At 37.6% G+C, this 288,358-nt stretch overlaps 5 protein-coding genes across 21 annotated transcripts; 4 read left to right on the top strand and 1 right to left on the bottom strand.

The window, feature by feature from the left end:
- Positions 1–45,490: 45,490 nt before the first annotated feature.
- On the top strand, positions 45,491–80,380 carry TUT7 (terminal uridylyl transferase 7). Of its 3 annotated transcripts, XM_062599846.1 has the most exons (30): positions 45,491–45,609; positions 47,510–48,036; positions 52,179–52,357; positions 52,950–53,066; positions 54,071–54,248; positions 54,676–54,764; positions 55,719–55,770; positions 57,603–57,672; positions 58,539–58,665; positions 59,427–59,546; positions 61,173–61,304; positions 62,568–62,748; positions 63,122–64,254; positions 64,390–64,540; positions 65,135–65,221; positions 66,355–66,455; positions 67,045–67,102; positions 67,793–67,896; positions 69,011–69,100; positions 69,190–69,303; positions 69,413–69,490; positions 70,180–70,357; positions 71,034–71,081; positions 71,193–71,284; positions 71,776–71,891; positions 76,397–76,758; positions 78,606–78,682; positions 78,852–78,915; positions 79,257–79,323; positions 79,744–79,816. In XM_062599846.1, the coding sequence occupies exons 2-29, from the start codon at positions 47,529–47,531 to the stop codon at positions 79,298–79,300; spliced, it is 4,650 nt and encodes a 1,549-aa protein (XP_062455830.1). In that variant the 5' UTR covers positions 45,491–45,609; positions 47,510–47,528; the 3' UTR covers positions 79,301–79,323; positions 79,744–79,816. The 3 variants fall into 3 exon arrangements, with proteins under 3 accessions (XP_062455830.1, XP_062455831.1, XP_062455829.1); XM_062599847.1 differs by lacking the exon at positions 79,257–79,323 and having other exon boundaries at positions 76,433–76,758; positions 79,744–80,380; XM_062599845.1 differs by lacking the exon at positions 79,257–79,323 and having other exon boundaries at positions 79,744–80,380.
- Positions 80,381–83,239: 2,859 nt separating this feature from the next.
- ISCA1 (iron-sulfur cluster assembly 1) lies at positions 83,240–90,256 on the top strand. Its single transcript, XM_062600240.1, has 4 exons — positions 83,240–83,389; positions 84,138–84,191; positions 85,240–85,345; positions 87,769–90,256. The coding sequence occupies exons 1-4, from the start codon at positions 83,309–83,311 to the stop codon at positions 87,915–87,917; spliced, it is 390 nt and encodes a 129-aa protein (XP_062456224.1). The 5' UTR covers positions 83,240–83,308; the 3' UTR covers positions 87,918–90,256.
- A 4,526-nt stretch (positions 90,257–94,782) lies between these two features.
- Positions 94,783–149,572, top strand: GOLM1 (golgi membrane protein 1). Of its 8 annotated transcripts, none has more exons than XM_062600570.1 (11): positions 94,783–94,949; positions 95,354–95,438; positions 119,151–119,333; positions 121,392–121,571; positions 132,291–132,345; positions 133,379–133,481; positions 139,829–139,967; positions 144,318–144,447; positions 145,756–146,043; positions 148,587–148,709; positions 149,028–149,572. In XM_062600570.1, exons 2-11 carry the CDS (start codon positions 95,364–95,366, stop codon positions 149,108–149,110), a joined length of 1,359 nt encoding a protein of 452 aa, XP_062456554.1. In that variant the 5' UTR covers positions 94,783–94,949; positions 95,354–95,363; the 3' UTR covers positions 149,111–149,572. The 8 variants fall into 8 exon arrangements, with proteins under 8 accessions (XP_062456554.1, XP_062456553.1, XP_062456551.1 ...); XM_062600569.1 differs by having other exon boundaries at positions 95,349–95,438; XM_062600567.1 differs by lacking the exon at positions 94,783–94,949 and adding an exon at positions 94,970–95,120 and having other exon boundaries at positions 95,349–95,438.
- Positions 149,573–153,399: 3,827 nt separating this feature from the next.
- Positions 153,400–178,448, bottom strand: NAA35 (N-alpha-acetyltransferase 35, NatC auxiliary subunit). Of its 3 annotated transcripts, none has more exons than XM_062600565.1 (23): positions 178,373–178,448; positions 176,804–176,937; positions 175,787–175,820; positions 174,192–174,306; positions 172,952–173,026; positions 171,867–172,034; positions 171,079–171,145; positions 170,689–170,732; positions 170,104–170,154; positions 169,060–169,143; positions 167,184–167,298; positions 166,475–166,653; positions 165,306–165,365; positions 164,094–164,200; positions 163,800–163,866; positions 163,040–163,138; positions 161,587–161,765; positions 159,721–159,857; positions 158,258–158,325; positions 157,866–158,006; positions 155,984–156,106; positions 154,492–154,572; positions 153,400–153,753 (listed from the first exon to the last, which is right to left on the bottom strand). In XM_062600565.1, exons 2-23 carry the CDS (start codon positions 176,925–176,927, stop codon positions 153,694–153,696), a joined length of 2,178 nt encoding a protein of 725 aa, XP_062456549.1. In that variant the 5' UTR covers positions 176,928–176,937; positions 178,373–178,448; the 3' UTR covers positions 153,400–153,693. The 3 variants fall into 3 exon arrangements, with proteins under 3 accessions (XP_062456549.1, XP_062456550.1, XP_062456548.1); XM_062600566.1 differs by having other exon boundaries at positions 178,412–178,445; XM_062600564.1 differs by lacking the exon at positions 178,373–178,448 and adding an exon at positions 178,147–178,247.
- Positions 178,449–178,991: 543 nt separating this feature from the next.
- Positions 178,992–253,994, top strand: AGTPBP1 (ATP/GTP binding carboxypeptidase 1). 6 transcript variants are annotated; one of them, XM_062600675.1, is made up of 27 exons: positions 186,928–186,989; positions 195,953–196,085; positions 197,062–197,133; positions 203,321–203,451; positions 204,532–204,599; positions 205,011–205,074; positions 205,419–205,565; positions 205,838–205,969; positions 207,918–208,011; positions 209,532–209,569; positions 215,092–215,300; positions 215,692–215,869; positions 217,694–217,791; positions 218,798–218,914; positions 219,609–220,321; positions 224,082–224,165; positions 224,420–224,506; positions 224,594–224,742; positions 226,141–226,228; positions 226,941–227,085; positions 227,896–228,049; positions 228,864–229,044; positions 229,524–229,653; positions 230,043–230,174; positions 231,192–231,368; positions 236,758–236,918; positions 250,487–253,994. In XM_062600675.1, the coding sequence occupies exons 3-27, from the start codon at positions 197,102–197,104 to the stop codon at positions 250,662–250,664; spliced, it is 3,687 nt and encodes a 1,228-aa protein (XP_062456659.1). In that variant the 5' UTR covers positions 186,928–186,989; positions 195,953–196,085; positions 197,062–197,101; the 3' UTR covers positions 250,665–253,994. The 6 variants fall into 6 exon arrangements, 5 of the variants coding, with proteins under 5 accessions (XP_062456663.1, XP_062456662.1, XP_062456659.1 ...); XM_062600679.1 differs by lacking the exons at positions 186,928–186,989; positions 236,758–236,918 and adding an exon at positions 178,992–179,012 and having other exon boundaries at positions 250,487–250,593; XM_062600678.1 differs by lacking the exons at positions 186,928–186,989; positions 236,758–236,918; positions 250,487–253,994 and adding exons at positions 178,992–179,012; positions 235,002–235,154.
- Positions 253,995–288,358: the final 34,364 nt, after the last annotated feature.

Genomic DNA, 288,358 nt, shown 5'->3' with positions numbered 1-288,358 from the left:
CTGTGAATTGTAATTTTGCACATCCCGGTAGTAATTACATGCATGCAAACTAAAGGAATGCACATTTTTGAAAGTTTGGCCCTCTCTGCTTACATTCAGGTTTGAGATCAGCCTGTTAGAGTGGAATATGGTAACTGCTCTTTGAGACACTCCTGTTTCTAGTAACAATAGATAAGGAAGAAATGTCTCAGATGGTGTTATACTTTCATTCTGATTAATGTTATACAGGGAGGAAAGATGGGGAATTTTTCATCATGACAGTACCACGGCAAATAGAGCTGGGAATGCCAGAGGAGTGATACCTTTTAGCACAAGTCTATAAATTCTTTAAAATGGTAAGAGCTCTCCCTAATAAAGTAGTAAAGCTGCTGATACCAAAGTCATTAGCCAAAAGGTCAAGAATCCATTAGCAGTTGCCACTGCCAAAAGCCGTGGGGCCAGTAGCTACGGGGTACAGCAGCCCTGGAAAGCCCTGCAAATGACACAGAGCATCTGATAAAAATCAGGCTTTGTAGCTTCTAATCCTACGCACTGTGATGGATAACACAACCTTGCTATTGATTAATGGTTTCCAGGGCTTGGCTCATGTCAGGTGGCAATGGATCAATAGCCTTCTAGCTTTTAATGCAGCAGCTAAAATCCTCATCAGGCTTTGCACATGCAGCCACCAGAAACAAGTTCCTGTGCTCTTCGTATTACTTCTTTTGATGGGTATGTTACCAAGCCCTGACCTCCATTGTGTCTTTAATTACAGACGGCAGGATACAATTCCTCGGTGTTAGACAGGCAGCATACTGTAGCTATTTAATGATCACTCTGCCCTGCCCAGGCTTTTCACTTCAGCATACAAGAGGTACTTACACCGAGCCAGAAGCTCCTTTCTCTCTTCCCACTCTTTTTACCCTTCTTTTCCCTCCCACCAGATTGTACAATTCAAGGCAAGGAAGCAAGCTGGTATCCCTACATGAACAGACAAATAAAACTTACATTCAAGCCAGCAGCTGTTGATGCTGGGAAACACTGGACACTGACGACTTCTGTTCAGCAAATAGGTCCAAGATCAAGAGGAGAAACACAGATACTTTCCTTAAAAGGAAGTTTATACAAAGTGCCAACAAAGAGTTAAGCAAATTTGCATTACTGTACATATGTGCATGCTTAGTGTGACTGCAGGCTGCCCCCAAGCTGTACTTGGGTGGTCCTCTACAAATTCGTATGCAGCAATCTATTAGTATCTAGCAGTGATTTATGCAGCTGTCAAGCTGCCTTCATCAGTGCAAGTGAATTGTGGGCACCATCAACTAATGTGGACTCCTTCATAGTGTCTAAAGTAAACGAGGGCCAAATTAAAAGAAAAACAGCCCAAGGTACCACCCACTTATCTTCTCAGTTCTTTAATGACAACTTCCCTCTACAAAAAAAACATACAGCTGCTCATATGAGACCTCAGTTACAGAGACCCCACTGTCTAATCACAGACAGCCTGTGAAAGTCAGCTTTCAAGGGCTTGGTTGGAGCAAGGAGAACAGGAAAGGTTGGCAGAGTTCCACCAAAAACTAAAGTAGAATTGATGGCAAATAAAAATTGACATGGGACCAAATCAGTTAGTTTTCATAATAAATACTGATGAATTATTTTGTCAGGGAATAATATGAACCATGTGATGATGATATAATACATCCTTGTAGAGTGCACCTGCATCTTTGTTTTCAACAGGGACCAGTGCTTAAGTGTATCTTGGTGCAGTTGCAAATGCTCATCCTGGCCTGCGGCTGATCCAATCAATAACCTCAGTTTTGCCATTCTCGTGCACAAACATGCTGGTGCTTTGCAAACAGTGGGGGTAGAAGAGTACCCTTGAGTCATGGATGGGCAAAATGCCAGTCCTCGCAGTTGTTTTTCACTAGCTTATGTGAAAATGGAGTGAGGAATGCTTCTCACTGAAAACACTATTAGTGAACAAATGGATTAGAAAGCAGGTGTATGCACAGGTGTACTCTCACACTTTTTGAGAAAGATGCTTACGTTTGCTTCCAAATTTGGAAAAATCAGTCCAGTTAAGGCCAATACCTCAAGCACTCTGAGACACAATTAATCTTCACCAATTTTCAAATAATATAAAATTGTATTTTCTGCAAGAGAATTACCATTTCTCTTCATAACTATGCATGAACTTTCAAGAGTGGTATGTTTTCTTGAGCTTACAAAATGTAGCGAGCTTGTGAATCTATGATCTGCACATGGTTCAGCTTTATTGGCAACTTTTTTAATATTGCATTTGTTAAGAAGACAGAATGAAATATTCACCCAAGGAGACTGGAAGACAGCTGTCCATAAGCAAAATGTCCATAACAGCCCCATTCTGCACAAAACAATCTAAGAGCTGAAGACAAATCCATTTCCTGCTAAAATAAGTGTAAAGATCTGCAGTGAGTCCAACTGGACTTTAGCAGATAGTAAAACCTCCCAAAACTGTGGCATCTTAAGAGGATGTCACTTACCTAGCAATCAAACAGGCCTGATTTGGCCTTGTTCTGAATTTTTTTAACCTTATTCTCTGAAGGGAAGAGGAGGTGCAATATATTTGTACGATCTGCAGTGTCTTTACTGAGGCAGTCAGCATGGCAAAGACCAGCACATGACATGGGAAAGGGGAAAACAGTGCTTGAGCCAAAATACAGTGCTAAACAGATGGAGACAGTTGTCCTCACACTCATTGCACCAGCACTGAATTCCCCTTGCAATCTTATGCTGCCAAATGCAGGAAGTAGGCAGAATTACAAATTCCTTAATACTCGTGTTATGATTTTAAGTATTTTGTGAGGATCATATTCAGATTCTAAGAACTTCTGCTGCCAAGTGTAAATGTCCTTAAAAGTGTATACTCTGTGCTAATACCCTGCTCTCTGAAACATTTTCTTTACCTCTGGCACTGAACATGGTGTGAACAGCTGCAGGGGCTGCAGCAAAAATAATAGTCACTGTGGCCAGTTAGCTTTTGTGATTCTCCTCTTTTTTTCATCATTGCTTAGTCTTGAATTACTGAGCTTTGTCCTCGGCTGAAAATTGCGTTTCTCCTCTCTCCTCTCTCTGATGGGCCTCAGTAACTGCACAAAAGAAATCTCTAAGCCATCCTAATTTTTGGAGGAGCACTTTTGCTGGACAGTTCCCCAGTGACCCAACACAGGGAGCAACAAGAAATTGGAGGAAACGCTTTCTGCTGTTTTGAAGCAGGCGGAAGCACTGAAGCGTCCCTTCTTGGTGTATTTAGTGTGCTGATAGGAGGGAGAAGGGGTGATGGATATGCAAGTGCCAACTGCCAAAGTAACCCAGAGCGCAGCCTACTATCGCCTTACTCTCATTGTTGAGACTATGGGCAAAGCTGAGCAATGGCAAAGAGCTTTTTTTTTTTTTTTTTTTTTTTTTTTTTTGCTATTGAATTTAAACATCAAACAATTTCTTCCACTAGGAAGAATTCTGATGGACAGACTCTTTGTTTGGGGTTGGTTTTGCTTTATTTATTTTCAGATGCACTTATTCCAACTCATGAACTGAAGACAGGCTTCGTCATCCTGTCACGGTGAACAGGCTCTCTGGGTTGGCCAGACGTGGGTGGCTGCTACATCAAAACAAAAAGGAGGATATCTGCAAGCTCAGTCATGCAGGATGTGAAGCTCTCTCCCTCCAGACTGGAATGAAACACACATAAGCCTCGCACTAAGTGGTACTGGCAGTAGCATAGACTGTGTCTAATGGTGATAGGTCTTTCCTTAAGGCTGATGCCTCAAGTTCCCAGCCAGAAGCCCAGGAAAACTGAGCCCCTCTCTGAGTGTTTTTAATAGGCAGTATCTAAAACATATTAATAACACTGTTGTATGAAGGACAAATCAAAACAATAAAACTTTCTTTCCCTTTGGCAGTAGCCTGCTAACTTCATTCTTGATGCACAGCAGCAATTGTACAGGGCTCAAATGGCTTTTTACTGCATCGTTTTCCCATTCTCCAACTACTACTCTATTTATAAAGACTTAGTAAATCAAGCCTCAAGAAGAAGAATTTTACTGTGGGTACTCTATCTCATGACTAAAATATTGCAAAAGTCACCATGGAAGTGCCAGAGGTGACTGCAGAGCCCTGTTGTGCTTGAGGGGACATGTTCTGGGCAGGACCTCCTCAGTGCCAGTGACTTCAGCCATTTTTAATAACTAAGAAGGGGCTCATGAAAAGCCAGTCAGTTTTGCTGCTTTCTTCTGGGATATCCAGAAAAACTTTTGCTGGAGGAGGTGAAAAAGCATGGTTTATATGGTCCTTATGTGTATGTATTATGTCTATTTACATGGCTGGGCAAGAGAAGCTGGGATGACAAAATGTAGGATTCATTGTTCATAACTAATGGCAGAGAGTCAAGGATATATTCAAAAGTATGCAATATGACCCACACTAGGAAGATAAGGCTACATTTTAGCTTCATTTTATGTTTCTTGAAGGGCTATGTTACTCTTCATGATCTTATTTACTCAGGTGTTCATTCTTCACCATGAAAGAAATATTTATCTTACATGCATGTTGCAAGTGTTAGAAACTGAAATTCTGCTAGTTTTAAGCATGTTCCTAAACACCTTGCCAAGTCAGAATCCTGAGAAACATTCAAATTCAAATGACAAGCCAAACCTCCTGGTGACCAAAGAAAATGAGTAAAATGTCTGCAAGTGCATATGCACGTGTGTATGGAGGAGGGACCGGAAGTTCAAGAGTGTGTTCACACCACACAGTAGAGGCCAGCATGGAGGTCCCTGAAGCATCATGTGTAGATCTATGTCCCGCTTAGAAGAGCATAATTGTGCTAGCACTGAGCTGTGCCTGTGCTCACTATCACTGACATGAGATAAGACTACTTAACCTGGCCATCAGACTGTGCTAATGTAGCAAAATGGCATGCCAGATAGTACAACCTTCCAAGTTGATTTGGAAGACAATCATGAACGTCATCATGACCCTGTGTTAAGGCTTGTGATGGCTTGGGTCATTTAGCTGGCGTTCATATGTGTATGAATTCATCCATCCCAACCAAGCATGTCTGTGCCACAGCAGGTCCCAGAAGAAGGGTGATCAGTAGAGACAGGGTTAAGCTGTGAGACCTCATGAAATTTCAGCCAGGCAGAATTAAGTAGTACCAAAAGTTCAGAGGCAAAAATGACAAGTGCTAAAGTACTCACAAAAAGTAAGAAGTGACCTTGAACAGAGAGATACATTGGAAGGGCCTTAAGCAGAGGGCAATGCCTGAAATAACAGGACTTCCAAACAGTGTGATAAATTATTAAAAAATAAGTAAAGAAATGGAAAAGTCTTACTCTCAGAAAGAAAGCTTAGGTGGCAAAAGCAAATATCATGGCTAAAAGTCTCACTCAGCAGGCTGAAGAGATCAAACGGAACAGTAGTGAAAGAAAGAGGACTGGATTCACAGGGTATGAAGTATATTTTCAGGGGACAGAGAAAGAGGACTAATGAGAAAAATAAGCCAGAAAAGTTGTCAGTTTCTACATCAAACAATTTGTTCAGCCAGGAGAAATGTAAATCAGAGAGAATTTTATTTCTGGTACAGATATAAATGAAACCTTCTAGTCAGGAAAACATTTTTCATTGTGTGCTGTGTAACTTCCCATTAGTAAAGGCACATTATATCCAGGACTAAAAACCTATCTCAAATGTTCTATAAAACAGTCCAACTTTACCGATGCTCTTCTAGCAGCTCTATCGATAGCTTGTCTTCACCAGCTTTTCTTGCTCATATTTGTTTCCCACAACACCATGCTTAAATGAGACAAGAGGCTTTGGCAGGTCTCCAGCTAATGAGGTCCATAAAAGTGTATTTTGCATGACTTAAAATTGGTTCATACTGACCCACTAGAAGTGAACATGCATACAGACAATTTAATCTGTTAAAAGGACAAGAACATGCTTGGACTTGTGATTTCATATCTGAATACTGAACATAATCTCTTATAAAAATTAATTGCACCTCAAAAGGCATATAAAATGAAAAGAGGCTCCCATGAAACTGTTATATGAGTGGATTCCAAAGCAGCAGCAGGATGAGAATACCAAAAATAGTCAGGGCTCCAAAGACATAGTTAGAAAGCACTTCAAATCTTCAATATGTTTATTATTTGCATCACACTAAACTCTCATGAAATAGACAAACAATCCTTAATTTAAAACATTTTTTTCTTATTGGAGTAACATTTTTTTCTTATTGGAGTAACATTTTGTCTGGTTTACTATAGTAGCTTCTCATCCACATAACTAAATATTTATATGTATTTTTCTTCAAGGAGCACTGCTCACTAGAGATGCTGTCATATTGTACCCAAGAAACGAGATGGATTCAGCTCCAACTGAATATAGTCACAACTTCACACAGTCACAGCATTATCTCAGGCAATTTATGACCCCTTCTCAAAAGGACTTAAACTTGGGCTTTGAGGTCATACCAGCCACACTAAATACAAGGAAGATACAAGTAGCTCCTGTATCAGTCTTCCTTGTAGCCTATTTCAGGCATTTTCTAAGAGATTTCAACACTGCCCTTGACCTCAGACTTGCTACCTAACAGGTGTTCAGTCCTCCAAGAAGCCCCTAATGGCAAGCAGCCTTTTGGGTTGCAGCCTGCACTACTTCCTATGCTGTTGCTTGGTGTGCTGGACATGCTCTCAATTCCATCATCCCTTGCCAACGGTTCTATGCATTAGTTAACAGAAAGCTTGAGAGTCTGATGCTTATAGGGTTTTATCTTTGTTTCATTTCCTCCCTGATAATATTGGGACACTTCTTCCCCTCTTGTCCCCACACAGGGACACAGCAGCCTTCTGGTCTCCATGATGCACTCAGGCTCTCTTATGTAGCCCTACTGCTGCAGACACACTTCATGCCATACTTGAGAGGCCACATCAACAAACACAGTATTTTCTAGTATATCACTATGGTTTACCCTAAACAGTCAACTTTGCAGTAGGAACTGCTTCACAGCTGCTTTACATTCTCAGGAGTGTAAGTGCTTCCCTACTACCAGCAGATATCACAATGGTTAAAAAGATGCTGCTATGCTGATGGAAAGAAATAGCCCAAATATACGAATAGAAAAAGTCTTTTAATCAGCATTAATTGCTCTTGTGAGGACCCGGCTTAAGCAGTGAAAGGAATTGTCTACTAGCATTAAATAGTTTTCTACTCACCCAAGAAAGTTACATGGGGGCTGTTGATGAAGCTCTCATGTGCAATGTGGCATGATGAGGGTCCACTGCAACAGGGCTGTGGAAGGGAGGTAGGGCTGCCAGGAGGACTTCGAAAAGCCACTGGTTTTATGCTGGGAGAAAATAGGTGCTGTGTACAATTGAGTGGCACCAGTCTCTGCTGACGAATCTACCAGGCCCTTTGCCCTGATGGATGGGGGATGTATGGCTGTGCCAGAGAAGGCCTCTCACAGGGCTCAGATGGTTTTTGTCTTTAAATCCAAAGCAGCTCAGGGTGACTGACTCAATGAAGCACGGGTTTCCTTCCATTCAGGGAGATTATTTTAGCTCTTCTGCCAGTGTTGAAATAGCTGCGGTGGTTACTTTTTCCAAAATACACTGAGACCAAACTCAAGGCTGCTAGGTGGTATTGCAGTATAAACACATTTTCCTGCACATGGATGTGCTTTTTGTCAGAGTGTATCCTCTCCCTTTCTAAGCAGAAGTTTCAAGATTAGCCTGAACAGCTGCAGGGATTGATTCACATGGCTACAGGCAGTCCTTTATCATGATTTGAGGAATAAGTTGTTCTCAATTTCGAACTTTTCAGTTTTCCTCAGCTCTGAGAAATGACAAAGAGGGTTGAAACAGTCTGGATAGGAAAGAATACTCATTAAACAATAACTTATGTTTTTTTCTTAGGTGATACGAAGGAAAAATAGTTGAATTTTCTGCTACTGATTGAATGAAGGTTGCTTTTATTATTGGCAGTTAACCTCATTTGAATTTTATTTTTAAGCACTTTCATTGCTGAAGGCTTTAGATATTAAACCTGCTACTAAATTTTTAGAGTGATTCACTGTAAAAGAAGGAAGTGGCAGCAAAATCTAGTAAAGCTTGACAACAATTCTAAAATATGAGTTTGCCTTCTCAGCCATGTCTCGAGCTGCATACTGGGACAGTGTGAAGTTCCTATCAGTGCCAGCTGGGCTGTCACACCTACCCAGAAAGGAGGCTCAAAGCTGCAGAAGAAGGAAATCAACTTTAAATTTGGTGGGTATGGACCCTTGTTTTACATCTAGGTGGCAAAGGCGGGGACAATCAAATGCTCACGAGTTGCTGTTGAGGTCTGATGACTAGTCTTGATATTCTGTGGAACGTGGAAGGAGATAAAAGACCAAAAGATATGTTAAGATGTATTGGAAATGGAATTAGTAATCAGTTATCTGACTACTACTAATAAAAAGCTAAGCACAAACTTGTCAAATTGACAAGTCCAATCAGAGATCTAAAACTATGTGAAAAGAAGAAGCTAAGGACCTCTGCTGAACTGCTCAGAGAATTCAAGCACTTCTTGCGCTTCAACATTTTATTATGTGGCAAGTCAAGTCAATATTTTGTTAAGTTTAGTTCGACCTCTGTAAATGATCACACATTTATTCCAGCTTCCATGTTGTTTGTTTCTCATATGTTTTCTCTCCTGGGCACTAAAATCCGTTTCGGCATGATTTGAGATACCATGTTGTCTGTCCCTGCCACCAACAGAGAGAAGTACTTCAATGTATATAAGAATTTGAATAGGCTGTTAATATATTCTGTGCTTTTGCATTTCATTTACCACAAGCCTTTTGTTCTTCACATATGATACCTAAGATATCCTAGGAATTACATGTATAATGCAGGATGTCTTTTTTAAAACTACTTTTTTAAAACTACCACAACGTGCAAGGCCTTGTCTCTGCAATACGAAGCAATGCATTCCGCTAAAGGTATTTTTCTGTATTTTTCAGAGGAGCTGGCCCTCCTGCTAAATACTAAGCTGGTCATATCTTCCATGCAAGGAAGCCATCCTCCTTTTGAGAAAGCAGATCTGGTGCTGATCATTGCCTGACTGTGATTAGGACAAGTGACTGCTCTGCTTCTTATCAAGGCGCTGGTATCTGTTCCTCCTTTTGGAGAGCTCATCCAGCTGGCCTCTGGCTGAGCCAGCTCTGCCAAGAGGGTGTGGGGAGGGGAAAAGCCCAAGGATTTCAGTAAATTACACACATTCATCAGTCCCTTGATTTCTATGCTTGTGTTCCAGCCTTTTAAGGCAGGCCCAGGGAAAATGATATATGGTATGCCATATAGCATGTGTATGTAGGAAGCTGGGGATATCATTTATATTTCTTTACAAATCTTGTTTTGCAAGCTTTTTTATGGGAATTTTGAATGTATAAACTGATAAGCCATTCTACTACGAAAGGTAATTGGGTCCTGTCAGAGTGAAAGAAAGAGCTGGAAGATGTGGGCTATGAATGAAGCCCTCCCATCCATATGCAAGAGTGCATGCACAATTCTTTGACGTCGGTGGCAAAATTCTCAGTATTTTCAGTATTCAGCAAAGCAATTCAGTAAAGCAGGGATTTTTCTCTGGGCCAGTGGAAAAAAAAATCCATAGTTATTGCTTTATGCAACAAAAAAAGTGGGTTTTGAATTAAATTATAGTAAAAGACACCTTTGTCTTCATGTGAAGTGGACTATTGTGAAAGAAACTTGCTAAATTAAATCCTTAGCAATGTTTCTAGATTTTTATGGGAGTTATGGGAGGTATGGTAGATTTCTCCTGATACATTCCAACAAGCGTTGAGCTTTCCTTTGTGTTTTGGAGCTCTGATCGTCTGGCTCTCTCCATAGAACTTCACTGGAGTTACTCCAATTTCTGTTAAATATGGAACTGGCCAAATTGAATTGCACAAAACAGCAAATTAAGGATTATCATGCCTAACTGTGTAGGCATTTGAAATCTCATCCAGAATTATCCAAAAAGGAGATTGTATGGGTCCAATTCTCACCTTACTCACCGAATTATGCTCTTATAAATCTCAACACCAACACTTTCAAAACAACTTTTCAGAAAAAGCAGAACAAAAGTAAGGCTTATTCCTGTATTTCATTGTTCCTTAACTTGATGTGTTGTTGGCTTCAATTGGCTTCAGTCCTGTTCAAAAATGTAAGTGGATAAAAAAGGAACATACTTGAGTTTTGTTTGCCTAACTGCTGTCAATAAATGTAAAAGTGCCAAGCAGTGTAATATAAGCCTCTTGAGAAGGGGTTAAGGATGTACAACTGGTGAGTTACCAACAGCTTTTACCACACCGATCATCCACCCATAGTATAGGTGACTTAGCTTTCTGAGACCAATTAAATGGAATTCATGGCTGAAATTAGTGGTTCTTGAAACTCCTTCCCACTATAATCTCCATAATCCTCCTTCTTCAAACTACACTGTTCATTATGGGCCACATCCTGAGTAAGGTGAACCTGTGCAAACATCCATAAGACTACTGATTCCAAATTTTGTCTTGGATTCACAACAGGATTTGAGTGAGGGGAATCTGGATTAGTTCAAATCTGTACATTCCACACTTCAAGATGCACAAATCCATGTAAACTGTTTCTGACACAAAGCTTGCAAGACTGTTTCAGATAAAAATGTGAATGGCTCACACAGCTCCATCATATAACTTTGCTTTTTCACCCGAGCAAATAGAATTTCCATTATCTCTTTTTCATTCTGCAAGGTAACTTAGAACATAGATTCCTTTTAATTCTGATTGCCTCAGAATAGTTATCCTTTACTAAATCTGCCTGAGTTTTTCCACTAATATATTTTAGCTGCTGTTCACAGACATCCAGAAAAACTGATTGAAAGGAATATCTGGAGATCATTGAGTCCAGCCTCCTGCTCAAGGCAGGATTATCACCAACCCTAGACCAGGTCAGCCCCCTCTCTACTTCACTGTTATTTTTTTGAGGTCAGATTATTCCCCCATGGTGCTCTAAAACCACATAATTAAACAGAAAGAGAGGAAAAGACTCACAGAAAATATCCAAAGGTATAAGGGGAAGAAGTTTGGGCTGGATTTTAAGAGGTCTTATTCTGTGTAGCCAAGAGTCTCTGTGTAGCAATAAGTAATTAGGGAGTGGGGAAATCAAAATTGCTTCATGAGTAAGACTGCTGTGAGAACAACGGTGAGTGTCCACTGTAGACAATCAAGATGAAAAACCAGTTAATGTATGCCACAACATACACACAGTAACCTCCAGTTACTAGATCAGCAGAAAAACAGCACTCCTCAAAGATTTATATCTCACAGGAATAGTTACTCTTCCTCTGGAAGAAATGTTATTCTGACCTAACACAGCAGAGGACAGCAAGAGTGAACAAGTCATTGCTCACAAATCCTGACAGAATTGCTTGGAACAAAAAAATAAAGGAAAACACTCTAGATCCTTCTTCTTTCAAACGAGCAGGTCCATGTGATAAAAGAAAGGGTGAAAAGAGTTCTGTTTAGAAATCCTCTGTCTGTGTCATGATTGAGGGTCATGTTTGAGGATTTCTGCCTTCCTTGGGAAAGCTTTTCTTGGAAGGGGTTTGCACTGCAGTGCAGGCACTGCACGTACATGGCAAAAAAATCGGTCTTTCCGGATAACACAGCAGAAGGGTGATTGGCAAAGCTGTGCTGACCAGTCTTGGCCCCCACCAACCCTGTCCTTCAAGCTATCCCCTAGCCCCAAGTGATTACTCCTCCAGCAACTGCTCCTGGCAGCTTCTGGAAGATCATCTGCTCCCCAAGATCTGCTGTTACTATCCTACCTACCTCTCTGCAGCAAAGTGGTTTGGACTTAAATAAAGTCAATCCAGTCCTAACAGGCAGAAGATAAGTCTGCAAGGGACTGCTGGAGACATCCATGGCATCTGGTGCAAGGAGGACAGAGTAACGGTCCTAGGAACTTTTGGTTACACTAACTACCTGAAGAATTACTTGGATCCAAATCATTCAAAGGTTGCTTTGTTTTTTTCAAGAGATAAATCATTGCTGTAGGCCAGTAGTCTATGTGATACTGGAAGAGCAAAACTGCAGGAAAATTCAGGAATTTGCAGTCATCTACAGATTTACAGTATTTTGGCCATAAAATCATAGCTCTGAATCTACATGAATGTAACTTTTATTCTATCACTCAATGTGTTTTTATCTAATATACACACACATAAATATATAGCCTTGCAGAATACTTTCTCATCTGTTCCCTGAAAGTGCTCAGAGAATGTTAAATGTGCATTTAGGCTTTTAGGATTAGCAATGGGTTATACTGAGATGTCTCAAATTCAAGGATGTTGGAGATGTTTGGGGGACTCCTGTGAGTTCAGAGTGTTAAAGTTCACAGTTCATGCACGAAGCATGTGAATCCCAGTTTAGGCTGAGGGGAGCAGTAGGACAAAGGGCTTGTCACACATGCTGAGTCGTTGGAAACACAATCACATGAGGTTAGAGTAGCCGTCATAATTGATGTTAGGGTCATATCTTGTTTCTGATGAGTTTCAGCTGGTCTGCTCCGGAAATATGGAGCAGCTGTTTTTTTCAGTTTCATAAAATGCTGTATACACATCATAGATGGAATTCCAGAATAACTTTACCTAGAAGATCCTTTAAGCTTCACAATTAACCATAGATCCTCTTTAGCTACATTTCTGCCACGTTTGTTTGGCCAGCAAGGAGAGCCAGAAACCCAAAAAGACCATTAGGATCATGCAGTCTTGCCTTTTGCAAGCCAGGAAAACCTTGTCTAAACTTTCTGCATCAGGATAATTTCTGCTTGAGCTTTATGCACACGTCTTAGAAACAATATCCACTTTTTGACTTAAAAGCATCAAGTGAGTGAAAATGCACCACACCCATACCCAAATTGTTCCAAATCTTAGGTAGTTCCCGCTGCAAAGATTTGTGTTTCGTTTTTCATTTGCTTGTCATGCTCCAGCTTTCAAGCACTGGATCTCAGTATGACCTTTTCTAGTAAATCAGTCTGCCATAATCACAGTATTTTCCCATGTAAGTTGAAATTAATTCATGTCTAAATTTTCTCTTGGATAAACAAAACGGACTGTATTTCTTAAATCTTAATCTGTCAGGTACTTTTTCTAGATCCTCGGTTGTGCTCAAAAACTTTTATGAACACACTCTGTCTTCCTCGTGTCCTTTCTGAAGGAAAGACACCAGAACTATACTCTGGTAATGCTCTAATCCATGTTGTATACAGAGATAACATCACGTTTCTATTTCAACTTCCTTTTGGTCCTGCAATCAGGGATGGCACCAGCAAATTTGCTCTTATGTTGCCATAGGACTACCTGCATTGTTCCATCAAATATGTTCTGGTTTCATCTTTACTACCTGTGCAACACTAATAACTAAAAGCTGACATTAATTCTGTAAAGTTTGAACTGTGCTTATTAAGTACAGAAGTGGCAAAAACATACAAGGTCTGGCTGCCTAGGACTAGGGTCACTCTGTTGTAATTCACTGACTTCTACATTAGACCTTAGACTGGCTGAACTGCTACCAAAGTATTTAAAGAGTAATTGCCTGTTCCCACGCTTTTCATTTACAGATTTCATAGTTGCACTGAGTGATCCCTAAGGCTCTTCTGGGTAGTGAGGGTGAAACGCAATCATGATGATGAAGATAATATAGCAGCACTGTTATCCTCCTCAAATATCAGATTTCCTCAGAAGTGACAAGTTTACAGACAGTAAGGCCTATTGTCTGAAAACTATCTTGAATGAATTACTGCATCAACTTTTCTGCAACTTCACTCAACATCTATGCCTATTTACCTAGCTATATACCTGCTGGTTGGGGGATCATCATTTTCGGTTTTTAAATATGGGCATAAAATCAAAATTTTCAGTCCTCTGAAACTCCCTCGGGATTTATGTTGAAAAAAAATCAACATGAATGATTAAAAATATTCTTTCAATATTCTTCTGATCCTGCTGATTTTACAAAAATTGCTGTTTAATATCCTCCCTAGTTACTAGTAGAATAGAAAATATTGCTTTACCAGATATTGATTCCTTTTTTCAGTTCTTTCCAGCTACAGACAGATATTTAACTGCTTCCATTCTTCGCATTCTAACCGATCACTTTACATAAACTGTGAGGACTCTTTATACAATTTCTTCCTTGTCCTAACCCTATTGTTACAGAATTTTTTTTAACTAGTACTTTCAGCTTTTCCTATCAAGTACTTCCATTTCCTTGTTCTCATTATCAGTGAGTGTCATAGGTGATTTCCATAACATTTTTTGTTTGGATCAAGTCATTTATTTATTGTTATTATCTAATGGTTTATATACTTTAAATTCTGGAAGGTCCAAGTGAATAGGCTCCTGGATCACCAAAAAAGCAACTTTTTCGCTGAGGATATCAGCACATGCACCCTCATACCACATCTGCCCAAGCAGCCATGCGTGGGGATCACTCTTCTTGCGCTTCACAGCAAGTGAGTGTTACAGACAGCAGGGCCCTGGCACGGTGCCACAGGCGCTGGCGCCGCTCAGGTGCCTCCCTTCCCACAGGCTCTGCTGGCACTCATGAACTTTTACTCATCCCAGCTTCAGGCTTTCCTTTGCTCTGGGTAAATGCACAGTGAGATGGTGCTTCTCCAACCCACTGACACGAAACCCTCCTCACCAGTGCTGCAGGGAGCGAATGGTATGCCAGGATCCACACTGCCACTGCCTCAATAAATAGCATCAAACCAGGACTTCTCTGTCCAGGCAGAAGCTGCAGCACCAACAGGAGAATCACAAAAAGCACAGTGGGGAGGCAAAAACACACCAAAGCTGCTGTGTGTATTTCCTCCTCTTTACATATTCTTAGTCTTTTTACTTAATCCTTCGACAATAAGGATGTGGCATTTAGACCACAGCTTCAACTCCATCTCTAAGAGTCAATGTCTCTGGTAACCTTGAAACTGAACCACAGGGGCCAAATAACATGCCTAATGCATAGTTCTAGTGAACCATCTCAGAAAATTGCACAATTTTATGGGTCAGTGTGCTATTCCTTCATCCACAGAGACTGTCAAATCCCTTCAAAGATGCATGGCAGATCAAACGTGGTAGAGGGTTTAGCACAGTCAAGGTTACCTTTGCTACACTGTGCTTCTATAATACGTTAATTACTACATCAGTTGCTTTGTTTCAATATTCTAGAGGAGAATATCATGTATCAATTCAAATAAAAAATACAAAGATAAATTAATGTAGATATTTAGCAAGTTACATATAGTTTTGTGGTACATATATTGTATTAATAATTAGGAGTAATATTTTAAAATATTCTTTTCAGCTATAGGTTTTATATATATATATGTTCAGTTCTAGGAACTATATGAATCATGCTAAATTTTACACAAAAGATATCACAGAGACGTTACACTATTTCAACTGCACTGCACAGTTGGTTAAAATCATCTATCTGTGGTTTAGCTGTACTTTTTCTATAGAAAGAAAATGATAGTTGTTCATAATTATCCATTAGATTTTATGTTTTACAAAGGATCTGATTTCCTGAGGTTAGTGAACACATCCCTCCATTCTCAAGCTAATATTTTATTATAATTCAGTGTACAGAGTGAGACTTTGCTCTATCTCTGCATGCTGCCCTGGGTCCTAGGATAATATTGTATCCAAATGGGTGAAGCTTTCCTGGAAGGATAATATGCTATAAATCATGAGTTTAATTTGCTAGATTAAAGAAGAATTTCTTGCAAGAATGAAGGTAAAGTAAGCAAAATGGCTGTCATTCTACTAACTAGACTGAGCTGCTGTTTTTTAAGAACTACTTTCAGGCAATAATTCTGCTCTTTTCCAAATACCAAGCTAGTTACACAATTTTGCGAATGCTGATGAGGGTTGAAAACCAAAAGTTTCTCTGGAGAAACTTACAGAAAAGATTTCAGTATTTTGAACCAGACAGAAATGTTTCATTTGGGAGCAGCTTGACAACAAACTGTGGCCAAACTCCGTGGCTTTCAGACAGTTATATTTCAGATGTCTGACCCATTTGCTCCCACATGGAACTACGTGGCTATATTAGCTATTATGCACTGATCTTACTGATCCATCATGGTGTATCACAGGGAGATCATACCTGCTATGCACCCTGCTGAAATGTCCTAGCAGATGGGAGGAGGCCTATGGCACCTGAGCTGCAATTTCCATGAAGCGTCAGAGCACTACAGAAATCTTTAATGTTGCATGGAGCAAAAAGGTAATGTTTCCCTTTGGGGATGTAGAAAAATTTCTTTTTGATTAATCATGTTTTGATGCTTCCAAATTGAAGGAGTTTGGCCAGCTCACCTCCACTCTCTCAAGCTCAAGTTTTGAATTTTAGGAAAAAACGTTCACAAACTCTTTATATGCTTTCATTAATTTCACCAAACATGGACTTTTTTTTTTTTTTTTTAATGATTTAATGGTCAAAAAATCCAGTTCTAAATTAGAATTGACCTCTAAGATTCAGCCTACATTTACATTAAAATTGTTTTATCCAAAAGAGTTTAAAACTCTTTAAGGAATTGATGTAGTCTAAAAAGGGTCAATATAATTTACCAGTCAGCATGGACTAGTGGTTTGGCTTCGTTAGACCCAGCAGTTCAGCCACTTTAAACTATTTTATCCTGCAGTAGTTTCAACTTACATTGTACTTGAATATTTTCAGTAATATAGGTTTTGGCCTAGTATGAAAATAGATTAAGAGTTTCATGGTGAGTTACAAGCCCAGAGTTGTACTGTACACATATCAGTGCAAAACTGATATTAAAAACACATGGTCCAGCTCTGCAATGTCAAAAATTGCTAAAAAATGAAATTGTGTTATTTTCTGCATCACCACGAAGACATGACAGTCAGTGAAACAGTTATTACTAGAAATGCTATGTGAAGACTTTTATTTCAAAACATGTAGGAAGGTTTTCAGATCCCTGGGCATCAGGGAGCAGCAAGAGCTGGCTACTCCACGAGGCACAGCATCAAAGCAGCTCCCTGGGTTCGGAGGAGTAGCCCCACTTCTAGCCTCCTTCATGACAGCTCTTGCAAGCCCAGAGCCTTGAATATAGCAAACCTATGAACTCCTGCAGGGGAGCTTATAGTAGATATGCTCAGTCAACACGAGTGGTTTTCCATTTGCTAAGACCAACGTGATGCAGTTTCTTTCCTGGCTAGAGACATAATCAGGGTGACTACACACACTGTCAGCTTGCCACAAACAGATCCTGAAGTTGCTGTAGCAAAAAAGAGGATTCTGCCTTCTTGGAGGCCATTCACAATAGCAGACCAATATACTGGAAAATTGGGTCTATCAATTGCATGCAGAAAGCGTGTGGGTAGATTTTGTGCTAAAACAATCAGTGAACATTAAAATCAAGGTGCTAGAACTGGTTTGTTCCTTGAATCTCACATCTCCATTCTAAGATCAGCCTGCAGAAGATCCTCTGCAGTGAGCAAAAAATTTCCTGTTACCTTCAGCATGAGCAAAGGGAACATTTCAGCAGTGTCGGGAGACACTTCATCATGATCTATACACAACCGCATCACACTGTAAATCTGGTTTTCTTGAAATGGGAATGATAGATGTCAGACGTGATTTTCCTGCCCTGAAAAAATCACCTATTCAGAGGGCATTAGCTCTGCACAGGTAATCCTTCATGTCTGTGGCTATCCAGACATAGCCAAGCAGGACTGCCGTCTGTGCTTCAGACCCTCAGGCTCTCTTGATCTAGACATAAGCAGCTTATCACCACACAGGTCTGAACTGAAATTATGGACCAGTGCAGCATCATTAGCTATCTGTTCATTCAATTTTCTTGGTTGGGTTTGTGTTCCTGCTATACCAATATTTCTTATGCTAGATTAGGTCCTATAAACAAATAAATGGGAAATCTTGAGGTCTGTTTCACTGCAATAGCTCCTTCAAGGCTTTTAAAACAACTACATATACTTATTAAAATGAAAGTAGGCAGTAGAAACTTTTAGTTTGCTTTTAGTCATGTAAAAGCAGAAAGAACACACAGTCAGACTGCTTTATGTTTATTTATTGCAGTGGGCAGGCAAGGGGGTACCAAAGAGGAGACAAATGCAGGTTTTAATCTCCTCCCCAAAAGCATTAGTTTTTCTAATGCAATTCTACAAAGTGATGAAATGCCTTCTGCAGGAGCACGGGCAGTTCCTGCAGTCCTGCCTCCTATTTAGTGCACTTTCTTCTTCTCTCTAAAAAGCTGGTGAGACTCTGCAGGGCTGGGTGGCAGCTGAATGTGCTCCTGTAGAGGAGCGTGTGTGTCACTACCTGACGTCCATACGTCCATGTGTGCAGTACGCAACACAGCGTGAAGCTGTGGGCCAGAGATTTCCATTAATGCTAAGGCTACATCTGCCTTTGTGGTAAGGGATTGAAAGATTAGTAAATTACTCTAATATTGACACTTAAATGATGGCATAGTACCAATGGGTACTCTCCAGAGACCCTTTGCTTGCTTCAAAATGTTTGTTTGGGACAAGATGGACCGGAGGAGAATACAGTGTGCCTTCTGTCAAGGTAAAATGTGCTAAAACATTCCTGAAACATTAAGATACTATTTATGACTTCTGGACATTGAGGCAGAAGCTGATCCGAGAAAAAAACACCTGAAGGAACAACCAGATCCTTTGAACCAGTGTTGTGGGTGTTTCATGCCCAGCAGGTAGGACTGAGTATAGCGCAGAGACATCTCCGTGACAAGCTGACACACAAATGAACACACAAGCTCTTCTGCTAGGTACAGTCAATGGAAATGTTTTGTCTGGAGCATTTTTAACGCAAAGACATTAAGTAGTTAAAAGATTTTGTTATTTCTAAAATGAAATGTTCTGATTTTTCTTTTTTAAATGATTTTCAGTTTCAAAATGTGTGCTATATAAAAATACCCACCGTGGGAGAGGAAGAGGCCAGTGAAGAAATTCAATAGCAGAAGTGATGCCAGGTGATTCAAAGGCAGAAAATATCATCAAGATAATATGCAAGTTATGAGTCTCTGTGACAAAGAAAGGGTGGCAAATGAAGAGGTGAGAGGAAAAGCAACAGCATGCAGTCTACAAGTGGATGACAGCACCTATTCATGTGCTTAGCCCAGGGATAGGGAAACTGTACCATGCTGCCACTCCCCATAATCCAACATCAGAGCAAACACCAGTTTTTGGCAGGAATGTGCACATGGTCTTTTATTAACAGTGACATGTTGGTTACTTCCACATTTTATTACAGTGCCCAGAAAACTGTGAGGAGATGCTACCTATCTAGGTGTGAATAAACTCCCAAAATCTTAATAAGGAATGCCTTGCCTTAAAAATATATGTATTTCTATACCACACTTTTCACTAGAAAAACAATGACATAATTTCAAGAGATTTAACTTCCTCTGAAATGAAAGATAAAATTAGCCTTAGTATTTAAAGCATATAAATAAAAGAATAAAAAAGCAGATACGTGGACTCATTAGGACTTACAAGTATCCAGTTGTTCTGGACAGGCATGAAATTCACATTCAAGAGGATGATGCTCAGACATGCATGTTGCCCCGCTAATAAGTCACACAGAATTATTATAAAATGCTGGAGGCTTGCCACATGGAATATGTAAAAACATAAAAGTTGTGTTTGCTCAAAGTTTGTATTTGCGTACTTTCAAACTTAGGTAAATGTGTGTGCCAGTGAGTATGTGTATGGGGTTGAGATCACCGCCTGGAACAAGAAGTTGAATGTGTGCTGGACTGGAAAATACACATTTCTTTGTCCTATTTCTAGCTTTTCACATTATTTTTCCTTTAACAGACTCTCTCCATCAAAATTCTGACTGCAGTTTTCCAAATATTTCAATCTAAAATGCCTTTGTAGCAATATTTTGCACAGCTCTAACCAAAATATATATTTTCCAATGTGATTTTACTCCTGAAAACCCTAGCCATTTATTTAACCATGAATGAGTTAACTCCAGGCCTGTCTCCATTTCTTAATTCCATTTCAGGGAAAATGTTAATCCTTTAATTATATAGTACGTTCAACTGACAAAATGACTTTCCTATTGTTGAAAAGTACCTTGTTATACTGAAGGCTTTTGACAAAACCTGGCCACAGGGAAATCTGATAAATCTGCTATTGAGACAACTTTTATATAAAAATTCAAGGAAACATACAATCTTCTTTGAAGGGACAATTATGTATCCATAGTGTCTTCCCACTATACAGTGTTGACACCCATCTTCCTGGAACTATAAAGCTTAATGGCAAGTAAAGTCTTCTGTCAGACATAGAGGGGAAATTTTAATTATGTGCATAGAATTTAGCCTTATGTTTCTCACACACCTTTAGACAATAGCTTCCTTGATCCTCCTGGTGGGGTTACCCTGTGGTTTCACAGGGGGAATATGTCCCTCTGAAGACAGAGCTGACGCATATTGCAAGGAGCTGAAATCCAGATTTTGCAGCAGCACATCTACAGTGACTATGGTGAGCAGTGAAAATCAGATCATGCAAAGCACTAAGTGATAGTAAAAATTTCCCATTACCACCTCAGCGTTTCAGCAATAGTCAGATGAAGTCACAGGACATCTTTTCATGTCTCACAAAGGGCTGTAGATCAGAACAGTTCACTTCGTGAAATACTGTCTCCAGCAGAAACTGAAGGTACCTGTTCATCATTTCTTAATCTTGTTTGCTACATAGTCAGATCAACTCTTTCCTACTCCAGAATCTCACTGAGCCTTGCTCAGCAATGCTGTCCAACTGTCCAGTTTAACTATACATTCAAATATCTGCACGGAGCAGCACAAAAATGTAAAATGTACCAAATATTTCTCTGTGACTGGTCAGTTTTGTGAAAAATAATGATGACTTCCATACTAGGCATGAACAGATACTAAGTTTCAAGTCCACCAGCACTCATTGAATGTTCTAATTGGTGGAAAATTGATTAAAAATCAGCGCTGGCTTAAGCTCCTGCTGTCTAATCTTATTACGTAAGGTTGATTGTGCTTCACACTAATAAGCTAAGAGGTTAGGACATTAATCTACTATAAATGAAATGCTCCTATGAAATGAGATAGAAGAGAGAGTGTGGAACTCGCTTCCTTCTACTGCAGCTGACCTACCAGTATTGCACGTTGTGCCTGCCAATGAAGACTGAATTACAGCCTACATTACTTGTGCTTTTATATTGTTATTTAGCACTTACTGAATTTTCCTTCAAGTTTTAGGGACATATCCCTCAGTACCAGCAAAGTCAGTGAAAAATGACACAACCTGCAACACTTTAGGGTTATTTAAAAGTTCGTGATCTGTCAGAGACGCACGACTTGCCTAATTTCAGTGGTGGGGAATGAATACAGGTGACAGGAGAGAGCAAGCCACAGGTGGCTTTGGGTTTGGTTTCTAGCAGCAGGAACACCTGATCACTACTGAATTACATATCAGACATAGTATTGAATTAGATTTGAATTCATTAGTTACACACAGATGTGCAGAGGAAAACACAAGCATTACTTTCCCCTCCAATTCAAAGAGAGCACCTTTTATTTCAAGCTTTTTTGGAATGAATAGATGATTGCCTCATGGGTAAAGATCAGAGGTAAACTGAGCAGGATCATTAGTATTCAGTTCTTTGCAGACTTGAGAACAATTTAAAAACCAGGATTAGCTCATCTAGATGCTGTTTGTGACAGTAGTGCTGGCAGGCCAAATTAATGCTGGCAAAGTTCTTTGAGCTTTTTGGATGACAACCACTCTGCAGGTGCGTAATAGTACTATTGATCCCATCTGAAATGATTTTAACAAACTACAAGTCTCTATAATACCACTCTGAAGAACAATCATAGGATTTAAATGATATGTGCAATGAAAACAGAGCCATTTTAATCAAAACAAGCAAGCAGTATTTATTGTTCTGATATTCTTGGGCTGATATCAGGAAGATATCACATCATAAGATAACATCAGGAAGATTTTGTGCATTACACGAAACAATTTGTGCCACCATTAAAAAAATGTTTTCTTCAAAAATGATGTGGCCAGAGGTACACTGGCTGTCATTCAGATAGATACTGGATAAGATGGTGAAAAAATTAAAAATTAGAACATTACTTTCTGTTCTCTAGAAAAGAAGAAAATTCTTAAAGACCAGATTTCCCCATGTGGATGTAAACTACCATCCTAAGAAACAGGCCAAAAATGAGTCTCCAGACATATCAGAAGTATATTGTGGTACTTGGTCCACTTGAAACGCCAGAGTTAGGGCCCCTCTGAGCTGTCTTTGTCCTGCTCCAGAGAGGACGGCACCTGACAGCTGCTCTCTGAAGGAAGCTCATCCACATTTCTGATAAAGCAGTGGCACTCAGGCCAACACAGAATCATCTCTCCACGTTTCTACGCTCTCCAGAATAATGCTCAGACTTGTTTAGTTACACATTCTCATCAATAACATGCATTTCGATAAAAAGAAATGAAGAGTCCACAGCCAAGGGGGGAAAAAATAATCCTATCTTTACACTTGTGCCTTAAAGTCAACACTACTAAAGCGAGTATCAACACCTTTTTCAGCCTGCCAGTGGTCTGGGTATCCAGATTCCCACTGTTTTATGTGGTGTTCATTATACCTGCCTGCTACAGTCTAATTTTATTGCTCTGAAAACATGTAAACCTCTTCTTGCTATGTAGGTAAGCAAACCCAGGGTGAAGGGAAGGGAAGGGCTTTGTGGCCAACCTTAGCACAAAGCTGAAAGCCTGCGGTACCAAGCAAACACACTCAGTGGTTGGAGCCTGTCAGTCAAATTCCTGGTGGACAATCAAGCCTGAAAATGTAATCTCCCTCTCGAAATAACCCTCACTTATACTCTTAGGAGTTCATAAAATCCTGTGGCTAAGGCAGGAGTAGGCTTGGAGAGAGTGGAGCAGTCCCTAGCAGCCACCAAGGCGATGTGATATTACAGTATTTTCTGCCACCTGGTGGAATCCCCAAACTTTGCCATTTACTGCAGAATTGCTTGCCCTGTTCCAACTCTGAATTCTCCAATATTATTTCTTCCTCCTTAAAGGCACATTAGTCTTTGTGTGAACAGAGGCTTCTGCCACCACCAGCGGCAGGAACAGCACCAGCCTCCATACAGAAAAGGTTCGTAAGTCAAACAATCGAACTGTATGTCCCATGTACCAAGCACAGGAACTTTCTAGGCATCCAATAACTTCTAACCTCAGTGATGCCAGGAATCAGACCCTAATCTCACTCAGTTAAGTTTAGAAGAAATATGCAGCCCACTGGGGAAAACTTACACGGAGCCTTCCAGGTTTCTTTCATCCTCCCCAACAGCCCAAGCCTTGCAAGGTCCACAATTCAAAACAAACTATAAATTCCAAACCTGGACACTAGGTTGAATGCACCTGTTCTTTTCCTAAGCACTGCCAGGATAAATTGGCTTTTCATAGCAAGTTAAAAAATAAAAGTGGCTGGGTTCACAAAGCACCTCAGTGGCTTTCAGGGGAGGGAACTAAGCCTGCAACTTGTGTTCAACAGCAGTGACATAAGAAGAAGCTGGAGAGAGAACCTGGGAGCTCCAGGGCCTTGGCAATGTTTTGCTGTGAAACATTTCCAGATCCACATGTAAATCCACCATGGCGGAAGATGTGTCAGGCTCTTACTTGCAGCTGGGAAGGTGGTGAAAAGGAGTATTTAAATCAATCGATCACTGCTGGCAGAAAGCAGAATCTCTGCAGAAAAGATGTATTCATCTGCAATTATAATGACCAGCTGTAATTCATAGTTGAATGTAATTAAAATGCCAGCTGAGCCCTGGCATGTCTAGCACATGGGCATTTAAATTAAGACAACTAGGTAAGAAGTTGGAGTGTACGAGAGAGCTGGAACTGTTGGGTGGTCCTGTAGGCAGGTGGTGGGTGCAGCACAGTCAAGGGTGAAGGGAGATACTGGTGCTGCTGGGCCATATTGGGTGTGCTGGGATACAGCCGTAAGTGAGCAGAAGGGGATCAGGAAAGTGATGGGAATGGGCAGCTAGAGCTAAGGTATGCGGAGACTTGGTGTCCAGATTTGGGGGCAGATGGGAGACTAGCTGTGCTGGGACACAGGATCAGGACAGGGGTTGGTTGGGCAAAGGCCTAGGGGGAGCCTTTGGAGCACAGGGGCAGTAAACACAAGTAAGGAGAACAGCAGAAAAATAGCACCAGGTGAAGGACAAGGGACAGAGCTTCTCTTGGGGAGCCTCTTTCCTGCAGCAGCAGATGCCCTGCCAGCCCCACAGATGGGTGAGCTTTAGCCTCCTCCTCCTCCTCCTCCAGCAAGCCTCCAGGGAAAAGCGTGTAGGAGGAATGAGGCAGTCTGAAGCCTCAGGGACACTCGCAGCTGTGGAGGCAGCAGGGTGCGCACATTTGCTTCAGAGCCTGGAAAATGACCCTGGATTTTTTTGTCCCACTCTGTCTGCTGATTTTTGTCTCCCCCAGAGCTGGCTCCTTGAGGAGGAAGACAGCCTGATGCTGCTATTAATTACCTTACTAGCAAAACTGGTGACATTTCTTAAGCCCTTAGAAGAGCAGACCTTTTAAACCAAAGGAACTTCTCAACTTCATAACAGAGCTCTATGATCTGCTATTGAAGTCTTCACATACGGCACAAAAATGTAAAACTGATGCCCTAGCGCTTTCTGTATAGGCTGTTTGGAGGAGTTAAGAAGCAAGTAGAAGGTGAAGCTTTTCTTGATTTCATCTTAAGTAACATAAGTTAATTTACCCAAGGGCAGGGTGGATGCCACTAACTAGCAGAAACTGATACAGTCAGGTTTGGCACTCAGGAAGTGGACTAGGACTCAGAAAAGGAATACAATATTTCGTAAAGGGGAAATAACATTAAAAGGAAGAGGTTAGTTGTAAAAGACTAGTAGCTTAAATGAAGCAAAGAACTAAAAAACTAAAAAGTAGTTTAGATACATATAACTACTGAGTCACAGAAAATGTATTCACTGCTGAGTAGAAAAAAAACAGAATGAGAGATATCCCAATATAACTAAATGGTGTAGGGGGTTCTTTGAGGCAAAGAGAAAGTCTTCAAAAATTAGAAATCTTACCTAGATGAAGTCAATAAACAAGAACTTAATTACAGTAGGATCTAAGAGAGAAAAGAAAAAGATTAAGCTGGATTTTGCAAAGCGAATAGCATAAGGTTTAAAAACAAACATCATCAGCTCAATTAGGTGTACCTGAAGCAGGAAATCTGTGAAGGAAATGAGAGGGCTCTGATGACTAGACAGGCTAAGAAGCTATTAAACAAGATAGAGATACTGATGAGAAGCTGTGCAATTTCCTTGTGTTAGTCTTTACTGCTCAAGATACTGGTCAAGCTCTTTGCTAGTAATAAAAATGAAATGTCTGCAAAGATGGAAGTGTCTATATGTTTGACTATGAGCCAGCAATGTGCCCTTGTGGCCAGGAAGGCCAATGGTCTCCTGGGGTGCATTAGGAAGAGTGTTGCCAGCAGGTGGAGGGAGGTGATCCTGCCCCTCTACTCAGACCTGGCGAGGCCTCATCTCGAGTACTGTGTCCAGTTCTGGGCTCCCCAGGACAACAGAGACATGGAGCTACTACAGAGGGTCCAGCGTAGGGCTACGAGCATGATCCGAGGGCTGGAGCATCTGCCCTGTGAGGAATGGCTGTGAGAGCTGGGCCTCTTCAGCCTGGGGAAGAGAAGACTGAGGGGGGATCTTATCAGTGTGTACAAGTACCTGAAGGGAGGATGTCAAGGGGATGGGGACAAACTCTTTTCAGTTGTCCTGTGTGACAGGACAAGAGGCAATGGGCACAAACTGAACCACAGGAAGTTCTGCCTGAACTGGACCAGGTTGTCCAGAGAGGTTGTGGAGTCTCCTTCTTTGGAGATATTCAAGGCCTGCCTGGATGCAACCCTGTCTAACATGTTCTAGGTGACCCTGCTTGAGCAAGGAGGTTGGACTAGATCATCTCCAGAGGTTTCTTCCAACCTTATCCATTCTGTGATTCTGTCAGAAGACATGTGGAAGTAAATTTATCATCTGAACAGTCCCAGATGATATACATCCAAGATTTATGAAGCAGATGAGGAATACAGTAGCCAAACAGGTAACAAAGATAACAGCCACTGTCCAACACTTTGGAGAATAGATAATATATCTGTATTTAGGTCATAAATAATAAAATATCTTAATAGATTCATGAACATTTGCATTGTATCATTGCAAAGTAGTAGTCCTGGGGTGGTTAGGTTCCTCCTCTGTGCATTTAAAAGCCTGAGTTTGGATTTCTTCTAAATATAACCACGATTTTGATTTCTAAACGTGCTATGACGACATCATGGAGGCAGGCCCTCTCAGGGGAGAAGAGGAACCCTTTCAAGCTGAAGGCTCCTGGAGCCTTTCACCCTGTTTGGGACACTTCCAGGGACTCCATCTTTGAATCTCTTCTGCCTCCTACAGTAAAAAAACAATGGCCTACCTTAAAACTGCTAGAAACAGAAAAATCTGTAAAAGAGTGACTACTACAGCTCAGGATTCTGTTAACTTTTTATTAAGCTTTTTCTTCCTACCCATCACTCACAATTTTTCTCTAAGCCTTAGTGGTTTTATTTATTATTTACTTATCCTTTCTCCTTTTCCTCTTTCCCCTTTCCTCCCTTCCTTTCCCCTCCCCTTTTCCCTTTTCTTGGTCTCCATTTTCTTCTTCCTACCTTTCTTTCTCTTTCTCCCCTACCAGTCTGCACAAAATGAAATATGACCCAAAGTGTATGCTATCCATGCTTATTTTCATGTGCTAGGAATTTAATGCCCTGGCTATTGCTGCAATAATATATATTTTTGAATTATATGCTACAGAGCAGTTCCAATATTAAGAAGACTTTCAGGAATGAAGCTGTATCATAACAGATTTAGTTTTATTTTTGCATATACAACAACATTTCTCTAAATATTTGTTTCTTTCACATGCTTTAATCAAGGTTTTGGACTCAAAATCTTTTTTTTTTTTTTTTTTTTTTTTTTTTGAACCAAAATGATGTGGATATCTGTTTCTGTAGGACTAAGGAAGTGTTTAAAAGAAATAGATTTCAAATCTAAAACATAGCAAGTTTGACCTACTGTAACTGAATTTTACTCTAACTTCTTCCATCTGCAATCAATGATAGCATTTTTTTTTCTTCTGCAGATCTACGATCTATAAAATATTGACAGATGACACACTCAGAGGTAAAATTCTTCTCTTGCTGACCAAGTTTCACCCAAATCTCTAGGCTCACTTTTTGATAACATTACACTAAAATATAGTTAGAGCAGGAAATGTTTTCATAGCTGAGACAGTTTTATTTTTTCCTCTCCTTGCTGAGTCTGATTTAATAATGAATAGCTAATTGATAAAACGTCCTGCTCTCACTGTCCTGCCTTGGATTCATTAAGTACTTCAGCATGCATATCATTCACAGGTCAGTATGCTCCACTCACTTTTCTCCAGCCTCTTCTATACACCTTTCCCCAGAATGACATGCCACGTTGGAGGCTTAGACTTGTGATCCACAAATATTGCCCTTATTTATGGCTTGGTATGTAAGAGCTAAACATGTTCATCCAGCCTAGCAATCTCTCCACTCCCTCCATATCATGAGTTGCCTGTGAAGTTGCATGCACAGCCTAATCCTGCTGTTGTTAGAGCTCAGTCACAGCAAAACCAACTGGTGCAACATTTCTGAGTGCTCTGGAGCTGCTTCCCATCCATGCTATAGCTCTGTGTGAGCCAGAAGCAACAAGCCATAAGGCAAATGTACATGTAGTCCTCTGCTCATGGGCTTTGCTAATGCATGTGGGTCTCAAATACCCTGTGGGAGACTTGCAGTCAGCTAGTCTGAAGAGCTTCCTACAGTGCCTTTACACGGAGTGACTCCCAGCAGTGCTAGCACTGCAAGGCCCCAGACATGATTTCATGTTTCTGCTGCTTCTCAGGATGGTGAACTCATGGGGTTTGCTCTCTGTGCATGTACAGACATGTTTTGGGGGGTGCAATCCTCTGCTGGTAGCTTGTACAGAAAGTCATGGTGTCATTCAGTGTGTTTTAAGAGGATCTGTCTTCACACCCACATAAAATCCCCAAATGTCAGAGGAACAAAAAGATACAAAGAGCAAGAGCGCTCACATGCCTTTGGTCCAAGCATGCAGTTCCCGTTCACAGCTCTGGATATGGAAATCTGCTCGCAAATTTCCCTTTGACACCCACTGACTATGGGGGTGTGTGTGTGGGTGTGTGTGTGTCTGTGTGTGTGTGTGTGTGTGTTTGTGTGTGTGTGTTATTGCTAATACTCAGTGAAAGCCCATTTTTGTTGGATGAGACAACACTGCTGAGCTGATATTTTGGAAGCCATCATATGATGTCAGCAAAACACTAATATTATTTTTCTTCACCCACCTATGACTGGGAGCCAGAAAACGATGCAACTGCCTCCTGCTGCTGTAACTTTGCCAGGCTGGCACCACAGCCCCAACAGGCTTCCAGCAATGCTGAACAGCTCACAGGTAGCAACAAGCACGCATAATTCATGTCTACACCTCAAGAACAAATTGAGCCAAACAGTTTGGAGGCCTTCAGCAAAATTTCCTTGTAGTTCTTGGTTTATTTGCTGGATTAGGTAAGTACTCCTCTCTAAAAGAAAGAGTATCCATTCATTATTAAATCAGTAAGAATCATCAAAGCCCTAGTGGTTATTTCAGGATGAAAATTGTGCATAATCGAAATAATATCACCAAATGACTCCAGCATGATGACTTTTTCAATTAATTTTTAAATAATTTTTCTTTCCTACTAGTCTAGTTCTGTCAGGTATATTTTGAGTTGTCAAGGTTGCAAAGGGCTTAGTGTTCTTGCTGCAGTAATGGTATGAAGTGAATGATTTACATTAATGCACCTAGAGCTTCCAGCTACTGTTTCCTCTTCTTCTTACCTAACAAAGTGCTTCAATAACAAAACAAACTAAGCTATTCTCCCCATGGATCTTGATGCATGTGGCTCACCTGGTCTTTGTATTGCTGTCAGGAATCTGTTGTTGTTTTCCTTCTGGTGAGGGTATTTTAAGAAACTAAACAGGAAGCAATTCAGTGACGTTTCTCCCAAGAGCCTGAAGACTGGATCACAGCTTTTTAATGATTTAAAAAGAGAATTTCTACATATCAATCATCCTGGCATCTCTTTATAGCAGAGTGTTTTAATAGTCCATAAGGTTCTAATTTGTCACTCTCTTTTTTTTTTTTTTTTTTTTTTTTGGTAAATCCATCATTAGAAAACAAACTTAGTTACTTTGGAAATAGTTGTGGGTAGTACTAAACAATGTTTCCAAGGAATATCTTATCTAAGATGACCAACCAAAAATGTGGACAAAAGAAATTATTTCCACTCAATTCCTTAGCACTACATTTTAGACAGAGAAAAACCAGTCCCAACTGCTGTCACTAATAAATGAGATACAAAACAGTGTGACAGTGTATTTTGCGACAGATTTTTCTGCGCGCTTTTTGGCCAGCCTTGGGCCAAACTCTGCCCATTACCCAGAGCCTCTGTTCATAAATCAGCCAGGTTCCACTTGAATCACCCGAGCTGTGCCATGACATCCAGCTGAAGATCTGGTACACCAAAAATGTATATCGCAAATCTGAGTTTGTCTTGTGCTCTGTGATCTAAAGGACAGGGAGGAACATTTAGGAAAAAAGTTATTGTAAAATAAAATAGAAAGGTCTTCAGTATGGTCAGATTCAAGAGTCTGTCCTTCTAGTAGGAATTCTACATTTTTTTCTTCTGTCCCATTCAGTGGGAATAGTTTCTTTCTATGCTACTTCCTTAGAAACCTTTTGGGGCTGCTTTGATGTCACCACATGATGGATTATAAGAAAGGAGGGGCTGGCTGTTTCCTGTAGCACTATCCCGTAGTTAAAGCAACATAACTCTATTGACTTTCAAAGAGCTACACTAGGTTTATACAGACTTTTAGGAGGTAGGGAGGCAATGATTCAAAGAATCATTTATTTTATTTAAATTAAGCCATTTCTGCATGGAAAGATTGCGCCAGGGCAAATTATCTACAAAGGTTATTGAATCTTTTCTTTGAAAATAGGTATGTAACATGTTCAGGTTGAGAGGGGAAAGAAAAGTAGGGCCAATGCGCAAATACATGCACATAGACCTGAACCTAGTGACAGGGCTTCCCACTTGCCTGCTCCAGCCTTGAACCTGAGAAAGTGAAGAACATCCCAGTGGCCTAGTGTTTCTTCCCAAGTGAAATCTAGCAATTGTGTTTCTTGGTCTAAGTGCTAAATGCTTTTTCATTGTTTTCCTTTAGCAAAATCATCTTTAAGTCATTTTTATATTTCTATTTAGATATTGATCTATCATATTTGCAAGCTCTTGGGAAAGCTTCCTTTGGCTGCACTGAGCATTGGAGCCTGCTTTCAGCAATGCATCACTGAATAAAAATTGAGGGGAAAAAGAAAGCAGAGGCAGGAAATAATGTTTTAGGGCTTTTCCTTGCAGCTTTGAATTAAAATAAATAAATAAATAAATAAATTTAACTTCCAGACCAGACCTTCTTTCTGCTTGAAAACTAGCATGTTCGCCCTGGGAAGGGATGGCAACACTGGTGCTGGGAATCTCACTCACATGGTGCTGCTTTGAAGACTTCCTCAAGCCAGCAGTATGCCAAGGGACACCTTCCCTCCTTGTTTGGACAACCTTTGATGAAAAATAGGTGTTGCAACTGGATGTTGATATGTATGTGTGTGAACAATGCAGTAAAATAAAAATTCATAGCAGCTGAGGGACGGGAGGGGCTATTCATCTACCTGCCATAATGCCACTGGCACATTTAGCAGGGTACTTTTCCTTTGACAGCCAGCTGAGTAGAAGTTTGAGGGGCAGCTGTTTTCTTTTTCCATCAAAATGGAAAGCAAACAGCTTTGTGGGTCCTTCATCCTAGCTCTCAGAATGACAGGATAGAGCAGCAGGAATTCCCCACTGGATTTTTACATCCTCTGTGATAACAGCCCTGCCCTGGGAGCAGTGCAGGCCAGCTACCTGGAGTGCTTTGAGAAAAATGCAGCCTGGGTGTAAATACCACATCCACACTAAACTAGGAAAACATGAAAGGCAATTGTATGGAGGCATTTCAGACATCTGCAAGGTATAGTAAGTTGCAGGTTTTAAAGTATTGTTTGTATTTACAGGATGAACACAAGGCCTGAATGTCTGTGTATGATTACTCATTATTGAACTGTTAAACATTTGTTTGCCAGGAAAGGCAGCCATTGGGACTGTCGCAAAACAAGAGCGTGTTGGTTCTAAAAGCTGAAAGTAATGACCTTTGTGCTATTTACGGTGCAAAGAATGCCAAATGCCACAATTTCTAAATCTTCTTAACAATCTAAGTAATATTCTTTAACTTGAGAATCCAATTCATTTTCCATTTTAATAGGTACATGCAGTGAAAATTTGAGGCATAGTAGCAGGCATTGCATTTGTAGCTATTTAAGGAAGACTGGACTGAGCCCAGATGCGTGTTATGCAAAATGGTTATTGGTGTTCTTTAGAAGCTGATGATTTTGGAAGCATTTTCTTGTATTTGTTCGTTTTTTTTCCCAGTATACCAAGATAAAATATTTCCTGAGGCAAGGAAAATTGGCTTCTAAGGAGTAATACTGTCAATTACAATTATTTCCATCATCTCAAATTGACATGTCTGGTGACCATTGGGTCACAGCCATTCTTTCAATCAAAACGTGCCATTCATCTGTAATCCAAAGCTAGTGCAGCAAATAGTTTTCAAGCATGGAATGATATTACATGCGGAACTCACCACAATTTCACTTGCTTGAGTGGTAGTTGTAGTGTATGGGATCTCATTTTTGTTGGGCAAAAGCAGACAATTTAATAAATGCTAATTGTTCAAGAAAGATTATGCTATGTTTAATTCCTGAAATGAATGGAGTTGCTTTTAGAGTAAGATACTAGTATTGAGGAAAGGAGCAAGCATCAGACTTCTAAGAAGTAGCAGAAAAACAGCACTAGATCAGGAACTCTGGTAAAGCACTGAACAATATAAATATATATTATGCAAATAAACAACAAAACACTTTCAAATCTCCCTTTGAAATAAAATTTATTTTTTTTGACAGATTATTAAATTGCCATTACCATATTAAGGTAAAACTGCCCCCAAAAAATTTAAGCAATGCAGAAAGGTATTTATGTTGATTTTGCGGTGTGGAACTTGCTCATATGCTTGATTTTACAAATTGGAGAAGCGATTTGACAGTATCCATAGCACCTTCTACTTACTCTCTTTTTCTCACTTTTTTTTTTAAAGTCTACTACTAATCTTCTTGTTAAACACTAGTGGTTTAGCATTATCTCAGCCTCAGATGCAAGCAGGGAACATTTAAAACAAATATATTGCCACTTCACAATACAATCATTACAAATAAATGATTTTTTTAAATATGCCCCTCCTGAGTCTTTGTAATTAGTTGTTGAAGTAGTCTTCTCTCTGTGTTACAATTCTGTTGACAAATCCTGCAGTATTTGCATAAAATAAATAGATAAGCATAAAATAAATGTTGGTGGTGAAATGGAGGTGGCACAAGGACAAGCAATATGTCTGCGCAGACACCCATGAGGATGCAAAAGCGCCTTCGGAGCCCATCGCAGGCCGGGATGCTGTGTGCAAAGATCCCCCAAAAGGGGTTAAACAGAGATGTGGACAGTCTGCAAGAGACTGCAAGGAACAAGAGGTCTCAACACACCAGCAGCTCAACCACCATCTGCTCCTGGGAGGCACCATGGAAAAGGATGGATCTGAAAGAAAACAGTAAGGCTACTTTGGGGATGTTTCTTCCACATTCTTGAACAAGAGAGAGGCATCATATGGGAAACCACCAAGATACTTATTTGTCACTCAGGGAAATGGTGAAAGCCTGAACGTTTGGGACACTTTCAGCTAGTCTGGACATTAATGTGTGGTAACTTTGTGGGTTGTGGATGATGGTAACTGCATCCTTTAGTATCCTTTTAAGATGAACAACAGCAGGCCTAAATAATGAGTATTATACACTGTCGGCATCTGTTAAGATTCAAAGAAACATTATGCTGCACTGAAAGATTCATTGACAAGGACACTATCATGTCTTCTGTGGCCAAAACATAGCCACCTGAAAAAAATATAGTAGTGACAGGATTGTAAATAATTGTCACATGCAGGACTCTTGCCTATGCTTAATCAAAGGAAGTGAGGATTGAAGAGCTGGAGCTGTAAAAAGCTACATTTAATTTACGAGCATAACTGTTGTCCTTACTGCCAAACTCGCAAAACTACACATACAAAATCATAGAGAAAACAGGGAAACCATACACTCTATTCAGTAGTTTGATATGAAGCTACTACCTTATACACAGACATATGTTGTTTTTCCATGTACTCACAAACCATCTGCTCTGTTCTTTGCCTAAATTTTGGCTTGAAAGGGAAATAGCTTTTATTTTCTTAGTTAAATGCTCTCAAACATAGTCATACATGTGGAAGAAAATATTGCTATATAGGTGTAGGAGATGAAAAAATAAACTCGTCTGTAAAGATCATATTTTATTCTAGCTATATTAAAGCCTTGATTATAATTTTTTGCCCTGTTTTCACTGCTTGTGGCAACAGAAATTTTAAAAATGATTAGCAGCAAAGATAGCTGAAAATAAGGTTGATTTAAAAACCCTTCAGTTTCAGCAATCTACGGTAGAATGAATAGCTCAGTTAAGGATATTTTTAGAAATACATGAGGATAAATTCTGCTCTGATATCCATCCTTGCAATGCCAAAAATAAGTTCATAATTTTTAATTTGGTAACATCCCTTAAGGCTGAGGTTGTGGTTGAGGTTAAATTCCAGCAACAAGAAGTGCCTCTCTGCTACATTCTGCTCTTAAAAGAGTCTGTACGTACAAATGCTACTTTCCAGTGTGTTGTTGCAGGACAATGATGCAAATCTTCTCTATTGGAATTAGCTTTTTCCAAGATTTCTGTGTATGTTTTCAAACAGAAGCTGTCTGGCTAGCTAAGTATTTCTTCACAACTTTTCATCTCCTTAGTCAGACAAATCTGCTTCAGTAAAATAAAGTTGTGTTTTCCCTGTGACTGCAACATCATCAACATAAATCCCTATAAAATGCAATGCAGAGTGGATACAATACTAAGGGATTTGGTCTCCTTACCACTATTCTCAGTTGTGTACTAGGACTGTATAAAATGGTGTAGCAGAGTGTCATCCATGAGGTGGGCTACGAGCTCCCCAGGATCTCCCACACTGTGCTAGCCTCACTTGAAAGGTTTGGTTCCCCAATTTGACTTTTTGTATGACTCTTTGACTGAAGTCCTCTATAACAAGGGACCCACCAACACCATGCTACTTTTCATAGCCTTGAAAACATGGCTGCTAGCCCTTGTTGTGTGGGGCAGGATGTTCCTCCTTAGCTGATAAGTGATGATTGCTCTGGGGAAGTTACGAAGCACTGCCCTCCTCGGAACAGCTTTTCCCACTCCTGAACATTTCCTACATTGCATTTGATCCTCTCCCAGTGCTTTGGCCAAGTAGAAGATTTGGAGATTGTTCAGAGAAATGATCTGGGGGGATACAACCCCAAATTCACTGGCCCATTTCTAATGAGCGTATGTGCGTGGGACCTGTTTGAATCCAAGAGCTGCCTTCTCAGATCTTGCCAAACTGAGAATTTTTGGATCGTTTCAACTTGCAACCAGGAATGTGATCAGATTTGCTTGAAAACTGGCCCAGTTTCATTCAAATCATTTTAAAAACTTCAACAAACATAGTCTGAGTTTTGACTTTCTTACACAACTTGAAACCACATGTGTTCCACATGGTTTAGGTTTTTGTTGTGAATATCTTACACAGCTCTATGGGAATAACCTTTTCTTGTGGGCTTCTAGCATTTCCTATCCCAGCCAGAACCACAAAAAGCAAAGGCTGGAAAATATGAAAACTGAAGTTATGTGGAAAAAGAGGAAGACTTAACTTTTTGAACCTCAAAGTAAGTTTGTGTTCATTTAGAGTTCAGAGTGAAGTTTTGAATTAATTCGCATTTTATTTTAACAGCTAGCCTTAATTAGGTTCACTCAGGAGAAATCACTTCCTCTCTAATATAAAATCATGCAGCTTGCAACATATGCAAATTGTAAACACTTTGAAGTGACTTAATAAATGGGTGTGGGCTTTGCAGCAGAAGAAGAGCAAATATTTACAGTACATTAGGCTTCACTTCATTTCTAAACTTTTATCTTCCCCTTTGGAATAATCTGTTTTTCAGTGAAAGGCTGCTACTAAAGTTAGTCCTCTCCTCATCAGTTTTGTTGTAAGCAACTCTTTTTCCTTGATTTCTATATTGAAATTTTTTGTTCTAGCTCTTCAGAGTCAAATGAAAACTGAGGAAATCTTTAATTTGACATCACTTTTTCCTTGAATCACACTGTAGCCTCTAGCGAATTATTTCATTTCTCCAAGCTTCAGTCTTCTTTTTTTCAAAATAAAGATAATGGTATTTAGCCTCCCAACAGAGTTGTTCATTAATTCACATCCATTCATAGAGGACTTTAAAATAGGAAGTGACATATAATGTTAATTAGTGGCATTACCATTGCTTATTCCAGAGCCCCAAAGAAGCTATTACTTTACAGATTACTTAAGGTAGTATGAAAATATTCCCATCTTTGGCCTCAGTGTGCTAAGTTTAGGAGAACTTAAATACAATGAAAGCAACACGATGACATAAAAGGGAAGAAATAATTACAAACACCATTTTTATTCCCCCGATGTAATTTCTGCAGCGTGTGATGTGCTGTTAGGCTTTGCAGTAAAAGTACAGCAACCTGACTTTGCATTTACAATAGCTAAAGCCATCTGCACACGTGTAAAACCTTTGCTGGCAGGTTTCCATGTGTGGTTCACGCATTCCTTTGCCTGTGCAATTTGAAGCTGTCAAAAACTAATTAAATAATTATGTGGTTGTTCCTGCAGCTGTGTGTATTCTTCATTACGTTATACGGCTGCGGTTTGAGGCACTCTCCTGCTCTGCGTTTCAAAATATTAGTAATGGAAGGTGTGTTGTTAGTGCATGTTCAGCCATTGCCAGGAAAAGCAGAAAGGGAAGGGAACCATCTTTTGTGTCAAGCTGTCACTGCACTTTATACTGTGTGCTCCTTATATACAACATGGATGCGAAGAAACAAATTCACTTTTCACCTTGGGCACTAGTCAGCATGGCCAGTTCTGAGTTTGGGAATAGAGAAGTCCTGTAGATCTCAGAGGTGGATGTGTAATTGACAGTGCAGGTGGCCTTGTAACATGTCAGACTTGTAGAGGTGACTTGGTGAATAACTTTAAGGGGAAATAGCGGGAGGAAAAGTGCAAGTTTATAGAAGGAACTGGCCTCTCACCCCTGCTTTGGACTCACCCTCTGCCACCAAGGAAATCAGTTACACATCTTTCCTCATCTTTCCTCTCAACAAATTATGGACAAAACTTTATTGCTTCCTCTAAAAATAGAATTGGGTGGTTTCATTAATAGTTATAGTTCATCTAGACTGAGGATGCCACACAAATGCAACATGGTGTTACTTTAATGTTGCCAAATCGTCATGTAACCCCTCACCAGAATTAGTTTTTCAGCTGAAAAGCTAGGAGCTGTCAGTGCAGCAAAACAAATCCCAGTCACTGTCAGTGGGGATAGCTCTTGTAAACACCAAAACATTGCTACCATTTACATTGATCAAAATAGTATTAAGAGGCAGCAAGAGGAGAGCGAGTCCCACAGATGTAATCCTGACTCAGGTCTACTGACATCACCAAAGGGTGATGGCATTTGACGTATCTTCACCAGGGAAGTATTCAAGACAGCTTAGTGAAGCCCCTGAACCAGTGTATCTCCAGGCAGTGCTGCCCCATCCAAAATGGCAGGTATCAAAGCTGGTTTTCATCACTGCGGCAGAAATGCCCTGGCTACATATGTACTATACATTTTAGAGGGGACACAGCTGTGGGAGGAACAGTCAGTTACCACAGTGGCAAAGCTGCATATTACAGAGTGCCTCCAAATTATTTTATTTATAGAGCAATGTTAATTTGAAAATGTTTTCCTCTAATTTATGGAACTGGCTCATCACATCTGCAGTTGCCAGCTTGGCTAGATGTTCAAAAACACTAATAAAAGGAAAATTCCAAATGGTGTATTTATTTAATATTTTTCTTGTAGGCACTCACAGTATACATCAGTGCAGATGCTTTCCTCCTAATGCTTTTGCATGATTTATGACTATCAGTCCAGAAGCTATAGAGCCTTTCTCAATGCACTAGCCTTTTTCAGATTATCCCTCAGAAAGCTTATAGGTGAGTAGCAGCAGATTTCCTCAAAAAAAAAAAGAAAATAAATGATTTTTAAAAAAACCCCAAACTGGAAGTAAAGGTCCCAGAAGTACATAGTGTATCCTAAAAAGTAATGCGTGTCTTTGGGTCCCTCTTGTGGCCTGGCAGCTACAAGCTGTCATCACTAACATAGCGTGCTCCCAGACACATCAACACAAGTGGAGACACATGTTTGCAGAGACATGCAGAAATCCAACACACACAGAGGAAGAACAAACATGACAGTAATCTGTGTGAGCTGGTCCAAGCCCATTTCTCATTATTTTCACAACTATTTAAATTCCAAGGAAATACAATGTAGAGCCGAATCATGATGAATCCAGATTTGAAACAGTGCCCCAGAAAGGCAGTGAAACTACTACAAATTACTATCCATTAGGGTATGAGAACACAACTGTGTTTCAGATACCTTCTAGACATCTTTCGGACAGTGAGGATTTTGAAAGTGCTCTTCTTAAGCACAGTTAGTGAGATTACAATGAAGTTTGTTTGTATGTTTGTAGAAACATATTTCTCTTTTGTTTTCCATGGGAACTCTTGATTAACTATTGAAGTATGATAACTAATCTTATCCATGCTTTCTGAGCTCCAACTCATTATAAGCTAAAGACTTCACGAACAGCTTCAGGGAAGTAAGCAGTAGCTTAACAGTGCAAATTTGGGGAAGATGGGAGGAAGATGAAGGAATGATAGAATATTCTTAATAATAAGCGGCTCTTTTGTGACATACCAAGCTGCTTTTGTACCTGTCCCCATCTAAGAACAGGGTGATGCAGGAGAGCCATGTGCCAGGAGGCCTGGTGAGGATGGTGTTTCAAAGGGACGCTGTGCTCCCAAGTAGGGCTGTCCCTCCATCCAACTGCCCCAGCTGCTGCACATTCTCACTGGGCACGAACAGGTAGAAGAGATATGAAGCAAAAAGATGAATGGAGCATGCAAAGCTGTAAAAAACAGCAACATGCTGGGATAGGGGGAGTGTATATTGATGTGGAGAGGTTCATCCCGGACAAAAGCCTGCTTGCTCCAGCTCTGCCTTTGCCCTCACCCAGCTGCCAGAGCAGGCTGCATCTGCACTCTGCTTCAGTGACTAGCGGGAAAGAGAATGGGACAACTCCACGTCCACCCACCGCCTGCCTGCCTGCCAGCACATCTGCCCTCTAGTCTCTGGCCTCTCCCAGATGTTACTCTGAGTAGATTTGGCCCTGCTTCTCTGGAGATTTTCCTGAAATGTCAGTCACCACTTTTTCCCTCCAGCAGCACTCCAAAACTCTGAGCTCCTTTCTCTCACATTTGCTTCATCCCAGAGTTCTTCCCCTACCTGCATCCTCCTCCCCTGCACCAACTCTACCATTACCACAAAATCACCCTTTCCTGCTCCCAGAAAGCTATTTTGTCCTCACCCATGGGATAGCAATTCAATTCTGCCTATGCTGCTGAAAAGCCTTAAACCATTCTCAGTTTATGTATAATGTTGGCTTAATGTTATTTGTCACAAAGGAATTATTAAAAGCAGAAGCGATTTGCTGCAGAGGAAGGGCAAATATACTAGTACATGTGTCAAGCAAACTAGCAGCAAATTGCCTACACACATTCTTAGAAACTATAAATAATTATATATATCAATATATCCAGGTTAAACTTCATTGTTTCATTCCAAATATTCCTATAATCCGCACATTTAATGATCAAACATCAGACAGGCAATTTTAAAGCTTTTGTCTCAACACTGTCCGCTTTCCTAGTTTCCTCATTTCTGAAATAACTTGCATCATTCTACATTGCTCATATATTTGGAGGCTTTATAAACTTGCTTTAATATAAATAACCTGATGCATGTGACTAGATAAACTAACACATTGCTAATACTGGATCTTCCATGAGATATGTTTTGATAGCAATGCAAAAGCACAACTAATTTGTTTATCTATTATGCATAAATGTTTTCCCACCAAGTCCTCTTCCTTTAGTAGGAAGGCAGATCTTTTCCATGAAGTAATAATGTGTATCCAGTATTTGGAAAGCCAACTCCAAAAATTCCTTAAATGCTAGCACTGTGCATTTAAAGAGGCCTGAGCTAAACTCAAATTTCCTTATGTTGACTACTCTCTGAAGAACACACAGACTAGCAAGGTAAAATTAATCCAAAAGTGACTTTATTCAGTAATCTCTCTATTCCTTCTCACTACTTCCAAACAGAGCTGTTCTTTAATTTTCTCAGCTACGTCTCTTTTCTAATCTGAAATCTATTCTGGTAAGATTTTGAGAACTTCGGATATTTACCTTAGATTTTCAAGCAACAGCCTTGTTTAAAAAGTACTATGTGTTCACAGTGCATCTCTGGACACCTGAAAATCCTACACATGCCCACTAAGCCCAAAGAGACCATCAGGCATCTGGCATCCACCACATCTGCAGCAAGTGAGAAACTGAATCTGACAATCAGTACTTCTGAATACATCACTGTGCACAACTTTGAATTTAACAGTCTAGTTGCTATAGCCAATCACCTCGAGAAAATTTTGACTTAAGAGGATCTGTGGCCAATACTGTTTTCTGACTTGTATTTTGAGGTTATTGTCTATTTCTAAAGTCAATAGAAACGTATTAGTTCCTACAAACTGAGTATCTGACCTCCCATATTCACACAATCTCACAGATATATACGTCTATACATGTGCATGTAGGTTGTATTTAATGAGGGTATTTCATATCTTTTTACAATGCAAAGGTTCTTATCAACAGTAAACTTGTAGTCAATACTATTTATGTACTTCTCACAATACCATTGTTTGAATGACCTATCACGTTCTGTACTTCTAACATATAATAATGATCAAAAATATAGTTAACCTGGGAGGTAAAAAACATGTGGGGTTGAAAAACTATCCACTATAATAAAGCACTTACAGCACTTTTAGCTAACTGAAGAAATGGGAATTGGTTTGATGGAAGGGACTATTACTTTATATTTTCCATAACATCAGCAATCTCATCAAAATCCCTTGGTTGCTCTGAGAGTAGGAGAGGTCAGTTTTATGGGGTGAGCACATATCCTGAGATACCTGCCATGAAACAGCGTCACAACCAGGCTTCATCATCCCTTCACACATTTAGTCTGGTTTACTCTGAACAGTGCCCCAGAAAAAATCACATCTTTGGCTGACATACTTTAGCAAAAGCCCCATTGTCTATGCAGTGCTGCAGACTAAAAAAATCCTCTTGCCTGTATCACTTAGTTCATGTGGGGAATCACTGCAGGCTGTACCCACAGATGAACCATTTTACCATTTACCTTGTACCACAAGCTTGCAATGTGAGTTTCTGCTAGGGGATTTGCCTGTACAGCTTTATGTCAGCTTCAGTAGTGCAGCTGAGACGGTGATATTGGCAACTCTCCAGATTACAGACCTGAGTGCCTGGACAGACATCCCCTTCTCAACCCATCTCTGCCTATGGAAGGGCCCACCCTTCCCATTTCTGAATTTTTTCTGTAATCTCAGGCCCTTCATTTCCCAATTTACCTCATTTATAATAGCTATTGTATTCAAAGAAGCATGTCACATGTCTAAACAGTCTCCTCAGACACTACTGAAACAGAGAAGGAATGTATGTGGCACAGGGAGGCACAGCCAAGCTGGCTTTAATCTAAAGAGCCTGGAGAACTGGAGATACGCTGGCATGAACTGCAGCCTGGGGTGGCAAACAAAACACAAGTTGTAAGGAAATCCTGGCAAAAGGCTCTGCTTGCCAGACCATGCTGAGGTCTGTGCTGCCATCTTCTCCTGTACCTGTTACTCAGACTAGCCACATTTTTAATCATATTTTATAATTGCACCTTTATTTTACTACATAGGCATGTCTTTAAGCCCTGTTTCCATAAATTGTTTATTTAAAATATGGTTTTTTTTGGCTATTCTTTTGAATCTGCTGCCATCTAGTGAACATGAATCAAGCTGTAATTTATAATTTTCAGGGCAAGTGGTGTGTTTTGTGAGCTTCTAAGTAAGGCACGAAGGATCTTCTCCCACTTTCTCTCCACCTGAAGTGTACCTTATGGTATGGTAGGGTGAGAAAACCTTTTTTCCAGCAAGGTCTCAAATGTAAAGGTAAAATCAATATAAGGCTGCCACTGCCTTATAGCGTCTTTGGACAATTCTAAGTCACTTTGGTTTTAACATCTAGGGATTTTCATTAAATCATTCTCCACAGACCTAGATTATCAGGGAAAAGGCCCTGAAATGTTTACTGTATTGGAAGAAGTTACATTGCCACATCATAAGTGAGATAAATACACATAAGTCAGAACAACTCAATTCTGAAAAGCTGGGTTTTAACTGGGCAAGTTCTCTGCTGGTATAGATGAGATAGCTTCGTTGCCTTCAGGAAAATCCGGCTGTAAGACACGTAGCAGCCAGGTAGTCTGACCTACCTACACAGGTCAGAATAGAGATGTAATTGTCCACTAGTGTTCAGTACAGAGACAAGCAGCAACATTTTCAACACTGGGAGCTTATTAGTAGCTTTTCAAGTTAGAGAGTGTTGCAACAGCAAAATAAGGAGATGACAAAGACAGAAGATCAGGGGTGAGGTGCCAAGAGGTGGCTGAGTCACTGTCAAAACAGACACTCCACCTTCACCTACTACCACTCATGTTCCTGGGCGGTCCCACACCCACTAACACCAGTATGGCAGGTCTTTGATCTCTCACTGGCCCAGTTTAGCTCACAAAATCTTCACAGAAAACTTCAATCTTCTTTTCTATGAATAAGCTTTTGTAAAAGCTAATAGTATCTGTTTCACAACACAAAGACACTGCTAAAAAAAGCATACCTAATACTTGTCTGAGCTAAGCAAATGTTGTCTTTACCATTTGGTTATGGAGAAATTGGAAATGTAATGATTTGTTTAAGCTGCAGCAGAAATTCAGTGGCTTTCAAGATTAGTGTGCAAGAAATTCAAAAGATTAGATGTCTTCAAAAATAAAATAAGATTCTGTAATACCCAACACATTGTCTTGCTAAGTTCGATCTTATCTATGAATCTGTCTTTCTTATTTGATTTAGTGCTATGTAATCTTTTAATACTTTTAAATTTCTATCTCTTGTTTTCTTTTATTCCAAGTAGACCTACCAAATTCTACCAATTCTCTTTCATGTTTCAGTGTAAGTATACCTAGGTCAGTAAGTTTAAAATTTCTCACAAAAGCTCATAAACTCTCCTTCCATGCTCTTTATTCACAACAAAGCCCCAGCTAATCAAAGTTGGGTTATCTACATTTCACATGCATTTCAGACATATCACTCTTTCAGCATACTTGCTCTTATATTTTTCTGGCAATCTTAGAAGATGATAGCATTTAATATTCAACTATCTCTCTAACAGAAATCTAAAAGACAACCTGTGAGACTCTGTGAAGCACAAAAACAACAGGAGTGTAAGACCACCTTGTATGGATGCACTGGCAAGATGCTTCCACAGAACTAAGCATTGGTTGACCCAGAACAGGCAATATCACATGAAACGAGTTGAGCCTGCAGCCATTCAAACAATTTTATGGCAGGAATCAAGACCAGGCTTAGAAATTTTTCTGGATTTGGCACAGCTGCTACATTTGCTCATAGCAATTGTTTTGATAAGTTAATTTGTCACAGCATTCCAGGCCCAGTCCAGAGAATATCCTACCAGGGAAATTTTCTTACTCTCAGGGGGGTCTCTAACAGAAGCAAAAGTAATTTCTGAATGGTAATTCTGGCACTAGAAATGGATTGCCAATTGGACTTAAAGGCTATGATGTTCTATCTTCAAAAGGCATTGTTAGTAATTTTGATATGTCTCTACCTTTTACCTCCCTTCAAAATCTTGCATATAATTTGCTAAGAAAGACTAGGTTGGAATGGGAAGGTATTTACACGAGGACTACTTCTAGGGTCAGTTAAGAGCACTTCTTTTCCATGAATATGGATGCAAAAGAGCTGGGGGAGGAAACTTTCTCAAACCAGGCAGTTATTAGTTAGCCTGTAAAAATAGAAGGAAACAGTAAGAGGAAGAAGCTGAGTAAGTGCAAGTAATATGCACAAAATACAGGTGGTATTTAATTCAATAAGAAGAAATTAGATAACCGAAGTAGAAGTTCTACAAGAAACCAGATATGTGTCCATTTTTTCAGCTCCCTTGACTGCAAGCAGAGGGTTTGGGCATTTCTGCTCTTCTTTTTAGGGTAATCCATTCAATTACCACTATGGAAACAATACCATACCAGATTTTTCCCACTTCCTGTATTTATGTCCCTATTCGTAATGAGTAATTTGCTCTGAATTTACCTACCTATACTGGTTAGTTTTGATGAGACATATGGATTACATGAATGGGTTAGATTCCCAGTGACATGTGAATGTCTTCAGCTCCCTAATAACATTACATTCAGAATGGTCACTTATATTGTACTGGTTTTGCAATTTTTCTTGTCAGTACATTTATTTGCTGCTGTATTTCCAATAAAATGACCAAGATTCTTCCAGCTGTAAGAAATAACTATAGGCACGAATACGTGTTGTGTTGGCAAGGCTGGTTGTGACATAACACCCTGGCAATCAGCAGTCTGTTTGGTGACCTACATTTGAAACAACTGGTGTGATCCCAGGTCTACAGCAAGTAGCAAGTTGCCCAAATCACTGAGATAAAGAGACGTCCTGAAATATTTGCACATCTAGCTATTTTGAAGGGTTGTTCTGGTTAAATCAATCTAGGAATGTAACCCTCATACATTTAACAAACCTGGTATTTAAAACAGATTCATTTCAATGAGTAAAAATGCTTGTATTCTATTAGCACGAAGTCTGATTTAGCTTACGTAGAAGTGGAATAACACCTGTATGCAGACCAAACCCAATGCTTAAGTAGTTTCCCCACCACAGATTGGCAGAACGAGGCAGATTTCTTTTGTTTATTCCATGTATGTCACACCAACTCTTCCCTTTGCATGACTATGCATGCATAATTTTGTTTATAAAACCTGGCCATACTGTGTGTCAGATAAAAACCTTATCATAAAAGTTAATTTGAGACGCTAGTCAACTGCAAATGCGCTTGCAAGTTACTTTCCCTCCACCAGTGACTGACTAATGAAACTAAGCGTTCACAGACACTGCTAGAAGCCAGTTTAGATTATCAACACTTGTTATTTGGCATCCTTCTCATTATTTAAAGGGGTGAAAAAAACTGCTTTTCCTGGGCTGTCTTGTCTCCCTTTGGTTAGTCTTTTAAGATGTAAACACGTCTAGAATAGACTTTGTGTTGTGCCGCAGTGCGACAGCAGTCACAAAATCCCGTATTTGGGGGGTAAAACTTACACTCCCCCACAGCCAGAGGCCTCAGTTTCCCTCCTGCCCAGCTGAGGGACACGTACCCAGGGTTAGGAGCCCTGAGGCGGGAAGGCGCCGCTCGGCGCAGGCGCCCGGAGAGCGGGGAGGCCGCGGCCGCCCGACGAGCAGCGCGGCCCGACCCGGTAACGGACGCAGCAGAAGCAGCCGCAGCCCCCACAGCGCGCGGCTCCGTCACGGCCGCCGCTAACGGCAGCGACGACGAGCAAGGCACCACCGGCAGCGCCGCCTCCTCCGCGCCATGGCGGCGGCGCGAGCGGCGGGGGCGGGGCGAAGGGCGGGGCGGGAGGGAGGGGGCGGGGCGAGGGCTGCAGGGGGCGGGGAAAGGGCGGGGCGGCAGGGGGCGGGGCGAAGGGCGGGGAGGGGCGAGGGCTGCCGGGGCGGGGCAAAGGGCGGGGCGGGCGGCAGGGGGCGGGGCGAGGGCTGCAGGGGGCGGGGAAAGGGCGGGGCGAAGGGGGGCGGGGCGAAGGGCGGGGCAAAGGGCCGAGGCGAACGTTGCCGGAAGCGCCGGGGCGGACGGCGTTCGCGAGGGACCGGGCCGCTTCCGGCGCGGCACAATGGCGGGGCGGCGGTGAGGGCAGGGGTGGCGGCGACGACTGCCACCGCGGCCGGGTGAGTGCCCTCCTCTCCCCTGCGCTCCTCTCCCCTCGCGGGGCTGGGTGGAGCCCCCCTGGCGCCGGCCCCTTCGGGGGTCTCCCTTCCTCCCTCCCGGCCGGGGGCCAAACTTTCCCCCGTGCTCGGGCCTGGGCTGCGGGGCTGGGGCCGGGGCGGCGCAGGCCTTGCGGCCCCGGCCCTGCGGCCCCTCTCCGCCGCCCGCCCGGCGGGGCTCTGCCCCGGGCCCGGTTTCACGTTTCTGCGCGCTGTCGCTAGGGCGGGAAGGGCTGGCCGTGCAGGGGGCTGTCGTAGTCGGGGGGGGATGGGACGCTGGCCCCGGGGACGCAGCTGGAGTGGTGGCAGTCCGGAGTCATCAGCTCCGTGTCTAGGTCCGGTTGGTAGCTGGGCTGCTGCTTTTCCTGCCGCTCCTGAGTGTGCAGAGGGGCACGGCAGCTCCCAGTGGCAAGCCACTTGCCTTGCCCAGCTGTCTAGCCAGGCTCCTTGTTTCTGAACCAAACACTGAAGTGAACTTTGACTTTGTGGTCTCTTCCAGAGCAGGGTGTGTTTTGTCATCCAACCTGGTGATTGGGTGTGGGTTTTGCTTCTTGGGATGACTCTAAAACAGGCTGCTCCTAGGTCACTCCAAAATACAAATTTCACAACTGTTATCTTCTTAACATAGGTAGCAAGTTCACTTTGTGCCTTTTAAAGTCTTTCAGTTACTCACTAGAAAACTAGTCCTCCATAGTAATGCCTAAGTAACTGAATTCTGGTTTTTGGGACAGGTATCCAGTTTATTTTTTGTCATTCATATAAAAACAAAACACTTCTGCTTAATAGAGGAGTAAATAATAAAGAATCAAGACTGTGGAAATCAGACATTGAGGTTCCTAAAAGTGCATTTAAGGCTTGCAGAATTAAAAGACATCTAAGCGAGTCCCTATGGTCCCGTATTAAAGAAAGCAGAAACACATCTTTTACATAACTTCTAGTAAATATCCTACAGCCTTCTCTGCATTTTGTTCTCATTTGTGTGTAGCTTTACTTCAACAATATTCAGTTTATTTGTGACTGCTGCTATTTATTTATATTGGGCCAGTCTCTTTCAGAGACTCCTTTCAGAGTGCTCTCAAGTTTATGCTAGTACTTCAGTTATAGCTCTCTGGAAGTGTTTTACAGTAAGAATGTGGACATGAACAGGTCTGGGGGGCAACTCAGTAGCCCAAACTTCTTAGAAAATACTAAAATAAGATAAATAAAATACAAATATTTAATATCTAGTGATATGAGGTCTCAGACTGCTGATCTACATAAAACATGCAAGTGCAGTGGGCAAAGCAGAGTTATTTCATAGTTATTATATGATACTTGCTTTACAAACAGATTGGTTTTTATCTTCTGAATCTCTATCTTATTTGACCACAATTTTCATTTTCAGCAGGTGAACACTGTTCAGTGTTGGGAGAAGGTGATTTTTCAGGTGAAGCAGAATGGCTTTTTGAACATCTTCTTTATTGCCTCCTATGAATTCTGTCTTCAACTAAATTCCTAGAATCTTTCTTTCAAAGCATTCCTGTGCAGTGAGCTGAGATTCTGATATGGACTCTTGAAAGAGTCAATTTATGGAACTTTGTTAACTGTCCTAAAGCTATCTGGACCTTCGTATCCAAAAGTGCACAGGCTGTCACTGGATTTTGTGAACCGCTTGTGGGTTTAGGCATGGTAAGAGGAGAAGGACAGCTGAATTTCAGAATGCATTTGTTTATTAGGAGCAAATTTTCTTTTCTGCTAAGACGTGCATGGCTTAGTGATACTACAGGGCCAGGGCTTTAATTGCTGACAGTTTGCTTCTCAAATAGTGCACCTGTGTTTATCACTTGATAATTTTAAAATGCTACTTTAACTTTCTTATTTCTAGGTATGAATCATTAAATTGAATGGCAATAACAATGGGAGATGCTGCAAAACCTTACTTTGCCAAACAAAATAAGGAACAGGAAATTTTGCATGAAGAAGAATTAAAAGGGAATCCCTTACAAAAAGACTACCAAGTCATGGATGATTATGGAAATGGGCATAGCAATAAAATAGATATCAGCCTTCAGAAGAAAAAGGGAACACCAGCTCATTATGGAAATAGTCCCAGACGAGGGCCACGTAGTGTTTTGAACAGCCCAAATTTGATTAAAAACATGACTCACAATCAAGGGTCAAAGTTACTTGATATCCAAAAAGACCAAGTGAGGAAGTGGATATCTGATGACCATCGTGGTAGTTCTGACAGCTGGAGAGAGTACAGGTCTGCAGTCTGGACTCCCATACTTAATCGGACAAGAAAGGACTCTTTTCAGGAGGTTGATGGTGCCGGAAACAGAAATGCAAGAAGACAACTTCAGAAAGACTTAACAAGTGAAGACATTTCAGACATGCAGAAAGGAAGCTCTGGTAATCAACATGTTTGTTTATTTTTGCATAGCTATTCTATAAAGTAGCTCTCTTTATATATTATTGAAAAGCGCAATTTAATTGTTAAAGCAAAACATTGGTTTTGTTCTGTAACACCTTACAAACTGTTGACTGTACTATATTACACTATTTTAAACAAATTGTTACAGCACATGATACAGCACTTGTCTCATAAATTGTGTTGGCTTCGTTTATAAGTGGTAAGTATAAGTAGATTGCAGCATCTTTGTAGTATCTGTGCAGTTTTCCAGGTGCAATTTGATTGACTCTTTCAAGACTGATAAGGGGTATTTCAGTTAAACTGCTACATAATAAGACTTTTGAAGCTATTAATGGGTGGTCCCTAACTATATCTCTTCATTAAGATAAAAACAAAGCATTATAGATATTGTGACGAGTTTCTCCGCACAAGAGACAATAATACAACAATAACAAAAATAAGTTTCCATGATATTGAACTTCTCTGGATGAAATGGGACAAATGATACTAATAATGAGAGTACAATTCCTGAATATTGAATTACAGAGGAGAACAGAGGCAAGAGGGGTCAAGGGGCTTGATATTATCTGCTCTTCGTTGAACTTGACCCCAGAAAGAAGTGTAAGTGGACAAAAGTAGTTGGAAGCTTTGAAGAATAGAGTATGTATTGGATAAAATGAGCAAGACTGTGGTGCTGAGGAGCTACTGCTAACAGGGGTCTCTGAAGTTAACAAGAAATCACTCTTGGTTTAATTAAGAAAGGGGCCAGGGGCAATAGTGGTGCAGCTCTGCTGAGAAGGAAAGATGTTGATGGCTGATGCTAAGAAGGCCAAGAGTTCCATGTCCTTATCAGCTGTCACTAAGAAAATGAGCTGTGAGCAGGTGCCTCATGTCTCATTGTTGGAAGTAAATTGTATTGCACACTTGAGCTCAACCTCAGCTTAACTGAATTTCATCCTGTGAAACTTGAACTTGCTGAGGTAGGTTTTGGGGATCATTGGAAATTACATTTGAGAACTTATTTCTCCTGGAGAAGATACCAGCAAATGGGAAAAGGCAAACATCAAAACAACAGCAAAATCCATGGAATTTAAAAACAAGTAAACACAACTTTGAAATCTATTCTAGAACAAATAATATAACTTACTAGAAGTATTTGGAAGGTAACACAGAGCTGAGTAGCAGTCAGCATGCATTTGTCAAGAATAAATTACATTAAGTCATTCTAATTTATTTATTCAAAAGGGTGATCAGGTCTTGTGGCCATGGGAGAAGCAGTGAATAGATACTGCTAATAATACTTGAGACACTTACATGACAGACATAGAAGTCAACCAGAGGATGTTTTTCTAGGTGAAATTAATAAGAGTTACAAAGTGAATTTGATATCATTGATAAGCTCTCTGAGTATAGTTTTTGTCAAAATGAAAGGAAGCATTGAGCAAGCATCTGCAAAGATCTTATTCTGTTTGTTTATAATACTATTCAGCTGGTGGATGAAGAGAGCTTGCTTATTAGTCTGCATATGCCATGGAGCTTGTAGGAACTGAACGCAGAAAAGCAGGAAGAGATATTAAAATAATTTTGCAAAATTGGAGTCCTAAAAATAAGATGAAATACTATAGAAATGTGTGCAAATCTTACTTAGGTAAGAATGTCAACTGCACAAATGCAGGAGAAAAACTAGGAGGTAGCAATTTTTCAGAGAAGAATCTAGAATTATAATGAGTCAGAGGATGATCACCAGTAGTCAGTGTCACCCTGTTGTAGGGCGTGAAAACAGAGTTTCAGCCTGAAGTATTCCTTATTTTGTAAGTTTGGCAAACTCTGTTGTGTTGCTCTGTTCAGCTTTGAGCACCCCGTTTCAACAGACAAAATAGAAACAATCCAGAGAAGACCAAAAAGAATGTTAAAACATGTAAGAAAGCAGAAAGTACATTAAGTTTGAGCAATCCCTAATCTTTTTACAGAAGGAAAGGGGTGATGGAGGCCTACAGCTATCTAAAGGAGTATTAAAGTAATCTACTTTGCATGCTTCTTCTAATAGATGGGGCACAGAGCAGTTGAACTGAAGTTCAGAAGAAATAATCAGATAAGGAATAAAAAAACTTTCTAATGGTAAAGTTAGTGAACTACTGGGATAGCTATCTGAGGAGCTCAGGGGATCTGTATCCAAAGGCCTTTTACAGGTTAGGCAGGCATCACTTAGGACTGACCAAGTCCATTTTGTCCTTGCTGCAAAGCACAAACATGAAATAGCTCACCTCTGGAGGTCCCTTTGACATCTCTAATTCTATTGTCTTGACATTTCCTTGTACTTGAGATTTTTCATATACTTGTCTCTTTCCCTTACCTTTTTACTTACGTACTTGCAATTACGATTGTAACTCATAATGGGGGAGTTTAGTAAATCTCTGAGGCACTGATTCATCTGCGTGATCTGTAACTTTAACTTACCTTTAGTACTCTTAGTCATTAACCTGTAATTAGATTGCTAGTACTGTAACTGCTGAATAATATTGGAAATATTTACTTAGTTTTTTTTTTAAGTTACTTTATGCTCATGGAAATAAGTGATAAGAGATACCTGTCACAGACTTTCTTGTGAAGTCATACAGTGGACATTTTCTCCAAGTTCCGTCTACACTAGTCAGTAACCAAACATAACCAAGCAGTTGCTATAGTCCTAGGAATTTTAGCAGGAGAGACAGTATGGAAATTGATGGGATGTGTGAAGTTAAATGACAAGTTAGACTTGTTTTTCTGCTTCCTGGAACTTCCATTGGAGTACTGTCCTTGCAAAATATTATGTCTTAGTTCTGTTCTACTCATTCCAGCGTAAACTTCTGCTGAAAGGAAGTATTTTACCATTTTTGCCCCATTCTTGCTGACAACACTAGCATACTCATGCTGTGCAGTGAACTAAGTTCAACAGCTGGTTGAAAACTCACAGTCAGGTCATCTCTCTTTACCAGTTATTAGAGACAAAAAGTTGGTACAGGTGTATTGTTTATATTTTTATTATTACAAATGAAAACCTCAGGTTATCATAAAGGGTTTCAGTGTTTAAGATTACATAAAACATTCTCAGAAACATTCATAACTTAAAAATTCCAAGCACCTGGGCATCTTGTATAGATACTTAAATGAAAGGTAAGAGGTGATCTAAACTCATGCGTTTGGTCTGTGTAGATTTCTAAGATCACTTTTACATGTATTATTTGGACTGCTGTCAATTCCTGCTTCAAAAATGGCAAAGCTTACTTAAAACTAGAAATCATATGTCCATTAATGTCTTCCAGAACTTTTGATATAAACATAACAAGCTTTCCAAGTATGTTCATTTTGCAAGATGAGTAGCTTTATTAAGCAAGGAATGCAAATACTATTAAGTTAATTATTTATTAACATGAGTAGCCAAAAGGGGCTATTATCTTGTTTTTCAGTTGTCAGTTTAATAATATGAAAGCAGTCCTGATTCATATGCTGATTTAATTGAAAGGCAAGTGCACAGCTGTTTACAGTTGTTGCAATTATCACTGCTGACAATAAATTGCTGTACATTGGGTAACTCACTGCAATTCTATACCTTAGTGCTCTTAGTTATTGTAAATAAAAATCATTCAAATTGGCCTATACTTAGTAATTCTATATATTCTAGATGATCCGTGAGACTGCTGATTTTCTAAATGATTTGTATATCTAAGCCTTACTGGGCATCCTGAAGTGTTTGGATATAGTTTGTCTTTTCATTTGAATGATGTACAGGTATATCTCAAGTAGGCAGTGAAATCTGCTGCATTTAGTTTTATTTTTTGCCAATTTTAACAAAACTAAATAAGTTTACTTAATAAAAAGTTATACTTTAATAAAGTTGACTTTCTCTCTTTAATGGGACAAACTATTTGTGGTTTTTTTAGGTAGAGAGTCAAAACAACAGTACTGTAGGTTATGACATACATATGCACTCTTGCTAATATCAGATTTGCACAGAATGGACTGTGAAACCATGCAGAGTAGATTTCTGTCTTCTTTGGTTAGCATATAACCAGAATGGAAACTAAAGAGGAAAGAAAAAAAAAAAATCCTGTGTAGTAATCAGAAGTTATTTGACATGTTTGCTCTCATAACTCTTTATAAGAAATGAAGAAGCATAGGAAACCAAGGAGATCAAGAAGAACTAGAAAAGATGAGTATGATCAAGATGAAGAGGTGGATGGTCCTGTCATAGATGAATCTGTGCTGTCGGCAAAGGAACTTCTCGGGTTGCAGCAAGCTGAAGAAAGATTGAAGCGAGATTGCATTTATAGACTGAAGAAGGTGCCATTGTCTTTACCTATATAGTTCTCTCCTATTTCTTTTGTCAGTAAATACAATGTAGAGGGTACACTCTGAGCAATTTTTCTAGCTGTAGCTAAGAAATCTAGTTATATAACTCATGTAACTGACAAAATTGGTGCAGTTAATGAATTGTCAGGAGAAAGCAAGGGTTTTTGTTTCTATATTAAATCTTAGTCTTATATCCATATTTCACAGGAGTTTTAAGCATAAAAAAAGTCAAATACACAAATTTATGGAAGCAAGTTAAGCACAAATGCACTGTTCTTTTAGTTTGTGAATTAACTGCAGGCTGGGGCAGTGTACTGGAAAAGTGTTACTATATGCTTGCCCAGTTAATGTAATCTTCCATAAAAGACTAGATGTTGGATTTGATTGGTCTGACATCACCAATCTTCTGGCATTATATATGACATTAAAACTTTTTGTCTGTAAAAATGACATTAGGAAATCTAGTGTGCATACTCCTGCATTTCGGAGATAACAGTGCTGTACTTGGAAGGAGCGCTGAATTAAATGAAGGTAGTATTTTTCTATATCTTTAGGTTTTTTTTTTTTGTCATTTCTATTTTAGCGACCTCGAAGCTACCCATCAGCAAAATATACCTGCAAATTGTGTGACGTTTTGATTGAGTCAGTGGCTTTTGCTTATAAGCACATGAAAGAGAAAAGACACAAGAAAAGCATAAAGGTAAGTTAAGGACAGTAGGAGTATAAAGTGCAGATTCATGAAACTGTGCTCACCCTACTAATGAGAATGAAACTGCATTACTTTAAAAAATATATTCCTTATGTTTTTTGCCATATAGATGTTTAAAATTCTGAGTGCTTCTCAAAAACTCTCAGTGATGCTGTTGAAAAGAATAAACTTGGAACCTGGACCACGTGTGGGAATTTAATTTGTACCTTCTCATGTCCATTATTGAAGGAAGTTTGCATTTAAAGTATAATTCAATAGTATCTTGTTACTGCTGATTTAAGTATAATATAATTAAAATCAGTAGCAACCATTCTATCTTGCTGTTCTTTGATTCTTCTAATAGTATAATAGTCTTCTTAGTGCATATTTTATTGGCATATTTCAACAGTGAACTGTTTTGATCAAGTCTAGAGCAATGAGAAGTAACAGCAAGTATACATGGTATGGCAGAATTAGAAATAACTGCGTACATGTATGTCTAGGTAAAGCTTGCTGTTCAGAAATACTATAAACAGAATTCAGAGATTGTTGAGCATTACAGGCATGTTTATGTTTACAAAGAAATAGTAGATTTGTTTTGAGCAGAATCAAACATCAAAACAACTTCCAGCATAACCTCAATTTTAATTTTTATTTTAAATTTCTCCTGATCCCTCTTACTTTCTCAGCTTAAAGCAGATGAAAACCAGTGTTTTGTGCAGATTTCCCCCCCCCCTTTTTTTTCTCTTTAACTCCTAGCCATTCCTACTTCATAGAAGATGAGTTTGGTGACATTTTTTGCAAATATATGTAAGGTACCTCTGCAGGTTACTGAAGCCTACTGGAATATTTAATTCTTTGTATCTCTTACAGTTTCTGTTTGATATTCTTGTTTTCAGTTACCTCCAGTATTTTGAAAAAACATGGTGTTGATTGGGTTAAATTGCATGCATTCGTTCTAGCATACTAAGCAATTGAAGAAAATCATTAAAACATTAGTCTTATTATGTTCAAAGGAAAAGCAAGAAGAACAACTGTTGACTACGTTGCCTTCTCCAACACTTTCCCAAATACGAGCTATTGGTATCGCCATTGAAAATGTAGTGCAAGAGTTTGGCTTAAGTAATAAAGATTTAGAAGAAAGACTCAAAATTAAAACGGCAATGGAAAAGTTACTGCATCAAAAATTGCCAGGTATTGTTTGCAATTTTCCTTTAGTGCTAAGTATGTTTCCTTGAAAAATTTCACAAAGGTGAAAACTTTATAAAAACCTTGGTTAGTTAAATAATAAAACACTATATTCTGCTGAATGGTATGATATGACAAAGTAGCTTTATCTCAGAATTAAATGACAATGAGTGCTAATGACCTAAACAGACTATATTTTAAGAAAAGATGAACAGGATATGGGGCATGTTTGACTTTTACAATAAGTTTTTACTACCTACAGCATGGGAAGTAGGACTTCTTAGCTCAGTTCTGTGCTATTGGAAGATCCTTCTTCACTTCCTGTAGCTGTTTAAACTAGATGTAGGTTCAAGATTTACTAGCAAAGCAGTGAAGTAGGTACAGACTTAGAACTAGAGACAGAGTAAATGCAGTACAATTTCTTCTGTTGCAGAGAGCTCATTAAGATTGTATGGCTCCTCCTGTAGCAGATTTGGTTTCAAAACTTCAGACATAAACATAGATATCCAGTTTCCTGCCAATGTAAGTAAGACCGTTTTTATTACATACATCCAAGTGATTTTGGATGCTTGCACCCTCATGTAGATTATACCTTAACTATAACTTGCAACAGTGTGGTAATAGCATTTTTAAATGAAAATGCATTAGGTAAAACAGAGCTACCACATTAACATAGTCTTAAAATAACATTTTTTTTTTTGCTTCTTATAACACTAATGGTCATGTATTAAACCATAGCTTTGTGCTTTATTGAACCTTCCTTCTAAGAAAAAAAACTCAAAACACTTAAAACACCTAGACTTCTGGTTGTCCTTTAAAGACAAAGTTATTTATCTTCTCTGTGCAACCATCTTTGTCATTTATTTGTGAAGCAATTTAAAGCCTTCATTTGATATTTGAGTTATTTCTGTAAGTTTCTCTGAACACTGAAAGGAAGTTAAGGATTGTGAAAAAGCTTTTGATTCTGTGCTTGAATGTATTCCTGCTGTAGTAGAAGTAACAGCTTCATAGCTAAAATTCAGCATTTTCTCAGGGACATAAAGATAGAAATATAATGGGAGCAAAAAAAATAGCCAATTTCATAAATATATAAAACTAAAAATAATACTGTGATTCCAAACTTTAATATGAGGTATATCCCCTATGCCAGAAAGCTATCATAGTTAAATACTGAAGCAGTATTTCTTTAGGTTTTTACATAACGAAGTCTTTGGTGTAGAAGTGAAAACAGCTTTATTTACAATTATCTAGAAGATTGCTGGTTCCTTTTGATATAATATAGCAATAACCAAGGATGAAATGTTGTATTTTCTTTCTTTCTTTTTAGTTGCTGTTATTTTGTTTCCTTTTTGCTGTCCATTTTGGGGGGCGAAGGGCACAGACAGAAGTGGCAAAGGGTGTGTGGCTAAAACTTTTGAGTTGTGGAAAACTACGTTTTTGACAGCAATGAAAATAACTTTATTGCTTTATTCACAGATGGCTCAACCAGATGTTCTTTTACTTGTGCAAGAAAGTCTAAAGAATAGTGGTAAGAACAAACTTCCCTGTTTTTAGTTTTCACATTATTCTAACAGTTTAATAATTTTGATCCCATTTCTACAGAGCAGATAAGCCATATACTGTTTTGCTGAATCATGTAAGAGTGAAAAATATTGTAGAAAATACATTGACAGAACTTACTTTTGTTTTTGTGTTCAGTTTAAAGGCTACTGAAGTCCCATTGTTTTTATTGGTATGAGAAATTGAGTGAGTGTTCTTTTACATCATAAGCAAAGATGCTGTTAAAGTAGACTGTATTACTTCTCCTTCCCCATACTTCTCTATCCCTTACCCTAATAGTAGAGAAAGTAGCTTAGGTTGTTCTAACTTGTGTTCATAAACTTAAGAGACTAATTTTCTTATATATTAAGTGCACATATGTGTTAGTGCAGTGATGCCATGTACAAATTAATAAATGCAGACATGTGTTTTTGTGTTACAAGTACAACACTAGGTACTGATAAAGGTGAGTAAAAGTTAAGATTTTAAAAACTGCACTCCAACCAGACAGAGCATATACAGGCCAAAAAAAAAAAAAAAAAAAAAAAAAAAAAAAAAAAAAAAAACGATGGGGAAGAGGCCCTTTTTAAATGTGAATTTCAAAGTAATTTTTTGACTGACTTTTGCTTTGCTTTGTGTCTATAGCAGGAGAAGTAGAGGTGTAGTTCCAAACATAATTATTAAGTATGAATGTATTTATTGAACTAGATTTTCTGCCTTTTTTCACCCCTCCCTCCCTTAACATCTGTGTATCTTTTCTGGTCAAGTGACCTGTACAGTCCCTGAGAATTGGATTGTTTATTACTAAACCAGAGAGAAGGAGTGAAAGCTCAGAACTCAGGATCCCTGAAGTGTTTTAAAAGCAAGCACCAGTTGCTCTAATACCTTGTGCAAAGCCTTTTCCTGTGAGTTAGGAGATACAGGGGGAAAAACATTAGGTGTCTGAGGAACCTGGTGCCAAAGCCAAGATGTTATCAAAAAGGTCAGTTGCCGCAATGGCTAGGTGGCGCCAAAAATACTTCTTTCAAAATTTTTGAATTAACTATTTAAAATTGCTTCATAGTTTCTTCTGAATCTGGCCCAGTGAAACAAGCAGGTGTCAAATAGCAGGTTCTAGTTTGGATCAATTCACTCTATTTGGAAAAAGGAATGGAGTGCTATTTAAACTTTTTAAATGTAAAGATAACAAAGCTGGACTGAATTTAGAAACCTATATAAAACACAAAAAGGGGGAGGGAAGTATAGAAAAAAGACATTGTGCTGAAAAGCCAGCTCTAACATTTAACCGTTAAGTGTTTCTAAATTGCCAGGAAAAATAAACTTCGATACTTTCTTTCTGTTTAGTACTGAGATAACTCTCCTTATTTCATCTTTCACTCACACAGAATTTTATTTTACAAATGTTGTTGGTCTGCCTGTCTGCCTAAAGTACTGAAGATCATCTAGACTTTAATCTGTCTGCAGGAAAGCCAATGCTTAACTGATACATCTGCTTAATTGTTTTATATCTACTGTATATATTGATTTTTGAAAAGTTTTTTTTTCTTAAGTATTAAACAACACTGCTTAATACAATTTAGACTGTTTTTCCTGTCTCATTTAAAAACCTACTCTAAAAAAATAACAGGATTGGTCTGTCAGATCCATGCAGTCTATCAGATCAGTACATCTGTGATTGAGTTAATTAAAAGACTAATAATGAGATAGTTAGGAAACTGAGATTCAGAATCTGGGCATACTTCTCTAGATGCATGGATTTCCAGTTGAATGCATTTGTATCACTATTATGCCTAATACAGCTTTTTGTTTTTTCCCCTCTAGAATCTTTTATTGAAGTTGATGCAGATTTCCATGCTAGAATACCAGTGGTGGTGTGCAGAGAAAAACAAAGGTCTCAGTTGTCACTTTGTGTGTTCTAATAGCATTTAGCAATGTAAATTATATATACCAACATCTGAAAAATGAAGTTTTTGTACTAAATTATTACAGTTCCATGGATCTTGAAACACTAACACTCATGGGCAACTCATTCCTAGCCTAGAATAAGAGGGTAAGGGTTGTTCTGTCCTCAACTGCCTATTTCCCAATCCCCTAAAGAGTTATGGTTTCCAGCATGTACCCTTACTCCTCCACTTGGGATAGTTGTTTAGGCAAAAACTTTCTTTCTTCCCTTCTAGATAATGTAGATACCACATTAAATTAAGGATTTCTTTAAGAGCACTTACTGCTCTCACTAACACTACTGCTTAGCCTCAGTAGTGTGTTGAGAACAGGAGAAAGATATTATATTTTGCCCATTTAATGGATATCACTTAAGATTCATGAAACATTCTATAAACGGCTATTGATATAGAAATATTACTGGTTATTGTTTGCTATCTTGACCTTTTACTCTTTAGAAACTTTTCTTGTGCTCTAGAAATACTATAGAAACTGTTCTATTATGGGCACAGAAATGGGAAGGTTTTTTTATTTCATGAAAAAAATTAGTACTGTAAATTTAGCTTTCTGTATTAACATTTAGTTTTTAGAAACCAAATTACTTAAATTTGAATTTGAAAACGTTCTTATAGAAAATTGTAATGCATATGTTCTCATTCTAATCACAGATTAGTTTTGTTTCTTTTCATGTAAATGTGATGTGTTTGAGAAGTTGTCAAATCTATTCATCAAGCTGTGATGTTTTGTGAGATGTAATCTGACCTATCACTTTTCTCATAACAGCTCCAAGACTTTACTTTTCTTTTTGTTTTTTAGCGGTCTTACTTGTAAAGTAAGTGCAGGGAATGAGAATGCTTGCCTGACAACAAACCATTTGGCTACTCTTGGGAAACTAGAACCTACTGTTGTACCTTTAGTGATTGCCTTCAGGTACTGGGCAAAGGTAGGCGTTTTGGTAGTCTTCACTCTGTGAATGAATATTAATATTATACAAATGAGACTGTAGATATGTATAAAGCCATTGCTGAAATTCTTCTTAGGGAAAGAGTTGGGAAAGGGATATTGAATTTTTATAAATAGTAAATTTTATGAATTGTATAATTATTATTTGCACATATAGAGTTGTGCAAAATTGCAAAAGGAGAATTTTCAGCTTCAGACAGTGGCATACAGATTTAAATGTCTTGTTCTTCTACATTACCAGACAAGTCAGAGGAATCTATGTGAAATAGAATCACTGATTTCCCATAAACTTAATCTACTGTGAAAATTTTGAAACAAAAAGATATTTATATCTCAATACGGAAGCTTTTAAAAATTCCTGTGGACTTATTCCAAAGTTCCAAAGTGACTTGTTCCAAAACATTGTGTAAATGCTATTAAAATATGATTAAAGAAAAGTTTTGAGTTTTGAACTTCTGTTATAACTATGTAAAATTAGTCATCCTTTTCTGCATATGTGCAGTATACTGTTTTGCAATCTGCATATAATGACTCTTCAGTGTATCTGAAGAGTGGGACTGTCACTGAAAAGATTATAGTAGTACCATGAAGGCCTTGAGAGCCGAGCTCATCTCATAAGAGGAGGTCAAAGATATGAGTCTCCATTATTATTTAATATGACGGACTTCAGAAGAGGAATTGTAAGAATATTTTTTAGAGTGACTTGAAAAGACATTTTGACTGCACAACTTATCTTTACAGCTGTGCTGTGTTGATCGTCCTGAAGAAGGAGGCTTGTCACCTTATATATTTGGTTTAATGGTTATCTTCTTTCTGCAACAGAGGAAGGAGCCATTTCTACCTGCTTATTTGGGATCATGGGTATGTGTATTAATATACTGAACACTATGAGTCAAAGAAAAGTCCTTCCCTTGTGCTACTGCTTCTTCTTCCTGAGCAAGCTATAAGCCAGTTGTTTCTGCTGAGATTGGGAAAAAATTAGAATTCAGCCAGGCTATACCTGTGCTTGGCTCTCTGGATGAAATTCACAATCAAAATCACTGAACTAGGTGCTTTTGTTTGCCCAACTCTCCCTGCTCACTAAAGGGGAATGAAGAAAGTGATTTATAACACCACTTACTTCCTCACCTGTTCATCCCTTCTCCCAAATTCTTGAAAAGGCTGAACTCACATAGATACAAGCCAAAATAACATCTTGGACCTTGACATCTAATCTTCATTTCCAATGAAGATGATTCACTCATTCTTTAGAAATAGCAGTGATGATGTTTGACCTTTCATGTATAAGCTGAATGAGCCTGCTATCTGCTTGACGCCATCCTCAGTCCGTAGGTATTTAGACATACCTCTTAATGCTTTTCAAATGAGTAGCATAAGCACCCAGCTCTAAGATGGGCTGGGATACAGGACACTATAAACTCTTCTAGTAGAAATTATGTGACTGTCTAGGCAAGAATGTGATGCTGTTCAGACTAGAGAAAGCAGAAGTGTGATTTGCTAGGAGGAATCCTTAGTTCTAGCTTCTGGTCCCAGCACTGCTTATTAATTTTATTCAAAGACTTGGTGATGTGAAATGATTTAGCAGGCCCTAGAAGAGAGACCAGAACTCAGAAATCTCCTCTTCCAGGAAAAGGAGCTTCTAGATGAAAAGTAAAACTCTTTTAAATAAAGCATGGCTGCTATCTCATTCCTCTGTCAGTCTTAATGATAGTAGTAGTGATCATGTGTTTTGTGTAGAGCTTGACCTTTTAAGTTTTTTAAGCTTTACCAAAAGTACACCTCTCAAATTCAGCTAGATGAGATCTTAAGTGAAGGAACACTTAGCCAGAGGACTGTTGTGAGCAATTGACTTAACCTGGCAACACTGAGGTTAGTTGTGACTACATGTAGATTGCATTACACATACTGATGCAATATATGCCTGAGGAATCAGACTAAGCATTTAGAGGATGTATCTTCTGGATTTAGAAGCTTGAGTTATGTCGTCTTTATGTATCAGGAGTTGTATTATGAACACAGATCTAGACTCTAAATTTTCCTGGACACTACTCAGCTGTTACCTTCATAGCATCTGTTTATCTTATGGTTGCCTGTTAAATTTAGTGTGCACATTCCAGTTTCTGCAACCAATTAAACAGACCTTGCAGATAACTACTTAGGTGCACAGTTGACACATTCCTAAGGCCTGTCTACTCTCTTCACTGAATGAGGCAGAAGTCCTATGGTATATGACCATATAATTAAAAAAATGTATATTAATGTATTCTGCTAAGATGAGGTTTTATGACATATGGATATGTTTTCAAAAGCACTGAACTCCTGAGTGCTTTTTGTAGGAGAAGTATAAGGAAAAGAAATCAGGGTAGAGAATATCCTAGGCCATCTTTAAACCCTGCTCTGCTTTTCTTTGTATTCTTCATCTTGGGGGGAAATTATTTAAAGTTCACATAATATTAAACTTTATGATGCTTTCTCTACTTTCTTCAGATTGGAGGATTTTCATTAAACAAATTAATAAATTTTAATCTTAAAGAAGTTGAGAATGATACTGTGGTTTGGGAGCATAACCCCATTGATGATTCTGATTTGCTGAAAGAAACTTCTCCTAAAAAGGGAAAGGTCAGAGCATTTACTTACTTGTTGTAGTCTAGCAGTCATTGCTGTTCTTGCAGAAAGACCTATATTCTTATGTTTTGTGATTGTATTGCAAAGCCGTAAGATGAACTAAGAAATTGGATAGCTGTTTGATATGAGACTTACTATGCTTATCTTTCGGTGCTGAAAAGCTAGCAGAAAACTGTGCTAATTTGAACTCTGAGACAACAATTTTAATCTATAAACCACAGGAGAAAGTAGAGTTTACAGAGTTGAAGCAATTTTATTTCAAAATTAGATTTAAGTATATGAACAATATTTCCCATTAGTTTAGAGCTGTTCTTGAAAATTGTAGCAACTTTTCAATAAACAGTATCACTATATAATTGCATATTATGACATTTAACAATGCAATTTAACAACAGCTGATTTTATCTTTTTTAAAGAATAAAACTATTTATAGTTTTAATTAGTAATTAATGATATCTTTTTGTTAAAACATCCAGAATTATTCTTAACTATCAAAATATTTTTACATGACTTGTGCTATATAAATGCATTGATACTATTTAGTTTAGTAAATTTACAAATATTAAGATACAATGCATAAGACTGTTCAAACAAAAAAAATATTAAAAAAAATACACTGTATCTTTTAATACTGACATAGTATTGGTGGCATCTATTGCCTGTTGCTGTGTATTAAGCAGATAAAAGACACAAAAGATTTTTTCATGGAGGTTAAACATTTGCAAACTTGGCAGAATTAACATCCAGAAAGTCTAAGTGATAAAACTTGTTGTTTCATACCTTCCTTGAGTGTGTTTTTTCTTCTGTAGACTGAAGATTCAGTAGGTTTTGTATATTCAATTTGTCTCATTTATACTTTGCCAATAAAGAGGCTACGTCTATTATTTTAATTTAAATTTGATGTGATATTTTCTTGGAAAATGAGAAAAACACGTACGGAATTACTATTAGTCATTGATGTCATTCTTCAACCATTACTACAATATTAGATTTTGAAGATTTATAATTCCAGCTTATACTATCTCTTCAAATTTTGCTTTTATTGCACTATTAATCTTTCATGTTGGTATATAAGCATGGAATATGGAGACAACTCTAAATTTTGTTATGTTACAGATCAATACGGTAAAAGCAAGTTACATGACATTATTAACAACTGCATATTCTAGACTGGCAGGTTTTTTTTTGTTTTTTTTAACAACTAAGTCCCTATGTATGCATTAAATATTACTTAAGCTTTTCTTCTGTAATTTACAGGTTCCCTTAGTATTTGATTCAGGACACCAGTGTTCAGCACCAGTTGGGCAGCTCTGGGTAGAGCTGCTTCGTTTCTATGCCTTGGAGTTTAATTTGGCTGATTTGGTTATTAGCATACGGCTCAAAGAAACAGTGTCTCGCGAATTAAAGGACTGGCCTAAAAAGCGCATTGCTGTGGAAGGTATATCATAATTATCATCAAACTTTAAAGAACTATTACCTTTAATTTCCTAGGGTATTGCCTTGGTTATTGCTATCGTGTTTAAGAAGTTAGATTTTTTTTTTAATCTTAGTCTGTAATTCCTAATAGAGTAGAATATATTTTTAAAAAGTCAATTTAAGTAATATCTTTTGGATATTTTTATCAACATTACCAAATTTAATTAAGTTCATTTAAAAAAATTTTAGCACAGTTCTTGGATTTGATGTCCTTAATGTAATGTCTTAATGTCATTGATGGTACTAAATTTAAATTTAGTATCAATGTAAATACATTCTTTTAAAAATATGTAAATTTAACTCCTACATTGCTGGCTCACTTCTTCTTTCTACAGACCCATATTCAGTCAAAAGGAATGTGGCAAGAACTCTGAACAGCCAGCTAGTGTATGAGTATATTCTTCACTGCCTCAGAACAACGTACAAGTATTTTGCCTTGCCTCACAAAAAACCTACAAAGTTCCGCAAAAAAAGCCCTCCAAATGCCAATGAGGAGAAATCCCAAATGCTGGACCTTGAGAAAGATGCTATAAAGCACGAAAATTCTGAATTGCAAAATTTGGATGACAGAACAAACAGAGCAATGGTAGAAGATTGCATAATTGAGAGTACAGGTGTCCCTCAAACACATAGAATTGATCCTTCAAAACTATGTGATGGCTCAGAAAGCTTGACTGAAGAAGAACTGGCTGATGATATAAGTCATTTGGGAATTACTCATGAAGATTCAGACTGTATAATTGAAGAAATTATTTCTGGAGATAATGAAGACTTTAAACCAAGTTGTGAAGAGACAGAAAGTGGGAATGAAGAAGAATATTATGAGGAAGAACATGAACAAGAAAGAAGATGGAATAATAACTTGATGACAACTGATCAGGGAATAGATGAAGACAGTGAGAGCGGAGATCTCCCTGTGACAGTGAGTGAGCATGATATAGAAACATGCAGTACTTCAGACCTGGAAGGTTTTCAAAACACTGCATTTATAGAGTGTGATGAGTATGGCTTAGAGTGCAGTGGTATAATGGATGATAAAGATGATGAGAGCACGGAAGGTACTGATGAATTGGATGAATCCCCAAACAAATTCATATCTTTAACACAGAATCAGATATCTGAAATGATTAACTCAGATGATGAGGATGAAGAGGAGGAAGAACCAAGTCTTCTAAACAAGACAAAGTGCAGTGATACCAGAAGAGCTGAAGCTGAACTAGATAACACATACACTGGATCTGGAGATGAGGATGCGCTGTCGGAGGAGGAGGAGGAAGATTTGTCCATCCCTATTGAATATGAAGAAAAACATCTCAAGGAAAAAGTGGATAGATCTATGAGGATCAATTTGAGTCAAGAGAATCTTACTGAGAGAAGAAGCTCTTCTGAAGAGAACACAGCTGTAGAACAGTGTTTGGATTCTGAACTTGTTTATGAATTCAGTAAGCCAGCTTTTACAAAGGGCAAGGTAAGCAAGCTTTATCAGAACATTAACATATTGCTTATGTTTTATTATCAGTTTTATGAAAACATAGTTCAATTTCATTAAAAGACTGTATTTTTTTAAAAAAAAAAAAAACAATATTGCTTTCTATTTATGCAGTCTCCTACAGTAGTATGTAGCTTGTGCAAACGGGAAGGTCACTTGAAGAGAGATTGTCCAGAAGACTTCAAGAAGATTGAGCTCGACCCTCTGCCAATGCTGACACCAAAATTTTCATTTATTTTAGATCAAGTTTGTATCCAGTGTTACCGTAAGTTTTTTTTTCCTTTGGATATTGTTGTGGAGAAGAAAAGTATTGCAAAAAATAATGAAATAATCACCAACTAATGGTGCTATAAAAGTGACCAATTTATCTGCCATGTAGCATCCAACTCCATTAGATACAATTTTAGATTTTTAAGGGCTCTTATAGGACTACTTAATATAAATCTAAGAATTTAATTTTTGATTTTTTGACTACTGCTTTTAAATTTGTCTCTACTTTGAATTTCATAACTCTTCCTGTAGTTGCGGTTTCTAGTAAACAAAGACATAAATGTTATAGAAAAATCAGAGTAAGAATACTGTTTTATAACACTTCTCCACTTCTGTTCTTTTCACAGTGACCCAACTTTCCTCCCTTCTCTCTCACCATTTCTGACCACCCAAAATGCATAATATGTCTAATGTTTTTCTTTGAACAAGTATTTTTCTTCTACTTCATCCTTGCTTCTTCTTTCACATGTGAATCTTCTTTTGCTTTTCTCCTTGCTCTTCACCCTCCCGCTTTTCTCCTTGCTTTTGACTGTTTTTACAAATCACTTCACCTAAATTGTTGTCTGTCTGTTTTTCTGTTTTTTTTAAGAGGATTTTGCTCCAAATATTGTAGAGGATCAGGCTCGGGAACATATACGACAAAATTTAGAAAACTTCATTAGACAGGACTTCCCAGGTAATCGTGTAGTTCTAGCTTTATATGTATACTTCAGTGTCTTCCAAGTATGTTAGCATGTCAGCAGAATAAACATTTTAGTGTTTGATCATTTGAACAACATTGTTGCTCAAAATTAGTGTATAATATTACATTGGCTTAGATTATCTTCCAACAGACATCTAATGAATACAACTTAGTCTCTCATGCATATATATCCTATCCTAGGCTCCTCCCTGTTGACATGTATTCTGCTTTTTTAAATACAAAGGCTCCAAAATCATGTCAGTTGTTTAAAAGGAAAAAATCTATTTGCTCAGAAGTATAGCACATAAGTAGGAAGGAAAAATGGCAAGTTAAGAAAACAACAATTAAAGTAGTAGTGGAATGGTTCTGTAACTATCGTTTTAACCTGTTCATTAGGCTGACTTCTTAGTGTTGTGTCAGTTCTTAAAAACAAGTTTTCGGTAATCCTTAAGAACACCTTCAGGATTCCTGATTTCAAGGTTAAGGAACAATGTTTTAGTTCATATACACGTTTTCCTTAATTTCAGTGCTCCACTTTGTTCTTATGTTTATTGTGACAAAGAAAAATTGATAGTGTCTAGAAGTATTACAAAAAAAAAAAAAAAAAAAAAATCTGGGACAAGACTGGGAGAGTTTGTGCGCCTACTAAAGCTTATTGCTTTTTGAATATTTTAAACTATAGGCACAAAATCTAACCTATTTGTGAAGCCTAGTTGTTCGACACAGTTCTTTTATTTCTGGAATTCTTATCTGCAGCACCCAGACTTCAGGCTTTTAAAATTTGCAAATGAGTTTTTGGCTGGACCCTGGTATGTGGACAGATCTCTTCCTTATCATGAAGATCTCTGCAGAGAGCAATCTTCTATATTTTATCCAGATTTTAGCTCGCATGCTGATTTAATTATTTGGCTACCTAATTTGTAAAGACTCAAGTAAAAGATGCATTTGAACTAATAAAGTAGTGAGTCTTTCCTAATCAAAAAGGTTGGTGAGGAAGTTTTATATTTGAAGTACCACATAAAAACAAAATGCGTTCACACCTGTGTTAAAAAGCATGCTGTGATTTGAAGCTGTATAAAACTTGAGATTCTGCATTGATATGTTATTATCTGTCACATCTCTTACAGGAACCAAGCTGAATTTGTTTGGCTCCTCCAAAAATGGTTTTGGCTTCAAACAAAGTGATCTTGATATCTGTATGACAATTGATGGACTGGAAACTGCTGAGGTAGAAGACTTTTTTTAAAAAAAACAAATGCAAAATTTTTATGACTACGTAAATTAATTGTGCATATATTGAAACAATTTTACTTTTTGTAGTAGTGCTGCAGATTAGAGGAAAATGCAAATGGGTGCCTCAAAATGTGGGTAGTATCTTGGGAATTTTTTTTACTGTTGTTCTAGATAGGCTTTTAAACCTTTTGATTCACAGTACTCCGTTTTCTTCTGTTTTCTGCGTTGATTTTTTTCTGATATTAACTTTGCAAATAAATAGGATATATTTGTTTCAGTGTTGCAGTTTTATGATGTAAAGAACTAGAAATGGAGGATAGTGGGAAAGGACTATGCCTAATATCAATTAAATTTTTAAAAAGACTATTTTAAGACCCTGTTTAGTATTGCTTTTGCAAGAATTGTCATTTTGAAACATTTTCTGATGTTGACATCGTTCCATACAATTTGAAACCCTGAGTTAGAGAGCGGTACGCTTAATAATAAGAAATAAAAGATTTGTCTGAAATATTTTGTCTAGACCTGTTCTTTGAGATACAACTTTAGTGGGTTTTTTTGTTTGTTTTGTTTTGTTAATGTCATAGAGCCTTGACTGCATCAGAATCATTGAAGACTTAGCAAAAGTTCTCAAGAAACATTCAGGTACTTTCTTGAAAATAGAAATAAGTGGCTTCATTTATGTGACTTTAATTGATGCAATGAGAAACTTCTGGGACATTGTACATTATTGTTAAGATAAAACTGCATTAAAGAGCTTGATAATAGTAAGAATGAGGGTATATGTTGTGAACATTTTAGATTTATTTTTGTTTACATATGGAGGTTTTTGATGTTATAACGTTCTAGGACCAGATCTAAATTGGACAGATTCATAACCTATATATGTGAGAAGGAAGCTTTAAGATAGTTTGGGGCTTTAGCTTCGTAGCTACATTGCATTTGAATGTTCTGTCTCAAGTAAAAGACAGGTGCATAGAAGCTTGCCCTAGGTGTTCTGTTTTATTTACAAGAAAATGATTTTTACAGGGTTCTGATGTATCTCACATAAATTTAAGATATTTGCAGTGAACTATCAATGATCTCAAGCTTATTTTGCTATAAAATTTAGAGAAATCTTCGGTTCATTTGTGTATAAGCACATGCATATTTGTATGTATAATTTTTTGTGGATACAGTGTTTGATGGTGATCTAAAATAAATAAAATAATTGAAATAATTGGTATCAGCTAAGATTTTATTTTGTAACATTTCTGTAGTTTTGGGTTGTGTGTAGGGCATTTGATACTGTTATGACTGTACGTCATCATTCAACAGTTATATTTTTCATTCTAGGTTTAAGAAATGTCTTGCCTATAACAACTGCCAAAGTCCCAATTGTCAAATTCTTCCATGTCAGAAGTGGTCTTGAAGTAGACATCAGTTTATATAATACTCTGGTAAGGTTACCTCCTTTTCTATTAATAGGCAAAAATGGGGCTTCTGAGTGAGGATGAAATGCTAGTTTTACTGAAGTTCAGTAACAACTGATCAATTACCTATTTCAATTTTAGATTTTTGAGTACCAGTTTTTTATTTGACTACAAGTAGAGTCAGTTATACAGCTGAGACTTTAGATTTATTGCTTCTCTAAGATTATATATTTTTTTCTTAAGTAAGAGTAAACACTAATCTTTTAGGTCTTTGAGTTGTTCTGTAACTCAGAAAGAAAACATAATTTCAGTCTTTCTCCCTCACCCCCAGTTATGACTTTTCCTTAGAATCGGAGACCTGGGATAATGATTTTGAAACCAGCTTGCCTGATCTGGGACACATGTTAAAATCTACAAAAGAGCACAAGTCTTTGGCCAAATATTTTAGAAACAAACTTTTTTTTTTTTCCTCAATATCTATGAAATTCAAAAGCTAGTTCCTTGAAACATCAAAAGAAAGTAAGTTTTAGGGACAAGCATTAAAATTTCTGAAGTTTCTGTATCAGCCCAAGGGTAGTCTTGAGGATACTTCAGCCACTCAGTAAGTCTGAAAGTCTGTTCTTGAACCTGTGCATCCATATGTGTCACTTGATAGCTCTCACATCTCTGGGCTGAAAATCTTTTAGTTCAAGAACTTACCTTTTACCAATTATTTTGAAAACACAGAAAAAGATTAATGCTTCCCTTTCTGAGGTACCATTCTGTGAATGCTGCTTTGTACCACTTGTGAGCACATTAAAGATGTTTATCAGCTCTTTAGCAGGTGATAATCTCATTATTGAATGCTTCCTTTCTCAGTTATATACATTCTACTACTCAGGGCTTCACATTTGCTTTTGTAAAGCACAGATCTTAGCTCTAGTGTTTTTGTCCACAAATTCAGTATGACTTTTAAATAACTTGGAATGGAAAAAGTGTTCATGTATACATGTGAACTCTGCAACTATAGTACTCTGAGTCATTCCTTGACTCAAGCTGCTTATCTTAACTAAAAATGTTTTTCATGTTTTCAGAGGCTTTAGCTTATTATCTCTTTTCTGCAGGACATCTTTTTTTGTGTATGACTCTCTTATTTTTGTAGGCCTTGCATAACACAAGACTCCTGTCATCATATGCAGCCATTGATTCTAGAGTAAAGTATCTATGCTACACAATGAAAGTCTTTACAAAGGTATGTGTACTTGAGGCATACTAGAAATAGTAGCAACTACAGCAAGAGATGGTAAATATGAAAATTACAAGTAATATTTTTCTTTCTAGATGTGTGACATTGGAGATGCATCTCGAGGTAGCCTTTCTTCTTATGCATATACTCTTATGGTGCTTTATTTTCTTCAACAAAGAAATCCACCTGTTATCCCTGTTCTTCAAGAGGTACAGTATCTTAAGGAAGAAATGAGTATCATCAATTAGTATTGAACAGAATAATGCCAAAGTGCTGGATCTGATCAGCTCTTCTAATGAGTTAATTTTGTATTTTTAGATCTACAAAGAACCAAAGAAGCCTGAAATTTTAGTTGATGGATGGAATGTTTATTTCTTTGATAAGCTAGAAGAGTTGGTGAGTGTATCAGAAAGTGAATTTGAAATGAATTGCCTGTAGCTTAGTGAATGAAAAAGAATGCATTTGAAGGAACATAGTCTTCAAACATGATAGTGATATAGAAACTAGTTTCAGAAATACGGTCTTTGATCATAAGTTCTGTATGGTGACAAAGAAGAAAATTATATTAGTAATACACACAAATACTAAACAAAGAAATGGAAGTGGAGTGGCTCTTACTTTAAACATCCCAATCCCGTGCTGTGAATTTTTGAGAACATAACTGATTGTATTTAATTAAGCATGAAAAATAGATTTGATAGAAATTATTTTAAGGTTTTAATGATGATTAACTGCTATATATGTCACATTACTGGGTGGAAATATCTGCTGCAAATACTGGTTCCACATCTAGTCACAATTTGTTTAATCCACTTCAATAATTTTGTATTATATGATCAAATACATTGCAAGTGAATTAAACTTTTGATAACAGGCAAAACTAAATGTTAGAAATATGTTTGTTGCTAATCTCAGTGATCAAAAAATATTGACTATTTTAAAGTCTAAATTGATTTACTAGTACTAATTATGAAGAAAAGGGAGGTATTCTAGAATAACTCAATCAAGTTTCTTTATAGAATAAAATTTATGTTAAGTATAATTATTTTGATTGTTTGAAATTTGAACATTTCTATCATTTTTAGGCTGTCATCTGGCCAGAATTTGGAAAAAACACTGAATCTGTTGGGCAGCTGTGGCTTGGACTTCTTCGTTTCTACACAGAGGAATTTGATTTTAAAGAGCATGTCATATGCATTAGGAGAAAAAGTCTGCTTACAACTTTCAAAAAGCAATGGACTTCCAAATACATAGTAATTGAAGGTAAAAGCACATGAGTGCATGAATATGTGGAATTCTTTAAATGCCCATATGAAACACTTGGTCTTTCCACATGGCTTGTTTCATTTTTATGTTAGTAGATTATAAACTGCTATTTGTGCGTGTTCTGAAATCTTGGCAGAACTCTCATTTAATTTTGGTATTGCTAGAAATTCTGAAAAATTTTTTCCCTCTGAAAAGAAGCTGTAAACTAAACTTCATGGCAATAACTGACTTAAATGAATTTAACCGAATGCTTTGGAGAAGCTCTTAGCTTGAGGTTTTACTCTAACTTACATTTAGGTAACTCCATATTTAAGACTGATCATGCCATATGTATGTGTTACACTGTTAAGTATTATCATGGTATGAAGAAAATACACAGACACAATTTTTAAAAAGTTTCTCAAGCCATGATTCATTGGCCCATCTGATTTTCACAGGAAGCATTTCTGCTCTCCTGCTGCCTCACAAAACTTACTCTTTTATAATATTTCAGTCTGTTCGGAGCTGATCTACTCTGATTCTTTGCTCTTGGAATGAATTTGCATTAAATAAACTTGCAAAGAATTTAATTTGTATATTCTGCATTAGGAATTGTGCCTTAAGTTGCTAATCTATGTATACAATCCTGATTTTGCCCTGGACATGAGTAATGCCTGTAATGCTTTTTATACAGATCCTTTTGATCTGAACCACAATCTTGGAGCTGGATTATCAAGAAAAAGTAAGTTTTCTATTCACAAATTTGAGCATAAAGTGATAATCTTATCTCAGATCTTATTTTGATGGTTTGTTTTGTATTTGGATGATTTTTTTCCTCTTTTTTTTCCTTCAGTGACAAACTTTATAATGAAGGCCTTTATCAATGGGAGGAGGGTATTTGGTACCCCTATAAAAATATTTCCTAAAGAATATCCATCAAAAATGGTGAGTTGCTTTAAAGGATATGGCAATTCTAAAAGGACAGTATGTACACAGGAGTGCTTCTACAGTGTATAAAGTATCTCATGTGGGAGTACGGATGCACTCTCTTTACATACTTTTCATTTAAATTTTAATGGTATTCTAACAAATCTGTATTGTGAGAGTTAGTAATAAGTATTGTTTTTCTGTTATTTGCATAGGGAAAGTGGTAACATGCAGCATACTAGTCAAATCAGGGTTTCATGGTACAGAAATGTTTGTTTCTGTCAAAACAGCCTATCATTTTTTTAAAACTGCAGTTAAACAGCTTGCAGATGTGGTAGTCAGAAGACTACCTGCGAAGATGCAGCAGGAGTGGCCAGTTATCTCATCTGGTCTTTCAGGAGTTCAGTTACATTTATTCTTTTCCATACCTCACTGTAGTTTTATTCTTGTTTCTATGTCTTGAATTCCCAATTCAGATTTGTTTTTTGAAAGCATGGTTTCTTTTTCAGGAGTATTTCTTTGATCCAGAGGTACTGACAGAAGGGGAACTGGCACCGAACGATAGATGCTGCAGAATTTGTGGTAAAATTGGCCATTTCATGAAAGACTGTCCCATGAGAAGAAAGTGAGTACTTGGGATTTGTGTGGAACATTTCCTTAACTTTGTTTGGAAGAAATATTTGGATAGTAATCATAGAATCAGTAAGGTTGGAAGAAACCTCTGGAGATGATCTAGTCCAACCTGCCTGCTCAGGCAGCGTCACCTGGAGCATGTTAGACAGGGTTGCATCCAGGCGGGCCTTGAAGATCTCCAGAGAAGGAGACTCCACAACCTCTCTGGGCAACCTGTTCCAATGCTCTATCACTCTCTCAGTGAAGAAATTTCCCCCTCATGTGCAGGCAGAACTTCATGTGGTTCAATTTCACCCATTGTCCTGTCACATGCGGTAACTGAAAAGAGTTTGTCCCCATCCCCTTGACACCCTCCCTTCAGGTACTTGTACACATTGATCAGATCCCCCCTCAGGCTTCTCTTCCCCAGGCTGAAGAGGCCCAGCTCTCACAGCCGTTCCTCACAGGGCAGATGCTCCAGCCCTCTGATCATGCTCGTAGCCCTACGCTGGACCCTCTGTAGTAGCTGCATGTCCCTCTTGTACCAGGCAGCCCAGAACTGGACACAGTACTCAAGATGAGGCCTCCCCAGGGCTGAGCAGAGGGGCAGGATCACCTCCCTTGACCTGCTGGCAACAGTCTTCCTAATGCACCCCAGGAGACCATTGCCCTTCCTGGCCACAAGGGCACATTGCAGGCTCATGGTCAACCTGTCATCAACAAGCACTCCCAGGTCCTTCTCTGCAGAGCTGCTCTCCAGAAGGTCAGCTCCCAGTCTGTACTGGTGCCCAGGGTTATTCCTCTCTAGGTGCAGGACTCTGCACTTGCCCTTGATGAACTTCGGGAGATTCCTCTCTGCCCAGCTGTCCAGCATGTCCAGGTGTCTCTGAATGGCAGCACAGCCCTCAGCTGTATCAGCCACTCCTGCCAGCATGGGATCATCAGCAAACTTGCTGAGGAGGCACTCCGTCCCTTCATCCATGTCAGTGACCAAGTACTGAGCCCTGGGGAACTCCACCAGCTGTGGGCCTCCAACTAGACTCCATGCCACTGATGACAATGCTCTGAGCTCTGCCTTTCAGCCAGTTCTCAATCCATCTCATTGTCCACTCATCTAAGCCACACTTCCTGAGCTTATACAGGAGGATGTTATGGGAGACAGTGTCAAAAGCCTTGCTGATGTCAAGGTACACAACGTCTGCTGCTCTTTCTTCATCAACCCAGCCAGTCCTCCATCACAGAAGGCTATCATATTGGTTAAGCAGGATTTCGCCTTGGTGAATCCATGCTGGCTACTCCTGATCACCTTCTTTTCCTCCATATGCCTGGAGATGACATCCAGAATGAGCTGTTCCATCACCTTTCCAAGGATGGAGGTGAGGCTGACTGGCCTGTAGTTGCATGGGTCCTCCTTCTTGCCCTTCTTGAAGACTGGAGTGACATTGGCTTTCTTCCAGTCCTCAGGCACCTCTCCAGTTCCCCAGGACCTTTCAAAGATGATGGAGAGCAGCTTGGCAATAACATCCACCAGCTCCCTCAGGACCTGTGGGTGCATCCCACCTGGGCCCATGGATTTGTGGATGTCTAGCCTGCCCAGAAGGTCTCTAATCCTTTCCTCCTCAACCAAAGCAAAGTCTTCCTTTCTCCAGACTTTCTCCCTTGCCTCCAGGCTCTGGGATTCTTGAGGGCTGCCCTTAGCGGTGAAGACTGAAGCAAAGAAGGCATTCAGTAATTCTGCCTTCTCTGTATCCTCTATCACTATGGCACCCACTCCATTTAGTAGTGGGCCCACGTTTCCCCAGTCCTCCTCTTGCTACTGATGTATTTGAAGCAGCCCTTCTTGTTGTCCTTAACATCGCTGGCTCAGGGACAGACTCAATTCCAACTGGGCCTTAGCCTTTCTCACTGCATCTCGCTACATACTCTGACAGCAATGACAGTAATGACAAAGCAAAGATCGTACGTACTGCAAATAATTTCTTACTGCTGAGTGTGTATCAATATCAGCTTGGCAGTGGGGGCAGAAGAGTCTGTTTCAAAATTTTTAGTCAGTATAGAATCGTAACTTAACTTTTATCAGCCACTTCTTGAGTGTTTAACAGATCTTTTTCATAGAAGACTACAGTACATGCTTTGCTTCTTTTTACTTAGCATAAAGTTGGTAGATGCTGATTCTGGGCTTTATACAGGGAAGTAATGATTGAAGAGAATTTTCAATTCTCACCAGTCAAGGCAAAGCTGAATAGCTATGTGCTGTGAAGAGCACTCATGAGAGCTTTTTACTTATTTTTATTTAGTAGCTTCTGTTTCTAGAATTCTGGTGCTCCTAGCAATAGATGCATTTTTTGTCATGTTCACAGAATCATGCCATTCATGTCCAAAAGTTTAAAAAAAAATGGCATGACAACATGACTTTTTAAGCACATATAGACCAGAACAGTGTCCTATCCATATCCAAGAGCAAGGCTTTCTGATCCTCAGTCACCAAATATTTGAAATTCAGTAAATACCTTCCTGTAGCAAATTAATGCTATATTGATTTTCCTGCTCTTTACATGACAGTCTGAACTTAAAACTGATCTACTGATTTTTTTCTAGTAAAGACGCTGAAGCACTTTAAAGACATCATATTTATAAGACAGTGAAAACCAGTGAATAAAACTTCAATAGCAGGAAATCATGAAAGCCTTTATGCTTATTTTAATGGAAGATCTAACCTTTGTTTAGAGTCTGAATTATCTTAAATTGTAATTAAAAATCATCTACAGTTTTAAATAGGTAGCTAAAAAGATGATGTAGATAAAGTTGCCTTTTTGATGCATTGTAGAGAACTGAATTAATATTGCTGAGATCATTATCTTAGTAATCTATTAAACTTTATCAAATTTAAGTATAGTAGCTGGTGATGGTTTGAAATTAGAGAATGCTGAAGGTATTCAGAAAATCCACTTTGTCTAAATTGCTGTTTTAGATACACTTGACTTAATACTGCATTCTGGAGTGAAACTCCATTTCACATATGCAGATATATTCTGTGCAACAGTAGAGCAGAAGGCAATGAGATTTTGCTTCTAAGAACATAAATGCCTTCTGAGGTCAGACCTCTGATCTGTCTAGATGAGTCCTCTGTCCAGCACTTGTAATAGGAGCTGCTGTTTATGGAAGATGTGCTAGTTAGCTGGTTTTTGCAATCTCTTCTCTTGTATTCCCCCAGCATCCACAGTTGCTGTATGAGAGCACATACCTGCCCTGGTCTTATAGTAGTCATTTGTGGACCAGAGTTGTGCCTGATTTTGTCTAATCTCTCTCTCTCTCTCTCTCTTTTTTTTTTTTTTTTTTTTTTTTTTTTAAAAAAACTATTATTAAATTAGTACTTTATCTGTTTTAACCCAAACTCACTTTAGTTTCATCAAGCATTCCATAGTACCGTGGGATTTAGTTAGTAGTAATTCTGCACTAGTGAGTTTGTAAGCTATGGCTGTGACCTCTTTTCTGCTACCTTCTGTGAAGTGAAGAATTTTTTTGGTATCTCTTCCTAAGGCAGTTGTTCCCTTGATCATTTTAGCTACTTTCTCTGGTACCTTCTCTAACTCCACTACTTTGTTCTTAAGGTGTGGAGAGCAGACCAATATGCAGTATTCACATGTACGGATGCCATGGTTTTTATATAGCAACAGAATGCTTTCTGTCTTGTTCTCGGTATTTCATGTGATGATACCAATATCTTGTTAGCCTTTTTGGCTGCTACTGTTTGTCAATCTGTTAATTTGGGGAAATTCTCTAATATTATTTAAAAACTCTTTCCTTAGTTCTAACTGCCAGCTCCCGGTTCAACATCATCTAAACTATGTCTATATAATTTTCCCTAGATGTATTCCTTTACATTTATCTACACTGAAGTTCATCTGCTACCTTTTTGCTCATTCACTCATTTGTTTGAAGGTTATTTTCAAGTTGCTAGCCATTAGTGCTGTATGTAACTGACTGAAAGAGCTTAGACTTGGAGGTTTCACTGATGTCTCCTCCAGGTAATGAATTAATAGATGAAGTAAAACCTGTCCAGCGGTAATACCTCAGTTTCCATTACTATATCTTTAAATCTTAGAATGTTAGAAGTTTCTCCTATAGGAAAGATTTTTAGAAATACTGTGTTTCAGACTAGTGGAAGGAAGCAAGATTTCTGATGGAAGTGTACAAAAAGGGAAAAGAAAAAGTATACTCCCATTTTCATAGTTTCTTAGCGTTTTGCTTGGTGTTCCTTCTCTTCTGCTTGTCTGTTGCAATTCCAGGAGATAGATTGTTGTTTATATTTCTTCAGTGTAGTTATTAAATTTTAGTGCTATGTTGTAATATAATTGTAAAGTTACATTATTAAGGATATATTACATTCACTCTCCTACCAAGCAGTGCTATAGTAAGGAGATGGATGCATTAATTCAATTTATTTAACCCACTGAAGAAATACATGGAGATTGTCATCTATATGCAACTTTTTTTTCCTCTGCGTATGAATGTAAGGCCTATGAACCCTGCAGGCTTTTTCTTCTCCTGCAGACTGAGGCGACGACATGATTATGAAGATATCAAAAACCAAAAGTACACAGAAAACAAAGAGAAAAGAAACAAAGAGGACAAAGAAATTCAGAGTAAAACAACAGAAAAAGAGAGCTCAACTAATGAGGGAAAGCTGCAGCTATGTACACCTCAGAAGAGCAAAATAGCAAGAGGAACAGCAGAAACTGGAAGAGACAAGGCTTCCAGGCAATCAGCAGAAAAGTGGAAGCGTCTGGAAGACAGAGATTTGAGAGAAAAACGTTGTTTTATCTGTGGAAGAGAAGGTCACATTAAAAAAGAATGCCCACAGTATAAAGGACCTACAGGTATGAAACAAATACAGTTGAGTAGTTTAAACAATTTATGGTTTTTTTTTTTTTTTTGTTTTGTTTATTTAACAGAGTTGACTAAAGGATAAGGTTTCTGCATTTATGACATCATTCAAAGTTACTTCTTTAAAAAATGCAGTCACACTTGGTCAGTTTTCCCTTCACCCTCACCTACCTTTTGAAACATTGTTGTAGCCTGAGATATATGACTTAGTTTCTTGTAGAAAGGATTAGAATAGAAAGGATATTGTATAGAAAGGCTGTTACTTTCTAGTATGTCAAAACTGTTTCCATTGCTTTCACTATAGTTTGCTAACATTTCAAAGTTCAAATTTCATTTCATGACATTGTAATAGCAATAGTAGCTAGTTTGTAGTTCTTCCCATTACCTGAAACAGACTTCTCCCATATTCAAGTCATTAAGACAGTGTACAATTGCTCTAATAGAATATTGTGAATAAAATAGAGTAAAAAACATTCCTCCCAACTTGGTTGTCAGAGGGATACTCTTCACAGCAATGTCTTATTTTTCTCTCTAACCCAACTAGCAAATTTTCTGACTGACAGACTTGTAAGCAACAGTGAACTACTAAACAGTAGCAAAGTCATCCCTTCAGATCAGAAATGTCTATTATCATCTGTCTCGCAAATGAAGGTCACTGTAAGAGAAAAATGAGACTCCCTAAGATGGTGTCTTTAGTTATATTCCAGATAAACATAGTATTAGTTTTTCTTTATATATATCTAGAGACATTTAAATTTATGCTAAGAAGATCTGCTGTGCAGATTACTCTGTTACTTTAAGAGACTGAGTTGTAATAGGAGTCCTTTGCATAAACATAGTTTTAGATCAGCCCTTCTCTACCAGCAAAAATATTCTGTCCTGTTTAGATAAACAGGCTCTCCTTATATATCAGATGTTTGCAGTGTAAGAGGGCATTAGAGCGTGCTGTAACTAGATATTGGAAGTACCAAGTATACTGAGAATGTTCAAGATACTGAAATGTATTCATAGTTTTGTCAAACCACTAAAAGTATTGGGTGGACAGAAGTGTTTTAAAAAAATCAAGCTACATCGTATTTATTTGCTGACCTTTTGAAGGTTCAAGTCAAGTCTAAATTTATTCTTTTGAATTTTTGTATTTTTGACCCAATCTGTTTGAACATTTCTTCTTACCATTACATTAAGATGAAAAGGAGTATATCTGACTGTTCTAGAGTCACTGACACTGCTGTCATATACTATTCTGTATATTGGAATGGTGCTCAGACTGTACATGTGTCCAAAAATTACTAATTTTGGAGCAAAATTTTTGACTATTATTTGTATTTTGGGAAAGACTGAATTTGAGGGAGAGAAGTATTACTGTGGGTTGAGTCTTTTTTCCCTTTTTTCCCTCCCCATTCTTCCTTTGTGCACAAAGTGTTCTTTCTAGGGGAGTAGACTACCTAAGGGTCTTTTTTTTTTTTTTTTTTTTTTTTTTTTTTTTTTTTTTTTTTTTTCTTGTACTATAAAAATTTCATGGGGCTAGGTATGGTGTGGATGATTCACACTATCCCAGTATCATTTTCAGTTTTTCTCTGAAGGTCCCTATTTACTTCTGTTGATTCTAGAGGAAGATAGCTTAACTTACTGTCAGTTGCAAACTTGGGTGCTTATCTGTAAGTAAGATGGAAAATGGGCACAATAAGGCAAGATCCATATTATAAAATAAATGAAGATAATGTCCTATTTTCTTGTCTTATGAAGGTAGATTTTCAATATTCTGGGATTTTTATATCTTATAGTATCTGAGAGAGAAAATGAGATTCAAATTAGTAAATCTTTGTTATAACCTTTTCAGGTAGTTCAAAATCTGAAGTGTTATGTGGATCCCCTTCTTTATCCAGTGCTGCAAAACATGCTGGTAGATTAAATCAGGTAAATACCAAATATCTTTTCTTAAACCTCTTTCTCCTTAAATGTACTAAAGCCCCTGTAAAGTACCTAGCAATAGATTGACATAAGCTTTTAAGGAGACCTTTTTATTTTTGTTTGTGGAATGCCATAATTCAATTTTTATTCATCACTAAATATATGTTGTCTATAGGGAATGCTTATACATGAAGAAAAAAAGAAACAAAAAGGAAAAGTGTTTTTGAGTCCCCAATCAGGTTTGTATCTCTTAATTCAGAAATTCGATATAAAAGCATGACTCTCTAACCTGCTTTTCCTATCGGTCCTTACTGGAACTCTGCACAATATATTGAACACAGCCACAGTCCAAATAGGTTGCCAGATAATTCTGAAGTGAATCCAATTCTTGTTTTACTGAAAAAATGTGTAGGTTTTTGGTTTTGTTTTGGAAGTAAAACTTGTAAGGCATGCCAGTTCTCTTTGCAATTTGTTTTTCAGAGAACTTTGACAGATTTATTTTGCAAATGGATGCATTGGTTTTTATCCATCTCTGCTTTCCTTCGTATTTTTGTGTATGGTGTTCTATGTCTCTCTTCAGGGATCACATGTGGAACACTTTCTTCTGAGATTTCCTCAGAGTAATCATCTAGAATTCCACGTGATCAGTTAACGTATTAGAGTATATGAAAGCATGTCCTTTGTCTGCGCTTCCAGCGTGCATGAAAGTTGCTTACACTGACAAGCAGAAGTCAGATCATGGCATAAAGGCCTTTATGTACTGTCTCTGGATCAGAGATATGTTGTATGTATTGTTAGAGGCATGGTTGCAGCTGCAGCTAGGCTTACAGCAATTTTACACTCTTGTTTGATGAAGGTTTTTAAAACAACTGCTTTTTAACTGAGTCTTGAATGCAACTCTACTGTTCATTAGCAGCATTAGTAATAGCATAAAGTAGACTTGTGCTTGCTTTCATCATAATTTGAAAGTTTTTCTCCTGACTAATGCTTGAATGTTTGTTGTTTTTTGTCTTTTAAAAAACTTTCAAAGAATAATTCCTTTCTTTTTTTTCCCTTCCCAATCTTAGGCAGCCTTTCCAATAAATACATGACTCAGGGAAAAGCCTCACAGAAGAGGACCCAGCAAGAATCATGAGGGATAGGAAGCACTGTTAAATTGCAATACAGGCCATTCATTCATCTTAAACTTTTCCCTTCTTTGGCTAAAGCATCTGGATTCACAGGACAGCAGCATAAATGATCTTCAACTTAACTTTAAAGAGACATGGTATTTTATTTTAGATTGCTAGTCCAAAAAAACTGCAGATTTTAATACCATCACCTACCATGGACCCCTGCTCTGAAATAGATTATTTGAGCATTTTAATGGAAAGCAATGATGTTTTGTATTTGTTTACTAGGTAAAACATGTAGATAAGAGCAGGTACTAAAACTGGACCATTTTCAAGATTTTATTGTTCAACTTAATCCTTTCAAAATGCACTAAAATTGTGTGCAAGCCAAATAAATGATCTATTTTCTTCAAAAATTGTGGTTTTTTTTGAAGAGGAAATAGTATTTATTTATGTTGGTTGCTTATTGAATCCTTGTATAAGTGTTTAAAATGTTTGTAGACTGCTACAGCTGTGTTGCAAACTTTTTTTCTGTAGACAACTGAAAACATGATAAGTAAATTTATTTAAAAAAAATCTCTGTGGACAAGCAGTGCCATTGAGTTTTTTCTTTTTTTTTTTTTTTTTTTTTTTTTTTTATCCCTTATGTGATTTTTATGAGAGTTCATTTGCTGCTGTGCTTGTACAGGAAAAAAAAAAAAAAAAAGACAGAGACAAAGGTCAGTCCTGTTTGCTGCTAAGAATCTTTTATCATGGCCTTGAAGATACAGATGAAACTGCTTCAAGGATTAAAAAAAAAGATTTGGCAATTGGGAAAAATGCATTTCCATTTTCAAAAAATGTGAAGAGGATCCTTCTACCAGCCAATAATTTAATTAATGTTATCAACTTGAACCTTACTTGAAGTCCTGCCATAGCTGGTAATGTACCATCTTATCCTGTTACCATCTTATCCTGTTCAGGAAAGAATTATTTACATGGTAAAACGGAAAACACTGTTATTTATGATTTTGAAATAAAAAAAAATCAAAATTCAGACCAGTTTCTAAATTTCTTCTTACACTAAACTTAGTTTTCAGTATTCTTGATTTAAATGCAAATTATTTATAACTTATTAGAATATTATCTCTGCTCTTTGAAACATGATGTTTTAAATTATTTTTCTTTTTATTAATAAAGGTAAAACTTTAATATGGTAAAAACTGGAAAAGAGGCCTTAGGCAACTGGAATCCAAACTGCTTTTGGGTTTCACCTGTAACCATCCACCTATAAATTTCTAAATATGCAACATTCCCCCAGAAATTCTTTTGTATTTCTTCCTCACCATATTTTCAAGCAAAATCTTAGCCAGCAACAAACAGAAAATTTCAGCTTTCTTCTATATTTTTCCATATAAAAATAACTTAATTTTCCCTCTTCATATTTAAGTTTCTTCTTGTGCTTTTATTCATAACCAAATGATGCAGATGCTGACCTTGTGTATGCAATGGCTTATTTAGCCCTCTGTTCAGAGCCAGCTTGTTTTTGCTGATGGGAAATATATAAACATGTAAGGGACAACAGCGTCAGAGCATGTAAAGATGGAACACATGTCTTAACAAAAATCAGATATGCACATACCCTCTTCCATTTCTGTTATTTTGTTGTTTAACTGTGAAGCTTTCAGCTATGAAACTCTGAACTGACATTTGGATGAAAACAAATTCTGCCATTTCCCAGTCCTTTCACTCTGAAGCTGCTGCTTCCTTATGAAACCGCAAGTTTTATATTGTTAGTATCTCATAGTCCTAAAATAACCCCCACACACATCTGTCAATATATTAAAGTCTTAAACCAGTAAGTTACTAGATGCATGTTTGCCTAGACAATATTTAAATAATGTAGCGATAACTTACAATAGAATGATCTGTAACAGAATAAACACAGTTGATGAGACATACTTAATCTGCTGGATTGATTATTAAAGCTTAGTTTATTGTAAAATCTTAGGAAAGGCATCGATTGAAAACTTAAATAGAAGAAGAGTTAATTCTTCCTAACATTCTTGATATCCAAGATTCTGCTTGCCTCATTTGAGGGTATTTTCAAGGGAGCAATGCTCCACATTTAATACAGCACTTCAGATTTTTTTTTTTCCAAAACAAAGTTTCTAGAAAAAGAACAGTATCAAAACTAATAGTAATAAACTAATTCTAATAGTTTACAATTAAGCTATGGCTAATAGTAATGAACAGTAATAGGTCAGAAAATCAAAAAGCAAATACTTGCTGATGAATGGAATATATATTCCAGTCATATTGCTCCTAACATTGCCCTCTGCCAAATTTCGGTAATAACCACCCCCGAGGACAGAACAGGCATTTAGTGCCTGCTCAATAGCTAGCCTGTCCTTAGTATTTGTGTTAAAAGTGGGAGATGCTCATAATTCTGTAGCATCACTATGTCTCTTAATGAATTAGAAGTTTCTAACTTACTACTTCCCTTTTGTTATTTTCTGGAAAATGTTACATTTAGGGAGGTCAGATGGCTTAGCCATAGAAGCCCCTGTGTGTTCATTCAATTTACTGCCATTTATTAATCTTTGGAAGTTTTTTTTTTCTGGAACAATTGTGCTACTTCTTGGGAGCTTGGGGAGGCTGTAGAAAGAGCCACACTAGCCCATACTGTCCCTCAAATAATATGGTAGGACAGTAAGTGAGCTGATGGTAGTATCCATGGGTGCTTTAAAAAAAAAAAAAAAAAAAAAAAAAAAAAAAAAAAACGAGGGAAGAAGAAGGTGCTTGTCTGGTTCATCCCTACGCTTTCCACAGGTGTCCTGTGCTGTCAGTAGCGAACGGTGCAGGAAAAGGCGGGGAGCAGGAGGAGGAGGTTGTGTTTCAGCTGCGCAGCACAGCTAACCGTCCTCCTGGCTCCAGGCTTGCCCGCGTTTCGGGTGGGTCGGGCCCGGAGGCCGATCGGCGCGCCGGCCTGCGCCTGCCGCGCGCCTTCCGCGGGGGAGCGCTACACGAGGCGGAGGTAAACGGCGCGGTGCGCCTGCGCAGTACGGGCGGCCGTCGTCCGCCGGCGGTGCGCCAGCTTCGCACGCAGGCCGGCTGCCTCTGATCGGGCGTTTTACCGAACAGTTTGCCCGCGGCTTAGCTGCCCTGCGCGTCAACTCCGCGCTGTCCCGCCCTCTCTTCCGGAGCGCGGCTCCGCGGTTCGGCCGGCGCTGCCGGCACCGCCGCTGCCGCAGGGGCGGAGGCCGGTGCCGCGCCCCTCCCCCGCCGCCTGGCGCGGGCCCTAACGGCCGGCGCGGCCCCCGCCACGCGCAGCGGGCGGCTCCAGCGGGAGGCGGGGCCGGCGGCGGCGGCTGCCAGTCACGCGCCGCTGCCCAATAGGGGCGGGCGCGGGGGGGCGCCGCGCAGCGCTGTGGCGTCACGGCGTCACGTGGGCCGCGCCCGGGGCCCACGGCGGGGGGGGCCTGCGCGGCGGGGCGCAGCGCAGCGCAGCGCAGCGCGGGCGCGCGGAGCTGCGCGGGTCATGGCCTCGTCGGTGGTGCGCGCCACGGTGCGCGCCGTGAGCAAGAGGAAGCTGCAGGCCACCCGCGCCGCCCTCACCCTGGTCAGTGCCCCTCCGACCTCTGCCTTCGCCCCTCCGGGAGCGGCCGCGGAGCTGCGCCACGGGCTGGGGAGGGGGAGCGCGTGTGTGTGCGCGGCCGGGGCCTGCGCGGCGGGGGGCGGGCGGGCCGGTGGCCGCCGAGGCCGGCTGCGCGAGGGCGCCTGCCGCCGGGCGTGCTCGTTAGCGCGGGTGGCCGCGCGTTTCTGCGGCAGCCGGGCCTGGAGGAGCTCCGCGCTGCCCGCTGTGAAGTCGCAGCTCGCCGCCGGGTCGGTGGAAAGAGGGGAGGAGGGGTCATACGCTGCAGGCAGAAGCAGCACGGCGCGGACGTGTTTATGCGACACAAGTTTGGCTAGAACAGCACTACCTCGTTAAACTGTGGTAGCAGTTTTAAAAAAAGAATAATAATAAGGACTGAAGTTCTTGAGCCGTCTGTTGCCAGCAGGGGTAGGGAGGGAAGTAAACAGCTACTGTATTTTGTATGGGTTAGATTTAGCTATTATTTCTTTCATAGCAGTACATTAACTTGAGATCAGTCATCAGTTTCAAGTAGAACAAAGGCTAGTCTGCGCTGGCGGGTGGCTGGTTCTGTAGCTGGACTTTGCAGGCAGGAGACAAAACTCTAAGCTAAGATGAAATTTGATTGCATGACATTGGAATTAAAAATTCTTGCTTTACTTGCAGTGTTTTACTTGCATGTATTACAGCAAAGCAAGAGAAGTTTCAAACTCACGAATACATTTCTGTTTTTCAGACCCCATCAGCAGTTCAGAAGATAAAACAGCTTCTTAAAGATAAACCTGAGCATGTAAGTGCAAACAGGGCTATCTTGTAGATCATATTAAGATATTAGTATTGTTGATAATCATGAAGCATTTCTGGCTAATTTACATGTTTGGATAGAGGCACAGATACTTTTGGAAGATGCAGTTTTCTGGTTCATGTGTCCCTACAACCATTGCTCAGCTCTTTGCTTACATAGATTTTTTTTTTTGTCTGATATACAACATGATGTTGGATAATTGCAAATAATTAAAATATATTGGATAGGTTGGCCTTCAGCATTGATTACTGCAATAAATGAATAAACATACTTGCCAAAAAGGAGAGAGAGGATTGATGAAGTAATGCAGATCACAAAGCAATTTTTTTTCAGAACTTTGGGTTAAATAAAAGCTTTCTGGTAGCCATTATAGAAGTTCAGTGAAAATTTAGTAACTGCCGTTGGCTCGGTGTCACAACTTCATAATTAAGTTACTGTCAGTGATCTTAAAGTAGTTTCTGACCTAGCATTTAAATAAACTCTAATTTAAGTCACAAAAACATCAGTCTGAAATTTAACTCTGACTGTTATGATACAGGGCACTGATAAAAGTGCTGAGAGTTTATTACTTTAAAACTTTTTTTTAACATGCTTTAGGCTTTTATCCACAATAGCAGACATCTGATGTGTGACTCATTGCTAGTATTAATAAAATAGTTGTTCATAACAGCAGAAGTGATCATGATGAGTATAACTAGAGACTCTACTGATGTATTCTTGCAATAATGTCACTTTCGCGTAAGATGTGCGATAACATAGAACAAACATAGCATGGAATGAAGAGCCAGATTTTTGCCAATAGCTACCCTGATGAGAGTTATAAAATTAGTAATAAATATTTATGGTTTGTGATCTAACTTTTACCTTGGTAGTTACTTTGTAAAAGAGGAAAACATTACCTTCTAGGCCATCAAGCTTCTGTTCTAGCACTGAATTTGAGGCAGGGAAGGGTGAATATCAGCTTTTGTTGTTATGCATACTTTTTATCTTAGTGTTCCAGAAGATGTTTGAAACTGTTAATATTTTATTTCAGGTAGGCGTGAAAGTAGGTGTTCGTACAAGAGGATGCAACGGACTTTCTTACACCTTAGAATATACGAAATCAAAAGGAGACTCTGATGAAGAAGTAGTTCAGGATGGTGAGTTTCTGACAAAGTAAAGCAAAACTATGATGGTGGTGAATAGAATAACTTAATTTCAAGTCTGCCAAGCAACAGGTTAGAAACTATTTGAAGTAGCAAGTTATAGAGATAGAAGTCCTAGCATTCTGTTGAAGGAATTGTTGCCTTAGATTTTGTGGAGAAGATGTGGAAGTAACCAGTTAGTTAAAATCTTTATATTTGCAGTGGAAATGAAAGTTGAGTCAAGGATAAACCTCATTTCATGGCCCTATTGGATTAAGTTGGAATTCTCTAGGATAATAACAAAAAAAGTCTGCATATTGAGTCAGAATAGAATAGATGGTCTAGACTATTATTCCTACATTTGGAGGTGGCCAAAAGCAGGTACTTAGAGTATAAAATAAAGCATATCTAGAAAAATACTTTGTCATCTTACCTAGGATAATCTTGGCAGGATAAAGATTTTCTGCGAGGAGCTTTTTAGTCTGTCTTCTCTAATAACTAGCCTTATTCTTTGTTAATCTATGCTTTTGATCTTGACATTGTGACAATTCTATAATTTTAATTAAACAACATTGAAAACTTTTTTTTTTATTGATGGCATTTAAGCTTGCCATGTGGTAATTTTATTGAGTGTCCTATCATAGGTCTGTTGTTTGAAGTACTGAATAATTGTACCATAGATCTTCCTAATTTTTACAGAAACTTCTATTGGTAATCTGTTTGTCAAGCTTGGATGTTTAGATGCATAATAATGTTTGTCTTGGTCTCCATTTGATCTCTATTTCTCTATAAAGAATTTTAGTAATTTTTATAACCTTTTTTAGACCTTGTTGATTTTTTCTATGTTTAGGTCCAGGAGAATATTTCTAATACAGTGGCAAAGTTGGAGATTAGAGTAAGAGTAGGGTATCACAGCTTCTTTCCTACAGAAGCTGTGATCCTTGGCAGAGCCCATCTCTTAGTATCTTTGAAAGTATCTGTGACTCAGGTATCATTGTATTATCATATATAGATCATATCTATGATATATATATATATATATATATTTATATATATATGAGATAATACAATGATATTTATGATATCTACTCATAAATTTTATTCTTATAGTGATAATTAGTTTGAACTTGAGTAAATAATTAAATTGAGCCAGGGATAGATGAGATTACAAATGCCATTTAATTTTGCAGGTACATAGTTTCACTCTAGTCTTAGCTTCAGGTTTAGCTGGCTTCTAAAGTTTCTTCTGCTGGACTGTAGAGCTGCTCTGACTTTAGGGAGTTGAAAACACTTTTTTGGAAGGCAGTACCTGGGCTGGATCTTAAGAGAGAGAAAAGCATTTTGCCATTGTTATAACAACGGCCTTTAGCTCCAGAGGCAGACAATATCTCAGATATGCCTGTGTGCCTTCTGTTTTATTTTGGTTGCTTCAAGACAGCTTTGGGCTGAAGAGTGACTTTTAAACTCTTTGCTCAGTGAGCTGGTAGCTTTGGATCTCAGCCCAGCTGTCCTGACTTTAAATAGCAAGTGCAGATGTTTAATACGGAATTGTGATTCTCTTTTGAGGACCAGCCAGGTCCTTGAGATTAGATTTATCCTTCTCTGTGTATTACTGTCTATGTTGACCAAAAATTGTGGAGCTTCAACTTGGCTGAATCTCAATTTCTATGATGAAATAACTTTCTGAAGATATTCCATGGAATTTTTTTCTTTTTTCTTTTTCTTTTTTTTTTTTTTTTTTTTTGCTGCTACAGATATTAATTTTTATTTTTATTATTTCCTAGTCTGTGGTCAGCTAAACCAGTCCATTCATGCTAACTACTTCATATCAGACTCACAGTCTTAAAGTTCAGTAACTTTCCAGGCTGGTAGATACTTTGCATGCTTTAAGGAGGGGAGCTCTTTTTAGCTCCTAAAATAAATTACTGGTTCTCAGTCCTTAAAGGTAATAATATCTTTGCAAGTTCACACATTTGCCTTGGTGTAGGATTGCATGTCGCTAGTAATTACAAAGGCCTAATAATTTTGGCAGAGCAAAGAACTGTATTTGAGGGAGGGGTTCTTTGTTTTTAGAAGGTTTTTTGGCATTTTGTTGGATGCACCAACTTTAAGAACACTGGGAAGTAAGTTACTTATTAATGCATGGGAAAGCAAGTATCAAAGATGAATTTAATTCCCAAGTTCTATGCCTGTTAGCCATAGGTATCATGATATTTTTGTGTGTATGTGTATATATGTATACACGCAAATAGCAGTACTGCACTGTTCATAGTTTTATAGGAAGAAGAAAAAAAAAAGTTCCATCCTTGGCTGGTGAGTTCGGGTTATATTGATTGATTTTATATATAGCTTTAATTTTAATCATTGGTTGAAGTGCAAGTTCAAAGTGAATAATGAACAGTTTGGTTGTATGTAATTTTGTTGTTGTTGATTTCAAGGGGTTAGAGTGTTTATTGAGAAGAAAGCGCAGCTGACGCTTCTAGGAACAGAAATGGACTATGTAGAAGACAAACTGTCCAGCGAATTTGTCTTCAATAATCCAAACATCAAAGGAACGTGTGGCTGTGGAGAAAGCTTTAACATATAAAATCTCAGGACTTTTACTTTGACTTTGAACACCACAAAACACTTACTGAGTATGTGGCTTTCAAAAGCAAATGTGTTTTCTTCAGGTTCTTAGGCTGTGTAAAGCGTGAATGCCTTTAAGGAAAATAAAGCTAATTCATTTTGAAAAAGTAAATTGTGTGTTACATTCAAGCACTGATGTATTTATACTGTAATTTATGATGAATTGGGATCCAGAAGATAAGAACAGTAAGTGCTGTAGCATTTCTGTATTTTCATATGAAAGAAATAAAATCTTGCTCCTCTTTTCCTTTGTCATTTTCTTTGTCTGCTTCTCTCCTACTTCCCAGTCCAAAACCCATGTGCAAGAATGTATCACCTATGTATTCTGCTTTGATTTGAAAAGAAATACTGTTTGTATCTTTGTGTGTATGGATACTTATATACAGACACACACTCCTCAGCCTCAGAATTCACTATCATTATGTAGATGCATATTTGATTTTACTATGTTTCAGAGTCTTTCTTGTTTCTATGCATAGGTTTTCTGGTGGTTTATTTTCCCATAAGACAAGGGAAGTCCAGAAAAGAAGTTTATGTGCTGTTTCAGCAGTGGTTCAAAATGTGCTAACCCAATTGTGTACCTTGCCGTGTTGAAGGCAGGGTGTCTGATGTAGTGGAAAAGTGGTTAGAAAATATATTCAGGCATAGAAGTATTAAAGCAGAATATATGCAGGCCTTGTATCTCATGCTTCTGTTCTTTTTTTTTTTTTCTTTATCTCGCTTGACTTAAATTGAAAAATTGGTAAAACTGCTTACAGACTGATTCCCAGTTTTCACAGAATGTATGTGTTTTCCTATGCTGTCTACACCAGAAGCTATAAAGGTATTTTTGGGGGGAAAGGAAGTAATTTTCATTAGCTTTCATAGTCATATTTGTTCTTAACTTTGTTACAACTTGAATTTTATTTAGTAACTGTGTAGGAAGCGGGGCTTTTCATGTATAGCACTTGTAGTAATTTCTATTTGACTTCTGTCTTTGAGATTAACTTGATAACAAGAAAACAATTTATAATTTAAAAAGGTTTCTATTTAAAACTTGTTAAAATTAATCCTATCAGCAATTAAAATATTTATAGGAGGCCATTTTTCTTTAGAAATTAAACTTACTCCTAAAGATTTTCCTTTCCCAAAGCAGTTTCTAAGCTGGTAAGTCTTGAGCCTTAATTCCACTGGTGCTCAAGCAGAAGTGTAAACCTCTAGCCCTGGTTTTTCACTAGTTGGTATGATAGAAATAACTTTTTTCTTCCTGTCTCTGTGATTTCCAAAGATGACATGCAGCTAGGCAACACAGTTGTGCAGAGGAGAAGATAACTTATCTGTATGGGCAAATGATCTCAACAGTTGCTCAAAAAGTAGAAATAAAAAGTAATGGGCAACAGGGACAAGATATTATAATCAAAGACAGGAGGACATTGGCATGGGAGTGAACAGACTATAAAGGCAGGAGGTTCAAAATCCAGAGGTCATGTTGTTCTAGTGTTGTTTATAGGCATGTGTGCTTGACGGCTTTGGAACTAGAGTAGCATGCTGAAGATGTAGGGATGCAGCTAGGGAGACCTGGTTTGGGGTAAAAGTGTAGAGATGATTTATAAATAAATCAATAAATAAATCATTGTGTCTTACGTAGCGCACAGGATAGAATTTCCACAAGCATAGTTCAATACTTTATTAAATACATGAATTGTACACCTTTTGATGTAAAAACACTGAATTTCTTTTATTAATCAACTGTTGTACACAACGGCTTTATTTTAGGAAAGAACTATACCAAGAAGAACTGGTAATGCAGGGGCTAGGTGAATTTTTAATGCCATAAATTCTTCAGTGTGGCCAAAAAAAAAAAAAAAAAAAAAAGCTAGTGGATATGATAGAGTTGAGCTTGTTTGCCTAAAACTCCAAGTTAAGGCACTTCTTCAAATTGCATTTCTCTGCTTCTTGTTAGAAGATAAAGACTTTGAATGTAGCAGTGGTGTTTGCCAAGGGTGCTGTTACTTTATTAGTTTAATTTGGTTTGGTTTTTTTTAGGGTTTTGGCACATTTAGCATTCCTTTTCATGTGTGCTGTATGTATGCCTTGAATGAAAGTTTGTACTCTCATACTTCATGAATTAATCTTCTAGGAGTTGTCAGTTTACTAAAACACTTAACGCACACTGTGTTAAAGTAAACTTCTGTGGAAGTGCTGGTAACAGTTACATAGGAGCATTCTTTTGTTGATTGGTCCATTATAATTTTGTGCAATACTGTATGTAGAGTTCTTTGTTATAACAATAAATATCACCTGTTGGTAAACATGAAATACTCCTTTTGAAATGATTCTGTTTACAATAAAGAAGTTCTATTGGGGAGAAGCATGGAGGAGATTGGGCTTCTGTTCAGGGAAACACAAAGAGGTACAACGTTATTATTACCTAAACTAATACTTTTGTGAAATATTAAATATTTTCAAATATTAACAATGTTGGATTAGTTTAGGAATGTATTATGACAATGTTTGCTAAAGTTAACATGGGAAAGTATTTTCATTTCTTACTTGGAAAGATAGATGGTAAATACCTAAAGTTATTAAACTTTTCCATACGCTGTTCTTAGGGTAAAGTTCTAATAGGCAGAGGCTTATTTCAAAAACTCTGATATGCCAAAAAATTATTTTGGTACATTTCATTGAGGCAAAATGATTCTGATAAAAAAAAATTTTTTTGACATAAAAGGTTCTCCTTTATTTGTTTTTCTTCACAGCTAGGCAATTTGAGTGGGAGAATTAATGAAATATCCAGATAGTTCTGTATAATGGTACTAATATTCCTTAGTGTATCATGTTCATGCTACCTTTTGGGTCTTTTCTGTAGATATGGTCTTTTCACCTCTGAAGCTAAATTCCCTTTTCCTGTTATGTGAAGTTCTGAATGATGGACAGAAAGCAGAACACTTTGTAAATATCCTAGGATTCATCAATGAAGTTGTAATATTCATGGTGCTGGGGAGAGTAAGCAAAACATTTCATATAGTCAGGAACCTGGAAATAAAATAGCTATCTCTATGTTGGAATTCTTAGAGAATTTGTAATAATTGCTGCTTGTGAAGGGTTAATTGCAGCAAGTCTATATATACCTCATCCACCTCTATATAGCACTCTCTATATGACTCAGGAAGAAAGGCTTGTTGAGGAAAATGTTGAAGAGTTCTGTGTGGAAGTCATTCTGATAATGGTTGATGGAATAGAGTGAATTTGAACTCAGCAATAAGAAATAATAGGCAGGTAGTGGGACTGTAAAATTTAATGTTGAATAAACATAAGCTTTTCAGTTAAATCCTGATGATTGCTTCAATTTATTTGTTTCTTACTATGATCATAGTATTCTCCCTATTTATTTGAAATAACTAGAAATTTGCAGTCCCTTCTAGTAGAAGAATTTGGCAGGTGTCTAATGAGGCAAAGTGCATACTTGTGTGTGTGTCCCAAAAAAGCACTCATAAAACTACTTGAAAAACTAATTTTAATCATAGCCTGTTCAGCTCTTTGTATATGAAGTGATCAGCTGCGTACTGTAAGTTCTCAAATAAGCAGTTTGGCCTGCTTTATTCATAACTTTCACCTTTAAGGTAAGTGAGATAATGTTTCTTCAACTTGATGAGCTAAAATGCAAGTAGTTAGCATGATTCCACAGGCATTTATTCTTATATGCAAATATCTTAAATATTTTTCTTAAGTGGGAATGCAGTGCTAGAAGATACCTGCTGAATTTGATCAAGGTCTTCACCCTTATCTTTCACAGCCCCTTCTATGGGCTATTTAAGAGCACATATGTATTTTAACCAATTTTCCCCAAGCCAAACTGTGGAACCCAGGATTCCTAGACCATATCCAGATGCAGTGTCCTAACCCTACCCATACTTCTCTTCATAGGCTCCCATAGTAAATACTAATGGGAGAAAAATACCTATTGCCACAGGGTGGCAGCAAGTTTCCAGTCCATCCGTTTCAAAACAAGAATCACTTCTCTCCTGACACCCATGGTCCAAGTTTCCTATTGTATTTCATAGATATTTGAGTATTTTTGCATATAGTGATGACAACTGTTGTCAAGTTGTGCTGTTTGTCCATTTATGTATTTCTTTCTATGCTTTTTCTCTGGTCTTGAAGAGAGATGGCTATAGAAATGCAGAAAACCAAATCACTTTAGACTTCCTGAAGCAAAAAAGTACCAGACAAGTAGAGCATAGCTTGCTGACCAACTGTGGTTAAGGACAAGGTTCCTTTATGTGCTGATTGTGTGCTGATGTAGTTCATTACATATGACCCCAAATCTCTGTGTATTACTTCAAATTATTGCAGATTTGTTCATGATTGTTAGCTTTAATCTGATTGTTAGCTTTAACTTGAAGGATAGCAGCAGTTCCTTGTTGGAATGATCCAATAGGTGACAAATCTAATGACTGTGTAGTGTCCGCTCATAGCAGAAGTACCTTCATCTGCTATACCTTATTTAGCTGTTTTTCTGCTGATCACCAAAGTGATTCATTGCGTGTGATTTAATGCTAATTTCATTCTATAGCTTACTGAAACTTAAGTCTAGATAGCTATTAGCTAATGAAACAAGGACCCAGACTCAAAAAATTCAAAATAACCTGAGTAGTGGAATTCATTTCACACACAGAATTTCCAGCCAGCCACTTGCTTTTTCAGACATCTCTGTTAATCTTTCATTTGTTCATGGTGACAAATAAACCTGTCATACCTAATCACAGTATTCTCTCTAATTCAACACTAAATAATTGTATATAGTGTGGCAAAACTGTGTTTAAATTGGCTTGCTTTGGTGTTAATCATATTCTTTCCTGCCTTGTACCTGTTTCAAATAAGAGGCTTAAATGAAAACAGGTTTTGAATCAAGTGAAAAGGCAGGGTGCTAATGAATTTAATGTTGCCAGATCCTCTGAAACCCATAGGTGGTAGAATGGGAACCAGTCTCTCCTGGAAGCTGTCATCCTCCGTGAGGTATTTGTAGCCTGCGGTCCTGTTTGGCAAATCAGAGCTGTGTGAAGAGTAATGTCAAAGCTGCTTTTCTAGTGAATATTCAATGAATGGAATATCAAAACATTATAAAAATCAATACTTGGGTGTAAATAATAGCTTCCAAATAGTAGTTTCTTACTGTTGAAAAAAGAAATCACTTTGTTTTCCTTGAATATAGATGTTTCCCAAAATTATGCCCTTACTGTTCAAGCTATGAACTGAGACTTTACCAGACTCTGGTAAATCCTGCTGAAATGATTTTGAGAAGTTCCTGTTTGCTTTTCCTGCTATCAGAAACTGCTGTACCTACAGCAGATTTGGAAAGTGAGTGCCCGCATCTCAAGTAGTGAAGGTGAGTTTATGTTAAGATGTGATGCTCTTAGTTGCTCCAGGAGAGGCACAGGTCATCTTTTGCTGAAAGTCAGATAACTGCAGCAGTGTGATTAATAGCTATATAGTGAGTGTGGGTTTCTTACATCACCATATCAAGATGAGCTAGAGAGCACCTCCCTGTGTCCTAAGGAGTATGAAATATCTGCTGCAAGGACTTTGTGAGCTGCCTCTTAAAATACTCTTTTCATGATCAACCTCTGGTTTCTACAGATAGAGTGTTAAAATGATCTTATAACCCTTATATCCAAGTCTGTTAAACATTTAACAAAGATTTGCCTTTCTCATTGGATGGATGTGCTCCACAGCAGGAAAAAGTAATACAAAAAAGTAATATAAAAAGATTCAAAGTCTGCATATTGCAGGTTTTGAATGTTTAGAAGAAAATTATTCATAGTTGATCCGAGCATGTCATCCTGCATGTTACTGCAATTTGTGCTACCAGGGCATTAGTTAAGCTAATTACAACAGCGCTGTGTATAATTAGGCATATATGAAGAGGAATTGCCCACATGCACTTCTAAAAATGCAACTCTTAAGATGCTATAAATTAGAAAAGTATTTCCTGGAAAACACTGCTCTGGTGGGAACCTGCTTGAGCCAGGTTTAGATTTCAGAGAGTCTGGTGCACTGTGGCTTCATTCCTGGTTTGCTGATACCTCTGGCCATGTTGGCTCTAGAAGTTTCTGCAGTGTCGCTTGCAGTTCAAAGGAAGTTGAATCAAGACGACCGTGCTCTGCACCCAAGAAAACAGCCTCTTGGGCCGGAGACAGGAGGAGAGTTAAAATATTCAGAAAATTAGGAATTTTTAGCCTGAGGGTGGATGCCAGCTAGAACACTTGGCCAAATAAATACCAAGCACCAGTTGACAGCACTGAGTACTGTGTCTGCGCTCATGCCAGCCTGCCCTGCCGTGTACTGCAGCTCATGTTTCCTAGCCTGGAGCGTTGCTTCCCCTCAATGAAGCCAGTGTTCGCGTCTGGTTTAGTCATTAAACGGCAGCTAAGAACCACATTCCCCTAAGGTAGGAGTTCCCTCCGCCGCTGGATGCGTAGGAGGGACCAGGCCTCGCCCTTCCCCACTGCAGCAGGGGACGGAGGAGAAGGCCTGAAGCCAAACGGGGACAAGCAGGTGCGACACTAACATGGCGCCTCCTCCCGGCCGCCATTGCGCCCCCGCTCCCCGCCCCACTGGCGTGTCGCTGCCCAAGGGCTCCCCTGCTGCTCCCTGCCGGAGCGCCCCGAGCGGCTATTGGCTCCCTGACGCCCCCGCCCCGCCCCACGCCGTGGGGAACCAATCAGAGCGCTCCCTCGGGCTCTGCCCCGCCCCGCGGCGCAGGCTCTGTGAGAGAGGGCAGGAGGGAGGCGGTGGCGGCTGAGGGGGCGGCGGCTGAGGGGGCGGTGGCGGCTGAGGGGGCGGCTCCGCGGGAGCCGGGCTCGCCGGCCGGGGGCGGCAGGCCCCTCGCGGGGCGCTGCTTGTGAGGTGGCTTCCCGCCTGTCTCCTGACAGGCTCGGTCTCGCCGGTCTCTCGGGGTGTGCGGCACCCTGCAGCCACGTTAACACGCACGGGTGCATCTTGGCAAAATGTAACTGAAGAAGGGGGGAAAGAGCAGGGAGGCACTAGGGGAACAGGGGGTTTGTTCATGGCAGGAAAAGGGAAGATGGAAAAAAGAGTGAGGCCAAGGAAGAAGAGAGTAGTGCGTTATGGTGAGCTTAGTGTTGAAATCCCTTGGCCTGGGAATCGTCTCACAAGGAAAGTGAGAAATCTTGTCCTTCTTGAGAAGGTTTTAAACTCTGGTGGGTGAAAACCTATGGTGTGTGATAGAAAAGGATTCCTGTGAGGATGTCTGAGAGATAGGGGATTGACTCACTCTCCACCTAATTCAGGACATTTGTATTTCTGCTGTTCATCTTTTCCTCTTAAACCTGTTTCTCCACCGTTTTTGCATTTTTGTGTACTAATTAAAGTTGCTTTTTTTTCTCAGCACAGTAAAGGTCCAATGGGTCAAACTAGGAATGATGTACTACCAGAAGATATAGAACAAAAGAAACAATTGTTTTTTCCTGGTTGGAAAGTGAGTACTTTAACAGTATAAAATTAGTTTGTAGTTTTTTAGTAATCTACTTTTTTTTTTTTTTTAGTGATAGCTAGATGCCAAATGATTGGCAAGGTGCTCATACAGTGCTGAATGATTATTCATTCAAAACCCTCTTTAGTACGTATCGTGGCATTATCAGAGTGATAAAACTATGGGCTTTGACATAACAAAGTTTAACAAGAAAATACAAATGAATTTTTAAATCACAAGTACATTTGTGCTGATTTTTATATCCAAAAAGAATTTGTCAGAACTTACTGAGCTTTTAAGAGTAAACTGCTGTATTTATGAGCATTGTATTTCAACTCCTATCATTTGCCTCTGTTCTGAGAAAATAATTACTTGGTGTGTGTGTGCATGGCAAATATTTAACAATCGTTTTGTTTCTTTATCAGTAGTGCTATATGTGTCAGTACATTTGGTCACAAGCTCAGTAAGAGCTAGGATCTGATTCTTCTTTTTACATTACGTTCTTTGCACTTCAATGTGGTTTATCTTAATGGAAGCAGCTTACTTGTTTTTTCATTTCATAAACTTTGAGACCTATCTGAGTAAACTAAAATTACTTTTTTTTTCAGTTGCAATCCAGAAAACAGACATTCTGCTTTGACTAGTTTCTGATCTCAAAATGCTGTTTATGTCTTTGTAGAAAAGCTCAGTTTCCCTGAGTTTTCTGTAATATAACATGACTTGTAATGAATAATATTTGGATCCAGTACCTAACAGTACTGGATAATAGTATGACAGCAAGCAGATAACACATCCTACTTGTTATTTAGGTCATCCTCTTTACAACTTTCAGTAAGGTTTTGGCTAGTGCTTAATGACTGACACAAGCTATGTGGGATACAAAGTGGTACAGCTTCCTTAGGTTCCCTTTCTCTCCCTTAATGATCTGTTTTATACATGTAGTCTTACACATTATTTCAGATAAATTATGTTTTAAAACTAGTTTTGGACAACTTTAAAAATTGAATCATATATTAGAAATATCAGAGATTTTTCATGGAGCAGTTGACATTGCAGTCTATTACAAACATCAGGAAAGAAATATCTTTACATGATGCTACAAAGGCAGTCAAAAGAATTTGCCTTGGTCATTGTTGTCATTACTGTGGAGTGCAGGGGGCACTGTATATTGTATCTTGCATGATCATCTTGCTCTTATTTTCATCTCTAGCCCTTCATTATTTTCTAGCTTGTGTTTAGATTGCAAGATCTTTGTGGCAAGGATGATTCTTTGGTATTGTATACAGATCAATGGTAACCAAACTGTGACTCTTACCAGAATTTATTTTTTTTAAAAAAAAAAAAAAAAAAAAAAGTAGTAATAATTGAAAAAGAAAACTTGAAAGTCATCTGCAGAGTTAATTTTTAAAGTACAGGCCATTAATGTAGAAAATGTCCTGTGTTTTTTCAGGTGTCAGAATTGTTGTCATCTCTCACAAATACTAAAAATGAACAGCAAAAGTACCAGTTAATTTTGGAACAGACACATACCTCTCTCTTCCATACTATACAGTCAGCAGTAAAATCTAACCACTGGGATATTGCAGTGTGTGAAAAACAAAACTTGTTCTCTGATGAGTCTATTAGTAACAGTTGTTCACAAATAGATGTTACAAAGGAAAATGCTGAATCACCAAGAACACAAATGAGAATCCCAGACAGTTGTTTATCTGAGGACTTCAAACAACTAGCAAAATCAAAGTCAAAAATAACTGTTGCTGGAGGGCACAAAAAATATTATGTTTGTGACCCGCAGCAAAAACTTATGCTCGCATATGTGTTTTTGATCAAAAATTGCCTTCCAATGCCAATTTCTTTGATCCAACACAAATGTTTCAATGGGGAGATATTATGCAAGAAGCAACATTTCAGGAAGGAGAAGAAAAGGCAGTCATCACTTGAGACTTCTTCCATTTCTAAAGTATACACTTCTGAAGGTGAGCAGTCGGTACTGATACTTATTTATGAATGTCTCTGAATAGCACATACAGGATTAGCCAAGAGCAACACAATAAAAATTAAAAGAAGGAAAATAACTGAGGCTGAATTTCAAGAGACAGTTCTTGAATATGAGAACTAAGATAACATACTCTGAGATCATTCCCAAATAATAGAAGTCTGCATATTTGGGAAATGGAAAAATATTCTTGTAAACAATTAGTCTGCTACATTTATTTAAATCAAATACTTACTTTTCTGTTAAAAAAAAAATCTTTATAACAAATACCTAGAAGATAAAATCATGGTAGGCCTTTGGGAATTTGCTCACATCTATGGTGTGTTATGTTTAGTCCTTGTGCACAAAGTCAAGTAATTCTTCTAAGCTCGTTAGTTGCTCCTGACATTGAATTCGATGAGAATCTTGGCTTGGATATGGTAGGAGTTAGATCCATATGGACAATGTTGCCCTGGTTTGAACAAAGCAGTGGATTCTCAGATCAATAGTGATTAAATGTCCCCTTGTTGTTAACTCTTAACTTCTGCACAAAGGAAGGATTTGCTACAGCTAATGGTTTCCATACATTGTGACCACTCTGCTTGGAGACTCTCCCATAACAGACGATCTTTACTGGCACTTGAAGAGCAGAGTGGAGAATCTCTGCGAAAGCAACACTAACCATGTTACTCCCTGTCCCAGGCCAATGATTTCAAAGTACTGTGGGGCTTTGTAACTGTTCCATGTCTTATGCTTCCCCTTTGTGTGTGTTTCTAAGAAAAATGTCAGTTTAATGGCACTGAGTAGCCTTCCTACTTAACTCAGGAAAAGTTAAAGCTCTGTAGTTTCTGAATTGTCAGATATAACCTCAAATCTCCAAGGAACAATTTAGGAGACACAATGGATTCTACAATGAGTTACAGTAATTCTGAGGGAAAGTACTTTGCATCTGAAGACTGCCATAGCATCCACACTCTTATGGCCCTCAAGAAGCAGATGAACATTTAGGCAGCAAGTTTCAGTTGGTTATCGTGCTTTCTCCATCAAGATGTTCCCTGGAGGCCAACAGCAGCAGAATCCATGCCTAGATGACCAAGGGGGATTTAACTTTGGAACAGGATGAAACAGGGCTGAGCTGAGCTAAGATCTATTTTTAACTTCCAGTAATAGGTGTAACATATGCAGCATCAGCACAAATGTGTCTTCATGGATCTGCCAGGATTCCACATCCCTGGAGGGAGTGTGTGTGCAGTCAGTAAGTTTTGGTGTCTAGTTACTTCTTGACCTACTGACTACGACTGACATCATAGGTGCCAAACAGTGGTGGTGATGGTGTGTGAATTATTTTTCTTCCTGACCTTATAATCAGTAAGAATTTCTCTTACCTATTTCAGTGGGAGCAGGGCTAAACATACGGTGCTTAAAAAATAAATAAATAAATCCCAAACTGGCATGTACTAGTGTGGATACCTCACTTCAGACTAGAACTTCAGTTCAAGTTCTAGCATGCAGAAATCAGTGTTCTGCCTTGTTATAGGGTACTGCTGCTTTTTCTGAGAAACAGTAGTATTACATATATGCTAACATAATACGTACCTTTTTGCCAGTGTCAGAAACACCATATGTGTTTTTCCACAATCTGAGGGGACTGCAATGGAAATTATATAAAAGCATGGTGAAGAGGAAGAAGCCTTTCCAAATTGGTTGGAGAGAATCAAATTACAGACCTTTGAAGATATTAATGAAAACACCTAAGAAGACAGACTACATCTTCCCATTGATTTTTAAGGATTCAATAATTGTCTCTGTTTATCCTGCATATCCTGTTCTACGTCATGAATTTAAATGGGAGTGACTACAGCAAACAAAGCAAATAAAGCTCTTAAGTGCCTTATGCAATTAAAAGTTACCATTTTAATTATTCGGTGGACTGTGGTGGTAGCTTGAAATCAAGCCTGGAACATAACCAGCATAATCTCCTCATGCTGTAGAAACAGAAAAGAAAAAAAAAAGAAAAAGAATTTCTCTCCCAAAGATTTCCCTTTTCCTCAGAAATGGAGTAGCTCAAGGGAACTATAAACCTTCAGACAAACAAACTGCACATCTTTGTCTGTCTGAGAAAATAACAGTTACTCTTTATATGGCAAGTATTGTGTCTTTCTGTTGATGCATAATTCCCAGTTTAGGGAGCTTGGTTCAGTTAACTGCTGTCTGAGATGTCCCTAGGTCAGATGTGATCCTGAGTGCAGGTACATTCTAGGTCAGGCTGCTTATTTTCCCACTGTGGACTCCTGCACAGTCTAAGAAGTCTAATTTCTCATGCTCCCTGTGTTTTCTTGTTCTTTGCTTCTCTGTTTCTCCATTGTCTTCTACCTTCTTTCCAAGCAATACATTGTGGGGGTTTTTAGTCGCCTTTTCTCTTACTATCTGTTCTTGTCAGCCTTTACTTGCAAATGCAGAGGGGACAGCCCCTCTTTCAGTGTTTCTTGGCTCAGAGGTGAATTTCCCAGGTGTATTTCTCTGTTCTGTTGTTCTCCCTTCTTTGACCCAACAGTCTCTCCTGTTTTACAACAGGAATCGTCAGTCTGGATTAGAGAGAAGATCTCTGCCAGATTTGCAGCCCCATCCCTAAGTGTTAGCAACATCTCTGGCTTGTCTGATTGTCAGTTTTGATTAGCCTTGGAGGTGTTGCTGTCTAGAAAGACTCCCCTCTTTATGGGTACCTGTAATACCTCTGACCATTCTCTCTAAGCTGCTCAGAGGTCTCTACTGCTGGTAGTTGCCTAATTGTGCTCTTTCTCTGTCTTCATCATGCAAGGTGGTTCCCTGGAGATGCATGTGACTGTTAAAGAGAGCAGATCAGCAAATGGGGGTGGCCATTTCTGCATGGATGAAGTATCAAGCCTGAATGAAGCCCCACTGCACCAGATGGTGTTTATGAAGATGTGTGAGGAAAGAGGGCTAAAGCTCCCTTAGCTGCCCACCTCTCGCATAAACCGCTCTTGGTGAGAGCTATGTAAGGATTTAAGATTTACTCTAAATCTGTAAAGGGTACTTCTCAGAAGTACAAGACAGCGTGGGAAGAGCTGAGTGAAAACCTCAGCTGGATTGTGCTTTGCACAGCTTTATAGTATCACTACCCAGAGGCTTGCAGCTAGGTGGTGGTGTACTACTTCATGTTACTTTTTTAGTGATGTGAAAACCATCAAAAGCAATGAAAGCCCACAGGCTTCGGTGAACTTTGGATTGGAACTATAAAGCATGAAATGGATTTCTTCTGACTTGGGAAAGATAACTATTCACTGAGTTTCCTGGCTATTTTCTGATAAAAGCTGTTCCTACTATAGAATTTTGGTTTGAAAGGACATGTTAGCTTTATTCCCCAGACATACACTGCTGGGAGAAAGCACTGTTTCTGAAAAATAGCATGCAAAGGGGTATTAGCTGAAGAAAGGTAATAGAAATTTACTATAGACATGAATCCTTTAAAAAGAAGGAGATGCTTTAATGTGCTCCAAAGGCAAGACTGTGCTTTAGATTCTAACAGCTCCAGGAGACTTTGCATCGCAAGTCTAATGGAAGCATGTCATTCCCCACAAAGTGATATACTGGTTGATAATGCAGATTCTGTACCTCTATTTCATCCTGCACCTAGTAATGCATTCACAACATGCATCTCATTTCTATTTAGACCACTTCATACTGCTGGAGTAGTATTTGTAACACAGATTAAAGCATATGTAGGTCTTAGAACAAGTGCCTGTAAAACAAAAGGAAACACTGTTGGTAGTATATGTGTTTCAGTGGTAGCCATATCATAATGATTCACTGTAATATACAGGAAGAAAAAGCTTTCTTGAGGTCTTTGAAGATTTCCTAGGACACAACAACCCTTGGTCAGTATCAAGGAGATCAGCTTAGGCTGACTTGTTAAAATATGTTAAATTATTTTAAGAGTCTTATGAGGAGTTAGTGGAGGGAAAGCAAATGAGAAGCAGCTCTTTCTTGTATTATGTACCAATAAGTTTTTTTTTAAGTAATGCTTGACAGTGATCATCATCATGACAGTGATTGTTCTGCCTTTTGTTCACCTGCTTAAAAGCCTCTGTGAGGATTTTACTGGCTATCTCCAAGCTCTCAGAAACAAGCACATGGCAACTCAGGGTGTGACTCCAAAGAGGGCAGTGTAAGAAAAAGTTGCAAGAACTTCTACAGAATAATGGACATTTTTTTCTTTTTGTTTTCCAGTGAATAACAAGTAAATGTACGTATCTTGTTAGTGTTACCTTGATAAGATACTTGTTTTGTGTCATATTTTTCTCTAAAACTGCAGTTGTGTTATATGCATGGTGCACATATACACACTGGTCAGTTACTGACCTCACTAGCTGAAAAGCATTGGACACTCTATATATATACACATACATATATGTATATATATGTATGTGTGTATGTTTGTATGAAAATGTAAGTATAGAGTCTGATCTACAAGGTCAGACAGACAGAGTATCACAGCTGGAAACAGTATTCAAGAGCTCTTACCTTTACTGTCTTTTATTATGCTTTGTAAAGCACATATTGCCCTGAGGCAGATATAAATTACAGTTTCCTTGACTGGTAAGGTCTTGTGCATTCCCAGAGTAGCATGCGTGGAGCTACATGTAAATGACTGTCACAATGGAGAGTTATAAATTCTTTGGTATGCAACTGCAAGTCTGTTTCTGTGCGGGTTTTTTTAAGAGACTGTATAGTTTAAAGTAAGAGCCTACATGTTTTTGAAAAAGTGCTAGAGCCTGAAGAATGGCAGAAGTAGATAATGGTGTACAAATCACAGCAGAGATGCTGAGATTCACAAAAGAACAGCTGCCAGGCTGTTCTTCTAATTGCTTTGGGGACTGCTTTGTATAGAGAGAGCAGGATTATTAAAATTGAATATAAATGGCCTGGATCATCATTCCCACCTGAAAAGGTAAGCATGTGGAAAGTAGATGTAGGAATGGCAGAGTTACAGGCTTAGCTAGGCAATTTTTTATTTTCTGTATTACTTTTTGTTTTTTTTTTTCTAGGTTATTTTGTTGGAAGGCTTTGGAATATTCCTTTGTATGGTGGGAGAATAATATTAATGGGGAGGGTGGCACAAAGATCATGCCCAATACTGGATTTACAGACTCAGAGCACTGCTGTGAATCTGTTGCAAAAAAAGTAACACATTTGCATTCTCCTTACTTCCTTATGTATTCTGGGGGAAGTGCAAGTCTGTTGTCAGTGATAGCCTGGGAAATGGTTCTCAGGTCTATAATCACTTATGCTTGGAGCTGATCCCAGACTCTTAAAAATTATATTCATACAATCAGGGAAGAGATCAGTGCAATGATCAATGCAATTAGTCACCACTTAACTGCTCCTCAGGGTCTAGATGAGACAGTGTGCTGAGCTTTGTTCCAGCTGGCTGTTGCATTCTGATACTGTATTATTTTTAGAGCTTTCAAGTCTGTAAAGGGCTATGGATGTTGGATTGGGGCCAGCTCTGGCTACATTTCTGCAGTGGCTGTCCTCAAGAGCTACTCGAGATGGTACAGTGGTTGGCATATAGATCTAAATAATCTCCAAGACTGTTCTGGGCCATAGGTTCCCTCTGCTCTATGGAAGCCAGCTCATGAATGGTGCTGATGTGCAGTTTACCAATAGACCTAAAGGAGTCCATGGCTGTGCAAAGTTGTACGAAGTCATTTTAGGAGTTAGCTTTAGCACACTGCAGGCAGGCAAAAGATAGCAGAGCCCCTAAGCATAGTTGTGTTTCTACTGTAGTGCTGCTTGCTCTTCCAAGACACATCAGCAGGACCACACCTTAGCACTACGCATATCTTCATTATTGTAGTTCCGACTAGTCCTTTGTTTCCCATGCAAATTCCATCCTATCATTGCTAACATTATTCTTTCCACCACTGCTTTTATCTGCATCACTTGTCCTAATGAAGTCACTTAATCTTCTAAAGGAAAGACAAAACATTGTTAAACTTGATGGCTCTTATCACTGAGAACTAGAGCCCCTGTGGCAGAAGAATCTTGTGAAAATGAGAAGACTGGTGCAGATGTGCCTTCTATCATCACTATTCAGAAACCAACAAAGCAATCCAGTCAGAGCATATTAACCTGGAGGCACTGATGGGATCTTGTCAAAGGATATATACTTCTTCCACAGAATTGCCAGCTGCTACTACCCTGTCAAGGGAAGAGGTGGAAATCAAGCCCAAGAAATGGTCAACATCAGGAAGAAGAAGAACTTGGAGTTACCCAGCTTACAGCAATTTACCTCCAGGTACAGAAACCAAAACTGCTGGTTTTACATACTTTGCATACCAACCATAGTGATCCCAAATGACATCTCATAGTTCTGATGCGAAACATCAGTGTTCCAGAAGCATGCGTCACTTAGGCAAAGTAGCATGGCCATCCTTGTGCAGAGCTGGCAGAGACATCGTTAATTCTTCAAAATCTAGCATTTTCTTTCCTATTAGTATCTCAGTTCCTAAGCAAGAAAACTCTAGAAACGAAACAACAGTAATTTGCATGACAGTGATGGCAAAGTGTTGGAGTGCTGGCGAGGATGCTTGTCCACCATTTTGGGTTTTGCCACCTGACCTAGACTGGTGATGATCCACGTAAGCTTTTGAGCTTCACCTGGGAACACAGGCCCAAGGAACCCCCTAAAAGGCCTGCCACTCTCTCACTTATTCAAGCACTCAATTTTAGAAGCCTGCGTTTCCTAAAGATTATTTTGATCTAGTGTTTGGGTAGATTGTTACTATAGGGAAATAGCCATCTGTTACAGTTTATAAGGTAGGGTCTAGAATGTAACAAATAGTGTAATGGTTATCACATCTGCTTTACATGCTGAAGGTCCTGGATTCAAGCTCCAGTAGAATCAGCACCAGGAAATCTTTGGGAGGTTGGACTAGATGATATCCAGAGATCCCTTCCAACCTTTGTGAATCTGTGAGAGCAAGCTACAATATTTCATGATAACTTATATATTTATTTTTCTATGGGACAGGGCGTATTTTGTTCTAGGCATGTTGCCCAGAACAGTTTAGAGGCCATGGTCTTACTATTACTGTGGTGAGCAGATGATATTGCTGTAAAGTAGTGGATGAACATCCTCAAAAAAGTTCTTCCACTGCTTACTGTTCACTCTTCCAACCTTTATGTAGTCTTCCAGGCAAAAGAGTTTAGTAAATACTAGAGGCTTTTTGACTCTATATTAAATCTCACAATACAACCATCAGTTGATGGAATACAACAATCAACCATATTTCTGAGTTGCAAACATCCTAATTTTGTTTCTCTGATGTGTAGACATCACCTCTTTGTCAGAATGGACACAGGAGTGTATTCTGCTAAAAGGAGCAGAGTGACCATGAAAGATACTTGTCATTAATGTTTTTGGTGCAGCAGAGTTAGAGCAGTTTTCTCATTTATGTAGCATTTTTAGAGATCATCCTGTTGAGTTCTCGTATAAACAAATATGTAAGTGTTCATGGTTTCAAGAAATCCCATATAATTGGAGAAATTCAACAGATACTCATACTCAGTGGTTGCTACCTTCTGGTGGCTCTCTTTATGCACTGCATTTTTATTTCCTTATTGCTTATGATCCTTCAAATAAGAGTGATGCAGAATCAGTGGATTTTATGAAAATCTGGTTGTGGGGTAGCAATTCTTGTAAGTCTGCAGAAGAGGTAGAATGCCACAAATGCTATGCCTAATCTGAACCTTCAGATTTATCATAGTACCCGTATTGTTACAGTGCAAAAGCTGGAAATACTGTCGTCATCACACATTCCAAAGCTATTGTATTCCTGCTGCCATGTTGGCAGTGCAGAATCACCCTTCTCTCAGTTTCAGTGGCATCCTGTAAATGCCATCTTTGAACTGCTGGTGGCAAAAAGAGATTTGACTTGTATAGCCAGAGAGTTAATTTTGGCAGCAGTTGCAGGACAAGTGCAGTAAACGTGCTAGCAGCCGCGATAGAAATGCTGTGTTTTGTCTTGGTGCTAAATCACTTGTAAGGCTGTCATTCTCTATTAGCCCCCTGTTGTGGCCCCTGAGATAGCAAATCAGGTTCACAATCAGTCACTCATGCCTCCTGGGTGCCAGTCCCAGCTAAAACAGAATTGTCTTTACTTAAACGATTACCGCAGTATGAAACTCGTGTTTTGAACTTCTGTAAAGCCAACAGAAAATATTTTTTCTTCTGCCTTGCTAGTATTCCAGCATACGTAGATAGACTGCCTTACTGGATAACCTCAATTGCCCACTTCCGGTTCTAGCAATTCCCTCTATCATTGCTTCTGTCTCCTCCGTACACCTGCATACACAATACACATACTGCACAATACACAATGCACAAAGTAAAGCGGAGTTTATAAAAAGAGGTGTAAATCAGCCTATACTTTCTAAAAATCTGTCACCTGTACCAAGATGCTTCATCAGAGCAAAGAACTATGGCCGGCAGGTAATTTGCACAGGCACTTTATTATGTATTGCCATATCCTGTTACACGGCACACACCCTGGAACAAAGCAGCAATAGGTTGATCTTTACACTTTATAGCTTCCTCTAAGCTATAAAGGAATGTTAGACAATACTGTGCTTCGTTACCATGTTAGTTATCACTGCCATTCCCTGCAGAATTACTGCTCTGTGTCACTGACAGTTTTTCTAGAAAATACAGACTAAGATCATTGTTTCTAGGTGAACATTCAAGACCTGGGGAGAGCTTTTGTAACCTTTACCCAGCTTTGTGTATTTATATCAGTCCAGCCAGGTGCTCTCCCTAATAAATCAAGCCTCTCAGTGCCCTTATTAGATGAAAAAAGCCTTACTATTCTAATTTATTGAGGCATAGAGAGATTGACTCCTATTTTGACTGTATACAGCAGAGGTAAGGGTAGAAATTGTACTTACTGAAATTCAGTCGAATAGTCAGTGTTGCAAATAGCAGTCTGTATGTGAGGAAAAACAGGCTCAGCCTGCGAGCTGTGTATGTGAATGTAAGCAAGGTTGTGGCAAATGCTTGTACATCTGGCATCCTTTACTGCATATGAAGCTGGTATGACAGGAGTCTGTCCAGCTGTGTAATATATACAGGAAAGAGTGCATGGTATTCCTTTCACTGGCTTACACATGTAGAAGCTAAAAATGTTGAAAATCGGGGACTAATTTTGTAATGTTTTATTTTGTGGTAGCGATGTGTGCCTGCTCTTCCTCCACTTTTCATATACTGTTTTAGAAAAGAATGAGCTAAGTCTTGCTACATAGGTATCTAGAGTGAACTTTCAAGAGTCAATACAGGAATTGCCTGTAGGTATTGTTTTTTCAGGGAAAATAGCAGCAACCGGTATTGAAGAATAACATTAGAAAATGAACCCTCTAAGGTAACCTTCAGAGAAATTCTATGAATAAAAACCTGTTTCCCAGAGCAGATCATGGAAGCTGCCATTATACCAAAGACAGAAACAAGGTGGACGGGAATTTGTCATGCAGTGAAGCCGACAAATTCCGCTGGTAAGGATCCTGGGCTGCTATCCAACTCTCAAAGCCCAACATGTTCCTTACCAGCTTGGCTTTTTACTGTTTTCCAAGATGATTAATGAAAGCTGATTTTATTCTAGAAGGATCAGCCTGCCTAAATGTAATTATTACAACTAGTCTACATTTACCATAAAGGTTATGTTACTGTGTCAGAGCATACTGGGCCTTTCTCTAAAGGAGGCTATGCAATTAAACAAGGGAACTAATATTTGGAGACAAACTCAAGAGCTGCAGAAGTATGACACTACCATTTGCAGAAGCTATGCTCAGGGCCAGCATACAAGGTTACTCAGGGAGACTGGGACAGCAAAGAAAACCCGTTGGTGTTAATCTGTAATAACGTCTGGGCTTTGGTAATGCAAGACCACAGTTTAATTTCAGCTGACAGTTCTTCTGAAAAATGTTATAATGGCAAATTAACTGTTCCTTGCTTTCTAAATGTTTTGTTTGTGCATGCTTTGTTTTGTTTTTAACATGACAGAATTATTATCTAAATAGAATATTTCTGTCTGTGCAAACCCAGGGATTGGTTGGAATCTGGAGAAATACTTAGAGATATTTCTGTGAAAATGGAAGCAGAAAACACTACCTGATACTAATTCTTGCAGCCCATAATTACTCTCTTTTCCAGTTAGCAACTGAATTCCAGCTCAATACAAAGCACTGCCCATAAATCCAGTTTCTAATGAGTAAGAGAATTAAAAACATCAGAATATATATGCTTCTTGAACTAAACAGTGAATAGTAATTCCACTTTCACAGTGTTAACATTAGAAAATTCTTACTTTGTAACTGATTTTCAAAGCTTTCATTATGTAGGTTAATTGGCTTATAAAAAGGTTAAGTTTTATTCAGGGCTTCAACCTGCACCCATTTTAGCTGAAGATTCCTTGGGTCTGTTTTCAAGACCAGATGAAATCATTAAGATGTTTTCTATAACATGCAGGCCATAGGATGACATCAAGTGGCTGGACAACCATAAGTTTCTTTGGTTCAAAATCACAGAATACCCTAAATGTACACTTAGGTCAGTGCATTTACACATTATGCAGTAGAGAAGGGTAGATATAAATTCATATTCCTTTTTGCCTGTTATTTAGAAATGTGCAAATGTAGTCTTTTCTACCTTGTAAGATGCTCAGCACCTCTGAGGTATGTACTCTGGATTTTACATGCTAGCTCTTCAGAGGCAGGGAGGAAGGAAAGAGGAGGCAAGGGAGATTGTCCATCAGGAGAAGGACAGCAGCTATCTTCAACATCTCAGCCTTCTCTGGTGTTGGTGTATGACCATGACTTACTAACATAAAAAGAAAGACCATACTTATGCCATACATGTTCTTCTCACATTTTGCCTTCATGTTAACTCCTTTTTTTTTTTTTTTAATTTATAAAATTCCTGGCTCTTTAGAGTATAAAACTTTTTTTTTTCTTCCAGTTTAGAGATCAGATGCTCAAGAAAAGCACACCCTCAGGGGTGGGATCCTCAAACCTTACTGTACATAATTTTGCATGGTAAGAAAGATATACATGCATGTAGACAGATTTGCTGATTCCATTTTTCACAATTTGCTTTGGAGAAGAAGAAGTGAAGAGCACAGCAACAAGTCCGTCAGGATCAAAAAGCCTGGTCAGCACCTTTAGCACAGTAAAGCACAGGTATTTAAGGCTGATCCTTTAAGATCTTTTTTCCCTTCGATCCTGAAAAGATGTTCTGACTAGAACATTCACAAGATGAATTTTGGCCTTCATCAAGTGAGTGATTGAAATTCTTTGGTCTTCAGGAAGGACAGGATTTTACTGATGGAAAGCTGGGCCCAACTAATAACATATATCCTCAAATAGCTTCAATTAAATCCCAGCTAAAGTGTAAGAGGCAAGCACAAGATCTACTTCAGCTGAATTTATCATGAATTTATTTCCTCTATGTCTTAATTCTTTTTTAGTTTTGTTGTTGTTGGAGGTGGGGGGTGGGGGGAGAGATGAAGGAGAGGACAGGGCAAGGACTGTGAAGATGAAAGTCTAGACAGTCAGAACAAATCTATCATTACAGTGTTATTTTCTGTGACCAAAAAAAGGGAGTTAAAAGTAATGTCTGAAATCTTGCTTCATGTAGGCCAGAATTTGAAGTTACATTTAAGAGTTTTTCAGCACATAGGAATCACTGTGACTGTTAAACACTCTTTTCTGTCAAACACTGTCTTTTCTGGTCAGCTCTTTGTTGTGGCTTATCTTTTTCTCTGAATGGATTATGCTTTTATAAAGAGAAGAAACAGTACCAAATTTCAATAACTAGCGCTATGAAAGCTACCATAAAAAAACTAATCCTTTCAATCAGTTTGTTAAGTAACACCATGAAACCTCATCTAAAACAGTTCAAGGAGTTCTAAAAGGGTATGATGCATATGAAGTACCTGGGAGCAAGGGAGATATTTAAGATGACATTGAAGATGTCATCATTAAGATGACATTGTTTTTTTTCACTTTTACTAAAAAAAAAAAAAAAAAAAAAAACACAGTTCAAGCGTATTATTAATGTACATGTGTAAAAAACTGAAAAGCGAACACCAAAACGTGCTTTACACCGATGGTACATCATTTTCCTGGCTATGAGATGGATACTCATTTTCAAACTTAAGTTTTTAAACTATTTGCCTTTAGGCTGCCTGGAAACCAATGGCAAGGACAGAATTAGATTAAAACCCGATCTCTCCCTGCTAGATCAACACTATCTTACCTGATCAATGCTAATGAAAACTTTTTTTTAAAAAAAGAAGATGGAGTCTTTCTGTGTGAGGTACAGCTCGCATCTAACTGAATCTGTGGGTGTATATGTATTTGAATGTGAATGCTTTAGCATTCATGTGGAAATTTGTTTACAGGAGTTATATATTACCTGTCCATATGCAGAAATTATCGTAATGAAGGTTAGGAGAAAAACAAAAAGTTATGAGTGAACTCCTCAGGATAAAGGTTATTAAACTGCTAGTTGTGCAAAGAACACTAAAGTCTATTTTACTCCTGTTTAGAAGGAAGTATAATTTAACAATATAAACTTCCTTACACACAGGCACGGAGTTACAGAATTTGAAGTAAAGGCTACATCCGTGTGTCTTGTGTGCAGTTATAAACACCACAGATGAAAGAAGAGATGATCTACTTTTGTGGTCTACAGATTTTATTATTACAGTTACAAATCATTTTATAGGCATCAGGGAATTCAGAATACATGTAAGACTGCATACATACCATGGAAAAGAAAACGCTTTCTCTGTTTGATATGTACTCTATGTCCAAGTCACTGAGGTGCTATATTTTATTAAAACTTTCAGAAGGAAAGTTCCATCCAGAAACTACACTCATTGAAAGTCTAGTTCTTAAAAATGTTCTTTGTGCCCTGTGTTAGAAACACAAATAATTTGCAGCCTTCTGCTTAATTATGTTACTAAGGGCAGTGCAAAATTAGAGAAGTTACTTGCTAAAATGGAAAAGAAAGAGGTACTTTTTTCTGCATTAATTTTGTTCATTAATGAAAATATAAAAATGCTGCATAAAGCACAGACACATAACACTGGCTTGGTAACATTTAAAGGGTAGGCTGGACACATCAAGTAGTTATACGTCAGTTACTCCCTGGAGCCATAGTACTTATACGCTTCAGAACAATTTTTTTCACATGGATTAGCTCTTCTGATCTATTTGTCCATGAGTTTAAGAACAATGAACTGCGAAGTACTTTGTACCTCAGGTAATTTTTTAGGGACATTTTAACATCTCTCAGAACCTGCTGCTTATGGTAAAGTTGCCATGCACAGTCCTAGCAACATGTCAAAGACTTATTTGATAAAAGCTTGTATTGCATACTGTTATCTTTCACATGGTAACTCTTAGCATTTAAAAAATGTACACTGCAGTCAGTTTTAATGTTTCCAACAAAGGTAAGACAATATTTTTGCTTCTACAGTTTTCTCATGTGAATGTATCCTAGTTTCCCTGATTATGCCAGCTATATATATATGTATATCTTAATGATCACAGATGTAATACTGTGTTTCCAGTTAATCTTGTAAGTAACTAGTATTCTACAGATTGGGAACTTCTAATCCCTCTGTCTCAAAACCTGTCTAGTTTTCTTACATCAGCATAATCAATAGTTTTGATCTTCACAGATATTTGTTTAATGTACAAATTATACAGGTGATCCACTTCCATCAACCTTCTGTAAATTACATTACTTCTAGATCATGCTCTTCACATACAGTATTTTGGCAGCAGTAAGTGCCTAACACACAACTCTACTACACAGTTTTCTCAAATACAGATTTGGCTTCATTCTCAACTTCAGCTCTGTCCGTGACTGAGGGTCCTGCTGTTTCGTGAAGCCTATACAAACAATCCATTATTAAATTTATCACTTTTGGTATTGAGCCTAACAGGTCTTGCTGAGATGCTTAACTATCACAGCTTAATGCGTTCTTACTGGCTCCAAAGAAGTTTAAGGATACAGTTCTTAAAAGATCACAGCTTTCTTGTGCATATATAAGAGGAACTCATTCATGTTGAGTTGTCTGCCTGCTGTACTCCACCCACTTCACTCTTCTGAACAAAAATGTGTGGTTTTCTTTCAAGAATTCTTTGCTTTACCACAGTTATGTTTAAAGATGAAACCAAGTTATATTTAAAGACAAACTCACAAAACTATTTTTCTGTGATCTTTGTTAAAATACATGACTTCATTTTTTAAATTAAAACAAACTTCAATGTTTTATATTCTATAATTTTTGTACAAGATGGGTTTTAATTCTAGTTTAAAATATTTATAAAGAAAGTAATGATGGCTGTGAAGCATAAATAGAGCAATCTTTTACATAGGAACAATTTTCTGCAGTGTCTGAGCTTTTCACAAATTCCTCTTGGTATGAGTTACTGGTACTTTCTGAAACAGTGGTAAGTACTGCAGTTTAATTTTTTGAACTAGTATTGTCACTACTAGTGTGTTTAAATGTTCTTAGAATCACTTGTTACAAAGTGCATAGTGTATTTTTCAACTCTGTTAATTTCTTCTTGAATCATTATAGGAGACAGTAATGGACTTGATTCATCCCTGTTAAAGATAGGTTTTATGGGGTTTTCAGTCTTATAAGGTATTTCTGTATCTAAGTGATTTTTTTTTTTGCTTTTTTTTTCTCTGATCTTTTGGACATGGCTGCTACTCCTCAGCACAGCCTCCTAAGATTGAAAATAGTGGGGTTACACCTCCAGAATTTTTAGCTGTCTCTAAGCAAGTAGGGCAAAATTAGTTAATCAGTGGTCACAGCTGCAGACAGTCCTCACGTTTTCTTGTGCAATAATTCCTAATGAATGGTTTTACTAGCCTTTATTTTTAATGTCATCTTGTCTTAAAGACAAAGATGAATGAGCCATTTGCTGACTCTCATTGTGTTTTTGTGAATCTCACAAGCAATCCGGTTCCCTAACCATTTGAAACCCTATTTTTAGTCATAATATAACTCTAGACATGCTGGGCTGCTGAAAAATGATCCATTTTTCCTTAAAAAGAGAAGAGAGCTCCTCTCAGGAAATTATGTATCTCCCTAACTAAATGAGAAAAAGCATGTAATCCAGCATGATTTTAAATTTGTAACCAAAGTCCTGTTTCTGATTTAGACAAAGCTGGGGGTTTTTGTTTGTTTTTTGTTTGTTTGTTTGTTTGTTTTTAAGGTGGGGGGATTGTTTTCTGGTGAATGTTAGAAGGTGGGTTTTATACTGATAAATGTTTTTTGAGAAAGGGAAGAAAGGTTTAAGTTCAGCCTAATCTTTCTTGAAACCTGACATACGTGAAAGATCACTTTTGTTAAGTTTGCACCCTTTGCTCAGTTAGAAATTTCAATTTACTTATGCAAATGTAGCAGATCAAATCCATCAAGGATATTTAATCTCAGAATAACTGCTTCGACCGAAGATACAAAGGAATGTAAGCATATTTTATAGCCTGCAAATGACATTGCAGCAGTTTTTCTACTCTGCTCTCTCTCTGACTGCTTACATTCTGCTTACAAAAGCTAGCACACAGGAACAGTGCTCGTAACTGGCTGTTGTAAAGCCTTCAGCTGGGTTAACAATAATGGAGGAAATGTAGTTGCCTGGTAGTTTTTTACTGCAACATTTTTGAGCCAAGAAGGCTTCATCCGTCTGGCTGCTGCCACACATACGCCGAGGAGTCCCGTTCGGCGTTGCTCGGCGGGCGATGCTGCTTTTCCCAGGCGCAGCTCGCCGGGAGCTGCGGGGCAGCGGGCGCCGAGCAGCTCGGCCGGAGCGCGGGTTACCGCGCTGGGCGGGCACCCCGCGGCGCCCCGCGGCCTGCGGGGAGGGGCGCGGGCTCGGCCCGCCGCTCACTCACCGCGACTCGCGCCCGAGGTAGGAGCGCGCCGGAGGGCGGGCGGGCGGCTGCGGGCCGGGGCCGGGGCCGGGGGCCGCGGCTCGGAGCGGGGCCGGCGGGCGGCGGGGCTGCCGGCCTTCCCGCCGCGGGGCCCTGCGCGGCCGCGGAGCGCAGGGACGCGAAGACCTTCGCTAGCCGGCGGCGCGCGGGCGGCTGCTGCCTGGTCCCGGCCATTGTCCTGCCCCATTGTCCTGCCCCATTGTGCTGGGCGTCGGAGAGCGGGCGCCGTCGGCCGGACAAAGGGCTCCCCCACCTCCTCAGAAATTTCAGTTCAGCTGTGGGATGCTCGGCAATCCCGGGCTCGTTTCCCGAACCTCGGCCAGGAGGTGCCCTTTGCTTTGCGTGCGCTGGGTTTCCTGGAACGCTGGAAGATGGGAATGTTTGCTCAGGTTTTAAATTAACCTCGGTCTGGGGATGAATCTTTCCAAGTGGCCCTTCATCTTATGTCTTGACAGCACTTTGCTCAGGAAGAGGTACTCTTAATGCTTTTTTTTTTTTCCTTTTTTTTGTCCAAAGGAAGGGTTTGAGTGTTTTCCAGTAAGATACTAAGCATTACTGGGGTGGAGAAACTGCAGCAGTTTTGTTAGTTTTCTCACTGCCTATCTTTATGCTACTCTACTCCTTTTCCTAATCTTTCTTTCTTAAGATTATGTGAGGATACTTTTAATTGTGATGCAAACAAGATTATTCATATATTGTGGAGAAAATACCTAACACAAAATATTTTCTTAAAGACAAATTTAATTCTGACTACTCGTTGAGATCCTTCTTATGGGTAGTTTTTTGTTTAATTTTGTTTTCTTACACAACTTATTTCAGGTAATAGTGTTTCCTACAAGTACAGCTAAAGAGCATGTGGATAATTTAGAAGAGTTTTTTGTCAGCCTACCTTTGACTATATAACTTCTTTCATCAGAATAGGCAGCTATCTTCAATACTTACAGGATTTTTTTTAACTACAAACCTTTTGGAGTTTTAGTGTATTTAAATTTAATATAACATGTAAGTTTTATTTACATTCTTTAGAATTCATTAGACACAGTGTAGCATATTTTGGGTAATCAGTGAGTTTTGTTTATTAGCTTCTTGTAATCATTTAAAAGATATGCTGCCTGATCTGGAAAATTATTAGTGGAGTAAGGTTACAATTATTCTCTCTCTCAGCAAATACACTTTTTCTGTATTTTTGTACTTTCATGATCTGGTACTTATATTTTAAGACACATTAGAACAGGAAGACTTAAGACTGGAATTGAGAAGTATCAGATGATATTTTTTTCTGAGAATGATGAAAATGCAGTTGCTGAACTTGTTAGGCTGTAAATGCTACTCCTTCTTTTCCTGTTCCCTGCAAAAAGAGTAACTTGATCGTTAAACAAATAGTGACTCAGTGACACCCTGCAGCATCTGTGTTTAAATTTTCTTTGAATGGTTGCCAGTTTGAAAGAAACTGGTTATCCAAAGTACTGAGCTTTGAAAAGTTGATATTGCTAGATGCTTTACAAAAGTATTTCATCTTTCAGCCAGCAGTTTGTGGATTCCTGTGAGAATAACTAGGAAGAGAGAGCCTGTTACCAGCAGGCTTTAAATAGATCTCCACTGGAAAAACATTTATTCAACCTCTTTAACTTGTAAATTCCATGAAAAAAATTAACTAAACAACCGAAAAAATAAAATCCCACAAACACGCTTGCTTTAGAAGAAGACAGCAAATCTGGTGCCACATTTTACAACAGTGTATTAGATACATTTTCTGATGCCTCCTGGTATTCTGTGTACCCTTGAAATCATGAAGTTACGTGAAGTTACTGGCTGTAACTAATTTGAGACAGTGTAGTTATGAATGCTGATACTTGTCGTTAACATCTAGCTATGGAAGAAAATGAGTAATTACATTTGTTTTTCAGTGGTGATCACTTTCATGTTAACTGCATATAAAACTAAGAATAAAATACTGTTTGACTCATTTTAGCACCTCTCTTCTTCCCTCTCCCCCCTCAACCTTCACCACCTTCTGGAAGAATAGTTGCATGAACGTTTGCTATCTGATTGACTTTATTCTATTTTAAACTTTTCTTTAAAAAAAGATCAAGCCCAGTTTCTGCTACTCTTTGTCTTATCTGGTCATGTCTAGGTATAGATTACAGGTGTGGGTATGCCACTGAAATGACAGCAACTAGTCTTGATGGACAAGAACACCTGATGCAGAAATCTTTCTTACTTTCATCTGATCTTATTTCGTCCAGTAATCCATTACATGATTTTTCCCAAAGTAGATAAACCGGCTCATTCAATAATAAATTAGGATGTAAATTCTGTGAGTCTTCAATGCTTTTTGTAGGTTCCCGTGGCTGGGGGGAGGGCAGATGTGTTACCCAGCAGGCCTTCGTTTCCAGCAGGCCTTCGTTTTTTCTGAGTCTTCGTCTGTGCTACTTGTTCCCACTCAGCAGGTCTCCTGCAGATACACAGAGCTGGACCCTGCGAGCAGAGGGACACAGCTTCCTGTTCGGGAGTTTGAAATGCACCGAAAGTCTTGCTTTGTTTTTGCCTATAAAGTTTTAGTCCTGTGTCAGTGCATATGTTAATCTTATCTGTACTGGGAAATATCTGAAGTAGGCTTGTTGGCATCCAGCAGAGTACAGTAAAATAGGAATTGTTCAGATAATGTATTTAATCTGGGGCATAACTTATAAAGATAGCAAAGCCAACAACTGAAATCTGCTGTTCAGAAATCAGGCATTTATATGTTACTAAATCTATATATGATCCAGCATCTGTTCTTCACATTTGTCGTCAACATTTGTGAAAGATGGATTCTGTCATGTTCAGTAAAATCACCTCATTATCCGTAAAATCAGAAACATATTTTTTGCAAATTAAATAACTTTGCCAGACCAGATACTTCCTGGAAAATGGAACATAAAAATACATTTCTGTATAGAAGCATTTATTAAGATAATGTGCTTATCTTTGTAACAGATTTGTGCATTTGTTTGTGACAGAAAACGAAACAGAATTTTCTTTTGTTTATTTTTTACTGATTAGGAAGGAGGTATCAATATTGTAGTTGAGGTAATCTTTTGGGTCTGCATTATTTAGATTAGACAGGAGATCTTTTTGTGTTTCAACTCCATATTCCTTCTCTTTCTTCCTCCTTTTACTTTTCCTTATGTTAAGTTTAAAAACATATTTCTAAATTATTTGAGGGCAAACAGCACTAGATTTTCTAAAGGCGAAAATGTATTGAAGTCAGACTTGCTTTACTGGCATCATTTCTGGCTTATTTATAACTGAAAGCCTAAGAGTCACTTAGTCTTCTCAGTTTTTACACTGGGAAGGTTTTTCAGTATTCCTTAAACATGGTTTTGAGCCTGTACTTTAAGGCATATGGTGAATTAATCAGTCTTACTGTTTTGTTGCTCTGCCTCTGAGTCTTTTCCAACTGAATAGGTATTCAATATAGTTCAGTAACTATTTTCAATGCAAGTTATTATTGCTAATAAAATGGATTGCCTTCTCTGCTTCTAATTGCCAGGAGAAAAATATCAATTGTTTCATTCAAATAACGCTTGAATGTGATGCCAAGCATGTTGCAATATTATATTTAGTAGTTTATAATGTTTTCATTTGTACCAACTAGTATTTTTACAAGGAAGAGCAGCATACAAATGACTTTTCTGAAGAAAAAAATTGTATCTGAATCTTTCATTAAATTTAGTATTCTGGTAAGCACGAAGAAATGGATTATCTTGTTCTTAGCTGAAGTGGGAATGCTAATCATCCCTGTTTTCCACCTTTCATTTCTGACACCGTGGAGATCTGCGGTTCTTGGCTTTCAGGGAATCTGTGCAAGATGAGGGGGCTGTGTAATCCTCTAGTTGTTCCTCTTGAGATGGGACAGTAGGAAAGCAGTCTGTGCAAAGGATGTGTATGTTTCCGTACTTCTTTGCTTTTTATGTTGGTAATTTGTATGTGATTGTATATTATTTTTTTAATTTAGTTGGTCCTGATTTTGTGCTTCAGAACAGATATGTGTCCCCCCACCCATTTTGTTGGTTGCATTGCAGTTACAGAGGTTGCCTGTGGCCTTATGGCCGTCCACAAGGACTGTGTGCTGCGTGTCTGAGTTTCGCTTAAGAGAGAAACTGAGGCTTTGGGTGTTGGACCTGTTCTCCTACACATGTATGTGCCTGTGTGTGTGCTCATGGCAGCATACACACACTAAGTGAAGGACTTGCAACCCAGCCAGCTGTTGCAGAAGCTGCAGCCTGAGTAAGGAGGCTCCATTTTTTAATAGGCTACATTTCACTTTTTGACTCAGTATATGCCCCGTTCCCAACTGTAAATAAATGCAAACAAATTTGAAATATGTACCTGTCTGTCAGTCTGAGCACTCTGTGCTGATGAAAGAGTAGGAATAGGTGTATCTTAGTTTGAATCTAATGAAGGGGTGTTTCAGGGGAAGCTTTGCTCTGGGTGTGTCTGGAGGTTAAATGTGGGTGACTTATTGAAGGGTTGAGTACCGGGCTTGTAAAATCAAGATCTCTGTTGCTGGCTAGCTGCTGACATTATCTTCTCCTCCTGCTCTACGTCTTGTAAGCCTTTTGAGAGTTGCTACCATTATTAATTTTTAAAAGTATTACAAGCTGTGAATTGCATCCATAGGGAAAAAGAAATTAATTTATTTAAGAACATGCAGCTTGTGAGACCGCGTAATGTATTAACAATAATTCACGTATTTCATATCAAGTTAGTGTTTTGCAATACATCAGTGTTTGCTGTCTATTTGATGTTCTGTGCTATTGTTTCTGGCTTTTGTCTGCAGTAGTGCAAGAAGTAAAGAAGCTGATCTCAATTTGTGAGAAAACAGTTTGTATTACAAATTGTTCTGAAAGCTCCCAGTGGAGTTTGAGATTTGCTGAGCTAGGTGCTAATACATTCGTTAAGACTAGATTTTCCCTTCTGACAGGATAGATACAGCCTGTTTCAGACAGACTTGCAATTGTTCATTGTTCCCACATTTTTGTTAAAATATGCTGTTCCGTATAAACAATCCAAGACTCAAAAGCAAGCAGTACCTGCTGATTTGTCAAAGCAATGTTATTTAATTTCTGTTAGGAGTGGCAGAAAGCTGTAGTAGAATTTCCCATTGAAAATAACAGAAGTATTTGTTTGATTTTTCTTTTTTTTCATCAAGATTATCCTATCCAAGTTCATTCAATCTGTTTTTTTTTTTTTTTTTTCATGTTTGGATCCAAAAAGTTAAAATAGTACTTTTTCAGGAGAAAAAAATGAAACTACACAAGTAGGAAAGTGGAGAGGAAATTACTCCTGAAACTGAGAGACTAATTTTGATTACTGACTAGAATGAGATAACAAGGAATTAATCTTCTGTATGCATCTGTATGTACATGATAGGAAAATGGCTTTTTTGTTCTGTTTATTGCAGGTTTTATTATATTGCTAAAAGTACGCAAGCATTCTCACTCAGAGCCCATGTGATAGCCACTGATAGCTTTTATGTGGAAGCTAATAGTACAGTATGAGCTTTCTTCATCCTTCAGATGGAAGTATCTTGACAGAAGGCTTTCCCTGCTAGTTCCCTTGGACTGACAGCTGTTGCAGAATTATAGTAGAAGTCTGGAAGTCTTATCGTATGCATAAAGTAGTTATAGCAAAGGATGTAATGTAACGTATATATTTTAATTTGCAGGTTTCCACACTTGTGGGTTTTTTTTGTTTTTTTTTTTTTTGTTTGTTTTTTTTAATGATAGGGCTAGGAAACAGCCGCCGAGGGATGAAGTCTCCACCTCTTCTCGTAGCTGCACTCCTGGCATGTATCATTGTCTTGGGCTTCAATTACTGGATTGCAAGTTCTCGCAGTGTGGATTTGCAGGTAATGGTGCTATTGCTCTGCGTGCGGTTTTGTGCTCATGTGATTAATAAACACGGTCTTCAACAGGAGGACAGCTTCCACCTGCATGCGGTGAGCTAGAAACTTTGGTATGTTGTAGGAATGCTCCCAGCTACAGTTGTTGCTTGTCTGCAGAGAGGGAAGGAGCAGTGCCTGTTCATAAGGGCTATGGAGAGTCCAGAAGACACGTGTATGGTGCTTGTTTTGCTACTCTTCACACAAGGTGTTCAACTGTTTTACATTATTTCAGTTTACAGTCAGTTTCAGTTACAGACGTGGCATATGCCATTCTGTTGTTTTCTTGTGTTACTCCACAGTATGTTGCAAATCAGAACTTCATTTTTAATCTGACTGGGCCGCTGCCTATTCATATGCCTTCATTTTTCTTTTTTTTTACGTGACCCATTCTTGCTCAGTATAAAGTAAGATCAACTTCTTTCAAAGTATTTTGGGCAAATAAGGATGCAAGGTAACTTCTCCATGCACTCACTCCTTCCCACCATGTACAAGGAAATCAGCTGATTCAGAGGGTATCTAACAATCTAAATTTATATTTCTTAGGAGCCTTTCCTGAGAAAATCAAACAAAACTGCAGCTGTTAGTAACTGTGTAGAGACCATTGAAGCCTTTCTGTGCATGTGTGTTGCAGCTGATGGGAAAAAATCATTAGCCAGCTTATTCTTGATCTCAGTAACCTAGAGGAATAAGGTCCTATTCACCATTATTGATTAATGATATTATGTTGTACAGTTCCTCCAAGTAACCTTGAAAATCCCTTCACTTCTGTGTAATCATGCTCTCTGAATAAAAGCACAGCCCAAGATACAAGTAGAGCTTCTGAAGCACTAATAACACATTCATTTATTGACAGGACTTTGTTACTATGATGACTAAAATGGAGCAAGTGCTCTTGTGTGCTTTTTCAGCTCAACTGCAAACATGTTTCCTTCCCCTTCCCCCATCCATTTCTTTTGCTCTGTGTGGTAATACTATGGAGTAGACAGGCAGTAATATGTAGCATACTGTGGTGTAACAAGGATTGATCAATTTTCTTGGAGCCTTGGCAGATGCTGTATGGTTTTATTATACTCGGTTTTCAATCTCTCACGAACCCCCATGTTTTTCTACCTGGGTAAATTCTGGTAAGATTTTTTTTCCTCCTAGTTACCTTTGTTTCTAATAATTTGGGGTTAAGATAAAGATGCTGATGGATCTTGGGCAACAAGGAAGAGAACAATGTCCTGCCAAAATCAAACTGATACTTCAAAAGAAGAAAAAGAAAAGCCTTGACCACATCTGACTTGATGCCTTTCCATTATGTGCTGTCTATATTTGTGTGTGCATCTGTGAGACTGTTGAATTTTCTTTTGATTGTCACTGCTCTTTCAGCAATCAAGAGGAGGGAGACTTTCCCATTTAAAATGAGTTCTTTTCATATCTTTGTGTAACACGTATGTGCAATTAGTTGTTTACCTAAAAGTTGGACAGAGCTGTCCCAGGTCTTATAGGAAAACTTACTGATTATTCGAGAGATGAATTTTCTATTCATATTAATTAGTTTAGGATCAACATTGGAAGTGCAGGGATATCAGAATTGTTTGGATGGGATTTAGACATATTTTGTCTTTGTACTGTTTTTCAGGGAAAAGGGATTTTTTGTTTGTTTTGTTTTTAAGGTGAACTATTTAGGCTGCTTTGCATTTCTCTAAAGATTTGCAAATCTTTAATGAAAATTTTGATGGTCTATACTGTATATGAACTATTGGTACTAAGACCAATTTGTGTGTATGTGTAAAAGTGACTGGCAGATTTAACTAGCTGAGGAAAATATTTTGATGAGATTAGCATTGTTAGCCTGTTATTTTCCCTGAAATGAAGTGGACCCTAAATGCATTGGAAAAAGGGATCCGCAAGAAGGAAGATGGATTCACCCATTATCTGCTTCAGTTCTCTCTGCAAAGTTTGAATACATTCTCCTTTTAAATTGTTACTTAAAAGAAGTATTTCTACTTGTTTTTTTGACAATTTGTTTTCTCTCAGAATCGGATCATGGAACTGGAAGGCAGAGTCCGCAGAGCAGCAGCAGAGAGAGGTGCGGTTGAGCTAAAGAAGAATGAATTCCAAGGAGAGCTAGAGAAGCAGCGAGAGCAGATTGATAAAATCCAATCCTTGCACAGTTTTCAGATGGAAAATGCCAACAGACTACATCTGGAAGAGAAGGTAGGCCTCCCCTAGCTACCATTTACCCTGAGGCAGCAGTTTATCATGACGTACTCTGCAGTGGAATAGGATTGCTTAAATGTCCCAGCTAATGGGTTTGCAGTGGATTTTTGTGTTTTGAAATGTTTGTTACATGTATTATTGCATAATAAATGGAAACTGAATGCATATTGTAACCCTCAAAGTGGTAAAGACTTATTTAGTGGTCTGTAATGGAGAAACATTTTAACTGAAAAATGAGGGACAAGAGAAAGAAATGAAAGCATACAGAATAAGCCAAGATCTATATTTTTATGATTCCGCTTCATCAGCTTCTAAGTGTGCGGTATTAAAAGCTGCAAGTGACAGCACTTCTGAAAAATACCTCTACCCCTGCTGTAAATCATTGGTACAAGTACCTTGGGTTGGCCTCTGGCTTTCCTTTAAAACTTAAAGAAAAGAAGAAGCTGCACCAACAAATGCATCTGTATTTCCATCTTAAGCCTGTATAAATGATCTTCTGTATCTGAATATATTGCAATTAACTTGGCCTTCTGCTTGTAAAACCATTAGTGTCCAAGTAAGTGGTAAGAGATTTACCCTTAGTTGATGGCTTACTGCTCAAAATGTGTGGTGTACAATGTATCTTCTGTGTTAAAACTCTTGTAAATGAAACAGCACCAAAGGAATATTGGAGATCTTAGAGAAGGAAAAAACTGAATAAAACTGAAGATGAAGGTGTTTAACTGATATGCAGTGGCATATAGTGGCATATATCTTTATTTTAAAATAATTTTTATTTGAGCTCCTCAAAGAAGTTGTAAACCCGTTCTTGTCACTTATTTTGGGACAGACACGTTTCTTTAATTCCTCTCTCCTCCTTGAATTCAGTCTTTGGGTATGCTTTAAAAAAAGTGAGGTGTGGTTTTTTTGTTGTTTGTTTGTTTGTTTGTTTACTGTATATATTTATTAAAGAGATACTTGTGGATATTCAAACAGGGTTTTACCAAGTAATTGGGATTGTCTCTTCAGCTTTCTAGTTGTGAGTGATACTACTGAATGCTGTGGAAGTTGTTTACCTTTACCATCCTTTGTGTGAAACTATCCCTGTTTGTCTCTTGGCAAATTTATCTCTCTCCAGTCCTTCGAGAAACCCTTCATTTTGTTTTGGCATCTTTTACATTCCATTTCCATCCTGCAAGTAATAGAACACATTAATGGATCAAAAAATATTTTTAAAAGAGAGAGAAAGACAAAATGGAAATGAGTATTTACTTATTTTACTTTATAATCTTCTTTTCTTTTCTATTTTTTTTTCTTACAAGGGAATTGCGTTTTATGGTCCCTTCTCAGTAGTAGATTTTCCACGACTATACTTGCATCTTCTCTATAGAACTATTATTATATATTACCTGAGGTGTTGGTAGAGGAGGTTATAGAGCAGATAAGCAAAATAGACAAACACCAGGAGGTGGTCATAAGAACTCGCCCAAGAGTTCTAAAGAAATTGCGTGGAGGAAAAGGTGTTTTAGCTGATGTGGTATGTAACCTTTTTGTTTTGGACTATGGTATCAGCCAAATGAATTTTTGAAGTTTGTGCAAGTGGTGTGTGTGTGGCTTGTTTGTTTTGTTCTATTTTTATTTCTATTTAATTTTAATTTATTTGTTTGTTCATTTATTTTGAGGATATACGGGAGCTGTCATCCAGTAAGTCTGACACTAGGAAAATGTGATTGGCTGGGAAGAGTCAAAGCAGCTTCTGTAAAAGGAAATCCTATTTTCAAAATTTGAGGGAATTTCCTTCTGGAAGAGTCAGTGACAAGGATAAGGGAGACTAATGAGCATATGCATGCTTGGAACTGGAAAAGGCCACACACAAAAGGTTCTTGTGGAAATTACATGACCATGCAACAAGAGTCGGTGTTATCACAGAGACGAACAGGCCCAGGTTATGAAACAGCTCAAAATTCAAGTGGTTTAGTTTTTGTCGTTTGGGGAGGAGGATGCCAGTGGCATTTTGGAGAGGTGGAAACAGCACATGGTGAGGACGAGAAGGATAACCAAAGCAGTGGAGTAGTTCCTGTGCAGGAGTCTACTACATGGGTTGCCAGCTGTCAGCTTGGACAAGATAGCTAGGGAGAGCTGTGGCAAAAATGCCTACAATTCTGAATGGCAGTGTGAGAGGAGGAGACAAGGAAGACCAGGAAAGGGGAAGGGAGAAAGGTATTGGGAGAGACAAGAAACAGCAGTTCTCCATTTGCTAGCAAACATCAAATGAAAGAAATTGACAAATAGTTCAGAAGAAAGAAAAGAAATTTTCTTTGTGCAAGACGTAGTAAAGCTGCAGATATGTAATGTCTGTAATGTCTGGTTGCAGCAGGTCTGTGCAGGTTAAAAAGCAGTTGGATAGACTCAAACACCTGCTGCCCTCACCCCACAAATAGGAAGATGTGGTTTCTGACACCAGAAGTAGCTGGTTTTAGAAGAATGTGGTGGTGAATTATTACTTTATGGTTGCCTTGGTATTCATTCGGCATCCAGCGTTAGAGACAGTGGCAGACAACATGGATTTGGGGGCTGATTTGGTACAGCTGTTGCTATCTTGTCAGTGTTTTGTCTGTCCTCCTCCTAAAATGCAGGTGTTTGAGAATAATATAATCTATGAAGTTTGCCCCAGGGGCTGAACCTGTAGGAAACATTAGATGAAAAGTGATATAATGGGCTTCCTTATTTCCTGTCAGCTGCTTTCTGTAGTTGGAAAAGAGCACATCTTAGGAAACGGTAGTAGTAGGAAGATGTGTAGGAAGGCACACATGTGTGTGCCTGTGCACTACTTCATGGCAAATTTAAAATATGCTCTTTTGCTACAGGTCAGCAAATACCCCACAGAGATATTTATTTTCCAACTCTGCAATTTGAGAGCAGGAAGAGTTGTTTTTAGGAGTAGTGTATTTTAGAGACCTTATCAAAAGATACTGTTGACCAAGTTGGCCTAGATTCATCCACTGAAATAGGAAAGCTCCAGAAACAGGGAGGCTGAAAAAAGAGAAAATCTTACTTTTATTAACTAAGGTCATTTATATAAAGAAACTCTGCATGGGCAGTGGTTATTTGACAATTGGATGCATAATATTTGAAAATACCGTCTATGAACCTTTTCATGTGTGTATCTATATGTAAGTATATATTCCCATATGTATTCTTATTTATGCATTCTTGGTTTTTTGCTCTGTAGATTCCAGTGGAGTCTCAAATTCTTGAGAGGCAAGTACAGAAAGTCACACTTTATGGTTACAAGAAACTGAGCCCTTAAACTGAACTGTTAATCCCTGAGGGGGAAATAATGGCAAATACTTACCTAGTCCAGGGATGATGAATGAAAACCCAAATCCTGAGTCTTTTGACTGTCTTTATGAGTAGTAAAACTATTTCAGTGTAATTAGACAGATCTTTGATAAAAGGGGTTTTGTTTAATTGTTGTTGTTAATTTTTTAAGAAAGAAAAACGAAAGTGTATTCCACTGATAATGTAGGAGTTAAGGGTCTGTCCCTGAAAAACTCTTTTTCAGGAAGAAATGCTGGTGATAGAGGAATCTGTAAGGAAATAAACCTTTACAATCTAGGGAATGCCTTACCAAAAGTAACTCTTGAGTAACATTCAAGACCTATCTTAATTCCAAATCTCCACTGTTCACTGTATCTTATTACTTGTCTGCTCACAAAATGCAGAATAATCATGCCTCTGCTTTTGTTTAATACCGAAATAATACACTAATAAAATACTCCACAGGTTAAAGTCAGTCCCAGAGGCAAGTGTGACAACTAGCCTAAATTAATGTCTTCTTACAGTGGCACAGAGATAATTTTACCAGAAATGAACAAGGGCACAAGAGTGAGAGATGCATGGATTCTCTGTTCATTCAGGTGATGTAATCCTGGGAAATTACTATCATAATTATTATTTTAGATATGGAAATGTATAAAACACATTGATCACCAGTCTGTTTTTAAAAATCTATGTAAATTTTTGAAGATTAATGTAGATTTAGCAAATGGCTTCTGGAAACCCATGCAGAAACAGGCTGAGGAGATCAAGAGAACTTAGATGAAGTCTCCATAACAACAGATAAAGAATCAGAAGTGCAAAAGGGATGTTTGTAATCTGTGAATAATTCTCTAAAGGAGAAAATATTCTTTCTGGTTGTTATTCAGGACGCATAGCTTCTGGAATATATGCAGCTGCCATGGTAGTCTTTTTGAAGACAAGCTGGAGAACAGTACATGTTATCTGTGTGTCCTAATTTTTTACTGTTAGAACATGCTTTTGCAGTTGTCATTTTCTCCAGCTCTATGTAATTCTTCCCCAGCCCAGATCTTGTTCTACTGAGGAGGGGTACCAGGCTCTGTATGATATGTGTGAAATGTGTCACTGCCCTGTTGCTCACTGTCAATGACAATGGCCACAGCTGTTCTCAAACTTCCCCCTCTGGGAAAAGTTCAATTCCCAACACAGCCTCCTGAGACAAAATACTAGCCAGTATGCTGAGAGTCAGCTCTGCTTGAAAGAAATGAAAGTGTTTAGGGGGAAAAGAAAAAAGCCTTGGCTGAAAAGGAAGAGAGGTACCTATGGGTGTTTTGGTTTTGCTTGTAAACCAGCGTTGCATCTTCTGACTAGTTTCAAAAAGGCTTTAAGGAAAAATATGTCCATTCCCCCCACTGCCTCAACTGCACTACTTGCCATAATACAATGTTTCTAAATCAGTAAGAGAAATCAGTCTGTTTACTTGTAACAGCTACAGTAGAACTCTAGAAGACTACCTGTGTTTTAAAATGCATTTTTATACGATGAAGCAAAATAAATGGCCGATCTAGACTTAGATAAACTGTAGGGACCCTAACAGTGGAGATTCATAGAATCATAGAATCAGGAAGGCTGGAAGGGACCTCTGAAGATCATCTAGTCCAACCCCCCTGCTCAGCAGGGTCACCTACAGCATGTCAGACAGGGTTGCATCCAGGCGGGCCTTGAAGATCTCCAGAGAAGGAGACTCCACAGCCTCTCTGGGCAACCTGGTCCAGTGCTCTGTCATTCAGAGTATGTATAGTCTGAGTTATCTAATGAAACATTCCTACCTCTCTTCATAGCTAAATGAATTCACAAAAAAGAAAGCACAAAGTACATTATGCATCTGTGTATGGTTTATAGTTAGGATTTTTCCTATCGTAGACTTGTACTTTTTCTTTTACGCTGCCTGATGTTTGGGTTTTAGTTAAATACAGTGATGGCCTTGAAAACCCTGTGGCCACAAAGGGCGTATTCTCTCTCACGTGCTCCCTGTTGTCCTGCAGCTCTAAGTCATTTCTTTGTAATATCTGTCTCTTCAGTCAACTTCATGGCTCCTCTGCTGAGAGTGTGAGAAACTATGAGTTTGCAGTTTTGTTAGCTTCTGCCGTGTGATAACTGAACTGCACTGTGTCACCATGCAGATAACTCTTAATCACAAAAAAAGAGAGCCCAGATTGCTTTCAGCTGAAGATGTAGTAGAATATTGAGCCCAAAATCCTTACCATGGTCTCTATTTGGGACTAGAGCTGTCTTCCCCCCTCCCCCTTTATTGAGAAGAGCAATTCATAATTTATAAATGGAAATCAGTTCAGTGGAAAATAGAAAGATCTAAGTAAACAACGTCTGATCTATTTTGAGTTTGAAATTTGCTTTAAACGTGCTTCACTCAGGGCTCTCATATGGAAGCCTAAATGAGTGTGTAGCACAGAGACCAACCTAAAAAAGAAATGTTTTCTTAGGGATTTTTTTTTCCATCAAGTAATATTTAGTTAACCATTAATCTCACGTCCAAGAATGAAAAAAGCTTTTGTGGCTAGTATGAATGGTTTCTTTCCTCATGAAGATTATTTTAAAATAATAAGTACAAAGACACAAAAGAATTGAAGATGCAGATTGCCAAGAAAGTGGCGGGGGAGGTGTGTTTGTACAAACAGAGAAAGGATAGGAATTTCCAGATAAAATTAAAAAATGAAAAACAAATAACAAAAACATGGCTTACACTGTGCTGCTGGCACGGGGAGGAGACAGGGGAAGCAACAAGAATGCGCATGACAGGACTGCTCGTTTTGTGTGCAAGGAGGACTTAGGTCAGCTTGAATTAATCGTGAAATAGGTGCCCATCTTCTCTCTATTAATTATAAATGCTTGTTTCTGCTGTTTCCATGTGTATAAATCTTTCACCCACAGCTCTTTTTGTTCCTAGAAAGTTTGTTCTGTGTGCTAGAGACTGGGTGAACCATCATTTAGTTCTGTTCTTAGCAGTGAATTACTGATGCTGTGGCTTTCCTTTTTCTCTTTGAGAGCTGTTTTTGGTGAATGCCACGTGGAAGCATGGAAGCATTTTTTTTTTTAACTTTGGTTTTAGTTCTGAAGCAAATGTTTACTTTTCTCAACTGCTTTGCCATTTTATTCCTTTTCCTGCTGCAATATCTCATTATGCATTTGGGTACACTGTGTACAGTCAGTGTTAGAAAACACCTATGTCAGTTCTGTGTGCGGGAACAGCTTGGTTTATGCCGATAGCAAATGCTATATAGAGCCAGTGCTAAAGGAGTGTAGTGTTAAATTTGCCCCTAAGGAATATGTTATGGAGAATGCTATGTATAGAATTAGCCAGATGAAATGCACATACATAGTTTAGAGTGTGTGCTCTAAACGTGTGCTTTGAGATAAACTATCTGAAAAAAGACAGGCTTCCTAGCAGATATTCCTATATATATGTGTGTATATATATATATATTTTAACAATACCTTTAACATTTTTGCATCCCAAACAGAAAATGACTTATGCACACATGTTCACTTCCTTCAAGCTCAAGACCAGTGCATCCCTATGAGTAAGAAGTGCAGCAAAAAGGGCAGGAGACCTGCATGGGTGAGCGAGGAGCTCTTGGCCAAATTCAGACAGAAGAAGAAAGTACACAGAATGTGGAAGAGGGGACAGGCTACTTGGGAGAATTAGAGGAATGCAGTCAGAGTGTGTAGAGATGGGATGAGGAAGGCTAAGGCCCAGCTGGAATTGAGTCTTGCAAGGGATGTCAAGGACAACAGGAAGGGCTTCTTCAAATACATCAGCAGCAAGAGGAGGATTAGGGAAAATGTGGGCCCACTACTGAATGGGACGGGGGCCCTGGTGACAAGGGACACAGAGAAGGCAGAACTACTGAATGCCTTCTTTGCTTCAGTCTTCACTGCTAAGGGCAGCCCTCATGAATACTGCAGCCTGGATATGAGGGAGAAAGTCTGGAGAAAGGAAGACTTTGCTTTGGTTGAGGAGGAAAGGATTAGAGACCTTCTGGGCAGGCTAGACATCCACAAATCCATGGGCCCAGGTGGGATGCACCCACGGGTCCTGAGGGAGCTGGCGGATGTTATTGCCAAGCTGCTCTCCATCATCTTTGAAAGGTCCTGGGGAACTGGAGAGGTGCCTGAGGACTGGAAGAAAGCCAATGTCACTCCAGTCTTCAAGAAGGGTAAGAAGGAGGACCCAGGCAACTATAGGCCGGTCAGCCTCACCTCCATCCCTGGAAAGGTGATGGAACAGCTCATTCTGGATGTCATCTCCAGGCATATGGAGAAGAAGGTGATCAGGAGTAGCCAGCATGGATTCACCAAGGCGAAATCCTGCTTAACCAATACGATAGCCTTCTCTGATGGAATGACTGGCTGGGTTGATGAAGAAAGAGCAGTGGATGTTGTGTACCTTGACTTCAGCAAGGTTTTTGACACTGTCTCCCATAACATCCTCCTGTATAAGCTCAGGAAGTGTGGGTTAGATGAGTGGACAGTGAGATGGATTGAGAACTGGCTGAAAGGCAGAGCTCAGAGCATTGTCGTCAGTGGCGCGGGGTCTAGTTGGAGGCCTGTCGCTAGTGGAGTTCCCCAGGGCTCAGTTCTGGGTCCCATCCTCTTCAACTTCTTCATCAATGACCTGGAGGAGGGGACAGAGTGCCTCCTCAGCAAGCTTGCTGATGATCCCAAGCTGGGAGGAGTGGCTGACACACCTGAGGGCTGTGCAGCCATTCAGAGAGACCTGGACAGGCTGGAGAGTTGGGTGGAGAGGAACCTCCTGAGGTTCAGCAAGGGCAAGTGCAAGGTCCTGCACCTGGGGAGAAATAACCCCATGCACTAGCACAAGCTGGGGGCTGACCTGCTAGAGAGCAGCTCTGCAGAGAAGGACCTTGCAGTCCTGGTGGATGACAAGTTGACCATGAGCCAGCAATGTGCCCTTGTGGCCAAGAAGGTCAATGGTCTCCTGGGGTGCCTTAGGAAGAGTGTTGCCAGCAGGAGGGAGGGAGGTGATCCTGCCCCTCTACTCAGCCCTGGGGAGGCCTCATCTTGAGTACTGTGTCCAGTTCTGGGCTCCCCACTACAAGAGAGACATGGAGCTACTGGAGAGAGTCCAGCATAGGGCTACAAAGATGATCAGAGGGCTGGAGCACCTGCCCTACAAGGAACAGCTGTGAGAGCTGGGCCTCTTCAGCCTGGGGAAGAGAAGACTGAGGGGGGATCTGATCAATGTATATGAGCACCTGAAGGGAGGGTGTCAAGGGGACAGGGACAAACTCTTTCAGTTGTCCTGTGTGACAGGACAAGAGGCAATGGGCAGAAATTGAAGCACAGGAAGTTCTGCCTGACTGTGAGGGGAAATTTCTTCACTGTGAGAGTGACGAAGCACTGGACTAGGTTGCCCAGAGAGGTTGTGGAGTCTCCTTCTCTGGAGATCTTCGCCTGGATGCAACCCTGTCTGACATGCTGTAGGTGACCCTGCTGAGTGGGGAGGTTGGACTAGATGATCTCCAGAGGTCGCTTCCAACCTTACTGATTCTGTGATTCTATGAAAAGGGATTTTTGAATGCAGTCCATAAAATTATTTGCTATTTGAAAAGGAAAAAAATTGCACAACTTGCTCTTTATTTTCTGTTTCAGATACTCACAGTCATTACTATCCTGAAGAACAAAACATTTAACAATGGTCAATTTCACTGTCAACATGAAATAAATAATCTCAATATTCAAAGATTTCAAAAATTATTTGAGAACGTAAAATTTCCATGTCATTTGTAATACTTCTTTTAATACAGTGATGGTTCCTGATAATGGCCAGGAATATCTAATCCCGATACAGAAAATCCTTTATAGTGATAATCATGAACAACTGCATTGCTCAGGCACTAGCAAGACTCAGCGGCTACGCTGAAATGATAACTTTCTTTCTCCAAGAAACTAATGAAAGGAAATCCAGAGAATTTTTCCCCTTTTTATGAGGAAGGAAACAGGGAGGTGATAATACCTGCTCAGTAGATGTTTTCATTTGTGCCATTTAAAAAAAACCAAAAAAAAAAAAAACCAAAAAAACAAAGCCTTTGCTCTTTATGTTTTACAGTACTGCTCACAAACCAATTGTGCATAGAAATATTTCATTTTTATTGGATGCAAAATGGCTGCTTCTTCATCAAGACATGAATGGCCATTGCTTTGATTAGGGACTTTTTCAAGGTCAAATAAAGGACAAATCCACTTTTCTGTTCTGTGTTGACCTGCTTGTGTAACTGAATACTTTCCTTCTCCTAATCAATTGGCAGTAATTTCAGTACTTTTCACGAAGACTGGCACTAACTGACAGTGTTATCCATGTCTCAGACTTGAAGAAACAGCATGAACGTAGGCATTTCATTATGTTGAAGTGATGTGAACATATGTGCTTATCAGTACTTGAGCAGCAAGTTAGGAAACCTGAGGACCTGATGTCTGATCTCACACCCTTGCAGAATATTGGGGTTTCTCGGGAAAAGGATGGCTAGGAGATTATAATGAAGAATAAGAAACGTATATTCTTAAAACCGGATCATCTCTGAAAGGTCAGTTATCTTTTCTGCAGTCTTAAGAAGAATCTTCTTCACCAGACTTTCTAAATACTAAATGTATATCTGAATTACCTTGGGATTCAGCTCAGAGGAATTATTTTCGCTTACACTTGCTTTGGTTCTGTGAGTATTCTTGGGATATGCATGTATGCAGGTGGATAAAAGAGAAGTGAAGGAAAAATGGACAAAACAAAACATGTTCATATGTTAACTGCCTCTTCTGAACTCTAGAGAGCGAGAGAGAAGCGCGAGAATGGAAGAACGGTACTCCAGCACTTGCTTATCAAAGGAAGGGAAAGGGTAATTGGGAAAAATGATGCAATGTTTAATGTTGCTTTCATAGAGTTCATTTATGCTTGTTCTGTGACTAATGATTTGATATCTTGTGCAAATAGATGGATTCCATGGTGAGAAAGCAGTTGATGAAATGAGCTGTACTACACTGTATTCTTTCTTCAAGGCCTGCTTGATAAATACAATAGATCTGACTGTGTTTGTGAGCAAGAGATTAAACCAGAACAGAGCAGCAAGCGATTTTAGCTATGGGCTCTCTGAATTCCTCTCCTTTTAAATGCAGTGATATTTAATAATTTTTTTTTTTGGTTCACTGATAAATCTGGGTTAAAATGAGTGTTTGCTCTTTGTAATAATAAATCTTTACTGCAGCTAATGCAATTTTGTGTTTGTCTAATCCAGGACATTGTGATGAAAAATCTTGTTACAAGTACTTTCGTCAGGGTTATTTATAATATTAATTGTAATACACACCCTTTGCAAATAAAACATTTTTCTGTTTTGCTCCTTTCAGGCAACACTGATGAATAACATCACAACAAATGAGCGATTGATCCAGAATCTACAAGGTATATCTTAATACAGTTATGCATCACCCTTGTGTTGGATTTTCAGACCTCTTAAGCTTTGTGTTAATGAGAACCTTTTCAGAATGCTTCTTTTCTTCCCCAAGTCCCGCAGAAAATTCAGGATTTGCTATAACTTAGACCCTGTGTGTGCAAAGAGTTCAACTACCCACATAGGACTTCTGACCCTTGACTGCTAATGATAGAAAACAATATAAAATAAAAATTCATTTATGTATTGTTAATACATTTATTCTTCATTCTATCTTTTGTAGGTTATTTGTGCATTCTTCCCTGAGGTAGTCGGATTATGCATTTTGGCATATTTGGAAATTTGACATTTGGGAATTTGCAAACTTATACATTGAACAAGAAAACTTGGCATAATTAATTTCTATTCATGTTGATGCTTCAAAATCATTGCTAGTAATTTATGCCTCCAAAGTCTGGAGGAACTGATCAATAAGTTCTGTAAACTGGCAAATATGCTGTTAGTTCTTTCAATGCCCTCACACAAAGCTTTCTGTCAGGAACAAGGAAATCCTAGTGTTCTAACATGATGGATGATGTTTCAAAACAAAAAAAAAAAAACTAAATCATAGACTGCTCTGTTTTTGAGGAACATAGCTGCAAATTGTGTACTATTGAAGGAAGAATTGTAAGCTTGTCTTTAATAAACATGAATGGTATTTCGTACTATGTTGTGATCTGTCTTTCATAGACATTAAGATTTCCTGAGCTGAAACCCAGCAGAGCTGAGATTGCAAACAAGCTAGAGTATTCCTTACAAAGAAAAGGGGATCAAAATCTAGATTATGCAGTTTTGTTAGTATGTGTTAGACTGAAGAGCTTTTTGAGTCTTATATCCTATGCATCTTTGGTGATGAGTAAATTCTGCAATTGTCTATGTATTTGTCTACCAAATACAAGGAATATAATGGATGGAGTTAAAGTGTGCTTGCTATCAGATCTGTGATTTGATATTTCTGTTGTTTTATATATATATATACATATATAAAAACCCTGTTTTGATCAGAACACTTGAAAGAGTTACAGACTGAATATGGAAAGCTGCAGCTGGATGTTTACCAGTTTCAGAAGAACCAGACTAACCTTCAGAGGAAGTTCTCATATGACCTGTAAGTCTTAAAAAAAAAAAAAAATAGAATTATAGGTTACTTGGTTATACTCTTTTGATAGCTGAAGTGCCTTCTATAGGCATACAGTTTAAGATGAAAGTAACAATCAATGCTTTCTAAAATTGCTCTCACTTGATTGTAGAAAAGAGGATATAACTGCAATTTTATGTAGACTTTTAGTGTTTGCAGCTCCCAACATCACAGCATCCATAGACTTCTCTCACAGTTCTTGATGTTCCTTCCATTGGAGGAGGAGAAAGGTAGCAATATTCCCATTTCAGAGATGGGGGAAACTGGGACACAAAGAAGCTAAAGGCTAGAGAAGCTTAAAGACCAGGGTATTGGAATACCCTTTGAGAAGCTGTACTCCATTGAGTTGCTAGAGGTCACACAGCACGTTTCTGGTACAGTTAAGGTCAGACCATGTTTACCATCCATACCTTATCAAATTTTTTTGAAGAAATTTCCCACTAAATTCTAAGTTATGCATAATTGAACATAAGTGCTTATTAATATCCCTGCATTAAATACATATTTCTATTATTTCCAGGAATTTCTTCTGAGTTCTTTCTGCCTAGTCAAGCAGTTCAAAAATGTTCTTATCCCTCCACCTCCTATTGTATCTTCCATTTGGCACACAGATACGCCTTGTTAGCCAAAAAGGTTTTGTTTCTGTCTGCTCACAAAATGATTCTCTTTCAATAATAAAGTTGTTCCATTAGCATTTATTTTAATAGCAGTCACTTTTTTATTCAAATTGTGTAGGAATTCTGACTTAAAAACTCAACATGGCAATCACAAAGAATGGGAATTATGCAGGCCAAATCTGAAACATGTCCTTTTCTCCCACTTAAGAATTAAAGATTAGTATTATTGCATTTAAGATACTGATTATTGATTCATTGTGTAGTTTTCCTTTTTTTAAAAGACATCGTTACTCATCTAATAGTGATGACCCAGACAGATTACATTAGCGGACTTCTAAAAGTTTAGGACGTTTAACAGAACAAGAAGTCAAAGACCTGAGTTTGTACTGAACTTCTGCTAAGCCTGAACTTACAAGTCTGTTAAAGTACCATTTTTCTCTTAGTTACATCATGGTTGCAGACGTTGTTGTTACAACTCTTTGCTGTAGAGGCGAAGGACACAGCTCCTGGACCTCTGATAGTTCTCTGCTGACTGGTAAATAATATCTATTTGCTAGCATCTTTCTTGGAAGGCTGAGGTCAGCCAGACTAAATGTTTTCATAATGCTGTACAGTCATGTGCTGCATGGGAGGTGAATCTAAAGCTGGATTTATGTACAAGTGCAGACAAGTAATACAAGCCAATATAGTATGTGTGATTTCTGAAAGCTCAGGCTTAATGCCTGTGTTTTGTGCATTACTTTCAAGTACAGCTCTATTGAGGAAATCCAAGATAGAGCATCCCTGCCTGTGAGAATGTAATGTATAGAGTCTGTCTTTGTTAAAGAGCATAAGATCGCATCTGGAGGGTGCAGCTCCAGGATCAAGGCTGGCTGAAGGTGAAGAACTAGAGAAGTGACAGTGATGAAGCTGTACTGCTTACACAGTGTTTGCTTGGTCAGGGTAGGTATAGAGACAGGAGCAATAACTCAGTATGGTGTTGGCTGAGCAGCGACTAAGCAGCTAGCTTTTCTACCTTTTTTTCTGCCTTCATGCTGTCCTGAGGCAGATGCAATAAATTGCAGTATCTCCTGCAATCCCTTCACAGAAATACACGAAAACAAGTGTTCTCAGTCAAGGAGTTAAGCTTTCTTCACTAGTTGAGCTGAATAAAACTTTTCATCATAAAACTTTTTGTTTTCTATTTCTGGATTTTGTGGCTACACAAATAAGGAACGCATATTTGGCACTCAGATTTCTATGGCATGCTTTATAGCCTGGGCACCTTGTAGCACTCCCAGTTCCAAAGGGAACATGTATTTACATATTTTTAATGCTGTTTGCTGTACCTTTGGGGGGGGGGGGATGTTGGACCTTTAATATTTCACTAATGGAACTTAACATTGCATTCTGATAACTGTAGAATCATATGCTAGGATGTACTCAGTGGAATATCTTCCCTGTTTATTTTGTTATTAAATGTAACTTAATATTGGTTTTAAAGGCTTAAGAATGATCTTTTTTCCACTTCAATTATAGGACTAGAAAAACAAGTATTATTATAAAGGCATTCTCAATGTTAGTAGTAAACAAATGTGTTGCTTCTCTATACAACTTAAGTAAGCCTTCTCAGGAGGGGAAGTTAGACCGGTTATGTATCATGCCAGTATTTCTTTTTTGCAAATTGTATGGATTCAGGTTTGACATCTTAAATGACAAAAGTACTTTGCTTAGCGGAAAAATGAAGAGAGAGAGTATTATGTATTACTGAAAATGTTATGAAAATGTGACTGAAGCCAAATGCCTATATTTTTCAACTACAAAAATTGTAAATTGCCTTTTTTAAAAAATATAAGGTACTGTATTGTAGAAGAGAGTGATAAAATTAACATGTGTGTGAGACAGATAAGAAAAAAATCTGTTAATTTAGAAGAAGCAAAAATCAACAGTTTTTCTCAAACCTAAGTCTTGTGGGAGACCCAGAATGCCAAAATTTGCTGCCTTTTAGGTGTCTGTTTGTGGACCTTTCCTCAGACAACCTGATCATTCGGGGAGGGAGGAAGATGTGGCCCTACTACTAGGAATCTAAATAAGCACTCAAACAAGCTGCTTTTTTTTCCCCCCAGAAACCATCTATCATGCCCACTCCCCCACAGGCTGTCGCCCCTCCGTCTTGTTGTGTGCTAGTGACACAAAGAGCTGCAAAGCTCTTTGTTCACTGCTGTTATCCTTATTTCCTGGTCTTTGACCTAGTCATGACCAGGAGTTTGAGTGCACCTTTCATTTCGTAAAGGAAGCAACATTTCTAAAGAGCAAATTTCTGGTGTTAAAAATACATGTGCTATACACATTAGAGGCACCCTCTAATAATGTGAAATGATATTCCTAGTGAGTAACTAAGTAGTTTATTTTATGTGTTTTCTGGGAGGGGAAATAGAAAATGTGTAACAGATTTTTACCCTTTTTAAAGGAATGTGGCCTACTTTTAAAATGATACTAGGAATGACTTTCACACTAAAAAGTTAAAATACATTAGTGATATGGCACAGAAAAGATACATAAATCGTCACTGCAATCTGCAAAGTTGTATTTTGTTCTCCTGCTACACAGGAGATTGGCAGCAGTTAGAGAGGGAGCGGTTTCAATGCATCTTACTCTTGAAGCTATGTCATGGCTGTGGGTTGCTTTTCACAAGTAGCATGCTGAATAGACCCAACACCCTGGTAGAAAAATGTGAAATATGTATATACAGAATGCTTTTGGGACTGTCTGGGACTGTCATTTGGAAACCTTACATAAGGATGAGAAATGGCTGATAATGTCAGAATAGATTAGAAGTAGGGAGAACTGAATAAGCGTTGCTGTGCAAAACTGGACAAGCTGGTGGTTCCAAGATTTGTAGGCAGTTGGAAAAAATATTAAATTGGCAATTGATCATTTAAAAAGGGGGGTAGATATAATTCTGAAGAGTCTGTTTACTGCCCCACTGTCACCTCACTACCTCAAATACAGTAGATGTGAATTGATGTTTCAAATAAACAGATTGCTGCAAGATCTGAACTTATTTTTCACAAGAGAGAGTGGTTTTTTTGTTTTTTTTTTTTTGTTGTTTTTTTGATTTTTTTTGTTTGTTTGTTTTTTTGTTTTTTTTTAAGGTAGGAGAAGCAATTTAAACACTTAAGCTTGATGTTGTGCTCTAGAAAATCCTCTCCATATGAAGTAAACTGGAAGATCTCTAATCCAGGGAGAAGGTTTTTATTTTAGCAGATTTTCTGAGTAGGCCTGGCATTTTCAGTAGAACTCACCAGTAAGTTGGGTGAACTTACTGCTGTTGCATGCAAAAAGCATGTTTGTTCCTCAGGAACTGGCTGGCCAGGAGCGCCGTAGTACATACTACATGCAGTCCTGTCTGCTCAAGGCAGAGCTCACGCAGCTGGGCAGCGTGGACAGGTCAGGAGCTCCCCTTCCTTCCAGTACTATCCCATCTGCCCTGCAGCAGCTAAAAGGAAACAAAGGGCTTCAGACTGTTAAAACTGTAAAAATTTTAAGAGTACTAGTTTTGGAGGTTTGGAGTATATCATGTTGATGGGATAATGTGGAGAAACTAGTGCTGTTCTTATGCTTCAGGTTTTTGTGTGCATGAGTAGAGTATCTTTATCTCCAGAATGCCCATTTTGCAAGACGGAAATTCCTTCATAGCTAGTAAAATCAAAATGAATTTGTCACAGATGTTATGTGAGCTTTGTTTTCATGTGCAGTATGGGATGAAAGAGCATTTATAAACATTTGCTCTCTCTCCAGCTTTAGCTTTGCCATTTATTGCTTCCCTCTCCAGTTCCCAAACTGAGATGCAGACAATTCTGATTTCCTTGATTTCGAAGAAATTAATGAATGTGTATCTAACTCAAGCCTTTGTTTCATAGTCTCTGATGTTCGCCAACTTAAGGATGCACTGCTTATTTTGGTGACTCTTCCATGTTCTAGTGTTAGCAAAATCATATATTAAAATAGCCTGTAGTAAGGGTACGAGATGGTAGAAGCAGTAATAAAAGTAATTAATTTGTCAGCTGATATCACATCTGTCAAACACTCATTTTCTGTTCCAAAGGTGAACTACAGAGGAAATTTTTTGCTTTTAAAAAGGAAGGACAGGGAAGAATGATAATGTACTACCAGTGAAAGATTTGTTGCCTTAGAGGTCACATGCCCTGAGATTTCCTCTGGATTATGTGGTACCTTATTTGCAGTTTGAGAAACTGAATCACACTTGTCTAGACCAGCTGTTGTCACACAGCAGGGGAGTCAATACTGTGACAGAAGCAGCTGGGAAATTCACCCTCCTTCCTCAGTGAGGGGGGATAAACACATCTTAACTGTGTTGACCTACAGCTAATGTGGAGAGAGGTTTTCCATGTGCAAAGATGTGTTTCTGGGGTTGGCATCTTCTGGCATGCAAGTTATTCAAAGTTACCTTTGAGGAGGGGAAGGGGAAAAAGAAGAGAGAGAGAGAGAGAGAAAAGGAGAAGAAATCCCTTTGCCACAGTGGCCAGCCAGGAAAAGAAGCAATGTGGTCTCCAGCCAAGCCTCCTCCCAGGCACATTCTGCAACATGGTGTGTGCTGATGGTGATGATGATGGTGACGATTTTGTGCCATGCTTTCTCCTAACACGATATACTTCTCATTGGGACCTGCTCAAACCCGCTACTTGTTGTTCCTGTTCATGATGGGATCAAAGCATACGTAGGGCTGTATGCTGACTGCTGAACATTGTGCCTAGGTATTATTGCTAGTGCTTATCTAGTTTATTTGCTAAGACTGGCTTTTATTCCAATATAACCTCAAAGCTACAAAACTGAGTAGGGTGAGGGTGGGGAAAAAGGGATTTTCTCGCACTGATGATAGTCACTTCCCATGAAAAACCCAACATGACAATGCTGTTGGGGTTTGCAGGTGCAAGGCCATGAGAATAACGCAGAATAAGAACAAAAATAAGAACAAAAATACTGCCAAGGCAGCTTCAAGACAGGCACTCCTAGGACAGCCAAGGGGAAAGGCTACAGAGCTGCAAGTGAAAGGCAGGCTACAGAACTGCAGATGGAAGACCCTTAGTATTATGAAGTGCACTTATGGCACGGTGCAAGAATAGTAAAGTATATAAAATATTATACACTTGAATCTTTAGAAAATATCCCTGTTGGAGCTTATAATAGCCACTGAAGAGCTCTATTTCTGTTGCATACTGTTTTCTTACATCTTACAGCACTGCACATCATTGGTAAAATACTGAGCAAGGGTGTTTAGTTGGCTAACAGTAACTTGCCTCTATTTACCATAAAAATGGCTTTGAATTAGTACCTTTCTGTTTCCTCTTCCTGTTTAAAATCAAAATCCTTATTTTCCTTCTCATACCAGAAATGTTTCAAGGGTCAAAACTGATTTTTGACTTTACTTAAATGAACTGGTTAATATAAGGCAGGAACACTCACATACCTTGTTGAACTGGTCTGACAAAAGGACTTTAATTTTTTCCGGCAGAACCTGGACCACCTGCATATTAGGCTTGTCCTTAGGATTTAGGTTAACCCCCTCGTTTCTCTACGATCTTTTCAAGTTTAAGTACAGGAAAGGAATAAACCAATTTATGGAAACTTTTTAGAAGAATATTTCTCTTTATTTTATAGCTGTGGATAAAAGTACTAACTTTTTCACGTTTCCTTCAGGTCACAATGCATCAACCAGATGAAAGAATTAAAAGAACAATGTGAAGAAAGAATAAATGAGCTTACAAAAAAAGGTAGTGATGTATCAAAGATCAAAGAAAACAAAGACTTCTCAGAAGATTCCAAAAAGAATCTCCAGGTAAGGTGTAGATAACTTTCTAAAAATCTTTTTTTATGTAATTCTCAGGGGGTTCTCCTTCTTTCCATCCCCAGCTAACATCAGCCCATCTCAGTAAGTTTTGTAGAGCTTTCATTCGCATTTGTTGAATGTTTCTTATTTATGTGAAGTTAAATGATTTGAAGGTAAGAACCAGCATAAAGCCTGACTATTCTCCAAATTACTCTGACTCTGAGAGATGGACAGAATTTGAGACATAGTGCTGGCAGTAGTGAAGAGCCTGGTCAGCTGTAGTTACACCGCTGGATTTTGGTCCACAGCTCATTTTGACTTTGTTAAAGGAGTTAATTGCTTTGTATTTACAGGTGCATGTTTAGGGATGATAAATTTAGTATGAATCACTTCAGAGCAGCAGCAAGGCTTGAGTATGACACTATAATCGATAAGTCTTCACTAGGTATTTAAAGGTTAAATGGTTAAGAGTTTTCACAGAAACACCAATTTCAAACCTGTACCGTGGAAAGGAGGGAAGGTTGAACGTCTTACCGTGTTGTTTTTGGACATGCTGAGGTGAACTGTGAAAGGCATTGCTGTACATAACATGAGAAGGCTCACTAAAATAGTGCAGACTTGCCAAATGCAATGGCTACATGCCAGCCCACTCTCTCTTCCTGTGGTGTGTGGAGGGAGAGGAAATCCTCAAGAAAAAGAAACTTCAGAACATCCTGTTGTCTTGGCATGTAAATTATTGGTGCTTCTTCAGTGAAGTGGGATCAGAGCAGGGACAGGTTATCCTTGCTACAGATGGTATTAGAAACATGCAGTGTTCTCTGTGGCAGAAGTAAATAAATTTATGTAAATGTACCAGACTGTTGTGTCTTCAGGACTATATGCAACTGTGACTGAAGTCGTATTTATATAAGTGTTCACTGCTGGGCGTTTCCGCCATACATGGGTGGCCAACTCTCATTGCAAAGACATATTTTTTTCTGATAATATATGCTTTTTACTCTTTAGTTAGGAAAATGCTAATAAAAGAAACAATTTGATAACTTCATAAATGGAAATGGTAAAGAAACTAGAGTTGAAGCTGGTTTTGCAAATAGCTGGAAGGAGGTAGGGATAAAAACAGCTGAAGTATCACCTGCACAAGATCCCTCCAGGTTCAGATAATGGTTCCCTTCTTTGTTCTAGTCTGTGTCTACTCTGTTCTCCTCCTACAAATCCTGTATATAAAATGGTGGAAGAGGGACTGCTGAAGTGAGAGAACCAAGGCTAGTCTGAAATACCATATATCATCATTAGAGCATGGAGCTGTGAGATCTTCATTGTTTGAAACAGCTACAAAATGAATGAAGCATGACGGACAGGAACCACTAGTCATTTATCCATTTAAAAAGAAGTGAAAGCTCTTGTTGTCCAACTCTAATCTTTTACTGACACTGATAGGTAAATTAGCAAATAAGAAGTCCATCTTTTGGAGGTGATTAGGAAAACCCTGTTTAATAAAAGTAAAATTTAAGTAAAAGTTAAAAAAAAAAAAGTAAAATAAAAAAGTAAAATAAAAAAGGAAAATTCTGACCATTTGAGAAGCTAACTTGGGGGAGGACATCTTAAAAAGGAGTTCAGCTTAACTTCTGGTGTTGCTTTCTGGCAGGTCTTTGGGTCTTTGTTAAACTTACTTGTACCAACATGGGCTTCGTCTTCCTTGTGACCAATTCCAGTTTGGAGGAGGAAGTCATCCAGAAGGAAACTGGGGAGTTTTGCTTATGCTCCTCTACAGCATGTTTTTAGCCTTTCAGCAAGTTCCAGAGTTGGAGACAATCCTGGCTCAAAGTAGGCAGCAATTTAAAAGAAGGGCTGATAATCTTCCCTATCCAAGCTATAGGATGGTCCCAGATGAGATAACCACTAATACAGCTGCAGCCTAAATAAATGCTGTCTGGTTGTGTTTCCCAGTATCCAGGACAGTGTTTCTTACGTCAAGTGGTAACTTTCTCAATTCTCTTTTCACACAATGCTTGTACAGAGGCAGCATTATTTATCATTAGTGCAAGGCAACCATCTAGGAGTCTACAAGCCGATCTTTTTACCTGGAATAATTCATGTTTTCACAAATCACAGTAGCTGGCCTCCTGCAATTTTTGTGTTTTCATGCTGAATTTGCAAGATGTAAACTTATGTAATGGAAATATCAGAATTAAAATAAATCAGAGAAAGAGAAGGGAGAGGCAATTGGTTAATAAATGCACAGCTTATTCTCACAGTGCTCTCTTTTGTGGAGCAATGTATACTCCTCAGTTGAGGAGCATACAATGTTTTCATTCATCTCCTACAGGTTGCAGTAATTATGTTTTTCATCCAGAAGGTAAAACACTTCAATGTAAAAAAATTTCAGCATATGCACTGCTAGTTTGACACTATCATTAAAAATTGTTGAGTTAGACATTTAGGATAATGTAAGTTAAATGTTCTTGCATGTTTGCTTAAGAGGCAGCTACTTACTATTAAGTGCAGCATCAGTATTTTTACAAAGGATTTCATGCTCCAACTTAAAGTGAGAAATAGTCTATGTTCCTTCTCTGATTTCTACTGTAGACAGTGACTTCGGGAGGCTGAACAATTTATAACAAAGAAATTTCTTAAAATGTAGCATTTTTATGTATTAATGACTGAGATTGTGAAAAATTAACCAAATATTTTGTGGTAATGTATATGCATGCTTCTCTAGCTTTCGTAGGAGTTAATGTTAGATTATGTGCTAATATTGAACTGGATCATGTTCACCCAACTGCTTTTTGTTCTGCCTGGCTTTGGCTAAGCTTAAGCATTTTCAAAATAACCAAGTAAACATGTCCTACACATCATCTCCAGCTTTAGTTTCTTTCTGATTATTTAATCATTTCTTTCCACAGACATGTTTGCAGATGGGCAGGTAAATAGTTCTCAGCCCTGTGTTCTATTGACCTGCTTAGAACGATAGGTAGCTACAGTTTATCATCAACAATCACATTAAATGTCATAAAGTCAACAGAAAGTTTTTCATATTCTTTTTCATATTCTTTCATATTTTTCCTATTCTTTGATACAGTGGTATAAATGCTTACGTTTCTAAATGTCTGTATACCTGTCCTCTCTCTACATCTATTATAAAAAATACATAATACAAGCCATGACAATCTGTTTTTTGAGCTGAAGCTGGTACAGAGCAACACAGGCTCTAGGCACAATTTCACGTTCTGTGTTTCTGAGAACTGAATCAGCATATCTCTTGGCCAATTAAATGCTAATATGAGTAAGAGTTGCACATAAAATTTTAATTGGTGAATTGGAAGAGCTTCAAGCTACTGTACATCTTAGCCATTAATCTTTAAGTAGGTCAGATGGGTCAGGCTCTGAGAGCAGTCTAATACTTGTGTTCAATAAATTCTTAAGAGAGCTCCATCATGTTATACTGTTGTCGTGTTGGTTGATTTAATTTTTTCTTCTTATGCATTCAATATAGTTTTAGTCCAGTTCTGTGCACCCTTGATTAACTGAAGTTTGATTATGCCCACCTCAGTTTATCTATCTTTGTAGATTGATTGATATGAGTCAGAAAGGTAACCATGTGCTGTTAAGAAATATTTTATTATGCTGAGTTAATAGGTCAGGAACTATCTTGCATAGGAAGATAGCCAGTTTCTCTTTATCTCAAATGATGTTACAGATAACACTTATGTTTGAAAACATTTAGCCCTGTGTATAATCTATGTTTAAATGTCTTAGATAAGATTTTAAATGAAACTTTTGAAAAAAGCTTGTCCTCTACTCTGTCCTATTAGATGAATTTTTCTCTTGCTCTCTCCTCTGCCCCATTCCTTCAAATGTTGCTGTCATGTTATTCCTTATTTTTTCCAAAGCTCAAATAAATAAGGATATTTGTAACACTCATATATTACACAGAAAATAACAAACTGTGTGCCCATAGCAGAGTCTATGAGTCTGTGTAATGCTGCTGTGCTAGTTAATGCCATCAGTTTTTACTGAGCTGCTAGACCTGGCATGTTAACAGAGCAACACTGGAGAGGTGTGCACTACTACAGTCCTGTGACCCTTGCTTACTCATTGTGTTCCTGTGAAACGTTGACCAAGAACAATAACCTCACAGTTAGCTGCAGTTAAATGGAAAGGTATTAGAGAAAGTATGTTAAATTCTTGTGATGTGTGTAATACACTAGTAACATCATTACATACTTAAGATTGTATATACTTCCATCACCATAAAGAGTTTAGTTAAAATATTTCTGAATGCGTGCACAATTTTTGTTACTGAATTTTGATATAATTCACTACTAGACCAATGCCTGTGTATGTGCATTCACTTTATAGGTTAATGTTCAACTCCCTGCCTTTAAGCAAGTGGAGTTCCAGCAGGCTGGCCTGGAACAGCAGAAAGCTGATGAAGATGTACCCAGAGTAGCACCTACAGCAAAAGAGACAAACACTCCTCAGGCTAAAGGTGAGATGGAAATCAGTGACATCCAAATAGCAACTAGGGTAATAAGGCTTGAAATCTAATTGAATATTCTTAAAAAATATATATATGCACAAGATTAAAATGGAAAAGTTATTATCAAATTTTCCTGATTTCCTGATCTATGGAGAGATATAATTAATTATCTATTCAAGCATTTTTATTACCAGCATTGCTGCTGGTCCAGTTGTGTGTTGTAACTGGCATACATTGCATGTAAAGGAAAAGAAAAGTATTTACAAGTCTGTAGTCATATCCCTGATTTACTGTGGAGAAAATGCCCTGCTTTTGGAATCAAAGATTTTTAAGAACCTTTAAAATCTGCTTGTTTAAGTCTGACACACCTAGCACCCAACCCAACCATAAGGGAAAGCTGAAAGTTAGGCTTTAAGCAAACACACTTTCCTGCTTTTCAAATGTTGTCACTGGGTAAAATGTAAGTAAGGGAAATGATATGCAGGAAATCAGATTAGATCACCTAATAGTTGCTTTTGGCATTAAACTCTGAGAAGCTATTAATTTGAATGGGTGGCTACTTCTGCTTCAGTCTTGCATAGTACTGCGGGTGTTAGAAATTCAATTTCCTCTTTAATTATTCTAATGTGCTATCTTAAATTACAATCTTGGAAGTACTGCAGTTCTCATTTTAGAAAACTAACTGTTCAAAACATCTCTATATAATTTCTTCAGGCAAATTGTATCCTGATTTTATTTAGTCAAAAATACAGATACACAGGAGAAAAGATGTGGTGATATCTGCTGGAAGCAATAGCTTTTCTGCACTGCATCTTCATATTTAAAAATAAAAATAGCTTTCTTTTACTTGTAAAACTGCCTGCATGACAGCTTTGTTCTAAACTATTTCTGAACACCAAGTTAGCTTTATTGTTAATAATGAAATGCAATACATAAAGGAACCTCTTTTTGCATACCTCTAATGCTGTGATAGCAGATATTTACATAGAACATCACAGTTTTGTTTTTAAATGGTTTTACTTCACTTGCCCAATTAACTGTATGTATTAAAATTGTAAGTAGGCAGTGAATCTGTTAATACTGAACAAAACCACAGTAGACTTTACAAATCTCATTCTGCGTTTGTCTCCAGTGTGAAAACAAGGGACTACTTCTGTCTCTTTCTCTTTGGAATTGATGTGGTTGAAAGATGTTCCTTCAGAGGAAAAATAGGTATTGAATGAGGAGGATAAAGCAGTATTTATTTAAGGTTTCTAACTTTTACTACCACTAAAAGGCATTATGTTTTGAACTCAGAGTGATTTCTGTTGTTTACAGAAAGAAAAATTGGTCTTGTTGCCATCAGAAAACAGGAGCCTAAAGCAGAGGAAGAGGGGCATTTCAGTGAACTGAAAAACGCCCAGGATTCACTCAAGGTTTCCGCAGGCACTAAGGAGATGCCACCTGAGCCAGAGAAAGGACTGAATGCGTATGAAAATGAAAAACATGTAGCTGGGCTAGAGGCTGTAGAGCCAGCAGCAGAGCAGACTGCCAATGAGGAGGTGGAGCGGGAGCAGCTCTTAAATTACGATGCTCGGCAGGATGACCTGCACCCTGGAAAGGATGGTTGGTAGCACATTACATCCTTTAAGGAGATTGAAGAGTAGAAGAGGGCAGGATTTCTGAGACAATTATGCCAGCTGGTCAGGTGTACTATGAGCTTTCATAAAGGATAGCATGAAATGTAAAAGGTTAGTCAATCCCTACCACTCTTCGACAGTCAGTCAGTGAAGATGGAGGCTTCTGTTTGTGTACTGCAGAGTTCCAAGGGTCTTGTTCTGCATCACCATACCTGCTTTCCTCTGTCTCTGCAGGACACTTGGGGAAAATCAGCCTCCAAAACCTTTTGGTGTCAAAGCTTTATAAGAATACAATTTATGCATTTGAAAATAAATGTAATAAGATATTATCCATCTGAAACATTAATGGGTAGAGAAATACTGCATACTAATGTTTTGTGGATAGTCTTTTTAAAGCAATGATGCATCAATGTTAACTACCTCTGTTTCAAAATATACTACCAAGGGGAAAAAAAGGCCAACTCTATGGAAGACTACAGCTGTATGAGGTCTATTATCATAAGCCTAGAACACTGCTGCAGATCAGAGGTTGCAAGCAAAGGTGCCAGTTTTTGGCCTCTGGCAAGTGTGCCCTCAAACCACTCGCCTTCATAACACCGAGCAGCAAAGTATGGATGTCATGCCTAAACCTGAACAAAATCTAGACAGCCATCTAGCATCATTCTGCATGCTCCTAAAACCAGAGTATCAGCTACTCTTTCACAGAAGAAAGTGATGTTTTCTTACACAGTTGGAGAAGTTTACAGGACTCATGTAGGTTCAGTTCCTTGCTTTTTCCTTAGATTATTCAAGCCTGTATCTTGTACCTTCTGATAGAGTATCCCAAATACCTTGCTACCAGCTCTTTTGAATGGAGACATCTTTCACCCTTCCTAGCATAAAGGCAAGTTGAGTCAATGGACCATAGAGGGTAAAGAGAAACCTTTTGGCAGTCAGAGAAGGGATTGATGCCTGAGGGCAACACTCTGCATTTTAATCCAGTGAATGCTTTCATATAATCATGACTAATGATGTTAACAGAATCGAAAATTTAGCAGAGGTAAATAATCTTATCTGCATTGCTCAAATAGTATTCCTGCAGCTGCCCAAAGAGATGCTGGCCAAAACAAACTGTTCTCCAAAGATACTTACTTAACTACCTAGCTACCTAAACTGCTTCTATTTTAGCTGAAATAACAAAGAATTAGGTATAAGAATCTTGCAACAGTACAGGAAAAAATTCTACTATCCAGGTTTCTGTGAGCTAGAAGTTTGGCAGCATGTTCTTCAGGTTCATTGTTCAAAAAAATACCATAACTTACTGCATAGGCTTATTACATAATAATCTTCTTGACAAACTTGATGGATAGTATCATTTATTCCATTTTTGGAATACAATACATAGGACAGATCTTGAAGCAAGAAGTATGTGTTTGATAAGCCTATGAGAGAGAGTTTTAGAAATAACAGGACATCCGCTAATTTTCAAGTCTAAATTGAGACATTTGAATATATTGAGAGCATAAGTAAATAAACTTTTCTGCACTTGAATATGGCAATAAAACTTTTTTGTCAGCTACACATAAATTCCTAGAATTTAGAATTCCTACAGTTCCTAAACAAATTGCTGGTTTCAGATGGCAGCAAAGTAAAGATTTCTTTTATATTTTCTGAATACCCTCTCTCTTTCAAGTAAAGCTGCTTTTGAAGTTGAGAGCTTTAAGTCTACTGCTGTAAAAATCTATTTGAAATGGTGATATGAACATAGACAGTATATGAGGCTAAATGTTTTCAAGCCCATTTTTAAGCCTCTTGCTAATTAAGAGGATTCAACTTTCTCCTTCAGAACCAGACTCATGTTTCTCTTAACTAGAGTATGCTCACCCTTGGTGCCTTAGTTTTTTTCTGGATGCTTAACTATAAAATAAGGATAGGAGGCTGGGGAACAGAAGGAAAAATTCCATTTACTTTTGAGCTATCCATAAAGAATCTAAAGAAAAAAGTCAATAGAAATTGTTTGGGATGTATGAATGGGATGAGTAATGACTGGGTAACGGAGATCTCCTTTATAGAAAAACTTTATTTAAAGCTGATACATCCTAAAATACTCTTCTTAAGCTACTGTCACACCTTTCAACTTGATGGACAAACTAAAACAAGAAGTGGGGAATCTGAGATCTCTTACTGATGGAGCTAGTACCTTTAAAAGGAACACTGTGGTCAAATATTGAATATGTGCTTCAGTTTTTACTCTTACACTGTATTCTGTAGTTATTTAATGTCTTTCTTTTCTTTCTGAGAGCTGACTTCTATCATTTTTCAAATCACAGACAATTGTTTCTGTTATCTAGCTCTTTATACAAGTTTTACAGCAAAAGTTGTTCCAAAATTGAATAGCTCAGAAGGAAAAATAATACAAAAATTCAATCTTAAGCAGCACTACAATTCATGTACAAAATAAATTCTGTGGTAGATTGTTATAGGAACTGTTCCTTGTGCAGATGATGTTATGGTGCAGCATAAAACTAATTAATTTAAATGTTTTTCCAGGCCAACGTGGACAGGAAGCACTGAACCAGGACAAAAATGTTGACTACAATTTAGATGAGAATGAAGCTGAATCCGAAACAGACAAGCAAGCAGCGCTTGCAGGAATTGAAAATAACTTGCACGGTAAAAGGAAAAAAAAAAACTGATAATTTTACTTCAAGTATTACATGCTAAAAATTAATAGTATTTTGTCTCCTGTAGCAAATATAGGTGGCTTATTTCTCTGTGAGCTTTCCTTGGTTTTAATGGTGTGACTGATTTTATCTATAGTATCAGTGAAATTACTTTTAACAGGTGGTGGTGGTAAGTTATCAGAAGCTTTTACTGTAGTATTCAGTACTGACAGCTCTCTCAGAACTGCTCTGCATTCTAGATTGTTTCTAGACGAAGAACTGTCACTTTTAAAGAGATTTATGTACTTTTTTCTTTTTCTCTAATTAGTTCAAAACCATGAAGAGAATGTGAAGAATCACTTACTTGATCAAGTAGAAGAACAAGAGGTTGTGAACAAGGGAGGTTCATGATGACTTAGTCACCTCTTCATAAAAAATGCAGCAATGATGACAACCAAGTGATCTGAGAATGTTTCAATTATTTTCTCAAGGCTTTAACAAAGACCCAAATGAAGTAGTTTGTTGTGAAGTTTTAGTACTGTTTCAGTGGCGAAAATGTTATCTTACGTCTCTGGAGGCTTGTTTCAAAAGCAGCCTGATCTCTGTAATGAATCTGTCCTTCCTCCTGATTATAAAACTGACACTAGTTAGCAGTAACTGTAGTAACTTTGAAGTCAACTACCTTGTACAATCATACTGCAATAACAATTTGTGTGTATTGGTTGTAGGTGGAAAAGAGTCTTCTGCTAAGGATGCATCTCTCCCTTGACGAATGCAGTAGGGAGATCTCCAACCAGCTTTAAGAGGAGCTTAGACTAACTTACCTTAAGAATATGTGAAGAAGGAAATAAATTAAACTGGCCCATGCTGCAATCTACTCTCACACCAGTTCTGGAACTGTTTATACTGCAATGTACATGATAGTTTCTTGGGAGTTTCTTGGGTCTCAGACTAAATCTGTTAGCTCTTGAAATCTGCACCAGGACTGAATCATTGTCCTAGTTGATTTCATAGCTTTTAGGTAGTAAGAAAAAGTATCTTCTTCACTAAGAGAGAGATTAGCCTAGCTCTACAAAGAATTTTTTTGGAAAACCATGCTGGACTCCTCAGTTACCTCTAACTTGCACAACTTCAGAGTGTAAAAATTCTGTCAAATTGACTCCTGAACTTTTGATGATAAGATGCCTTCTGAAACGGTGTGCTACATCTACCGTTACTCCACTCAGACAGTATCTTCTGCTAAAAAGTAGAAAGGCAAGTGTTTGTCAAACTTGCTCAGCTGTTTGAAACAAATAATCTGTTGACTACTGGGGAAGGTAAACCAGACTATGCATTTAACAGACATTTCAATGTCTCCCACAGGGGAAGCTGTAGGTGTTGTGAAGTGCTGTGTTATGCACAATGTATCATGTTGATAATGTTTTGTAGTCTGTCTTTTTTGCAACTTTTTGAATGTAAACTAGAAACTAGTTTACTTGGGATAAACAAAATACCCTCAATTACCACTATGACACTCTTAAGAACCCCAAGTTCTTCCCTTTAATCAGACACCTGCTACAAATAGGGATTTTTAAAGCACTGTGGTCTGTTCATAAGTTAAAATCCTTCTAAGAGAGAGACAATTTCTATGGAAGTCAGTTTATCCTCACTGTTTCTCAGCTGCTCTTGAGTTCTGTCACTGTTCACCTGTAAACCCTCATAGAGAGACTATGGGGGGCTGGTTCCTGCTACTTGGTGCTGCTGAGAGCAGTACACACACCATAGTCTGTCAGGTTACACTGCAAAAAGAAATCATGTCTTAAGTGCATTTTGTGTAACCAACTATTCTAAAGACTGTATTTGTGTCTGTACTTCACACAGACACTTGTGTTTAGAACCATCTTTGTATGAACCAACCTACACAAGACTGCATGAGAGAAGACAGACATGACTAACTTCCCAACCAAAAATTTCATTTAAGAAAACATCAGTTTGTCATGGCTTTCTTTTAATGTGTTTTATGATCATTTATGCATCACTGTGTATCATTTTTTTAGTGTACTAGTTTACAACTCCTGTACTTAAGATGGCTAAGTATGCAGGTAGAGGATTGGTTCTCTTGTACATGGAAAGAGTAGTGGTTGTAATAGAGTAAAAACCAAGATTCAAGTTAAATGTTACCTATCATGCCTAAATTCACAGACAATTCCTCACTGACAGATTGCCAAGTTTAATGTTAATTGGTCTAAGAAAAGCACTGACCTCCATTACTGAGTTCATCTTGGTTACTGTGCTTTTGACATTTTAAGCCAGACTTAACTGTGCTAGGCTACTACAGACAACACAGGAAGAACAAATGTTTTTAGGGAAGGGATATGAGCATCTCTTCTAAAAAAGACAAGTGATGAGGAAGTTGAGATGTTTGTTTTGCTGATTTTTCTTGTTTTTTTTTTTTCTGCAAACCAAGGTATATCTTAATGTCAAAATGTTTACACAGGTTCAGAGTAAAATAGGCATTAGCTTAGGACTTAATTTATACTATTGGCTGAGGTAAAATAAATCCGAAATTTAAACTCAGTGATTATTAAAGAATAAACATTCTAACAGAATGAAGTGTACAGTGAAACACTGTATTCAAGTTGAATGAACAAGACTTAACTTTAAACTGGTGAAATCTTGGGAAAAAAAAACACATTCCTTAAGGTAATTAATACATTTTGTTGGCTATAGAGTATCCAAGCCTTACTACGATTCTTTCCAGCCAGTTAGATAGTGTGCTCTCCATAACCAAGACCCCCCGTTGTATAAAGCAGTTATTTTACCTCTTAACAGTTGGTGTCTGAAAGCCTGTGTAAAAGCAATGTTCAAAAGCATAACAATACAGTCTTTTTTAGTGGCTTCAAGTACTACAGGAATGTAATTACGGTGGTGGAATTTTAGAAGACAAGGGGCCTCTTTCTCTATTATAAAGAATTTTAAAATTAAAAGAGTTGAACAAAACAGGAGATTCACTTGGAGCTGTGGTTTACATAATGTTGTCTATCAATCATTAAAATTTTTACTTGCAAGAGAGAGGTAAAGTTTTTTGACTGTAATCATTTTGGGATTAAATTAACACTTTTTTAAAAACAATCCTAATCCATTTTAGATATGCATTTTAAAATAAAAATAATCTTCTCTTCGGTATACTACCTTGTTTTGTACAGTTGATCTACTTTCAGTATTAATCAAAATGGGAAAGATGTGCACTTCAATTTTACTAGTTCTCTAAAAGCACTATGATGTGAAATTCAGTTTTTCTATCACTTGTTGTTTCATTTGGAGAAATACAGATGGCTGTCCCTGAGTCACTGGCATATAGTTCAAGATTTTGAAGAGAGGAAAGATTTTTATGATAGCTCATGAAAAGTAAGGTAGATGAATTCTCAATGACCTGAAATACTGCTGGTTCATCATCTTTTAAATATATTTATTTCCAGCATTTTTATGTCTATGGCAATGATTAAGTGCATTCAAGCACATGAAAATGATGACGAAAATGATGATAAGTGAACATGTAAAATGCTTGCAACCTCCTAGCAGAGAGAGAGAGGAAAAAGCACTGCTGCAAGCTATTGGTAGTCAAGCAAGGTGTTCTACTTCAGGGCTTCCTCATTGCTTTTCTGCTTTAGCAGTGCTTAAGTGATGGAGTTAAAGTCGTATTATTCCATGCTGCAAATATATGTTAAGAGAAACATGAACAAGTGTCTTGCATGGTCAAGATGGAGTTATAAGCTTAACACTGTGAGGGAAACCACTCTCCCTGTAACAGAGTTGTCGCTTTCAATAGTCAGACTTGGAAGCCTTGGTTTAAGGTCCCAAACAAGACCAGGCAGTATGGTTCATCAAGGAGCATGTCAGATTTTTTAACATGATTTTGACTTTTTGTGGTAGCAAACTGCCAAGCACAAGAGCTTACCCTATGTTATTTCAGATCTGGAAGGACAGGAGGAAGAACCATGTTCAGTAAAGGAAAGGGTAGAATTAGGCTCCTCCTATTTGCTACTTCCATGACTGCAGAAAAGCAGGTGGTAGGATCCCAACTGCAGTACTGCAGCCAGATCCAGAGAATAATGGTCGTGCCACAACCTACTAAGAAACACAACAAACTGCAAAGGAAGATGTGCTAATGAGAAAGGTACACTAGTTGCAACATAGTTAAAATACACTCCTAGAGTTTTGCATTCCTGTGTTGCTGAAGCCTATTCTAGTGTTAGCTGTACAGATTGTGTAGCATCATGCAGAATTAAGACAAAAGGAAAAGCTACAACCAGAAATAACTAATCTTCCATTTCTTGTCATCCCCAAGGACATACCTCCATTCAAAAGAACTGATTTCCATAAAACAAAGTTATGGAATTAAGTACAGTAGGAGTTAAATGAAACAGTCTAGTTTTCACCTGGCCTTAATTTCTATAAAGATTGTATTAGCTTGACAGACATGGCAAGAGAGGGAAAAAAAAAAAAAAATCTGCTTGGAAAATGGGCAAGTTTGGTGCAATTTAAGGGAACAGAAAAAAAAGTGGAAACCTGGATTTTTTCCAAGTGGCTTTGTTCAAAGCAGAATTTCACAAAAGCAGAATTTCACTAAATCAGCTGTGCCAAAGACATAAGGCTGTACTGCATTATTTCTATTCAACCAAAAGTGTATTAAATCCTTAAAATACCATTTTCAGTCAGACTTCATTCATAAAAATGATTTATGATTAAATTGGTAATAAAATCAAATAAGGTACAACATTCTTCAACGCAGTTGATGACTAAAATCAGCTTCACCCGTAGAACATTATACAAACCACTTTAAAACAGCAGTTGTTATTCAGATCATGTAAAGAAGGCAGACTAGAGATATTCCGTAACAGTACTTTTATCCCGGAGATCCCTTTTAGTCTGAGTACAGTACTATATATTCAATCCCACAGCTGGTATCTGACATACAGATTGTGGTTCACATATCCTAACAATAATCTTGTCTTTCAAACAAGCTTCACAACTGGAAAATATTTGTGAGGGGAGAAGTCAAATTCTGGAGGAACCTAGAAGAAAGAGGTTTAAAACATTACACTGAGGTAACACTGAATTTAATTCTCCAACTGGGACATATACTACAGATAAAAACATTTAAAGGTTAATAGATTAAAACAAACAATCTCGGTTCTTAAATCATTTCCAAAAATATTCCAACCCAGGTCTGGATGTGTTCATAGTTCTCCAGTAGTGATGGGCACAAAGTTGAAGAGGGCCAATGTGCTGTTTTAATTCAGAGTGCTCCTTCCTTCCTCCCTGCCTGCCTCAGGCTGTAACTCTGTAACCCCTCTCCTCTTTCTAACCCATATGGCAGCTGCTGATCCTCAAGGCAGCTGTTCTCCCCATTAGGTTCACAACAAGCTGCTGATGCACTGCTACGGAGTACTTCCCTCCTCCCAGCTCTTGAAACATGCCCATGTCTGTATATGCCATCCCACAAACACTCCAATTTTCTTTCCAAGACACTTAGAGGAGGAAGAGTTTTCTGTATTTAAAAATTGAAACAGACGATTTCCAATATCTAAAATTCAATTTTAAAAAAGCATGTATAAAAAAAATGGATTTTGTCACTTCCTCAATTCTTGTAAGAGCTGGAACAACTAACACCTGAATCTACTAATTCAGTTATAGTGGTTTTGTGGTAGCATTGTATATACTACCACATTATATATACTGTATATATAGTATATACTACATTGTATATACTATACTACTATTTACAACCAATTCAACTATCATTTTCTTACCTTCGAGTCTTTTTTATGACCTCCTGCCAACAGCTTCATGACCACAATATTGGGTTTAGCAACTTTTAGAATTCGATTGACCTAAACAGAAAACAGCAATAAAGTTTCAAGGAAAAACACATGATCTCGAATTTATTTTGAGGATAATACTTAGATGTTCACCTACACTAAGAATCCAGTCTTTCTTAGAGTATCAGTTTATTTTAACAGATGCCAAGGCATTTTGGATTACTTTCTAGCCTATCAGTTGGAATAATGAATAGATGGGACATTTATTTTAATAGGCACTTTTTATTCAACAGATCACAGAAACCACTATTTTTCACGCTGATGTTCAAATAACATTAAACTATGGCAGGTTCTGAGGCACTCGTCTGAATAAAGGTTTAGATGGACTCTAGGCATCTATGTTCAAGACTGTAATCCAAACCCTAGGAGAAGGGGCAAGTCAAGTACCAAACAGATGGCTTTTTGCTTGAGAGGTGTGCTCTGGACACACTTGACCTACCTCCAACTACCCTGTTAGCCTCAACTAGCTATCTTTTGCACTGAGATCCAGAGAACAGGCAGGGATTTCTAATCCTGTAACTTTCTTCACCTGCTCAGACATGACAGAATCAGTGTCCTCTTCCCTGCTCCAAAATACAGTCACAAATGTTTTTTCTTAAAATATGAACAAAGAAGAAGAAATTCCTATCCACATCTAAAATCTAAGTGCTGAGAAAACTGTTTCAGGAAAAAAGTGCCAGATTCAAATGCCCTTTTCAGCCTCATGACATCTTTCTCCTCTCATAGGAGGACAAGTGAATTAAAAGGTTACACATAAGCGAGATGCGTCACCTTCTTGTTGAAATTATAGCCCTTTCAGTAAGAGCAAAAAGTGCAGAATAGGTCCAGAAGGTGTATCATTCAAGATGAAATTAAGCTGCTATCTAATTATTAAGACATGCAGCACCGAGAGGTTCTCAAACAGTGAGCGCAACTCAGATTTGGCTATCAAACAACCCACTGTTTAAGCTGTCACCACACCTTAACTGCCTTACTCAGCTTTGCTCAGCTTTTTGACAAAGTACATTTAAGGCACTTTGGATCTCAAGCACATCAAGGTGGCTTCTGCTCAACACGCAGATTTGTCAAATTACCTTTTTAAGGCACTAAACTCTCCCCTTAACACTGGAAAGAATGATAAGGCACCTAACTGGCTTTCCGTTTGCAGATTGGAAGCCAGTGGCTGAACCCATTTTAAGCTGAAGCTCATTTTTAGATACAGCACAAGTCAAGAGTCATACTTCAATTTAAACAGAATAAAATTAGACTTCAATGTCTATTTGTACTGTAATTTTGTATTCTAACATGCTAGCTGTATAAAAGCTTTTATTCAGAGAACAATCTGGACATCTAAATAAGTCTTTCTTTAACTAGAGCCAGCTGAAAACAAATACATTTATTCCATTATTAGCAGCTACTACTTTTTCTGGTATTTCAGTCTTACCTCATGATCTGGATTAGGAATATTCTCAAGAATCATTTTAGCTTGCTGGAAGTGTTTACTAGCTGCCATGTAGAGATCTGATGACTGAGGAGGGGGACTGTATTTATTTAAATCAGACATTTCCTAATATGTTACAGAAATAAATAGATATGTATTAAAATCAATTGCCAACAAATTATATTTTTATCATCTTTTAATCTAAAATAAATTATTGTATTCAAGAAGGTTATGTCAACTAAATACTGTAATATTTTAAGAATAAGTAGTGAAGTTAGAAACATTTATTAAAAATGGCAAATATACAACTACAGTATACTGTTTAATGATTATTTTATAACTCCACAAAATGCAGTGAACATCTGATAACTCTGGTTAAAACAATCACTGTTTTGAACAACTTGCCATTCATTTGCTTTAATAATGCCATAAAGGAGAGAAATTATAGGGAAGAACAGAGGAGTAAAAAAAATGATGATAATTAATCAATTCAAGGTACAATTATAACAAGTGGTATATTGACATTTTTCAAAATTTCATTTTATGTAATTTTGATGCTACAACTTTTTTTCAGAGATGATGACAGGAATAAAGTAAGGATAGTCCACCTTCTACTACAACTGTTCATGATGGTAAGTTACAAGCAATGGCTGACATACAAAACAAAATAGTATAGCTTCAGTCCACAGGGACCTTCAAAATCTCAAAGACTGGCCGCCAGAAATCTGACTAAATTAAACAAGGAAATGTCCACAATTCTGCACCTGAGCCAGAACAATCCCATGCATCAGTACAGGCTTGTAACTGATTGGCTGAATAGTAGGGTTACAGAGAACTACAAGTTGAATATAAGCCAACAGCATGCTCTTAAATAAGGCAGACCTCACACAGGACTACAATAGCAGAAGTACGGTCAGCAGATTGAGAAAGTTACCCTCGTTCTTGATCAATACTTGCACTGTAACACCTGATACAATGCATCCAGTGCTGGGCCACCATTTCAAGAAGTATGCTGAGAAACTAGAGAGCTACACAGATGGCTAGAAGCCTAGTTCACATAACCCACAAGGAAAGCTTAATGGACCTGGACATGTTCAGTTTGACAAGAATGATGCTAACAGGTAATCTAATAGCAGCCTACAACTACTTGAACAGCAGTTACAAAGACAAATACTTCTTTATAATGGTACACAATATAAGAAGGGGGGAACAGGCACCAATTGTTGTTTGGGAGATTCAAACTGGACATCAGAAGGAAAGGAAACCTGTGCAGCACTGAATCAGTTTATCCAAAGAGCATTTAAAAAGAAAAAAGAAATAAAAAACCCTGCATCAGGTTATCCAAAGATACTGGAGAACCTCAATCCTTGAATTTTTTCAGACATGGCTTGACAAAGCCTCAGCTGACCCCAACTACAATGCTATTTCAAAGAGGAAAATGGATGAGATAAACCTCCATATATCCCCTCCAACACACACTTCTGGGATTTAATAATCACTATTTTTGTTTGTTTCATTTTCCTGTTTGCTTGCTGCAAAAACATTCTGCTACATAAACCACAAAAATTTGTCAATAGACGTATAGTAGACTTCATCTGCATGCAAACCAACAAAAGCATCTCAAACTGCCACAGCAGTCCATTATCAACATCTAAAGAGTCTAATTTCAGTAAGAACTGAAAACTACATATTTTCCCACAATATACAAAGATACAACTAAAGCCAGAAGTTCTTGCCATTTTGATTTATATTTTAATATGAACTCCAAGGTGTTAAGGGCTCTTTTTACTGTCTTTTTTACTGTCTAAAACAGGTGAGACACATGATTTTCACATATATGTTACGTATTTTTTAAACGATTTGTACCATGTTTAAGATTACTCACTTTGAACTGCAAATAGTGTACTGGGGGTGGTGTGATAACACTGTTGAATGGAGCAAATCTGTGCTCATACCGAACTTGTTCACTATCCAGTTCGAACTTAGGTTTTCTTACTTTGCCATCCATGTCAAATGCAATCATCGTCTAAATAAGAGAAGAAAGGAACAGACTGCGTATAATTAGAAATGTTTACTTTATACTCTACTTTGCTGTTAGCAAGATGAAAATCTATGATTTATCTTAACTAATAGGAGAGAAAAATTGTAGAAAATTTACTAAATCGTATTATAAACCTGAATTTCATTTTCAGTCCCAATAAGAACAAAGAAGGCGAGCAATGTATACTCAATTTTTATTAACAAATTCAAAGCCATTGTTCAGCACAAATACATTACCTTGTACATCCCAGCACACATATTTTGGTATGCTTGGCTCATGGTGATCTCTCTACTGAGAGGACGAACTGCAAATTTCACATAAAAAGATTTTTTATTCAACGTAAGTACATATAATAGTTTCAAAACAAAACATTTCTTTCACATTTTCAGGAAGTGATACAGTTCTGAAATATCACTAGAAATAATGGAAGAAAACTGAAGCAGAAAATGCATAGCCATCCATGCTCATCAGCTCACCTGACTCCAGATTAAGCAAAATATCTTAAAGTATACCTAACAATTACACGACCGTGACACTGAATACAATGAAATAAATCACGCTGTTAATAGTATTAACATGTCTTGTCACCATACAACCATAAACAGTAATATAAAATTTACAGCTGGTAGTTGAGAGACTTTTGTTTTGCTTGATTTAGGGATTTTTATGAACATTTAAAATTATAAGGTTAAAGTATCATAAAAATGAAGATTTTTATCCTAATAACATTCCTTTAAGCTCCTCTTTAGCTTCCAGTGTTAAACTAGTGTCAAATGCCCCCACATTTGGCAACTTTTTAGATAGTATAAAATATGGTAGTAATTTTCTGAATTTCTCCAGAGAAGTGAATGTAGCTGAAATGATCTGGGGCTGTTCTTAACAAACTGGGGTTCCCTTGAAAGGAAAACACATATAAACACACAAAAATGGAAGAATGAATGGCAAAGAAAGTCATACAGCATCTGCATGGTGTTCATTACTTGCAATGTTAATGCTAAGATTACATCAACATTTCACAGTCATCACAGCCTCCTACGCATGGCAAATATGTATCACATGCAATTTAAACATTGATTTTGGCTTTTTGGTTTCAGGCTTACAGCTCTGACCTCACTGACCCAATGATCTGCTAAGATGTAAGAAAGAATATTTTTATTTTCACTCCTACATATACACACAGAAAGCATGAGATATCTAGAGGAGTTTTTTGCACAATAGGTACTACCACTGAATTGAAATAGGTAAAACTAAGAAACATGCTTAAATATCTTCTGGAGTCAAAGAGAGAATTTACAGAAATATGATCAAAGTTCAGAAAGCTAGCTACAGTCAGACAAGCCATCCTTCTACAGGAATTACAGACTGTAAAAGGCAGTATTTTCACAGATTTTTTTCTTAGCTTGTTAATTACACCTCACAGCATCTGACACATAGTGGAACTGATGGAGGCATGAACATAAACGAGTTGAAAGGCCTATTTAAAAAAATGCAAAAAGACCCCTAGCCAATGAAAAAAATTATTCTGCAGAGACTAAGACATTTTTAGTTAAGATGTCTTACTTTTGGCCTATGTAAACTTTATGATATTTGTCCTATCCACATCAGTGCTGATCCTACTGACTTTGAAGAATTATTTCTTTACTCTGAACAGCTACATGAGTGAAAAAGAAGTCTGAGCTACACTCCACACCTCAGATACCTTTTTTCTTTTTCTTTGTTTTCTTACTACTACGGCCTTTCTGCTGTTCCTCCATTATTCTCTCTTCTGCCATTTGAGAGCTGTCAGCACGGCTCAGTGTTGACATCAACCAGGCATAGAGAAACTCTGATAGATACCTATGGTAGAAACAGTATGCGGCTGTTACATACTAGAAAGCAAAATTTATTCATAATGCACATGTCTTCACTGAATGCTGAGCTGTTTACTCAAAGAACTAATGATAAGGGACACCTTTTAGTGCATGTCTCTTTTTTGATGAAAGTGGATGATGGGTGTAATCAACTGATCATTCCCTGTTCTATTTTTTTAAATAAGATTCCATACATATTCAACACTAGATAGTTCAAGGTATGCAAGTTTCTTTTACTTCACTTAAGTTGAAATTTCTTACTATTCCAAAACCTGTAAGGATCAATTTTTTCTAGAATTTCTCTTTCCCATCCAGCAAATCAAGCATTTAAAAAATGGTAACTAACTTAATGCTATGCTTCTAGTTTTGTTATGAATTACTGTTTTAGGAAACAAGGATAGTATCAATGCATTTCAAGCATTAGTAAACCATGACATCATACAAAAATGCCCACAGGAACGCTACATATACATGCAATCCTTTAAGATTTAAGAGAAATCTTTAAGAACACTTTAAAAAAGAGATTTCCTGTTGAGTAGGAGATATAAATCTCTAGCTTGACTTCAAGCCCAAAGGAATGGGAAAAAGGGAATGGAAAATTACAACATATGAAGAAAAAACACCATATAAGAAGCTATAATTCAGAAAAAAAAAATCTGAGAAATAACGATTCATTGGTAAATCTCTTTTTAAATAAAGGTGGTTTTGTTCTTCACTTACAATGAGATAAAATAGCTGAGTCTACAGTTCTGACGAAGAGCGATCTTACTGAAATGGTGAGGGGGAAATGTGGGCAGGTAAAAATGGTGTATTACTTATAGAATATTGCCATCTTCTGGCAACTGTCTGGAGTATTAATATTCCCATTCAATGTTTAATCCACCGAGGAAACAATATAGAAACAGCTGAAGCCCAGTGAAATTAAGCTTAATATGTAAAGGAATGAGATGCACTGAAATTCAAGTATTTTAAACTAGTCTAACCTCTCAGGAAGAAGGCTGACAGCTTCCTGAGTAAGAGCTTATAGGACGTTTCACAAACACAAGTACAAAAGTACTTCAATGCAGAAAGGTTCAACACTGAATTTTTACTGCTGAATTAAGGATGAACCATCTAGAATCACTTCTTTTGGACCACTCGATCTATTATGAAAAATAATTTAATGTGAAGAAAGGATATGGAAAAAAAAATCTTTTGATTCCACATAGTGTAATTATTTTCACTACAGGCAGGTACCTCTTTAAATATGTTTATAGAATAAGATGTTATTTTTACCTAGTCACCTTTCAGACTACAGTCACAACTTCAAATTTGGAGTTCTCTTTAAAAATGCTAAAGTCCTTAAAAAGATTATTCATGTTGGCAGGACAAAAACAGAAAAGAATAAAGTAGCTAGTTTTAGTTCTGCATTCCCTTATCTGCCAAAAAAGGAATGGTTTTTATCTATTTTCATTAGAAAACACTGTTACAAAAAGCTAAACAATGAGCCAATTACTGTTTCAGAAAAAGTGATTAATAAGTACACTAATCAGTAAGTCTAGAAAAGAGAGTAAGATACTTTTTTCCTGCCTCTAATTCTATGAATAGGTAATCAAAAACATGTTGATCATGTTTGAGATTTAAAATAGTAGTTGAAGTCCTCTTTTAAGTATTTGCAAGTATAGCTCTGTGAGAGCATCCCACCCCCAACAGCTTTCAATGAAGCATCCTCTTACCAATATATGTAGTAATACTCATGCATACTGTAAAGTTCCAATTCAAAGCCACTCAGAAGATATTGTATCATAATACGAAGGTTATGATAAAGGACCCAGGTGCCCAAGCATGCCAAATGTTGCCTTTGCGGTTCCTGCTTCAGTAACATACTGTGAAGTGCTGCATCTACTTTCTCTGCCTAACAAAAAAGAGAGAAAAGCAAACTGTTCAGTTACAGACAGGAAAAGAACAACAACATATGGCTGAAACTGCATTCAAGTTCTGCCAGATATAAATGACACAGATACAAAAAGACAGAAATGTTTTTTCAGATACTGTGGTCTGGAACTGTCACAAATCTGAATTATTAGAATTTATTCACATGACTACAGACAAATGCAGCTGAACAGATTAAAAAATATTTTATGTGGTAATACAGGGAGATAAATTTATTGACCAGCACTAACATCAGTTTTACTAAGTCTTTAATTTAAAGAGTATTTGTTGACCACTAACCAGTCATGTAAGTACTGGAACTCAGGAACCATGACATGCTGTTATGCATTTTACTATACTGAAATTTTTTCTTTTCCAAACTTTGCTGCAATGAAAAACTTACAAGCTGTGTAAGCAAAATCTCACCGTGGCTTACCACAGGAACTATAATACTCGGAAGTCATATTCAGTCTAAAAAATTAACTGCATGGAAGACATGAAACCTCTCATGTTCAGAATATTATTAGTGATACAATCATCCCATAAAACCTGCCGCAAGATGAAAAAAATTCTCAGCAGCAGCACTGCAACAAACTTTCAGGCAAAAAGATAAAATGAAGCACATGCAGATCCTTCCCCCACCAGCTTCAGTTCTTCAATTGTTCTCCTTAGTGGGCTCATCATGGGAAATATCTTCTTATTTCTCACTGTTTAAAAAAAAATACATTTCCAAGAAATGGAAATGTACTTTTCACTGTGGCCTTTCATTTCCCATTCTGGAAAAAACTTCAAAATCAGCAGAATGCATATTTTTAAGAGTTATTACTCATTTTACATGTATTTTTAAAAAACTTATATAATTTTGCAATTTATGTTTTTCATAGCCATAAATCTGAATTTTCAGAAGTGTCTTGTAAACAAGGATCATCAATCTCTCTCTGTTTACAACTTCTCGATTCACAGTTACAAGAAAGAGAGAGTGCAAGCAGTGGAATTACCATGAAATTATAAGACTCCACAGTAGTATTCTCAAAATCTATTTACTGGACAAAATTAATCCAAAAATATAATACCTTTATACACAACAAATGTAACAAAGTTCTTGGATGCATCCTATAAAACTTTCTAGGCTGCATTTTAGGAATCCTTGCTCTAAACATTTTAACAAGGACAAACAGGAGTAGCTTTATCCATCTATAAAATAATACTATATACTCCACTAAGAAAAGCTTGCTGGTCTTCTGCCTAGGACATTACCTCATCCTGGAGAGTGGCAAATTCCTCAAGAATGTGACCTAGTTTATCTCTCTGACGAGCTCTATTGTGTCCATGGATTTGAATCAGACTGCAAAATGGCTGAAAGAAATAAAGTGTAGTTACACACTTTCAAGAAAACTTTTGAGACTACAGGAGGAGTACTATGATGTCTGTTTAGACACCTGATTTATACATCTCTATAAGGAGACTGGTTCCTGAGGCAGTACATACAAACATGCAAACTCTTGGGAGTGATTCAAGAGTTCAACTCTCCGCACATAAGTCAACATGTAATTGCATGAACATCCTGTGAAGAATCTGATCAGAATACAATGCTCAGGGAAGAGAGAGAATTCTTATGATTAAATACATTTTCTTAGATTTTTCAGTGTTCTGCATTTAGTAACTGAACATTCTCAATAGTTATTTTTAATTTTTGAAATATGCATGTAAAAATAATTGTTTATATTAGTGTTATGTATTTGTTTTTCAAAATAAAACTACCTTGTAACAGAGGTAGTGGGTGCAGACTTCTAGTAAAGTCATATTTGTTCATGAAAAATCTAGAAACTCCGTACAGCATACAGACAGGAATAGTTCTATACTGGCTTCTTTAAAACTAATACTTTTAAAATAGCCAAGTTTTAGAATTTTGCTTACATGTTACATGTTTTAATAGAACTGCTCCTATTTTCAGAGGTAAGCAAACCTTGAAAGTGTTCATATAAGCATAAAGGTTCTGTAACTGGGAAAAACTTACCCGAACGCAGTGTGTCACAAAGGAGTCAATATAGTCCTTAGCCTGGTGATTATTATACAGACAACACCTAAAGGGGAAATATCCACACATATACATATGTATATAAATGTCATCAGGCTATATAACACAAAATTCAAAAAGAAACATGAGTGTAGCAATAGCAACTGACTCCTTCATAGAAAGCACTAGTAAGTAGAAGATATGTACATTTTTTAAAGGTCTGTCCTTGCTTTTGTAAATAAATATTTTCATCAGATATGTAAACACACGCAAACCAACTCAAGTTCTACTTACTTTGGAGAAAGTACTGGAGGGCTGACAAAAGATCTTAAAGCATCTTTCACCATATCTTGCATAAGGTGAGTTCCAAACACCTTTTTGTTATCTACCAGGAAAGTTGTCTGAAAGTGAAATTACATCTTTTGAAATAGGTGTTAGAAGTAATGCTTTATAAACTACTAACAGAGCTCTTATGGTATCTATATATTTCAGAAATTTACAAGACCACTTTAAAATTAAAATTGCTCAATTAGGTGTAACGTAATGGACTTGGAAATAGGGGCATACTGAGATTGTCATTTGTGTGGTATTTCCTTAACATTCTATTACTTGTATAAGTCATATATAATGACTTATACATTATATATTGTATATTGTATTATTTTGCATGCAAATGCATGCAAAATAATTTGTTTTGTGAACTTAAAAGAAGATTAATCAGACAGATGCCTCTGAAGATTAACAGAAAATAGGCTATGAAACTTCCCTAAAGACAGATAAAGGTAGAATGGAAAACGAGACTAACACAGTCCCCCTTCTCATTAATCCCTACAAATATTGCTGCTTTCATTGGCCATGTTGGAAGCTCATTCCACTTTCCTCCACAAGTGCAGCACTCCTTTCCTGTACAATTCTTGAGCAGTTGGGGGATTTTCCATCAACTCTATTCATGGTCTAATCAGGATCAAAGGGGAAAAAAAAAAAAGAAGTTCTGATCTTCAGGGACATGCCATCAAAACCAAAACCTCCTATAAGGAAGTGTTTCACTCTGAATTAAGGAATATACTATACAGTTTCAAGGTGAATAAGGCAGTGAGCAGTAAAGTAGTATTCAGTTTTGCCTAACCATCCTTACTGGTAAAACAAAAGAGGGAATCTATATGTGAAATTCAGTCAAGGTAGGGAAGATGAAATATTAACTACTCAGCCCCAAATGAGACAGCATATGGAGAATAATATAAAAATGTCTGTACAAGCCTAGGTTTATAGCATAGAAACAAGTTTAACACTGTCATTTAATCTGTATACATGAACACGATTTGAAAAATAGTATTTGAAATATTAAAAAATAACTCATAAGGATCCATATACCTAACTATGTACAATTTTTTTTTAACAACCTGTATATTATTAAACGATTTGCAAATAATTTAAAACTTGAAACTAGAGGATGAATGCATATTTATGCTGAAAGCATTTCAACCAAAGACACAAACTATTACTTACTTGTAACAGAGATCGTGAAAGAACACAAGGCGATTGCTCACTAAACTCACAGAAAAAGTCCTAATTCACATTTAGGAAAAAGAAGAAGAGTCAGGTTAATACACCAATTTTCTTATATATAAGTATGTGTATATATGTGTGTGTGTGTGTGTGTGTGTGTGTGTGTGTGTATAAAAATATACACACACAATTTGTATGTTTTTATATGCATGTATACACACAAAACACAAACATACCTATAGCACAGCTTGTACAAATTTTAAGAAAATAAGCATGAGTAATTTGAACAGAACAAAACAGTCTATGAAGCTAAAATCTATTTTTTCTGCAATTATCCTTTACTGAATGGCAGATATGCTTCTGAATTTTCTTCTTCAGATGCAACTATAAGAAGGATGTTAATATAAAAAAGAGATACTGTGAAACCACTAAGGTCACAGCAAGACTGAATCAGGCACCCAACAGAACTGCATCAATCAGCGCAAAGTGCTTCATGCAAACACTAACTTTATTAACCTAACATAAAATATGTCAAAAATAAAAGATTTTTGCTTGGTCTTGGAACTTCATCTGATGTAACCATAGCTTTTTCGTTAGTGAAAATGTACATTGTAAAATGTATTTCAAACATCTAAATCTCTTCTAATAAATGTAGGCCCTAACTGAGGGTAGGATTCCGTATTCAGAGAATAACATAAAGCAAGTTCTTAGCTTTATCCCTCTTCAAGAAAAAACATGCTCAAACGTGTTAAGTGCTTGCTTGGATTACAGACACAGATGTAAAATATTGCTTACTGAATCTGAAAAATCAGGAATATAGCAAAGACTTACACCCTGCTACTAAAGATGCAACTCTTCAGTCAGAGAAAAAAGAACTGCAAGAAAAGAAACTTGTGCTTCCCCACTGGCATAAGTTACTGTTATTATTTAACAGGTTATGGGAAAAATGGGATATTCAAGAGGGGAAAAGGTTGTTGTCAAGAAGAGAAAAATATGAAGTACCTGGAAAGACATCAAACTCTGAAACTGCACCACAACAAGAAATATGAAAAGATTTATGCAGACAGTTCAGTTTCTCTCCAGTGAACGAGCATATCTGAAATGATTCTTCCAAAAGTCAGTTTTTAAGATCTGATACGTGACTATAAATGAGAAAGATTCATGCTTACCAGTATACAGTGCAAATTAGTTAAGTTGACTACCTCACAAACAGTTTTTATCCGATCTATTAGTTTGGAAAAATAGTTGACCATTTCTTCTCTTTTTATTATTTTTGCGTATCGAGGGAAAGTTGGAGGCAGCAATCTTTGATTAACAAGGGGCTCAAAGCCCATCATAATAGGATGATCTGAAGAGGAGGAAAAAAAAAAAGAGAGAGAGAGAGAGAGAGAGAAAGAACAGGCATGTAATCTGTGGAACTCACTTAAAACTTAAAAGTATAATAAAGTCACTCATTTGGCTCATTTGGCCAAAATAAGTGATGCAGGTAAGCATTTCCAAAACTGATAGAAAAAGCTTCTTTTTAATTAACAGTTAATTTATGATCACACTAATTACTCAACTGAGATAATGACAACTATGGAAAATTGTCAAAGATGATATAGACAGTTATGTGGTACTCTTCTTATCAAACACTGTACATGCTGATTTGGAGTGCAATGCACTTAAAAGTTCAATATTATCTCTGACTTTGAAGGAATAACACTGCTTTCAGAGAAATTAAATTAAGATCAAACAACGCACATTTTTTTCCACAGCTTGCATAAAAATGTATTACTAGTTCAAAATAGATAGTGATAAAAAAAAAAACACTTTAATATTAAAGCTTATTTAAAAAGCGTATTTAAGAAAGAAAAAAAAAGAAAATGTGATACACACCTCCCTTAGTGGTATCATTCTGTGCCTGGATACCATGATGTAATGAATTGTGAATGGCAGAAAGCAGGTCAGCTGCTTGAGTCATTAGTTTCTGAGCTTCTGCAACTGCACTTGTCTGAAAGGCAGAGAGAAGCTGTTCATATATTTTATGAATAAACATATTTTGACAATAGAACTCATTTTAATTTTAAATAAAGCATCACATCCAAATTCTACTGTCTGTACACAAATAGTTTTGAACAGATTCTTGTATTTATAAAAAAGTGTTTATATTTCATATATTGATAAATTTACAACATAATATTTTTTGTAATCAGATAACCCTTAACAGTAATTATAACTGAAAATACAGTATATACTATGTACAACTTCTCTACTTTTGACTTTGTAGAGTTTAAAAAAAAATACACTTCTGCCAAATGAAGCACCCTAAACAGAAAAATACTCTTCCAATATTAAAAAATGAAGAATTCTTGATAATATAGATGGAACACATGCAATCAAGTGGTACCAAGTCACTATACAGGATTAGAAAATTCCAAACGTCAATTAGAAATCTTTTTAGAGATCATTATCTGCTGACATATTGAATTTTCTGACATCAGTTGAACTCAAACCTGTCAGTGTAACAAGGTACTGTTTAAAATCGTTTTTCACAGAATAAAAAACTTGTTTCAAAAATACAGGATTAGCACTCCCTGACAGAACTTTAAATATTTAATATTAAAGGTAAAATTGAAACATCATGAGTTTAAGAAAAAAAGAGGTTTGAAACCCCCTGAAGATCCAATAAAAGCTGAGCCAAAACAGTCTGCTGCACTTAATAATGAACTCTGCATAAAATATATCCCTCTATTATAACCTCACAGATCTACTACAAGAATAAGTTGCTAAGCAGATTTAAATGAAATCAGTCATCTATGAAGTAAATAACTTACAATGTAAGTAATCAGATTAGCTAAATTAAGATAATCTGATTTTGTACAAATCATTAACTCATAGAAGTTAATGCAGACAGAATTTTGTCATAGATTACTGTAGTTCACTTCCGTATCAGTTTGATGAAGACTTTATTTATACTACAAATGGTTACAGTGAGAATACAATTATTCTTAAGTGCTCAATCTCTTTTCCTGTGACATTGATTTCTCCCAATGACGTTTGGACCGGACTTGCATTCTCATGAAGGTCTTTTAAATTGTTCAATACACAGCTGCTCCAACAGCAAAGTATATCGGAGTGATGAACTTAAAGCCAGCAAGCAAGAAGCTTGTTTATTTATGAAAATGGAAATAGAATAATAAGAGGCAATGATTTGCTGTTTTATATATATAAACAATTAAATAGAAAGTTCAGTCTCATCCAACCCATGGGATTCTACCTTTTTTGCCCTGAAACAAGCGGTTCCCTGCCTCTTGAACACTTGCAACGCGATGTTCAAAGGAGCTAGTAAATTATGCATAGAGCTGTTACACGCCTCTTCTGTATACCAACGACATCTGGATACAAACTTGATACCCACATGAAAAGAAGAGCTAAAGATTACCTACAGATGGAGGAAGTATTGCTCAATGTCTGAGACAGAACTTGAGAAAGAAAATTTTTTCTTGTGTAGATGAAAAGAATAATCCAAAATTTAAGTGTGGTATAATCTATAATGTGCCTCTCTACAAGGCCATATTAATGTCATCCAATGTCCTTCCCCGTGCTTTCTTAAAAACTGAAAGAAAACTTGAACAGCAACTATTGTAAGGCTTTACGCAACCCTTTACTTGCAGCAACATTAATTCAAATCTACAGAATAACTATTTTATCTTAGAAAAGTATATGTATTACAGAGTCATATTGTGATGACAGAAACATCAAATGAATGTACCTCTTTTTTGGTAAATGCTATAAGAACAGTCAGTAGTACTCGGGTAAACTTAACTCTGCTGAACACTGCCAAACACTGTTGATGCTATAATAAAAAAAACAAAACAAAACTACAAATTAGTAAAAAATACTCATAAATTTCTGACACTTATTAGAAGACAATCTTTCATAAACTTGACAAATTTTGCTCTCTAGTCTCTACAAATACAGTATCCAGTTTAACTGTGAAGAAAAACGGATCACGTAAGTTATAGAAGAAATTCTTATTTCTGAGAGACTGCTGTCAGAAAATTACTAACACAAAAAAACAAAGACAGATATACTAGATAAATCTACAACCACTGTCTTGATATGCCAATGACACTCAAATTTCAGATCAAATGACCAGTCAGAAAACTACAATAAAAAACCAATTTCCTCTCCCTGCCCTTTTTTTTTTGTTTGTTTGTTTTTTTGGTTAAAGATCTATATTAAAAAGTTATTTCTGAAGAAAACACAATTAGGAAAAGACAACCATGCTTTTCTAAGTCAACAATTCCCACTCCTTCTGGAAGAATCTAATAATTAGGAAAAGACAACCATGCTTTTCTAAGTCAACGATTCCCACTTCTTCTGGAAGACTATACACTGCTTCCACCTCCTCCTACCTTCTCCCTGGACAGGGAGGCTACTAGCAGCAATAAAAGCTGCTGCTAAGGAACTGAGAGGAAAGAACAGTATAGTTAAAACCTTCTGCTTTGCTGATGTTTTTTTCTTGAGAGGTAGGCAGAGAAATGGCAGCACTGCAGAAGCATTACTGTCTTGCTATTAGGACAGACTGAGAACTCCTGACCCTTCAGCACATAAAAGCCAATCTACTAGCCTGGGCTATGCTCAGAGCTATAAAGTTTAGAGAAGCTCAGATATGGCTACAATGGTGACAGCCCTTTATTGGTGACACACTCATTTCTCAAAGCCAGGAGATGTAATGATATACTAATTCAAGTAAAGTAACGATGTACTAATTTATGCAAACCAGCAAAAAATATTGCAAAAGATTCGTTACTTCAAGTTCAACTTCTGGATCTCTCTCTTCTCCTTGTCGACTTCGAGTGCTCTGAAAAAGTAAAAGAATTGGGAACAACTCACTAATAATTGCAAATCAGAAGCTACTGGTATAAACCTTTTCCCCCCTCCAAAATATCCGTCCATTAAATATCCTTAAAAATCAATCTTCAAGTTCAAATTCAGAACTTCCATACAGTAATGAATCCAATTTGCAAATACATGAGGAGATGATAACAACATTTTATACTGTAACTTGTGGCAAAGGAAGGTTAAATAAGTTCTTCAGCATAACAGGATATGCTTGCATAAGAGCTAATAATTAATCATAGGTTTTCTGTGCCCCAGCCCAGTGTTGTCTATTGCATCATCACTCCATCCCACCACTAATGAAGCAACAATTAACCTATTTAAAAAGTCTGAAGAGAGGTACAACATTAGCTACACAAACCATTATGAAAATTCTTCAGAAAACATTTTTAGAGACAGAAAAATCCTTTCTTCTTCACAGTGAATAATAAAACCCAATAACTCTATTTTAAACAAACTTCAGATGTAAGGGACTAGGCAAAAGTGACAGAAATACCTTCACTCTTCTTTGCATGTCATCTTCTACATCTTTTAGCATACCTGAAAAAGGTAAAATACAATTAAAAAGATGAGTTATTTCTAGATGCACTTAGTATCCAGTGTATCACTTAGTGCAAAAAAGATAAGTGTTGAATTAATTACTCAAGTGCTTTATCATTAGCACTTATAAGGGGGAGGGGAAGAAACAAGAACAAAACAAAACGAAGAAACACAAACCTTTTCTTCAAGGAAAAATAATTTTTTTTAAAGCCAAGCCACATTTTCAAAAGATTAATACAAAACATAACATCTGAGATTCCCACTTAGCCATTAGATTTGGTTCACGCCAACATGCTTAAAAGAAAAACACACTACCAGACAGACATATACAAAGCATAAATTGTACCTGTAACTCTAAGATCTGTCACACTGTTAGCCATTTTAAATCCGTAAGTCATTGACTGAAAATCTTCCTAAAAAAATAAAAATTGAAGAAGCAAGTTTTAATGAAACATAGAAAGTAATAATTACAGTTTTAAGGGTTGTGTTTTTTAAAAAAAACTACACCAAGCATGAAACAGAAATTCAGTATTATTTTCTGCATCACTGAACACACCCAAGGTTTTGGTGACCGTCCTGCATAAATCCAGCTTGGAGTAACTATTTTTTGCATACATCCTTAATGCCGGGGTGCCCTTTAACAGTTGTATCATAATTTGTATTTAGCATTCTCCAATCAAAATGTTTCAGGAACTATAGGTATCTAACCAATTTTAAACATAGTCAGTGAGAAGTAACTTGTCCAGGGTCACAGGGCACAGAAAAATAGACTACTATCCCACAGCTAAAAGAATATTTTAGACAGAAGACAACCATGCTTATCTGAAGTAGAAAATCCAAAATTGAACAAACAAAAAAAACCCAATTTCAAGTTATTAGCAACAAAATTTGCCTTGTTTCTCAAATAGATTAAGTGGCTCAAATATTCATGTAAAATACAGAAAAGAGCATTTAACATGTTTATTTAATAAAACCGCATTTTATTAAATTTAATAACTTGCTGAGGATGAATTGTTTCTCCTATATTAGCCTCTAATCAAACAGTATTAAATTTCTCCAATACTCCTTTTTTACTTGTATTAAGGAATCTGAGTATGTGTTAGATGTTTAACCACAGGATATATTGAAACATACCTCCTCAAAAACAGCTGCTTTGTTAACTTTTTCTCTGGCAATGTCACAGATTTTTAGGATTCCCAGAGCAAAAGCCTTCATAGCAGGATCTTCTATGAAGTCTGGATTATGAATATAAAGGCAAGTGAATACCGTCTGTGCCAAGGAATGCCCTTCTAACCATGTTATCTAGGGAAAAGAAAATTAAATGCTTTATTTTTGAGAGACAAATACTCACTTTTATAGCTCCACTCTTTTCCTATCTTACTCCTGCTTCAGTTTTTGAGCAAGTTCATATCATGCAACCTTCCATCCAGCAAAAAGAACCAGAAAGCATCACCTGTCCTTTAACCTTTCCTCATTTGCTGGCTGTGGAAGGTAGTAAGTTTCTGAACTCTAAGCAGTATCAAATCCTGGTGCTGGGTAAACCTCCTCCACAAAATTCAGCCACTAGCTCTGGTCTTTGTGACTCAGACACGACACTAAACTATCACATCATTAGGTTTGTAAACTTGCTCTACATAAAAAAGTTATTAAAAATGTGAGTATGAAACAATTCAGTGGTAATCAGTGCGTTCTTTTCTACATTTGGTATTTTCTTTTTCACAGTCCCCTCTTACTACTTTCATGCTGCTATAAACTACAAAGCAATTTAAAACATGATTTCTATCTTGAGATAGCATGAAACATAGTATGATCAGATTTCTAACACAACCAAAGTTCTTTTAAAAAGAAATGGTCAACAGAGGAACTGTGTTACACCATCTCAAACAGAGTGACCTTTATATGACCTTTTTGTGAATACACTAATTTGAAATATTGTTTTACAAATTGAGATATTTTTTGAAGTCATTTTAAAAAGCATCTGAAATCATTCTGTATCGCACACAGAGGGAACTAAGACACATACATAGCAAAAAAATCAAGTAACTGACAATTTAGATAGTATCCACTACAACAATTAAAATTAGAACATGAAGTACATTTTTTGTATTCAATGGAGTTTTCTTAAGTGCTGCTCTTTTTTTAAATGTACTTTTTACTGTGTTAAAAAATTACATTTTGAAAGCATAAACATTAAACATTAAGAGAAGTGAAATTCTTACCAAACAACAAAAACATGTATCCATTACGCCTATTAACTCAGGTGAGGTCAGTTCCTTTATTTTAATGGTTCCATCCTTAGAAAAGGAAGAAAAAAGAAAAACCAACAGAATATGTGAAACAACAGGCAAAATGCAAATTATTTTGTATAGTAAAGAAGGAAGCTACAATTTGACTAAGACTTGAGATTATCTGTATTCCAGTAACTTTACCAATCAGCTTCATAATTTGTGTTAACAATTCTAAAGTAGTTTGCTTTTGAGTCATAATGTTGAATATGTAAAGGCACTGTCTAAAATGTAGAACTATTCAAAGGGAAAGCAAGAATGAAATTTCTGATTTATGAGTAGCCTATAGGTTTAAAACCAGTGAAACTGATAACACTTAGTCACAAGAAAACCCCTACAATCATAAGGACAGGACAGGACAGGAAAGGAAAAAGAAAACCAAAAAAGCAAGCAATAATATGTAGCACCCGTTGTTCAAAGAGAATTTTTTATACTGCAACAGCTTGTGCAGCGTTCTACAGCTTTCAAGGTCAGAATCAAGAAGGCAGCCATCTTACTTCTTTCATTTTATTTGTTCAATGTGTGCAAATCTGCATCAAGAATTAAAAGACAAGGCTTCTCTTCTAATCCATTCAAAGTACCACTGTAAAAAAGGTATTTCTCTCCGAGTGTATCATTTTTCCCAAAGTAACAGATGGAGAGTCTTTCAAATTCCATTCACCAATTCATTTGAATCACATATCAGAACTTAATCATTACTGTCAATGGTTATGGGTATCCTGTAACTTTTGTTGAATTAGCTGGCTTCTGTTCAATGCTAATGAACTGACAATCGCATTAATTTACAGTTGAGTTAATTTAAAGCTTTTGTACAAAAGCTAGTTTTCCTTCAGCTGAAAGAAGGGTTAACCAATACATCTTCATGTAAAAATCACATTTTAGGGAAACTTGGGGTGATTCATAGCATTGTTTCTGAAATGGATTTATTTATAGTATTAATACTTAAAAAATTTATAATACTTTTTGTTGGGAGAATTAGTGATGAAGTAGGTTACAAAGAAGGAAAATACCTCAAGCATTTCTTGGCTATCCAAAATAAAAAAGGACAAAAACAATTTTATGTAAATATTGAAAACATTTATTATGCTGAATTGTATTTAACTACAATTTGATTAAACTATGTATTTTTACAGACAGTAAAAAGGCAAAAATAGGAAAAAAAAATCACACAAACCTTGATAGCTTGCTCAAAGTTAAGAACTTTTCTATTAACTTGGTTTCCAATCATACCAGCATCCATCTTGGGATCCATCATTTCAATTGCAGACATGGCTTCAAAAAGACCAAAACTAAAGACACAAATACAAAAAAGTTCTAAATTAAAATTTTCATTTTATTTTATTTTATTTTTTACAAAACAATCTTCATATAGCAATGTACAAGAACATACGATGGCAAACTGACTACACTGATTTTTGAACATTAATATTGATCTTGAGAAGGCACAATTTTCAGGACTTTGAGGATCTCAAAAAGCATCTGAAAAATGAAATGCCTAAAAATTCTTAGCCTTTTCGTAGCTGAAGAACATTCCCCAAATATCCCATTACTAAATCTACATGTGTTTGTGCTTATATACCTCTTAAAACATAGCACCCTTTTAGAAACCTGGGATTATGTAACCTTGATAAGGTTCATTAACTGAATAAGCTGTTCTTTATTCTACTATAGCCAAAGAAATGAGAAAGATTGTGTTCCCTACACACTAATGACAACATACATATTACACAACTACATATCAAATACATCAACTGTGTTTAAAATGGGCAGTTTTAAAAAAAACCAACAAAAAACAGCATGTAAAAATATAATCTATTGTAGTCATAAAGCACGTAAAATTTTGCAGAAGAGCTGTTCAATGAAGGCAGGCCCACAAAAGAAGGAAAACGGTGCCTCTCTTGCAGCATATGTGATACTGAACAGATCTTTGCACAAGCCTTTACTGCATAGAGAAGGTTACTGCAAAATGCACATTCCAACTGTTTGAAGTATCTTTATTGGAAAAGGCACACTTACATATGAAATTGCATCTTGAAAATATACCTTGATTCTACTGAGTAAACTACTTGGTCACACCCTTGCACAAATGTTTTTAAACAAACTTGCATTTAATAATGTGGTTCTGTTTTCTGTTATTTGCGCTAACTCAGCACCTTTTTCTTTTGTAGGTCAACACATCCACAAAGCTAAACAGTTTCCTTTTTCTTTAAAATATTTTAATCTCACTTCATATTTTAATGACAAAACACACTCTGCAAGACAAAACATACACTTTTTTTAAGTAGACTTCTTAATCTGTAGACCACTCAGCTTCTATTTTGGCATGACATTTTAGCATTCGTTAAGCTATGTAGACTGCTTATTCTAAACCTGCTAGAAACATTTAAGGTAACTGAATGAAAAGCTTAGAGTGTTTACTGCCTTTTTGTGTAAAAGTATGCCTGTGTAAAATACTCAGCAGGTTCATCAGTTTCAACACAACTGATGATCAGATATATTGTACAGTTCTAATGTTTGTATTGAAACTAACTGAACTTAAAATGCAACGGTATATTGGCACTACAAAAATGTTCTGCATTCATACAGTTGCTTTGTTTATGTACTGCTGAAGATGAATGTTATTTTGAATTGTGTCATTTTAGCTGTTTTATTTAAAGTAGATGTTTAAAAAAAGCTTAGCTGGTACTCCATGACTTGTTCACTGGTTAGCATTAGTACATATGCACTAATCCCACCTGAAAAACAGAACTATCCAAACAGCATACTTACAGCTTGTCATGAAGGAGTTCTCCTAACTTCAGTTCTACGAAAGAACACAATAGAATAAACAATTACTACAAGCCCTCTAAAACAACTTTTCCAAGGTAAGTCATATTGCCCAAACTACCTTTTGCTAGAAGAAGAGCCCAACATACATGAAATTTCTACTCCACCTTTATTTGCTTTTTTCTTAAAGCACTTTCAAAACTGAAAGCCAAAAAAAAAAAAAAAAAAAAAAAAAAAAAAGGTTTCTGCAGTCTTTCCTCTGCCCTCTCCATTATTCAAGCAGTTGAAATTTAAAATTACCAAAAGTAGAATCTGAATAGCCTGGAACACAGGACAACAGTTTTCAGGCTCGTTTATGCAGATATCTACTTTTTTTCCAGGGAAGATGTTTATTAAAAAGCCTGCTCTTCCTCATTGTTTTTCATGGAGCTTTTAGATTTACTTCACGGTGTACAAATCATAAATCACTAATATAAGCAAATCCTTCAGTGGTATAAGAAACTGTGTTTATTGTAGAACTTTTTGTGTGTGGTAACTTACAGTTTTATAGCTGTTCTCCCCAAACATCATCATAAAAATCATTAAAAAAATAAAATGACTGCTAGAATAAACTAAGTAACAATAACAGCATTAGTTAGTAATGGCACTGTTTAAAGGAAAGTGTAACTGGTTCACAGTGACTTGAATGCATATTATCTCCTCTGAAATTCAGGTTTACTTCAAAGATGAAAAATGATGCACTGACCAATTAAATGAACACAGCATTGGGTCTTATAGATCCAAAAAAGTTACAGAGAATTAGACTGATGATTCTGCAAGGATGAATGAGGCTTCCATTTAGGAAAAGAGGAGAAACCTTTGCAAGGAAAAGACAGACAGAATGGAAAAAGACCAAGGGAAAAAAAAAAAGGTAACTTGACTAAAGATAGCATATTTATATAAACTGGAAGAGCAAGCAGCATCTCTGCTCAGTCCTCCAAAAGATTCCACTTTTCTCAAAATCCAAGTAGCACAACTCACCTCTACAAGCCTCTTCAAAATCGTGGGTTATATCTATCCAGCTTGTATTACTCTTTTCCATCTTGTCAGGTATACCAAGTTCCCATCCTGAATCATCATCTTCTGCTGAAGCTTTCATAACCATGATATTCCACCTTCAAATTTGTATCAGAAAAACTGCATATTATGAACAAGTTAATGAAAATGTTTCATGGGAATATTTTTTTTTTAATCATAAGGGGGAAAACTGAAACAAACTAATTTGATTTCATTTAAACAGCTGTTAAATGCAAACACACCAAAAAATTTATTCTAAAAATTCTTATAAAAAATTGTTCTCTTATTCACAGTTTTCCTTCAACCAGCTTATAGGTTCACAAAAGCTAAAGGCAGCAAAACTTTAGGAGTAGAGGTCCATAAAAAAATGAGCACATTCAGCATGGAAATACAAAATAACCTCAGAAAATCCTCTTTACGAGATAAGTATCACAATTTATTTTTTGATGTCCTATACTAATGGAAATACGCATCTCCTCCCACTGCTGTGTGAAAAGCACTAAAAAGCAGGAACTGTAACACTGACCACACACAGGTTAGGAGCACAAAGTGTATCAAAACAAATTTGTGAAAATGAGTACATTTTCTCTGACTTCTTAAACTGAAAGTAGTATCTACATTAACACAGCAATATGAAGTAATTTCAGCCTGGTACATAATTTTTAAACTAACTGCACCGAGTAATCATTTCTAACAGATTTTGTACTCAAGACAGGTGGAGCAATCCTGAAAAAATTTAGCATTTTGTTACTCCATCGGAGTTAGGCATATAAGCCTAAGCATTTATAAGAGAAAGGGGAATAATAATCCGTATTTTGTTTTCTTCTCTTCTTCCTTCTCCAGTATTGTGTTAGAGATCCTGGAAGAGCCTCTATCAATGAGACCTGAAAGCTTTAAAGAGCTTAATCAAAGAAAACGTTGAAGTTTTAAATAAAAGTGTACACCAGTCCTTCCAAGCATAGAAAATTAACAAAAAAAAGAGGTGAATCAAAACAGTTTTTTTTACAACTCGTGTAGAAGTCCCTTTCCAAAAGTAATATTCAGTTTCCCCTCCGCTCATGTCAACACTTCACTAGTTCTCAAATGACCACAGAAACTGACACTCTCAATGGGCCGGGATAAGGAAATATGTGGAAAGTCAGTTAAAAAGAGCAATGATCACACTTTATTTTATTAAAAGGAGAGCTGGCAAAGGCAGCCCCCCTCGGACTTCCTCTTCTCGCAGACCGCCTGCCCCGACACCCAGCAGAGCCGGGGCCCACACCCTCCCTCCTCGCCGGCCCCGACCAACGGCCCCCGCAGCTCACTGCGGCCTATTTGACGGACGGGAGCGGGCGGGCAGCTCCCCAGCTCCGGGAGCCGGCCCCGGGCTCGCGGGCGCGCTCCTTCCCTGCCTCAGCGGAACCGGCTGTGCCCGGAGCGCCGGTGAGGCGCGGCGAGATCGGGAAGGCGGCGGCCGCCGCCGCCGGCCAGGGCCTGAGGAGCGGTCGTTACCCACTCCCCGCGCGCGCGGCGCTGCGGCCGTTGCCTCACCCACAGCGTCGCCCCGGTACCGCGCGCACCGCACCGCACCCGCTGCCTCCCGCTGCCTCCTGCCGCCGCTGCCGCCGCCGCCGCGCACGCGCACGCGCAGAGCCGCCGGGAGCCCGGCCCCGGCCTCAGGGTCAGGCGCATGCGCATAGGCGCCACAGGGCGCGCCGGCCCCCCTCCCCCTCAGCGGGAGCCTGCCCGCCCCGAAAGGCGCGCATGCGCCGACCCGCCGCGGTGGAGGGAGGGGGTCGCGTAGCGTGAGGGGTGGAAGCGTCGCGAGACGGGCTGGTCGTAACGGTGCCCCGCGGCCGTTGGGCGTCGGGGACTGCCGGCTGCCGGCGCCTCTCGCCAGAAGTGCGAGGCTGAGGGGGCTCCGCCGCCCCCGGTGCTGGCCAGCATGTCCTGAGTGCGGACCGCTCTGGGCGGCCGCTCGAGGAGAGGCCGGGGGGAGCCTCCGGTCCCCCAGAGCGCAGTGTCCGAGGGCATGCTGGCTCCGACCGGGAAAGAGACTCTCGAGGAGGACTCGGGCGTGCCGCAGCATACGAAGGCTGTTGTGAAGAGGGCGGTAGGGATTCGCTGCCCCCACTGTCTCCCCGGCGAGGTTACAAAGAAACTGGCTCAACTCCCGGCTGCAGGACTATAGGTTAGGGACTAAGATAAAATTTTTCAGCTAGTAGAGAAAATGCTGCTTAATAAGGCCAGCGAATCCCCTTCTTTGAGGAATTCTCGTGACAGTGTAGGCGAACTGTTGCTGCTGATGTGCTCGTTTTCTCCGATTTGCCTTTGTGGGGATCTCGGGACCTTCCTAGCTCCGTGTTTCTGTGATCCAGTGTCTTGCATATCTTTCTCTGGTTGTGTGCACCCTAGCATCAGTTAGTCTTGTGAGGCTGTAACGCGGACCTTTGGTTCTCATGGTGGTGTGCTGAGATGGCCAGTAGGCGGTATGGTGTGGAAGTGCTGGTAGTCCTGGTGGTGTCGCCAAATCTGATTTACCAAACTGAAAACAGGTTTAGGCAGTTTTTTTTTTTCCAGTGTGTAGTGTTTCCTCTCATACCTTTCACTCTCCCCATTTTTATGAAACATATCTGGTGGAGTTTACACAACTGTGATTCTCTGTGAAGTTCACTAAGGTATTTTAATGATCTGCTATTTTTGTCAGGAAACTAGCTGACATTTAATAAGATATCTTAGGGAATCATACTTCTAGAGCTATTTACATTGTATTTAATCTTTAATTGTTATTTCAGAATGCATATACTAAATGCTTTCAATGTTTCTGACATACATTACCATTGTAAAATACCAGTTAGTATGCTTTGCTAACCAAGTAGACTAGCCTGCATAGCTATTGCCTCCAGAATTACGACAAAGTAGTCAAATTTAAAATGGAAAACACCCGCTTCATCTGTCACCCTTCTATCTGGAAGAACATGTTCCAAGTACAGGGTACTTGTGACATGTAAAAGGAGAAAACTTTGTTAAACCAGTGGCATCACCTAACTTACGTGAAAGAATTAGGCCTTTAGTTCAACGGCTGTTGATATAGTGGTGGTTCACAGCTGTGCTGTAGATAATAACTTCCTAGCAAGACATACAACTCTATGTAACATAAATCTTCTAATTATCTCAAGGTTATGGCCACAGAGTATGTCATTGTCTGTACCTAACTTATAGGTTAAGGGAACCTGGTGGTGATCAAAAATCTGCTCACATAATCCAGTGTTACCTATTTTCTGCTGATATGGAGCACAGTTGTGCCTGCTCTCTAGAAAGAATGCTGAATTTCTGCAGAATTCAGTCTTTAATTTTTTCAAAAGGGAAGGATTCTAGCCCATACAATAATCTGTAATAATCATCTAGTTACCAACTTCATAAAATAATATTTATTGAAAATTCTGAGAAAGTCATATCTTTGAAATTTGTCGTAGAGACTTCTTTAAGTAAATACATGTTTATGTTTCTGGTAGGCTGAACGGTAACAGCTATGAGCTGCCTTTCATGAAGTGCTCATGGTGATCTTAGTCCAGTTCACAATAGACCAATGAATACATCATAACTGACTGGAATCAGTTATAACTTCTCTTGGCAGAAGTACCCAAGTTAAAAAATGAACACTGGATTGGTCAATTGTTTGTAAAATAACCGTATGAGTTTAGAAAGCTTCCATGTGTTCACTGCAGGAACCCCAAGGCTGTTTTGTGTCAAAAACATGAAAGCACTTGTTTTACCTGATACGGTACAATGAAGTGCACTGACAGACCACTATGAAGTATTGATCTGACTTCCGATATGAGTGATATTCCCATACAAACATACAAAGAAATGTCTCTTGTTTTTTTTTTTCTTAGGTTCTCCCCACATGCTCATTTTTGTTTCCCTTCCCTAAGAGCTCAAGCCTGTCTGGGACTGATTACAAAAGATAATGGTATTTAAAAAGCCCTGGTGTTTAATACAAAAGCATCCCTGTTTTTCTTCAGTCAAGCATGGCATCTGTTTAGGATCCATGAGATAATTCTCAATGTTAATAAAAATTATTTTTATAACTTTCATTTATAATTACTTATAAAACAGAAAAACAAACTGAGTTTAATTCTTGGTGGTTTTATCCATAATGTTATGTGCTTCCTTCTTGGTGAAGTGGGTGTGGATTAAATGTAAGCGTTATGAGGCGATGCTTCAATCTTAATTACTGACTAACCTTCTTCTATTAATACAGTAGGAAACACTTCATGATATGCTTGATTTAAATAGGCTGTTTTGTTTAAGGAATCTGAGCTATACGTGAGTTAACCAGGTACTAATTAATTTATGGCCTAGTCAGTCAACTGTCTGCTATTTTTGCCTTATAAGTACAGGTAAATTAATTTTGAATGTACATTTTGTATGAGTTGGTAACAGACAGTGCCTATTTTTACATTGCAGAGCCTCATACTAAAGCACTATGAATTTTTAAGGATATTTACAAAGAGATATGAGCAGACTTGTCCTCACTATTCAGCTTAAGAAAAAATCCTGTAAAACTGTTCATTTTGGTTTGCATAAGGGAAGAGGCATCTTCTATCTTAGAAGTACTGTATCCAGAAAGGTCAGTCAAATTAAATGGAAAAATGTAAGTTACCATTAAGTCTTGCCTATTTATAACATCTTATATTTTCCTAATGTTCTGGAAGCTGTTCTTAAAACATGCTCAATAAACAGAAACAATTAGATTGAAGACCTAACTATCCTTTGTCTGCTGTAATAGCATGCATCAAGAATCTTGAGTGTGTGGAGTTAAATAATGACCTGTTTATGGAGAATTACAACAAAATCAGTTGCTTATCATATTTCTGAATAACACAGTCAACCCTTCTCTCCCTGATGTAATGTTGTTAATCCATTGTGGGAAGGGAGATCACCTGCTGCAAGTTATTTTAAGTAGCTTTTGCCCAAGAAACAGATACGACTTTTGAAGGTAGCTCTTCTTCCCTTCACCTTATCAAAAAGATTGTTGAAGAATTAGCATTGCTTTTGATGCCCTTGTCAATGGAAATAATTGGTGCAGGGAGAAAAGGAAAATAGAGATATGTGAAAGTATGCAAATACTTCCATAAATGCAAAGAAGGTGACCTTCAGCTGGGCCCAAGTCTATTTTAATTCTTACTGTTCTTTAATGTGCCTGTATTTGGTGGTTTACCACAGATTAAGGGCCTAAAAAAATCAACAGGAAAACTGCCCCAGTTTTAGGTTCACAATACTGAGCTACCGGCTTTTTACTAATATACGCTGTTAAGATGTGGTGCACTGAAATGACTGAAATGGTTGTGATAGTATTCAGGATATGAGGAGGTAGCAGCCTATTGCTCTCTATGCACAAATTAAATGATGTGCATAAAATCTTCCTTTTTTAATAAAACTAGGAGAATGGAGGGTTTTTGACCAAAACATAAAGATTCACTCTGCTTTTTGTTGTATTAATATCCTGTATATATAAATCAAACTTCATGGTTGTCAGTAGGCATTTGAAAAAAGTGACCAACTTCATATGAGCTTTTGAAGCATAGTGTAAGATTTGGGGATTTCCCCAAACCAACAATACAACCAAAAAAATGCCCATGAATATTAGAAGAAAATATCACCAGTATACATATCTATACATTCTGAATTGGTCTATGCAAAAAATAAAATATATCTGCAAATTTCCACTTTTTATTTATGCTTTCAGACAGATTAGTTGATGGGTTGTTGTAATGTTGTGTCCACATGCATGCACAGTATGTGTAATATTATAAAAGCAAGAATAGCAGAATGAAACACAGACGTGACATTGAGCTGAAATGCTTTTGTTTAAATTGAAATACTGTGTGTAGCAGAGCACAGAAGATCTCAAAGGTGAAAAAGAACAGAGGCTCTTGGAAAAGTACCAAGTGCTCTCTAATGGTTAGAGAGGATTGGCATACCTAGAGATACACAACCAAAAACAAATTCTTCAGTGTGTATGTAGAGACAAGTATTGGCTTTCAAATGGGGGAATGATTATTTTTTAGAGTCAACGAGAGCTAGTAGTCATGTTTATTGTCTGGAACTGACTGGATTTGTTCAGTACATGAGGCCATAGAACAGGCAAGGCAGATCTAACTACTACAGGTTAAGATTTAATAGGAAACAATCAGTAACCATGTGGTAATTACAAACAGAGAAAAGAACTTTTAGTCTATTACAGGGTTCTGATCTGTCTCTTCCAAAGTGCTGTGTATTTCATCTAAAATCACCTACTCAAAGAGAATCATAGCTCTGAGCATGTTCCAGTATTCTGCTTTCAGTCAATATGGGTTTCTTTGGAGTGACTGCAGCTTCTGTTTGCTTTGAGAATTTGTTTGAATGCAATGGGGATTCAAACAGTTCTATGCTGAGATCAGTTTTGTCTGTTTGTACATGAATCAACTTTGTCTCCATCCTGTGAAAATAAAACAGTGATAGCACTTGTTTGTTAACAAATTTTCTAGAGCTCCTTGGTGGAGATGTAAGCAGGCTTCCAAGAAATAGGGGAAAAAGGAAAGGTTTATTCTGAGCCCTGCAGTAGTTCTTACAGGGCTCATCCTGATTTCTGTTTCAACATATATGTAAACTGACTAACTAGTCAGTGGATCCTGTCTCTTAGTTAATAACTATATTAGGGAAAATGTGGCCTATTTAATATTTCTCTATACCAAAGATTGTAATCATATATATTTAATTCTAACAGAAATGTGTTATTCCTTTCCCTAGAAATCTTTCCACAATGGATTAATAACTGGCGGTGGTTGTTATTTTAGTTTTAAAAAAGTAAGAGCAGGAAAGGTATTGATCAGTTTCTCAACAATAATAAATTTGCATAGTCTCATTGAAATCACAGTGGGTCTCTTCCTACTTACATTTAACTACCATTCAGATATTTTGAAGAGATTTTTGTTATTTTTCTTCTTCCTGCTCCCACGAGGAATAACCATCAAATCTTAAAATCTTTAATGATTATTGTAGTTACTTGCTCCCATCCTGGAAGTCTTACCAGACTACTTACATACTAGTCAATGTTGAAAAATCGGTCATAAACATGCAACTGGAAGCAGGGAAGGCTCTCTCTTTACAAGCTTATGCCCCTCTGTCTGTGCTATACACTCAACTCATTATGCTTATACCTTGAGGAGAAATAGTTATATAAACATAAAAGATCTTTTTTTTTGCTTATGTTGCTGAACACCTCCTTCGCCTTTCCTTGTCTTGCTCTTTCACAGTGTTTGTGGGTTGACATGTATTTGTTGCTTTTTTATAAGTGCTTGGATCATCCTGCTAAGCATGCACCAGTGACAGAATTTCCTACAAGTATTGAAATTTGAGACTTCATATTGTGTGGAACCAGCCCTGCTCCACAAGTCTGAATTACTGTGTCTTTTAATTTCAGGAAAGAGGGACTGGCTCCTTGTCAAACTTGCATTTAGTAACAACAATATAATTTGCTATTGCCTTTCTTTTTTTTTTTTTCCTTAAACCATGCAGATTTATGGCTTTCTCTACTAACTAAAAAGTAAATTGATTCCAAATTTCAGGTACCTGTCAAACTTTACTTGAAATTTTGTACAGTTTTGTGAAATTTAAAAAATATCTGTTACATTAATGTTATAGCATCAAGTAAAACATTTAGAATTGTATTCTGGGTGGTTTTAAGCATATCTTTACAAAGGATTCCATGGATAAACTATTTGCTTTTACACACAGTAATCTGTTTCAAAATAGAAACAGAACTAGGACAAGTTCTTACATCTGTCTTATACAAGTAAATTCCATTAGAATCAGTGACAATTCTTAGGCAAATAAGAATAGCTTATGAATGTAAATGAGAATATTGGCTTGCAAGTACATTTATATACCAGAGCCAAGTTTCCTAAAGATAAGGTTCTAAACTTGTGCTCTGTAGAAATAAATACTAAATGTGAAATCACTTCATCTGTAAGAAAACTTAGGTTTAATAGGCCCAGACCTTCAACTCCCATAAATACATGTTTAGATAGAAAAAAATAGGAGTTCTGTGCAGAAAAATGTCTTGGGTAAAATAACTAAGATAAAGGTTTTATTCTGATTTGTGTTGGGGATTCATTTATCTGATTCTTTGATGACATTCACAGTGTGAAAAGGTAATGGATTTCAGTAACTATCCAAGTATTTGTATTAGCCATACTGATACAACTCTTAAAAAAAAAAAAAAAAAAAAAAAAAAAAAAAAAGTGAAATGGCATTTTTTTTTCCAGTCTTAAATTACTTGGATCTAATGCTGTGTCCTTTTTCTTCAGTAGAGAAGTCTCATCGTTCTAATTGACTTTTTCTTTCTTTTTTTTCTTTTTTTTTTCCCCTCAAGTGCCAGGACACATGCAGAGCTGTTCAAAAATATTCTTTTTTGAACCAACTTCTTAAGTAAACTAACTTTGACTCCAGCTTTGAAAAATGTGGTATATTTTTATCTGTATTCACTTCAATTGCTCTTTACTTGCCTGCCTTAGACTATTTTTGTCTGCAACTGAGTCATGTTTCAGTTTATTCCATCTCCTCTGCTAATGCCCTGACAATGCTTTAGACTGAGTTATGCATTCAGAACCGTTCTATGAACAGAACTTTACAGAAAACTTGTAGCTGTGATCTTTATTGGTTTAGAGTATTTTCTTTTCATAATGGTCCAGTATTACTGCCACTGTGAAATGAGACTATTCCTACTCCATTGCCAATACACTGCTGAATCCCTGCATTCTGCACTCTGCATTCCTTTTATTCAAGAGTAAGGAACTAAGGCAGGAGAGGGAGGGATCTCCTTCCAAATGTATGTGTTTTCATTGTAACCAAACCCAACAGGTTTACAAATTCTAGGGAGCATAATTAATGTTGAAATGTTGGAGAAAGACCAAGTGAACAGCATAAAATAAAGAGAACTGGTTACATCCCTTATCTACTCCTATCCATTCATGTTAATATGGGGGGTATTAAGAAAAGGTAATTGGCATTTATGCATAAGTGACATGATAATGAGCTAACCAATCTGTTGAAATATTTTTAATTGATTTTTTTTTAACTGAGAATTAGCTTGCCTAACCGTGGAGATCCCTATAGTGTTTGGGAGGCTGACAGAAACGTTAACCGTAATAATTGGTAGAAATGAGATTTGGACTGGATTTCTGTTTAACAACCTTTGCTGAAGGGCTGCTGTTTCTTTAGACATTTTAAGAACTGCCAGTATAAGAATTTGACCTTGAAATTCTTAAAGTTTGCTTTGAGTAAAACTCCATCTTAAACATACAATAAAAAGGAGGTACTACTTGTTTCTACAGATGAAGTGACAGAGAGGGAAGTTAAGTTGCCTACTTCCATAAGTCACTGGTTATATTTTTGAGTGGCTCAAAAGCAGGCATGGAGGTTAACTTACCATAATGTTTAATTGCACAGTGTTTCACATGCTTTGTCTTCATATTGCTAATATGAAGTACTATTTTGCAAAGATATGGGAGGGAAAGAAAAGAAAATGAAGCCTTTGACATCACTAACCTCCTGAGTCTTCTTTCTTGCTTCAGTGCCCTGAGTAGTGGAGATCTATGAGGTTCATCTGCAGCTGTGTGTATTCAGCTTTACTAAATAGCAGCTGCAAAAGTCTCACTGAGTTGGTGGGGAGAGCACCAAGGAAACGCAGGCAACCCGGACAGCGCTGCCCGCCGGGAGGGGAGCGCTACAGGAAGGCCTCAGGCAAGGTTCATTCACGCCCGTGTCGTACAGCTCCTACTGCCACATGATCCCCCCGGAGCAGCCCGCGGCCTCCCCCACTGCCCGCCCCTCACCTCCCGCGGGGCTCCGGCCGCGCCCGGCCCCGCTCTGCAGTCTCCTGCGGCACCGCCGGGCCGCGGACACGCGCGGCGGCGCGGCCGTGCCTGCCCCCCGCTCCCCCGCCCGGCGCGGGGCGGCGGCGGCCGCGGCGCGTGCGCGCGGCGGCGGGCGGGGCGCCGTGACGTCGCCGCGGTGCGGACAGGTTCCCGCCGCAGCCGCCGCCCGCGCACCGCAGCGGCGCGGCGCCCCGGGGCCGGGCGGCGGCGCGGCCCCAGCCACCGGCGCGACGGCCGCCGCCAAGGTGAAGCGGGGGGCGCGGCGGGGCGCGGGCGCGGCGGGCGCCTCCCTGTGCGCCGCTGCCCGGGGTCCTGGCGCGGCTCCGCGCGGCGGCTGCGAGGCCCGGGCGCGGGCGGGGCTCCTCTCGCCGGGCGGCGTGCGTGGCCGGTGCGGGCTGCGCTCTGAGGGTGGGCGGCGGTGCAGAGCTCGCGTCCTGCGGCTGGGGCCGCCGACCCCGCGCTCCAGCTCCCCGGCGCTGCTGCGCTGCCTGCCTGGGGACCCGGCACCGGTGAAGTAACGCTTCGTCCGTGCACTCTGCGCCGTGGTCTGCCAGACATCTTCCTAAGAGTCCCTGTGTCCGAATTTGTTAATAATCTCTGGTTCTCCTCCCCCTGCTTTCCCCCATCGTCTGCGGAAATCTCTGTTTCCATAGGTATCATTTCAAATGCTTGAAATGAGCAGTAACTCCCATCTAGCAGGTGATGGTGCTTTTTTTCGGTTATTGCGTTTTCAAACACTAAGCTTTGGAATTGTTTAGGGAATCTCACTTGGATAAACTTCTGTCGTTTTTCCTTTTTTCTAGCTGTAAGCTTTCCATTGTATATTGCAGACAGAGATCCTGCTTATGTACTTCCACCATGTAAAATGTTATGAAGCTTTTGTATGGAGTTGTAACATAATTGCAGATGTGTTTGTGTGTTTGTTTCTTCCTTTTGAGAAAATTAGATCCACAAGAATAAGTATATTCTCAATAATTATGTTCTTTAGAGGATAGGTATCTGTGTTACCTTTATAGGCTGTTTCACAAAAAGGCTTCCCTGTTTTGCAAGAAGCTTTCTGTTTATATTTTACTGTTGCATGTAATGACAGGGCGATAATGATGATAACAGGATGATGTTGATCGGGTAGCATCACTTTCTGGTTAATTCTTCAATGAAATAATACTTGCGACCTTACAGTTTTTCTGGAAATACTTACAATGCTTCGCATTTTGTGGTATGAGGTCAGTGCAAATGTATGTTGAAATATCTTTATTTTTGGGCTGGGGAGTGGCAAGAGAAACTGGACTTCTTTATTATTATTATTTATGTAATTGCTTTCTCATCTTAGAATTGCGGTCACATGCAGTGAGATCTCCTTTTTGACAGGGCTCTTTTTGGAATTCAGTGACTTGTATAGCCTTTGTAAGAATTGCTAATACTGTTATTTTTCTGTCCCTTCTGTCTTTGTTTTGAGGTAATCCATTTCTTCAGTCAGAAACTTTAAAAGATAAGCATGTCTTCTACCTATCTATTCTTCCTTTAAAAGTTATATTCCATTCATGGATTCAGAAGGCAGCATACTTTACTCAGCAAATGTTACTTTCGTGTTCTCAAATTCAGGAACTTAGGCACTGCATGCCACACCTATGTTTTAACACACAGATGACTTATTAATGAGCATATTTGAAGGAAAAAAAAGTCATGAAATTCAAAATAGCCTGGAAAAAAATTGCTGCTGCTCTAACTTATGTCAGAGTAGGAATCAGCTGCAGAATCAGTGAAATGTTGTGAGCTGGGTGTCTCTACCTACTACCGGATACCTGCGCTGTGCTCCTCAAGGGTTTGTCTCATTGTCGCTGGCTACAGGGGCAGACCACTGAAACTGCATGCAACGCTGTGGAAAAAGTTATGATTTCTCTTGCTAAATGATTCTTAAATCCTTGTTGCATAGGTACTAAAACCGTAGTGAGTCTCTGTGTCTCCCTGCCAGCCCCTTTGCCCCCCTTTTTTAGGGAAAGTGAAAGTCTGAAAACATGATTCTAAACTTCCCAGCTCTCACCCCTTGAACTCATCGCCAGCATGCACAGTCGGCTGCAATTAGAGAGAATGACTGGCATTGCACTGTTAATGCAGTGCCATGCTTCTACTGAAACTCCTTTCTGGCGTGTGTGTTGGAGGGGAAGACTGAGGCTGGAAGTCACTGCAATATTATAACTTTTCTGAATACTGAAGCCTTCTAGAAAAACTGAAGCCTTCCTCTGATTTCTCTTGAGAACAACAAACATACAATTAGTGAATATATGGGATCTTTCTGAACTGGATTAACCGGAGTACCTGTTACAACTAGTTCAGAAAAAACAAATCCTTCTATGTAAGCATTGTACATCAACATTTTGGATATTACTTACCTTTTCACAGGAAGGTCCTTTTATCCTCCTATCCTATTGAAAGAAAAAAATGTTAACATTAGATCTTTATGCATGGGATGAGTTTTTCTTGGGTCCTTTCAGATAATTTCCTTTTCTGAATCTTCCTGGTTACATCCAGATAATTTTATCACATACCTCTGTTTCAGCAGAACAATTTTTAACTGTTTTTTTCTGATGTCTTACTATGATTTTTTAATGATTGTCAGACTAAATTAAGTACAGGCATTTTTTTAAAAAAATAACCCTCTACTTTTATTCTCTTGAAGAAGGAAAGGGAGGATGACAAACCAAAGTACAGTCTTACTGTTTGGATGTTTGAAGTGATACCTAATCACAGACCTAACTTGCAATACAGGCTTTGGGGTGACAGCAGCTCACGTTAAAGTTTTCGTATTTGAGAAACTTTCAAATTTCTCTCCACCTAAAAGCTTTTGAACTTGAAAAATATTCCATTATCTTGGTTGTAGATGGCAACAGACAATCAGTGGAGTTTTGCTACAATTAGCATACCCCTATGGGGAGCAAATACTCCAAAATTATTCATGAGAAGCTATGATTAGGGAAGGCTTCTGAGAAGACTTTTTGAAGTCCTCTTGGCTTGCAGAAGGAACTTACTGTTTTACCTCATGTTTAGTTTTAGTCTAGAGTAAAGACATTTGACACACACTCACTTCACAACTTTTCAGTAACGTATCTCATGATCAGAGTCTTTACAGCCTTTAAGTGTCATGGTGATATTCCACTGAACACACTTTGGAATCACTTGTTTGGGTTCCTGACAAAGATTGAAAGCTCCTGTGAGCTCTTGCTCTTGGGAGATCACTTCTATAATATGAATTTCCTGTGTTTGAAAGAACTGAATGCTGCTCAAGTTGCTCTGGCCCTGGAATGTAACTGGAGTAGTTTGAGTATTTAAACTCCATGAAGACATACTGAGGAATCGAGTCTCTTGGGAAGAGTGTGAGCATGCTGCCCTGGGTAGCTGCTTGTATCGGGGTGTCCAGTGAATCTGTGATGGCGGTGTATCCGTAGACATGTCTTCGTGCCCTGCTGCTACCCCCAACTTAACTCTCCAGTATCTTCTGCATCAAGAAGATTATGAACTGTGCTCAGTGTGTCCCCCTCAGTACATAAGACAGGTCAGCGTGGTTTATGTTTGGAAATAAGATTTTGCAACAGTTAAACATAGAGGAGGGGAACTCAACCATCCTTCCTTTTTTCTGCAACAAAATCCTGAAGCTGTCTTCCTAAAAGCTCAGTACATTAAAAGATGCATATAAAAGTTTTACTTCACATTTAAATGCCTCACAGTTTTTGAGAAGCAGGATGACCAGGGTTTTGTATAGCCGAGAGAGGTAATAATGTTTTAGTTGCTTCGTGTATAATTCATAAGTTAAGTGGTACAAATTGAGGTTCTGGAAATAGCAGTCATCTCTAAGTTTTCATGGGCTGCAAGGAGACCACATTTCTGTTTACTATCAAGCAGTATCATTTTAAAAGTTGAAGGGCTGGGGATACATTTAAGTAGATAATTGGGCAATGTGGAGCCACAGATAGCCATAGATCCTTTCTTTCTTTCTTTCTTTCTTTTTTTTTTTTCCCTCCTTCTTCTGAGTCAAAACCTGACTTGAGAGTTTGCTTTTACTCAGCTGTTGAATGAACCAGGGTAAGCATTTGGGCTGATATCTTTGCGGACCAGCCTTAGCCATCCTGATGGCATCGGCCACAGGGCCAGTCCCCAGGCGGGCTACTGGCTAGCATTTTCAAGGTTTAGTACCACACTGATAAGACATTACCAAGCTGAGGAGCTGTGGAAAGTAAGCCGGAGTATTACTGCATTTGCTGCCCATGCAGTTCTTGGTCAGTGTTTGGTGTAGGGAAATGCCTCATTTCTGCTGTGCTTGCCTCTTCTCTGCTGGCTATTTCTTTTTAGTTCCCTCTTTCCCCCCTGCACTGTTCACCTTCTGCCTGATGAAGGGGTTATGTTAGCTGGGCAAGAAGCAGCTGTCTTTTGCAATAGTTCTGTCAACTTTAACCATGTGAGCTTTGGAAACGATACCCTGTGAGCCTGATGATAGCAGGTTTGACATGTCTGGAAGGGTAAGATTACAGAATGTGTGTAACTTTCTGGGAGCATCTTTCCAGGCAAGAAATAAAGTGCAAATTTCTTTCTTTTTTTTTTTTCCATTTTTTTTCTTGCTAGCTGACTTGTTTTTTAAAGGGAATAGCAATTAGGTATTTGCAGCTCTTATTGGCTTTATGTGTCAGACTTTGTTTACCACCAGTCCACTTAGCTGTAAAAACAGTTGTGTGACATAATTAGCAGGCTGCTCGAAAGGAGACTTGGGTTCTTCGGCTTCTGTGAACCTTTAAATACGTCCTTTTAAATGCCTGAGTATGTATTACACTTTATCTAGTCATGTGAGAAAGTCAGCACTGTGTTATCATCCAGTAGAATGCGAACTAATTAGCTCACACTTTTTATTCCCTACTATAAATATTTATAGGAAAGGGTCCAAGGAAAAGGTAGTAGCTGATTTAAAAGTGACTTTTCTTCCAAGAATCAAGCTTATTATCACTTTATTTTGAATTTGAAAATCAGGCTATTTTCCTTACATAAAACTGGGAAATTTTCTCTACTCGAAGAGTCTTAGCTTTGGTCCGTATTGAAAGTTATTTTTGTGCTGTTGCCTGGTCAAAGCTTACATCTTGAAAAAAAATTATGACTACTTTTTCTATTCTCTATTAAATAATTCCTTGAATTAAAAATACTGATGTACCCTTAAAGGGGAATAGAAAATTATCATCCTTTCTGCTGTCATTAAAAACTTTTTTATAATGCTACTAATTAAAGTATTAGAAAAAAATAGCTGTTTAGTGTGTATTCTAAGCCAATCTAATCTAATCTACAATTAATGGAAAATAAGAAATGGCTAATCCTGAAAATTATTGTACCCTGGGCTATTGACAAGGACTTTAACTGCTGTAAAATACCACAAAAATGAGACTGTGGAGTCAGTATTTTTCTATGTAACAGTTTGTATAAGAAGATTAAAGAACTCAGTTAGGAATAGGCAACTTCTGAGAACAGATTCAAACTGCTATATTAGTTACAACTGTATATAAATAGTCTTTAGTTATAAATACAGTTAATATTTATGTACAGTTATAACTAACTACTGAACTGTATATATGTTCAACTTAATGCCCTGGAATTGAGAACAACAAATACTTACCAACTTGAAAATCAGTTGTTAAGCTTGAAGGATTTCTACAGGTTTTTAATCACTAAAATTTGACTGTTGCACCTTTTTGTATTATACTGTAGGTTAGATTCTCAGGATGTGAAGCAGTTTGCTTCATTTACTAGTAACTGTGGCATCTCAAAGTTCCATGAGAGTTTTAATCTAACACGGCATCTTAGGTTTTTTACCAAGGAAACAAATTCATTTACATACAATAACTCAGCTAGTTTGTATAACACTAAAAATAGAAGTACTTTTGGTCAAAAACTCAGTTCTTTAAAAAAAAAAAAAAAAAAAAGCTTTGAGAATTGTCATTTGAGGTACCAAATTAGCAATCAATATGTTGTATGTGAATGAGTCAATGATTGAATTTGTTGTGGTCATCTTCAGGTATAATTTCTAGGCCTGCTGCAAAGAGGTGATCCTCACTGGGGTATGAGAGGACAAGGCTGTGGGGCAGCTCGGCTGCACGGAGAGCAGCAGCCTCTGGCTGTGGCCGCTGTCAAGGGGAGAGCATGACCCTGTCCCAGTGAACCCATTTTGCTCAACCTCAAGTAACAGATTGCAGTTTTACACATTGTCCAGTAGTATTCCATAGGTTTAAGTTTTAGTATTTATTCAGGAACTCCTTTAAGGCTTTGATGTTTCTCTGGACTGCTGTCTCAGGAGCATGTGCACTATTTTTTTCTTTTAGCAGCTGCATAGGGGGAGAGAATGGAACTGGGCACTAGCTCCTTTTAGGTATTTAGTTCTGATTTGAGTAGAGAGGATGAAGGTTAGCATGGTGTTACCCTGAATGCTTGTAAAGAACGTGGCAGTTTGTGTTTTCGTTCTGAGATAGTGACTCTTGCTGTCAGAGGTAGCTGCTCATCCTAAATTTTGAGCGTAGGTGCTATTCCTGGAAGTGTAAATTTACTGAGGTAAAAAGTCTATTTCTGCTTTACTCTACAGTAAAGCCTTCTAATATTAAATTTAAATCAGCTTTCAGGAGTCTTCAGCTTTTTGAAGGAATCTTATTTCCTGATTAAAAAAAAGAAAATATGAAGATATTTTTGACCCTTGAATTACATTTATCCTTCCAAGATAGAAATGTTCCATGGTAAAGTATTTTGGTCCATTGCAGCATGTGAGTTTAGCTTGTATAAACTCAGAATGTCTTCCAACTTCAGCAACAAACAGATTATCCTCCTTTTCCGTATGACAGAGTTTTAACAGCACGAAAGTGTTAGGGGCTGCAAGCTCCAGAGATGCGCTTCATCTAGCATGTTCTGGCCATGCTGCTTCCCCGTGTTTGTTTTTGTGACAGAGTTGCTATGCCTTGCCTAATCAACACTGCTCCCTTTTCTCACTGGGAGCTTGCCAGGTACAAGTAGGCTTGTCTTCCATGGCTGAAAACATTGTGGGAAAATGGGCTTGATGGCAAGACAGTTTGATACAATTTCCGAATATATTTTTAACAAAGTACATAGAAAAAACTTTCAGATGGGAAAAAATCCAGACCTGATGTTATTTAAAACATCACATGAGAAGCTCTGTATGTTATTGCTGTGTCTAATGTAATAACTGGAATTACTCTCAGATGTGATGTCATACAGTTGACTGTGAAAGCACTGATATGATGCATTAGCCATACAGTAGTGACTGTGCAGTTTTTCTTAATATGACCTTAAGTTAGAGTAAGAATTGGAGCTCGATTTTGTTTTCCGTTTTTTAAAATCAGTTAGTGATTAATGGGAGATAAGAAGGAAAACAATATATAGTGAGTGCACTTAAAATGAGAAACAAGTTCTGGTGTAGTCAAGGCGTGTACATTACTGTACCGAGTTTAAATAACATGAAGAAACCAAATTAAAGATGATTATTCAGATGATTTAGGAATTCCACCTGGATGGCTTGCAATAAATAAAGAGTATAGTAATTTTCCTCTGAAATAAACACCTGAGTGTAAGTACCAGAATCTTAAGAGTACATGCAAGAAAAGCTATGTGATGGTACATATATAGTATCTGGTGAATAGTATTTACTCTTTTTATTTTTTTAATTCCCTCTTTTCATTGTTAAGTGAATAATAGAAAATGAAATTGATGACTGAGTGACTTTTTAAGTATTGAGTTCCTGATACTGGTATGAAAATAAAAAAGTATCTTGCTAAGAGAGAAGAGGTACAAGGGGAGTAGGCCAGGCAGTGATTTGATTCCAGTGGGAGAATTCTTATTTGCTTGTTTTTTGAAACATATGGCATTTTAGGTGCTTCTTCTCTGAAAGTAGTGGATTTAGGATCAAAAAAAGTAAATGGATGTCTAAAGTGGGAATGAGATACGGTTTAACACTCCTTTGGGCTGAAACAACAGTCAGTTTAGGCCATGCATCAGTATTGCAGGTGGCTTAGCTAAGGTAGAGATGAGCTGGGTGAGACTGAGGTAAGAAAAGGGCTTTGTTTGGTGTTTCTAATGAAGAGTTTAGACCGGAAACACCTGCAGTTCTTGGTGTGATCTTTGGGATCACAGTAAGGCAGGAAACCTCAAACCTGGCAGGAGTAAGGAAACATGAAAGTTTCATGAAATTCCATTATCTTAATGCTGGTAGCATTACAGTGAGTGCAGCTTGCTGATCTGGAACGTTACTTGTCTGGAGAAATCTCCAATGGGAAAACTCCTGTTACCACTGTGCAGGTGGGAGATGGAAGGAAATAGTGTCCCTCAGATGATGTGAGATGACTGATAGATTACACAGAATCCATATGTCACTTTGAAATTTCACCTTATCCCCCCAGCTTTAAGCTTCTGTGTTAGACTTTTGAATGTGGAAGAACTGCTAGCAATTTATCCTTTGTTCTGCCACCACGAGCAGGCAAGCAACGTTAACTGCATTTGAAAAATGTATTTTTTGGGGAGATGATTTTGGGAGATCAAAACAACCTCCCCTGCTCGAAAGCTGCAACTCCACACACCTTCTCTCTTTACCTTTCTAGCAATTCTTTTTTAAGTATTTGCTTACTTTGAATAATACTTTCTAAACAACTTTTTTTTCCCCACATATCTCGTGGATTGTTAAAGAGAGATTTAGTACTGTACCATGTATAATTTCACCACAACTCTCTGGGTTATGGATATATATATTTCTTTTCCTGTGATTATTTTCATTATTTTCTGGCTTTTGCTATGCTTTTTTTCTTGTCTTTCCCCCTTGACCTCCAGGAGTTGCACGTTAGTGCCTACTGAAGTGCTTCATGTTGCATTTAGAGCAAAATAAATTAAGACCTTGCAATTCAAGATAGTTCAGCTCTGTAGCTGGCTGCACTTGTGAAGCAGTTCAGTCCACTTTAATATGTAGATACTGTTGGCACTGGCAGACTGTTTATCATCTGTCTGACAGCTGGTCGATGCTGCAAGCAAAACAGCACTTGGTTATTTGAATAACAATTCAATAATCTAATATTTTCTCCCCAGTTAGACCCTCAATCTGTTTGGAATAATTCTGACTATGATTTATCAAATCATCTACTTCATGGTGGACACAGCTGTTCTCCTATAACTATTCGTTTTCTTTAAGGAAAGTCAAGACTGTTTAAACTTGAAGGGTGCTTGGACAAATCTAGGACACCTGTTAAATTGGATCAAGCTGGAACTCTTGTGAAAAGCAGAGCATTCACTTCCTGGTTGTTGGGGAAAGATTCTGCTTTCAGGTAAGTCTGGAAATAAGCTCACTTCATACCTCTTCTACTTTTGAGTTTTAACAGTCACAGAATAGAATTAATCAGTAATCAAAAGTTTGGTTATTGTGTTCGTTGAACAAAATTTTTGAAGGGTGTTGGAAATTTGCCTTTGGGAAATGTGTGTGTTTGACAGAATTGTTCACCTACAATTCTCAGGAGAACAAGCTCCTTACGGATGGTGAGAGTGAAGAGGATATTTTCAAACATCTTCCTCCCCCCTCCAACTTTATATTCTACCTTTTAACTAACCACTGTGTCCTTTGAGGACACTTTTTTTTCTTCTTTTTATTTCAGTGAGGGTATGTGTCATTCATGTCTGATCTCATATGGAATCACAAAGCTTCAGTTCATGGTCCTGTAGACTGCAACTTTAATTGCTTAGAAGTACCATTTGAGGAAGCAGTGTACCCTGAGGACACCATGTCCTTAAAAGGATAGGAAAATTGAGTCCTTAGCACGATATGGTTTCTGTCCAAGAAGTGTATTCAGGTCCTGCTTAAATAAGAACACCAAACACTCCATGTTTCTCGCTGTGTCTCTCATGAAATACAATCAGAAATAAGTATGTTATGTCATCTCACAATATTTTAAAGTAAGTTTAAAAATATGGTTTCCAGCCAAAGCTTTTCTTGATAACAGTCTGTCCTGAACATGAAAATATTAGCTGTTCAGTCACTGATAAGATAAATTTATGATTTATTATAATCAGACTCTTGGAGTTTGGTAGGACTGAATTATAATGCAGAACCATACTTAGTTTGCTATACTTCGTTGAAAAAGCTGGGTCAAACAGATTGAAGAGAGAAGCCCTTGTGACAGTGTGAAGAACAGTGATCAGTGCAAAGTAACTTATTTAACATTTGTAGTGCAGGAGTAACTAATATTGTGACAATATGAAGAACAAACAAATGTTGTTGATAATTTGTAATTGCTTAATATCTTCCAGATTATCTGAGATGGTGACTTGAAAAATCAAGTTTTCCAATATGAACAAAGTAAAAGCATCATCTGAGAAAAGGTAATTTAAAAGCATAGTAACTTCTCAATGTCAAGCTATTAGAAATTTGTGAAGATGCATTCTGCATCTTAACAAATAATACTGCCTTATGGGTTCACAGTGAGACAGTGCAAGTTAGTGTCCTGAAAGACTGAAAAATCTCAGTTTAAATTTCTTAAGTAACTTCACTTATAATAAATAACTTGACAAACTTAAAGGTTTGTCAGTTAATGTTATTCCATCAAAGATGTCTGTATTGCAGGCTACTTTTGACTAGCGACTATCAAGTGAACATTAAATTTGATTTTTTTTTGCTGATAGTTTCTTAAGTATCAATTAATTTTATCACAGATACTGCCAAAGCATAAAATGATTGCTGCTGAAAGAATTAAAGGACAAGTTTTGCAACTTAAAATGAAGCCACGACTTTGTCATGAGTAAAATAAATCATTCTCCAATAGTCTTGCAATCCAGCATGCAGTTAAGCAAAACACACATGAGGTTGCATAAGATTTCAAGACCTTAACGTTTTTGTGTGGTATTTTCGTAAGAACTTAAATTAACATAAATTTTGGGGAAAAATTGAGAGATTATTTGTGGACAATAACGTGTCTTAAACTTCAGGAAATTACCAAAAGGCTTTCAGTTTTACTCTTTTTCTGTGGTAGGACGGCATGAATCATTCTGTTTCATCTAACCGTCTATCTTGATGTTTTTAAAATTATCTTGAGGCAACAAAGTAGATTATTTTGGCTATAGTCAGATAGCTAAATATCAGATAGATATCTGAAATACCACTCCTTTTCTAAATGAGTGGATGGATTTGCTTGCTGGACTTGCTGCACTGTGGATTGTTCGTTGAGGAGGGATCTCAAATTTATAAGAAGATTATATCATGTGTATCGTGTATTGTATTTAGTGTGGTCTTCGCCTTTATTGACTGTAACAATGGAATGGTTTGTTATTAGAGACTGGTTGTGTTTGTTTTTATGAAAGATGAATCAAAAGAAATAGTCAAGAAATTACTGTATTTTCCAGTTAGGGTACATTAGTTTCTTAAACATTATTATAAGCGAAACAAGCTCTTTGTCAGCAATGGATGATTATAATATATGAAATATACTAGCACAAAGAGTATTAGCTTTCTGCACAGTGAGTGCTTAAATGAAAGTTAAAATGAAAGTTCCCACTCTTGCAGTACAATAATTTTTCCTTAAATCTTGAATAAATTACGGAAAAATTACTATATACAGAGATGACTGATATTTCCAATTAATTTGCTGTCTGAAGACTATTGATAACTTATGAGATAGTTGAAAGAAAAAAAAAATTGGAAATGGTTTGCACTATACTTAAAAAACCCCCCTGCAAACCACACAAACAAAATCCTTAGTGGAGCACCTGATGAGAAGTCTACCTAGTTAAAGTAGATCCTTTTAATTTCCCTGGAGGTATTGCAAACATTATGCTGGAATATGCGAGAGACCTTTTTGCTGTGGGGGAAGAAGTCACTGCCTGATATGTAAATGTATTAACTATAAAAAATTAAGCTATTTCAGAAGAAATACAGTTGCGAAACCAGAAGTTTCTGATGACTTCCTCCATTTAGCTCTACTCTCTTGGAAGACTTTTTGCAATACGAGCAGCCTAAAACCATTCTAAAGATAAGAGAATTTTGGCAAGCTGCCATGGCAACCATTAGATGTTACCTTTCTCATCAGATTCCAGAATTGACTCCCTGAGCAGACACTTGAGAAGTAGGATGCACTTGAGCCTGTAGTATATTGGAAGTACTACATAGTGAGTAATGGGGAATGGTGAATCTAGCAGCTCTTCAGAATCAGAGTAAGAATACTTAAACCCCCTGGGAGTTGGTGGGACTGGATAAGTATTCTGACAATGAGAAAATACTATTTTAAAAAGTATTTTTTGAAGGAATTCTTCTTTCAGATCCTTAGGAGTCCTCTATTCCTCATTTTGTGAGCACTGGCTTCCTATGTGTTTACTCAGAGCTTTCCCAACCAATGACGGGAAGAAATCTACAGAGCCATCAGCTATTTAAAATCACATTGTACAAACTGGGCAACAGTTGAAGTGATGGCTAATTTGTTTTTGTGTGCTTTCTGTAAGCTCATTGTGTGAGAGATGCTTTCAGTTACAGCATGGGTAAGACTTTGAACAGGAGGAGGATTTCCTACCTACTGAGAATTTTTGTGTATGGATTAAATAAGCCTGGTAAACTTGCCCTCCAGTTGCTTAAAGAAAAACTGTCTGAGAGAACTTAGGAGAGTTGAGTTAAATACTGAAAGACTGAGAAATGACAAAGTTAGTCCTTGTGTCTGTGGGAGTTACGGAGAAGACACTGAGTAATTGTAGATTGGTCAGTTCTGTTGCTTTGCCCAGGGAGGTTCTGGAAGAATGAAACAAACAAGTGAGCCTACTAACACCAATGTGAGGTTGTGTTACTCTTGAAAACGTCTAATCCTTCCTGAGAGAGAAAGGTTCTGCAAGCAGAGAAGAGGCATTTAAACACTGTATGTTTTATTTTAGTAAAGCTTAAGTAGCATTGTATATGAATTGCCATAGGTAGCTAGGGCTACTCCTCCATATAAAATTACTATAGAAGAGGTGCAAAACTGGTTGGATACCAAAAGAACAGTTGTTTACTCACTGTCAAAAGGAAAGAATGCACAGTGTAATTTCTATGTATGATGATTTTTTTGTTTGTTTGTTTTTTCCTATTTCTGGTTACAGTCACTGACTAAAAAAATTTTGTGGTATATTTAGTTATCTTGAAGATAGAAGAAAGAATGCTTGTTAATGTTGCAGGTAGCTTTAAGCTGAGGAAGTCTACAAAGATCAAATAAGAATTCACAATGCTCCTGTGAAATGAAAGAAATGGTCCTAAGTATTTGACAGGAATATGTGTGAGGTGCCACACTTGGGAAGGAATATCTTTTGAACAGGTGAAGAATGACAGGTAATCACATTTTTTGTTGGAAGGGCCAGAAATAGTAAGCTTAGACTGGTACGGCAAAAACTTTCCAACAGAGGTATATAAAACTTTAAAATAAATATGTCTTTGGTTATTGAATCATCATTTTTTGCAAACCTTAAAGGACGAGTTAGGCATATGTCCATCAGGAAGAGCAGATGTAGTGATAATTCTGATTTGGGGAGGGTAACAGTTGAGATGACCTTGTGCATTTCCTTCTGGTCCTACTTGTCTATAATTTTTTAGAACTAAAAATAGTAGAGACTCTTTGTAATACTCAGTAACTACTTCTAGGATGCTTTAAAATGGATGAGGTTAAAAATGTGTCTTTTAAGAAGAGTTCTTCACACTAGGTAACATAAGCCATGTATATAAAAGGCTGGCCACATGTTTAGAGTATTTATATGAGGTTCAAGAATGTGAGTTACTGAAGAGAAAATCCAGTACCGTGGAGACACAGTTATTACTGTGCCATTCTGCTTATTTCCTGGATTTACCTAGTTGCTGAAATAAAAATACTGAATTGTATTGCTACCTATCTTTTTCTAAGAGGCGTCTTTTGAATCCTGAATGGAATTTTTTGAGAAAGTATGCATTTGTATTACAAATGTCAGAAGGATATTTGTAATATAAATAGCAGAATTTCTGATTTGTAATACAAATATCAGAAATTGGGCGTGCATGTTGTTCTTGTGTCAGATGGGTTGTGGCAGCAATGTGATGTGCAAGAGCAGCATCAGTCAGGCTGGTTGCTGTCATTCTTGTCCTACAGCCTTTTTTATTTGTAGTGCAGATGTTGAAAGTTATCTTAGTTATTACATACTATTACAAGTATTAGTATAGAGTATTGATAAATAAGGGTATAACTCCTGCCCTAAGAACATAATTTAGTTCACTTTTAGCTAGGAAGAACAAATTGGGACTTTGATTTATATTTTGGCATAGATTCTGCATTGGTGTCATTTTCAAAAACTCCTTACCAAATGTTTTGAAGATGTGCAGTGATATTCAACTATACTCTGTTCTTCTTGCAAGATGACTAGCCTAAAACCACTCTAAAGATATCTGAATCTGAATGCTGATACTTCTGTTTAACTGCTACAGTGAGCGCTGGTTGTTAATAGAATTTCTAGCTCTAAATTTAGGAATTAAATTGTTGACTTTCAGAAGATACTACCCTAAAGTGGGAATGACTTACGGTTCCTAAAGCTTTTAAAGCTTTCAGTAAGCATGGAGAGATTGTGTGAGCAATATTACTTCTTTATGGTAGTGTTGTTTTCAGATTTTGCTGGCTGTGTGAATCAAGAATAAGGTTTACTCTGAAATTTTAGTACCTTTACTGAGAGTTTTAACAGAAATTAAGTATCATTTTTTTTTATTTGTTCCTAAGGGTCATTTTTGTTTTTATATTGGGTTGTTTACAACTTTCAAGCTACCTTTATTTTGCTGCAAGACAAATGATGTAAAATGAAAAATGAAATGAAAAATGAAAATTACAACATGCATATAAATTGGAGCAGCAGTTTTCCTACACAGTGGTTTCTACGTAGGTTTGTTGGACTATATTTTGATTAGCATCCTTTGGAAGTTTGTCAGTTTGGCAACTGTTTATGGCATTTATTAAAATATTGGATTTATTTCGGAGAATTTCAAGTTCACTGAATAAATGGAGGAGTGGAAATAAACAAAATAAATCTCTTACAAACAGTTGTGACTTTATACTATCCAACCTTGTTTTGGATGATAAGAGAGGACTAAAGGGTTTATGCCTTACAAAAGAAAGTAAAATTTGAGCAAAACCAAAATCAAATACTTCTGATTTAAAAGTCTAGCAAATAGTTGAGAAGATGATGTATTTATTTCTCAGTATAAAATTATTTCAATATAAGACTTAAAATTGATACCACCTCTTCTTACTGCTGGTATTGACAGCTTGTAAGTATTCACTCTAATTAGAAGTTGTTTTTTGGTTATGCTTTTCATTTAGATGTCAGAATGTAAAAGTAATAGTGGCGGAAGGAGTTTCCTCTGCAGCTGCTGTATCAATTTGTTTTTGCAGCGGTGTGACCTTTGTTGTCAGCTATCTTTCTGATAGATATTAACATTTTTGTCCATAATAGAGTTAAGTGTGACACCTTTTCACAGATATAAAATACAGATCAAGGAATAGTAATTCCGCGTTGCTATAAACAACAGTGACAGTATTTACAAAGCTAATGTCATATATTTCAGTTTTATTGCAGATAGCCAGAACCATTAGTATATGGTAAAATGAGTTATTTTTGATTATTGCAGGCCTATAATATTACAAGTGTAAAAACTTGGGGCAGTTTTTTTTGCAGATTGTTTCCTCTAGTAATTATTGTTTGGATTATAGTCATGTGAACATTTGTCTGAAAATGACTTTCATATGGCAGTGTGAATCTGAAAAGGATTCTGAATAATTTTTACAGTTGAAATTGGAGAACAAATAAAATAATTGCTAGACTAGCTTCATTTTGAATGCTGTAAAAATTTATATTCAGAGTTATTGTGTTATCTATAAATGCCCCTTTTTGAAATTGTGCCTTATATAAAAATGCATTTCGAGGCAAGTTTGTGATGTCAGACCAAAATACCCTCATATTCAAAATGAATTAAAAGTCTGATGATACCTTTGGGCACTTCTTAAACTCTTTGTTCAAAACAGTGGTCTTTTTCTTCAGCTGTTAGGTGCTTATTTGTTACATTCTTGAATGATATAATATTCCTTTGGTTTAGAAAGACCAGCGTGTAAGACAAACAGTCTTTAGAGCTACCCAGCTAGTTTAGAGCAGGAATAGCAAGTTTTTCTTGCATGGCAGGTATGATGCAGTATCCTCACAACATAGAGTATATTCAATAGAAGTTACTTGAACTGACATAGATAAATAGTATATGTGCCTATATCTGGATTTTGTTTGCTGCAAGCATTTTCCTTGTTCATGGTTGCTCTTGGAGATGCTGTTACATATAATTAGTCTGCTGCAATGCAGACTTTGCAAAATTTGTGAGGGTGCCAGAACTGAGGAGAATTAAGACTGTTTTCTTATCGGGATAAAATACAAAGGTGATTTAGCCACTCCCCTTCTCTAACCATGGGACTTCTGTTGCTAGTCGTTTTTTTTCTGATCTAGTGTTTGGTTTCACATTTAGTGTGGCTGGAAACATGAATGTAGGAAATCTTTCTTGTAGTGTTTCTACTAGTTCTCGGACTATGTCTCTGCTGTCACAGCTGGAGAAGATCAATTCAGATTTCTTAGTAGGAGAAGTAGACAACGCCAGATATGTTACCTCAAAGATCCTTCATCTGGTTCAGAGTCAAGGTAAATATCTTAACCTTTTTTGTTTTAATGATTTTCCTTTAAGCCTTTCTTCTTATATTCTTTCTTGCAAGACTTGTAAAATTTCTTTTCCTGCATGATAAAGTTGGTCGTCAGTTTGTTTTTATCAAGGATTGTTAAAAGCACCTGTTCAAGGCTATGTTAAGTATACATAGTATAGTATTTGGTTACCCTGGATCCATTTTGCATTATCAACAGCAACGATTTCGGTAACAATTCACGGTACAAGACCAGTTAATGTGATACTATCACATCTGATATACTGTAACATATAATACAAGTCTACTGTAGTTAAAGTGTTAATACAGAATGAATTTTTTTCTTCATTTGCCAATCTGTTTTTAAAGGTATACTTTTATGAAGAATAAACTCTTTAAGAGTATTCTTATTTAGTTTAGTGCTATTCAGCAGTGGCCTCTTACCAAGGTAGGTGGACTCACAGTAGATTTCCATATGCAATTGTGTGGATTAAACTGCTTGATATTAGAAGTTACAACTGCTTTTGCTCCCCTCCTTCATCTTTCCCCAAATATTAGTTATTTATTCTAGCTAGTTATTTAGTCTAGATAGTTATTTTATTCAGGCTATCTTAAAGTTATTTTCAAGCTAAAAAGAATATATTTAGTGATACAATTCTATAGAAGCTTGTCTATAAGGAAGCAAATGTATTTATCTCTATATAAGTAACTTGCAGTAAATTTGCTGCTGGAAATCTCAAGAATGAAATCTCCAGTTAATTCTTCCTAAGATTCAGAAGTATCTGGAAGATAGCTTTATCACTTTTCTTTGTATAGTTTCCCTCCCTCACCCCGAACCCTCCTTAAAATTAGGGCCTGTGAGCTTAAACACAATACTATTGAACAGGAGAAACTAAAAATTAGTTTTAAAATCACTTAAGTCAGTTGCTTATCGATTTGTTAATGTTTTGTATACATGTGTACAGTTTTTTAATAGATTTTATTATTTGTAGCTTAGGTTTTCTGACCTATATGTATAGGACTACATTTTTTTTTCTATAAAGCTAATATGTTAAAAGAAAACTGATATCTTTCTGACTGGCAGAAAAAACTAGGAAAGAGATGACTTCTAAGGGTTCCACCGGAATAGAAGTTATCCTTTCAACCCTAGAGGTAAAACATTTTAATTTGTATGGTTACATGTACATTGCAAGTTTTCATACTATGATTTGGGCTTCATACTATTACATACGTTTTTATGTTACCTCTTATGTCCGAAAGTTGTGTTTGTCAAATACAACTTGTTGTGGTTAGATAAAGTCTTTACTTAAGAATTTCAGTCCTCTAGTTTTAAATATTCTAAGAGATTATTTGTGAACTATTGGTTTTAATTAGCATGTCATATTGAGAACTAAATCTTAATTGATTCTGCAGATAATTCAGGCTGCTTGGTGGGATGATTAGTTGGGTGGTAATGTCTGAGTTTCATTTGATTCAGCAGTGGCTGAATTGGTTTAGGTATCTAAAAGCTCCTGTATTAGATAGCTAAATTAAGCAAGGAAATATCCTTTTATTTTATTTCAGAATACAAGAGATCCTCAAACTACTTTAAATATATTGAATATTCTCATCGAGTTAGTCTCAATTGGTGAGTTTTCATTAAGCAACAATTTGTGATGATAATCTTGTATTCTTCTGTTCTTCTGTGGACTTTTTTTCTTTCTTTTTTTTTTTTTTTTGGGGGTGGGGGCGGGGGGGCTTTTCCTGAAGTCACTGAGGCAAAAACTTATATTGTGCATGTTTCTTTGAAAGGTAGTTTCAGTGTTTATGTTGTTATACGGGTACAATGAGTTTTTGTGTAGTATGGTCGCATATCAGGAAAGCGTTGCTGTTTTTAAGACTTTCCTTATGACAATCGTGGCTTAGATATTTGACTATTCTTTGAATTTAGAAATCTTTTTTTTTGTTGTTGTTTTTTGTTATAATTCCTAGCTGGTGGTCGAAGAGCAAGCATCTTAGTCGCTAAAGGAGGGACACAGATCTTGTTGCAGTTGCTTTTGAATGTCAGCAAAGACTCTCCACCAAATGAGGAGTTAATGGTGCTTCTTCACACCCTTCTTGCAAAAATAGGTCCAAAAGGTGATGATGATGTATTTGAATAATGTGGCTTAGTATTTACCAGTTTTATAGCTGAAACTTAAGGAAACTTCTTTTTTTTCCTTCTGTTATTATGTGAGCATTTATAAAGTCAGAATTGGTATAGGAAAACAGATGAAATAGTAAAATAGAGGAAAGGAAACTGATGAAAATAGGCAAAACTGACACTATAAGAATTCAAAGTTCACATACTTTTTTTTTTGATTAATGGTTTTAAATTTAGTTTGATTAGTTTTTTTTTTCTTTGATGTCAGATAAAAAGATTGGCATGAAAGCTAGAATTAATGGTGCCCTAAACATATCATTGAATTTGGTGAAGCATAACTTGCAGAACCACAGGCTGATACTGCCATGTCTTCAGGTATTAAGAGTTTACTCATCCAACTGTAAGTATTGCAGAACATTCTTTTCTCTTTCTAATAAAATAACAAAAATGTTAGAGATGTTTAAAATATACAATCTAGATATTTGCTTGGGGTTATATGGTTAAAATGGCTATTGTTACCTGAGAATTTGTGGTGAAGTATGTCTGTACTTGGGTATGACTGGCTTCTTCTAGTGTGTGTGTATATATATACACATATACGTGTCTGTATGTATATGTATATACATGCATACATATGTATATCTGTATATATGTGTGTGTGTGTGTGTTTGTATATATATAGGTGTGTGGTTGTTTTTAAATCAATACTGTTGGGTTTGTGGAATTTTTGGCCATCACATTCGTGCAAATTCTGATCCGTTACTTAAAACAGACATGCCAACATTGTTCTGTGAAAGCACCAAATGAAATAATTATTCTCTTTATTGCATGTGCTCATGACATTCCTTATTTTTATTATATTTTTAAATTCATTTTTGCTAATATGGAATTTATTTTACACAGGGAATACTTTTATGTCCTTCTTTAATCATTTTTTTATTACTTGTATTGAAGTGTTCCACCGTTAGACTGATGTTCTTTCATAAAGGCTTATGGAAGCTTAATTCATTGCTCTTGCAGGCAGTAGGGAGTTAGTGAAAATTCTTATTGCACTATTACTACCAGTTAGTTGTTCTTTGAGCTTTTTTACTTTTTTTCCATTGAACCCAAAATGGCTATTTAACTATTTAAATTAAATATCTCAAATTGAAAACATAACTATATTTCTCCAAGAAAACAGATTTGCTGGCCTATAGGATTGTGTTTTCTGGACATTCACATAAGCAACCAGAATTGGTAAAACTGCAATATTTGCAAATTGTGGAAGTTTCATTTCTATTGCATCATCTAGTAATGAGATAAAAAGCTTTAAAATGGGAGAAGTTAATAAGAGTAGTTACACAGTTCAGTTTAGAACCTGTTCCATCCTGAACTGGAGTCTCTCACCTGGATTCTGCTCAAATTATTTTCATCCTTTTGTGTTTTTGTGTTTCTTCTGAACAGAAGTGATACTTTATTAAATTCTGATGAGTAGTTTTACTTAAAATTTGTATACTGTTGCTAGAAGAATAGAGTCCTAATTTTGGTTTGATTCTAGTGTTGTAATACTGCTGCTGATGATGACAGAATTGCAACCTAAGTTCAAGTAATGAATTTTATGCATGTACCATTTCTTATGTTGAAGGCCGTTTTTTGCTTAGTTGCTGTTTTCCCACCTGGTTAGGAATGCCTGTTTCTAAACTCAGACAGGAATAATATTTCTGTGCATGAATGAGCAGTTTGCTTTCTCAGTGGACCCTGAGTTTTAGCCATAAACCTATCCATTGTGCTTTTCTTCAACACAGGTCTTAGCACCATCTCTCTTAACTTTCCCATTTAACAAGGTTATTTTTATTATATTTTTCTTTGAGAACATAGTTACATATCCTGTAACTGAAGAAGGGTGGGATAATACTTACTGTCATTTCTAAATTACACAGCGAACACTTGGCTTTCAATTGCATTTGGACAAACCTGTCTGTTCTGTTACTGAAGGATAATATTAAGTTGAGAGTCTAATAGACTCTTAAACTTTGGAAACCCTACTGTGAGCTTTTGAGAAGAAAATCCTTTTTATGCTTTATATTAATAAGAAAGGAAGTAGAGCATGCACAAGGAATTAATTATTTCCTTTAATTTATAAAGTAAAAACTAATTTTTGTTCTTGAGGTTTTATCAGGACCAATATCACATAGGTTATAGGTAGAATTGTATCTGCTTATCATTGTATTTTTAAAGCACAAAAAACTCCTAACATTTTCTGTGTTTGAAAATTCAGTCTAGATTTTTTTTAAGATATTTTAAGAGTTTCGATTTCTTCTGTCTTTCATGGTAACGTGATCTTAAAACATTTTTTTTAACTTTTCCAGCTGTAAATGCAGTATCATTGGGAAAAAATGGAGTAGTAGAACTGATGTTTAAGATCATTGGTCCTTTCAGTAAAAAGAATACTAGCCTTATGAAGTAAGTAAAGTCTTTTAAGTATATTACATGGAAAAACTTGAAAAGTTTTAGATATGTTTCGAAACTTACTTTTTAATGAAAAAGAATATTAAGAAATGAAACATAACTGGTATTTGACAGTTAAAGAGAGATGGGAAGGAGAACTACAAATCTGACTTTCTGAGTTTGTCCAGTGCTGTAATGCAAAATAATTGAATATCTAGTTACAGTACAGGTAAAAGGATAGAGGTGTTATTTTTTGTCTCTAATACTCCTGCATGGAAACCATACCCAAAGCAATTCCCGAATTAGGACAGACTGATCAAGACAATCCCATCATTCTTAAAATTGTTGAATTTGCTCCTGGCTCTCCTTTGTTTTCACAGTGACACTGTGTGTTTTATAACGCAAAGGAAATTCTGTTATAAAATACTTCCAAGTACTTAAACAGTTTCTCAGGATAAAAATGTCCATTATAATAGCAAACATCAGAAATACGTGTCTAGTTGACTGTTTTGTGAATAAAAATTTGACTGAGTGCCTTAAAGTGGTGCCTTTAGCTTTTTCTGCTGTGTAGGCAGTAATATTAGGTTAAAAATAAGTAATTCATCCCTCCTGTTCATCAGATACTTTTCATAAATAGTTCTGAAAGACTGTTTTTTGGATACTAGTCTTCCACTTGATCTTATTGGGGATTACTCTTTCTTTATACACTGCCAAACTTTCCACTACATACCTGTGGAAAACTGAACTTTCCTCTATCTACTGAAATAATAATATAATGTTGCTATATTGTAACTTCAGTACAGATTAATGTTCTGTTATCTAAATTTGGTATATGTGGTTATTGAAGTACAAAAAAAAGAAAAAAAAAAAATCTACTCCTTTAACCCCCAGCTAAAATTAAACATATGAACTTACTGTTCCATGATGTGAGTCATCATGATATCCTTGTTTATGATGTGAGATCAGATGTCTGAAGTCTGTCTTTACAAAGAGAGTAAAAGGTGTATAGGTTTTCTAGTTGTATATCCTGAGATAGTTGAGGCAAGACCTTTGTATACAACAAATTTTATACTGATAATTCTGTAGTGTAGTATCTTGTTGATGAACATTACTGCTAAATACATTCATATACTACCAATTTTAACCTATATTTTTTTTAAATGGTGTCCTTTGTTTTACAGAAGTAGCTCATTGTGCTACTAACATAAAAACATGGGTTTCAGAGGAATCATTGAATGTGCTTCATAAACATTATATTATCACTGATCGTGTTGGGGGGTTCTTCAAAGACTAGAAGTTTGTATAGGCGTTGTATCAATATTGTTAACTTTCACTATCAGATTTCAGATCTCAAAGGAACCATGATATTTTAGTAAAATCAAATTTTTAGAGAAAATTCTGATACAGTGCAACCAGGAAAACAGAATAGACACTAAAGAAATCTATTAGCTGTAAAACATTTTGTATAGCTTTACAATGTTGTAGATGAAGTTTACTAGTTGTTTGTTGTTTGTCTTTTCTTGTTATGTTGACAGGGTTGCTTTAGACACACTTGCTGCATTGCTAAAATCAAGTAAGTGTTTGACTACAAGAAACTATTCTTCTAGTTGAGATATATATGTGTATGCAAATATATATAATGAAAAAAGAGTAAAACTAACACTGAGTCTATGGCCAAAGCAAAACCAAGTCTAGGGAGCTTAGAATTAAGGCTCTGGTTTCATCTGCATTCCCTGGTGCTTTAGTGTTTGTGTGTACATCTAGACTTAATAATTAGTTACCGTCTCTTCAATTATGCAGCAGAAAGCTGCCCAGCTTCTCTAGAACTGATCTGAATCCAAGATAGGGAAATACCTTTTACAGTCACTCAGCTCTACCCTTCAGCAGTGGTCACCTATGTTGTAATTCCTATGCATTTTCCTCACGCACACATCTTACGTGACCAGAAATACCAGTGGGATGATGGGAGATAATACAGGGTTTCTTTTGGAAATGTTCTGACTAATCAGGTCTTTGGTCCTAAAGATGAGTCTGTTGGGCTGCCTGTGGAGTGGCATCAGGGCTAAGGAAATGGCTGTCTGTTCCTGGGCAATGGCCATCTGAGCCAACAGCAGAGGATCCCAGTAAATGTCATTGCTGCTGACCTTACGCCAAGATTATAAAGCATGAAGAATTATAAACTCATTCTCTCCCAATAATTATATAAAAGCTATAGCAATCTGAATAATTCTAGTGTCGTTGGAGAAGAACTGAGGAATGATCACAGAATCACAGAATGATTGAGGTTGGAGGAGACCTGTGGAGATCATCTAATCCAACCCTCATACTCAGGCAGGGTCACCTAGAGCATGTTAGACAGGATCACATCCAGATGGTTTTGAATATCTCCACAGAAGGAGACTCCACAACCTCTCTGGGCAACCTGGTCCAGTGCTCTGTCACTCTCACAGCAAAGAAATTCCTCCTCGTATTCAGACATAACTTCCTGTGGTTTAATTTGTGCCCGTTGCCTCTTGTCCAGTTGCGTGGTACCACTGAAAAGAGTTTGTCCCTGTCCCCTTGACACCTTCCCCTCAGGTACCTGTACACATTGATAAGATCCCCCTCAGCCTTCTCTCCCCCAGGCTGAAGAGGCCCAGCTCTCGCAGCCGTTCCTCATAGGGCAGATGCTCCAGCCCTCTGATCATCTTTGTAGCCCTATGCTGGACTCTCTCCAGTAGCTCCATGTCTCTCTTGTACTGGGCAGCCCAGAACTGGACGCAGTATTTGAGATGAGGCCTCATCAGGGCTATGTAGATGGGCAGGATCACCTCCCTCCACCTGCTGACAGTGCTCTTCCTAATGCACCTCAGAATATCATTGGCCTTCTTGGCCACAAGGGCACATTGCTGACTCATAGTTAACTTGTCCACCAGCACTCCCAGGTCCTTCTCTGCAGAGCTGTTCTCTAGCAGGTCAGCCCCCAGCTTGTACTGGTGCCTAGGGTTATTCCTCCCTAGGTGCAGGACTCTGCACTTGCCCTTGTTGAACCTCAGGAGGTTCCTCTTCGCCCGGCTCTCCAGCCTGTCCAGGTCTCTCTGTGTGACAGCACAGCCCTCAGGTGTGTCAGCCACTCCTCCCAGCTTGGGATCATCAGCAAACTTGCTGAGGAAGCACTCTCCCTTCATCCAGGTCATAGAATCATAGAACTGGTAAGGCTGGAAGGGACCTCCAGAGATCATCTAGTCCAACCATGAAGCAAGTGGTCCATATAGGGATCAAACCCACGACCTTTGCATTATTAGCACCATGCTGTAACCACCTGAGCTAAGTCATTATTGAATAAGTTGAACAGGACTGACCCCAGTACTGAGCCCTGGGGAACTCCATTGGGTGTTGGCCTCCAGCTAGACTGCACCACTGTGCACCAGCCTCTGAGCTCTGCCTTTCAGCTAATTCTCAGTCCACCTCACAGTCCACTCGTCTAACCCACACTTCCTGAGCTTCTCTAGGGAGTGTCAAAGAAGACAGTGTCAAAAGCCTTGCTGAAGTCAAGGTATACAATGTCTGCTGCTCTTCCTCATCTACCCAGCCAGTCATGCCATCAGAGAAGGCTGTCAGGTTGGTTGAGCAGGATTTCCCCTTGGTGAATCCATGCTGACTCCTCCTGATCACCTTATTTTCCTCCATATGCCTGGAGATGACATCCAGAATGAGCTGTTCCATCACCTTTGCAGGGATGGAGGTGAGGCTGACTGGCCTATAGTTGCCTGGGTCCTTCTTCTTGCCCTTCTTGAAGACTGGATTGACATTGGCTTTCTTCCAGTCCTCAGGCACCTCTCCAGTTCTCCAGGACCTTTCAAAGATGATGGAGAGAGGCCTGGCAACAACATCTGCCAGCTCCCTCAGTACTTGTGCGTGCATCCCATCTGGGCCTTTGGATTTGTGGATGTCAGGTTTGCCTAGAAGATCTCTAATCCTATCCTCCTCAACCAAAGGAAAGTCTTCCTTTCTCCGGACTCTCTCTCTTGTCTCCAAGTTCTGGGATTCATGAGGGCTGCCCTTAGCAGTGAAGACTGAAGCAAACAAGGCATTCAGTAATTGTGCCTTCTCTGTATCCTTTGTCACCACTTTCAGTGTGGGCCCACATTTTCCCCGGTTGTCTTTTTGCTACCGATGCATTTGAAGAATCCCTTCTTGTTGTCCCTTTAATTCCAACTGGGCCTTCGCCTTTCTCATCACATCTCTGCATACTCTGACAGCATTCTTACAGTCTTCCCAAGTGGCCTGTCCTTGCTTCCACATTCTCTATACTTTCTTCTTTTGTCTGAGTTTTTACAGAAGCTCCTTGCTTATCCATGCAGGTCTGCTGCCCCCTTTGCTAGACTTCTTTCTCCTTGGGATGCACCGATCTTGACCTTGGAAGAAGTAATTCTTGAATACTAGCCAGCTCTCCTGGACCACCCCTCCTTCCTTCTAGGGCCTTAACCCATGGGATTCCTCCAAATAGGTCCCTGAAGAGGCCAAAGTCCATTCTTCTGAAGTCCAGTGTTGTAATCCTGCCTATTGCCTTGTTTCCTCCACGCAGGATCCTGAACTTCACCATCTCTTGGTCGCTGCAGCCAAGGCTGCCCCCAACCTCAGCATCTCTAACTGGTTCTTCTTTGTTAGTACAGGATCTAGCAGGACACCCTACCTTGTAGATTCCTCCACTGCCTGTGTCAAAAAGTTATTATCGATGATCTGCAGGAGCCTCCTGGACTGCTTGTGCCTTGCTGTGTAGTCCTTCTAGCAGATGTCAGGGTGGTTGAAGTCTCCCATGAGGATCAGGGCCTGTGATCATGAGGCTACTTCCAGCTGTCTCTAGAAGGCCTCATTGACTTCCTCTTCCTGATCAGGTGGCCTTTGGTACACACCCACAACACTGTCATCCATGCTAGCCTGCCATTTGATCCTTGCCCATAAGCTCTCAACTGACTTTTCATTCATCTCTAGGCAGAGCTCAATGCATTCCAGCTGCTCTCTCAGATAAAGAACTCCACCACCTCGCCTCCCTGGCCTGTCTTTCCTAGAAAGCATATAGCCATCCATGACAGCATTCCAGTCATGTGAGCTATACCACCATGTCTTCATGACTGCAATGAGATCATGGCCCTATGACCCCACACAGATCTCCAGTTCATCCTGTTTATTCCCCATGCTGCATGCATTGGTGTACAGGATCATGTTTGCAGAAACCATTTCAGATTCACAGTAGGAAACTGCACCTCATGTAGAGTGCTGAGTTTTCTCAAGTTTGATCAGAGTGATTTTTTGATTTTAAGGATTGCCTGTTTACTAGTTTGGGGATTTCTTCCTAGTAATCTTGGAAAGGAAACCATTCAGAGTTACTGTTGACATTCTAGTCTGTAAATTTTTGGACAAAATTAAATATTGAGGAAATGTTGAAAAGTTTTAAGGGAAGCATGAGCTCTTAACTGATATGCTTGCATTATTTTGAGATAAGCATTATTTAGTCCTGTGAGATGGTGGCATTTTACCCTCCTACGCTTTTTATGTTGCTTTTCATGACAGTGTTCATCTCTGGTGTGTGGAGTCCAATTCTCACACTGAATATTCCATTCAGATTGGTGAATTTTTAAACTAAGCTCCAACTAAAACACACTCACTTGCTATGTGTTTAAAACTCATGTCTGTTTTCATGAAATTGTGTTATAACACTACCTTGCTTTTTCTGCAACTGCAGAAAGATTTTTGAAAAAAAGTTTGTCCAGTTTCAAATACCTCATACTATTGATAGCTTTTTTGAGGAAGAGAAAAAGAGACAGTTAAAAAATCTGTATAAATTATAATCTGCCATTTTGTAGATTGATAATCAGAATATAATGATTTTAATGACCTAACGAAAGAGCAGAACTTTATAAGTTTGAGTTTGTCAGAACTGTATTCTTCTTGTGGTTGCACATATTCTACAATAAACTCAAGATATTTCTACCCTAAGTGGTGTAATGAGTGACAGTTCCAGCAATACTACTTGGAGTATAAGCAGTAAAACAATTTGTTTCAAGCCTTGTGTTTATGCAATATGTATAGACAATGATGCATATTCTACGAACATTATTTATAGAAAATTTGCTAGCTGACAGTATCTTATGCTTACCTATAAATGTAACAAACACTGCTCTTCTAGTAAACCATGAAAATTAAATGCAACAGTTTCCTGAGGAATGAAGGAAGGATACAGTACTGGGCTCAGTCATTCAGTCATTTCTCATGAAAGTAATATTTTCTGTATTTGTCCTCATGAAATTTATGAAATATCATGAAATATGATATTTATACACATAATTTTGTATACGAGTTTTGTATAGCAGTTGAAAAGACAGTAATGCAAACACAATGCAAAACAACACAAGGAAGTGATGTTGCTACTTAATAAATTACTCTGATTTAAATGTAGAACATCCAAATTTGCTATTTATTGATATGTTATTTGTATGATTTAACAGAAGAGTACTAAAAATATTTATTACTTTTTCAAAACAAACATCTAAAATGGACTTCTAATTAAAAAACAGTTGGAAATTATCAATTTTAAGACATTTACCAATTTGGAGCAAGAGTGATTAGAAAGACATATGTTTGTATAACAGAGTAGAAATACCTATGGAAATTCTTCTAATCGCTGCTGTATTGATTAAAAATATTCTGTATATTGCACATTTTGCCTATAGACATTGACATCATTCCCAATAGCAATTGTTGTGCAAAATTATGCAAAATTTATGCATGGGGGGGGGAACAACACCTCCCTTGAACAGCTAACCTAAATATGTTTCTTAGATTGACTTAATTAAATATTTCGTGATACTGACAGGGCAGAGGAGTTGCAGGATTGTACGAAGTGTCTTGAAAATATGGAAGCATACTTTTTGAAGTTTTCTTATTTATGTCAAAGTAAAATTGCCAAACATGGCCAAAATATTACTTAAATGATAACATAATTCAATAGGTTGAGTAAAAAAGTGGTTTTTTTTGAAAATAATACTGAAAATATGACAGTAATAAAGTCTTTTCACGTTTTTTAATTTACTTCCTAACTCCTTTTTTGTTAAGAGACAAACGCCAGGAGAGCAGTAGACAGAGGATATGTACATGTGCTGTTAACGATTTATGTAGATTGGCACCGTCATGATAGTCGACATAGATATATGCTGATACGTAAAGGCATTTTACAATGCATTAAAAGTGTTACAAACATCAAATTAGGAAGGAAAGCATTCATTGATGCCAATGGGATGAAAATTCTTTACAACACTTCACAAGTAAGTTTATCTCTTTTTGTTGTTGCATTTTAAGCTTTAAAAATATTTTATGACTTCAAAATTATTAATTTATTTGCTGTTAGTGCTCAGAACTTTTTGATTTTGGGGTTAGGGATGCTTTTCTGTTCTTGATTAAAACGAAAGAAAAGGGTGCAGGATGAAATTCGTATTTTAATGTTACTGAGCTGTGGCTATCTCTGGGAGGGGCTATTGATCTTCTGCAAAGGGGTTGAAAATAATTTTGAATTGTTAAAAGTTCCTGTGGTCTTCAAAGGAGGCATCAGCACAATTTAAGTTGTAGCATAAATATTCAAAAAAAAAAAAAAAGTAAAACAAATGCAGTTTGACTGTTGGTTTGAGATACTTTTTTTCTGTTAATTCCTGTTAATAGGAGTGCCTTGCAGTAAGAACTCTTGATCCCCTCGTCAATACATCCAGCTTAATAATGAGAAAATGTTTTCCTAAAAATCGTCTTCCTTTACCTACTATTAAAAGTGCTTTCCATTTCCAACTGCCAGTTATACCTGCTAATGGTCCTGTTGCTCAGCTGTACAGTTTACCTCCTGAAGGTATGATCATTTTACAATGTTTTATCTTTTAATTTGTCTAAGCTTACTCTGTGTAGGATGGAATCAATTACAGTTGTTTGAACTTCTCCACTAAAATTTTGACTCTGGTGAGATTCTTTGCAGCTAGCAAAGGATCTCTGAGCATTAGAGGGGAATATGAATTTCTAATAATAAATACTAACACTAGTCTGCAAAGTATTAGCTTGGTGCTTTGTAGAAAATAGATTAATCTGATTTTGATTTCCTATCATTATTTTTGGATAATTAATGATTTTTCAGATCCTTGGAACCAGTACTTGGTTAAGCAACTGATGAAGTTGCTGTGGGGAAGTTAAGCCAAAATAAAGAAGTGAAGCTGCACTTGTAATACCTTCCCATTCATAATATTTTCTGAAATAAACTAATACTCTGACAGAATACAAATACCTGTCTGAGATTCGTACAGGATAGCATTGAACTGCAGGATTTTAAAGTCTGTTCATATTTTGTCTTCGAAATAGAAAATAGATTTTTGAAGCCTTTTTGAAGATTTTTTCCAAGATCTACAGAAATTAAATTTCTGCTTAATACAGAATTTTGATGTCTGTAGTACTTTTCTAGAAACTTCGTATTCTCTTGAAGTAGACTGCTCCTTTCTTTCCAGTGGTTTTTAATTGATAAACACAGAAGTACAAAACCTAAAGAATTAGGATACATCTCTTCTTTAAACCTTTCTATTAAAAGAGATGCAGAATGGTTTGTAGGTGTCCTCTCTGAATTTAAATGAATAATTTTGTCAGCATATATATAATCACATATTCATATGTATTATATAATTCATATATGCAGTGTAGTCAGCATTGAATACCTTAACAGATCACTTATTTTGTTAATGTCTTAAGTGAACCTTCTTCTAACAATCAACAAATCTCTTACACTGGAAACTCTCTTAAAAAAAATGTGATATTTCTAGAAAAAGATCAAATTTGTCGCTAGTGATTAGCACATCTACCAGAATAACTGACTAGTGAGCACTTTTACATATCAGGAGTGATTTTAGCCTGATGCTCAGTAGCTGTCCTGTAAATAATGAATATGCTTCACTTTTTTTTTTATTTAAGTTTCAAATATTCCATCTCTAAATCAAATGGAGATTGGTGATCTATGAAGGTAACCTCCTCTTGTATACATTTGGGAGAAAATTTACTTCCAAATATGGCTATGTTAAATGGTTGCTGTGACCATTCAGTTCCAGTGTCTTGCTTAGTGGGAGGAATCTCCATTCATAGTTCTTGACTTTCTTATTAGGCTAGACTAAAAACATTGTGAAGGAGGTGCTTTGTCCCACCATTCCATGATATTGGTCACTATCAGCTGACATGACAGAAAGTTTTCTTCTTTTTTTTCTTTTCTTTTTCTTTTTTGGACCCATCCATTACTAATCTGTTTGGGAAAAGGTGTCAGGGCCATATCATTTTGTGATGAGCTGAGGCTGTATTGAGATGTTGTGGTGCTGATCAGGCCTGGCACATGATTAAGCGTTGTTACGGTTTTTAAGCATTTCTAATAGCCATATGCTATTCTTTAGGGGTATGGGACAGGGATGGATATGTAGAAATGAGTCTGCCAAACAGACTTAGTTTTCTAAGTCTGGTAATAGTTACTAACGTTTTCAGAGTTTCACAGGACTTCTAACTAGTTGATTTTGCCTTTTTAGTTGGTGATAAAAATAAATAAATCCAGATGATTAAATAAATATATGGGGTTTTTTATTTCTTTTTTGAGTTTATATTATGGTAAATTTATAATTTGCCTTAGAGAACTTCTTTTTGGTATATATCACAGTAGATGATGTGGTGGATGAAAGTGATGACAATGATGATGCTGAAGCAGAATCAGAAATTGAAATTGAAAATGAAGATGACAAGGATCAACATTTTAAGGTTGGTAGGAGACAAAGAACAAAACTGAGGCACAATTTTATTGTTTTTGCTTGAATTGTATATACAATCATATCGCTTAAATATTAGTATACTGTGGGGAGGTTTTTCTGAAAAAAATACTAAAAAACATCCGAAATGTTAGGAAGTTGGGTGCTGCTTGAAAACATGAATCTTTGTTGTTCAGATTGCATCAAGATTTTTGTCAAAAACCTGTTTTCTTCAGCTTGATGTGGCTGAAGGGGAATAGAGCAAAACTTCAAACTGTTTTTTTTTGTTGTTGTTGTTGTTGTTTTCCCCAACATTCTGTTCCCAATTTGCATTTCCCTCAGCCCTCTCTTCTCTACTGCCTACTGTGTTCAGTTTGTAGGAGTTACTCCAGCTTTTTCCACTACTCTGACCTGATACAGGCTAGGTCAAGTTGACTTTGAAGTTGATCCAGCTCTGTAGATAGAGATTAGACCTCTTCCTGTTGCGTCACTTTGGGAAGGTCCTGTTCTGTTCTTCAGCTGCCAGTCAGGACATGAAAGGACATTCGCTCAGAACTGCCCTATTTTGTATTTATATGTTATGTAGATGCAGAATTTGATTAAATTATCTGCCCACTAACTGTAATGACAACTTTGATTTCAGCCTCTCTTCTCATGAGTCCTGATGAAGGGAATATCTTTGTCAGTGCAGTCAGATGAAATCTCCGTCTTTCAGGTTGCAATGGTTGCATTATGCATAACCTCTTGTAAAGGATAGTCTAATATCTGTGCATAATAGATTTGGATGAAAACAAGAAAACTGTTAGATTTGTAATGTTTCCATTGAAATGGGGGTTTTGACAGACCGATAAAATTGAGCTGCTTAAACCCTCACAATGAAATGTGCAGTTTAGCTCATTTTAAAATAATATTTAGCCATGTCATAATCATGGCCATGTCAGAAGTAAAGGCTGAATATCGTAATTTTTGAAGTTAACTCATCCTGAATGCAATGTTAATTTATTCTGTTGCTTTTTCAGAATGACGATATTGAGACTGATATTAATAAATTGAAACCTAGACAGGAATTGGGGAGACCTGTAGAAGAACTGAAAATATATGAGCAATTTTTCCCAGAACTTACAGAAAATTTTCAGGTAGAGTATATGATTTCCAGTGCATCCTTCCTAATGAGAGAGAGACTGTGGAATATGTTTCAATGTTCTTTTGTATAGATAGAGTTATTCTAGTGCCAAAACCAAAAAACAACAACGACAAAATCCCAAGGCAGATAGATTATAGAGCTATATTTGAGAGTCGAATACAGCGAGTTATTTAGTTTCTGGTTTTGTACTTAAAGCTGTTACTAGAACTCAGAAGGAGACTGTGGGCAGATCAAACAAAGGAAAGTTTTTGTTTGTTTGTTTGTTTTTTGTTTCTTGATACCTGGTTATAGCACGCATGAGAAAGTAAAATACAAGAAAGGACATAAAGTATTTCTAACAAAGATCTGTTATATCAGCTGTCCTGAAATGCTGTATACCCACTAAAAGCAGTGATGTACAAAATGTGGAGAATGTCATTAATTTGAAAGTTTGTTGTTGGCAAACTACTTTTGACTATTTTGATACTATATTCTTGGAAAAGATAAAACTTCATTGCCTTGTTTATGTAGATTTACAACACAGTGATAACTGTCTTCAATAAATTTAAACTTCTTGGGGGTTATTGCAAAGCATACCTCTGAAATAAGGAAGGAAGAAAGCTTTTAATGTAAATGAGCTTTTAAGAAGTGTTTACTTAGGGGGGAAAAAAACGCAAGACTCGAGGTTTCTTTGTGTTTTCTTTTAGGAATGTGACTTAGTCTCCAAGGAGCCAAAGCCTTTTCGATCTGATGCAAATTTAGGTGGGCCAATTGTTGTTCCTACAGCAGGAGAGGAGCACTGTGCAGAACCAAACCCATCAGTAAAAGGAGTTTCTCTGAAAGAGAGCAATTTTTTATTGACAGAGGAATACAATAAAAGGCCAGCCTTTCTAGAACTGCCAAAGAAAGATAGTAACAAAGACAGCAGTTTGTATCAGCAAAATGATCAAAGGAAGCTGCTGCCATCATGCCAGTGTCTAAGCCAAGAAATTGTGAAAGGTTTGGACAGAATCACTCTGCAGAACAGTGCAAAGAATCAACAGAATTGTGGTGCGGGGTTTGTAATAAAGAAGGAGAGCAAAACTAGCCTTACCACACTTGCTTGTAGTAAACCTTGTGAACATGTTTCACCTTGTGGAAGTAGCCTCTTTGAGGGATCATCTGTCCAGCTGGGAAAACTATGCTGCACTGGAGTGGATTCAGAGGAGGATGATGATTCCAGCTCAAGTTCATCAGGGGAACAAGTGATGCTTGAAGTTTCGGATGTATCACCAGTTCATGACTCTGATCTTTATATAGAAATGGTAAAAACCACAAAATCTATTCCTGAATATTCAGAAGTGGCCTATCCGGATTATTTTGGCCATATTCCACCCGCATATAAGGAGCCTATTCTGGAAAGGCCTTATGGGGTGCAGAGGTGAGTTAAAATTCTTTGCTATTAATGATGTTGTGGTTGTCTTGAGAAATAATCTTTAGGCTGAAATTAACAGGAAGCTCACCTTCCGCATATACAATTTTTACTTTGGCGTATAAAACTATTTTCAGTGAAAATTGGTTTGAAGGTAGGTGAGTTTGCATTAGTCAATTCAAAGCTACAAATAAGAACAAAATCTGATTCTATAATTGCTAATTCTAATTCCATAATTCCAATTTCTAAACACTAAGTTTACTTTCTGCTCTCCATTTTTTTGTCCCTTACCTATTCCCACGCGCAACGATTGTAATTTGTAAAAATTTCTTGCCGCTTCCAAGATCAAAAGATGGAAGCTAGAGATGAGATGCTTTCTACCTCACTATTTAAATATAGAATATCATACTTGCCAAAGATTTCTGATGTATTTTATCAAGCAGCAAGGATGAGAACTCTGAAAGATTGTGGACGTAATGGTGTATTGACAGTTTATCACCTCCTGATGCTGTATATTGGGAGCTTTTCTCTGTGTTGTCTGTGAATTAAGGACACAGTCTGGTTGTATGTGAATGAAATTTCTTCTGTTCATATTCTTAGAAGAAGTGTACCACTGAAGTGAGTATATGCTAAGCTGTTGATGTGGTTGGTGTTAATATTTTTCAGTGAAAATAACTGAACGCATCCTTTAGGCCTTTTGAAAGACTAGATTTTTTTTTTCCTTCAGTTCTTCTCTCTCTTGTGCTAACAAAGCTGTCTTTGAGCAAAATGTAAAGTGAATAAATTCAATGATTAATGCATTTAAGTATTTGTTTTTAGTATTTGTAATAGAACAGTCTAGAAGTAGCAGCTGCTGAGGATGCTGTCATGTTATATGCTGCATAAACAAAGAATGAAAAATCAATGAAAAATCATTGCTACCACACCTCTTGGTGAACAAATAAATGGATAATAAAAGAAGATAAAGGAAAATAACTGTAAAAATAATTTGCAAAGACAATACAAAGAGCTAGCTTTTATGCATAGAAGTGAATAACTATAAAGACAAATGTGTGTTTTAGAAGAACATGTAATAGTAGGTATGAGACCTTGCTGCTTGCTTAGGTATTAGATTGAATGCTTTCAGCTTTATACTTGGAACTTTAACCAATTTCATGAGAATCTTCAGGAGATTCTTCATATTTACATTTGGTTATTGATTAAAATGACATATCTTTCTAAAGCCGGGTGGTATCATTACAGTACTTTGGCTGAGTTTCAGATCTGTCATTTAAAAAAAAGTGATCTTTCCTACAAAATGACCAAGTATTGAAACACAACTGTTAATACATCTATTCTTACTAAAAAGCTTTGTTCACTGTTGAGAGTAAAATATCTATATGCTTATTTTTAATATGGATTCAGCTGATCTAGAAATGAGCTTAGTGTTTTCTGACTGAAGATAGAACGATATATTAAGGAAATTTTGCAGGTGTTCACAAGTTTTAGTGATATTTAATCATTCTGAATATTCCTGAGTAATATTACATTGGGTGAGATCTTTAAAATCAGGAAAAATTTGAATTGTCATTCTTAGAAATGAATCAAAGCACCAGATTAACTCTGCCTTTTGACCAATAAATCCACCTATATTCTCATACGTAGAGCTGATTTCTAAACCATAAGGATGGGTTTTTTTGTTGGCTTGTTTGTTTTATTTTAGAGTATTTTATTTTTGGTGAGGTGTATTTTTAACATTGAAAGTAACATTTTTACCTATGTGGAGCAAGAATGGAATTCCATGTAATCCTGCTAAACTTGATTAAGAAATTCTTTTTCACCTTTTTAAGGTACACTTTTCTAAAACTTCAGTTTTCTGCTAATGACTTGTTACTGCAATGTAATGAGTTTCTGAAAAGAGAACCCTTTTAAAAAGCACCTGATCTTTTTAGGAATTTTTGCTTTATAGAAAGGTGGTGAAAATTAAATTTGACAAAGATGGAGAAGTATTGAAAATCTCCTAGAAAGCCATGTTTAAATTTTGCTGGCAGTCGGTGAAGTTTATGTTCACTTTATTGCAAGCAATTAGTGTATGTATTGTCAGCTAAGTCTCTGTTGGAAAACAAAGCAATGCATTAATCTGTCCTCAATGTAATTTAAGGAGCCTTGTAAAATTTTTATCTGAATGTGTTTTGTTTGGTCCTGCAATTTGCTAGGAAATGCAGTCTTGCCCAGTTGGTGTTTTGAAGCACTTCTGGAATTTTGTTTACGTTTAGCAATACATAGATTTTACCAAATATTTCACCAAGCTGTTGTCAGAATGTCCTCTGAGAATAATTGAAGTGTTTTATTATTCCACCATTTAGAAAAGAGAGTTACTACTTAATTCAGTCCCCTATAAATTAGGGATTAAATATCTACTCTTTTTCTCCTTTCCTTAAAACTTTAGGATTGTTTTTGCTGCACATTTTAGGATTTTCTAATCACCTGACAGAAGTGATTATGAGGTAAATCAGGATCCACAGGGGACCTGTCCATAAATACATAGCTCCAGGTCAATAGTTTATTCTTTCTGTTTTTTCCAATTTTTCCTTCTGTAATCTTCAGATAGCTTCTTTTATCTCCTAACTTTTCATTATCTTAAAATGTCCATTACATTTTTTTGCTTTGTGTATATCTTCTTGAAAACCATGTCATCTTTCTGTCTGTATACTGTGGTTATAACTGTGATATTCAAATATTTTACGTTCATTAGTGGATTTTGTCCTGACAAAATTCCTATGATGATGGGAAGCATTATTATCACTTAGCGCGGAGTCATATTGAGATCTAATAATTTAAGATCAAACAGGAAATTTGTAGTTCTGTCTTGAACTGAACCCTGATCAAATAGATTATGGTGAGTGGACCTTCCTGCAATTTTATTAATATGTTGTTGGGCATGTGATTTGATTTTCTTTCCAAGTGGGTCTTAGTTTTATAAGGATTACTAGAGTTGTACACTTTCCTTCTTTCTCTCTCTCCTTGTTTGTCAATAATATTTATTTTAATTAAACAGAATTTCCAGCCTGAACATACTTTACAGCTCTATTCCAGTATTCTTCATTGTTAATCTACCTCCTTTTGTTCTTATTGCAGGTGCTGTGCAAGCTTTTCCCCACAGCTCTGCCACTATATTTCATTCTTGAACTGCAACACATTCTTACTTTTCCAAACCAGGACCTAGATACTGCCAGTTGTGCAATGATTTAATGATCTGGATAAATACACACCTGACATTTGGCTGACATCACCAAATTCATTCTTATTTGTTACCTAGTCGATATATGAACCTAGATGTCCAGAGGTGAAAAGCTAGTGCACTAACACACTCACTGCACGATATATTCTCTAAAACTTTAATTTTAGTTATGATAGGACTCATGTAAATTACTAATATTATTGAGTACTGTCCTAGATTAAAGCATTAACATAAATAATGTTTGAGTAATTCCTGTTGCTATGGTGAATTATGAAATCGTGCATTCATTTTGTAAGTTAAAATCCGGTGGGTTTTGTGCATGAAAACTCAGTTCCCACACATACAAATATAGGAATCAGTCAGCTGTGAATGCAGGTGTTTAATAAGTACACTTAAGAGTTTGTGCACATAAGTGGGGACAAGGCTGAAGTCTCTCTGAAAATCTGTCCCACTGTCTTCATCTTAATTTTGTTAGTTTTCATTGTTATCTTTCTTATAATTGGAAACAATATGCAACAGTTTAATTGGGGACTCTTCTTTTTATTATAGGACAAAAATCTCTCAAGATATTGAAAGATTGATTCATCAAAATGACATTATAGATAGAGTTGTGTATGACCTTGATAATTCTAGGTAAGCTTTTACCCTTCTGAAAACAATACTCAGTGAGTAGCTTAAGTATATTCTACTTTGTCTATGATATAATTTGTAATTTTTAAGATGGTACTGTAATTACAGATTTCTCTACAACTTTCTTGTGAACATTCTTTCTGCTATCTTGGCTCTATTTATGGCAAGTTCAGAGTAATTTTTGACTTATTGAGTGAAGTCTAAAGCAAACTTCATGAGTTTTTTTTAGTCATCCTGATCCCGTTTTCTCCCCTTAGTTATTCGGTACCTGAGGAAGCAGATGTTTTGAAGTTTAATTCCAAATTTGAATCTGGAAACCTGCGCAAAGTTATTCAGATCAGAAAGTAAGATATTTCAACTTTTCTTTTTACCTGTGAGACATTTCATTTCTGATATTTAAAAAAGATCTGTTTGTTTTTGTTAATCTTTAGATACGAGTATGATCTAATTCTGAACTCGGATATAAATAGCAATCATTATCATCAGTGGTTTTACTTTGAAGTCAGTGGAATGAAAACTGGTGTTGGTTATCGGTTTAACATCATTAACTGTGAAAAGTCAAACAGTCAATTTAACTACGGTAAGATGCATTTCCCATCCTTTTGAGAAGAAATATGTAGTAAAGTATCTGTACTAGACAGCTCAACTGTGTGTCATGGTGTCCAAGGATCAACAATATATTCATATTGTCTTACAGATCAGGTCTTTTGTTTTTAATAGCGCATTGAAAAATGTTATGACAGATTTCAGTTAAAAAGAAAAAAAAGTATTTTAAAACACTGGCTGTCAGTTTTTGAAATGAAGTATTGTTGTGATTGAAGCCAAAACAGAAGACTGTTACTGGCAGCTGCAGCTAAAATTGTCTTAAGACCATTTGGGTTGGGGGACACCAAACCTCGTCAATCAACACAGGTGCAAGAGGAATGAGACCTGGTGTCATTAAGTCCCTTCCTGAATACTGAGATATGTTTTCAGAAGTGCAAAAAAGTGTAGGTAGTCTCAAAGAGGTTTTTTTTCTTAATGATAAGAATGGAGAGACCGTGTTTGTGAGTGGGGAGCTGGATTCTCCTTTGAAGTGTTGGGCTTCACATGTGACCTCCTGTAGTTTCTAACTCATAGCATTTGCTGCTCATGCTTAAAGCAAGGCTCATGCCTCGCGTAATAGGTTTTTCTTCCATTTGTCCAAAGGAGGTTGTTCAGCTTAAAAACATTTCTGTTGTGAGTGTTTTTCCCCCTAGATTTTGTTTGGTTCTTCCTTTTAGTCCTTTAAGGAGAAGTAAGACGAACCTCACTCCCACTCCTTCCCCCCCACCTCAATCCTCAAACTTGTGAGACAGAATAACATCATATTCTTTGTCATAATCATGCAGTTGACACTGATAGAATGTAAGAAGAATATCCAGATAGTTTGACCAGTAGTAAGTTGCTTTTAAATTACGTGTTAATTTTCTTCAGTCACTTTAGATCTTTATTCATATGTTGCATACATATATTTGGTAGTTACTTTGGCTTCTTATTAAATATATTGACTGACTCGGTATTTGTATTTGACTAACTGTCTAAGTAGTAAATAAATATAGAATGAACATGTATCACTTTCTACTCTAAACTGATACTAAATGTTCAACACTATGCTGTTGATTAGGATGTAAACATTTAAAAAGTTGCTGAGAAAAAGGGGATATAAAAACATCTACTTAAAATATTTGCACTTTTAATTTAAAACAATTTTGGTCTTCTGCAGATCATTTTTTTTTCTTATAATTAGGATGTGATAGAGAGAAGGAAAGATGATCTGTTAAGTTGAATGAAAGCGCATATCTAGATTTTCATGAAAATGTGTTCTATGATAGTACGTAAAAAAGTATAGCTAGCTTGGAAAATCACATAAAAATGTTTATCCAGTCCATTACTGATAATATCTCAGTGTTAAAGAGTGCTATCTTTGTATTAAAGTGAAATACAATTTTTCTTAAAGGTATGCAACCCCTAATGTATTCTGTTCAAGAAGCATTAAATTCTAGACCATGTTGGACTCGTGTTGGGACAGATATTTGTTACTACAAGTAAGTACACCAACCAAATATAATGAACAGATCTTATATTGAAGATGACTCTGAGATAGAATTTTTGATAGCAACAAGAAATGTTTGCTTTTGATTTTTAATAATAGTATTTTAATAGTTCTGTAGCGAATACATATTTTTTTCCTTAATTACAGTTCTTTAGTCGTTACAGACAAGTAACAGAAGCGATCAAAATATGTAGACTCTTGTTTCGTTAGTACTCTGCTAGCATTGAAGTAGTTTACTTGTGTACTCATTTTGGCCAGAAATTGCATTCTATTCTATAGAAATGTTTAATGGAATATACGTAAGCACACCTACTTAAAATGTTATTGGTGATATGCAGTAATACTGATCAAGCGGTACCTGCGCTTATTCTTTTGTATCCATGATACAATCATTTTAAAACAATCCTAGAATATAGAATGAGAAGTTACCCTCCATTTGTTACCCTTCGTGGTCAACATCTGTTTGTTTCATTTTTTTTTTAATTTAACTCAACTCCTCCCATAATGTGCGTATATCGGTGATATCCTAAAGTTTCTTTACAGATGATAGGAACCAATGGAAGTAGTATTTAACATGAATGCACATAAAAGAGAAATACAATCACTGAAATTCTTTATAGTTCTTAAAATGTGTGTTTGTGAATAATCTGTGATATAAAAAGTAAATTATTTTAATGTGTTTATTGTCTTTATTTTACTATTAGGAATCATTTTTCAAGAAGTTCAATTGCTGCTGGGGGGCAGAAAGGAAAATCTTACTATACAATTACATTCACGGTGACTTTCCAACATAAAGATGATGTCTGCTACTTTGCTTACCATTATCCATATACATACTCAACCTTAAAGGTGAGAAGATCATCATCCATTACATAGATAGTGATTTATACTTTTGGATAACTTGTGATGCCTAAAATGATAAGAATTCATGAGTGAGTTCTGCTTACTTTTTTTTGAAGTTCAAAATGGTCCTTAAAATGGAGGATATTTCATATAATCTTGATGCAGAATGGTAGGGGGTGTGGCTTGTACTAAATGATACTTAATTTCAAGATAAGTGATGTATCTGGTATTTTTTTAGGAATCACAACTATATTCGTAATTGATTGGAAAATTCTGTGAGAATTGAACAAAATATTTTTGTGTGAGTCGAATGGCTCTTACCTGCCGATCTACATACAGCAGTTCAGAACTGACCTATCCAAGATAGAGACACAGACAGATATTTTCAGAATAATGAATTACATAAAAGGAGTGCTGTGAAACATTTAGTACCAGGGAAAATGTCAGTCTAGAATGATTGGTGGTTGTTTTTGTCATGGTAGCAAAACCATACTTAGGGATTCAATAGTAAATATATACTACTGTTGAATTAAGCTATTTATTAAGCAATCTGCTAATTCACTAAATTTTTGGAAGAAGTATCATTACTAGAAAATGATGAAACTTTTATCCTTTGCACTTTCATTTTCCTCAGAGCAGCTGTAAAAACATACAAAGACAATAATTCAGTTGCCTAGAAATGCAGAGAATGATAATTTTATGATGGAAGCTTTAGCATTATTCAGAACTACAAAACAGGAATAAGTATCTGTAGAAATACTGTTACATGGGATTACAAAAGATTTGAAGTATCTTTTAATTATTTTTGGGGTGAAGATGCATCTACAGAAATTGGAATCCATCCACAACCCTCAACAGATATATTTTCGACAAGATGTTCTCTGTGAGACACTGGCTGGCAACAGTTGTCCATTAGTCACTATTACAGCCATGCCAGAGTCAAATTACTATGAACATATCTCTCAGTTCAGTAAGTATGACTTCTCTTTCTCATCAACAAGAAATAATGCAAATCCTGCTATTTATGATTTTTTTTTCTGTCAACTGCTGTAGATTGTAAGCATAGCAATAAAGTAGGGTTAATGAATTTTATGAGATTAGAAGATACTGGTATACAGGATTTTCTTTGGGTTTAAAAATATGTAAATATCTATTTGTAGTAGTCAGGTAAGAGTATGGATATTTATATCTAATTTTTTTTTGTTATTTTTCTCTTTTTTTTTGGTATCAAATCAGTAACGAGATATTTCTGTATGTTGTATTTTGCTGATAATGCTTCTTGGAGGAGAAGCAGCTGACTAATGAGTAACTTTTCTCCCAAAAAGCTGAGTAAATCACCTTGTCAAAATATCTTTCATAGAGAAAATATTTTTTTTTTCTCAGCTCTTGGGATTCAAAGTATGCTTTCATTCTAAGAGCATTCTTGGTTCTTCCTCTTACCCGCTCTGCCCCGGCTCCTCCAGTATTTTTCTAGTCTGTTGAAAAGGAACCATAAAAGTGTATCGCATTGTAGTTGCCATCTTGAGCTGGTTTCAGCCATCTAGTTATCTCATACTGAATTTAAAATTCCATTGAGATGCTTGTGTAATTAACAGGCTTTATAAAAAATATTCTGTCAAGTTCTATAAAGAATACTCCATTTATGTGAGTGCACTGAAAAAAAGAAAACGCAAAATACTGTACTTTGCATTGTACTGAATGAAGCAGTCTGTTGCTTTTCTCTTCTGTAAACACACTGTTACACTAGCATGAATCTGATTTTGTGATGTTTATGCTCCTTTTAGGGAATCGTCCTTATATTTTCCTATCTGCTCGTGTACATCCTGGAGAAACGAATGCAAGCTGGGTTATGAAGGGAACACTGGAATATCTTATGAGCAATAATCCAAGTGCCCAAAGTTTACGAGAATCTTACATTTTCAAAATTATTCCCATGCTCAATCCAGATGGTGTCATCAATGGAAAGTAAGTTTAAGTTTACTCATAAATGTGTAAGCTGTTAATACTAAGTCTTTGCATCTACATTAAAAAAAAAAAAAAAAAAAAAAAAGTCCTAAAAACATATAAATGCAGTACTCAAATATATAAAAAAATCCTTACAAAACTGCTGGGATTTACTTCCCGAGTAAAATTTTTGGCTTTTGAAAGGCAGAAATATTGTTTCATGAATTCATTGTAAAAACATCTTTTCAATTTTTTAAGAGTGATAATCATTCCTCTGTGATTTGAGCTTGCACTGTATTTGACTCTCTGAACTGCAGTCTTGGACAGCTGTAGATTAAGAGCATGCAACTGTTTTAAAAAGAAAAAAAAAGCTAGACAGGTTCATTGGACTCTTCCAAAGAAGCAGTGGGTGTCGAAGAAAACTTGAATTAGGGAGGGAAGGTTTTTCAAAACTATAATGATGATACAAACTTAATACATTCTTTCCTTCCCTTGAATAGCCATCGTTGCTCTTTAAGTGGAGAAGACTTAAACAGACAGTGGCAAAATCCAAATCCAGATCTGCATCCTACAATTTACCATGCCAAGGGCTTACTGCAGTACCTGGCTTCTATAAAACGTTTACCACTAGTAAGTATGTATGTGTAAGCAGTTCTGAATCTTTTTGTATATGTAGCTAGTCTATAAAGTAAACTACTTAATAGGTCCTTCTAAACTAGATCACACTTAAAAATGTGACTTGGAGAAATGGTCTTTTGCAAACCTTTAACTTTTTTTTCTTGCTAGAATAGAAGGTTAAACCTTACGTAGAAGGAATTCTGTGTCTTTCTGTTATTGAATGAATTGATCGTGCAGAATGAATTGATCAGGCAATAAGTTGATCAAATGATATTTCTTTATTCTTTGTAACTTTTAACAGTGTAAATATAAATGTGATAGGCTGAGAAATAAGGATTTTTTTTAATGTTAATATTAAGCAGATACACCTTGGTTTCATTTTGCCAAATAATTCATTGTAGGTCTACTGTGATTATCATGGTCATTCTCGTAAAAAGAATGTATTTATGTATGGCTGCAGCATCAAAGAGACAATGTGGCACACTAATGTTAGTGCATCCTCTTGTGACCTGATTGAAGACCCTGGTTACCGGGTAAGTTTGTCATTCATCACTTTGACACTTGGCATGAATTTGGAATATCGTTATGCTATGCACATACGGGGCTTTACTGCCCCATGAGTAGACTTATTTATAGAAAGATCTCTCAAGTTTATGAATGTATTTCAAAATATTTTGAGAGTGCTCTAATGTAGCTAAGAACTTACTCTTAGCACAGTGATTCATCTCTTTTGGTATCATTGCATGCTTTTTGTGGTCAGTATTACCTTATAGTAAATACATGCACTTCTGCACATTTATAATAAGTGAAAGAAAGAAGACTCATTTAAGCACAGTGAAGAATATTCTAGAACCAAGGAAAACAAAGTAGTACTGAATTGCTCTGGGAAACATCCATTTATGTGTATGGGGAGAGACAAGGATCCTCTTAAAAAGATGTGTAGTTAATGCATGTGCCTCTAATATATACATGCAATAGGCTTGGACGAACAACATGCAGGACACTGTGCAAGCTTTTAAAAATTCGTAAGATAGCGGTTGTCAAGTTTTTTCCCTTTAACCTCACCGCCACCTTGTGGCAATTGTAAATCTGTGCAGCTTAGTGTCTCAAATGCATTTTTTAATGCATTTAGTTTCAGTAAGTACATGAATGCCTGTTAAAAGGCTTGTTATGCATCTGAAGACTGTAAAGGAGTAAAGATGCTTTCAGAATTTTCTCAAATATTCCCAACTTTTTAAAATAATTGCTATTTGATTGTTTTGTGTGTGATTTCCTGGATACTGAGTCTGATGTCATTCACGCTTGTTGCGCTACCTATTTGTGTCAGGTCTTGTCATTTACACCTGCGTTACCATAACGTGCAAAAGATAATAGACAGTAAGTGTTATGATTAAAAATTATACTGGCTTTTGAAAACTCCAGTGGAAGAAATACTCTTTTTATTCTTCTAATTCAAATTTAAACAAAATTTTCTGATAGGAGTTTTTGACTTTTTGTCTTTCGTAAATAAAATGAAAGAATTGCTCTTTTTCAAAATAACACTCTTGCAGGCACTCCCTAAGATCCTCAGTCAGACTGCCCCAGCATTCTGTATGGGCAGCTGCAGCTTTGTGGTGGAAAAGTCCAAGGAATCAACAGCACGAGTTGTTGTCTGGAGAGAGATAGGAGTACAGAGGAGCTACACAATGGAAAGCACTTTATGTGGATGTGACCAGGGCAAATACAAGGTAAGGAACCGTATCATTTGAACGGTTCTTGTTCTGTGATTTCTACCACCTGCGTTGGTACCATGTTCTGTAATCTAGCTTGCTTGCATTTATTTAATTTCTAAAACTTCTAAAATCTCTGTTCATTCCAATGTTGTAGTGAAATAATGTTATGTGCAATACAATAGGTTGCGTAGCAGTCTTCATCTGTCACTTAAAATAATATCACTGCATAATGTGTTACTCTTTTTGGCTGTATTAACAAGGCTACTATTAATAATTGCTTATGACACATGTAAATGCATGTATTAAAAATAATTCAGAGAACTGTTCTTTCTAGTAGATTATTAAAATTGGATAGTAATACATACAAGCAGTAGAATAAGTTTCCTTTGTATGTGGCAGCTTGAGACTTCACTATGTCAATTGATACAGATATTTAGTAGTTCAACGAATATTCAGTAACATTCTTTTCAGAATTAGTTGCAGAAGCAGGCTTATAAATTAAAACATTTTTAATATCTGGTTACCAGTATTACTAGTGGTACATTTCTAAGTAAAGTCGTTACAGTTGTTTCACTTTTTAACTCGGAATTTATTTTCAAATTACCTTCTTCAAAAGCACCTTAGCAGGAGTGGATATTTGAAAACAAAAGGTGGCCTATATGTTTTTTGCTGCAAATAGAAAACCTGCCTCATAAGGAAAATCTTCCTAGGTTAAAAAAAAAAAAAAAGAAAAGAAAAGAAAAAAGGAATGAAAGAACCTAAATACCAGATCTTCAACTTTGTTACTAGGTTAAATTTAGCTACAAATGGAAGCAAGTTTATAAAGTGAACATTCATGGAAGAAGTAGCAGTTTCTTCTGCTTGAAAATAAGTTTAAGAATACTGAACAAGAAAATGACTACAACCCTCAAAAAGGCAAATAAGGACTAGAAGACTGGGAAAAGGAAAAAAAAAAAAAAGTAAACAGATATAACTATTGTAACTATTGTGTGCTCTAGCACCCATATGTACCTTTCTGGATGGTAAGACGACAGACATTTTGGCAGGAATCTCAGTCGATCTATAACTGCTAGGTGAATGAATTAATTCTGCCAATTAACAACAGAAGCATCTCTCTTACTGTCACTTCCAGGTTATTACATTGTAATTTCAGTTGTTCCTTAGATGTGGATATTATGGAACTTTTAAAAATGATTACTCGTCAAACTCACTTAATCTGAAACATCTAGAATATTCTTGCAAACTTCAGCTTTCATGGCTTTACCAGTGTTGCTACAGAAGGTTCTTCAGAAGGTGAATTGAGGTGGTTTTTGGACAAACCTAAGATGCTTAACTTGCAAAGCCTTGTGATCAAACCTTCATTAAGGAGTGAAGAAATGGCTAAATTCTGTCAAAAAAAAAAAAAAGAAAAAAGAAAAAAGAAAAAAAGATTGCTTAAAGGGGAGTGTGTTATTCTTCATCATATATTGACAAGGTCCAATTGCTGTTTTGTCATTTATTTTCTTTGGAATCAGACAATGTGCAAGATCTTACTGTTCTCTGAATATGCAGGAAAAACCTTCATGATTTATTCTCTGTTGTGATCTTACTAAGAAAATGTATCGGAAAGGCTGACGTCACTTGATAGAACAAGAGCAAAATCTCTCCAGTGAGAAGGTCAAAGAAGTTTAGCCTTTTTTCTAGGGTGGCAGTGAGGCTAGCAACTATTTGAAGGAATTTGTGGTATAAACTTGTTCATGTCTTTCAAAGTACATTTTTTTCAAAACAGTTGAACGGTAGAAATTCCCTCTCTTCCTACTTCCCACCTCAAGTGACATGATAGTTCAGAAGAGTATGCATTGCCTACAGGCCTGAAACGCCTTTCTCCTCTTGCAACTTAGCATTGTCCTAAATTCTATCAAAGCCTGAAGAAGATTACTGACAAAGTTTGTTCTTCATGAAACAAACGATGAGTTTCTGCGAAAGCTGAGTATAATACTGAAACATCAATTTAATTTTTTTAAGTGAAATTAATTTTTATTTTATTTTACTTAGACTGCATTCTGTCAGGAAGCAATCAAGCTGTTATAAGTTGGCAATTCTTACCTGAATTTAGGATCCTTTGTGACAGTTATAACTGGAAGCAATATCACTCTATTTGCTTCTGCAGAGTCTTTGTTGTGCGTGAGATTTAGTGCCACAGATACTACCCACTCACTTCTGATTCAAGACAGAATAAGTGAAAGTCCGGGAGAGAAGTTATCTAAAGATCTACTATGGACCACTATTAACACATCAGACAAAAGGAAAACATCTTCAGTAAATTCAGATCATCTGAAAACAACCATTAATTCATTCCTATTCAGAGATTAATATGCTAGGGAGTATGGCTTAGTTTTCTAGTTAGTAGAGAAATTTGCTGATATATATATAAATCATGATGCACACAGAGAAAAGGCTTTTTAAAAAAAATTAGGCAACAAATGTACCTTGTTAGTGAGTCTTCAGTCTGTAGATTTTGAGTTCTCAAAGATGGTCATTGCTTCTGAATAGTAAAAGAGGAGAACAAGATCTTATACTGGCCAGGCGATTTCTCCAAATCTTAGTACGGCCATGTAAAATGTGTTAAATACATATTACAGGAAGATTCGTCTCACCTTGAGGTAACAGTCCCTCACGCCTGTGTCATGTCTTTGCTCCTCAGTAGCAAAGTTCAGTGCCAAGAACTATTCATATGAAATCGTTTTCATTTTGTACTCAATGAGGAACACTTTAACTAGTGCTCTAAGATGTTACTGCCTGGAAAAAGGTTAATTCTATAGAATATGAAGAAAATCGAATGAACTACAAAATTTGCTAGCAAAAATCTACTAGTAAAAATTCCATACGTGCTTAAAAAAGTTGTACCTGGGCTTAAAAGCAAAGTTTTTAGCACTTTAAAAAGTCTAATAGGCTACAGTAACAATTGCAAGTATTCAGAAGATCAAGAAGAGAAGTACAATGAAGACTTCAGTGAAAATGAGGTTCCTCTCGGTCATTTTAGGAAATAATAATATGCAGTTTAATCAGCTGAAGCAAACTTTGGGTCCCTTGCTTCATAGAAAGTAGGAACATTTGTTTGATGGAAGAATGACAACAGATTAGGGAGTTTGATGTTTGACAGCCATGTGGTATTGCATTCTTCATTGTGATTCAAGGAGATGACAACAGCAAATCTGTACTTTGGCAGTCTTCTACCACAAACATATAGACCCTTCAGTGTAGCAAATTCAGATTTTGCCGTTAAGGTATTTTGCAGCTATCCATCTCCCATCTGGTTCAGTTATATCTCTCTTTAGTAATACCCTCTTTCTCCTGTGCTGAAAGTAGCAGCCGTGGAATATGCACATGCTATTTATCTTTCTAACAATTGTCTTTGCACTTTCTTTCATGTCATTCTCTGTCCTTTTCCTGCTTAAGAACCACTCTTACACTGTCTTTAAGGAATCTACCAACTAATGATAACTTCTTCAGGAGCAGATGTAGGCAATGATTGGAAAAGTTTCTGAACCGTCAAGTTGCACACATTAGTAATCTATGTAACAGTGAGATTACTGTTACCCTTCTCCTTCCTCTTCCACGTATTTGTTGCTTCTTGTCCTTAATGTTATTTTAATCTCTTTGGGGCAGGGACTGTGTCTTCCTGCGATTAGCGTAGTGGAGACCCAGCTATGACTGGAGTCTTCGAATGTTACTGATGTGCAAACAGATACAAAATAAAAACAAAAAAATGGCCTCTGTGAATAAGGTACTGCACTGAGAGTGAGGAGAACTGATTTCTGTTCCCAGCGGGTTCAGTGACATGCTGTGAGACACTGTGCAAATCGCTTCAACCCTCTGTGCCTGCATTTCTCCATCAGTAAAGTGAGGATAATTCTTCCTTTAGTGATAAAGTGCTTTGAAATCTACAGCACAAAAGCACTATTAAAGAGGTAAGTAGTATTACTATTAACAATAATACTCAACTCTCCAATCCTTGTTCACTACCAGGAGGTTTATGTAACGTTTGGCTGGTGGATGGCACTGTTTAGTATAATGAATACAACTTTAGGACCTTATTTACGAAGATTACTGAGAAAAAGAGAACTCACAAGAAGACTAATATCAAACTTCCCATTTATTATGCTTGCATATGTTCAAAATAGGAGCACATGAAGAATACTCCAGACTCTACCATTTTGGAGGAACATAGCACTTCTAAACTTTGCATTTTAACATACAGCATCAGTGTGGCAACACACAAAGCTTATGTGTATGTTTTTTAGCTTGTAGGCAAAAAAGTGCCTACCTTATTTGTTTTGCTTCATTATTTTCTTACTAGATGATTTAGCTTGCCACCATTTTCTAGTTCTTCTGCTTCCCTGCTTGTTTTGTCAAAGCTCCTTTTTTAACTACCTTTCCCCTTAAAAGATTTAGAAAAAATAAACTTTCAAATTCTCCAGAGATCCAGACGTGTATGTGTTGGGGGGAGGGGAGGCTTATGACATTGAATTTATTATTGTATATAAAGTCAGTACTAGCCAATTATATAATTATTGAGAGCCATTCTGGAATATCATTCTAATTTCATAAATGAGATGGGGTCAGATGTTCTCTGCTTATATACTGTATTGCTGATTAAATTAAATGTATATAATTATCTAATGGCAGTCTGTTGCATTTGTAAACTTACAGAATAATAGGTATGGTCTACTTCTTAAATCTGCTATGGAGAGGGAAAATGTCTTGCTGTCTCATTCAAGATAGAAGATAGCTATAGGATGGGATACTTTTATTTTTGCCTTTTTTTTTAGTGACTAAATGTGTAAATAAATACTTTCAGAATTAACAAATACAACCTTTAATTTATGGGGGAAGGAAGAGATGATTTTTGTCAGGGAGTAACCTTATTGTCTGAATTGTCTTATTGATGTCTTAAAACATATTAGTGAATTTATAACACCTACAATGTGAAACTTTATTCTGACAAGACTTTCAGTTGAATAATTTTATATTTTAAATCTTACTGATTTAAATCCCAGTTGTGAATTTTGTGTCTTTTTTTTTTTAATTGCTAGACTTTTAAACTTAGCTATAATCTCTGATTTCTTTCTTCCACTGCAACTATGTGAGTCCTGTTAGTGTGCTAGAAGTGTAGACTAAGAAGCTTGGAAGAAATGTTGAAGCCTCCAGAAATGTCTACTCTGTCTTAGAGGAAGGAAGTTGTTATTCTCTGGGTTTTTTTTATTATTCTTGCTAAGCATTTATTCTACAATTCCTATTTACTCTGTCTTTAGAGCAAAAGTGTAATAAATAAGAAATACTGAAATGTGTATAGTACTGCAGTACATGCAGGTCCAATTTACATGTACCTATTTTATTTTTCTGAATCTTATTTTTAAATTAGGGATTGCAGATAGGGACAAGAGAACTGGAGGAGATGGGAGCCAAGTTCTGTGTTGGCTTACTGCGTTTAAAAAGACTGGCCTCGCCTTTGGAATACAATCTGCCTTCTAGTCTGTTGGATATTGAAAGTGAGCTGATTGAGTCAAGCTGTAAGGTGACAAGGTAGTAAACATTTATTTATTTATTTTATTTTCAGACAGCCTCTAAAATGAGGTAAAGATTCTCAAAAGAACTTTAAAATGTTCTTCTACTTCATCAGAAATAATATTGATGTAATATGATGTGCTAGAGTAACAGGAATCTGAGTATTGAAAAATGACCTTGATGACTATACATTATGTTTGTTGCTGGTATAAAGAATTTCAATTTTAATATTAACAGGGATCTATTATATCCTGTAAAACTCAGTGTTTCTCAATATTTTTTTTCTGGGAGCGTTTTTATTACTAGTGTTAAAAATGTATTTTTGCATTTTACATTAAATGTAAGAATTTAAAATGACATGAAATAATGTGAGGATCACAAAGAAATACGTTGCATCTGCTTGGTAGCTAGCTTATTAAATTGCAAAATTCTTAAAGCTCTGGATAGGCTTGCAGAAGTATGTTTCCATTCCCGAAGTAATGATTTAGTATCCACATGTACATAGTATCTGGAGATGCACAGGAGACAAATTAATTCAAATGTACAAGCTTCTTTTTCTGAAAAGCTCTGTAGTGATGAAATAAAACAGTTACATATTTCAGCATTAAACATAGAGTAAAAGAGAGTAAGGTTTACACATCAAGGTATGATATCGCCTGGTGTACTTATAACTGAAAATGTTGCAATACTGAGAATCTAAAAAAATAAATTTATTTTTGTATCTGTACAACTCAAGTAATGAGGTGCTTGGGACTAAGACTTTAATTAGGTGCCAGACTAATGAGCAGTTAACTAGTCCATAGACCATGAATACTAGCAGAGGTGTGGGAAGACATCTGTGGTATCCTGTGGAAGGAGGGAGAAAATCTTCAGTTCTAGTATTTAAGCACATATAATGTCACCAGAATGTGGAGCACTGGGAGTAACTGGATCTTGAGAAAATTCTTAGCACATAGAGTTATTAATAAAAAGTTCACAGTAAAAGGCAATAATAAATAGAGTGTAGTTGAAAGTATATGAAAGGTAACTGCAGCATGTAGATATCTTGGATCAAAGGTGCTGGGTATCTGAATCTGCTGATGCCATTTGCTCAGCAGTGCAACATTAGTGTGACAGCTAACTGCTGAACTGCCCCTGTCAGATCAGCTTTTCTGCCTGGATCAGACAGAGTTAGTGATTCTAGGAAGAGATGTGATGAGAGACTCTGGAGTACCCTTCTCTCTCCAGTGAGTAAGCCTTGCTCTGAAGAGTTAGGTGAAGTGGTTCACTGGGAGAAAGTCTAGTAGCAGACACTGAAAAAAAGCAAGCAATGCTCTAATACTGTTGGGATGGCTTTGGGCTGATAATTCTGCTGCAAAGTAAACACAGCATTTTAATCAGTAAGAATGCCTTGCCATTGCTTGCCGTACCACCACAACATCAGTACTAAAACATAGCAGCAACAGAGAGCAGTCTTCAACATTTGTAATGTTATTCTTCAATATGTTGCTCTAAGTTCTCACTCGTATGGTGTATTAGTTACTGTGAGCTCTGTAGGAGGTAGTTTGACAACGAAGGTAATTCATTAGTGTCCTTCTTTTTGTAAATATAAAACCATGTTTTCCAGTAATCTCTAAAATGTGTTTTAAAAAAAAGAAGGGGAAGAAACTTTGATTTTGAACTCTTTCTGTTATTTCTTGCCTTAGTTGAAAATCTTGAACAAGGGGCCTTTAGAGTAAGCTAATATAACTCTTTACATTCCCCTAGAAAAACTCATATTTTTCCTTTTTTGTAGCTTACAGAGCAACCATGCAGGCAACTCAGCTCAGGAAATCTGTTTCCTCCCATGTTACCCTGGTGGCTCATCTAAACAATCTATACAGGGTTCTAAAGATGAAAATCTTTCTTACTGTCTGATAGAAATTTCATCTGTTCTTTTCAATGAAATGTAAGTTTTGACAAAAGAGCTCAAAACTTGGGAAGGTAAAAATGTTAACTGCAGAGGAAGCATTGTCTAGATCCTTGAAACAAATTCTGAAGCACATCCCAAATAGGTTTATATGTGAACATGGGAAGAAAATTGGGGGTGGGGGAGGGAATGTTTTACACTACAAAGCTCTTGAGGGAGATCACCAGGTGCATTTCAATGTTATACAGGATGTCATGCTACAGCAAATAAAAAGAAGTGGTTTGATCATAATTTTCTTCACAAGGCCTTAATCAAAAGGAAGAGGGAAAACTAGGAGATGTAGAAGGATAAAAAAAACATAGTAGCTGCCTTTAAATATTTAAAGATAGATGCAGGAAATCTGTTGCCTCTCCAAGGCAGATAGGACCATAAGTGATGACCTTAAATTGCAAGGTTAAGTCAGCCTTGACTTTAGGAAAAAATTACATATTGCAAGCAAAAATGAAGTTCTGGAGTAAATCATCTGGCAAAGTTGCAGAGTTTCCATAGGAGATTGAGAAAAGTTTAGACAAACTATAGCCCAGAATGGCAATGGAAATAGTTGAGTTGGCTTTACACACAAAGGTAGAAAAAGCGTCAGTGTGGAACTTTTTCAGTAAGTAACATGCTGGAAAAAATATCCATAAATATTAAATAGTTGAGAGTGGTTTTGAATCTCTCCTTTAATAGGAAGAGTATTTGTAAGTCTGACCTCAAAAGATGCTGTATGCTAGTTCATCAAAGTGCAATGTTCCAAAATCGCAGACTGGTTTTCAGAATTTCCACAGCCAGGTTCCGAATCCCTGAGACCCTTTCTTTGCTTTTTTCCTGCCATATGTGCTTTAACATTTTTTAAGTATCCATTATTCCGTAAGTGTGGGCTAGCAGTAAGGCAATCTGACATGACAGCTATTGTGGATGGCCTTTCAGTGATAGTCCTTCAGTAAGGGCAGTTACTCTTTCCTGAGACCTTGTGTCTGTTAGTTCAGCATGCTGAACTTCGTAATTTAATATTGATTTGTAACATTTATTTTATGACTTGTATGGTTCCTCACATCATTACCCTTGAGTACGTACTCTGAAAAACAGATTTACTTTTTATTTCATTTGCAGGTAATATTATATGTTAATGAGACTGTATAACATTTTCCCTATCCAGAAGTGTGATATAATGAGACTGTATGCAGAAATGTTATGTTATTGTTGATTTTCTTAGGACTAAGCTTCAGTGTAAAATATAGCTCTTCAAAATATTACTGTATTTTGAACTAAGATAGGGTTGTAAATGATTAATCCTCAGGGGAGCATTTGAAGATAGCCACAGATTTCTACATAACTTTATATTCGGTTCTACCTCAGATGCAGAATGTGTTTTATGTTGTCTTTTTAGAGAAGTCTGACATCACAGTTAACAGATGGAATTAGTGGTTGTGCTTTAGAAAAGCTGTGGGCTAAATTTTCTAACCCACTTAATTTGTTCTCGATGGGCTGGCCTTATAACTTTGTTTTAGTTTTTAACTTTTGCTGGCTACACTCACGTTAGTGATAGGCTGTGCTGGACAGCTGAAATCCCAGTTGTATAAACATGGCATGTACTCACCCAGTTACTGGCAAGCAGTTTACCAAGCTGTTTTTAATAATTCATTAAGTCTGTGGATTATCGTACTAGTTGCTGAAATGAAGTATTAGAGATATACCAAGCTAAATGTATTCTAGCTTTCCTGTCCTTATTTAATGAGAATTTAGGCAACCTCACTGGCTTTACACAGATTATGAGTATACTTTGGATGACATTGCATGCAGAGGTTTGTTGATTTGTTTTTAATTTGGATCCTAAATTATGTTATGATGTGTTACACTTATGTTCTCCTTAACAACTGCATTTTTTCCTCTGTAGGAGAATACCACAAATTTCAGATTGTGTACCATTTGGATTTAGTATCATTCACCAAAATGCAGCATCTTGGATTTCTTTTCCCTTTTGTTCACTTAACTTTTATTGCTGCAGTAAGTGCAGCAATGCATGTGTTTCATACTTTTTTGAAACAATATTCAGTATCATTTTTTTCATACATTAATATATAATCATACTGCAGCTACTTTGAATGTAAGAGAAATTTCATCATTAAGGTTCCGTTTTCCAAACTGGTAAGCACATGTTGCTTTTGCACACTGTTCTTACGTGAAGCATGTGTTTAGAATTTGTGGAAGAAATATGACAGCAATAATAAGTTTAGCTAAAAGCCTTCCACATAATAAGTATTTGTCTCAGCTTTTCAATATGAGGGTCATTCTATGTTATGTACTGTATTCCAGAAATCAGTTATACTGAAAATGCAGAATTACTTAAGTTGTAATGTAACCATAAAAATGCAAAAGATCTGATGACACTCCAAGTAATGCATACCAGATGGTTGGCAAGTTCCATTATCCCCAGTTTGTCTCATGTGAAAAAGTATTACACAAAGTTTAGTTGACCATTCACTTTTGCTTGTGAAATGTAGATTTATTTTTCCTTATGGTGGTTCTTGAAAAATCAGGTCATAAATCTCACTCTTCACAGATATGTTATCCTAAGGAATCTAGAAAATGTCAGTGCTGTATTTCCCACTTGTGCCTTACTTCATCTATATTACTCCAAGCTAAAATTACCTGCTCTTACTCAGATTTTGCATACCTATTGTTTTTTCAGTTATTCCATGGAAAAATGTCTTCATTAATAAAACTGATCACGCTGATGCTGTAATGGTAACTTCTAGGTGATTATGGGAGGTAACAAGCTGAGCTTCCTCATAAAGAAAGCAAGCAGTTAGCAAGACCTTCAAGGTGCCAAAGCAAAGATGAATAGGGAGTATGTGAACATCTCTTACTATTCTGAGGCTTGTGGTGATGCTAAGATTTGGGTACCTATGTGGAAGATCAGTAATACAATTTAATTGGCCTAGGAATAGGACAAGTGTTTGCAATGAGAAGAACTCTCTCACGGCAAAAAAATTGTTTAGATAGTGGCTTAAAAATACTATTTCACAGCATTAAAATTAACATAGATTAATGCTTACACTTTCTTCAACTTCTGTTGAAGTTCTTTTGTAAGACTTTTCTAACTTGGTCATTGTAGCTGAGCTTTAATTTAAACTGGTTATGATGGAGCTCTTTTCTGTGGAATGTCACACAGAGATATGGGTGAACTGTATTTTGTGATTGTTCCTTAATGATCAGTTTTTCGTTGGTGTGGCCTAATGTGAAGATTGTTTCCATAAATAGTTTCTGAGCTAATTATATTTTGCTAGAGAGTTTCAGACTCCATCCTAAAGGACCAGATCATGAAAATTCAAAACTGATTGTATTTTAAGTCAAAGTTTTAAGCTGGAGAGGGATCATAAATAACTTTGGTAATGTTTTAAAATTGAATGATTGTGCAAAAAATGATATGAAAAAAATTTCCCTCCTCATCCGTGACCTTTGAGTATTACACAGCTAGAGATCATGAAAAGTAATAGCCAAATGCTTCTGCACTGAAGAAACGAGGGCAGTTAAGAAAGAACCAGATGCAATGTCAAAATTTTTAGGCGAATGCTTCTCTATAATAAAAAGTATTAAGCTTTATTGGATAAATCTGTTGATAGTATTTTAGATCTTTCTAATACCTGGTGGCTTTATTTCCTAAATATAATATAGATTGTTTTTATAACAAATCAAATAGTGTTTTAATACCACTAAAAATAAGATGTGTAAGTTCCAACAACTGATCCTTAAAATGTGGCGTTAAGACTGAAAAAATTTTTCTGTTTGTATCTGACCTTGTATACCTTCTAAACCCATCTTAGAAGTGATTTGGTAATCATGATTGTTCATACAGGGGTTCATGTCATTAAATTCAAAGGCAATACCTTTTGCTAAAAACTGAGATCAGAATCAGACAGTTAACCGGACAGGGGACTTCTTCAGAGAAAAAGTCAAAGTTGACTGTTGTCTGTGTCACTGCTGGAATATGCCCCAGTATCACACAGTCCTTTTTTTGTCAAATGTGACTTTTTTTCTTGAACTTTTTGCGTAACCATAGCAGTCTTATATATGCCCACTGATTTTATTGAACCTGTTGGTGTTGTATCAAAACAGATTTGTGTAACCAAACAAACCATGTCAAAATGTTCTTCCAGTAAATCTAGAACAGTATGACTGAAATATTTTTAAAACTTTAATTTGGGTAGCGTTCTGAAACAGGAGAGAGACAGTGCATAATTGTAGGAATTTGTTACCAGATAACTGTATTGAACCTTCTTGTTTCTGGGGTCTCGGAAGCTTGAGTTCTGCCATATATCTCAGGCCACCAGATTTCCTGTCTTGTTTGCTTGGCAGGTCTGTCTAGAACAAAACAATTTTGTGCTCCTTGACAAAGTGTCTATATGACAATCAGATCGAATATCCGTGGGGGTCCCAGTTTCCTGTCCTTTTTAGCACTCGCTACATGTCTCAGTAGAACTTCAAAAACTCATACAGTTTACCAATGCTGACATTCCCAAAGGGAATCTCATATTCCTAACTTTTCAGGGGCTGGCTTGTGTTCAGAACTGAAATGCATACTGCAGAAGAGGGTATAGTTAAAGATCAGCTCTTTTATGGGACAAAGGAAATAACAGATGTCTCTATTCTGGATATTATTTTGAAATAAATTTTAATGAAGTCTTATTTTTTATGTATCCTCCTAAAAGCCACTTCCCACTGTCTCAGGAGGTACATGAGAAGTGCTTAATAGCTAGATAAGGATGAGATATTTCCCCCTCTAGAAAAAAATCTGGATTATATCAAGTGGGAACTCCTCTCCTAGATGAGCAATATTCAGATATTAACAGCTAAAGAAGAAAAGTGTGATTCAGCATGGATTTTCTGCTACCCTTTGATATATTTTTCTACTTAAGTAGTGTTTTGAGATCACTGAATAAGTTTTCAGGGCTATTTTATGTTTCTAGTTTAAGATTAAAAGTACTGGACACTGTCTCAATATTTTGTTGTTCACAGAGATTTTTTTTTCTTTTCTTTGTCCTCTTGGAGTGTGAGAGGTACTCTAGAAGGTGGCTAGAAGGTTTCAACTAATTTCCAGAGATTTAATGGGTACCAATTCTTAGTGACATTTCAGTGAGGTTTAGCAAAGTATTGAGGGCTCCTTTCCCTGCTTAATGAGTTGCACAGTAATGAAATACGGACTGGTATTTCTAGCAGCTGTTACCCCTGAAGCACAGAGGATTTGGACTCCCTGGCTTTAGCTGCTTCTTTGAGGCTTTAACTGCTTCTTTGAGGAAAAGGGTTTGCTTGGTAGGGTTTTATCCCCTTCTATGAATCTGGCTATTTTTCTATTCAAAAGAAGTCCCCTCTCTTCATAATTAATGGCAAATAGATCTTCCATAATTTTCTTCTAGTGCTTTAAAAAAATAGTAATTTTTGTTAAGATCTATGAAGCTTTCATGTCAAATATGTGGAGGAGATAGGTTGTTTGTTCTTTGATCCACACTTTGCATCGACAGCGCTGAGACTGCAGTTTTTCAGGGAGTTAAAAATGTGCATCAGCTGATTTATTAGGAATCTATTCATCTGGGTGCTGGAAATACACAGTGAGCCTCTACTGAGTAAAACTTACAAAGCTAATTTCTGTTCCACTTCAAAGGTAGTCATTTGTCAGAGGATTATCATACAATCTCTTGCTTTATGTGGGGAGACTTCCATACCAAATATTTTACTATAAAAAAAATACTGTTTATGCTTTCCTTGTATGTCTTGTTTTTCACTGTTCATTATTTATTATTATTATAGTTATAATTTATTATTATTTCACTTTTCATGTGATGAATGAGAAGAGAAACTACCTGCAGAAAATTCAAGTCAGAACTTCTTAAATAGGAATATAAAAGAGTAGTTTTTACAAGACTTTCATGTGTCCCAGTCAGAGCAATGAACAAAATTGTATTTTTGGATGTTACTGGTGTTACTTTTTAAAAACAGATTTTTTTTAATACTTTGGATAAAAAGAGGCAATTTTAAACATTCAGAAGCATCATCCTTAATTTTGCAAAAGTTTTTGAGGTTTTCTCAAACTCTTTGATTTTATTAGCTGTAATTAAACTGACCAAGTAAATGTTAATATTTTGAAATATACTTCCAGTATTTCATTAGATGAAGTCTCAGATTCCTTGAGTTCATTTTGAACCATGTCTGAAACATATTTGACTTAAGAAAAATAAAGCAATAAGTAGATTTATTTCCCTCCGGCAGTGCACTTTAACATTTTAAGTGATGAATTAAACACTTTATTTTTCTTTAATTATTTTGAAACCATTTGCCAATGTTTTTTTTCCCCATTTCCAAATGGAAAAGATTAGACCAAATGTAATATTGATCTTGTAGTAAGAATTATAGTTGTTATGCTGACAGGTTTGATAGAGTCTGTATGCAATGAAATAAAAACACATGACTAGTCATAACTACAAGGACTTTTACTGGAATTATCTTTAGCCTGATAACTTGACCTTTTTCTGGAAATTACGGTCCTTATTTGGTTCTTTTAAGGTTCATTGGTGTATTCTAGCATATAGTATATTTTTGTTTATAAATTTAATTTAATTAGAGAACCCAGCATATCTAGTGAATGGTTTAAAAAAAAAAAAAAAAAAAAAAAAAGGTACAGTGCCAAAAGTAGATATGGGAAAGAAAAAAACTACTGCAAAACTCATTTCCTGCATTTACGGTCTTGCCATTTGAGAAAACACATCTGACTGGTTAGGGGGAAGAACTCAGGAGTACATGCAAGAGAGAGTTGGACTCTGACCCTCTTGCAGTGGGCCTCTTCCTGGGCTGCCAGAAGAAACTGGATTTGACCTACACTCTTTATTTACTCTTTCCACCTTATTTAAACTTACTCTTAAACTTTGCCCAGACATTTGCTTTTTTCTGCTCACAGATTAAGGAAGCTGGAAGTTTTTCTTTCCACCTTTCTGTGGCGGGCCAGGCTGACATCATTTAACCTTTTTTTGACCTTCTAGTATCTCCAGGAATACAATTTATTTAAAAAGAAGTCATCTTAAACTGCAACTTCTTTCCTATTTTCTTGAGTCCTTTTCAAAAGGTTGAAAAACTAAGCTGTTGAAGATGATGCCTGGGGATTCATTGATGGGCCTGGTGGCTGTTGTAGGAGGAGAATGCCTCTAGACCAAGACCCTCCTTTGGCATCAGTGTTACCTTGCTTTTAACTCTCTGTAGACTGTAGAAACAGAGTACAGAGATTTTCAGGATTACAGAAGCCGAATTACTGAGGCAGTGCAGATTATCTCTCTGCTTTTTTTCCATACAGTTTTCTAATACAAAAAAAGTAGCTTGGTTTAAAGTTGATTGTCTTCTCTAGGGTGCAATGGGGAAATAATAAGCTAAAAAAGAGTAAACAGAAGAAGTAATTTATTAGTAGTTACTTATTCTTCATATTGCCTTCATGCTTTTCTTCCACTTTGTTGTTACGATGCAATTATTGGTATGTTAAGTACTGCAGTCAATGATTGTTGAATGTGGTTAATTTAGTCCAGTTTTGAGTTTCTTAAAAGGTATTTTGGGGCAATGCCACAAAGAAAGTGTTGAGATTACTGTTTCTTAGGTTGTGGAATGAAATTACATAACACTGATTATCTGGATATTTGAAAACAAAGCATAAATGGTATTTCGATACCCAATTTCGATCTTAGAAAGGAGTTTAATATGTAAATTCCTTTCTGACCTTGGAAATTCCCTTTAGGAAATATCCTGCTTCTTGGTAAAAACATACAAGTGAAGAGCTCCTTAAGGGTACAGCAAATGTAGCTGCATGCGCGTGACATTACCTACTGTGGAGGCTTTGCTGGTCCCTAACAGACAGTGTTGACCCTAAGGGGAATTTAAAAGCAAAAGTTCAGAGAAATGATTCTTTCATGATATTTCCTGGTTCTTTTTCACCTTATTTTCCGTCCTCTAGTAATATGGTTTTAAAGGAGTCATTACTTCCACAGATTTTCTTTCCTTCCTTTCCCAATTCCCCAAGCAGCTGCAACTCTCCATAGTTTGGCAGGAAATATTTCCTAATTTTTTCTTCTGAAGTTTATAAATGTAGTCTTCCCTTATAGTCTCAGAAAACTGTTCACCTCTGTAGGCTTGAAATTGGTATTGGTTCCGTCTGGCTTATGGACTAATTTCCTCATAATTGACTCATATGGATAATTAAAAATCTAAGTATATCATTTGAGGGACAAAATTCTTAGAAGATATTAGTACTTTATAGATATGAGGACTGCAATGTGGCATCAGATATCCTAATTCACATTTAGAAGTTCATTTTTTTACCCATAAAATGCTATCTAAATAAAACATGAAAACTGAAGTTTTGTAGAGGGCATTGTGTTTTAATAGCCATGACAGTCTTTAAAGAAAATACACAAGTTATAACATCCATTACATTACAGACTATAATTGTGTGATGAACAACCTCTCCTAACCTGAGGAAAAATAATGATTTCCTTTAAAGAAGAAAAGCAGGAGGTGTAGGGGCAGAGGAAGAGAGATTATTGAGTAAGTTAATTAGAAGCAGCCCAAGGGAAAAGTTAGGAAATTAAAACTCATAGAATCAGCATGACAGCAGCTAAAAATATATTGTCAGAAGATAAGCTGAAGGAGGGAGCAGTAGGGAGGCAAATAAAGAGTTTGATTAAACAGTAGGATTTTTTTTAGGTGTTTGAATTTCTATGCTGCTGGTGACCCAGCCTCAATAAAACAGTGAAGTAATAACTATACTTAGCAGATTCATGACAACCTACAGAATAAAGTTTTTATAAAGTTAAATATCCAGGCTTAAAATTTGCTACAGCAAAAGAGAACAAGCGATGAGAAAGCAAGTACATGTGAGAGTGATATGCAGCACAAGTTTTCCACTGAATATAGTGAGTGTTCAGATACTATTGTATGAGGAATAAAAACTCAAGAAGGGTAAAATGAAAAGCTTATCTTAACAAATTGAAAGATAATTCTAATACTTAATTTCAGTAGCAAATCTAATATTTAATTTCAATAGCAAATGATTGAGAACTGGTGGCACCTTGTGCCGTAGATGGCAATAAAAAGCTAACATTATCAGGCAAATTCCAGAACTAGTGCTTATGTTAAAGGTATTACCTAGTTTTGAGAATTAAGATCTGTGCATCTATTCTTTTGGTACTGGTGCTTTTCTTGAATAGAGAAAATAATTTATAAAATAGATTTTAATTTATTAAATGGAGAAATGTCAAGTTTTGACCTGAATTTTAAATATATGTGTGCTCTAGCGAATACCTAAAATGCTGTACCTGGTATGTCACATCAAACACATCAGCTGTATTTCTAAGTTAAAAGCTTGAGTGCTTCACAAATTCTGTTGAAGCTCAGCTTGCTTTTACCATTATTTATTTGTAGCTAACCTTAAATGAAGTTTAAAATACTGCAGCAGTAGTACTTTGTGTATCGTATAGTTCCTTAGGTAGATAGGTGTGCATATGTATTTTATAATCTAAAACAGAATATATTCTGTGAACTGGCAAGCCATTTTATATATACTGAAGTAGATGATTTACTTAATTCTCCAGCTCTGTGCATTCTGCTTATGTAGTTTTTGTTAGTTGCTTTTTTTTATTTTTCTTCTTTACTGGATTAACCATGTGAGTTTAATTTCCAAATCATGGTACTTATTTAAAAAGCAAAAAAAGTGTAGGTATTCTGAAGAGCTTTCCTATTGTATGTTACATCTCACTATCATTATTTTTTATAATTACCTACCATAATGCATCTCTTTTGCATTAACATCCCACTATCAATGGCTAATAAAATATTTGTCATTAACACAGCTCATTCTAGTTTTCTGTATTCAGAATTATTAGTTAATATTGGGGAAACAGTTAGATTTGATAGCTCTGTTTCCTATGAATTGAGTTACACAGTCTATCCTGCAGTTGCAGTGTGGATTCCCTTTATGCAAAACCTAACAAATCAACATCTGTGCTAAGTGATTAGAGGCAGAAGTTGCGGAAAAAGCTGGGCATTTGTTGGCATGGGATGCATTTGGCAGAGTCCTTTCATTTTTGTTTTTTTAAAAAATGATTTTTTAAAACGCTATTTTCCTCATTTTAAAAAGGTGTTGACAGGTAGTGACTTGCTAGGAAGAAAGCATCAGAAGGTGGGTATTTTCTTTGGATGGTTCTACTACAGCTTCTTTGTGCAAAATATGTATCCTCATGATATTGTAATTTCCCCACCCATAAAATGAAAGAGACTTATTAGTTAAGATACTGGTTACTTTCCTCATTTTTCTATCTTCATTCTTTCTTTTTTAAAAAAACTTAGAATTAACAATTCTTTTCATCGGTTGCTCTCCCAGTGTATGAATAGGTTGCCAACCACACAGAACCCTGTTGCATGTCATTGAAGTTGCAAATGGATGCAGAATAGTGTGAAATTTATTTGTACTGAATAGAGGCTACATGGCATATTCAGGTGGTCCACTGAGGCTCTTAAAAACAGCTTTTGAAAGAAATAGCAATTAATTGTATTCAACTATAAAGTCATAGCCAAGACAAGCTGTTGCATACTTTAAGATGAAATTCATCAAAATTAATACATAAACACTTATTCAAATACTTGCTGATCTTTTTCAATAAACAGAACATTATGATAGTTATATGAATTCTGTATGATTTGATTATTAATTAAAATCAGTGCATTACAAAAAGTACGTTACGTGAGTACTTTTAAGTAGATAGCTTTTTACATCCCAAGGGAGAGTAGCAAAACCGTGTGTGGAAAACATATTGGTGAGGTTTTTTTGGTTTTTGGATTCTCTTTTATTTTCTAAGAAGGTGAGATGGTCAAAAAAGTGTATTTTAACCTTTTTCTGGTTAACTTAACAGTTAACTTAATGGTGTTAATACTGGTTAGTTATACTTGCTATACTTGAAAATGATAACCAGCAATCTTGGAGGCTGTTGGTTAAGGGCACAGAGAGTAGAGACCATTCTGTGGCCAATAGTTCAGTTCTACTTCTGGGTTGCCAGGGGTAACATACAATTTTTTAATATTAACTCTGTAATATGAGGACCTGGTATGAGCCATATAGGAACTTAACATTAGTTACAGACAAAAATTTGATTGTGTCACCTCTGTTGTGTACAAATGAATTACTAACAGTAAAATATGTGCTTTAGCAAAATAAAAGTTTTCCTACCTGAAATTTGTAGATGTTGATTCAGTTTTTAGTTTGATTAAACATAGGAGCAATAGCTGTTTATGTATTTGTATCCTTCTGTAATGCTCTTGATACTACCGTAATTATATGAACTACCTCCAGGGCATTAGTGTAGGTCCATAAAGTGTACCTAATTTATCTCATAGTTGGATAATGAGTTGTGTATGATTGACTAATTAGTTCAAGGTCTTACAAATGTGCTTTTGTCTCTCAGTTGTTCTATGTACAATTAAAAAATCAGTACTTACTTCAAGTAAAATTCTCCTTTCCTGAGATCATTTTTGGATTATTGTATGTCAGGACAGGGAAGGTGCACAGTCTGAATGTAGTCCTTAGAGTGATCCTTTTAAAATAATTCATGCAACTTCTTGTTCATTGTAGCCCTACTACATACGTTTTGGATGAAGATGAGCCTCGCTTCCTTGAAGAAGTTGATTACAGCGCAGAGAGCAATGATGACCAAGACATTGAATTAGCTGATAATGTAGGTGATTATGATGCCGGTAATCAAGAAGATGGACTTTCAGACTCAGAATCAACAAGAACACTCCTTTCTTGAACCATCCTTGCAGCCAGTAATAGAAATAAAGTACCCTGGATTTTCAGAGTCATACTTCCTCACTCTTGTCTGTCAAGAGAATTGGATTAAGGAGATGCACATAACTGGGGCCTGTCTAGTTCAGAGACAATAAATGTTTCTGATCTATGATAAAATGGCCTTTGTTTTATTTAAGGAATTCTGCACTTTCACTTAGCACTGACTAAACAAATTTCTTTACCGGTTTATTTTCTACTGAATAATAATTGCATGCCATTTGCTGTTTTTAAACTCTGTTATCAACAAATGGATTATAATATGTGGTGTGTCAGAGTGCAGAAGCTAATTCTTTGTGGTGCAGTTGAGTTGCTTCCTGGAAAATCCATATGTACAGATTTTTTAAATTAATGTGTGTGTGTGTGTGTATGCGTGTGTGTGTGTGTTCTGAGAGGAATTTATTTTTCAAATTATGTTAAAGGATATTTGATTGTGTTTGAAATAATGTAGTGCCTGCTCTGAAACCATTTAACAATTACTAAATTAAAAATGAAAAAAAAATGTATGAATAGTTGCACTTGTTTCTTGCTTCTCTGAGGATTATATGGTTTTACAAAAGTATTAAGTCAAACTGTGTAATGTCTGTTCACAGTTCAGGAGTTCTGCATGCAGACCAGCTCTAGCCTTTGCTTACAAGAATTACACATTTGTATAAGAATATTCCACATAATATAGCCATCTCTTGTGAGGGAGGGATGCATCACCTAAGTCACAGTTTAATATGAACTTTTAAAAAGTTCTTATAGCCATAAGAAGAGGTTAGATAAATACATTGTGTATATATTCAGCTATTCAGTTCAGTTTTTCTCGTCTAACACACACACACAGTTAAAAAGAGTTCAATTTAAGTGGGCTATGTTAACTGTATACCCAAATTTAAATGCTTTTGGAGGGAAGGTCTGCTTTGATTTAAACTTCTCTTACCTCATATGAATTCAGTTTAGATACTGCTTTGAGCAGAAAGTTGGACTAGATAACGTCCCAGGGTCCCCTCCAACATGAATTATTCTGTGATTCTGTGTTGTCCGTGTTTAAAATCAAACTGTCATGGTGTGGGTTTTACCTTCTCTTTATCATCTACCGATTCTTATTCCCCCTCATCTCTACTTACAATAAGATCTAATACAGAAATGAAGTTGCATCCCATTGTTTACAGAACTGACATATTTTGCTGTGAAAAATATATTTCCAAAATTATTTTTATTTAATGTGACCCAATTCTGGCATTCATTTTATGTTGCATGTGCAAAGGCTTTAAAAGCATAAAGAATAATGCTTTTAAATTATAGCAGGTTTTTAAGTGATGTGAACTTTGTGTATGCTTACTGCTGCAAATGAAATGTTATTTTTGGAGAGGAAAAGTGCCTTTGGTAGAAAGACTAAAAAAAAAAAAAAAATCGAGAACTGCATTTGTCAGAGATTTGCAATGGGGAGATGGTCTTTCACCAGTTATCAGCTAGTTCACATGCAGCATTGGTTGATGGTTCCTGATTGATAGGCTTACCGTCTTGATTCTGAAATTGGGGTAGGATTTTTGATTTCGCTTTTCAGTGATATGCTGCTGTACTTTTGTTTAAAGGCTTAAATTTATGTTAATCATGAACCGCAAGATGTAAGAATATAATGGAACCACTTGCATTCTCATACATGTTTAAGTCTAACTAAAATGGCCATTGTTTATGTTCTTTGAACTACATACTCTTAAGTATGAAAATTTATTTAATGTCCTGTTGAAGAGGAATACTTTGCCATGAAATGACAATCAGAAGTAGGTGTTGTGAGTTTTGGCAATCTGCCAAAACGAAGGATTACCTTACAGAATTTGAAAAATCTGTATATCAGCCCAGTGGAAGTAGTAGAGAATGCTCATATTGCTGTGTCAATATTATACCAATTCTCTGTATAAATAGATCTTCACCCTTAAGGTTTCTTACTGCAGTACCTTCCACAACTAATTCAGACTTAAGTTTCAGGGAGTGTGGGATTCATTAGAAGTAGCATCATAGTGCATTTCTCCTTAGTTTTCATATAAATCTATATTTACCCTGGAGCACGTTTTTCATATTACAGGCAAGACTAGAAGTGCAGTTGGAAATCAATTCAATTTTAGCAGTACAAAATCACCTTCAGTGTTCATCCGAAATGAATATGCATACATATTTTTTCTTATCTTCCCCGACTTTTAGTCTGTGCAAAAAAGGTGTTATGAATGGCTTATGTAACAACTCAGGATAACAGCCACATTCCTTAAATAATGTTGTATGTATAATTAGGTTCCTATTTTAAACTGGGAATTATGGGCCTGAACTTCTAACAGTGTAGTTCATATGCAGAGATGAAACTGTGTCCCTACCTTGCATGCTCTTGAAAATACAAAGGCTGCATCTTAAAAATTTTACTGTACTTATCTAGGTACAGTATTCTGAAAGGCTGAATCTCGGTTTATGCTCAGAGGCACAGTGGTTCATAGGAAGAACCACCACAGTCCTAGCTGTTTCACAGGTCTTACTGCTCTACTAAATGTTACCACTCTTGCAACAATGTTGGCAGACACATGCATGTGTCCTGCCTTGTCTGGTTTGGTGGGAAGTCTAGTGGTTTAGCTGTAACTGGAATAGCTTAAACACATACTCCATTCTGTTACTCGGGCACTTATTCCTGATAAATGGACAGAATGGATAGCAGAGAATGACAATGTTTTGAACTGTCACAACTCAGTTGTCTAGCATTGCCTGACCCTGACAATTCACTGTCATTATTTTACACGTTGGTGTTTCTTTAATGTGTTCCTGCTTTTGAATGAGGCATGACTGAGTCTCCACAGAAAAAGAAGTTTTTCTTACATTTTTCAAGTAATAATAACAAATAAGATAGAAACATTAATAATTACATGTTATTTACTGTTTTGCTTCGAAAATAGTTGCTAACTGATGAATTCCTTTATTCCTGTTCTAGTTCAGATTGTAGCACAAATTTGGTGTTTTGTCTTCATTGATAACATCCCTTGGTGTAATGTAACTTTCAACTGAGATTGCAGTTTTACGCCAAAATCTTGTTTGATAGTTCTTTGGAGGAGGATTGTTGCATCAGCCTGGCATATTACGGAGAATATGGTTTTAATCTCAAGTTTACTGCAGTAGCAGTAAAGGAGGTTCACAAAATGCAAGAATTCCAGGTTTCGGATAGTTTCCATTGTAATGCTGTGATAGATATAATTGTGGGAATGTTATTATGCATGCCCCAAATAAAAATACTTGTTAATAAAAATATACAATAAAGGATTAATTACAATCACTTTGCTTCCCTACACAATTTATTGGTAAGTTGTTTTTTTCTTTTTAAAGAATTTCTCACCATCATAGCATTTACAGCTGTTTACCTGTAAGAACTGGAGTATGCCTAGCATTTCAAAAAAGAGGACATTGTTTTTCTTCTCTGTCAAATTAGAAGGTAGTGTGCTGCAGAATTGGTTGAATTATAGCTCTTTTTTAAAAAAGCTTAATATTTTTCAATGTACCTAAAGTTTCTGAAGATTTTGGATGAACCACAATGGAGACCATTGCGGGGCACACAGTAAAAGAAATATCAGTGCAAGTCTTCCCTACACAGAATTATCTGATCTCAGGAAAAGCACAAGTTTATTCCTCAAAACTTCTTGTCTTCTTCTGAGGGCTCGCTCATGTTTACTTTTTATATTTTTGTGGTCACAATCAGAATATTCAAGATGATTTTTCATGGAAACTTTAAGATAGAAGCAGGTCTTTTAACTGTATGAAGCTGTTTGAGGAAAGCAACTAGTTACTAAAAATGAGCTATATGTCATTTTTGCAAATGCAGATACCATATTCATAACCACATCTTCAGTATTAGTTTAAATTGGACAACTTCCCTTAAAAGTTCTGTTGCCCAAGACTATCTTGGGGAATAGAAGAGTAAGCAAGACACTTAAATCAGTGTAAGAATATCTTTCTTTGATCTTAATGCTTCTCCTCATTTTCAGGATATAAATCATTTGAGATGTGACCTCACATCTTGTTTGCTTAAATAATAAACTTGCTGTAGATCACTTTGAAAGAAGTGCCCTGAAATGTGACATGCTGAACAGCTTTGACACCTGGTAAAGTTTATATCATCTTAAATTATAGATGACTTGGCTATTTTTAGTAATATCATATGTAGAATTTATGCTTAATCATCATAAAGTAGTTCATAAATAATAAAAAAACCTGCTTATTAGAAAAAGTTAAAATAAGTGCAGTTACATTTTTATAAAAAGCATACTATTATTAGTCTAGTTGACTTCACAATAGAATTTTCAGTCTACAACAGTCTACTATTCTTAGTCTAGCCTTTGGAGGAGTTTATAAGGAATTCTCTATCCTCTGAAGATCATGAGTTTAGTAGCAAAAGAAACACACTGTAGAATTTGATCCTAGGACTCTTCTTCAAACCCCAAACTACCCTATCCTATGTTTTGTTTTACTTGCCTCAAAAGGAAAAGGTTTAGAGGTAGTTATCATGTACTTAGATTCACTCTGCCACTCAGTTAATTCTTTTTTTTCCCCACCCTCTGAGAAGAGCACAAATCCAAAAATGATTGGATAGTATTGTATTTTTCATACAGCTTAATTTGGCTAAGGTGTCTCAGTTTAAAGTAAATCCTATATTTATCAGAAAATCATGAGGTACCCAAGGAGATGAGATATTTCTATATGTAGAAACAAAGGAAAACTCAAACCTCCAGAAGATTCTTTATGAAAATACTTTGCAACTTCAGTGCAGTTCTAGTAAAACAGGAATTGCATTTGAGCTTTAAATATTCAAAGGCTGTCAAAGCAATAGCAAGGTTTTCCCCAGAAGGTAGAGGTTTGTGTCCAAGGAATGGCACATGCAGGGGTTTAGGTGTTCTTAAAACAAGTCCTCCTTCCCTTCAAGCTTGAAAATGAAGCAAAGGTTATATGCCTTCCAAGGAGCTAGTAAAGGAGATGCACACTGAAATTAAGATTCAGGTCACTCAGGCCATGTCTTTTTGTTGTTTTTTTTTTTTTTTTTTTTTTTTTTTTTTTTTTGTTGTTGTTGTTTTTTTTTTGTTTGTTTGTTTTTGGTTTTGTTTTTTACAGCTTGTGGCCTTCTTGCATTTAACCCTAGGACCTGAAATGGCCTAGAGAGGCTACTGATGTTCAGAGTGAATTGCTTTGCACAAGGGTGGTCTTTCATCTGCCTTTATTGGTTGCAGACTGCTCCCCTTAGCAAGCGTTGCTTAGCCTTTCAGGATTAAGTCAGATCTATTATCTTCCCTGTCTGATTTTTAAGTCAAATTGAATGTCTCTTACATGGCAAAGTTCTTTTGGTGCTCACTTGGTTCCCAAAAGAAAAACAGAATGCAAAAATATTTCAGCACAAGCAAGACATGAAAATCAAGTCGAGTAAGACAGAGATCTTTAATATTTTTGTATCACATTTGCTTGTGTCATATTTGCATTAATTTTATGAACGATAAAGGTAGTCTATCTGGCCCTCAAATTAAAATGGCTCATATTGGCAGGACAAACTGGATTGAGCTGTGTTGCAGAAACCCTCTGCCAGTAATCTACTTTAAGATGTGGCTTTGTTCCTGCATCCCACTTCATTATAATGTAATATGATGCACTACCAAATAGAAGGCCCTAAACTGGGTCAGATAGCATTCTGCAATGACATATTCCTGTCCTCTTAAAACTGTTGCAAAATTTGCAGGTTTTCTTGTCATTCTTGTGTTATAACTTGTGCATAATCACAAGATGGAGCCACAAGTGCAATTTAATCCAAACATTCAGTATGTTGCTGTGTTCTTTTAAAGCATCCCTGTCTAATCCAGTCAGTAGTTAAGGTAAAGTGATTAACCGCTGTCATTTCTCTGTTCCTTTTGTTTTACCCTCACCACTGACAGACGCTTTCTGCTGTAACTCACACTGGGATTGGTGGAAAATTCTCCTGTTACCAAAAACACATCTTGTGCATCTTCCAGAATTAAAGGTGCTGTAAAACAATCTAACTACTGTATATACGATATTTATACACTTGGACCCACCTGGACCCAAATTTTGCAGAGGGGGGGGTAGGTCAGGCGCGATGTTACTTTTGTATAGACGGCTCCTGGGAAGCCAATGCCAGGGAGGCTTTGTGTCCCTCGGTGCTCCCTCCCACGCTCTCCTGGCAGGAGGTGAAATGGTCACTCACAGCAGAACAAGGCTTCAAGTTAATAGTGTCCCTCCACGTCTGCCTTGCAGAAATTAAAGAGTTTTTCCTCTGTGCCTGAGCTTTGCTCAACATGGAGTGGGAAGTATGACAAATTAGGTCTTGTTGCTCTTACAGGCCATGTATACAAGTATTTAAGGGCAACTGCCTTCACCTGTGACACCCTGTAGGTCTAGATGGCTGTTGGCAATGCTCCTGCCCTTCCTCTCTTCCAGAGTGATGAAAGAAGAGGACCTTGGGAAAAACCTCCTTTGAAGTCTGTGAACCAGAGGTGTTCCCATCGCCAGAGCAATTCCTTGGCTGCCTGCAATCCGTGGACTCAAGGCTCAACCACTGGGCAAGAGTGGTGGGAGCGCCAGCACAGGGATGGTAATGCTGCATGCTAGCTGAGGGCTCGCACTCAGCATCACTGATAGCTTAAGGGCCCCAGGAAGAAAACCTCTGCATGGAAGTCTTAAGAGGAAAATGCAGGGGCACAAGTGTCTCATATAACTTAAAACCAGGATCCACACATAAGATTATCATCGTTAAAATAATGATTTAAATCACAAGAGTTTGTGTTCAGCCTTGCAGGTGCTAATGGGAATGGAACAATGTGAATGGAACAATATGAATGGAATATTATAAATAGAATACTTAAATGTAACTTTAGAGGTATTTGTCAAATTTGGAGGTGAAAAGTATGTCTGAGGCCGGAGCCTTGTGTGCAGGAATCCTTATGTGTTGATTGAGCTCTGAGGTTTGCAGAAAGAGACAATGAAGCCAGCTGTGTGTGCTGGAGGCTGAGTCTCAGGAAACATGGAAAAGCATTTGCTGTTTCCCCAAATGAAGGGATCTATACGCCTTTAAGTGCTAAGGGTTTAAACAGTGCCAAAACAGGAAGAGAAAAAGCTAGTGTATTGCAAGTTTAGGAGATGGCAAAAAGGTTTCAAATGGTTTAAATGTGCCTAAAAAAACCCACCAATAACAAAACGCTGTGACTGTCCAGGCCACCACCTGCTTCAAGGCTGCAGGGCATAGCATGTATGGCCCAGACCCAAGCCACTTATTTCTTCTTCTTTCTGATGATGACCTTTAATATTTCATTCCTGGCATAGGTCAATGCTGTGGTAGAAATGTAGGGTACCATTTTTGAGCCCAACATTCCTTAAATTAGGAAGGGCAGCTATGCTACATTCATATAGGGATATAAAATATTAGGAAGGGCAGCTATGCTACATTCATATAGGGATATAAAATATTGATTGCTGTAATAAAAGCTTATGGTGATTGGTAGTACACTTAGAATGCACTGCTAGATAGTATTACATATGTAAAAGATTCACATCCCTACACGATGCCAGTTATTAGAATAATCCCTTGAGAAAGCCTGTAAAGAAGTGAAAAAGCATTCCATATGGCATTTAGCAGTGCAGAGTATGCTTCAAGGCTGCAAAAATACGCTAAGGAAAGCCATGTCTTGTTTTTTGTGCAGAGTTCCTATGTGTGTGACCTAAATTTCACTATTTTCACCACACACATCTAGCTGCAAGTTAATATGTTAGGAGGGAGGAGACCAAATAAACAGTACAAGATTGGCCACTGTAGCCATAGCAGTGTTGGAGAAGGAAAGCAAATGTTGCCCTGTGTTTGCAACCCTGTGGGTAGCAACTGAAGATTGTGTTTTTATACAGCATTTCCCTGGAGACTGTTCTCTTTTAATGGGTACCTGAAAATGATGGGGCACTCTTTGGCCTACTAAAGTGGTGAAAGAGATAGCCTTCAATAGGCATCAAGCTATGACATGATACTGGTAATCTGTACCTCTGGTTTGTTTTAATTTATGGTAAGGGCTCCTGTTGCCTCTTAAGTATTGAATAGTTGGTGATTAACTTATGAACTAAGTTATTCTAGAGGTACTTTTATTAGAGAAAAACACCCAGTACTTTTTTGTATATTGACACAATTTCCAGTTTAACTATTTTCTTTCTTCACAGACTACAAAAGACATAGGACCTGTGCTTCTGGACCTGTGAAATGGTTTATTGTCTGCCATCAGGCAGTGTTGACAACTCTAGGAGAGATATGAAAGGCATTTTATTGGTTATGTATCTGGAAATATTCACTCCTAGCAACCACAGATTGTTTAAATCCCCTTAGCAAGAGAGTTTTTTCCCTTCACTAACTGTTTTTAATAATTAAACATTCTAGTGTGGCCATTTTCAATGCTGCTTGGTATCTTCACTTAAATGAAATGCTGTGCAATTTTCTCCATATAAAAAGGTTTTATGTTATGACTTTTCTGTCCCAGTGAGTGTTCCCTGTTTTTTTTGTGTTAGAGACCATAGGTGCTCACAGTTCATGTTCCATATTTCTAGGCAGAAGTGGCAAATCTGTGTACAGCCAGGACTTGTGTAAGACTTAGTAAGGGTGGTAATGATCCCTTTGAATTACATTATGAGTTCAGAGTCAGTAGAAAGAAATCTAGGCACGTTAAATAATGGAAGAGCATGACAGAAGCACATAACTAGCCTAGCCCAAAGTTTGGTATACTGCTGTCATGAAAAGAAATGCCAGCTAATGGTCATGAGTGAGTCCACCCATCCTCCCTTCCTTCCTTCCTCCTGCACGAATACATGGCAGTTCTGGGAGTTTCCAGTGTGTAGAAAACCTGAAGGGCTTATTAAAAGCTTGGGGGCAAAAAGTGGCACAACACTGTGCAGTAAATTTTCAAAAGAATTGATTTTACACCTATTTTTAAATATAATTCATACAACATACTTGCTAATTAGCAGAGACTTATAGTATAGTTTTCAGGGCAAGTGGCACGATACCTTATTTTCTTGTAAGACTGTTTAGCAGGTGACCAAGCAGTGCCGTGGCTGGGAGCAGTATTTGACCCTGAATTAGATCTGAGGGCTGCTGATTCCTTAGGTAAATTGTTCAGTGGTTAATTTGATGTTAAACACAAATACAATGATGAGCATCACCATATTTTTTAAAAAAACTGTATTTAAGAATCCTTCGAGGAACTTGATGATTTCGATTGCGAAATACTTTGGATAGTGTGAAATTAATAAGACAGGGGATCCTGCCCTGAATAATAAGGATGAAACAAACATGTTGAGAAGTTGCTCATTTAAGCTGTTTTATGCATTGAACGAGGCACAGGTTCCAAAGAAGATTTTCATACTTCTTAATATTATAATATATAAGCACCTGGAGGCTAGATTAAGTCAGTACAGGCAACTTTGGAGTTCTTAACTGCAAATTTATTCCTCTATTAATGCAATTTTATATGGAGCACACAGTTAGGTCTTTCACTGACTCCAGCATCTAGTAAATGCTGTTTCACTCTTACTGTCTTCAGATGGTTCTGTCAGGTGATGGCATGCTATAAAAAGGACAAAAACAGGGCAAGACCTTTTTCATCTCTTTATTAATATATGCAGACCCTATAGATGTTTTGACAAGGTAACTGCAAAATATTATTAGTTTATATTTAATAAAAAGGTGCAGGATTCCCTAAAACATCCATGTGCTGGAGTTCCAACATGTTTTTATCTTGTGCTTATTTTCAAAGGAAACTATGCAAAATAATTATGTTTAAAGCCATTGAATATTTTTATACCAGAATAAAAACCAGTAACTCGCCAAAAGCTAACTCCAACTTTAAATCCCAAGGGCACTTGCTATGTACTTGCTAGAAGTAAAATACTTCTATTTTAAAGGCCTTTTTATGGGCTGTTATTCATGCTCTTGTTTGCTCTTTATGTCAAAGTAAAAAAAGGATAATGATGTGTGTTCAGCTGTTGAGTTTTTCTTTCCATAGAGTTTGGAAGTTACACAGCTCCAGAAAGTAGAAAGAGAATTACAAATTTAGTTTTTGTTGATATTTGGCATAATATCAATGTTATAAAAGGACACCTGGCTCTCTTGAATGTCACAGGTAAGATCAAAGCTCATTCAGGATCTGATTTGCATGGAAATGGACAAAGGAAAGAATTAAATATAGTATGTTCATAATGTGAACATGCACAGTGAAATCTTTATATTCGACATATACTTCTCCTCCTGTTGCCAAAAATGCCACAGAAATCACAGAAGATTCAAAAATATCAAATGTAAGTATTAGTTTTTTAATGGTTACATGTCTAAAAAACAATACTGTGATTATTCATGCCTTTAAAAAAACTAATGCTGTCCTCCACTTTTCCCCATTTTGTAGAAAACACAGCATCCTGTTAAGGATGTTCTGACTTGCAGAGTAAGCTTGTTTGACTCCACTGGTGAGGGACCTTTTCATGCTGTTTTTAAGAAATAGTTCTTTCTTTGCTTACAAATTCTTTTGGGAAGTAATGGATTATACTATAAACTACCCATTATGAAAAGTGAGAATTGAAATACTGTCATTTTTTGAAGTGCTCAGCCTGTTTTTCATGGGATAGACATTCCCTTGAACAAGTTCCCTCATTTAAACTGTATTTAGTGTTCTCTTTACATAAAAAAGAAAAGAAAAATGAAGTAGCTTCCCCTGATCAAGTATTATCGATTGCACTAGTGTTTTTACCGTATTAAGTGAAATTCATCGTCTTTGAACGCCGTCAGTTTTGTCCTCGTGCAAGTAACCTGTGGCTCTGTCACTGTGAAGTCGACCAGCCTGGGTAGAGGCTGATCACTTGATTTCAACACTGGGCTTGGAAGGACATGACTGTGGCGCTCTGCTTTTCTGCTTCAGGCTTTACACAATATCATTCCTCTGCACTTCATTTCACCATTTTCAGAAGGTGATCATCCATCCTAACTTCACAGAGCAAAGTGTCTGCAAGATACTGATATTACTATAATGTGTCTTGCTCCTCAAGTAAGTACTATTGCAGTCAATGTAGCAGCAGCAAAGATGATAAAAAACAATAATATGTAGAAAGGACCTGAAAACAGCTTGTTAATAATCTTGTAAAGATTACATCAACCAGGATTGATGAATAACTGAAAGAATACAGCAACACCTTTCTTATATTCTTCTTCTTCTCTAGTCCTCCCTCCTCTTTCACTAATTAAATCTAAATTTTCTGTGCTTTGATCATGTACATTGCTAGTGGTTTTCTTTATTTTCTGTCTTGCTTCTCACTCAGATTGTGTCTATCTGTGTCTATCTGTGATCATATACTAGAGACTAATTTTTTCAGCTAGTGGCAGTTTAAGTTCCAGCAGTGAAATGAATGGACAGTGTTAGCCACAAGATGCATATTTGATAAGTCTGTAGTGTTTATGTTTTTCCTTTTTCTGTCCTTCTTTGGTCCTTGTCTTTTTGCTGGAGTCTGACACAAGATGCGAGGGTGTTTTTTCTCTTGCAGGGAGTGCTCCAGGATTTAAAGACCCCACTGTTAAGCCTGGAGAGTTGCACGTTAGTAGACACTTGCAGAGAGGGGATGTTCAGAGAGCAGCATTTTGTCACTGTTGATCATTGCTCTGAAAGGATTTCCCATAGGGGTAGAGGTCTTCTGAAGATCCACCTTCATGGACAGGGCTGGCACCCAGAGGGCTCTGCGCCGGCATCCCTGGGATGGCCCTGCGCTTTGTAACCTCGCAGGCACTAGGCAGAAGAGATGTCCTGGTGTTGCTGAGAGCCAAAGATCAGGGATGTCGGAGTAGCAAGAGGCACGTTAAATCCCATCCTAATCTATTTTGGGATATGAGCTGAATAATCCTCACCGTTTACAGCTGCCTGTGAACCAGCTGCAAGTCCTTCCCCTTGTAAATACCATGTATTTTAAAGTCAGCTGTTCTCACAGGAGACCACAGCCCTGGTGTTAAAACAATATCGGTCTGATATTGTACTTTAAAGCTTAACGTTGAAGCAGGTCCAGGTTTTCTACTTGGAGTGCCATGTTTTCTCATTTCTTATGAATGTTACCACCTTCATGGATTTTTGTACTGCTAACTTACAGTCATTCATTTTCAATATCCTTATTTTTCCCTAGCAGTGTAACTTTTCTGCTTATCCTAGTCTTTAATAAGTTTTTAGCTTATACTCTGCTGACTGCTTAGTGCATCTGTCCCCAGAGGACTCACTGGGTTGCTGGTCTCAGGATTTAGCATGGTAAGGAAGAACAGCACAGCAAGACCTATGCTCACCTGGTGTGTGAATGATGCTATAACTTGAGACAACAGCAGGCAATTTGAGTTTCAGTGTTAGTGATTAGAAACGACACTGGAAAAGGACTTTGATTAATCTAGTGAACTGCCAGAAATGCAGTCTGAGAAATAAATCCACTTGCAGATGCCTGATAGCAATGAATGTGCAGAAATCTGGGATGTTTAGGGATGGTTGTATTGCATAATGGAATCTGCCTTAAGCCTGAGCGATATCGTATAACCCTACAGAGTTGCACTAAACTTTCTTATGAGAGCAGAATTTATTTTACTATTAATTAGCACATATTATACAATCTGAGTCATAATTCATGAAACAACTGCATGTACCAAGGAAAACAGCATTGTTTATTTGCAAAGTACTTGAAAATGAAAATTGGTTCAGTTTGCTCTAGACTCAGTGAGAAAATATTGTTCAGGACTTGATGAAAGTATTTATTTTTAAAAAATAATTATCAGGGTTATCATATTTTTTGCAGAGTTGAGGAATTTCTCTACTTCATATGGCTTCATAAGCCGTGCATAACTTTTAAGTACTTAGTAAATGTAGTCCCATCATTTTTTTTTCTGTCTTTTCTTTCTTATCATTGCTGCTGTATATGTGTTTAATATTCTCTTTTATAATATTTCTTCTGACTGATAGGGAAATGCTGCCCTAATTTAACAGTAAATAGGAAAGTCATAGATACTGACTGTGACAGTGCAGCTGTAAACATTTGGAAGAGCACCAAAAAAGAGAAAAAACTTGGTCACAGACAACTTTGTAATTGCAAGTGATGGATAATGTGTGTGGGTGGAAGGAATGTCTGTCCCTCATTTAGCAGCTATTTTAATATCACCTTGGGGATGGGGGATTCCAGAGCAAGCAGTATCTGAGGCCAGGAGCTGGGGATCACAAAATGGGTTTGGAGCAGGGGTTCCCTCTCCCACCTGACCATCTGCAAGATTTCAGTGCAGATGTGCCATCTGGTGAAACACACAGGCCGTTCAGCCTAAAAACAAGATTAAATGCATCTGCAGCCTTGATTATCCTCTGATGCTTAGGTAGATTGCTACCAACTTTTGATGCTTCCCTAGTGCCCATGAAGTGAACTCAGTAATTTGCTCTTCCAGCTGTATAAACCCAACTGGAACAACTGCAAGGCTGTTTGTCTGGGAGGGTTAAAATTTGTGTAGCAAGAGAAAGATTCTACTGCAAGTCAAAAATTCTCCCTGAAATCAATTTATTTGTTTTATTGTAAATGGAAGCCAAACATTCTCTCAAATATCTGGGAAAAATGCCAGAACATTTCAGCATGCAGAGACAAACTGCCTCTGTATAGACTAACAGGAGCTACCTGTGCTCCCTGCACTTGCATTGCAAATTCGAGAGGCCGTAGTTAGCTGTTCAGTTCTTCTCAGAGCACCAGTCTCCACATACTTGGAGGCAGAGTTTGGCCAGTGGTTCCCCAGTATGGTCCTGCTCATGCAAGTTAAAGGAGCCTCTCAGCCTGAGGTCTGGAAGTAAAAATGTTATCGCAGCACCATACAGTCATAAAATATTTAAAGCAAGTGTGATGGTTAAAAGATAAGATGATCTCTGCTTGATGAAAGATGTTCAGAAGTCCAATCAGTTGAAGGTCTCAGTTTTTAGGTATCTAAATGAGAAGACATAAAGACATATGCCTGCTTGTAAAATAAATGCAGAAGTATCACCGTGGAAAATAAACTCTGTCAGTAAACTAAGGTTATAAACAAAATGAATGCTGAGATGACCGTTTGACAGTGAAAGTCCTGCCCATGCAAATGCTTTTAACCTCTCCCCAGAAAATGACAGGTTTTACTCCTGCCTTCTGTAGCTAGGTGGTACTTCCCTGTGATGAAGGCTCAGCCTACTCCTTGCCTTGGAGGGGAAAAGAGGGAGGAGTGAGGTGGAAAAAACGGCTCTGAAACACTGTGCTTTACTCCTGACTTCCTGACCTCTGATCAGGAAATTGTGGTCTGCCGTGCAATCCTCATCAGGATCAGGAGTGCAACCCTGATGGAAACCACACGCCAGCTTGCGATTCAGGAACTGGCCTTCATGTAGTGTGCTGTAAGACTTCCAGTGTCTGGAGAAGTCTCTCTTGGCTAATAACCACAGAGAACTGCTCAACATGTCTTTGTTAGCAGGGCTCGATGTGCTTGGCTGTCTGCGACATGCCCAGGTGCTTTGGTCTTCCTAGCATGAGGTGCAAATGTCACCTCATTGTATGAAAGTGGTATTGTCTCTTTACAGCTTTGTTTTTCTTTCACCTCTCTTTGCAGCTTAGAGGATGTTGGACATCTGATTGCCATGTTTTTGGAAAATAATTTGTTGAGGCAAATTAGAATAGGTACAGTGTCCTGCTTTCCTGGGAAGCTAACAGTATGCATAGGAAAGAACCAGGTGGAAAACATATAGACATGCAAGACTTTAGGGAGCTTTTGAAAGGCTGGTGGAGCAGGTACGTCAAATACTTTTTAATTAAAAGCTATCTATATTAAGGCCAAAGAAGTGACTTCGTAACAGCTTGCCTGAAATTATTATACTTTCTAGACAGCAGCTTTCACATGGGAGCTGGGTGGGCTTAGGTCTATTGCTGGTTTATGGCCGAGACTTTGGTGTTTGAAATGGTCTCTGAGGCAGGGCGTAGTGGGAACTCTCCTGATCCTGAGGGAAAGCTGCAATCTTGGAGGCTATAAGAGCTTTCCCTGTTTCCCTGCCCCCCCCTCCAGCCACCAAAGGGGTGAGGAGCTCGCTCACATCAGGGAAAGCAACCGGGCACACCTAAAGGGTCTGATGGGCCAAGCACGGCTGCAGCATGCTGGACAGGGGGGCATCCTGGGGTGTCCCAAGGAGACGCTGGGACTCAGCCAGTGCATCAAGGAGGGAAATAATAATAATAATAATAAAATTAGCCCCTGGACACCTGGAGGTGCACAGGGCAGCGAGGGTGGCAGGTGCTTCGGCACAGCAGCTGTCAACCAGGGAAAGACACCCACCAGTATGACCTTGTCCTTGCTGTGCCCATCTCTGCTGGGTCCTCGTGGTTATTTCACTGTGAAGGATTTTGTACTGAGTCTTTGGAAGCAGCTCATTCAATGGGAGAAACAGACTTGGGAGCCAATGGAGAGTACCACTGGAAAGGAAGGTGCCAGTGCAGAGGTTTTTAGACATAAACATACATATTATTCAAGCTATAAGCAGTAGGTCATCCTTTCACACACTGAATTAGGAAAGGGAATTTTCACAGGTTCATCTCTGTGTAATGCTTCTCTGTCTAGTTTTCTGTCTCAGTTTCTAGCACTGGTAAAAGTATAAGTGAAGAAAATAAGCATACAAAGGAGTTTCAAGGGTAGGGAGGGGAAAAGAGAAGGGAATACAGTTTTGGGGACCAGTAAATACTCTTGTCACCAAAGGAGTATCATCAAAGCTAGCTGCAGTGTTGCAAGGGACTGAGCAAAATTTCTCCTTGTTTTGAGATAATGATGAAATAAAAAGGAAAGGAAATCTAGCATTTCATGGGGATCATTAATTTCCTTGTGGTATCAGTTTCATAGGCAAGCTGGTCCAGGTAACCAGCTGCATTTAACTTAAATGGGTTATCTCTTAGAAAATAAAATCCATTCACAAGGAGTATTTCCTATCAGGCATACAAAACATGTAATTGAAGGAAGATATATACTTACATCTCTCCCTTTGCTCCCATTTTCCCACCCTAAAAATAAACTCTACTGAAAGCCAGTTGAAGACTGAAAATGTTGTGCTGTTACGATTTCTATCATACACTTATAAAAACATCAAGCCAATACACATAGGCCCCTGTTTTCCCTGCGAAATGATTAAAAATGAGCATAATATCTCCCCTTCGTGGATGCTAATGTGGCCCTAACTGCCACACAAAGTAAGCCACATCCTTCACTTCCATCTAATCTCTTCCAGAAATACCACTGTCAGAATATTTTTCCTAGTATTAGGTACTGGAAAAATACTGACTGCTGATGCCTTCTTAGGGCTCTACGTTCAGTGTAATCAGCAGATGCTCAGAGATAAATAATATACGTATTTTTCATAAATCTTCTCTGACAGCTTTACAGTTGTTGATATAGACATAGGTTGTTAGTATTATTTCTGAGATACAGTACAAAAGCTTTATGTTAGCCTACTATGAATTGCAGGATGTTATACATATTTTTAAATAGGCTTTATTAGATGTGACTCAGAGGAAAGCTGAGATTGCCTATATAGGAGAAAAAGATGTTTATGTTATTTCACTTAGCATCATTTTTTTAAAATAAAAGGATTTAAGTTTAAACTCATTACAAAGTCTAGACCTCAGCCCTTACTTACCTTTCTGCCTAGGAAAAAGGTGTAGTAAAAAATATTGTCATAGACACATAAGGTTAGCAGAGGCAGCTGAAAGCTTCTAGGATTCTTTAAAGTTCACCAAACCTTTTAAAGTATAATTGTATTGGATCTTTTAGTGCTAAAATAGTTCACTTTTTGTAGTGTTGGTAGTAAATTGTGTCTGGCTAAATATCAATCTGGCAAAATCATCACTTTGTGATTGGAATGTGAAATAGAATACAAAAGTTTTGATTATTTTTGCCTGATAAAACTTTGGATACTACAAGTTAAATTCTTTGGTTTAATTCTATTAGTGTCACATAACCATCTTCCTTTTCTTTGCTTCCTCTATCCTCTATCCTCTAACATCAGCATAATTTGCTTAATGGAGCACATAAATTCAGGAATGACCTCAGCTCTGTGTATAGATAAATAAAAACGAATCTAATAAAACAGAAAAGAATTTAGTTAGGGTTAATTTACATTTAATCACGATTTTATCTTTTATGGCCTTTAGAAAGAACTGCGCTGTAGTAATTTGAGTTTCACTTTTTATGGTTCTTTGTGACCACTCTTTTTGTCAGATTACAGCAAGGTTCAAAAGGTGGATAAATCTTTTTGCTGTGAAGGTACTTAAAGTTCTCCTTCTTGAACTTAAAGAAAAAAAAACACAAAACTTTATTTAGCCTTTTCAAATCTGCTTCCTACATACTCTGTGCATGCTGCTTTCTGTCTACATGGTTTCCAATCTACTACTGACAAATTTCTGAGCAGCTATAGACTTCTTTGCTTCTTTATAAGGTCTTCTGATGTCCAGGTCCTGAGTGCACTGTAGGTGATGGCCCTGTGCCATGGTCTTACAGTCAGATCAGCATCTCTCTCACAGGTTGCATGGAATAAATATGAATGAATACAGAACTCCCTGAATTACTTTCAGATCTTAATTTATGGAAGTGCTTAATCTTTGGCTAGTTTCAATGTATTGAAAATGAAAACAAACCTTCTTAGTGGGGAATACAAAGACTAACTGGTGAAGAAGGGACAACAAAAAATATATATATATATAAAAGGTGAAGACTCACAGGCAATAGCACTGTGAACAATATTTCCTTAGTGGGTAATTAATTACTCAGTACAGATTTTCCCTGGATATTGTCTTATTTCTGCTGTATCACAAGTTATTTTTCACATTGCAGCCTGCATGTGTGTGCTCATTCCTCTTTTATACTGCTCTTTCCCTGCGATGGAGCCATGACTGTAGGAATGATCACTCAGAGCTTCCAAAGCCCACTTTAACCTCGGCGAATGTCACGATGCCCGACATCAGTCTGACAGTTTGGTCTCCTAGGACTTCATTTGTCGACATATCTTGACCTGGTTTACCAGTGCGTACTAATGCCCAGCCTTGTCCTGGGGCCTCGGTGCAGGCGGTGGCTCTCCTGAACCGCAGGCATTCGAGAGGTTGCAGCAGGACACGGCTGCTGCAAGGCTGGCTGTGTAACTTCTCTTTCCCATCAGATGTCCTTTGCTTTCTCCATTTTAGTTAATATGATAACCAGCTTTTTGAAGTAAATAGAAGGAAGTAGCAGAGTAACTGTTTCTTTATCCAAGTGAAGCTGGCAAGTTTTAACACTGACCACTGTATACGCAACAGAAAACAAAAAGCAAAGGAAGCCTTAATTGCAAGCAGAAGCTAAGGCCACTTGTACTGCAGCTGTGTGACTTTCCTCACCATCTTATTCTAAAAATGACTTATTCTGTTTTTACAAATCAGTGAAGAAAAAACATCCTTCTGTGCAAGGTCTGCATTTTTAAATGTTGCTAGGAAACATTTTAAGCTGTGTCCACCACCTCTGGTTCTTTCGGTATGTCTCATTGACTTTGAGGCTGAGATGGACATCAAATTTCATGGCAGGTTCCCATTATTCTGATCTTTCAGAGCATTCATAGAAGCAACATTATTTTAGCTCATTGAAATGTATTGTTGGCGCAAACTGGCATTGCTAATTTGATGCAATGAGATATCACCATGAATAACATTTTTACAGGGGTTCTAATAAAGCAAGAAAAATTGGCTCCCAGGAGTTCATATGCATGTGACTGTATTCACATTACATCACATGACTACAATGTGGGATATTTTTTTGATTTAATCTTTGTGTTGCCCAGTGATGCATTGAATTTCAGTTCAGTCATTCCTGAAACAGTTTCTTTGTAAATCTTATACCATCAGAAAGTAGTCAGTGACAACAACCAGACAGTAATCTGTTTGGTGGCAATTTCTAAAAGTTTAAGAGAAAATTCTGAATTTTTCTTGTTAATGAAAAAAGTTCTATGTGTTAATTGAAATAAGTGATTTTGATGTCAACACTCTACAAATAATTTTTTCAAGAAAAGTAATATAATTTCTTTTTCAAAGTGAGAAGCCAAATTAATTCATTCTGGAGATATCCAAACAGAATGTTGATGGAAATTCTCTTCCCTTTCTTTTTCTTACATGAAATAATACAAGAATAGAAGGTTTCTGTAAATGTTGCACTCCTGATCAATTGAAATTTTCTGCTGGAGAGGAAAAAACTGTTGGTGAATTTCTGATCAGCTCTGAACACCAAGATCTGCAAATAAGAAGTGGAAACTCTAGGGATGCCACATAAATGTTTCTCAACTAAATAAAAAAGTTTGGTTCATGTTTGTTTTGAAGAGATTTGGTCTTATTTTTATTTTACTAACTCTCTAACTTAATGACTAGTTCATGCATGTTTGTTGTCTTTCTACTACTCTTCTCAAATGTAGTATTGGGGCAAATAAAAGTTTGTTCATACAATAAACTTGCTACTGTTTTCTCATGCATACCTATCCATGGAAGGATTATAACGTCCTTTGTTGCAAATCCACAATGCTCCACTGTTATGTGAGCCATACATCCTTTCCATTAATGCAGGGAATGGGAAAGAAGTGGTCTGGGTAGGTCAGGGAATTGTTAATGGACTAAAAGTCACTTTTATGTAGCTCATTGGTTTGGACAGCTGGCCTTTTCCGGTAATTACGAAGAGCTGACATAACCCATTGGCTTGCTTGTAGTCACAGGATCACAGAATCACAGAATGGCTGAGGTTGGAAGGGACCTCTGGAGATCACCTAGTTCTACCCTCCCTGCTCAAGCAGGATCACCTAGAGCACCTTGCACAGGATTGTGTCCAAAAAGCTTTTGAGCATGTCCAGAGGTGATTCCGAACCTCTCTGGGTAGGCTCCTCGTGGTGGGCACTGCAGCTGCCCATCCCTCATTAATGTCCACCGAAACAACGCACTGCTATTGACTTCTGTGCTTTTAGGCTTTTCTTTTTTTTCTATTTTTCTTTTCCAAAGTTGTGCAGACTAAATCCTCAACCATTGCTTGCGACTGAGGAAAGGGCATAATGTTTTCTACTTCTATTTTGTTCAAAACTCTTTGGGAGGATTTTGCTTTATTTACTTCTCCCTGTTGATTTTCTAAATGCATAGTACTAAGACAGGAAGCAAGCCCAGGAAATTTCAGACTGAAAAATAAAAACTGTAGAAAGTTGGGTCTAATTGAAAGTAGAGATTTACAATAAAAAATACTCAAAAAATTTAACTCTCTTTGTTGTGATCACTGTAGGTTTAGCAGTAAAGCAGTCATCACATTATACGGCATCACATTTGCAGGGAACTTGGAGAAGAAATCAGGAGAACAACAAGCTAGGCAAATATTTACTTACCGTATTTAGAATGATCATGAAGGAATCCCTTGGAATACTGTTGAGAACTAAATGTGTAATTAGCTCTTGCTCCATCTTTACTAAAGAGAAATTGTGCGTTTTTAAGTATTCAAGTTACTCTTCTGTTTCTGATACCAAGTGGCAGATGACCCACCCTGAGCTCTGTGCGTGTTACCTTCGTGGCTAGGAACGGTGAAGAGAGTGTCGTATCTGTCCATGAAACCTGTGGATGACCTTCCTTATGTGCAGGCAAGGTGTTTGCAAGAGGAGCTGCAGTCCTGTTCAGGTGTCCTACGGGGTAAGCCTGGCATTTGGATCTAAAGCAGCTATTGAGGAAAAAATATATCTGAAGGTTCTCGTTGCCAGGCAAAACTGTTTGGTTTAGATGTTGGAGCAGTGACACTATTTTCAACAGGATCCTCAACGAACTGGCCTTTTACAAAATAGGTAATAAATTTCTTGGCCTACTTACTGGTAATAGCTCTGGTGAGCTGGATGCTGTGATGCATTTTTCCACCCTTTATTAGCTTAGAGTTGATGATGAGTTTCAGTGTATTTTGTGGCTGCTTTTCCCTAAAACACAGAACATGGTGCCTTTTTCTCCAAATGTTTGACTCCTTTCTTCTGTCACAAAAATATTATTTAAATTGTTCCAGCCATGAATGCCAATGAAGACAATAAAACACCTTTCACTGAAAACTGACCCTCAAAGTAAATTTTATTTGTTCTTATGTGTTCTTATCGGTGAGGAAAATACAACATTGACAAGTAATTTATTTCCTGATTCTGATATCGGATATTTGACAGGAAACCATACTTAAGGGTTAAAATGTAGTATTTTGGAGGAGGAAGACCTAACATTTGTGTCTTCCCTGTGAGTATGTTCTGTAACCATCTACGCAATATTCATCCTGTAGTTTGTATGGACTAACAAGGAATATCTGGGCCAAATTCTTTAGTGTAACTCATATGCCTTTGGCCTTTAAAGAAGTTATATGCAGCTTAATACTTTGAGCTGTGTTTATACACTGCTCCATGTGAGGGAATTTCCTCTTTTGTGTAAATTTTGTGTAATTGCATGGCTAACATTCAGAGAATATGACCTTAAAAACAGCTTGTGTTAATTTTTTTTTTTTTTTTTTTTTTTTTTTTTTTTTTTTGTTCTTATTGGTCATATTGCAGTAAAAATCCTTGCCTGCATGCTGGAAACAGGAATTTGGGAAGCTGTACTTTCTGAACTCCACTGTTACTGGCTTCAGAGTGACATGAGGCTTATGCAAAGGCCTCCTGCCCAGTTTGGGCCTTCTTTAAGATAAGTGTTTCTTTGAATTGACTGCTGCCTGGCTGTTTCTTGTGCTGAATTCAAGAGATGTTCCCAATTAGCATGCAGAAGGAACACATCTATGTGCATCTTGTCAAAGTGATCTTTTTGAAGGAAGGGGTTGCAGGAAGTTTTTTTTTTTTTTTTTTTTTTTTTTCCATTTTTTACAGTCTCAAAGCCACTCAAGAAGAAAAATAAAATCATTGTGAAAGAAAGCAGAGCTAAGTGAGAGAGAGTGCTGGTAAGAGAAGACTATGTAAGCACCTCCTGTAAAGTGTCTTTAGCTCCTTGGACATCAGAGGAGAATATTTTGCACAGTTGAGTAGGTTTTTGGTTTTTTGACTTATAACAAAGCATTGAAAAGGCAAAAGAAAAATTAAAAGAACATTTTTTTTAAAAAAAAAGCTAACTCAATCCTGGAAAGCAAAGCGAAGTGACTGCTGTTGGTGTAGGTGATCAGGAAGACTGCGTCACATTTATTGGTGTCACCTGTATGAAGAAGAATGGAAAACAGCTGCTTGAAACCAAAATATCTGGATATTGGGATTGTTGCTGGACCCAGTAGGAACAGACTGGTTTAATTTCTTGAGCAAAATTCTTCCCTAATTTAATTCCATTGCTGTTCCATAGAATTATAGCAGAGACAGGTTTATTCTGTAGTCTTTTTATGATACTATTTCTACTGGCAAATCTGGAGATAAAACATTTTCTGCAACAATTTCCAGCTTTTTTAGGAGAAGCACCTTACTGCTGCATGCATTAAAGCATCACAGAACCAAACATCTGAGTACGTGACTTTAACAATGACAAAGCCAACATTTTGATAATCTCTTTTTGGATCTATGAAAATTGATGGCAAAAAAAATTAAGATAAAAAATAGTTAAAATATGAGCTATGTTTTTTGGAAACATTGACTTTAATGCATTGCTGAAAGTTTCTGAGTAATGGTGTAAGGTGGAACACACTCCATCTAAAGGGAAGAGATGCTAATTAAAACGGTGTAAGCAGTAAATCGTATTTTTTTTCAAAATTACTATAAAAATAAGATAATCTTTGAAATGAATTCCTAATTATTTCTTCACCTAGGAAAGGAAACAGTTCCAAAATATTTAACTATATTTTTAATTTTAATTTGGGGAGCAAAATGGTTCTCATAAAGCTAAAAAGTTAAAAGCTGTATCTGTTGAAATTGGTGGAAGACTTATTTTGACTTCAGGTGAGCAGCAATTTCCTTCATAACATTTGTCACTTTTTCTTCTTACTTTTTTTTTTCTTTTTTTGATGCATGTTTAGGAATAGAAGGAGAAATGAGGGGAACCTCTGGGAGGTACAATATAGCTACCATGTGTTTTCAAATGCTCTACCTTCCTTTTGAGATACAAGTTTTTTTTTAGATACCTCATATAAAATCAATATACTGAGTTATGATATCTCTGATTTTGCATCTTGAGAGAGACCTGTCTCTTTCAAATTCTAATTTATAGTCTCTAATAACAGAAGGTGATATCTGATCACACTTCAAATAATAGTTTGTGTTTGCACATAGAAATGTACGTCATTGCTTCTCACAAATATTTAAAAATAGTAGATTCTCTGTAGTCTGGGAAAATGAAACATGGAAAGGTCAAGAGATTTACCAGAGGGATTTACATTCATGGCAGATCTGGAAATAAAATCTAGATTTCCTAAGTGAGCACTCTGTTATAACCAAAATGTGTCACTTTCCCCACTTTCTAAAGCTGATGTTTGTGAATAGAAAAGTAGAAACAGTTAACAGAGAATATCATGATACTGATAGTTAAGGTCAGGGGATCAAGAAACACTAAACTGTCTGGAAAAAACATTGATTCCATGGAGTTAGAATGAATTTTGATTCTAATGTATGATTTGAGAAGGTATCGGAGCAAAACTTTTGTGTGGGTCTCATAGAATATTATATATCTCCCTCAGAGCTGAAACAAGAACTTTGCAGAACGATGAAAGCAACTCAAATATTCAATGGATGTGTTAAAGAAATAGGGGGAGGTTCTCTCTCAGTAGGCTGTTCTGTTGGCTTAGGGGCTGTTTCTGATGGATGGGCTTTGCTTTTTATTTGTCTTTGTTTCCTCAGCTTCCTTCTGTTTTGTTTTTCGTAATGCACTTTAATGGCCTCTTTCTTTCTGTTTTTGTTTTCTCAGCTGAGGAACAGACTTGCTCTTTTCAGCTATAAAACAGTGATCTTGGGTAGGATGTTTCTTGCAGTCCTGAGAAAGTGGCTGGACCTAACGTGTTTTCCTGCCTGCTGTCCCCTTGCTGGGCAGGGAAGCTTTCCCAGGTTGCCTGCAAAGGCGATATACCATTTTGTGGAGTGAGTCTGAGTCATGCTGAAATGAAACAACAACTGTTCGAAACCAGTTTGGTGTTATCAGTGGTTGTGGATAGGAAGCAGACATATTTTGGGGAGATAGTTGTAGCAGGAGAAGGTCCTCAGCACCACAAGCCTCTATGTGGAATAAGTACAAGGTGGGAGAGGCAAAGGAAACTGCTGAATCTTGCCCAAGTATTTACTGGCAGAGCTTGAAACAAATGCTAGTTTTCCTGCATGCCAGGTTTGTACCACTGGGGCACAGCTAGATTTTCACTAACACCAACTTGCTGGTCTCATGAATAAAACATCCAATGAAATTAAGACATAATGATATTGTGGGATGCCACTTGGAAGAAATGGAAATAATCATTTGGGAGCAAGTGTTGCAGAGGGTCCATAACATGCTCTGCAAACACAGGTGGACCAGCTATCTAGGTGTCAGTTTTTGTGCTTTGCTCACACCTCTCTAGTAGATGCCTGCACCAAACACACAGAATATACCTCTTTTTTTTTTTTTTTTTTTTTTTTTTCCATTTTCTAACTTAGAATATTGGGGAGTTTATGATTCATTTTCTTCAAAGAAATGACAGAATCATGCTTTTTCCTTTCATAAGTACATATGCATCCCTGCTCTCATATCATGTGCTCTCTCCTTCTCTCCCTCTTTCGTGTTCACAGACTCTAGGCTCTTTTTTTATATATATATACATAACATTGAGACTTATAAGAGAAATAAATCTCTCTATTGTTCTCTTGGGGTGCAGCTGTTTTAAACTGTAATCATGGGAGTTGAAACAGGTTTCCTCTCACAATAACATTTATATTCGTTTCCTGACACTCTTTCCTAATAACATGAGTGTCTTCAGCTGACCATGGAAGAAAAAATAATCCCACTGAACACTTCAGAAGATAAAATAATGTTTGCACAGCACAGAATAGTTACTACCATATTACCATATTTTTTTTTAAGTTTGTTGCACTGGGTAAAGATCCATTAATCTTTATATTCCAAGTTAATATCACCATTTTTTACTCCATTTTTCTCCTCTCTGAAGTTTCTCTGCTACTCATATACCTTTTTGCACTGAGGACTGATTAAACCAAGCCTTACCTGCTTTCCTCGATGTTTTTCCTCAAGTGTGAGCACACAGGTCACAAAGTCTGGAAAAAAGAAAAGTAGAGCTTGTGAGGCTTCATGAGGATGGACAAATGGGAGACTTCAAGCTCTTCAGTCCTTCCTCTGACTTCTGGGTGGAGAGCAAAGTGGGTATCTTCATAGTTTCGCTTCTCCACCTGTAAAAGTTATCGCAGTAGCAAAGCTGTGTTGTCTACATCTCCTCTCTGTGTCAAAACTTTTAGATAAAATATTAATCTAAATTACACTACCAGTGATATGTACATAAATACAAATATTATGCTCTCACTTTGGAGAATAGATGCTTCAGATTGATACTTTACTGGTGGAGAGCTGATCTTAGCCCATTTTCATGGAATGCTTTTAGGAGGGTATCTTTTCATCTTTCCACTTTTCTGGCACACCTTTACAAATGATTTTTAGAAAGGAGCCAAGATGTTGAAAATATTTTTGCAAAACTGAAGGAGTGAGCTCTTTACTCTTTCACCTCAAAAGATATTGCTACTGTCAGCAATAGTCTGCTTCAGAGGAGTATGAAAAGCCATGCAGAAAACTTACTTTTGTGAGGTTTATATTTGTAACCCATAACCCATCTTTCTTTTGTATATGTGATACTTCCAAGTCCTTCAGGAAAGCCCGTATATGTATACATAAACACCATTTTGTCTTTGCTTCTTCCATGTCTGCCATGCAGCTGATGCATCCCCTTGCATGCCTTAATGAAGGCTTAAAGTACTGTAAGCCCATGTTATTATAACCTTTCCTTTAGCACAGGGGAGAGTCTGGATCCGGTACTGAGTAAGAAATAAAATAACAAGGGAAGATGCTTTCCCTCCCCCACCCCCTTTTTTTTCCTCCAGAGGAACAAGGTCATGAAAATGATAATCCACAGGATGCGGTGACTGGGTAAATGGCTCGTGTGGAAGGAGCTGCCAATAGAAAGAACATCTGTAAGGGGCTCTGCACTATCTCGTAATCACAGTGTCTTTGTTATTATCCACCAAAGAGTACTTTTGGCAGCATGCTGTCACAGACCTGTGCTGAATGCAGTCCTTAGGGGCAGAGAAACAAATGCAGTCAGAGGATATATGACCCAGCTGGTAAGTACCTGCAGGAGTGACTCAGAGTGGCTCTCAGGTCCTGCTTTCTCATCTCCACGGCTCCTTGGGAAGTTAACCATTTCCAGGGGTGTAGGGATTTATTCATAGCAAGGTGAAAGCACAGACCTTGTAGGTGCTACCCACCTGCTAGTCCCTGTGATCTGGGCAAACAGAAAGCAGCAGAAAGGAAAAGGAGAAAAGAGACATAATCGTAGGTTTGTAGAAGAGCACCACGATCCAGGCTGGATCCAGGGTAAACTGCTGCCCTTCCTGCTTCGAGGCAGATGTAGGTTTTTTAAGAGAATATTGGTGCTACCCTCCTGGTCTATCCCAAGAGGAGGTGCCTCATGATGGGTGTTTGATGCACAGGGCAGCAGGAGGGAAAGCGAGGAGGTGGCTGTGGCTGGGAAGAAGGGGGTATCATGTGGCACCTGTCAAACCGGGGAGGCAGAGGACAACCATTTAAGTTATGAGGGCTTATTTGCTAGTAAAGGCATTGGAGGAAAGCAAAAGAAGCCTGAAACAGATAAAACGAAGGAAAAGAGGTGAGTAGAGCAAGGAAGAAGATTTAGTTTAAAGAAAATGGCTTTTTCTTCCTGAATTTTGTTTCACCTAGAAGGGAGTGGAAAGGCATTCACATCAGTGGGAAAAGACTGTCAGTTTATTTAAGTGTAGAATTAAATGGATTTCAGAGCCTGACTTTAGGAGTCTTATCTGTCACGCTTCAGGAACACTGCACAATAAATACACTGCCCCAAAATACACGTTATAATCATTAACATTATATTGAACAGCAATGACAGGCTAGAGAAAAAGGCCTGAGACTGGAAATCATATTGCCTGGCTTCAACTCTTTGTAACGCTACAGCTTATTACAAGGTCTTGGGAAAGACACTTAATGTGTATTTAACGTGTCAGTTCCTTCACTGTGAATAACGGTTTTCAACATCTGCAAACTTCTGTGAGACTTACCAATGAAAAGCACTTGGGAAGCTGGATGAATAACCCCAGCCAGAGCCCTCCAGTCCGTCATCCAGATGTCTCCATCATGACTCACTCCTAGCTTTCTCTTACCAGCCTAAAGCTGTGCGCGTGGGCTTTGCCTGAGGTTGAATTATTTTTGAAAGTTTGAGGAGAAAAGAAATATAGTTACACCATCTTGACATGGGAGATGGGAGGAAGGAGGAAGTATCCTAAACAAAAACAAAAATGAGCAAACGAGCCCTGAGTTTTTTGTCTGAACATCTGGTAGTGCCAAAGCCACATGGGCCAAGGCTTGAAAAGCTGATTTGAAGAAAGGCCTTAATGAGTATAATAAGTACTACTGATTGTCTCAGTGAAAGCTGGCTGTGATTTAGCAAAAATGAACTTTTGAAAGCCATTGCTTCAGCAGTTCCAACCATAGCAATGTTTTCAGTCATGAGTCTCCAACTTTCCAGCAGAAGTTTATATGCTTTGTGCATGTCTGGAGGGCTAATCAATTTCCTTACTAAAAATACATGAAGTTAATACAGTTGCCTATGTTTCCATAAAGCTCCTTGCTGCTGTTTTAGTTTTGACCCTAACCTTTCCAAAGTATAAACACAAGTTCACTTTAGTTACAGTTTCCCAAATAAAGGTGACTAGATGTTTATGTGTTTACAAAATGAAAGTCTGAATATTTAATTCCTTGTTCAATTATTTGTGTGTCTGTTCAATGATAGAGTGTGCTTTCTACATACAACACAAAGAAACATTTTAGAACAAAAGTGACATAATTCTCTCTCCCTTCAAACTGTTAAAGTTTAATTGTAGAAAACCTGCTTTATCTGATTTGGACTTAAAATGAGAAGAAAAGCTTTTGCCTAAGAGCTAAATCTGCCCATGGATGAAAATAAACACCTCTTCTGTTCATTTGGAGACCACTGTCTATATCTAAAAATGGAATATATCTCTACTTTGAGTTAAAAAAGTACTATGCTATGAATGAAGGTATTATCATACAGTAAATTAGAAGTGGTATCCTTCCTGCACTGATTAAAAAGACTGAAAAAATCACCCCAAATTTTTATGAAAAGCTGCATGTTCTGTAGTGTGTAATTGACTTATTAAATCAAGCTTAAAGGAAGGAAAGTATCTCTTATGCTACTTGTAGGAAATTCTTGTCTGGTTAGAGCAGGGGATCATGTTAATATTGATATAAGAACTTGTCCAACAACTCCATAAACTCTGAATTTGTGTTTTAGCTCTGTCTGTGCACTTATCCTGTGACATTTCAGGTGAGTTACTTCATGTTAACATGATTCCATATAATTGGATTGATACCTGACATCAGCTCTTTTGATGCCCATCTTGTGTAAGATTATTCTACAAATAAAAAGAAACTAAGCCAATGTAAAATATTTTAAAATGCCTTTTTTTTTGGTGGCTATTGGACTGAAAAAGATGAGCAGCAGTTAAATATTTCCAGAGAACAGGGCTGAGTATGTTTCCAGTATTTTTTTGAGGTAAAAATGAAAATGACTGCAGTATTGTTTGCTTCTTAAAGCTTTTTCTTCCTTTGAAGTTTCAGTCCCCATGATTGCAAAATGCAGCTTCAAGAATATAAAAGCTTCATTGGTCAGAATTCTGTCCCCCAGAGCTCTTTTATTTTTCTTTGTGTGTGTGTGTGTGTATTGGAAATCTAGTTGAAAGGCAATATATATGAAATCTACAGTGGGAGGAGAAAGGTTTGTTTTATGAAATTTTCCTTTCAGCTGCCTAGTAATACAGTTCAAAGCACTTACGGAATATAAGCTAGTAATGGGTAATGTGTTCTGGATACACTGAACATCTAACAATATTAAAAAACCCCCAAACCTACGGTAGCTGCATTGATTTCAGTCTCCCCTGGATTTATATTGCTCTGACTGAAGGTAGAAGTTTCCCAAGTATTTCATGTTTAGCTGAGGCTATAATAGTGCAATAAATACTGTAGTGACACTGTCTTAGAAGTAGTTTAGGCAGAATTAAAGATTTTTTTGGTAAATGGTGTCAGGAGGTCTTATTGTAGGACAGAATTTTTCTTTCAAGGGAAGAATTCTGGAACGGAGAAATTTGTGTTAGCCAGAGTATTTCTCTAGTTGATTTTCTATGATTTAAAAAAAATCCCCGTTGCCTCAAACTATTTTTGTGCTTTGGCAAGGCATAATGTTCAATTGTGACAGTAACTGATTGAAAGGAACAGTAATAAATTATGGTGAAGATCCTCATATTGTTAAATGTAGTAGTAACGGGAAAATGATTTTAGCCTTGTAGTCTTTGCAAAGACCACTAAAGGTGTGGTTTATTTGAATGATACAAAGCTGACTGGACTTTGTATAACAGGATACTCCAGCGATTTAATGCCATGCATGTGAAATCAGTGACTAGATTCAGAATAATGGTCCATTTGGCTAAGTAGGAGCATTTTGCAATTTTTAACTGTCCAGCAAACAAGGGAGGGGGATCATCATTCCCACAGCACCCTTTCTGGTGCCAATTAGTCAGTGGGAAGCCTGTTAAAAGAGTAAAGTGGGTGGAGATGGCAGAGCTGGGCGCCAGAATGAGCTTCCATGGTTAATGCACAGCTAATTTGCATGTGCATCACCGAGAGACCACAAGTATGCAGCAGTGCAAGACATCTGCACTGCCTGGGTGGGCAAATGGTGATGACACCAGGATGTCTTTGCAGGGACTCAGTTGGTTTATGAGCCACCGAGGCAGCGCACCGTAGCTCTGCTAATGGCTTCACACCTCCCAAGTGTTTACAAGGTGTGATTTGATGGGATCTTTCGCAAGAGTTTTGTATTCAGCAGATTATGATCAACTTGTTAAGTTTAAACGTTTAAAGAAAATGAATGCTTTTTTAAAACTGGTTTTCTGAAGTTCTGCTGTGTTTAGTAAAAATCCCCTGCCTAGCAAAACTTCCCTGCTAATTGCAAGAATAACAATGATAATGGTGCTATTTATTGGTACTGGAGCGAAATTACTGGCGTAGTATCAGAAACTGAATTAATAAAAGAATCAGCATTTAGTATGATAGTTTTGTGCTTCAGAGTTATTTAGTTAGAAAAGAAATAATAACAATGGTAATAAATGTATATATGTATATATATATTTATTTAGGTATATATATTGACAGCTGTGGGGTTCCACAGCAAGTTAATCTCAGATGAGGTTAATGAATGCAGTCTTAAAGGTTATGTCAAGTTTTTGTCCTCTATTACAAATCAGCCATTTAAGCAAAAGAAAAGAGTCCATTTTTCAAAAAAGCACAGTGTCATTTTAAAAAATTGTTTGGATTAGAAAGGGGAGACCCCAGTCTCTCCTCTTTTATTGCTAAAAGCTACCACATGCACTGTGAGACACACTCAGTTCCAGGTTACCTGCAGTCCAAAAAAGCAAGAACAGGAAGGAAACGGAAGCTCGGAAAGAAAAAGTGACTTGTTCACAGCCCTAGCAACGAAGTACCCCTCTTTCACCAGAGCAGCCCTTCTCCTCCTGGTCTCTGCCTGGCTCCAAGATGCCTCTTTTTCACCCATACTCAGCTAACATGGATATCTCTGAGGCAATGCACAACTCATATGCTATAAAGCATGGTAGGCGCCATCTCGTATTTGTACTTTATGCATTCCTCAGTACTGTGTTATAACGATGACTCTCAAACCCTTTTCCACCACAAAGGCAATGAGCTTTCCCTCCCAGCTCTCCTGCATCCCTCCTGCAACGACCGATGTTTCCAAGCCCTTACGATCTTCTTGTTCTTTATTTTAGGCAGCGTCCATTTACACAGACTAGGATTGAGGCTTTTTAGCAATGAAAACCTATACAGAAGAACAAAATCTGCTGGTCCTCCAATGAAGGATATACAGAGGAAAGACAGAGAATGGTGGATGACGACTAGTTTTATTTCTCTTGTATTTACAAAGAGATGTAGTGATTTCTCGACAGTTGCAACAGGAAGCCCAAGTAAGTTTAAACTATGAACTTTGATTTATTGAAACTTCATGGCAACAATCAGCCTGATTCTCTTTTCCTAGGTCAGAGCTTTGATTTTTTTTATCAAAATAGAGAATTTTTGTCTTCTTGCCTTCAGGTTGGATTTCCTACTCAAATTTATTGCTGGTTTAAGTGACAACAAAAGTATTTGATCCTGCAAGACACTGAACTCCTTTACCCGATACTGAAGCCGAACTCAATAGTGCTGCAAATACTAATGACTAGGAAAAGGGTCTTCACTGGCTTATTACAGAATTAGACCTGATGGCAACACCCCTCCCCCCCCCCGCCAAAACTCTCAACCTTTTCATAGACAGAAATGCTCACGTTTAAGGAAGTACAATGGAGGTCAAGTCTTCAGTGATAATTCTGTTTTCAATGGCTTTGAACACTTCATTTTTTTATTCCTCTTGGTGGCAACTCTTAAATGAGTTTGGACACTAGCTAAGTGATTCATGTGAGATGATCACCTGTGCTACAAGAGGTGAGAAATAGCGAGAAGAGCATCAGTAATGAAAAAAAATAAGGCTACAATCTGGAAACCATGAAAGGGGGTGTTTGCATGTTAGTGTAAACCCAATGAACAGATCCTTAATAAGAAATAGAGCATGAAACTTTCTGTTAGGAGCAGACACAAGGAAGTGATGTTTAAGCTCCTGCTCCTGAAAGACTTCCCTGAAGCAGATTTGAAAAGGAAGAGGAGGGAATAACGAGCGCTTCCATATGAATTTTTTGGAAATTATTTTTTTTTCTAAGACTATCTCTGCTGAAATCAATTTCCCCTAATAGAACTGCACCAACTACTGTTCCATATTAAGGAGCCAGGTGTTCTGCTTGGTCTGTTTTGAATAAAAAGCAGAGTATTTCTTAAAGACAATTTTTCATCTCTGCTTTGTCATATTTGTCTGGTTTGTTTCTGTGTTTGGATTGATGATTTGGCTACTCTAAAATTAAAAGGTCAACCCTGAGAACTCTCAACTCTTGCTGGCTTTAACTAGAATTTTAATGTGATATAATCTTCCAAGATAAAGTTGATGTTTATCGCACTTGAAATTTAGAGTCATGAGCAAGAAGCTGCTGGCTTCTTCTTGGCCAAAGCAGCTGGTCAGGATTTTCTTTATGATTTCACTGAGGAAAGTGCAGTGTCTTTAAAATAAAATACCACCATGGGAAATCTTTGGTTTTCCTGAGTAATCATGCGAATGCTTCATGTAGGCTAAGTCCAAGTAGCTTTTGTAATATTTCGGTTTGTTCAACCCCAAACATTTCTTTCTTCTAAATTAAGTGACAATGTGTTTTCCTATCATGGCAAGCTACTGCCCAGGAGTCCTGCTGCTTTCAGCTCCCACGAGGCCACTTCCACTACTTGACAGCATGTGCAAAGCAGGTGTCGTCTGGCCCCTCTGGGCCTTTGGGAATGTTCCCATTTATTACGTTATTAGTAACGCCAGCCCACATGGACAGTCACCCACATGGTCAGGGTTACTCCTGCAAGGGTCAATGTGGGTCTCCAAGTGTGCAAATAGGTGTCTAACCAAGAATAGGAGGAGATCTCCTTGTGTTCAGTGCTTGCAGGACTTGTATGTCCTTGTATGTTCATGCAACTTGGCATGTTGGCAGCGACCTGCACATCTCGTGGGCTTGTAGAATACACCAGGAACAGAAGGGTAGTGTAGGTAATAGCTGTGTCACTGAGCCTGATGCTGATCAAGTAATGCTGTACCTTTACTGAGATTACTGTTATGGTGATTTCAGTGCCTCTTTCTTTAAGAAATCTGAGGATAAACTGCTTCTAATAAGGAACTTTTTCAGTCTTTTCCTTTTTAATTAATTTTTACCTGTAAAATCAATTTTATTCTGCCTACCCTGACCTCAAGTGGCCACTTCTGTTGTTGTTCAGATGGGTAAAAGAAATACATATGCACTTGCCTTTTATCAGCATATGGTAAGCAATCAACACTGTTTATTTCAGTGAAATGTAGTGATGGACTTTCAGAGTGTCAGAAGAAGCAGGAAATTAGGTGGCTTTCTGTGTAATAACACAAATACTACAGGAAACTGAAGGTTAGCCAAGCTAGAAATCTTTGCCTGCTGTCACTCTTGTTAAAGATTTCTGTAGTATAGAGGTGGAAGATGCCTAGGACCCAATCTGAACAAAAAAATTATATCAGAGGGTGCATTGCCATCTCTGTAGGTAAACATCTTACAGTATCTTTTTAGCAGTTCCCGCAAGAAATAGTTATTGGCATAGCTGATTCAGTGGAGAGTTTCTTCTCCTCTTTTCATGTTGGTGACTATGGCATGGGGCTATACATGAGGTCCCTGGAGCCCATGCGAAAGTTTTCCTCTCAGCTCAGCGCCAAAGGAAACATCTCCAGTGCTTCAGGTTACAATATCTCTACTCTTCTGATCAAACTACTATAGCTTTTGCCACAAGCCCTGGAAACCCCTGGATCTCTGTGTGCAGACCTGCACTGTGGTGGTTGGCCAGCAGTTATCTGTGGACACCTCTAAAGACTAGCTGGGACTAACACTGGCAAGCTGTTTCATTCAAAGCGGTAGCAGTGACATGATGTTCATGTACAGGTTATTGATTTTTTTATCCACCTGTACATACAAATATATATAGCATTGATATGAATGGAGCCATACGTTAATATATAGAAACATATATCCTCTTTCTTAAGCTAAGACGTAATCAGGCTATTTTCAGCTACTGTAAATGTTTTCCTGATACTGTCTCATAATGAAAGGCCCTGAAAATATAAAATAACTCAAAGTACTTAGATCCTTTGAGAGCATGGATGTGAATGCCAGCCTGCAGATAAAAGATCTGCAGCAGCTGGATTGCATAGGTACATAATATTCACTGCTTTTACAAGGTGCGAGAGCTCTCTTGTACCTCCTCTTCAGAAATAAGAAATTACAGAGTAGTGAAATGTGAGTTCACCTGCTGGCTAATTCAGTTGGTATCTCTGGGCATTTTAGAATACGCCACTCACTTAATCATGTCTATCACTCCCCCAATTCTCTTAATTTCCCTAATTTGTTTTTTAAACCACTTGTTTCAGTTACCCTTTGAACTATGCTATAGGCTGAAATGTAGAGCAGAGAATGTATGTGTAAGGAATGGATAATCTGAAAATATTTCCGAAAAGTTTATTCCATGATCCCCAATATCTCACAGGCAGCAGTAGTTTGCAGTAACATGCTGACTTAGGAGTTAGTTGCCAGGAAGTAGCACAAATTCATTTTGCACTGTCATCATACAAAGCTCAAGGTTACCACTTATTGAAGGAGAATAAATTCATGTCTAAATGGGTGAAAGCCATCTCAATACCCTAATCTAGCTGCTGGACACCCATAATAGAAACACAATAGATGGAGAGCCTGGGTGTTTCCATTACCAGAAGTCAAGTAATGACCATTTAGTGGATTCTATTATATTACAGGAAAATATCTTACGGTAACTTTAACCGCTACTGTCATTAAAAGAACCCTCTTGAAATATTAGTCCTTTTTTATTGTTTATTTATTGTTATAACTCTTAGTAGAAAGTCAGACCATTCTGAATACTTTTCCTTCCTCTCTTAGTGAAAAATGAACAGCTTAATTTTCTTACTAGCATTTTTAGTTGCATGGCCTAGTGGAGCAAGGGTAGCTTCCCCAGCTCTCTCCTTACCACTGCCTCTGTGACATGTTCATTTGTGTTATTTGTTTCAGTTCCTCAGACTTGTTATTCTGTAAATGCAAGGTGCTTGTAACTTTTTGGAGAAATGGTGGTTGTTAGTAGAGCCTTCTCATCCCTTGGCTGCAGCAGTGATAGCAGAAACAGTGTCTAGGGACTGTCCTTTCTGCTGTAAGTACCCTCTGCAGGTCAGACATTTTGAAGTCCACAGGGGTAAAGAAAAATAGCTTGAATTGCAAAAGTGTTGAAGTGAAAAGTTTTCCTTCACTTCTATCTGAGGCATTTCTCTGGCGGTCCTTACAGCTATGCATGATATACATGTTGTAGAGAAAGTGCTTGTGCTAATGTCACAGAAGTGGGGCTTGTGGTTATATTATACACTGCCATAAAGCATAGGCATGATTGCAGAGACTTAATTCCTGATATAAATAACATGCACTAGGGAGTTTAGTTAAAGACCTGTTCATTTCTTAGCAGCATCAGTCTTGTTGAAGCTTATGGCCTCTGCAGAAAATCAGAAAAAAGCCTGCCCTAGGTCTTGTCATTCCAAGGACTATAGCAAAGCCTATTTGTTTCCCCCTCTTCTATTCTGAATGACTGTTTCTTTTTTCTTTTTTTTTTTTTCTTTTTGTTAAGCAATTTGAGCAGATACCAGTTTTAAGTATGTACTTCTTCAGCTGAAGACCAGGCTGGTTTTTTTTGATCTACCCTTTTCTTTCAGTTTTTAAGAGAACACTTGGAGAGATTATTTATTCTCTAAAAAGCTTTCTGCTTGTGTGAAAAAGCAGTGTATATTCCCCAAGGAATCTGTTTGTCTGTTTGCTTCTCAAGTGGGAGACGATGGGTTAAAAAAGAGGAGCTGCAAACTGACACAACTGAATGCAAAAGTGCCTTTGCTCCCTCAGAAAAACATTCAGGAGTAAGAAGATGTTTATTTCCAGGCTGGAATGATGCTCACACCTTGTGTGCTGGGAAACGCCTTGCTCTTTTGGTGGCACACTTGGGCTGGTAAACAAGCATTAAAATTCTGAGCAGATCTGCATAGCTTGCAAGAAAATCTCTTAAAACAGCTGCAGTCTCCTTTCGGCAGATGGCGATTAATAATAGCTTTTGTTCTGTGGGCACTTCCATTTGCGCCTGCAAAACCGCCCCAAAACCCACTTTCCCCAGGTCATTTCGCCCCGAGGGAGGAAACACTGACAGACCCCAGCAACACAGACTGTGCAGTGACCAAGAGCCCAGGGAGGGGAACAGCTCGGCAAACCCCTGATATTGCCTTCCTCCTTCTTTGCCCGCTTAGATGATTCAGATAATTTTAGTGCCTGACCATGGCCTGTGTGATTAGATATAGATCAGCTCTCACCCCTCCCCTCCACCTTGTCTGCTCCTTGCGCCAGCATTTCACAATGTGCAAACCCGCCACGGAGGCTCTTGAGGTTTGAAACATTTTATGCAGGGCTGGGCACAGCTCTAGGCAGATCCTGCATCCTGCTGTGTCTAGGTGGAAATCCTTGCTTTGGTTGCAACAGTTTCAAACCCTGGCAGGCACCTCTGCCTGGTCCCTTCACCCCATGCTAGCTGCTTTGGCTCGGCGTTTCTTGCCTCTATTACCAGGGGAATTGCCAGACACCCCTCTTGCTTCTGAAAGCTGCTGTTTATTAGGCCCTCACAATACCATCTGCATTGCACTGAGATACCTGAGTTGTGTGGGACCTTGTACCAGGGAGAGGAGGCAGGAGGCTCTGGGAAGATTGTGAGGCAAAAGGGTCTTGGCTGAGGGCACATGTTGGCGGGCTGATGATCAAACCTTGCCAAAGTCTCCAAGAGATCAGAGCACACCACAAAATCTTCCAGTTCACCGATGCTTTCCCACCCTCACCAAAGAGGAAGATAAGTAATTGCTCCCTTGCGGAGACGACTGCTGAAGAAAATCCTGTGGAGAGTTTCCTACAGACGGATCCTGTTCCCCTGCCTGTGCTGTGAAGGGGGGCTGGCAATAAGCGCTCCCTAGTCAACAGCAAACTGAGGTCTAAAAATACTGAAATTTGGTTTGAATCTGCAGCAGAGGAGCTGGTGTAGGGTTTTGTTTCCTCGCTGCCCATCAGAGGGTGCTGCTCTGCCACCTTTCCGCATCGAGACTCATGTTGGCCGCACAAGCCTTCAGTTCACAGGTCTCTCTGCTGGTTGTGATTTCTAAGTCCTTGAGCAGGGAATATTAATTGCCTCCCTCTGCCTCTGTTATGTTTAGTTGCAGCGTAAATGGAGTGCTCTTTTATGACTTCTTAGGTGCATTAAATATTGTGCATTTGCATCTACCATTGTACTGAATTTGCTTTTAGGAACTTGAAAGGAGTACTCAGTCGTTGTGTCCCAGCAATATCACACTTTCCCCTTCTCCAGTTTTAACATACAGCGCAAGGAAAACTTTATTGCTGAATGAAGGAAACTGCAGAAAACATCAGTGGACAATGAATACTCTCCAGGCTGCTGTGGTCTGCTGCATTTCTTTTGTATTGCCATTTGATTAAAGAAGGGGAAGACATTTCCCAATCCTTTAATTTCAGTAATTTCCTTTGCATTGTTCTGAATTGCTTAGGCTTTGCTATTTCT

This window comes from Rhea pennata, chromosome Z, assembly GCF_028389875.1.
Source record: "Rhea pennata isolate bPtePen1 chromosome Z, bPtePen1.pri, whole genome shotgun sequence".
Classification (NCBI taxonomy): domain Eukaryota; kingdom Metazoa; phylum Chordata; class Aves; order Rheiformes; family Rheidae; genus Rhea; species Rhea pennata.
The sequence above is the reverse complement of the archived record's forward strand: the minus strand, read 5'-3'. Positions and strand labels throughout refer to the sequence as shown.

Bases quoted from the DNA above. Each gene is read 5' to 3' on its own strand.
- TUT7 (XM_062599845.1), top strand. From the start codon at position 47,529: ATGGCAATAACAATGGGAGATGCTGCAAAACCTTACTTTGCCAAACAA. The intron at 59,547-61,172 runs GTATGTGTATTA...TACTTTCTTCAG, and splicing joins CTGCTTATTTGGGATCATGG to ATTGGAGGATTTTCATTAAA. The intron at 71,082-71,192 runs GTAAGTTTTCTA...TTTTTCCTTCAG, and splicing joins AGCTGGATTATCAAGAAAAA to TGACAAACTTTATAATGAAG.
- ISCA1 (XM_062600240.1), top strand. From the start codon at position 83,309: ATGGCCTCGTCGGTGGTGCGCGCCACGGTGCGCGCCGTGAGCAAGAGG. The intron at 83,390-84,137 runs GTCAGTGCCCCT...TCTGTTTTTCAG, and splicing joins CCCGCGCCGCCCTCACCCTG to ACCCCATCAGCAGTTCAGAA. The intron at 84,192-85,239 runs GTAAGTGCAAAC...ATTTTATTTCAG, and splicing joins TTAAAGATAAACCTGAGCAT to GTAGGCGTGAAAGTAGGTGT.
- GOLM1 (XM_062600567.1), top strand. From the start codon at position 95,007: ATGGCAGGAAAAGGGAAGATGGAAAAAAGAGTGAGGCCAAGGAAGAAG. The intron at 95,121-95,348 runs GTGAGAAATCTT...TTTTTTTCTCAG, and splicing joins GGAATCGTCTCACAAGGAAA to CACAGTAAAGGTCCAATGGG. The intron at 148,710-149,027 runs GTAAAAGGAAAA...TTCTCTAATTAG, and splicing joins AATTGAAAATAACTTGCACG to TTCAAAACCATGAAGAGAAT.
- NAA35 (XM_062600565.1), bottom strand. From the start codon at position 176,927: ATGGTTATGAAAGCTTCAGCAGAAGATGATGATTCAGGATGGGAACTT. The intron at 175,821-176,803 runs GTGAGTTGTGCT...GTTCTTTCGTAG, and splicing joins TTTTGAAGAGGCTTGTAGAG to AACTGAAGTTAGGAGAACTC. The intron at 166,654-167,183 runs GTGTGTATCACA...CCTCCTCTTCAG, and splicing joins GAATGATACCACTAAGGGAG to ATCATCCTATTATGATGGGC.
- AGTPBP1 (XM_062600675.1), top strand. From the start codon at position 197,102: ATGAACAAAGTAAAAGCATCATCTGAGAAAAG. The intron at 215,301-215,691 runs GTAAGTTTATCT...TCCTGTTAATAG, and splicing joins TTCTTTACAACACTTCACAA to GAGTGCCTTGCAGTAAGAAC. The intron at 230,175-231,191 runs GTAAGTTTGTCA...ACACTCTTGCAG, and splicing joins TTGAAGACCCTGGTTACCGG to GCACTCCCTAAGATCCTCAG.